General features: G+C 38.4%; 4 protein-coding genes and 1 long non-coding RNA gene across 13 annotated transcripts; 2 read left to right on the top strand and 3 right to left on the bottom strand.

Annotated features, from left to right (window-relative positions):
- Positions 1-44,298: 44,298 nt before the first annotated feature.
- On the top strand, positions 44,299-162,711 carry LOC115217033 (E3 ubiquitin-protein ligase UBR2). Of its 4 annotated transcripts, none has more exons than XM_036507100.1 (47): positions 44,299-44,483; positions 84,948-85,210; positions 86,830-86,908; positions 89,536-89,640; positions 92,131-92,325; positions 94,312-94,389; positions 97,822-97,884; positions 99,097-99,220; positions 100,540-100,638; positions 101,784-101,820; positions 103,438-103,489; positions 109,534-109,632; positions 116,345-116,426; positions 117,114-117,192; positions 119,178-119,283; positions 120,222-120,350; positions 121,474-121,567; positions 122,249-122,335; positions 123,623-123,678; positions 124,960-125,070; positions 125,717-125,782; positions 127,205-127,281; positions 127,429-127,523; positions 129,158-129,282; positions 129,770-129,822; positions 131,148-131,250; positions 132,929-132,977; positions 133,209-133,363; positions 136,045-136,135; positions 136,329-136,423; positions 137,380-137,627; positions 138,627-138,800; positions 139,295-139,432; positions 139,914-140,093; positions 141,382-141,485; positions 142,050-142,161; positions 143,025-143,085; positions 148,417-148,504; positions 148,617-148,769; positions 150,971-151,204; positions 152,616-152,691; positions 153,257-153,393; positions 154,798-154,906; positions 155,870-156,007; positions 157,871-158,041; positions 159,869-159,970; positions 161,978-162,711. In XM_036507100.1, exons 1-47 carry the CDS (start codon positions 44,421-44,423, stop codon positions 162,117-162,119), a joined length of 5,277 nt encoding a protein of 1,758 aa, XP_036362993.1. In that variant the 5' UTR covers positions 44,299-44,420; the 3' UTR covers positions 162,120-162,711. The 4 variants fall into 4 exon arrangements, with proteins under 4 accessions (XP_036362993.1, XP_036362992.1, XP_036362991.1 ...); XM_036507099.1 differs by lacking the exon at positions 109,534-109,632 and adding an exon at positions 111,317-111,415 and having other exon boundaries at positions 89,536-89,646; XM_036507098.1 differs by having other exon boundaries at positions 89,536-89,646.
- Positions 162,712-165,547: 2,836 nt separating this feature from the next.
- LOC115217310 (centrosomal protein of 128 kDa-like) lies at positions 165,548-226,364 on the bottom strand. Of its 3 annotated transcripts, XM_036507097.1 has the most exons (33): positions 226,231-226,364; positions 219,841-220,060; positions 218,461-218,547; positions 218,262-218,337; positions 216,520-216,551; positions 216,077-216,225; positions 213,355-213,436; positions 211,309-211,431; positions 208,396-208,572; positions 207,915-207,989; positions 206,389-206,506; positions 205,599-205,762; positions 203,301-203,566; positions 200,893-201,067; positions 200,333-200,452; positions 199,497-199,628; positions 197,005-197,079; positions 196,789-196,875; positions 195,469-195,528; positions 193,277-193,363; positions 192,276-192,373; positions 191,423-191,489; positions 188,348-188,373; positions 186,152-186,221; positions 185,487-185,573; positions 183,621-183,686; positions 182,626-182,776; positions 182,090-182,130; positions 174,621-174,749; positions 173,581-173,618; positions 169,539-169,605; positions 168,955-169,039; positions 166,625-166,743 (listed from the first exon to the last, which is right to left on the bottom strand). In XM_036507097.1, the coding sequence occupies exons 2-32, from the start codon at positions 219,979-219,981 to the stop codon at positions 168,998-169,000; spliced, it is 3,108 nt and encodes a 1,035-aa protein (XP_036362990.1). In that variant the 5' UTR covers positions 219,982-220,060; positions 226,231-226,364; the 3' UTR covers positions 166,625-166,743; positions 168,955-168,997. The 3 variants fall into 3 exon arrangements, with proteins under 3 accessions (XP_029642820.1, XP_029642819.1, XP_036362990.1); XM_029786960.2 differs by lacking the exon at positions 168,955-169,039 and having other exon boundaries at positions 165,548-166,743; positions 219,841-220,063; XM_029786959.2 differs by lacking the exon at positions 168,955-169,039 and having other exon boundaries at positions 165,548-166,743.
- An 11,092-nt stretch (positions 226,365-237,456) lies between these two features.
- Positions 237,457-250,987, top strand: LOC115217333. Of its 3 annotated transcripts, none has more exons than XM_036507095.1 (2): positions 237,457-238,106; positions 249,807-250,987. In XM_036507095.1, exon 2 carries the CDS (start codon positions 249,824-249,826, stop codon positions 250,901-250,903), a length of 1,080 nt encoding a protein of 359 aa, XP_036362988.1. In that variant the 5' UTR covers positions 237,457-238,106; positions 249,807-249,823; the 3' UTR covers positions 250,904-250,987. The 3 variants fall into 3 exon arrangements, with proteins under 3 accessions (XP_036362988.1, XP_036362987.1, XP_029642852.1); XM_036507094.1 differs by having other exon boundaries at positions 237,457-238,136; XM_029786992.2 differs by lacking the exon at positions 237,457-238,106 and adding an exon at positions 245,332-245,494.
- Positions 250,988-253,358: 2,371 nt separating this feature from the next.
- LOC118765324 lies at positions 253,359-265,232 on the bottom strand. Its single transcript, XR_005001161.1, has 3 exons — positions 264,779-265,232; positions 264,075-264,508; positions 253,359-253,369 (listed from the first exon to the last, which is right to left on the bottom strand). It is a non-coding gene; the product is annotated as an uncharacterized LOC118765324 (long non-coding RNA).
- Positions 265,233-265,963: 731 nt separating this feature from the next.
- On the bottom strand, positions 265,964-277,805 carry LOC115217559 (ergosterol biosynthetic protein 28 homolog). Of its 2 annotated transcripts, none has more exons than XM_036507096.1 (4): positions 277,350-277,805; positions 270,641-270,731; positions 269,804-269,917; positions 265,964-266,877 (listed from the first exon to the last, which is right to left on the bottom strand). In XM_036507096.1, the coding sequence occupies exons 1-4, from the start codon at positions 277,576-277,578 to the stop codon at positions 266,817-266,819; spliced, it is 495 nt and encodes a 164-aa protein (XP_036362989.1). In that variant the 5' UTR covers positions 277,579-277,805; the 3' UTR covers positions 265,964-266,816. The 2 variants fall into 2 exon arrangements, with proteins under 2 accessions (XP_036362989.1, XP_029643155.1); XM_029787295.2 differs by having other exon boundaries at positions 265,964-266,871; positions 269,799-269,917; positions 277,350-277,801.
- Positions 277,806-287,858: the final 10,053 nt, after the last annotated feature.

Genomic DNA, 287,858 nt, shown 5'->3' with positions numbered 1-287,858 from the left:
CCACCTGCCTTCGTCTTTTGTTTATTTTCATAAAGCTTCCGTTATATGTATATATGTATATATATATATATAGTATGTATATATGTATATATATATATATGATATGATATGTATATATATATGTTATATGTATAGTATATGTATATGTATATATATATATATGTATATGTATATATATATATATATGTATATGTTATGTATATATGTATATGTATATATGTATATATATATATATGTATATATATATATAGTAATATATATATATGTATATATATATAATATATATATATATATCATATATATATATATATATATATATATATATATATATATATGTTAGTCAAATCGAGCATTTAAAATAATAAAATAACTAGGGCAAGTTTGATGCTCAGAAAAGGTTTTGGGGGGCCCAGGGGCAGCAGAATGGGTTTTTTTACATTTTGAGCATAACTCTTTATCAGAAACAGAAGAAAGGAAAGGTCCAGAGAAAGCACAAATCCGGGACAAGCACATGTATGGTGACTGGAAGTTGTATGTGTGTTTGTGTGTGGAGGCACATGGCCTAGTGGTTAGAGCAGCAGACTCGCGGTCGAGGGATTGCAGGTTCGAATCCCAGACCGGGCGATGTGTGTCTTTATGAGCGAAACACCTAAGCTCCACATGGCTCCAGCAGAAGGTAATGGCAAACTTCTGCTGACTCTTTTGCCACAACTTTCTCTCACTCTTTCTTCCTGCATCTTGCAGCTCACCTGCGACGGACCGGCATCCCATCCAGGTGGGGAACCTATACGCCAAGGAAACCAGCCCTTATGAGAAGGCTCGAGAAGCAACAAACAACAACATATATATACATACATACATACATATATATATATATATACGGTTTGGAGTTGTATACTCAACAAGCAGGAATATGAACACCTAGTTGTATATCTTTAGCCTACTCTGATGAGATTTGACTTTTAAATGGTTTTAATTATGGTAATTAATTTATAAAGGTCTGGAATCGAAACAGCTGTCAGTGATGTCTTATTTTTAAATTAATAAATAATTATTAATTATCTCTCTATTTTCCTATCTTCTGACAGACAGACAGATAACAGGCTTCTTTCAGTTCCTGTCGACCAAATTTACTCACAAGGCTTTGGTGGCCCGAGGCTATAGTAGAAGACACCAAAGGTGTCATACAGAGGGATTGAATCTGGAACCATGTGGTTCGTAAGCAAGCTTCTTACCACATAGCCACGTGGCTATGTGATGTATGTGTGTGTGTACACATCTGTGTGTGTGTGCATATATATATATGTGTGTGTGTGTGTATTTCTCTCTGCCTCTTAAACTAAAATCAACCGCAAATGGCTACAGAGGCAGTCACCAGTCAAATTTCACATATGTGTAAATATATGTAGTCTTATGTTAATGTTATTCATGAATTATTGAAAGTCAACATGTATGGGCAAGACATGAGAAGAGAGCCAACCTTTTGGGGAAGAAGGATTGAGTGTGGAACTCAACATAAGGCCTGGGAGTGTGACAGCAAGAGAAATGAGGAGGTAAGCCAGGTAGGACAGGGATGCTTAAGTAGAGGTGGCACTAGCCCAATCAACTGTGAGGAACAGAGGCCATTATAGTTGTGACAGAGAAGGCAGAGAAAGGAGACAGCATGCAGATGGGGTGTATCAGTGATTTTATACTAGTTGGTCAGATGGACTAGCAGAGCTAGAGTGGGGCAGTAGGGGCAGTCCACACTGAGTGGCACTTTTGGGTCTGCTGTTGGCAATGCTTTTTGTTGGGTCCAGGGCTGGCAAACAGAAGGGCCACTCTAGCTATGCACCTGGTCAGATGGCTCTCATATGGATACCACCAGGGATGCCTGTGAGTGTAGCAGCAGCACCACACCAAATGTGGGAGTACTCCAATGAGGGCCTCACCTGAGTTTTCTAAAAAGTCAATAATTGCTTGGAAGGAGAGAGGAATTAAGCAACTGCTCCCGAACAGAAGAGTCACCTGTTGGGATGCAGTTGTAGCTGAGCAGATGTGCCTTTGGTAATAACAGAACCCAACACTTGGAACAACTGTAAGGGCTCTAGTTAAGTGGAATGTATTGTGCTGATTTTTTTTTTCTTTTTTTTTATGAGAGCATGTGTGTTTTCTTGATGTTGAAAAAAAGACATGATAAGCCTGGCACTAACAGAGGTTGCTTTCGAAATCTCGCTTCATGGAATCAATATAATTTTTTGTTGTGGTGTCTCTGTTATATGTGGAAGATGCATGGCTGGGGAAGATTAGAGAAGAATAAAAAATTATTATCACCTGTATAACAATGGATGGAAGCACTCCGTCGGTTACGACGACGAGGGTTCCGGTTGATCCGAATCAAAGGAACAGCCTGCTCGTGAAATTAACACGCAAGTGGATGAGCACTCCACAGACACGTGTACCCTTAACGTAGTTCTCGGGGATATTCAGTGTGACACAGAGAGTGACAAGGCCGGGCCCTTTGAAATACATGTACAACAGAAACAGGAAGTAAGAGTGAGAGGAAGTTGTGGTGAAAGAGTACAGCAGGGATCACCACCATCCCCTGCCAGAGCCTCGTGGAGCTTTAGGTGTTTTTTCGCTCAATAAACACTCACAACGCCCGGTCTAGGAATCGAAACCGCGATCCTATGACTGCGAGTCTGCTGCCCTAACCACTGGGCCATTGCGCCTCCACATACCTGTATAACGATGTATGTTGTTGGACATGATGGTGAAAAGGTCATTGATTTTTAGAGGGAAAGGAGCAGAGGAAGGACATGACTGGACCCTGGTGAACTCCAGATTTGATAGTGTAAGGAACAGAAAAAGCTCTGCAAACAGACACTGAAATAGTGCAATCTGACAGCATGCTACCAACCGAAAATTTGAGAGATGAGTGGAGCCAAAGGAGTGAAGGATGGGGGAAGATTGAAAACGAAAATTTTTATACACATTGATGAGATGTACTGTAGATCCTCGAGTATAATCCGCATTTTTCCCCCAAAATTTAAGGGTCAAAATCCCTAGTGTGTACTATATACGAGGTTAAAACTGAAAAATATTTTCTAAGCAATGTCTGAGTTTCTATTTGCAGTCTGGCAATGTTTATTCAGACGCATTTTGTGATGTCGGGCACGAAAATACCTTAAGCTAAGCCTGAAAGCAATGAAGTCATAAATTTGCAGTAAGCAACATTTATTAAACGTTATTACTGCTATAACTGTTATTTCTTTATTTTCTGTAAACAAAATGCACAAAAAAGCTACACATTTGCATTATGTTATATGTACAATAATAATAAAGGACGTTACCATATACAGTTTTACAAACCAAGGACGTTATATAGACCTCTTTGACTCAGGTTAAAGAAGGGGTGCGTATTATACACAAGGTTTGGGTTTTTCAGAGGTACAGCCCACTAAAAATCTCCTGCGTATTATACTCAAGGGCGGACTATACTCGAGGATTTACGGTAAGTAGTCAGAGAGAATTTAAGAGACAGGTTATCTCTCACTCCACTTCGTGCTCTTCCACATGCACAATTCTTAATTCTTTGATATTCCCTGTTAATGTACATAGTTCAAAATTATCACAGACTAAGAATGAAGACAAACTTTTCTCTCGGTCTCTCCCAACAGGGGGACTCCACCTGAAACACAAGAAATTTCTGTCATATAAAACATAGGGAACTTTTTATCTTTTACTGGTTTCAGTCATTAGACTGCGGCCATGCTAAGAATCACCTTTAACCCTTTAGTGTTCTGATTATTCTATCAAACATAATGCTTATTGATTCCCATTGATTTGAATTAATCATGCATTATCTCATATCTTCAAGATCTTGATGGTGTAATTACTTAATGTAGAATAACATTGTAGGGTAGGTGTGAGAGCCTGGACCTGGTCAGTTTGAACATAAAACAGATTAGATATTTTGGCCGAATATGGCCGGTTTAAATACTAAAGGGTTAAGGCTTTTTAGTCAAATGAATCAGCCCCCATATTTTTTTTTTTAAACCTGGTCTCTTTTTAGTGAACTGCTAAGATATGGGGACATAAACACACCAATATTAATATTAATATATATATATATATATATATATATATATATATATATATATACACACACACACACAAATCCACTCAGAAGGATTTGGTTGGTTCAGGCCTATAGAAGACACTTTCCCTAGGTGGCATGCAGTGGAATTGAACCCAGAACCATATGGTTGGGAAGCAAACTTCTTACAACTCAGCCATGACAGCACCTTGCAGAAATTTTAGGTAAACATGCAAACATTATACACACCTACATGTAGAGAACAAGAATCTCTCCATGCAAAAACCCTCCCTCTGCTTAGTTAGGACCACATCCCAGCAAGTGACCCATCTCTTTGGGGTCAGTCACTAGGCTATAGCCCTAGCTAAGTCCACCCCTCCTCCTACATAACTGATATTCAACAAGGTTCAGGTGAAGCCCAAATCAGAGTGCTCTCTTACTTGGGGTGGGGTGATGCTGCTACACACACAAACCTCCTTGATAGCATATATGCATATACACACACCTCCTTGATAGCATATATACATACATATATCACTGACATTCCATCAGATATGATGGTGAGGGGTCCCGTTGATCCAATCAATGGAATAGTCTGTTCTTCAAATTAATGTGTAAGTGGCTGAATACTCCCCAGACATGCATACACTTAACATAGTTCTCAATGAGGTTCAGAGTGACACAGGTAATTACAGCTACAATTCAGTTTTGTCAGCTGAGTGGACTGAAGCAAAGTGAAATAAAGTGTCTTGCTCAAGGATAAAATGTGCTGTTGAGAATTGAACCTGGGACCTTACAGTTGTGAGTTGAACATCCTAACCATTAAGCCATACATCTTCATACACACAATCATTTAATGTCTGTTGTCCACTTCTTCCAGTCAGGACTCACACCATTAGCCACAAGGAATAATCTCTAATTCGAGCCTACCCTAAGCTACTAAGAATGTGTGTGGCAACTTGAAGATCCACCCACCACACTGATAGACTGGCGGTTGCACGGGCACAAAAGCTACGTTGTTATCTTCATTCTGTAAATGATGGCTTTTAATGTTTCTTATTTATTGCCCACAAGGGGCTAAATATAGAGGGGACAAACAAGGACAGACAAAGGAGTTAAGTCGATTACATCGACCCCAGTGCGTAACTGGTACTTAATTTATCAACCCCATAAGGATGAAAGGCAAAGTTGACTTCAGCGGAATTTGAACTCAGAACGTAATGGCAGACGAAATACTGCTCAGCATTTCACTCGGCATGCTAACTTTTCTGCCAGCCCGCTGCCTTCACTTTTAACGGGTGGAGAGCTGAACCATCCCGGGGTACAGAGGATCCGCAATCTGGACTAGCGTCTGAAAGTTTACCACACCATAGTGGGTTACACCAGGGTTTCTGTTGTCCATGCTGGCATGGCCGGAGGATTTGACCCAAGCTTGCAAGCAGAAGGGCTGCACCAAGTTCCAGTCTGATTTCACTTAGTTTCTGCAGCTAGATGCCCTTTTTAATGCCAATCACTTTACAGTGTATGCTGGGTGCTTTTAACATGGCATACGCACACACGTTTGTACCAGTAATTCAAAAGGTAGAGATGGTTACACTGATCCTGCCTGAGATGTCCATTAAATGGTACATTTGTTAGTGGATAAGGCTGTACATTTAAATAAGTACAATCATAACAGGTGAGCCTCTATACCGTTTCTGTTTACCCAAGGTACCTTCACAGGATATTGGTCAACTCAATGCTCTAGAAAATGACAGTATCCAGAGATTCCATGCCGTAGGATTGAACCAAGGTCTATGCGGTTGCGAAGCAAAGTCTTCATTCAACCTCACACACACACACACACACACAAATATGAAGATTCCTGTTTTTCAATCAAATTGAACTATCTAATCATTGAGCTAGGTCCCGCCGCCGCATGTGTACACTTAAAGTCGAAGGGGGCATGTTCCTTCCAGTTGGAGGTATAATCCATCCAAGGAACCTCCACATAATTTCCTGGAAAACAATACTTGCTCAAACTACCATGCAGAGGAAGCGAACCCAGAAGCCTCAGTTACGAAACGAAATTATTTGTCATTCCTGCTTCAAGATGCAAAACCTGTATAATATACACGTGGCGTATTCCTGGTGGAAGCCTAGTAATTTTTTTTTTCTTTTTATGTTACGCGTAGTAAAATAGTTTCCTCATTTTTTTTCCTACTCCTAATTCTGTGTCAACTGGAGTTAATCATAGTCACATGTAGAGTTATATTTTCTATTTTGTGACATAGAAGTGTGCGTTGTTTTTGACATATAGTTATATGTGATATATTTGTGCTAGTTATAACAAGAAAAAAACTTAAAAACATATACAAGATATAATTCAACACTGGCAAACTATAAACACTGACTACGGTAAAGTTTTAAACATTTTAACGTTCCTAATTTATTGATTTAAGAAAAAAAAAGATTAACGTGGACTTGTTAATTTTTTTTCTATTAAACTTAACGCAAGAAAGAACGTACAACAATAAATTACATTATATATATATATATTGTGTATGAATGCATAGAGTACATGCGACAGTATATCAACGTAATATATTTATGTGCTGACATACTGTAGTCCCCATTATTCGGTTTCATTTTAATTAAAGCCGCTTTATTCAAACAATAATTCCTTCCTCTCTCTCTCTCTACAAGCACACACAAAAGAACTTGCAACAATATATATTTTGGTAAATTTATACACACTTATTAGTCCAAGGACAACGTGTAGTAATCTAAATGTACACATACCTAAAACATGTATACACTATTCACAAACATTCATACATTAGAGCTAAATGTTATCAAAATTCTACAAGAAATAAAATGTACACCCAGTGGGGAGGAAGCTAGCGGGAGATCTTTGGGTGAAGCAGAAGAATTTATTCTGGACATAAGACGACGAATGTGACTGTCGGAATGCATTTCTGCTATACTTGTTCTATTTCGCAATAATGGTAAAAACCATAACAGTGGGAACCTCAAATCTGTGTTTTCGATATTTGGCAGAAATAAACACCATTGAAGACTGGCATTTAAATATTCCAGTGGGAGAAATTGATTTTCAGCGGTTCTATAAAGGAATATAAAAACAAGCTCGGGCAGAAATCAAAACATGAACTCCTCAGTATAGATATGTGTGTAGCTGGTGTTTCTAAGAACTGCGATCGATATGACCAACTTAAACCCGTCAAGGCAATGACCTGGCATGGCCGCATTTTAATGAATGAAGCCAGTAAAAGGAATTAATATATAAAGCAAATTATGAAACAATATTTATGTAGAATTAAATAGTTTGACTTATATAATAACAGTCAAGCAAACACACACACACATCAAGTAGTATACAACTGGTTATGGAATGTTATAAACCAGGAATATGTGTGTGTGTGTTTCCGAGTAAACATTACCACTGTATTAGCTCTGAATTATTCTTTGAATAGAAGTGACTGCAACAGATAGCAAAATGTATAGATATAAAATTACACAAAATGTACACACACAAGGGAGGGGTGCTTGAGGAATTAACATTTACGCAAGATTCATAAATAATTGAAGAGAACAAATCAAAATAAAACAACTACAACACAAAGATAAAAAAAATAATGTTTATGATAGAATCAAGACAATTCTAAACGGTATCATTTAAAATTCAAGTCTAGAATTTAAGATAAAGGTGTAAAAAGTCAATATATGTTTATCTCTACCCGAAAAAAATACTTGGGATGGAGACAATTGGTGAATTTTTAAAAAAAAAGGAAAAAAAAATTGTTCTTTAAAGACTGTTCGGGGAAATAATTAACAGCAGGTGTCTAGTGATTTAATAATGGACAGTATGTGTAAAGGTAGAAGAATGAGGGGGTAGATATGTAAAAGAGAAGAAATATAGGTGTAGTAACGTGTCTTGGAATAAACACAAACAAACTTGGCAGCTTTGCAGTTTATTGTTGTGGCAGTAGGTTTGAAGTATAAAATATATACATATATATAAAAAGAGTTTTCCCCCAACCAAAACAATCTTACTGTTTTTTTGGTTTGGTGTTTTTCTTTGACACTTGCTTAAAAAAATCATTAATATTATATCAATATTTTTCTTATTATAGTTCCAGAACATGAAGAGATCAATAATGGATAAAATCAATTCTAGAAAATATAATTTTAATAATAAAAATAGTCTTAAAACTGGATTATTTTAAGACGCATTTAAAAAAACAAACATAAATACATTATATACACGTTCATTATATACACATTGCGATATATTTATCACATACACAGACACACATTCCAGGCTGAATGAGGTAAACAACAAACCGAACGGGTTGTTTGTGTAAAGGTTACTGTCTTGGTCGGGTATTTATAAAACTGAATATTTACTTTGGATAAAGTCGACTTAGTGTATCTTTTAATCCTTTGTGTGGGTAAATAAACCTTCTGGTGAAAACAAATTTATAAGCATCATTGTAAGACATGTCAGGGTTGGTTTTGAACACATAAGAAACGACGGTGGATCCTGCACGGCCGATGCCAGCCCGACAGTTGACCAATGTTTTATATGACTTATGTGAGGTCAACCATTCCACCGCTTCCTTAATTTTCCAGTCTTCTATCGGGTTGTGGGCACCGTCGGCCATAGGAACCTTCTTGTACAGCAGTTTACTATCAGGTTCCAATATAAGATCTAGATTGTCTGCCACATTTAAAACTGCATCGAAGCCAAGATCTTCAGCTTTAGTCGCAGCTATAAAATTACCAAGGTGAACATTATCCACAATGTGGTCAAAATCGGGTCCCTGAGTCCATTTGTCCATGGTAGGAGGAGAAATATTGATCACTCCGTCCGACTGATATGCATTCCTCCATTTCCATTCTGAGGTTGCTGTGTTGTAACGAGCTCTAAATGTGAATTGGTAAATTCCGAAGCCAGTTAAAAGAACGGATTTGCCATATATCAGTTGATGGTACGATTTACCATTACGGCCACTTTCGCTTTTTTGTTCGGTATCACGTTGAATAAATGGCAAATCTATTCCATGCCAGCAACCTTCACTGTTTTCAGCTTGGTAGATATTTGTCCATGCTTGTACTCGGACAGAGTCGGGTGACGCGTCCGATTCTAAACGTACACACACTTTAAAAGTCATTGCTTCTAACATGTACATATGATTCCAAGAAGGAATGGACGGCGTAGTCCATACGATGAGTTCTTCGTCTTTCATTCTTTGACAGAAAAAAAAGTAGAAAACTGGGATAACCAAATAGGCAATAGCAGTACTATATTGCCAGAGTGGTCACAGGATATGCCTTTCTGGTTACAATTACTTTGAAAATAACCACTGACTAGAAATGGCACTGAAAGGAATTTACATAGAAAAGAGCCTTACCAGGAAGAAAACTGTAGTTTTCTCCTGTCTCGCTCTCTCTCACTTTCTCTCTCTCTCTCTCTCTGTCCTTCTCTCTGTATTTGTTACTTAGTATTCAACTGGAATAAATCTAAAATTGCTCGACCAATAATTCTGTTTTGTTTTCGCTAAAAGTACAGCGTTGTTTACCGCATAATTTTCTACTAAAACTGTCTACTTTTAAGCCTACTTTTATATAACATGTCAACAATACATCTCTTTCTGCGCCCTTCCTCTCTCTATCGCCCCCACTCTCTCTCTCTCTCTCTCTCTTTATCTCTTTCTCTCTTTTATTCTTCCTTTATCCCTCACTCGTTTTCTTATCCACTTCCTCCTCCTCCTCCTCCTCTCTTTATCCTTTATCAAAACATTTGTTTACGTCAATTCAGTCCCATTGCTGCTACTGCTATTGTCATTCATATTTACTACAACTGTTGTTATTTAACTCAGGATCAGCTGTAATCGAACAAACCTACGTGCAAAAGACGTTCCATCCGTGACCACGACGATTTAATTTCAAGAATAATGTGTCTAGGAGAACTCATCTGACTCACTGATAGTTTTTTCTTTCTTTCTTTCTTTCTTTCTTTTAAGACAGTGTGTGATTTGCGGAATATATTAAAAGATCGAAGGAGATCTGTGATCAGAGGCGGGCCAGATCAAAGCATCCAGGATTTTGTAAGAGCATCTAGAAATAGATAAACTGTATCCTTCTCTTTTCAAGACAGTGGGGTGTGATTTCTTGTGGATCACATAGGAGTTACCTTGGTGTGGAAATAATAATCATTAAAAAAAAAACTCATCCGAAACAAAGACGAAATAAATTTAAATGCTGTAATAACATAAAACGTAGGGTAAAATGGAATTTAAAGCCAAAACAATAAAGTTTAAAAGGTTTTTATCAGTTGAAAACATCTCTGGAGAAAGATAAAAACGTTTATTTGTTTTATTATTATCATTATTTTTTTTTTAATTTTTGTATGAAAGTGTCTCTTTATCTTTTTGTCTATATGTATAAGGGTATATCTGTCTGATTATTATCTATTTGTCTACCTGCATGCTTATTTACCTGTCTAATTTAAACAACTATTCCTCTCTCTCTCTCTCTCTCTCTCTCTCTCTCTCTCTCTCTCTCTCTCTCTCTCTCTCTCTCTCTCTCTCTCTCTCTCTCTCTCTCTCTCTCTCTCTCGTTATCTTTTATTTGTTTCAGTCATTAGACTGGGGCACTGCCTCGAAAACTTTTTAATCGAACGAATCGACCCCAAAACATTTTTTTTTTTTTTTTGAAGCTTGTCCTTTTTTACGGGGGCGTAACCAGACCAACACCGGTTATCAAGCGGTTGGGGTGCAGTTGGAGCAAACACAGACACACACACACATAAATATGCATACTAACGTACGTACGTACGTACATACATACATATATACATACATACATACACACATATTATACATACATACATACATATTATACATACATACATACATACATACATACATACATACATACATCTTTTATCTTTTGTTTCAATCATAAGACTGCGGTTGTGCTGGTGTACCTCATGGAAGAATATTTAGTCGAATGAATCGATCCCGGTACTTTTTCTATCGGGATCTTTTGCCAAACTGCTAGGTAACGGGGATGTTAACTCATCTAACACCGGTTGTTAAGCAGTGGTAAGGATACACACACACACACACACACACACACATATATTATCCGAATTGTACAGTATTATATATCCATCACGACTGGTGTTACCAATCGGTTTCGTGCTAGGAGTACAACGGAGTGTTAGGTAACAATCCGATCATATAACCCTACACTCATCAGTGGTAGCCGATATGGAATGCGTGTGTGTGTGTATACGTATGTATGTATGTATATGACGGGCTTCTTTTCAGTTTCCGTCTATCAAATCTTCTTGCAATACATATCGCTATCACGATACTGGTCTCTTAGACAACTCACGTATACATACATACATACATACATACATACATACATACATACATACATATTATACATATACAGGGTGCGATGGGTAAATTGTCGCCATTTTATATTTTTAATTTCGTGCATCTGCATTGTTTGTTTTTGACTTTGTCGACTATACTTTATGGTAGGGTCAGTTGGGCACCGTCTGTGGGAAAAACAGCACCATGACGCAATTCATTCTGCTAGAAATTTGGAAACGACATGCTGTACTGCTTGACATTCGCTCCGGAAGCTCCAATGCGAACATTTCAGAGTGTTTGAGCGTCAATCTGAGGACATGTACAGAAAGTGATAAAAATCAAACATCCTGGTGTTTGGAGTGATCACTAGTGATGGTGACATTATGCCTCCATTCATCTTCCCACACGGCCTCACACTCAACATGGAGGCCTACATCAAGTGCCTGGTGGAGGTAGTACTGCCCTGGGTGAAGATAGTGAGTGCTGGAAGACCCTATGTCTGGCAACAGGACTCTGCACCATGCCACACAAGCAGGAGAGCCCAGTCATGGCAGTCAAACAATTTCTGCGACCACATCAACCCTAACATCTAGCCATCTAACTCCCCAGACTGCAACCCCTTTGGTTATTAAGTGTGGGGTTGCATTTGAGCGAGAGACCAACAAAACTCCTTGTAACACCAAAAATGAACTGAAGGCAAGGATTATGGCAGCATTCACCAACTGAAACAAAGAGACCGTCCAGAAGAGTTGCAGGAGATTCCGAAGTCGTCTGGAGGCCGTGGTTGAAGCCAATGGCGATTTTATTGAATAAATTTACTCTTTAATATTTCAAGATATTTTTATGCAATTTTGGTAAATATATCTGTTCAACTGAGATGTCGGTGTTATTTTCATTTTTGTGTAATTTAGACGACAATTTATTCACCGCACCCTGTGTGTCAGTGTGTGTGTGTGTGTGTGTGTATTTTACTCAACGGATATTGGGATATTACACATCTATACCATTATGCCTATAAAACGGATTTACGAATTCAATACCCATAAATATCTTACATCTATTTTCTTTCCTCCACCTCACTCTCTATTTGTATCACATCGAAACTAACTATGACTTAATTTTTCCTCTCACACCATCTCCGATGAAGGGATATTATTAATTGATATCCTAGAAACAGCTGTAAGACCAAGGCTGTATATATATTAGAGCAATTATATCTATAAATGCTCTAATATATATACAGCCTTGTTTTTTTTTTATCTCATTTCGCAAAAAATTCTTATATATATATATCAGTTGAATAAAGTTAAAACATGGTCTGGTTTTCACGTTTTTTTTTTATTACAGTATTTTCTTACAATGTTGAAGTGTGTTAAACATTAAAAAAAATATTTTGTAATGTTCATAAAGTTCAATTCGAGCTTTCATACGTTCGTAGTAATCATCAGATTTGAAAATGTATTTAACTGACAGTTGAGTTCTTGACAACTGTAGTAAAATGACTGACTTCTTCATTTTTGTACCTCTCAGAAGGTTCCAACAAGCTGAATTTTTGGAATACAGTTTTGACCAATCCACATGTAGCTTAAACGTCGCTGTTTGCCAGGCGTACCGATATCATTTAGGTATCCCCAAAGGAAAAAATCACAAGGGCTTAAATCTGGTGACTTTGCCGGTCACCCCACGTCTACCCTCAAAAGTTTTGAGTAATTAATGATGAATACGAAAATGGTAGATCTTAGCCTTCCATATGAAACCTATCCAGCCTCTCTAGTTCTACTTAAGTCCACACGGATTTATAAAAGCAAAATAAGAATTTTTCTAAAAGGACTTCTGAATCACTCTGAAGGCACACGCATCCGCATGTAAATATACCAGGATCTTCCGCACAGTGGAACTGAACTTGAAACCGAATGGTTGAAAAGCGAACTTCTTAACTTTACTGCCATGCCAGCACCGCTTTTCCTTTATCCCCTCTCTATCTCTCTGTCTATCTAACTTTATAATATTCAATTTTGTTCAAGTGTCTTCCTAAGTAGGAGTCAAAGAGCTGCCTGTACCATACTGGGTCCCACTTCAAATACGTCAATGAGAAAGGCATATATCTTACACCATCTCATTTGCACTTTCCTTGAAATATCCGGACTTTTGTATTAACATAACGAAAGGCTAGTATTCGCTTTAAACAGCATAGTTTTACATCCTCAATAATAACAACAACAATAATATGAATGCGTCAGCCTAATTTTCCCTTTACATAATGGTTGAATATTCCATGCTATTGATCGGGGAAAGAAACTAGGTACATATTCTCTGAGGAACGGTCGACAAACTGAGAAACATTCTGTCAGGAGATTCCTCCCTTTATTTTCCCACACTTATTGTGATCATTCGTCTTTTGGTTTCCTGTAGCTTTGCTCTCGTTTACAAACCCAGTGAACATATATTTCCTATTTCAAAGAAATTCAAACAATAAATATAAGACCCAAGTTAAAAAGATTCTCAACAATTCAACTTCTCTGCTTGACATTAAAATGCCCACCCCCAATAGGGGCCTTAACTCTCACATTTTAGAGCTCCTTGACCTCCATTTTTCAGGAGCAAAATCCTTTTAACATGTTCAATAAGACTGGAATTTTGGAATATGCGCATAAAAATCAGCAGTATGGGATACATGTGGCATGATTACAATTTTTTTAAGGTGTGTAAAGAGGGAAATAACCCTCATCTGCAATTTTGATGAAATTCGAAACATAGATATTCCAGTTCATTACAGAAAAATATAACAGAAAAGTCTAATTCTTCAATTGCATGTAACACGGGCAACGCCGGGTATCCCTGCTAGTGTGTGTGTGTGTATGTATATATATGTATGTATGTACGTATGTATGTATGCATGTACGTATGTATGCATGTACGCATGTATATATATATGTATGTATGCATGCATGTACGTATATATATGTGTGTGTGTACAGATATATATATATATATATATGTGTGTGTGTATGTATATATATCGTGAAGTATATTTGCCACCTAAATGTGACTAACCCTTAAGGGTTGATGCTACTGTAGCTTGTAGCCCCATGAAAGATGTAATGATGACGCTCGGCCCCCACATCTGAGCGCCATCATTTCGCTTTTCATTACTTTTAAAGTAAGTCTGCGACAATCAATCAACAGATACGAGCACAATCCAGATGGTACAAGCCAATCTACATTATAGTTAGCATGAACGATGTTGTTAAGTATAAAACAGGTCGTCTCAGTGCTCCAATCTGCAGCTGTGAGCAGGACCACCTATTCTATTGCTGTGGCTATGTAACTATACAAGACTAGCTGTCAAAACTCTTATGTACCATGTAATCGAAGCATCCACTGTTAATAGTTGAGAGCAAAGGAAGAAGTTTGCATTCCAAACATTCCTTTCGTCCCATTAGATACGCTGTTTTACTTCAAACACCTTCAGTTTCCAGTAATGACTTTTTTCTATGATTATTAACAAGTCCCAGAGATTGTCCCTCACGGTCGTTGGAATTCAATTGAGAAATCTATATTTGTACCAACTCGCGAAATAAAAAAAAATGTTTACCTCAGAGCTTTAGCTAAATAGAACACCTTGCATCTCTACGTGTTACATTTGGATTCACATCGGAGTCGCCGAATGTATCGAATAAAATGTAAAAAGTGAGAAGTAATGAGTTTGATCATTTTTGGCTGTACTGAAAGGAATTGAATAAAATGGGTTTATATTTATTAAAGACTTTGTTCAAATGCTACATGGTTGCACAACTGCGACGAGCGCGTTGGAAGAAAACACAAACGTTTGTATAATGGCTGTCAGTTTACATCGAAAATCTTTTGTCCAGTCGTTAGTGTCGTCTGCTACTAAGTGTGTGGAAGGAAGGAGGTAAATGATGCAAGAATTCTGTGTGAAAAGTAAAAATCGGAAAAGTTGCTAGGGTTGACAGAAATAAATTGCCTGAAAATCACAGAAGCAACTTTTATTTAAGCAAGTATCGCGTGTATACAGGCGTGGGCAAAAGTAAGTATACAGTTGCTTAAAATGTGTGGAATGTTCTTTTCAATTTTTTATTTCTATTTTAGGATAAGAATTCTATATTCCTTTTAACTAATTCTTTCTCTAATAACTATTCCTAATTTCAGATATTATACGACTGGAAATTTAACCAACGATGAACGAAAGTGGATCAGCAAGCAGTAATGGAAAACAGAATGCAGAAATAGTCGGACAGAAAGGGACTGAAGAATTTCAAGGTTCAGTTCCTTCAAGATTAACAGTTTACAGAATGTGACACATTTGAGCAGACTCGGTCCATCTGCAATGCACACACGGAAAAGTGGTCAACCGGTCAGTGTTACCACTGAAGAAAATGAAATGCCAGTGGTTCAAGCAATCGCTCAGTCCCCAGAAATTAAAAAAAAAGGGAGTCGGGGGACTTCCAATGAACTAGGTACGTCTCGCAGAAATCTTAGTCGACTTATGAATCGCTTACCCAAAAGACCTACAGAAATGAAAAGAACATTTACTCGTATTAAATAATTGTAAACCTACTTTTGCCTACAACTGTGTACCGGTTGTACGGACAAACTAGTCGCTGAAAATAAAGCTGAATGAGCTAATCGAGAACAACCTCTGACTTGTCCCTCCAGTGCTTTGACGACCTAATCTTCAGGAAACTCGAATGCTTGGTCAAACTCTCTCCAGAGTCCTGCAGCCAGGCTGCTTCACCCAAATGGTTTGCGGGTCTAGGTTTGCACAAGTGCTCGTCTCTCTCTTCCCCGTTTTTTTCTTCCATTCATGCTTGTTCCCTTTTGGTAAGCAACATCCTCTCTTCTCCAACATGGACCAATTTCTACAGGGAGATGGGTGAAGCGCTGTCACAGTGGAGAGAGCTGTGGGTTTGTCAGTTCCGGTTACGGTGGAGGATAGACGGAAACAGAAAATGGGACAATCTGCGTTCAGGTGCCACATTCAACACTGTCCTTGATCAATCTGATCGATTTTCAAGGTGTCGCCTACTTTCAGCTAGTGTAAAATTCTCGGGGGACTGGATTGATGCCCTGCCTGTGGCCAACATTGTAGGTCTAATCAGTCTGGACGAACTCCGTATGTCTATCGCACTCAGAGTGAGAGCTGATGTATGTAGGGGGCTGAGATGCCGCTGTGGTAGGCCTTTCGACCCCATAGGTCTTCACGGTCTGTCATGCCATCTAAATGCTAGTCGCTTCGCTCATCACACCGAGCTAAACCTAATCATTAAGCGGGCCCTGGCTCGGATTAATATCCCTTCGGTTATGGAGCCGTCCGATGTATCTAGAAGTGATGGAAAGAGACCAGATGGGCTTAACGTCTGTCCCTGGGTTAGAGGTAGGTGGCACATTTGGGACACCACAGTCTGCGACTCCATTGCTTCCTCTCACATCCTGGATGCTGCATTAAATGGGAAGTTCATTGCTTCGGTAGGCGAACGGAACAAAACCCCGAAGTATCGGGACCTGACAGTGAACTAACTCTTCCAACTTGTGGCGTTTGAGACGTTCGGAGGGTCTGGACCACTGACCGCGAAGTTCTTGTCATCGTTGGCAAATCTTCTCACCGAGGTGTCCGGTGAGGGCGCCTGGCTTTTCCATTGGCCACGCCATTGCTCGTGGCTGCGAGCGTACTGGCTTGCTTCAGTAGGTTCCGTTAGACCTTGTGATGTGCGAACAGTTGAAGCGCTCGGTGCTGTATTTTTGTTGTTGTTGTTTTTCTCCCCCACAAATGGTTTCGATACAGTTTTAGCAGAAAGATTTGGAAGAATTAGAAGAAAGTTCTCCTGTAATTTTCTTTCATGTAAATAAATGCTTACGGTAATTTAAGAATTTGCCAGCAAAATCTTCTAAACTGACAATGTTCTAAAAGATGTACATTTTCATATATTACGAGCAAAACGCCCCCCCCCCCTCCGTCCAATGGACGATGCTGAGTTGTCAAACATTTAAACCAAATTTTCTCAAAGCAACTTGTCCGACTGTCCCATAGGCCTCCTCTTTGAGAAACACTGATTTAACCTAAATTTGAGACACCAAACAGGCCGGCTTTTTTTGCGCAAACTGCACGTGCATTTTTCTCGCGTACGCGTAGTATCGATCGCAACAGCTGATGTACTTGCGCGTACAAATGCACGTTCCCACGGCTTTATCGATCGCATTCTCACCTGGAATCGATTTTTGTAATTTTGTAATTTTTTTCCTAAACGCCCTGATACCGTCGGTATCTACATATCAAATTTGAGCGCAATCAGATGGAGGATGGACACACATACAGACAGACAGAACGGATTTTATATAATAGATATAGGAAAATAAAAAACTTTTTTGACCACTGACTCGCCCAAGATGAAGGCGAATTTGACAAATTAAACAGATTTTGACAATGGAAAAGAACATCGAGGTTTCAATCCTTGGTTACGGATCTGTTTCCCTTACACATACACACACGTGTGTGTTCATTTTCTGCTATTCTTTGGACTGCGGTCATGCTGGGACCGTCTTGAAGAGTTTAGTCGAAAAAATACACCTCGGTCATTATTTCTAATTCTGGTACTTACTCCGTCTCCTTTGCCGAACCTTTAAATTACGGAGATGTAAATAAACCAATGCCAGTTGCTAAGCGGTAGAGAACAGGCATGTACTCTCACACATACATATACCGTAAATCCTCGAGTATAATCCGCATTTTTTCCCCAAAATTTAAAGGTCAAAATCCCTAGTGCGTACTATATACGAGGTTTAAAATGAAAAGTATTTTCTAAGCAATGTCCGAGTCTCTATTTGCTGTCCGGCAATGTTTATTCAGACGCATTTTGTGATGTCGGGCACGAAAATACCTTAAGCTAAGCCTGAAAGCAATGAAGTCATAAAAGAAAAATCCATAACTTGCAGTAAACAACATTTATTAAAATAAAAGTATTCAGAACACAGAATAACATGTAACAAAAACAATTTGCAAACATATTTACATTCCCATATAACAGTTAAGTACATCACCATTATTGTATTACGCATGCGCGGAAGTGTTTGTTCGACTAGGTGCTGCTGGCTTAATTACGCACGACCCAAGTTAGAGAAGGGGTGCGTATTATACACAAGGCTTAGGTTTTTCAGAGGTAAAGCCCCCTAAAAATTCCCTGCGTATTATACTCAAGGGCGGACTATACTCGCGGATTTACGGTATATCTCGGCGATCTTTCGTTTTAAGAACCGTTTACATCACTTCTTAAAGCACGTGGGTTTGTTACTATATACGTGTGTGTGTGTGTGTATACACGACAGGCTTCCATGCAGCCTCCATCCCTCAGATTCACACATGAGACATCGGTCAACCCGTAGTTATAGTAAAAAAGGCCCAATGTATCACACAGTGGAGGGGGGTGAACTCAAAACCACGTGATTGAAAAACAATGTGTGCGTATACGAAATTAATTCCGTTATCTCACGTTTTCTATTTTTCTTTTCTCCCTTTACATTTGACACCAATATTTTCCAGTACTTCAGCAAACAATTGTATGTCAGTCACTGAGTTTAAATCTCAAATCTCAAGTAGTTATAAAAGATTGCTATTCACCGTAACGTTGGGACGAGAGTCTATAACAGTAAGTAAAACTCTTCCTCTCTTCTGCTTCGTATCAACATTCGCTTATGACGTCACCAATCTACATTGCGCGTAAACATTTACTAAATGGCATTGAAAAGTTCACGAGAAGGCAAAATTTAAATATTCTTTCTCGGATCTTTTCGCTTTGACCGGCAGATTTTTAATTTCTTAGTAACTAAACACTTTTAAACTTCGTATACTGGTAGAATGTGTTACGTAAAAGATCTTTTTCTCTTGGCTTTCTTGAGAAAATTCTGTAGTTTGTAAGCTATTTGCTGTTCAAGAAATTAAACAAGAAATAGCTTACAAACTACAGAATTTTCTCAAGAAAACCTAGAGAAAAAGATGTTTTATGTAACACATTCTACCAGTATACGAAGTTTAAAAGTGTTTAGTTACAAAGAAATTATTTTAAAAATCTGCCGGTCAAAGTGAAAAGATCCCTTCCGCTTTTCAAAAAACAAAAAATAATAATTCTGCATCAGTGGTCCTCATCCGATATCTATATAAGGTTTACATTAGTTACATTTGATGGATATTTGTCCTCATGTTGTTAACACAACGTTTCGGCTGATATACCCTCCAGCCTTCATCAAGATTAGAGGATGTATCAGCCGAAACGTTGTGTTAACAACAAGATGAGGACAAATATCCGTCAAATGTAAATATTGTACATAATTCCTCTTCTCTTAAATATAAAAAAAACGTCGCCCTTTTCAAGCCTAGCTAGGCTCATGGGCCCGGTTTCTGTGGCGTATGTGTCCTCTCCCCAGCTGGACGGAACGCCAGTCCATCTCAGCGTTAATCAAGAAACAGGAAGAAAGAGTGAGAGAAAGTTGTGGCGAAAGAGTACAACAGGGGTCGGCACCACCCCCTGTCGGAGCCTCGTGGAGCTTTTAGGTGTTTTCGCTCAATAAACACACACAACGCCCGGTCTGGGAATCGAAACCGCGATCCTCCGACCGCGAGTTCGCTGACTTAACCACTGGGCCATTGCGCCTCCACTCTCATAACTATAGAACTGTATATAATATTTTGTTGTTAAACTTTATCTTCAATAAATTGGTTATACTTCTACATTATAAAATATTTTAACAATTTCCTTCTAGATACTTCGTCGAATGGCTAGGAGAATCCATCTCAGTAAAACAGGAATCAAAGAGTTGCCAGAAAATGTTGGCTTGGAATGTTCAAATTCCGCCGATGTCGACTTTGACTTTCATCCTTTCGGGGTCGATTAAATAAGTACCAGTTACGCGCTGGGTCGATATATTCGACTTAATCCGTTTGTCTGTCCTTGTTTGTCCCCTCTATGTTTAGCCCCTTGTGGGCAATAAAGAAACAAGAAAATGTTGGCTTGGATGTAATATCTAATATTGATATTTCTATAAAACCTGTTATATTTGTTGATTAGCTCTCAAGTCAGCCGAGCTGAAGCAGATCTACGACCAAAAGCGTTCCATTGGTGACCAGGGGCGGGCTGAGGGGAAGCCCCCCTCCCCCAAACGCACACACACACTTCTCAAGAAAAGAAGTGCGCCCTTCTAAGTGTTATTATGCCCTTTTCTCTTGGAATTGTATTTCCTTCTGACCTTGTGCCCTTCCTTCGAAATATTCCTGGGGCCATAGGTAAAAAAAGAAAATGATCTACATCGTACATAATATCTTATTTCTGTACTACCCACAAGGGGCTAAACAGAGAGGGGACAAACAAGGACAGACAAACGGATTAAGTCGATTATATCGACCCCAGTGCGTAATTAGTACTTATTTAATCGACCCCGAAAGGATGAAAGGCAAAGTCGACCTCGGCGGAATTTGAACTCAGAACGTAACGGCAGACGAAATACCTATTTCTGTACTACCCACAAGGGGCTAAACACAGAGAGGACAAACAAGGACAGACAAACGGATTAAGTGGATTACATCGACCCCAGTGCGTAATTAGTACTTATTTAATCGACCCCGAAAGGATGAAAGGCAAAGTCGACCTCGGCGGAATTTGAACTCAGAACGTAGCGGCAGACGAAATACCGCTAAGCATTTCGCATGCTAACATTTCTTCCAACTCACCACCTTAACATGGTACATAATATCACTATGCCCGCCACAGAAATCCCTTCCTGGAATCTTTAACAAAGCCGGAAAGTGTTGAGTGTTTCAACTAGACGAGACTCTCCTCAGTGACTCACAATAATTGGATCCGGTTTGTAATTGCCGACTTCTCTTGAAAAGCCAACACCTTTTACTGAGTTCAATGTATTACTTATTGTCTTATATGTTACTCCTACGACTGATCATTATCAGAACATTGTCCAATTGTCATAAAATAAACACAGCATACGAGCAAAGAATCCTGCACATGGTCTAACGGCTTGCTAAATTTAGCAGCTAAAATGTCCCTCAAATCACACCCTAAAGGTTTTTTTTTTGTTTGTTTGTTTTTTTTTTAAGGATATAATGTCAGAAGTACACCGTGTTTGGAAAAGATATTGTGATGGTCACGCAGGCGCGTTCTGAGGTACTTTTCGTGCTAATGGTTCGGCAAGCTCGCCGCCTTAAGATAATGAAATCAGATGATTTCAAATTTCGGCACAAGACTAGCAAGATCGGGGGAAGGGGTAAGTCAATAACATCGTCCCCATTGGTGAACCTGTTTTATCGATTCCCGAGAGGAATGAAAGGCAGTCAATCTCAGCAGAATTTGAACTCAGAACATAAAGACGGAAGAAGCGCCGCTAAACATTTTGGCCGGTGTGCTAAGATTTCCGCCAGTTCTCCACCTTAAGATAATCTCTCTCTATATAAAGCTGAAGTTGTCTGTGTATGGCAGGTTTGGTAGCCTTCAACTAACACTATCTCCTCCGAGACCCTGCGGCGCAAGTTGACCAAAATTGAGAGTATGATAGAAGAAGGCTTGGTCTTCATTCCGTAGAAGAAAAAAATTCAAATCGAACCATGTTAACACCAGAAATTATTTACATCAAAAAGGTGCTTTTATTTCTATGAAAATCCCTATTTTTTTAATGATTTTTAGACTGCTGTGTCGCCATTTTTCGGTGTATTTCAACCAGAAAAATGTTCACTTAAAGAGAATAACAAACTACATAATGCAAAATTTTTACTTTTCAAAAATTCCAATTCTAAAGGGTCGAAACAAACCCGAGCAACGCCGGACGATACTGCTAGTAAAATATAATATCAACATTAAATAGTCAAGAATGAATGCGGAATTTGTGAACGTCAATGAATTCGTTTATTTCTTTCTCTTTTCCGGTTTTGTTTATTTTCCTGGAAAAACAATTTCGTTATCGTTTAAATCAAGGCGAAGATAAAGGATCATAGTAAAGAAATAGGATGTATTAGTTTTTGATTATTTCGTGATAAATGATCTGTTTTAGCTCTCAATTGATCTTCTTCCCTTATTTTTAGAAGTTAAAAAGTTATCATTCATGCGAATTTAGGTAAAAATGGGACAACAAGCTTACTGAAATACACACTATTGGCTCGTTGTCCGTATTTTACCAGTTCCATTCTTTGTACATACATACATATCTTTATATATAAAAGTGAGGTTGTGTGCTGTCTGTCTCCTACGATTTAGATTTCTAACTGCTCCCACATTTTGCGGTGCAGTTTAACCAAAACCGGGTATCTTATAGTCGTGATTCATATCGCGCGTCTACGATGAGTCTACGACTAAAAAAAAAATTTACCATCAATTTTTTCCCATTTTTAATGCATTTTTGGCATATATAAGGGAAGTAACTCTCTAAAAATGTATTATTAAATCTCAGAACGTAAAAAGCTACAGTAACACCCCCCCCTTTGTGGTTAGCCATATTGAGATGGCTATTATATTTTACATCTCTAAAAATGCTTATATAGTTATTTCCCTTACAAACCCGAGCAACGCCGGGCGGTACTGCTAGTTGATATATACAGATACATAGTATCATATAAACATGTACATACATATTTAGGTGTGTATACATTTGGTGAATGCTATTCTGTATACGCCCGTATATGCGTGTGCATATATATTCACACAGTGTGTATGTATGTGTGTATATATATATATATATATATATATATATATATATATATATATATATTCACTCTGAGGAAGAGAGTGTATATATATAGCATTGAAAAACGCTATACATATATCTAAGTATCTGAATGTAGGTTTGTGTATGTATATTTTCATGTGTGTATACTCAACATGCAGGAATTTGACACCTGTTTTGTATATCTTAAATTACCGTTGACGAGATTCGACTTTCAAATAATTTTAAATTTTATTAATTAATTTTCTGAAGGTCTAGAATTGAAACAGCTGTGAGAGATGTTTGTCAAGTTGGACAGGTGTGAATTAAAAGGAGGGGGTAAGTGACCGATGATAAGCTCACTTTCGTTATGAATCAACTCAAAGTGAGCCCAAGGGATCTTTACCTTTTGACCTACAGATTTAAAAAATTATTTTTTGTAACTAAACACTTTCAAACTTCGGACACTGGTAGAATGTGTCATATAAAACATCTTTTACTCTTAGCATTTTTGAGAAAAACTTATATTTACGAAGTAATTTCGCGTTAAAGTAGTCCTATTTCGGTAATTTCAACCAATCAATGACGTGTATTCAGCTGAATAAAATTACTGCTGTTGTTTGTCAACAACAACTATCGACGGTGTATTTTTCGGTGTAAGACGTTGAATTAGAGTTAAAGAGAATTGTATGGTATTGTCTCACAGCTGCTGGCAGGAATTTTCATTTCTCTCGCTGACCTTTATATTCTAGCAGTCCTTTCATTAACTAATTGGGTCGTTACGAGCTGCCTCGTTCAGTTATCGACAAGTGACTAACTGATTTTTGCTTGGGGTGTGCTTGCTTATATAAAGATCCAGAAGGATAGATATATCATTGAGAACAATAGATTTAGTTGGTGGTCTTGTTATCTTTACTTTAGCTTTTGGGTAAGTAGAAGAGGTTAGAAAGGATCAAGTAGCGAAAACATTATTTTGGCCTAGCTAAAGGCATCTGGAAAATGTAAAACTGCTGTCAGAGAAAAACCATTGTTCCATCACGGGAACAGTTCTGTGGCAGCGTTAATTTAAATTTGGCTATGGTAGATCGAATCCACTTCATGCATGCAAGATTCACTACAAATAGTTTGATAACTTTTCAGCTTGAGCTTTCGTTACATCCGCACGGCTCCTGTGATATTTTTTATGACACAATTAGTATTTTAACTGTTTCAGACATCAACTTGTCCAAGTAGACACCAAAGACTTTTTAATTGACCGTAGACTTTCACAAAGTCCGGTTTGAATATTGTTTTATTTCCGAAGTACTTAGACAACTCGGTTTCAAGTAAATGAAAGTGGAATTGCTAAATAACGAGAGAGTGTTTCTTGTATTTTCCTGGAAGTGGGATGGGTCGAATTGGAATATTGATCCTAATATACAATGGTTTAAAATGCAAGAGGTAACGAAAAATATACGCCATTTAGAGGAGTAGGTTTTCAGGATTTGGAATATAACGGATCTTTGCAAACGGGGCATTCTTACTGGATGCTGAAGTTCTTGAATACACTCGACATAGATACACTACCTGCGCCCACACTATATATATATGTGTGTGTGTGTGGTGTGTGTGTGTGTGTGTGTGTGGTGTGTGTGTGTGTGCGCGCGCGCGTGTGTGTGTGCATCTTTATGCATATATAAGATCGAACCCGGAGCCTCATGACTGTAAAGCAAATTTCCTAACCATGTGAGTGGATTTGGTAGACGGAAACTGAAAGAAGCCTATCGTATATACTTATGTATGACTTTGTGTCTGTGTTTGCCCCCACCCCACCCACATACCCACCATCGCTTGACAACCGATGCTGGTGTGTTTACGTCCCCGTAACTTAGCGGTTCGGCAAAAGAGACCGATAGAATAAGTACCCGACTTACAAAAAATAAGTCCAGGGGTCGATTTCTTCGACTAAAAGGCGGTGTTCCAGCATGGTCCCAGTCAAATGACAAACAAGTAAAAGAATAAAAGAATGTCTATAATTCTTTTTATCATAAGCTCAAGGGTCTGGTCCTTTGGAAGAAGGGACAAGTCGATTACATCGGTCCCAGTCCCCAATTTGTATTTATTTTGTCGACCCCGAAATGATGAAATGAAGGTCAACATTGAGGAATTTGAACTCAATGTAAAACCAGACGAAATACCTATTTCTTTACTACCCACAAGGGGCTAAACACAGAGAGGACAAACAAACGGATTAAGTCGATTATATCGACCCCAGTGCGTAACTGGTACTTAATTTATCGACCCCAAAAAGATGAAATGCAAAGTCGACCTCGGTGGAATTTGAACTCAGAACGTAGCGGCAGACGAAATATCTATTTCTTTCCTACCCACAAGGGGCTAAACACAGAGGGGACAAACAAGGACAGACAAACGGATTAAGTCGATTACATCGACCCCAGTGCGTGACTGGTACTTAATTTATCGACCCCAAAAAGATGAAATGCAAAGTCGACCTCGGTGGAATTTGAACTCAGAACGTAGCGGCAGACGAAATACCCATTTCTTTACTACCCACAAGGGGCTAAAACACAGAGGGGACAAGCAAGGACAGACAAACGGATTAAGTCGATTACATCGGCCCCCAGTGCGTAACTGGTACTTATTTAATCGACTCCGAAAGGATGGAAGGCAATGTCGACCTCGGCGGAATTTGAACTCAGAACGTAGCGGCAGACGAAATACGGCTACGCATTTCGCCCGGCGTGCTAACGTTTCTGCCAGCTCGCCTCCTTCAACATATCTGTAATGAAATACTACAGAAATAGGATGTAGACAGGTTCTCCGCTGTATATTTGTGGAAGAAAACCCGGAATTTTCCTGCTTCCTCCACAACACCACACCAACCTTATGAAATGTGCTGGTGAACAGGATCTTGACATTATCGTCCACATTCAATCTGCATTGGATGAAATAAATTTTTGAAATAGCCCAAAAAAGGCCGGTGTCTTAGCCTCATTCAGTAAGGCCGTTGTCAGCCATTCACCGTTCATCTATTTGAAGCCTCGAGGGGTGTTGAAAAGTGCCTGGCTTTAAGGGAGTCGCGAAAGGCCTGTGTGAATCTGAGAGGGGAATATTTTGAATAATATCATAAGTAAGTGATCCTCCTGTATTTTCTTTTACCCGAAGCCGGAAACTTTTCAGCACGGCCTCGTATATATGGTTACAGTACATCTTCAATTAGTTTCGCGCCCATCACCTCTCTGGAACCCCCATCTTGTCCAGATTGTCGATCTACGTAAGCTGTCCAGGCGTACAACCAGACGAATCCTCTTGAATCCCCTTCGTCTGTCACTATCTCTTGAACGTCGTGCTTCTCATGGTATCGAATCACTTAAAGGCGGCGAGCTGGCTGAACGGTTAGCACACCGGGTGAAATGCTCAGCAGTATTTCGTCTGCCGCTACGTTCTGTGTTCAAATTCCGCCGAGGTCGACTTTGCCTTTCATTCTTTCGAAGTCGATAAATTTAGTACCAGTTACGCACTGGGGTTGATGTAATCGACTTAATCCGTTTGTCTGTCCTTGTTTGTCCTCTCTGTGTTTAGCCCCTTGTGGGTAATAAAGAAATAGGTATTTCGTCTGCCGTTACGTTCTGAGTTCAAATTCCGCCGAGGTCGATTTTGCCTTTCATCCTTTCGGGGTCGATAAATTAAGTACCAGTTATGCACTAGGGTCGATGTAATCGACTTAATCCCTTTGTCTGTCCTTGTTTGTCCTCTCTGTGTTTAGCCCCTTGTGGGTAGTAAAGAAATAGGTATTTCGTCTGCCGCTACGTTCTGAGTTCAAATTCCGCCGAGGTTGACTTTGCCTTTCATTCTTTCGAAGTCGATAAATTAAGTACCAGTTACGCACTGGAGTCAATGTAATCGACTTAATCCCTTTGTCTGTCCTTGTTTGTCCTCTCTGTGTTTAGCCCCTTGTGGGTAGTAAAGAAATAGGTATTTCGTCTGCTGCTACGTTCTGAGTTCAAATTCCGCCGAGGTTGACTTTGCCTTTCATTCTTTCGAAGTCGATAAATTAAGTACCAGTTACGCACTGGGGTCAATGTAATCGACTTAATCCCTTTGTCTGTCCTTGTTTGTCCTCTCTGTGGGTAGTAAAGAAATACCCTTGTGGGTAGTAATGAAATAGGTATTTCGTCTGTCTTTACGTTCTGAATTCAAATTCCGCCGAGGTCGACTTTGCCTTTCATCCTTTCGAGGTCGATAAATTAAGTACCAGTTACGCACTGGGATCGATATAATCGACTTAATCCCTTGTTTGTCCCTTCTGTGTTTAGCCCCTTGTAGGCAGTAAAGAAATAGGTATTTCGTCCGTCTTTATGTTCTGAGTTCAAATGCCGCCTGAGTCGGCTTTGCCTTTCATCCTTTCGGGGTCGATTAAATAAGTACCAGTTGAACACCCAAGTCGATGTAATCTGCTTAACACTTCCCTGAAATTACTGGCCTTGTGCCAAAATTTGAAAACATCGTTAAAAGAAAATAGGATAGCGGTGAGCTGGCAGAATCGTGAGCACGCCCAATCGTTAGGGCGGGAGCGAGATCAACGAAAGTGAAGACAAGTCGGGGAAAAAGAAGAAAGAAAAATATTAAGAGGAAGAAATAAAGAAGAAATAGATTATTCAATGGTGTGGAAGCTACGACCATATGCAAAGGAGCAAATTTAAAATATAAAGCAAATAGATAAGAAAGGCTTTTAAAAATATACGTAAACGAACATGGAATTGAACGTAGGTACCGGCATAATATGAGGTGAATTTGTTGGTATGACAGTTAAGTATGCAGTAGGTCTTGAAATATACCATCGTGATCCCTGCTATTTCTAGCAAATTAAAAAACTACGTACAATGGGGCTAACTTTGACGTTCTTCAAAAGAGAGATGAAAACAGAAATAAAATGATTTTAAACTTTAGCGAAGGACCAGTAGTTTTTGAAGTGGCATCGATTACATAGATTCTGGTATTTGACTGGTACTTATTTAACCCTGAAAGGATAAAAGGCAGAGTCGACCTCAGCAGGATTTGAACTCAAAACGTAAAGACGGACGAAATGCCACTATACATTTTGTCCGGTATGCTAAAGATTCTACCAGTTTGTCGCCTTAGACTGCGATAAAATAATGATTTCAAATTTTGGCACAAGGCCACCAATTTCGGGGAGGGGGTAAATCAATTACATCGACTTATTATGATAAACAATTGCAGCGTGGAAGGTAAGACGGACGAAATGCCACTATACATTTTGTCCGGTATGCTAAAGATTCTACCAGTTTGTCGCCTTAGACTGCGATAAAATAATGATTTCAAATTTTGGCACAAGGCCAGCAATTTCGGGGAGGGGGTAAATCAATTACATCGACTTATTATGATAAACAATTGCAGCGTGGAAGGTGTTTATAAGCCATTTAAGAAACACACAAAAACCGTTAGATTCACTTCAATATTTAAATTTAATTTGTCGAAATATTTTCGTCGCTTTGAGACTGCGACCTGTTCACTGACAAAACTCCGTGCTGCACACCATCTCAGATTAGGTCACTTGCTATGCAAGTACATCTCCGTAATATTACGATAAAATAATTAAAGAAATAGGCGAAGTTTTACTGAGCGAGTGAGTACTATTAGACAAATAGAGGATATAAAGGAAAATTACACGTAATATATAAGAAAAATTACACAAATTGGAAATGAAATATGTAAAAATATATATATTAGCGACAGAGAGGTAATATTTATCTCCAGTTAAATGTAGATGTGGTTAGAACTAACTACATTGCGGTAGATGCCATGAGATAAAATCTCATACTAGCTTTTAGTGCAAAATAAAAAAAAATGATAAATAAGAGTGCATTTTGCCCTTAAAGCCAATATGAGAATTTCTCTCGTGGTATAATCTGTTCTAACAAAGAATTCACGTTTAAGTCGTGAAACATGTAAATAATTCAACGATGTAAGGGAAGTAACTATAACTAAAAACAAACACGGAAAAAAAAAGGCGGCAAAATTCTTCAATTCTCGAAGATAATAAATTATCAATAAAGGATCAATTTGCATTGTGGGCGATTGTGATTGGTTCTTCTGTGACACGCCCACAAAATGGGGGGGGGGCGCAGAATATATACGTAAATGGTTCTGCGTGTGTATGTATATTATTAGGTTCGATCAAGGCGTCGAGTTGGCAGAAACGTTAGCACGCCAGGCGAAATGCTTAGCAGTATTTCGTCTGCTGTTACGTTCTGAGTTCAAATTCCGCCGAGGTCGACTTTGCCTTTCATCCTTTCGGGGTCGATAAATTAAGTACCAGTTACGCACTGGGGTCGATGTAATTGACTTAATGCCTATGTCTGTCCTTGTTTGTCCCCTCTGTGTTTAGCCCCTTGTGGGTAATAAAGAAATAGGTATATATAGACATTATGTCACAACACGTATATATAAATAGTATATATAAATTAAGTACCAGTTACGCACTGGGGTCGATGTAATCGACTTTATCCGTTTGTCTGTCCTTGTTTGTCCCCTCTGTGTTTAGCCCCTTGTGGGTAATAAAGAAATAGGTATTTCGTCTGTCTTTACGTTCTGAATTCAAATTCCGCCGAGGTCGACTTTGCCTTTCATACTTTCGGGGTCGATAAATTAAGTACCAGTTACGCACTGGGGTTGATATAATCGACTTAATCCCTTTGTCCTTGTTTGTCCCCTCTGTATTTAGCCCCTCGTTTCTTTGCCACTCTGGCATATATTGCTATATCGAACACATTTAATGGAATCCTGATGCACCCAAGGTTGGTCTACTCTGTATTTAGCCCCTTGTGGGTAGTAAAGAAATAGGTATTTTGTCTGCCGCTACGTTCTGAGTTCAAATTCCGCCGAGGTCGACTTTGCCTTTCATCCTTTCGGAGTCAATTAAATAAGTAGCAGTTACGCACTTGGGGTCGATGTAATCGACTTAATCCCTTTGTCTGTCCTTGTTTGTCCCCTCTGTGTTTAGCTTTTTGTGGGTAGTAAAGAAATAGGTTAAAACTGCTTTACACTTTGTGAGTTCTGTAATAACTTAGGCCAATTTTGGTAAGAGGTTCGCTGGTTACAGTGGGGGACACTTCATAAAATCGGGACCCGGTGGGATTCTTGCTTTCCGTGTCGCCCGCCTTCCTTTAGCTTTTTCTGATCGTATCTGAGAGCTCTACTTCTCAGTACGCAGTCCTTCGTATAAATAGTTTACATGTATGTATTTATATTATATATTATGATTCAGCGAAAATGATAATTTAAAAAGTAAACAATAAGATAATGGTGAGAAAAATAAGGAAATAAATAAATAATCAAAACATCTAAAATTTGCACGTTGGAAAAATCAATTTTCATCGATTATTTTCATTTCTTCCTCTTTACTTGTTTTTCTTTCACTCCATTCGCCCATTTCTCATTATTTTCTGTATTTTTCCTACCTATCTATCTATCTATCTATCTATCTATCTATCTATCTATCTATCTATCTATCTATCTATCTGTCTGTCTGTCTATCTATCTATCTGTCTGTCTGTCTGTCTGTCTGTCTGTCTGTCTGTCTGTCTATCTATCTATCTATCTATCTATCTATCTATCCATCCATCTAATCTATCTATCCATCTATCTATCTATCTTTCCTCTTCTTAATCTCCTTCGATGAAATTCTGGTTTAAGCAACCAATATAACTCTTTGCACCTTTTTTTTTGTTTTTTGTTTTTTAATTTTCAAAAAAAATTTTACGTATTTGTGTTCTGCACACGGGAATTCATACGATTATGGTAAAAGAAAAAAAATGTGTGTGTGTGTATGATTTAAAGGTGATTTAGCTGTTGTTTTTAGCACATCCCACGACCACCTGATACATTCCTCGTTTCTTTGCCACTCTGGCATATATTGCTATATTGAACACATTTAATGGAATCCTGATGCACCCAAGGTTGGTCTACTGCTGGGATTTAAGCAAATAATTCCGACTGTTCGTATTTTAAACTCTGATTCGAAAAAGAGTAGAAATTTTAAGATCTATGGGGAAGTGTGTTTTAAAAAATTCTCTTTAAATTTTTTTTTGGTTTTTTGGGGGTTTTTTCATAGTCGTATGAATTCCGGTACACAAATTCGCAAAATATTTCTGAAAATTCAAAAAAAAAAAACGGTTACGAGGGATTATATGGGGTTCTTAAAGCAGAATTCTGCATCTTCTTCAACCACTTTTCCACTGTTTTCCTCCCATTCGTTATATTTCGTTTTATTGAACTTTAATTCACACATATAAATCTGTAAGCTTATAAAATGGCAGGTGTTTTTTGTAGGTGCTGTAGACAAATGTACCACCATGCATTTTGGGAGGAGAAACCCAGCGCCCACCTACTCCCTCCACAACACTAGTCTCTAAAAGTCTTCATGTGAACGTGACCTGGGTGTTATTGTCGACAGTGATTTGCGTTGGACAAAACACATCGCTAAAATTGTCAAGAAGGCTGAGGGTGTCTTGGCATCACTCACCAAATCCTTTGTGAGCCGCTCTCCGGCTATCTATCTGCGGCTTTATATAGCTATGGTAAGACCTCACCTGGAATTTACATCACCGGTCTGGAACCCCTATCTTGCCCAGTATATCAATCGTCTAGAAGCTGTTCAGCGACGTGCAACCAAAAGAATACCCTCCATCAGGCATTTGCCATATCCTGAACGCCTTACTTCCCTGGGTATGGACACATTGAAACTCCGACGTCTGGCAGCTGACTTGGCAGACACCCATAAAATTGTCAACCATCGTACAAACAATAACTCTGAGCACCTTTTCAAACTCCACCCATCTAACACTCGTGGACATATTTACAAAGTAAGAAAACAGCACAGCTCCCATGACTTCAGGAAACATTTTTTCACGCTGAGAGTTGCTGAAGCATGGAACAAACTGCCAGCATCAGTTGTTAGTTGTCGGAGCACTGCATCCTTCAAAACTTCCATGTTTCCTGAGATTCGCCAACACTACACTTGATTTTCTCCCCTCCATACACACACAAGCATGTATCTGACTCATATATTGTTCGCTTTCCAGACATTTCTACATTACTGCATGTACTTTATATGCACTTTCTGACAAGTTGTGGTGCACCTGAGCACTGTATACAATAATTTCATTATTATTATTATTAAAGCACCAAACGTTCAAATACAATGCAAAACCAGGTTCTTCAGAACCACAGTTGACCTTCATCTGACATGGCCTATGTTCCTTGTTTTGTAAAGAATACCTTGGGCAAATGTCTTCTACTATAGCCTCGGGTCAACCAAAGCCTTGTGAATGGATTTGGTAAACGGAAACTGAAAGAAGCCCGTCGTATATATGTATGTTGGTGTGCCTGTGTTTGTCCCCCAACATCGTTTGACAACCGATGCTGGTGTGTTTACGTCCCTGTAACTTAGCGCTTCGGCAAAAGAAGACCGATAGAATAAGTACTAAGCTTACAAAGAATAAGTCCTGGGTTCGATTTGCTCGTCTAAAGGCGGTGCTCCAGCATGACCACAGTCAAATGACGGAAACAAGTAAAAGAGTAATTGCCATTTGAATGGAAATTTCGTTTTCACTATAAAACATATTGTTATGTTTATATCACCCCTTTGAAACCCAACTACAATCTAGCTGAAAAATACAGAATTCATCATATCTTCTTTATATATAAAAGAGAGGTTGTGTGTCTGTCTCCTGCGATTTAGATTCCTAACTACTCCCACATTTTGCGGTGCAATTTAACCAAAACCGGGTATCTTATAGTCGTGATTCATATCGAGCCCTTCTGGGTATTAGCGCGCGTCTACGATGAGTCTACGATTTAAAAAAAAAATTACCATAATTTTTTCCCATTTTTAAGGCATTTTTTCGCTATTATATAAGGGAAGTAACTCTCTAAAAATGTCTACGATGAGTCAACGATTTTTAAAAAAAATTTACCATCATTTTTTTTTCCATTTTTGATGCATTTTTTTGCTATTTTTTGGCTATAACTCTCTAAAAATGCTTATATAGTTATTTCCCTTACAAACCCGAGCAACGCCGGGCGATACTGCTAGTGTAATATAAACGTCCTAAATTCAGTGGCGTCGTTAATGAAGATGTTACGTGTTAATTTAATGTCTTAAACTTATCTTTATAAATGTATATCGAATTATGCATAGATATATAGAAGATTTATATAGATATATGAGTTAGAAGTTGTGACCCGTCCGCGGATCTTTCTCTTTGGAAATTTTGGATCTTTTCGATTTGAACGGCAGTTTCTTCTAGCGGTATCATATGAAATTGTCACCCATAATTATGACCCTAGTATCGATCTATTGCATTCCAATCAGTTTTAGGGTTAAGGGTAGATTTTTTTCTTCACAAATGTAAATAAACCCAATCTGTTTCTGAAACAAGGGACATATTCATACGGCACAGAATGTTTTTTTTACCTCAATAGATGTCATTGATTGGTTGAAATTGCAGAAATTGAAGAGAAAAAAACGACAAATATCTTACAAACTATAGAATTTTCTCAATAAAGCCAAGAGAAAAAGATGTTTTATAAACACATTCTACCAGTATACGAAGTTTAAAATTTTTTAGTTACGTGGAAATTATGTTAAAAACTGCCGTTCAAACCGAAAAGATCCGGCGAGCTAACAATGTTGACAAGAACTTCGCTGTTAGTGGCCCAGTCCCTGCCTTTTGTAGTTTACTTTCTACCTTCCCACATTGTTCCATCCTTACACGACTAATTTCTTTAAAATAGAAAATGTTTGTAAATTCTTTATTTGTTTTTCACACGCCACTTCCCACGGCATGAAACCAGTATTTCCCGCCAAAGCTTACACTGTCACGTCACCAAGATCAATCAGTGTATTTATTATTCTTTTATTCTTATATTCTTATATTCTTATACTTGAATGGGGTTAAGTTGACAAAACCAATCCCAGTTCATATTTCAAAACTGTTTCTATCGGTCATTTTGTAGCTCTAAACAACTTATTCTATCGGTCTTTTCGTAGCTATAAACAAACCAATGTCACTTAATAACCAATGGTGGTACTTCTAGAGAACAGTGGTCCCTATGCGCGCACTCGCGCATCTGCGCCAGCTAGTCGTGATTAGTCGATCCTTACTTTGAGTTTTTGTGTTATTTACTTTGTTTAAAAAATTATTTATTTTGTGTTTTATTTACTTTGCTAGGTCGTCGTTGTAGGATCGACTAGTCACGACGACCCACCTAGGATGCGCGACTATGCGAGTGCGCGCACCGGGACCACTGTTCTCAAGTAGTACCCCAATGGTTGTTAGGCGATGAGAAACAAAAATAAAAACGTAGAGACGTAATCACATACATCCAAATATAGACACACCTACATAAGTGTTCTCTATCGACTTTTTTTCCTCATAACTTTAAGAAAATTTGGCATTCTATAATGAAATTTTCTATTAATACTTTTCAGAAGATGTAGATTACGGTAAAACTCCAGCGAAAACAAAGAACGTTGGTGGCTGCGCACAGATACATTACTGACACACATCAAGTAATCTTTCAAAATTACAGGTTTATTTTGTAGATATATGTGATGTATGTCTGTCTGTATGTCTGTGCTCACAGCAAGGTTTTTTTGTGGCTGCGGTGTGGGGCGGTTCTCATTACATTCTGATATAATCGTAATTTATATCATCCGAAAGGTACTTGTAGAAAATTTCATTAAAAATATCCATTTTAATAAAGTTCTGAGGAGTGGGACACACATGTTTAGCATGCTGAGACACACACACACACACACACCAACACATATCGTCAGTAAATCATAAATCCGAAAGAGAAGCACACTAGCTATTGCCAGTCTATGGGATTAGCCTGGGTTTCACGTCCGTAAAGTACTTAACTTTATGGTGTTTCTTCAGACCCTAATAGCCAGTGAACCCCCCCCCACACACACACACACATAAATAGATAGATATGTATGTGTGTGTGTGTGTATATATATATATATATATATATATATATATATATATATATATATATATATCATCATTATCATCTACTATATATCCTACTGACTTGGGTTGGACAATTTAACAGGTTGTAAAGGCCAAACTACTTTAGCATGGTTTCTGTAGCTGGATGCAGACCATTTTCCAGAGTGTAGAGGGTGCTTTTTACATGGCACCAGCACGAGTGAGGTTACTAAGTCACTTGCAAGACAAGATCCCTTGACTTAGTGGTGGCAGGAGTACTGTATTGAGGAAGGTAGGTTTATGTCAAGTCTTGAGAAGCTAAAGTATGATAGGACACAAACAAATGTCTTGTTATATATTTCTTTATTGCCCACATATATTGATATATATATATATACATATACATACACATATAGGTGCAGGCTATGTGGTAAGAAGCTTGCTTCCCAACCACATGGTTCTGGGTTCAGTCCCACTGTGTGACACCTTGGGCAAGTGTCTTCTACTATAGACAGAAACTGAAAGAAGCCTGGCATATGTATGTATGTGTGTGTGCGCGTGTGTGTATGTCTGTGTTTGTCACCCAACCATCGCTTGACAACCGATGTTGGTGGGTTTACATCCCTTAATTTAGCAGTTTGGCAAAAGAGACCGATAGAATAAGTACTAGGCTTCCAAAGAATAAGTCTGGGGTTGATTTCTTCGATTAAAGGTGGTGCTCCAGCATGGCTGCAGTCAAATGACTGAAACAAATAAAAGAATACATATATATATACACACACACACACATTTACATACATATGTGTGTGTGTGTATTATCTTTTACTTGTCTCACTCATTGGACTGTGGCCATGCTGGGGCACTGCCTTGAAGGGTTTAGTCCAACAGATCAACCCCCTGTACTTACATTTTCTAAGCCTGGTAATTATTCAATCAGTTTTTTTTTTTAAACCAAATTGCTAAGTTATGGAAACATAAACAAACCAACTACACCAGTTCTCAAGCAGTGGTGGGAGACAAACACAAACACAAAGACGTACACACACACAAACACAAACACACACACATAACAGGCTTCTTTCAGTTACCATCTACCAAATCCTCTCATGAGGCCTTGGTTGGCCTAGATCTATAATAGAAGGTAATGGCCTAAAATGCCACCCAGAGGACTGAACCTGGAACCATTTCACTGAGAAGCAAACCTCTTACCATGCAGCCACACATGTACCTTATGTATATATGCACACACACACACACACACACACACACACATCTAGCATTTCAGCCTAATTCTTATTAGAAATAACTTAATTTCACAAGGGACAGGGTCTGTATTAATGTTACACATCATTAATGTCTCCCTCACGTTAGATAAACATCTCCTCGTAGGGGCTTCTTTTACGGTGTTCATTTCAAAGAGGCTAAAGGAGGATGACAGAAAGACAGTGAGGTGAAGGTTGACTCTGACTGAGCAAACCTACCCGACGTAAAATATTCCAGCCATGACCAACCTATCTAGTTTTTCGTTTCAGGTATCAAATATCTAATATTGTTTTCCCTTTGTTTCTATGACCTCATCACCCTATCTTGGCACATTTAAGGTATGTGACATCATTGTTGGCATTTTGCCAATTGTATGTATTACGTATGTTTAAAACCTCACAATGCCACTCACTACTAACCACTACTCTCTTAAGTATCACAGCACTCTATGACAATCATCATCATCATCATCATCATTATCATCATTTAACGTCCGCTTTCCATGCTAGCATGAGTTGGACGGTTTGACTGAGGGCTGGCGAACCAGATGACTGCGCCAGGCTCCATTCTGATCTGGCAGTTTCTACAGTTGGATGCCCTTCCTAATGCCAACCACTCCGAGAGTGTAGTGGGTGTTTTTTACATGCCATCAGCATAGGGGCCAGTCAGCGGGTACTAAATATTCTAGTTTTGCACCCTTTTACCTTAGTTAAACCGTTTGGCACCTGAAACACAACAGACCACATTGGGCACTCAAACAAGGCAGACAACAATTAGCCTTCAAGAAGAACAGATCACATCATCATCATCATTGTTCGACCATGGTCGAGACAATAGAATTTACTATGTTACGCCAGACTTCACGGTCCATAGCATTACGGATTGCTGGATGCCTGTATCTTTGGAGATTACATCAGTGTAGGAGAGTGTGCGCCCTCTGGTATCGCGAGCAAATGGCTTCCAGAGGAGAAGAGTAGAAATTACCTCGTTTTCAGCTCTACAACAATGTCCAGCAAACTGGACTCTTCTACCTTTCACAAGAGATGATACAGGTGGTAGTTGCCCATATATTTGTACTTTGGTTGGATGACGCTTCCACGAGAGATTTTGAGCTCTCATAAGAAAGCGAGTGTAAGCTCCATCCAACCGCCTCTCAAGCTTCTTTGATAACAGATCACAACAAACCACAACAAGACACAGTGCAGTTCTCTTCTCCAAGCTTTAACAATGTATTGCGGTATTTGTATCGGCATTTATCTCATCCAAATAGCTAATGTCTCAGCCAATGCTATAAATCTATTCCTACTTACTATTCTGATAACCAGTAAGTCTGTGTATTTATATGCACAGTTTTCTATCAATAAAATATATATTTCTTTACTACCCACAAGGGGCTAAACACAGAGGGGACAAACGGATTAAGTCGATTATATCGACCCCAGTGCGTAACTGGTACTTAATTTATCGACCCCGAAAGGATGGAAGGCAAAGTCGACCTCGGCAGAATTTGAACTCAGAACGTAGTGGCAGACAAAATACCTATTTCTTTACTACCCACAAGGGGCTAAACATAGAGAGGACAAACAAGGACAGACAAACGGATTAAGTCAATTACATCGATCTCAGTGCGTAACTGGTACTTAATTTATCGACCCTGAAAGGATGAAAGGCAAAGTCGACCTGGGCGGAATTTGAACTCAGAACTAAACGGCAGACGAAATACGGCTACGCATTTCGCCTGGCATGCTAACGTTTCTGCCAGCTCGCCGCCTATCAATAAAATATAGTTGAATGTCTGTGAGTTTTCTTATTTCGTTACATGCTGCCAGCCTGATCTTACATTCAACTTAAGGATACGGCATCATTCTTCCTAAGGACCAATCATGCAATGATAGTTTTCAGCAAACGCACACCATAAACAAGCTCCGGACAAAAGCAATGCTTCATTGGAGTCTTGTAGAGTGTACATAATTGTTTGGAGCTAAAGTATCTTCTGGCTTTGAAGAGAAAACCAGTCATTGGGATATGAAGGATGTTCTTTTGCAAAGAAAGTTTGTGTGAATGATGTTACAAACAGCCATAGTACAGATTTAAACATAACTTGAAATTTTTCAAGGTACTTGGAAGGGACTTCTTTGTTAACTGCTGTAAATTACTCTCAACTCTGAGCCTTCTTAGACATAGGCTCATGTAAAAGCAACTGGTCAAATTCCTATATTGCATGCCACAACAAATAACTCCTGAGTGAAGTAACGATGTTCAGAACCTGCTTTAAAAGTTCCAGTTTGACCCAAAGTGAGAAAGAACATATTCTTTTCTACTATAGGTACAAGGCCCGAAATTTTTGGGGAAGGGTGCCAGCCGATTAGATCGACCCCAGTATGCAACTGGTACTTAATTTATCAACCCCGAAAGGATGAAAGGCAAAGCTGACCTTGGTGGAATTTGAACTCAGAACGTAAGGACAGATGAAATACTGTTAAGCTTTTCACCTGGTGTGCTAATGTTTCTTATTTCTTTATTGCCCACAAGGAGCTAAACATGGATGGGACAAACAAGGACAGACAAAGGGATTAAGTCGATTAGATCGCCCCCAGTGCGTAACTGGTACTTAACTTATCGATCCTGAAAGGGTGAAAAGCAAAGTTGACCTCGGCGGAATTTGAACTCAGAACGTAGAGATAGGCGAAATACCGCTAAGTATTTCGCACAGAGTGCTAACGTTTCTGTCAGCTCACCGCCTTTGAGAAAGAATATATTGCTAATGTCATCTTTTTGCTTGTATTCCTTCATCACATGAACTAGACAGATATACTGCTGTCATTCCAGACTTGGTAGGGATTGTCTGTAAGGTGTTGCCCAGTAAGTCATAATGCCAAGAAGAGAAACATCTATTTGAGTGGTACTGTTGCCTTTCACCATCCACAGAACCTCAACAAAAACATATGACACACTTTATAAGACCCCAATGAGTGAGGCTTATTCACTGGGGTAGGTAAGCTTCTTTTGACCTTGTCCACATGCACATGGATTATCTCTGATCACATGTAAACTTTTATCAGACAACCCTTGTAGTTTTCCAGTACTCACCGATGTCCGTGTTGGTAACATGTGAAAGCACCAACCGATCGTGGCCATTTGCCAGCCTCCTCTGGCCCCTGTACCGGTGGCACGTAAAAAGCACCCACTACACTTACTGAGTGGTTGGCGTTAGGAAGGGCATTCAGCTGTAGAAACACTGCCAGATCAGACTGGAGCCTGGTGCAGCCTCCTGGCTTCCCAGACCCCGGTTGAACTGTCCAACCCATTCCAGCATGGAAAACGGATGTTAAACGATGATGATGATGATGATGACTGGTGGGCAAATTTTTCATCTACAGATACCAGGCCAGACATTATCTGTTCACCTCCACACTTTTACATGCACTGTCTCTTATTGTGAGTTTCAATGAGAAATATTTTAGCACTATTTTATGCTTTTTAGCAGAATGTCTCATAATTATCATAATTTAACACCCATTTTCCATACTGGCACGGGTTGGATGGTTTGGCAGGAGTTGGCAAGATGGAGGGCTGCATCAGGCCCCAGTTGCCTGTTTGGCATGGTTTCTATGGCTGGATGCCCTTCTTAATGCCAACCACTTTACAGAGTGTACTGGGTGCTTTTCATGTGGCACTGGCATGGGTCTGTTTCCATTAAATTGTATATACATCACACCAGGCTATGTATACACCATATAGAGTTGTGACATGAAGATGTGTGGCCTAGCACTTAGTGTGTTCTGCTCATAATCATGAGATCATAGATTCAATTCCAGGACCAGGTAGGGTGTCGTATTGTTGAACAAGACACTCCACTTCACATTGCTCCTAGAGCTGGCAAACTGAGAGGCTGCACTAGACTCCAGTCCGATTCAGCATGGTTTCTACAGCTGGATACCCTTTCTAACACCAACCACTCTGAGAGTGTAGTGGGTGCTCTTATGTGCCACCAACATGGGTGCCATTTACGTGACACCAATATCTGCCATGACTGCAATTTTACAAGGCTTAATTGGTCTTCTCAAGCACAACATCATCTTTTCTACTGGGAGCACAAGGCCTCAAATTTGAAGGAAGGGAACTAGTCAATTACATTGACCCCAGTTCTCAACTGGTACTTGATTTATTGACCCTGAATAGATGAAAGGCAAAAATTTGAAGGAACGGAACTAGTCAATTACATTGACCCCAGTTCTTAACTGGTACTTGATTTATTGACCCTGAATAGATGAAAGGCAAAGTCGACCTCGGTGGAATTCAAACTCAGAACAGAGCGACAGACAGCTAAGCATTTTGCCCGGCATGCTAACGATTCTGCCAGCTTGCCACCTTCTCTCAAGCACAACATTATGCCAAAGGTCTATAACTAGAAAATGAAAATTATATTATATCTTGAATAAAGTTTTTAATAAAATTATATCTTTAATAAATATTTCGTTTTTGGATTTGGTTTGTAAGATTCTTTATATGAGTTCGTGTGTTGAAGCATATTCTGTTGTGTCTGGGGAGAGTCATTTTCTTGTTGTGCCTTATAATGTAACACACTCACTGGTAAAATTTCCACTTACATTATAAGGCACAAAAAGAAAATGACTCTCCCCAGACACAACAGAATCTTGAATAAAGTTTTCATTAAAAGCAAAGTGAAGGTGGTAAGCTGGTAGAATTGTTGGCACATCAGGCAAAGTGCTTAGTACCATTTCTTCCAGTTGTTCTCACTTGGAATTCTTCTGAGGTTGACTTTGCCTCGCATTCTTTCAGGATCAAAGAAATATGTACCTGTTGAGTTCAAAGGTTGATGTAATCAAGTAACCCACCTCCTCAGAAAATTGCTGGTCTTATATCAAAATTTGAAACCACTAGAGGTATGGAGCTATTGTTTAATAGTTTTCAGAGTCTCCCTAGTGACAGCTGAGAACCCCATCTGACAACCAAACATTGAGTTTGGTATGTTATGGATATCACCAATGAAAATAAGCGTTAATACTCATGAGGCCCCAAAGCATCTCATAGCATAAGCACAAGACCAAAGGGAAAATTTACAGACACATCCTACCCATCTCTTTCTATTGTTGCTAATGCAAAATAGGCTTTGGTGGTCACTGCCACCATGCTGAATACCATGTCTTGCCAGTTGTTATATTTTGGAAACTTCTGTGCCCTAATAGAAGGCAATGACCACCCAACAACATTGATGCTATTGGCAGAAACACAGTGTGTAGTAGAGGACCTGTTAGAAGAAATGAGGTACAGAGATTCCAGGTTTACTGTAGGTGAAATACATAACATAGCACCCTATGAAAAGTAAACTGATGTGGGTTAGTTAAGTTAATTTTTTGGCTCAAAAAGCAAAACGCAAGGCCATGTAGGGGGACATGGAGTTATGTACAGGGAGGGTGTTCATGCAAAGAGTTCAGGCCATTTCTGGTCAAGAGAGACTTTGAACCGAGTGGTCGTCAGCATCTTCACTATCTCGTCCGGCAGCTTATTCCACGGATCTGCAACCCAGACGGAGAAAGCCCCTCTCCTTCGATTGAGATGAAATCGTCGCAGATAGAGCTTTTTGGAGTGACCCCGCAGCCGACGCTCTGGAGCAGGAGTGAAGAACAGCTCTTTCGAGCGGTTACAATTTGTTGTTTAGCCCTTGGCCAATCCTGATTGAGTAGACCCATGAACAAAAGTGGAGTGCATTGAATGTTATCTTTTGACATGATTAAATGTATTGTAGATATAACTGAAAATATCTATGGAGGTACATCACATTTCTTTTAAGTTTTGTTTTACACACAAAGAAAATATCAAAGTTTAAAAGTTTTTTTTTTTTAATACACAAGAATACATTTATTTAGTTTCATATACGTATTTCACTCTCGGAGTGGTTGGCGTTAGGAAGGGCATCCAGTTGTAGAAACTCTGCCAGATCAGAGTGGAGTCTGGTTCGCCAGACCTCAGCCAAATCGTCCAACCCATGCTAGCATGGAAAGCGGACGTTAAATGATGATGATGACGATGATGATGATGATGATACATTTCACACATTAATAATTATTCTATATTTAGTCATGCCTAAAGAGAACATTTTTGAAAACGTGATTAAAAAAAAAAGAAGTCCGGGTGTGTTATAAGAGGAACTTAGCTGCTATTTCTTCCAGATCAAGCAATCATGTAGAGGTTGTCTCATTGAGTCGTCCCAACTTAGTGTTTAACAACAAATATCAATAAAAAAAAAATAATTACAAGAAAAATAAAATTTACAATCCAAAAATATTTTCCAGCACCAGATGAAGAATTTTGGAAATGTTTGTTATCTTTCATCTAAAATTCTCTGGAGAAAAATTCTCGCCAAATTTATGACATGTTGAACAATTTCGAGCTACACGTTTAATGTGGATATATCTGGCTAAGATTGTTGCAAATTTGGTAAAACAATAAAATAGAAACATACTTTTAAATTTTGGTTATTAAATATTGTAAAATAATTGCAAACTTATTTTTTGTTGTTTCTGAGACATGAAGTGTACAATCTAGCAAACAAACGAGATTTTTGAAAAAACAGTGGCACCTAAATTTTTGCTGGTTCGACAGGTGAAGGGGTAGGGGATAGCAGTTGTGCACAAGGTTTAGTTTAAGACAGCAATAGAAGCAGGTCACATCGTTCAAGAATTTCCCTATGTAAACTGGTAGGGAAATTGAAAGAAACGCCTATTGCATCATAATTAAAGGACATAGGAAAGAGAATTTTCTTTTTGTTTTATATAAACCTCTTCTGACCGGAACATTTCTCGAAAAGAAGACGCATATTTATGAAGGCATGGAAGAAAACCAAGAAAGAGAAGTCGGGTGTATGAGGAAAATAAATGTTAAAATCACTCGTTCCTCATAATAGGATCCTATGGAATAGAGGAAAAAGGAAGGAGAGAAATAAAGTCAATATTTTAGATTTACAAGTATTAGTGTTTAGGTATATTTATTTAAAAAAAAAAAAGAAGCAAAACTAGCATTACTGAGCAGAACCGCATTTTTACGTTGGACATTCTTCCTCAAATTGAACGCACAATTCAAAAAATTGAATGGCTACAGAACACAATTTTGTTGGTAAGACACATGGAGAAGAGTCTGATAACTACAGAGAAAGATTGGGAAAAACCAGTGGTAAAGAGAAATAATAACGCATTGTAAATTATCTATCGCCTCAATTATATACAGACAATTTATTTTTCACCCTAGAGTGGAGAAACATTCGAGTGAACTTCCCGAAATTCTACTTAAAAAGAACCAGTCACCCCTAGGCGCCCTCAGGAAGTGGAGTTAAACTGTGACACACGCTAAATAATTATTAGAATATTTATTTAAAATGCATGGAATCGTATATTTTTTATTGAGAAACAAAAAAAAATAATTCATAATCGTGGTGTTCATGATTTTGATTCAAGGCTCGAATCTGGGTAATAACATTAAATTAATAACATTAAATTAATTACTTAAAGAGAAAAGAGAAGGTAAGAAGAAAACAGAACGAAACGAACACTCCCCCTTCTTCCTTCCTTCATTCTTTCTTTCTTTCTTTCTGTAACTGATTTTACTGTTAACTTATATTCCATAATCGTGGTGTTCATGCTTTTCCCTCCACGGCTCGAATCGGGGCAATAATAATAATAATAATAATAATAATAATAACAATAATAATAACATTAAATTAATTACTTAAAGAGAAAAGAGAAGGTAAGAAGAAAACAAGAACGAAACGAACACTCCCCCCGCCTTCATTCCTTGTTTCTCTCTTTCTTTCTTTCTCTCTGTAACTGATTTTACTGGTAACTTATATATGTGACGTGGTTTCCTGCTGGAGCGAAAACGAGGTTTGGATGAGGTCAAGTGTTACTCTCCTCCTCCATCAGACACTCTCTACTCCTCATGGCGCAACTGCCCTCCTGTCTGCTTATAGCTCATGAATTCGAACACAAAGCTGTAGTACAAGTGAGTCAAGGAACACCTTTTTTTTTCCCCACTGTCCGTTTCTCTCTCTTCTCTATTTTACACTCCTGTATATTTCATTACCGACAAAGCCCGTCTTTGATACGAATATTTATATACAAAGAAAAATGTGCAGAGGAGTCTCACTTGTGTGAGTTTGATAAAAATGGTGGTGTTAGTGTTTAGTGTTAGTGTTTTTTGGAGTCAGACAGACTGATATTTATTGAGCGAGTGATTATTTGAAACGGAGCAGACAGAAAACTATTGACTGAGTGATTAGATAAGACAGCCAGCTTGCTAGCTAGCTTAGAAATATGTGTGTCTCGTGTGTGTGTGTTGTAATTAAGTATCTGTGAAGAAGAGTGGTCCAGATGTTTTGAAACCCGTCTCGTCCCTTTATCCTTATATCGCTACAGCACAGAGAGGTGTAATTTTTCTCATAAGCTGAAAATCCCTGACATCATTTCCTTTATAATAACATCGGCATTTGACAAAAAAAGATTCGCTTACGAAAAAAACGAAAGAAATATTGGAAAATACATCGTCAGGCTCGATGTGTTTTTTTTTTTGCTTAGGAAAATGTCGCCTAGCATATGGATCTTATTATTTCTCCTGCTTGTCATTATTACTATATGAAGAAAAAGAAGACAAAAAAAAAAGCTTTTCGTTTGCTTCCCTACCTTACTCCATATATATATATATATCAACGTAACCATACATTGATCGGTGTTATTATTATACTACTAGCAAACATAATGGTAATTTGTCTGGTAGGTGTAATTTCAAGAATTAAGTTTCCCAGTCCATAACGCCTCACTTTTGTCAGACACATCAATAATAATAATAATACTATTCCAACTGTGATGAAAGACAGTCAGCTCAATGCCGTTTAGTTTATATTTAAAACATGTTTACCCAAACAGGCCTGCTTTCCAAGAATATCAAAATACTCCCAGAGCCTATACACTCACTCACTCATTCACTGTGGTGTGTAGTAAAAGTCTAACTATAAACTGTCTTTACTATTTGTTGTGGAATCTCTCAGATACAACTGTTGTGTGTGATTCCAGTTACCTTCATCAACCCCTTTGATTAGACATTACCTTAGGATTTGTTGGACAGTATTCTTGTCTAAATTTAATCCTACCCATTCTTTATATATATATATATATATATACATATATTTATATAGTTACAAATTGAGATAGGGGTTGTAAATGCAACCCTCCATGGGATAACATATATCCAATATACTGCTAGTGAAGTACCCAACAAAGTTAATACATAAATGTTAATGATTGCGATGCAATCAATTCATTTACTGTATTATATGGGCAAAGGTAAAATGATTTACCACAAATTACTATCTTATATATATTTATATATATACGAAGATGTCTGAGTTAAGGGATGGCTTGTTCTATAAGTTTTCCACTGGATTGGGCGCGTACAAGGAAGGGTAGAGTGGAAAATAAACAGTTACATAAAGCTCAGAGGTAAGCTCTTTTGAGAGTGGGGGGTTGCGTTGATGGTGGCTAGAATCGGTCGAAATGGTGCTTCATCTGCTATTTATTTCAGATGTGTGTGTATATATATATATATATATATATATGCTGATGTATGCATTGCCCTGTACATTTATTCATGTTGTTGTAGTTGTCGATGTGCAATTGATTTGTGTATATAATAATACGATGTCTCCCCTCTATTACTGAAATATATCGATGTCTGTGTTGTATGTGCATGTTGATGTGTGTCTGTGTGTGTGTGTCTATTCGTGCAAATGTACGTGTATGTATGTATGTCTGTGTGTGGTCAGGGCTGTGTGTTGACCTCTACCATTACTGCGGTACTCTTCGCTACTGACTTACCTTTACAAAATTTACTTCGTCAGGTTTATGATGTTGGTTGGGATGGCTGTTTTTCTGCTCAATTCAGCCCCCCAAAAAAACATTGGTCCATTGTAGATGGTCTTATGGAGTCTCGGCGGAGTTCTTTGTTCACTTAGTCTTCTTTTTAATAATTAAAAATTAATTAAAAAGTCTACTTTTAGCTGACGATTGTCGGACTATTTTACTATTGTGTTGACTTACTATCTCCATTTTTGAGTATATCCACCACTTTCCCCATATTTTTCTCCTTACTCACTTAGCTGCTGGATACACACACACACACACACACACACACACATATATATATATATATGTATATATATATATATATATATATATATAAGATAGTCACTTTCGTTGGCAATGAGAAGGGAAAAGCTGAAACTTGTTTTAAAGTGTATTGTGTTACTTTTTCTTACATTTGTAAACACAAAATAGTCGATCTTTCTAGTATAATATATGGGGGAGGGGAAGTAACACCTGTTTTATGAATATATTATAATTATGCATACACACACACACACATATATATATATATATATATATATATATATGTATGTATATATTTTTTTTTCTGGCATTTTTCATTCCTGTGGTATATATACATAATGAATATTTAATGATGAAATCACCTTGACAAAATATGTCTTCTGAAATGTAGATGCTTCTAGAAGGAAGGAAGACTGGAATTGCTGCCACTTTTTAAAACGGCATAAGCAAGCAAATCATTTGCGTTTGTTTCTTGTTTATCCATTATTCCCCTGAAATCTTTGTTACTGGTCTGTCTGTCTGTGTATGTGTGTGTGTGTGTGTGTGTGTGTGCGCGAGCGTGTTGGTTACGTAAAGCGACTCCGTATCACCACCTCTAAACATCATCATTATACTCTACTCTCGAACAGTCATTAAGTCGTACTGTGTTGGTACACCTTGCAGACCAATGAACTGGTGGGGTATCGAATAAAGAAACGTCGTCATCTCTTCATTAATTACCATCCTATTATTAATAATATAATTTTTAAATAAATAAATACACTTTATTCTTTTTTTAAGATTACCTATATATATATATATATATATCCTTTGGCTTAAATTTAAAAAAGAAAAAAAAATGTTTCGTTAGTTTGGAAATGGTCATCTTTTGTGTATTAAGGTGACATTTTTTTTACTATGACTATTTGTCCTTTTTTTTTTTTCATTCAGACTTCTCACACCCCCCCCACCACCACCACCACCCCTTCTGCCAACCGTTTAGTGTAAACGTTTGTGAGTCACACCTACTCAATTCATTGTTTTTAGCATTTCACTATTTCCAGGCTCGGCCTTGTTCGAACTTTGAGGATATTATTATGAGTAAATTGAGGTAGACACGGATTTTAGATAAAACGATAAACAGCTCAACCAGGAACATTTGCTTTATATAACAAATAACGCGCGCACGCACGCATACACACACACACACGCTGATGGATCAGGTCTACGTCAAAAATCTCTTTAAATGACGTATCAAATTGTCCTTTTACCTTCACGACGACTGCCTAGTCACATGCCTTCTGATATGTATGCATACGATATATACATACATATATATATCTATGAAATTATGAAATATTCTTGGAGTATGAAGAGGAGTCAGCACTTATGTATTTCTACTACAACACTATATAAACATCAGTACCATTCCGTCACATCTTGAAACACGAGGGGGCTAATACTGCAGGTGGATCGAGTATTTCTTTTGAGAACCCTCTTTCACTTTGGATTTCATCTTGCTGTTCTATGTCACTACCAGCAGAGTAGAGAAGAGAGGGTTACTTCTCAAACCAAGGGAATCACCTTTGCTTTCGTTTTGAATGTGTGTAAATAACAAATTTTTTTTTTTAAAGAACAGATTTGATATCTGGTTCTAGAAGTTAAATCTCTGGGCTCATGTGTACATGAGTTACACCTATGTTGATTTTGGTTTGCACGAGCTAAATTTCTAATCACAATCCTTGTAATCGGAGCAGTGTTGTTTATAGCTTGTTTGACAAAGGTTACAATTTCTGGTGTTGAGTGAATATATATATATATATCATCATCATCGTTTAACGTCCGTTCTCCATGCTAGCATGGGTTGGACGGTTCGACCAGGGATCTGGGAAGCCAGAAGGCTGCACCAGGCTCCAGTCTTATCTGGCAATGTTTCTACAGCTGGATGCCCTTCCTAACGCCAACCACTCCATGAGTGTAGTTGGTGCATTTTACGTGGCATTGGCCACGATTCGGATGGTGCTTTATATATATACACACACACACACACACACACATATATATATATGATTATAGAGAGGCGCAGAAATCATATATATAATTTCTGCTCCTCTCTATAATACAGGACATGGCCATGTGTGCACAAATTTAATGTCCCTCAAATGCAGAAAGTTCTAATAACCTATTAGCACGGGAAAAAGATAAGTGAGCTATAGTTGGGGCAGAAATGATACAAATATTCCTCTTTGGGTGAAGATTGCCTTCAATACTATTTTTTCAACCCTTTGTTTTGCAGTACCATGTAATTGTAGTTGGTATGGGGATGTTTTCTAAGGAATGAAATTTGGGGACATTGCTTCATCCCAAAACCTTTTAGTACACTCATTCCGAGTGAAAATTACATACAAAGCCTCTCTTTTTGCTGTTGAGCTTTTCTATCAGGAACATGAATACAACTTGGCCATTCTGGAAAGGAATTTACCATATTTCAAGGTTTAGGTGATTGTGTACAGCAGTAATGGTACAATGGACATCATGAACACTGGATTATTTGCCTTTTGGATACTTAAGGCAGACCAGTAAGATCATAAGTTAAAGAGTATCATTTTCCAGAGTTAATCCGTGGAGGCACATGGCCTAGTGGTTAGAGCAGCGGACTCTCAGTCAAGGGATCGTGGGTTAGAATCTCAGACCGTGTGATGTGTGTGTTTATGAGCGAAACACCTAGGCTCCACGCGGCTCCGGCAGATGGTAATGGCGAACTTTTGCTGACTCTTTCGCCACAACTTTCTCTCCCTCTTGCAGCTCACCTGCAGCGGACCGGCGTCCTGTCCAGGTGGGGAACCTATACGCTAAGGAAACCGGCCCTATGAGCCAGGCGTGGCTCAAGAAGGAACAAACAATCCGTTAGACATGCTTGTAAGAGCTACTCATGTGGAGTAACTTGCTTAGTATTGGATCAGACAGTAATTCTTTCAAGATGTAACCTGACAGTTTATATCCAGTATATGAAATTATCAGTATGATGCCAGCTGGTATCCTGTGGTTGTGGCCTAAAATATAGTTAAGAGAGTTCATGAACATCAGGAGTGGTGTGTCTCTTGATATATGTAAATAAAAACCAAATGCTGTAATCTTTGGCACACCTCAACATTCTCACACATTAGTTATCAAAGTTCTTTGTATGGGTTAAAGATAAATTCAAGGCATCTGTCAACAGATCTAAACAAAAATTTTCTACCAGATAGAAAAAGACAGGCATGTTTTGTAGTTCATACTATTGTTAAAACCTCAATAACACTTTACTTTCTTGATAAATACAAAACTGGGTGGTTATACTGTGATAAAATTCCTGATATAAACTTCATCCAGCATCATTTTTAGTCCCACCAAATTCAACATTTTTTTTCTTGCTCAAATTTGCAAACGGTTTGGTCTTTGCAGAATACTTTAGCAAACGTTTACCATAAAAATTTTCCGATTCTGAAGAAGATTCCAATTCTTTCTTCTTAGAAGGTGGATAAACACATCCAATATTTTCTGAACCAAATGTCAAAAACTTGATAAAGACCTTCTTTTGAAATGGACTGTCCCTACTCTGAATGATTAGTCATATTTTGTCTGTCAGGCAATCCAGTATTATCTTGATATACAGTTTTAGTTCTGTTAAAGATTACTTTTTTTATAATCTCTGTCTTTTCCATTGCATACTAAAAAATAGGACAACTTTATACTGAAATGCATCCATGTTCATTCATCTCAATAAAACAATGGTGTTAATGGTAGTAGTAAACCTTTGAGACTGGATTTTTCAGAAAAAGAAAAAAAAGTCCATGACAGCTAATTAGTGAAAGGTAGATTTAATGTTAAGGCGGTGAGCTGGCAGAGACATTAGCATGCCAGGCAAAATGCGTAGCTGTATTTCATCTGCCGCTATGTTCTGGGTTCAAATTCCGCCGAGGTCGACTTTGCCTTTCATCCTTTTGGGGTCGATAAATTAAGTACCAGTTACGCACTGGGGTCGATGTAATTGAATTAATCCGTTTGTCTGTCCTTGTTTGTCCTCTCTGTGCTTAGCCCCTTGTGGGTAGTAAAGAAATAGGTAGATTTAATGTTAGAAGTTGGATAGCAGTGTGAACAAATCGTGATAATACCTACCTTGTAGTCACTGCTGACATGAAATCTGTCTTGTTTTTGTGCTGCTGTAATAAATGATGCTCACTTGCTACCACCAGGTAGGGTCCCTACTGGTTAATGCTGCTCATGCATTTTCGCATGTATATGCGGACCTCTTGGGCCAGATTTTTTTCTGAGGAAGACTAGAATTTGCCCATATATGCAACTCTGTACTCTCCACAATGCCAATGTTTATTCAGTGGAAAAGCTGCTGACCTGGACTGGTACAGCCTGGCACCTGTATCACCGCAGGCGTTGCTATCAGAATGCAAAGGATCAAAGCATCTTTCCCAATCCTGTAACAGTTCTGCCAGTCCATTGTCTTGATTTGGTACTTTTATTTCATTGACTCTGAAAGGATGAAAAGCATAGCTGACTTCAGGAATTGAACTCAGAGAGCTGCAGTAAATACCGTGAAGTATTCTACCATCCAACACTCTAACTGTGCCAATTCCTGTTTAGAATTTTTTTTCTTTTTGTAACTTAACATTTATTGTTTGAAAAACATGATTTAGAGGCTAATGAGATTTAAACTACAAAAGCTGTGCATTCTCTTCCAATTCAATTCTTTGCAACATTTAAGCATACCAGTATCTTCAATGTCAGACATTGTCAGGTTGTTAAGTTCCATCAATGTTTAGTACATCAGTGTCTTTGTGCCAGTGCCAGAAAGTAATATTTAAAGTAGCAGGTTCGGTAAGACCATGACTACTATCACATCCTGTGACCACCACTGGTATAATCTGAAACCTTATTTGCCTGCCTGTTTCTGGAGTGTCTCCAAAGAAGACCCGAGTTTTTAATTATTGACCCCTAAACCTGTCAATGTTATAGGTGGCTTTTAAGAGGTTTTGGTCGACCAGTGTGCACTACCAGTCTCATCATCATTAAATGATCACTTTTCCATTGTTTGCATGGGTCAGACGGAATTTGTTGAGGCAGATTTTCTGTAGCCAGGTGCCCTTATTTCTGCTACTCCTCACCTGCTTACCAAGCAAGGTAAATTTCCCCATAGCCAGGCACATTTTTTTCATGGAAGACTGGAAACAACACACATCGCTTGTGTGACAGCAATGCTCATTTACATCATGTAATATCAAAACAAGAATGCACACACACACACAAGTTTGTTCCAGTTTTCGTCTCCCAAATCCACTCACAAGTCTTTGGTCAGCCAGGGGCAGTAGTAGAAAATACTTACTCAAGGTGCTGTACAGTGGAGCTGAACCCAAGACCACATGGCTGGGAATCAAACCTCTTAACCATGCAGCCATTCCTGTTTCTTTCCACTTACACGTTAGACAGATGTTATCTAACTTGTAGTGAAGTTGGTCCTACTCCAAATGCTTGCAAAAGAGAAAGAACTCTGCTTTGGGCACCCAAGGACCAACTGATGCTATTGAACCAGGTATTAGATTTAGGTAGATTTAAGCCTTACCACCCAAGAACTTGGAAACAAAGAGCCTCGACAAATAACTTGAGCCTCTTGACTTTCTAACAATCTCGCTGATCCTCTGTCCTGAATTGGCATTTGACTTAAAATTTTTTTTTTTTTTTACCCTGAAAGGATGGAGGGCAATGTTGACCATGGTGGGATTTGAACATAGAGTGCAGAAAACCAGAAAAAAAAATACTGCGAGGTATTCTGTTCTAAGCACTAACAATTCTGCCAGTTCACCAGTGGTGAGTCATTGGGATTAAAACTATGGAGTAGAGGGGATATTGGTTTGGTGGAAGTTAGGTTTGGAAATGAGAAAGGGATCAGCAGGTGTTTGGAGTATCTGCATCACTCAGGGATGTGAGTGTGAAGTGAGACGTGTTGTAGATAGATGAAGATTCATTTATCTGCACTAGCACTATTTGTATGGGATGTATTTGAAAGCTAAGAAGAGTTGTGAGCATTAAAGTCAATTTTAAGTACCAAATGATGACAGAACTTTCAACATATTTGACTATTACATATATTTTTCTCAATTTTGAAATGCTCACTACCACCATATTTTTCTTTCCTTTCTAAACTTCTAGATATACTCATTTTGTGTTTATAGGGTTAGCAAGATACCAAAATATCACATAACAACTACAGGACATCACAACGGAGTGTATTCGTGTTTTTTTGTCTCTTGTTCCAAATGTTTGCGATAATTTTACTTACATGTAGAAGTTTTAACAAACTACTCCCTTAACATGGCCAAGTAAGATTGCTGGTTAACAGTGCCCTCAAAGAAGTAGGCTCCTATCAGATGCTTACTCAATATGGTGGCCTAAATCATTGCATGAGGGCAGGGGTGGTTGTACTAAAACAAAAAATGATGATAATGACAATAATAAACAATACCTGTGCCGGTGGCATGTAAAAAGCACCATCCGAATGTGGCCGATGCCAGCGCCGTCTTAACTGGCTTTTGAGCCGGTGGCACGTAAAAAGCACCAACCGATCGTGGCCACTGCCAGCCTCCCCTGGCACGTAAAAAGCACCCACTACACTCACGGAGTGGTTGGCGTTAGGAAGGGCATCCAGCTGTAGAAACACTGCCAGATCAGATTGGAGCCTGGAGCAGCCTCCTAGCTGCCCAGATCCCCGGTCGAACCATCCAACCCGTGCTAGTACGGAAAATGGACGTTAAATGATGATGAAGGGGTTAACGAGACCTTCGGAGCACCCTGTTTTATTATGTACTAATCAATGTCTTTGAAGAACTGATATGCCAGTGTGTATGCACAACTAAGGAAAACTGGGTATAAGACGCATCAGATGTTTTGTGCAATAGAGAAGACTGCGCTGGTTTGGTCATGTGATGTGTATGGATGAGGACGGCAGCATAAAGAAGTGCCGAGCTCTAATTGTGGAGGGTACCTGTGGAAGGGGTAGACCTAGGAAGAAATGGGACGAGGTGGTGAGGAAGGATCTTTGGACACTGAATACAGAAGGTGCATCAAGCTAAGTAAAATCACTGTCTTCCACATATACAAGCTTGTCCTTTCAGGTGCCGGTGCCACTCAAGAGGCACCCATGCCAGTGCTATATACACACGCCACTGCTGGTGGCATGTTAAAAGCACCCGACACTCTGTAAAGTGGTTGGCATTAGGAAGAGCATCCAGCTGTAGAAACCATGTGACAACAAGCAATTGGAGGTGGGACAGCTCCCAGCTGGCCAGCTCCGTGTCAAACCGTCCAACCCATGCCAGCTTGGAAAACAGATGTTGACCGATGATGATGATGAATCAAATTAATACAAGCAATGTATGAATTATAAGCTATTCTAATTCTTGACTGCCTTAATAGTCATCATCATCATCATCATTGTTTAACGTCCGCTTTCCATGCTAGCATGGTTTGGATGATTTGACTGAGGGCTGGCGAACCAGATGGCTGCACCAGGCTTCAATCTTGATCTGGCAGAGTTTCTACCGCTGGATGCCCTTCCTAACGCCGACCACTCTGAGAGTGTAGTGGGTGCTTTTACGTGCCACCGGTATGGAGGTCAGATAGCTGCTCTGGCAACGATCACGCTCGGATGGTGCTCTTGGCACCCTACTAGCATGGGGCTCGAGTGCCAATAAGGTGATGCTGGTAACGATCACGCTCGAATGGTGCCTTTTATGTGCCACTGGAACGGAAGCCGGTTAGCCACTCTCCAATGATCCCACTGGTGCTCTTTGCACCCTGCTAGCACAGACGCCAGTCATTGAATTTGATTTTGATTTTTGATTTAATAGTGTGTGACATTAGTTGCCTTACCATCTAACCTCTCCTTCTACCTTAGAAATGGCATAATTTCTAGTTCCTCAATGGTGGCAACGTGGCAGAATCATTAGAATCATCATCATCATCATTTAGCATCCGCTTTCCATGCTAGCATGGGTTGGACGGTTCAACTGGGGTCTGTGAAGCTGGAAGGCTTCGTCAGGCCCAGTCAGATCTGGCAGTGTTTCTACGGCTGGATGCCCTTCCTAACGCCAACCACTCCGTGAGTGTAGTGGGTGCTTTTTACGTGCCACCTGCACAGGTGCCAGACAGAGCTGGCAAACGGCCACGAACGGACGGTGCTTTTACGTGTCACCGGCACGGGGCCAGGCGATGCTGGCAACAGACACGAACGGATGGTGCTTTTACGTGCCACCGACACGGGGCCAGCAGAGCTGGCAAACGGCCACGAATGGATGGTGCTTTTACGTGTCACCGGCACGGGGGCCAGGCGAGCAGACAAAATATGTCTTGCCGTATTTCTTCTGGCTTTACATTCTTAGTTCAAATACAACTGAGGTTTACTTTGCCTTCCATCCTTGGGAGGTTGGTGAAAGCATGACTCCATATCTGCTTCTTTATTACCCACGAGGGGCTAAACATAGAGGGGACAAACGGATTAAGTCGATTACATCGACCCCAGTGTGTAACTGGTACTTAATTTATCGACCCCGAAAGGATGAAAGGCAAAGTTGACCTCGGCGGAATTTGAACTCAGAATGTAACGCAGACGAAATATGGCTACGCATTTCGCCCGGCGTGCTTAACGGTTCTGCCAGCTCGCCGCCTTTATGAATGACTCTGTATCACCACCTCTAACATCATTACTCTACTCTCGAGCGGTCATTAAGGCATGCTGTTTACCTTGCTGACCAATGAGCTGGGGGTAATCGAATAAAGAAGCGTTGTCATCTCTTCATTAATTACCATCCTATTATTAATATAATTTTAAATAAATAGACTTTAAACTTGTTTCAGTCAATTGACTGAGGCCATGCTGGAGCACTGGAGCACTGTCTTTGGTCGAGCAAATCGACCCCAGGACTTTGTAAGCCTAGTACATATTTTATCAGTCTCTTTCGCCAAACCGCTAAGTGACGGAGACGTAAACACACCAGCATCGGTTGTCAAATGATGTTAGGGGACAGACACACAAACATCACACACACACACACACACACATCATCATCATCATGGTTTAACATATATTTATATACATATATACGACAGGCTTCTTTCAGTTTGGGGACGTAAACACACCAGCATCGTTTGTCAAGTGATATTAGGGGACAGACACACAAACATCATCATCATCATGGTTTAACATATATATATATACATAAATACGATGGGCTTCTTTCAGTTTCCCTCTACCAAATCCACTCACAAGTCTTTGGTCGGCCTGAGGCTATAGTAGAAGACACTTGCCCAAGGTGCCACGCAGTGGAACTGAAACTAGAACCATGTGGTTGGTAAGCAAGCTACTTACCACACAGCCACTCCTACGCCTATAATAAATACACTTTGTCTTTTTTTAAGATTACCTATATATCCTTCAGCTTGAATTTAAAAAAAAAAGTTTCATAGTTTGAATGGTCATCTTCTGCGTATTAACCCTTTCGTTACTATATTTCTGACCAAATTACACCCCTTATGTGTTTCAATTAATTTCTAACGTAATCATAAATTTAGTCTGGTTTCATTAAATAACTATAACTTTTTTATTTATCGATATATCAATCTGATTTTTGGAAGATAATTTAATGAAATATTCTCAACCAATTCTATACTATAATTTTTGTTACAAAGTGACTCTAATTGCAGGTAGATACAGGTAAATTCCACAAAATATAAAATTATTAAAATTTTGTTCAAACATCGCTATAGAAAATGGGTTATTAGCTAATATTCAATTGGGTATATAACAAAATTTTACGATAGAATTTGTTATTCTGGGTAACTTTCTGATACCCATAATAATATTTACGGCAAAATAGTCTTAATTTCATTTAAGGTTGAGGGAAACCACAAACTATCATTTCTTTTGCTTTATTTACGTTTAGCGTAACGGTTCGTCTCCGCTGTAATGATTTCAAATAGGCTCATTCGAAAAAGTAAAAAGAAATAGTCTAAGGCTTTACTCTTCTGGGAAAGTCTGTGGCTTGCTCCAGTTTCTTCAGAGAAATCACCGAAAGAAACAGTTTTTAAATTTTCACTCCATTCAGGTGCCAATTCGTTTTCTTTATCGCTATCGGAGATCTCAGATTCACTGTTTTCACTTTCGGAAAATGAAACATCAGATTCATTATCAAATACCACATGCTTTTTTTTTTCAGTCATAGAGTTAGATTTATGAAGGTCTTCAGTAGAAAATCCTTCGAATTCTGACTCGCTGCTTGATATTCGTATCCATTTTTTGTCAGAATTACAAATTTTGAAAACACAATAGGAACAAATTTCGGAAAAAAATCTCCCAAAATTCACAGAATTAAAATTACACTTCGATTATTGTACAAAACTGTAGTTGAACTGTTTACGAAGTATAATACGAGTTTTCACGAATGTACTGAAGAGATTTGCTCTGATATTCTCATTTAAATATGAATAGGTAAATTCGGGCGGCTTTGGGCGGTTTGGTTTCATAAACCAAAATTTTGTTCGGGCGGCTTTGGGCGGTTTGGTAACGAAAGGGTTAAGGTGGCATATTTTACTATGACTATTTGTCCTGTTTTTTTTCATTCAGAGATCTTCTTTTTCTTCTTCTTCTGCCAATGGTGTAGTGTAAACATTGTGTCACACCTACTCAATTCATTGTTTTTTAGCATTTGACTATTTCCAGGCTTGACTTGTTTGAACTTTGAGGATATTATGAGTAATTTGAGGAAGACACGGATTTTAGATAGAACGATAAACAGCCCAACCAGGAACATTTGCTTTATATAACAAATAACATGCACACACACGAGCCGATTGGATCAGATTTATGTCTAAGATTTCTTTAAATGACGCATCAAACTATCCTTTTACTTTCACATCTAGCTCGCAATGATTGCCTAGTCACATGCCATCTGATATGTATGCATACGACATATATACTTTTTAACACTTTTGCTTGTTTCAGTCATTTGACTGTGGCCATGCTGGAGCACCGCCTTTAGTCGAGCAAGTCGGCCCCAGGACTTATTCTTTGTAAGCCTAGTGCTTATTCTATCGGTCTCTTTTGACGAACCGCTACGTTACGGGGACGTAAACACACCAGCATCGGTTGTCAAGCGATGTTGGAGGGGAAAAACATATACACACATACATATATACATACATACGACGGGCTTCTTTCAGTTTCCGTCTACCAAATCCACTCACAAGGCTTTGGTCGGTCCGAAGCTATAGTAGAAGACACTTGCCCAAGGTGCCATGTGGTGGGACTGAACTCGGAACCATGTAGTTTGTAAGCAAGCTACTTACCACACAGCCGCTCCTACGCCTATATGTATATTTATGAAATATTCTTGGAGTGTAAAACATTTGTATTTCTACTACAACACTATATAAACACCAGTACCTTTCCATCACGTCTTGAAACATGAGGGCTAATACTGCAGGTGGATTGAGTGTTTCTTTTAAGAACCTTCTTTCGCACATGAAGGGCATCCATCTGTAGAAACTATACCACAACAGACACTTGGATTTGGGACAGCCTCCAGCTGGCAAGCTTCATGTCGCAGCATCCACCCATGCCAGCATGGAAAGTGGACATTAGACGATGAAGATGATGAAATAAGTTAATAAAAGCAATGTATGAATAATACGGTATTCTAATTTTAGTCTGCCCTAATAACGTGTGACATTAGTTGTCTTACCATTTAACCTTTCCTTTCTACCTTAGAAATTGCATAATTTCTGGTTTCTAAAAGGTGGCAAGTGGAGGCGCGTGGCTTAGTGGTTAGGGTGTCAGCACCATGATCGTAAGATTGTGGTTTCCATTACTGGACCAGGCGACATGTTGTGTTCTTGAGCAAAACACTTCATTTCACGTTGCTTCAGTCCACTCAGCTAGCAAAAATGAGTAACGCTGCGATGGACTGGCCTCCCATCCAGCTGGGGAACACATACACCATAGAAACCAGGAAACTGGGCTCATGAGCCTGGCTAGGCTTTAAAAAGGGCTCATTTATTTGTGGAGGCGCAATGGCCCAGTGGTTAGGGCAGTGGACTCATGGTCGGAGGATCGCGGTTTTGATTTCCAGACCGAGCGTTGTGTGTGTTCATTGAGCGAAACACCTAAAGCTCCACGAGGCTCCTGCGGGGTGGGGGGTGGTGGGGGTTGGTGACCCCTGTTGTACTCTTTCGCCACAACTTTCTCTCACTCTCTCTTCCTGTTTATTGAGTAACGCTGCAATGGAGTGGCATCCCGTCCAGCTGGGGAGGAACACATATGCCACAGAAACCCGGGCCCATGAGCCTGGCTAGGCTTGAATAGGGCAACGAAGAGACAAAGAAAAGGTGGCATTTTGGCATTAAAATTGTATCCATCTGCCTCAAACTAAGTTTATTTCACCTTCATCTACTTCACACATTTAATTATAATATTGCAGTTTTCAACCCCAACTGTATCTTGTTGGTGCTATCTTCTATTCACTGGTCTGACATTATGAAACTCATTGTTACTTAATCTGACTTCAAAGTTCAGGTTACATAAACATACTAAATATCCTACTCAGTTCATTAATTTACCTTCTGCTGCCTTTGTCGCTCTGTCTGCTAGATATAATAGTCAAACCTCCCTCAAATTACACCCTACAATAATAAAAAGGTATGATGCATTGGATAAAGTATTCCTGGATGTACTAAACTGTGGTCGGTACTCTTTGATCATAGCTCTGTTTAAGTCTGTCTTGTGGTTAAACAGCAAATGTAGAAGTTCACCAAAACAGGATTATATTAGTTTTGATACTAATCTGTATTCTGAATTTTACCAGTCAAATATGACCTCTTTGTAAGAGGTGGTTGCTGGGATACATAAAAAAAATTTTTTTTAAAGACAGAGCTATGAAGGTAGCTAGGTTAACTCTTGAGCATTTAAAATAGCCATATGTGGCCCAAGTATACAACCACTTTTGTGTTCTAACCAGCCTGGTCCAGTCTATCACACTTACCCTTCAATGCCATTTCAAAAATTGACAAACCACATCATCAAAATTTCAAAGCTATAGAATAATGCACAAGTAATATATATATATATATATATATATATATATATATATAAAACTGAGAATGTGTCTGTGTGTGCAACACTAAAACTCGAGAACTACCCAGATTTCATTCAAATTTTACACATGCATTACTTAGGGTCCATGAAGTGTCATGTGCCAAAAAGATTTTTAACTTCTTGCCTAATGTGAGTTGGGATCCATCTCTTGCGCTGTTTCAGTATTACGTGCCAAAGTGAAACAATAGCTTCTCCATTGAAATGTGATACCTGATTTTGCTTAGGTTTAAAATAGTATGGCTTTTTATTGTTTCACTTGTTTGTCATGTGACTGCGGCCATGCTTGAGCACCGCCTTCAGTTGAAAAAATTGACCACAGGATCTATTCTTAGTGAGCCTAGTACTTATTCTATCAGTGTTTTTCCTGAACTGCTAAGTTACAAGCACGCAAACACAGCAACATCAGTTGTCAAGCGATGGTGGGGGTACACAAACAAAAACACACACAAAAACATGGACAAAAGTCTTTTTTCAGTATCTGTGAGGTCTAATGTATATACTAGCCGGTGTACCCGGTAATTCCTGGGGGTAAAGATGTTCTATTAAAACGCCTTATTACTCTTATACAAGAAAGCAATTTCCTTATAACTGCCACAAAAGGTGTATTTTTTGTCATGTAAAAGAACAAAAATTGTTAGCTAGAGAAGAGAGGTTGTCGGAGGTTGGTGAGAGATGTTGTTCACAGAAAAACTATTGTTTTACCTTGAGAAAAGCGCTGTTGAAGTGTTAAGTGAAATTTGGCAATCGGGGATCGTATCCACGCTATACCTGCATGATGCCACTACAAATATGCTGTGGAAAAAAAATTTATCTCCTGTCATGGGGAAAGTGTAACTGTAAAAATGCAGAATTATTGGAGTAATGGGCATTCAAAAAAGTATGTGTGTATAGAAATGTATGAATGAAGTCTTTAATGTTTAAGATTCAAATTAAGGAAGTGCAATAATAATGTTTAGCAGTTCAAAACTGAGTAGTGAAATGTAGAATTAAGTCAGCTGATCGTGAGGATCAAATGTTAATCGCTTCGCTAAAAACTGCAGACAAAGAAATGGTGAACACTAACAAGTGTGAAGCCCAAGTATGTTGCGCAAAGAAATAGATTATCTGTAAATTCTACCTAAATGATACCTATTGGCACCGGGAAAAGGGAGCAAACTGCAAATTTGCCCATCCCAAACACCAGCAGCTAAACATGCTTGATGACTACCCACAACAAACTTAAGCAGGAGCGTAGAAAAGGGTGACCAAAAAACTTGAACCTGCATACCCATAATCCACTAAGAACCAACAGGATTCACAAGGAAAGAAGTCCACATATTCCTTCTGCTCCCAACAAAAAGCTACATGCAGAGGCTGTGCGAACTGCAGCATCTGAACAACAAACTTTTTTAAGCATGGCTTAGAAAATAGTGCATCAACTAACATGGATACAGAGGGTACAGAGTCAACATCATACAAACCACTATCCAAGACCACCACAGACGAGGGATCCAGGATGGTCACCACTAACACCAGAGACCCCTGCACAAATATCACACCCATATTCCTACTGAATATCCGGGGCCTATACTGAAAGACCTAGCTGCATGCAATCAAGCATTATGCATGGTGCTTACCGAAACGCATCTAACATAGCAGATGCGGAGATAAACATACCTATTTCTTTACTACCCACAAGGGGCTAAACACAGAGAGGACAAACAAGGACAGACAATGGGATTAAATCGATTATATCAACTCCAGTGCGTAACTGGTACTTATTTAATCGACCCCGAAAGGATGAAAGGCAAAGTCGACCTCGATGGAATTTGAGCTCAGAACGTAGCGACAGACGAAATAGTGCTAAGCATTTCGTCCAGCGTGCTAACGTTTCTGCCACATACCAGAGTATGCCGTACTCTGAAAAGATAGAAGTCATAGGGGAGTTGCTATGTACATCCGAGAAGATGTCACCCTCCTACTACTCATATCACACTCAAACTCTGCCTGTGACACTTTAATAGTACACATAAAACAAATTGATGTAGCTGTATGCTCAAGATACCGTCCGCCAAATACTGCAAAGCAGGATGGTAAATTTGAGGATAGCCTCGGATGCATAAGAAGAGGTCTTGACAAATCTGGACCAACACATCAATATACTTTTCCTAGGTGACTTTAACCTCCCAAATGTTAAATAGCCTGAAGGTCACATCCTCTCCGGGATGTCACTGCATGAACAAAGCCAGGCAAAATATTTGTTAGAACTCTCCAACATAATGTTTCATGGAACAAGTGATACTCCAACCAACCAGGGGAAGCAATATTTTTTTAGGTCTCTGCTTCACAAACAATGTGAGCCTAATCCATAATGTGAAAGTAACACCTACATCTCTTTCAGATCATAACATTATAGAATTAACAATGTAGCGCTGCCTCGACTAGCTCCAGTGCCGGTGGCACATAAAAAGCACCATCCGAACGTGGCCAATGCCAGCGCCGCCTTGGCTGGCTTCCGTGCCGGTGGCACATTAAAAGCACCAACCGATCATGGCCAATGCCGGAACCCCCTGGCACCTGTGCAGGTGGCACGTAAAAAGCACCCACTACACTCGCGGAGTGGTTGGCGTTAGGAAGGGCATCCAGCTGTAGAAACTCTGCCAGATCAGGCTGGAGCCTGGTGCAGACCCTGGTCGAACCGTCCAACCCGTGCTAGCACGGAAAACGGACGTTAAATGATGATGATGATGATGGTCCTAGACAACCCACCCCATCAGGAGGACTCAAGCTATATTCAACCTGAATTTCCACAGGGCAGACTGGAGGTCAATTCGCAAAGAGATTGTAAATCAAAACTGGCATGACAGCTTTTCTATACAAGACAATGACCTCAAACCAGGTCATTTTATGTCAACCATACAAGATATATGTGCCAGAAGGAAAGGCCAGCAAACATGCCAATAGAATTCCCAGAGACGGGGGAAATCAAACCAGTTGAATAGAGAACTGGGGGATAGGAAAAGGGCTAAATTGAAACTAACACTGTTAGAAATAGAAAACAAAATTAAACTCTCCCATGAAAAGGAGTGAGCAGAGAAGAAGAGAGCAGTATGTATATATATATATATATATATATAAAGATATGCTTATATGTATATATATTTCTATATATGTGTAGACGTGTGTGTATTTGTAGATATATGCATATATGGTGTAGATATGTGTATATATATATGCATATGTGTACATATATTCGTATATGTAAGTATATGCTTATACATATATATGCATAAATGTATATATAAGCTTATGTGTATACATTATATGGATGTAGGTGTGTGCGTGTGTGTGTGTATGTATATACATCATCATCATCATCATCATCATTTAAAGTCCGTTTTCCATGCTAGCATGTGTTGGACGGTTCAACTGGGGTCTGGGAAGCCAGAAGGCTGCGCCAGGCCCAGTCTGATCTGGCAGTGTTTCTACAGCTGGATGCCCTTCCTAACGCCAACCACTCTGAGAGTGTAGTGGGTGCTTTTTATGTGCCACCATTTACGTAAATGGATATATGTGTGTGTGTATATATATATATATCGATATGTATGTTTATATATGTATATATCTAGGTATGTATTTATGTATGTATTGATATACAGATGTTGGATAATATAATGGAAACACCTAGCATCATAATTTTGAAATATCTATAAAACCGTGAAAAGTTTGTTTATTTTTGTTTTTTGATTCCTTGTTAGTGTTGCTTAATATGTTTTGCTAAAATTGCTGTTTCTTTTCAGATATTATCAGAAATAGATAATTAAAATTCATTAAAATGATAGATGTATCGGACTTTCAAAGAGGTCAAATTGTTTGTGCTCATATATGGCAGGCGCTAGCGTAATGTAAAAACAGCGAAAATGTTTGGTCTATCAAAAAGTACTGTCTCAAAAGTAATGACAGCTTTTGAGAAAGAGGGGAAAACCTCCTTGTCAAAACAAAACTCCGGAAGAAAACCAAAACTTTCAGATAGGGACTGTCAGACTCTAATGTGAATTGTTAGAAAGGATCACAAAAGTACAGCTCCCAAAATTACTGTAGAGCTTAATGACCACCTCGAGAACCCAGTTTCCACAAAAAGTGTTTGCTGCGAGCTGCACAAAGCCGGATTTCACGGGAGGGTTGCAATCAGAAAACAACCACTTTCAGTTGCAAAGCGTTTAGAGTGGAGTAAAAACCTACAGAATTGGTCCCTAGAGCAGTGGAAGAATGTTATTTTCTTGGACAAATCATCTTTTACCTTATTTCCAACCACCGGCTGAGTATACAAGAGGAGGCAGTCAATTGAAGCATTTGACTCAAACTGCCTTCTTCCAACTGCTAAGCATTTAGAAGGATCTGTGATGATTTGCTGGGGCTATATCTTGGAAATCCGCCAGCCCAATAGTTTCCCTTCATGACCAGAATTAATAGTCAAGACTATTTAAGCATGTTATCTGATCAAATTCATCCTGTGGTTACGGAACGGTTTCTGGAGAGAAATGCAATCTTTCAGGATGATAATGCTCCAATTCACACAGCTAAAGTTGTTACTGAATGGCATAAGGAACATTCTAGTAAAGTTGAACATCTTATCTGGCCACCATAGTCCCCAGATCTGAATATTATTGAACATTTATGGTGCATTTTAGAAAGACAGGTAAAGAGTCGATATCCTCCACCATCAACACTACAAGAACTGGAGACTGTTTTAGTTGAAGAATGGACAAAAATTCCTTTAGAAATAATTCAAACCTTGTATGAGTCCATACCTCGTAGAATTCAAGCTGTAATTACTGCCAAAATCCATCCTATCCCTTAATAAAATAAATTTGTTTGAAATTTTAAAATGCTTCCATTATTTCACTTGCCCTTTACAATAAGTGGTGGGCACGCAAATGCATGGGACTTTTATGACTTCGTAATTCTACTGTTAGTAATTAATATAATAAAATAAAAACAATTATAAAAATATCCCACACTACATTCACTACACAGAGGGAAAACATTTAGAAGAAATGTAAAAAAAAGTTAGTAATTTATGATTAAAACAAAGCCTAGTAATTAACAAAAACAGTACAAAGAAGCAACTATTGTTTATCGTTTGGACATATTAATTACAATTCAAATAGATAGGCATTCTTGTTATTCTGTTTTGGTTTGTTGTAAATATATTACTGGTGAATTGATATATCATCATTTGTTTCCAAAATTGTTGCCATTATTGTATAAATGTGAAGGCGTGCGGCTTAGTAGTTAGCGTTGGTTGATTTCTGGTGGCACACTGTGTCTTTGAGTGAGATTTGCTGTTTTCGTCAGTTGTCTTTAGTTTCATTTCGAAAATCAAAATCAAAATCTTTCAACATCAATGACAATTATAGCTGAGATACCCGTGCCGGTGGCACGTAAGAGAACTGTCTGAACGTGGCCGTTGCCAGCGCCGCCCCAACTGGCCTCCGTGCCGGTGGCACGAAAAAGCACCATCCGATTGTGGCCGTTGCTAGCCTCGTCTGGCACCTGTGCAGATGGCACATAAAAAGCACCCACTACACTCTCGGAGTGGTTGGCGTTAGGAAGGGCATCCAGCTGTAGAAACACTGCCAAATCAGACTGGGCCTGGCACAGCCTCCTGGCTTCCCAGACCCCAGTTGAACCGTCCAACCCATGCTAGCATGGAAAACGGACGTTAAACAATGATGATGATGATTTTGTCCCCATTTTTTTACTCGTTAGATGTTAGTCTGTAGTGCTAGATGCTAGACATTACCAGATGATTTGATCCCTATTCCTGAAACATGTTGAATTAAGTCCTTCCCAAGGACCCAAAATATCTACAGCAGATTTCAGCTCTCAATCTGATTGTGTTGAACTTTTCTATTAAGACTGTTTATTCTACATTAGTGCACAGCCACCACCTTCATCATCGTGATAGTAATAATATCCTAGTTTGTGTCCTCCTTGATGGCACATTAGTAAGTAAGATGGGTGTTTTCTTTGGCACAAGATCTTTACAACTGGATTCTCACCAAATGCCAACTGCTGAGAGGATTAGCTTTGAAGATTCTAATCTGTATATTAATTACTGGAGCAAGTAATGTTTTACACTTGGCTGCCTTCTCATTTGTAATGTGGGTCAGCTTTTGGAGGTAATTGAGTAAACGAGCCCTTGTTATTGGTAGGGTTTGAAATCTCTGTGCGTCTCTTTTCTTCTTCTGTGTGTGTGTCTGTCTGTCTCTCTCTCTATCTCTCTCTTTCTCCCTCCCTGTCTGTCTCTGTTTTGCATAGCGGTTGGTTTTTTGTTCATTGTTTTAATTTACTTAAAATTTTTTTCTTGTATTGCTTCCCAACCACATGGTTCCAGGTTCAGTCTCACTGCTTGGCACCTTGGGCAAGTGTCGTCACTATAGCCTTGGGCTGACCGATACCTTGTGAGTGGATTTGGTAGATGGAAACTGATTGAAGCCCATTGTGTGTGTGTGTCATCGCTTGACAATCAGTGGGTGTTTGTGTGTTTACGTCCCCGTAACTTAGCAGTTCAGCAAAAGAGCCCAATAAAATTAAAATAAGTACTAGGCTTAAAAAATAAATCCTGGGAGGCGGGGGGGGGGTCAATGTGCTTGACTAAAACCCTTCAAGGTGGTGCTCCAGTATGGCCACAGTCAACTGACTGTAGCAAGTGAAAGAATAAGACTGTGTGTGTATGCATGCATATGTGAGTAATTAACTCATTTACATGTCCATTCTCTCTTTGCTGGTATGAGGTGGACAATAGTTTTTGTGGCAGGCAGTATTCTGTGATCATATGCTCTCACTGACACCAAGCTTTATTTTCGCACAAGGTGCTTCATTCCATGTCTCTGCACTTCAACCCACCAAACTACTGGTCTTATAATTTATGCAGGACATAAATACCACCACTGCTGCCAAAACTGTGTCAATGCAAAGTCATGGAAAGACACACGCACGCGCGCGCACACACACACACACACTCTCTCTCTCACTCTCACTCACTCACTCACTCACTCACTCACTCACTCACTCACTCACTCACTCACTCACTCACTCCTCACTCACTCACTCACTCACTCACTCACTCACTCCTCACTCACACGCATCCATGTACACATACATACGACAGGTTTACTCCATACTGTTTGTGTCGGCCTAATTTCACTCACCTGGCATTGGTTAACTAAAGGCTATAGTAGGAAACACTTGCCCAAGGTACCAGGCAGAGGGATCAAACCTGGAGCCAAGTGGACACAAAGCAAACTTCTTAAGCTGTGTGGCCATACCTGAGCTTTAATAATGAATGTGTGCATGTATGTATATTTATGTATATGTAATATATATATATGAGGTAGAAAATATTTTAGTGGGGAAACACATATGGCGGATATAAATAGAGAAGGAGAGAAGATATATATAAGATATATAGATACTAGAATATTTTTTGGTTTTTTTTTGGTAGTATCTGAATGCCTCAGCATTCAAGTAGGTTGGAGATAGGTTGTTCTTTTCGCCCTTGCTCCCGTAATATAATTATATACATATCATCATCATCGTTTAACGTCCGTTCTCCATGCCAGTCTTATCTGGCAATGTTTCTACAGCTGGATGCCCTTCCTAACGCCAACCACTCCGTGAGTGTAGTGGGTGCTTTTTACGTGCCACCTGCACAGGTGCCAGGCGAGGCTGGCAACGGCCACTGTCGGAATATATATATAATTATTAATTGAATATATGTATAGATAGATAAGAAGTTTACTTTCCAAACTTGGGTGTCTTCTATAGTTTTGGCTGACCAAAGCCTTATGAGTAGGTTTGCTAGAGGGAAACTGAAAGAAGCCTGTCGTGTGTGTGTTTGTCCCCCATCACTGCTTGACAACTGGTTTTGGTGTGTTTGTGCCCCTATCACTTAGCGTTTCAGTGAAAGGGAACAAGAAAATGAGTATCAGGTTTTGGGCATGGCTGTGTGGTTAGGGAGCTTGCTTCCTAGCTACATGGTTTCGGGTTCAGTCCCACTACGTGGCACTTTGGGTAGGTGTCTTCCACTATAGCCCCGAGCCGACCGAAGCTTTGTGATTGAATTCGGTAGGCGGGAGTTCCTGCCGTGTGTGTATGTGTGCGTATAGCTGCTCAGTGCCTCTCCGAAAGAGAGAGAGGGGAGGGAGAGAGAGGGAAAACAATTATTGGGGTTGATTTGTTTGGCTAAAATCCTTCGAGGCAGTGCCCCAGCATGGTCGCAGTCTAATGACTGAAACCAGTGAGAAATAAAAGGAAAATGTAGAAACCAAGCCAGAATCAGACTGGTACTTAGTAGAGCTTACCAGTTCCGGTTAAACCATATAACTCTGTCTCTGCACGAGCATGTGTCTGTCTGTCTATCTGTCTAGAGAGAGAGAGAGAGAGAATATGTATGAATGTGTGTGTGTATATATATTCTCTTATTCTTTTACTTGTTTCAGTCATTTGACTGCGGCCCTGCTGGAGCACCGCTTTTAGTCGAACAAATCAATCCCAGGACTTATTCTTTGTAAGCCTAGTATCTTTTTGCTGAACTGCTAAGTGACGGGGACGTAAACACACCAACATTGGTTGTCAAGCAATGGTGGAGGGACAAACACACACGACGGGCTTCTTTCAGTTTCTGTCTACCAAATCCACTCACATGGCTTTGGTTAGCCCGAGGCTATAGTAGAAGACACCCAAGATGTCACATAGTGGGATTGAACCTGGAACCATATATATATATATATTATATAAAGGTTACATGATTGTTATGTTAGAGAGAGAGAGTAGTGTCTTGATGCTGTACATTTTACCAATGTTTTGACTCGGTTTCCAGATAAACATTCCACTTGTATTCCCAAATTGCGTTATAATTGTATCATTCCCATCGGGACAGGCTAGATTATTATTATTAACAAAAGTCAATTATTATTAGAAATTGTGTTGCAAACCAATTACAAAGATTATACCAGAAATTACATAATTTGTTATGTAACCACTTGAACTATATGTATTAAATGTATTTCAGTTACACTGGGCAACAAAAAAAGATTTATTGTCTGCTACCCAGACAAATGGTGCTTACTAAATTAAATCGAGTGTGCCGATTCCGAATCTGAACTCAGAATCACTGTAGCATGTCAAGATTTTGAGTTATGCGCATAATTATATATTAATGCTATAATAGATTCAGGAATAGTTAAGTTCAAGGTAAATAATTATTATAGTAGTATATTAGTACTGTATATAGTAAATTTATGTTCAAGGCAAATAGTATCATCATATAATGGTACATAGTATACTCTCTCTTTTACTTGTTTCAGTCATTTGACTGTGGCCATGCTGGAGCACCACCTTTAGTCGAGCAAATCGACACCAGGACGTATTCTTTGTAAGCCTAGTACTTATTCTATCAGTCTCTTTTGTCGAACTGCTAAGTTACGGAGACGTAAACACTCCAGCGTCGGTTGTCAAGCGATGTTGGGGGGGACAAACACAAACGCATAAACATATACACACATATATATATATATATATATACATATATACGATGGGCTTCTTTCAGTTTCCGTCTGCCAAATTCACTCACAAGGCTTTGGTCGACCTGAGGCTATAGTAGAAGACACATGCCCAAGGTGCCACGCAGTGGGACTGAACCCAGAACCATGTAGTTGGTAAGCAAGCTACTTACCACACAGCCACTCCTGCACCTATATTTATATTAAGAGAGTACTTGCTTTATTTTTGATATGCTCAGCTCAGAAATCTCTGAGACACTTGCTCTTGCGCTTATGCATTGTGCTGGTCTTCCATTGTAAGAACCAGCAGTAGTCACCCATCGTGTGTGGATTGAACTGGCCTTGATACCTCATTTCCATCTCAGATATGTCCTGGTGGAACCTCTCACTATGCTCATCACTAAGGGCACCAAGGTTCATTGGAAAAAAATCAAGTTGAGAAGTGCTTTTTAAGGGACATTCAGCATCCCATTCTTTCATACACTGTCAGCATATTGTTTATTAAATCAGTATAATTTTCCTCTGATTTCCCTAGAAAGTTCTGTACAACTAACACAAATGAATCCCATGACGTCAGCTCAATTGGTCCCCAACTTTACACCCAAAATAATATTTACAGGCAATTTTTAATTTGGTAGCAATGTTCATCCACTGGTCACGCAGAGCAAATTTTCTACAGACATAACAAAAGTTGTCTGGGTGATTGACACAGCCTCTCCTATTCATGATCTAACACAATGAATACAGTTAAAACAGTAATGACGCAGAGCGAGAGGTACACATACCACACACGACAGCAGCGCCAATGACACTGAGTGTTACCAAGAACAAACTGAGGTATTTGGTGCTTGCACACAATACGTCAGCACCACCTATTGCTAAACTAAATAATGAACTTTCTCATCGTTTGTTTTATTGCTGTTATTTCTTTCATTTTGAATTAAGACTGCTTTCATTTTACCAAATTTTATAATACGGCTGATATCTAGCTGAAAGTATAGTTATAATCTTGTGCATAATTCAAAATCCTGACAGGCTTGAACAATTCTGAGTGTGGGTTCAGGATCAGCATCTTTGATTTATATTTCTTTATTAGCCCACAAGGGGCTAAACATAGAGGGAACAGACAAAGGGATTAAGTCGATTACATCGATCCCAGTGCGTGACTGGTACTTAATTTATCGACCCCGAAAGGATGAAAGGTAAAGTCGACCTCGGCGGAATTCGAACTCTGAACGTAACGGCAGACGAAATATCGCTAAGCATTTCGACCGTCGCGCTAACGTTTCTGCCAGCTCACCGCCTAAATCCTTGATTTAGTCTAAAACACTTTTTACTCTAGTAGCAAAATCTTTGTTGTCCAATGTTATTAATTGATTTGTGATCCATTTCTGATTACAGGTCATTGTAATTATGACGACTGGTGCACCAGCGCCCAGTAGCAATAATAGATAGTCCAGTTGAAATCTAATGGGTTTAATTTCTTAGAAATTAACCTGTCAGCTAACAAGCACATCCCCTACGTTTGGTTATCGGTCGCCACTGTGTTGGATGGACTATCCTGTCATGGAGACATTGAGGCAATCTTGTACTTGTTTATAAGACAGCTACTTGAGACTCTGAAATTTTTGACTAACGCCAGCATAATACAGAATGCTGTGTGTGACTTTTACCTGAGAATGTAAAAATGTATAACAAAGCTATGTAGGCCTATAGGCTGGCTTACAACTGGAACCAATTGTGGTTGTAAGTCGACGACCTGTATATATACATGTGTGTGTGTGTGTGTGTGTGCGTGTGCTGGGGGTTGTTGTAAAAATTAGTCAGAAATGAGTCAACTTATTTATCCTTTGTCTATCCTGATTGCATTTACTTAGCTCTAGATTAACAAATTGTACTTTTCTATGTCTCTGATGTTTTGAAGTGGATTGCTGCTGAAGTTATTTCCAATGTATTAAGGATTCCTACAAAAACTTTATAGATATTTTAACACCTGTTTCTATCTTTGCTGTTGTTAACTTGATTTTGTGGAGAAAATTAATTGTCCAGATGTTTTTGTTGTATCTAGGGATATCTTTCTATCTCTCCTTAATGATTTCTTGTACAGCTCTTGTAAAGCCAAAGCTATTGGAGACTTGCTCTCTTGTATCAATTTTGTTCTTAGAAAATTTGAGGGTAATAGTGTTGATGCTTTTATTAGTAGTTTCTGCTCATATCTAATATGAAGATCTCTATGCAGAACTGCCAGCCTATAGGCTCCAACCATTTCTCATTTCTTGGCTTGATGGCTTTGTGCCAGATTGCATCGTTGCAGTCTGTGTTGGTGGAGCTCACTCTGACCCACTTTTTCTCAAGTCAGGTGTGCTACAGGGTTCCATTTCATCTCCCCCACTCTTCCTCCTATACATCAACAGCATATATACTGTCATCTTCAACAACATCCACTCTTACACAGATGATACACTACCCATCATTCCTTTTAAGTTTTCTCCACCTCAGCATCATCCTCATGCAATCTAGACATCTTGTATAAAATCTCCATGAACAGAGACCTTGAATACTGCCACTGTTAAAGAAGTGATAGTTTTGCATTTCTTATTTCTTTAACAATGCAGACAATTATTGCATATGTCAGGAAAATCTTATTGACTGTAAACATTATGGTACACAACCAGAACCCTCAAGGTTGTTACAAATGTGTAGCCTTATCTGTCAGGATCTCTTGGTGATCACATACCCTCAATATAGATGAAACTGCATCTCAAAAACTGGCTTTCAGAACCAGAAAATATTTCAACCAGCAATAACTGTTTACTTTCGACAAAGCTCAGCTGAGACCCACACTGGAATACTGCTCCCACATGCAGACTAGTGTTACTGTTAAACGCATAGACATCCTAGACCATATTCAGAATAAGTCACCAACATGCTCCAACCTCTGGCCACAGACCTGCTGTTTCCTCTCTTCTGCCTTTTTTACTGTTACTGTAATGGCTTGTGATCTTCAGAGTTGGATGGTCTTGTGCCACTTTTGTTTGGGCTCTCACTCCAACTGATTTTTCTTTCTTTCATCAGCTATACTATGTCCACCACTCTTTGGTTATACATTAACCATTAAATCTAGTTGCTCCTCTGAATATTGATCCTCAGGAATTTCTCTCCATGCTATTTTTTTTCCTTTTCCTGTAGCCATCTACTCCATGTGTTCAGGAAGAATGTTAACAACATTGAATTATACAGTTTTTTGGAAATCCTACAAAGGCCACAGACATAATCCTTCTCACTTGACCAAAAAAAAAAAAAAAGAGAAAAATTAAAACGAGAGGGAAAATGTGTATTTTGTGTGACTGTATTCTGTCTGTTATGTATTTTGTACTGTGAATGTAGTGTTCTAGTGAATGTTTTTTATAGAACTGGCAGGATGCCTAGTTGTATCCGCTTCATCTCATTTTCATAATTTACCTGACTACACACAGCCCAGGTTTTCTGAACCCACAAACCCCCACCAACACCCGCAGACTCTCTCTCCAAAATGTTCTTCATCTTCTATGTTGTTAATCAGCCTGTGAACTGCTGAGGTGGATATTGCTCACAAAGCGAGGTTTTGTTTTACTTTGTATGGAGTCGATAATATTATTATTATTATCTAGGACAGGTGAAGTAGTAGCTACTACTTTCAGTGAAGGTTTTCCCAAACTGGTGAAATTTACATGTGGTTGGCATGTCCAGCTTGAACAGCAATATGAAAAATCATCTGTAACTGATGTCCAATCTCTGATTGTAGAAATAACTTGAATTGGTTGTTTTGTTTGTTTTTCTGGTTGTTGTTTTAACCCCCCCCCCCAAAAAAAACTAGCCTGCCAGAGAGAGACTGTCCAAAGCCTTTTATGTAAGAATTAAAAATTGTTGTCCCTCCCCCACCCACCTTGTCAGCCTTGATCTAGAATTTGAAAACGTTCCATTTATTACCATTGATATTTTATTCCAGACATAGTCTGTATAGGACTTTGTTATTTAGTGTATTGTCTTATTTTAAACCCCATTTTCACCCACCAAAGTAACTTGGGGCTTACAGAAAGGAAGCTTTGTATTACTTAGAAACCTATGAAACAAGGGCTAACTAACAGTCTGAAAATTAGCGTGGACGTTTTTAAGACAGACTTCTGAAAATGCTTTGGGCAGGCAAAGGGTTAAGGGTTATTTGACTGTTATTTCTAGCAGTTTGAATATGTACTAAACTCTCGTAGGTCCAGAATTAAGAGTAGTAAGTTGAAAAAGAGACAAAATCAATTTTGTTGGTATCGGGCGAAATGCTGTACTTGAGAAGGCCTCTTGGGTCAAAATTAAAATCAAATCAAGATTGAAATCAAAATGGAAGTTGTAGTTGTGACTGATGCTAGTGCCGCCTGACTGGCACCAATACTGGGGGCACGTAATAAGCACCATTCAAGTATGGGTCAATGCCAGTGCCACCTGACTGGCTCCCCGTGCCGGTGGCACATAAAAAGCACCATCCAAATGTGGTCGATGCCAGCCCCCCTTTCCCTCCAGACTGGTTCCTGTGCTGGTGGCACATAAAAAGCACCATCTGGCTCCCATGCCAGTGGAATGTAAAAAGCACTCGCTACACTCACAGAATGGTTGGTGTTAGGAAGGGCATCCAACTGTAGAAACTTTGCCAGATCAGATTGGAGCCTGGCACAGCCTACTGGTTTGCCAGTCCCCAGTCAAACCGTCCAACCCATGCCAGCATGGAAAATGGACGTTAAACAGTGATGATGATGATGATGATGAGGGCAGCAAGTTGGCAGAATTGTTAGAGAAAGGAGGAGCATTAGAAAAATGTTTTTCTTTTGGGTCTTTACATTGTGAGTTCAAATTGCACCAAGATCAATTTTACCTTCCATTCTTTCAAGGTTAATTAAATAAAGTACCATTTTAGTCTTGGAGTCAGTGATATCAGCTGACCTCTTTCCTTCAAAATAAAAAAAAAATTCTTAGAATATTTAACCTTTTGATACCAACCCACCTGAAACCACCCCTAGATCTAAAATATAAACTCCCTTTCTTAGTGATCTAAATTAGAATCTTCAATCAATATTTCTTGTTAATTTTTGATCCACACACCAGCTTCATAAGGATAAGGTTATTTAGATAAATTCTTCATTATTTTACTCTTTTACTTGTTTCAGTCATTTGACTGTGGCCATGCTGGAGCACCACCTTTAGTCAAGCAAATCGACCCCAGGACTTATTTTTTGTAAGCTTAGTACTTATTCTATCAGTCTCTTTTTGCCGAACCGCTAAGTTACGGTGACATAAACACACCAACATCGGTTGTCAAGCGATGTTGGGGGGACAAACACAGACACACAAACACACACATACGATGGGCTTCTTTCAGTTTCCGTCTACCAAATCCACTCACAAGGCTTTGGTCGGCCCGAGGCTATAGAAGACACTTGCCCAAGGTGCCACGCTGTGGGACTGAAACCAGAACCATGTGGTTTGTAAGCAAGCTACCTACCACACAGCCGCTCCTACACCTATAAATGTATAAAATTTATTGAAATAAAAGCTGTTTATTTCATCAAATTGTAACGTAAACATTCATCATTGTAATCATCAGGGTTTTGGGTTTCATTATTTATTTTCCTTGTTGGCATGGGTGGAACAGTATGTCTGAGACAGTGACTTACAGCTGGATACTCTTTCTGTTGCCAACCTTTTTAGTTTCCCCTTATGTACAGTATGCTAAACCAGGATAACCCACAAAAATAAAAATCCAATGAACACTCAAGACACATTATAAAAATGAATAACAAACCTGACACCAATTTACTACTAGATTATTATTATTATTATTATTATTATGGACTTAGCAGTCCTGGAGGTCAACTCGTTTCCATAAACCAGAGCTATTTTGAATTCTATTCCCTCCTACGTAGTGAACCACTGATATTGTGAAACTAAAATACTTCAATGCAAGATGACCTTCACGTGAGGTTTTATTGTTATAACTGGTTCTTATCCATTTAACTTCAGCTGTTTGACCAGTCTTAAACGAGATTAAAACAATGCCATCTTAAAACTCATACTCTCCTCCCCACTGTATCACACACACACACACACATTAAAAATAATCTGAACGTTGACTCTAAACTCACACATTGGGCTGGAGTGCCAAATCTTTGGGATTTAAAGCTATCACATTCTAATTTAGTTCACCTTGACAATGGTCATGACAATCTCTAGCTACCACTGGTTGTTCACAATCTGCTAAACAATGAAGAATTAGAAAATAAACAAGTTACACTGTTTAACCAGTATTGTTACTATTCCTGCTCCCTGTTGAATAATTACAACACAAAACCTGAATGTTGATACAGATATGAAGTCTGAATGGACAAAAATTTGTGCCATCAAGTTCATAATTGATTTTGGGTGACCTGTCATTATCATGCAAGAAGTGGTAAAATGCTGACAAATCCACATTTAGTAGACTCTAACAAACAATTTATTTCTTGAGTTCTACGAAATTATGGATCTGAGAGGCTTTGCTACAAAATCTGCTTTATGAAATAATAATCTATTTGTGTGTGAGTGTTTTAATTAGTGTCTTTCTTTCTAAGCTTGTGTTTGTGTGGAATGTGCTTTGATCAATTTGGTTTTGAATGTGTGCAGGGTGTGAGAGAAACACTCCAATGTGGGTCTTTTTTGGCTTTGTGAAATGCCAGCAACTGTATGCTGAAGCGTTTTTATGACTGTGAAGAGGTAGATTTTGGCAACGATGATCATCCCATCTCTTTGTATATTCAGGATTATTATTATTATTATCATCAAACATGCCTTTTTTCTTTATTAAGATAGTAGGGTGTTATTTTGAGATATTTAATTGCTAATACTAGCAGTTCAAGTGATTGCATAGAGTTAGTAGTTTTTACATTCGTTTTTAATATTTGGTCAACAGTGAACATAGATGGGATTGTCTCTCATGTTTGTTGTGGTTAGATGTTATCTGTACCAAATGTATGTTAAGGAAATATCATGTGAGGATTATCTCTCTGAAATCATAGCTAGTCATGGTATGTATTAGGTTGTCAAGGAAGTTCTTGCGGTTTTTAACCTTTAAATTCAGATGCGCATATCTCGGCTCAAATAAAACTTTGTTAATCGAAATAAACACCATCAGAATCAACACACTTTTGCCAATGCAAAACAAGTCTATTTATGCCAGTAGCATAAAAATCCTGTGTTCTGGTCGTGATGAAGTCGTATTTGGCATCGTCTTGGTTTTTTAAGCATTTCTCATGCAGGAAGTTGTCGAGATGCTTGAAAAAGTGGTAGTTGGTCGGCGAGAGGTCTGGTGAGTATGGCGGATGAGGCAGAGTTTCGTAGCCCAATTCGTTCAACTTCTGGAGGGTCAGTTGTGCAATGTGTGGCTGAGTGTTGTGGAGAAGAATTGGTCCTTTTCTATTGACCAATGCTGGCTGTTGTTGTCGGAGTTTCTTATGCATTTCATCCATTTGCTGACAGTACTTCTCCGCCGTAATGGTTTCGCTTGGATCCAAAAAAGCTGTGATGGATGAGACCAGCCACAGACCACCAAACAGTCACCATGACCTTCTTTTGGTGCAACTTTGGCTTCGGGAAGTGCTGTGGAGCTTTGTCGGCGTCCAACCACTGAGCTGAGCATTGCTGGTTGCCGTAAAGAATCCACTGTTCATTACAAGTCACAATCTGGTCGAGAAACAGGCCCTTCTTTTTGCATAAAAGAAGGGAAGATGACACTTCAAAATGGCTTTTTTTTTTTTGGTTGTCGTTCAATTTGTGTGGCACCTATTTTTCAAGTATTTTTGTTTTTCCAATCTCTTTCAAGTGGTTGGAAATTGTCGTATACATTACGTCTAATGCAGAAGCAAGCTCTCGAACAGTTGTGCGTGGATTGGCTTCGACTAAGGCTCTTACTTGATCGTTGTCAACATCCGATGGCCGACCACTGCACTTATCATCTTCAAGACTCTCATCACTGCTATGAAATTTCTTGAACCACCATTGTACTGTATGTTTATTAGTGGTTCCTGGTCCAAATGCATCATTGATATTGCGAGCTTTTTCAGCAACTTTTCGGCCTAGCTTGAACTGGAATAAGAAAATTGTGCGAATTTGCTTTTTGTCCATGTTGTATTCAATGTTCTGGAAAAAATGGCCTAATTATTCAAAGAGAAACACGATTAGATAGAGCAGAAAACGGGCTTTAAAATGATATATAAAGTCAAAGTAATTTAACGAAAATTAATTTGAAAATACATAATTTAAAACCAAAATTTAAAATTCCACAAGAACTTTCTTGACAACCTAATATGATACTGTTCCAGTTGAGACTTTAGGCATTGTTTTTGAGTTGTTTGGAGTGTTTAGATGTAAGTTAATCTGACCTAGGTGCATGTTGTGTCTTGTGAATTTGTTTTTGTGTATATCCTTGAATGAAAGATCCTGGCCAGTTGTGTATGTGGCATATATTATTCTGACCTCTGTCATTACTTTTTATCTGCAGTACAGTCAACCTATCTAGCATATTGCTTGTTCTAATTAGATCATTTATGCCTATTGGTGAAGCTAATTATAGTTTGTGATAATTTTGCTTTCGTTACTCTAAAATGTTCCCCTCTGACAACTGATCAAGAACTGCTTTCTAAAATGGTCTTGGAAACTTCCTGTTGCCATTAATAATCATTATCTTATCGCTAATTGCTAATCCTCCATTTGCAAACAATTTTATGCCAACTGTTGAGCTGTGGTCCTTAATTTATTCTGTTGCTGTGGTCACAGTCTTTACACCACAAGCCTCCTTGTTGTGAATTTAATCCATTACCCCTAAGTGTATCTCTTTGTATACCATATTGAATATTGCATTCAATCTTCTAAAATACCTCCTTGTAACTGTATACCTAAATTAAATTACTTCAGTCTTTTAATTCATTGGATACCAATCTACCAGGGTACTTCAGTTATGTGTTATTCTTTTGTAATATGATGTGTGATTATGGTGTTCAGTAAATGCTATAATTATATATATGACCGTGACCGACCAGGCTATCAGATGTTGCTACACATCGCTGGTCACAATGAACTTCGCATTGTTTTACCCTTCAAATGACACCACCCCGATGGCTAAGCAAGCAGGCCAACAGAAGAAAGAGTAAGAGAAAGTTGTGGCAAAAGAGTACAGCAGGGATCGCCACCACCCCCTGCCGGAGCCTCGTGGAGCTTTAGGTGTTTTTGGTCAATAAATACTCACAACGCCCAGTCTGAGAATCGAAACTGTGATCCCACGACCGTGAGTCCGCAGCCCTAACCACTGGGCCATTGCGCCTCCACTTATATATATTATATATATATATGTCAGTATTATATATATATATATGTGAAGGCGCATGGCTCAGTGGTTAGAGCATCGAGCTTACAATCGTGAGGTTGAGAGCTTGAATCCCGGACCGGGCTGCGTGTTATGTTCTTGAGCAAGGCACTTTATTTCACGTTGCTCCAGTTCACTCAGCTGTAGAAATGAGTTGCGATGTCACAGGTGCCAAGCTGTATCGACCTTTGTCTTTCCCTTGGATAACACTGGTGGCGTGGAGAGGGAAGGCTGGTATGCATGGGCGACTGCTGGTCTTCCATAAACAACCTTGCCCGGACTTGTGTCTAGGAGGGTAACTTTCTAGGTGCAATCCCATGGTCACTCATGACCGAAGGGGGTCTTTTTACTTTATATATATATATATATGTCCGTATTGCAGTTACTAGTTTCTGATAATTAGCAGAAAAGGGAGCTCAACAAAATAACATTTAGTGCACATTGTTGATTTGAGGATGAACGTGTTGGCATGTGAAGCATGGTATAAGTTCTTGATGTATGTAATTATCAGAAAGTTTTTAGATATTAAAGTGGTGTTTATGAATGTTTATGTTTGACATGTTTGGTAAAGGAAGGGAATACTCAACGGAATTTCAAAAATTGCATTTTTTTGTTCCTTAAACGTACTCTCTCTAAAATGGTTAGCATTAGGAAGGGTATCCTGCTGTAAGAACCCATGCCACATCAGACAACAGAGTTTGGCCCAGCTCCCTGGCTTGCCAGCTCCTGTCAAACTGTCCAACCCATGCCAGCATGGAAAAAGGATGTTAATTAATTGACGATGATATATATTTGAAACCTCACCTTTATCCATGCCAAATAAAAAAAAAAAGAAGTTCTAATTGAATCTTTTTCACACCATAGAAACCGGGAAACCAGGCCTATGAGCCTGACTAGGCTTGAAAAGGGCGAAAAAGAAAAGAAAAAGAATAATAATATATAGTAATATATCTAATAACCTCATAACACCTGTCCTATGTGCTAAAAATTGTGCAGAATGTAGAATATCACGTGACCCTACAATACAAAACCATTCATTTTAAAGTGTTTGTATTTAATGATCTTATGAAAGATTGTTTGCCATGTTCCAAACTTTAATAATCACAGCTATTTATTTTACTAAATTCATTTTAAATTCCTCATTATTTCAAATTACATCATCTGACGTCTATTCCATGTTTTCTTTCTAAATGTCGAGGAAGGGTTTACCCATCAAAATTCAAGGGAAGATTCTAATACCCACATATATAAACCTTGTTCAGTTCACTACAGCCCTACACCAGATTAGAGATGCAGCTCTTTGCCACTGGCCTTATACTTCATATAAATTTTTTGAAGTTTATATATAAGCAGGGATAGTGCCCATAATCTTTGAAATTGAAACAGTAGATGTTTGGCTTGAATATTTGTACATCAACATTTTGTCGGATCAGAAGTCCAGGGAGTAAGGATTGGGCAAAGTGTTTAGTACAGGGTTCAAATAAGGAGGCACAGTTTCTAAGAGAATATTATAAACATCTGTGAAAAAATTTAGATTTTTGAGATTTCATAGGGTACACTTGAATCTTCCAGTGAACCTAGGGTACTATATTTTGACTAGATGAGCTAAACATACTATAAATGTCAGCTACTTTGAGTTCACTTGGAAGTGTTGGACATCAGACTTGTTCATCCTAAGTTAGAGATAATTATTATTATTTTTATTATTTCTTTATTGATTTCTCTGAAGTTTGAACATCTTCAAACTTTAACTAAGCCATTGTTCTGTTTTAATTAATTAATTTATTTATTTTGTACATGTTTTTTTATAGCCCTTGTTTCAGTGAATGAAGCATGCTTTCTTTCACAACTTTGTGATTGCAGCCTTTGAGAAGCTGGGAGGTCATCCTGTCAATAGATATATAAAAGATGGTGTACATACACTGCATAGATAATGACATTCAGTCAGTGGTTATATCTGGTTGTTTACACAGGTACAGTACCAAAGATGCTTGTCAAACAAAAGATTTAGAACTTTTTGTATATTTGTTCCTTTGGTTTCTCCAATGTTTCAAGTGATCCTTTCTTTAGGCATCCAAATAAATACCTTCTCGAGCCATGCCTGGCTCACTAGGGCCGGTTTCCCGGTTTCTTTGGCGTATAGGTTCCCCACCTGGACGGGACGCCGGTCTGTCGCGGGTGAGCTGCAAGATGCAGGAAGAAAGAATGAGAGAAAGTTGTGGCGAGAGAGTCAGAAGTTCGCCATTACCTTCTGCCGGAGCTGCGTGTAGCTTAGGTGTTTCGCTCATAAACACGCACATCGCCCGGTCTGAGATTTGAACACGCGATCCCTCAACTGCGAGTCCGCTGCTCTAACCACTAGGCCATGTGCCTCCACAAATAAATACCCTGAACAGACACCCCATTAAAAAGTTGTAACTTCAATCAATGCCAGGAAATACAGAACATATATAAAAGACTAGACACTGACTTATCGGACTCTGTAATATTAAAAGTGATGTAAATTATTCAAAACATTTTCACTAACTATGCTGACGAATCAGAACCAATTATCAGAACTAATTAGTAACTGTGTTTGGAAGAAGATTCCTTTTACTTTCTAAAGACTTGTATGTTGACACTAATGGTACATTCTACCATTATAAGTTGTCAAAGACTTGTATTAGTATCTATGGCTGACTCAACTATTTAGGATGTTTTTTTTTTTCTTTTCTTTTTTCCTGTTTTTGTTGTGATTCACTCATTTGCTTTACTAATTAATATATCTCAATTCCTTGTGAATCAATATATGAACTCACTTTTGGAAGTAGGTTAAACTGTTGTATTGTAAAGACTTCAGGTTAGAAGAGCTCAAGGCTGGAATTTAGATGAATATTATGAAAATATTCTATTGTGTCTGGGGGGAGCCGTTTTCTTTTTGTGCCTTATTATGTAACACACCGGTAAAATTTCCAGGTTTTTCTTATTTTTATTATCCTAAAATTTTCATTGTGTCTTGCAACCTTTTCAATACGACACAAAATGAAAATGACTCTCCCCAGACACAATAGAATATGCTTCAACACACAAACTCATATAAAGAATCTTGCAAACCAAATCCAGAAACGAAATATATTATGAAAATATGTTTTATTCAATGTAATGTTTATGTTGCTCTAATTATTATTTAAAAATTAATTACTAATCATTGTTTCTTGATAAATGTATGATGTTTAGATTTGGAAGATTCATGAATATATATATATTTTTATATTCCATAGTATAAAAGCACGATTGTGTATATATAAAACACTTAATGTAATTAGTTAAAAAAAAAAATTATTTAATATTAATAAAAATAAACATTCTGTCAATGAATATTTAAAATAGTTCAGTTTGTTTTAGCCATCATGGCTAAGGCCAAGCAGGAGCACCACCTTCAGAATTAGATGATCTTTCTTTTATGTCATCTTTGTGTGTCCAGGGAGCTGGTTTCTCTGTTAGGTTTTTCTGTAAATGTGAAGAAAGCATCTATGTTCCTTTTAAAATACCAAGAAAAATTTGCTCAAGTTTATGAATATTTTCGGAGACAGTTGTATGATCATGAATTTTTAAATGTCAAGCTGTTGCTGAGGGGCTTCAAGGAAGGGTATTTTTGCAATGACACAGCACCTTTCATTCCCCTTATTTCTTCTTTATTGTAAATGAAAGCTTAGAGCAAGGCCTTTGAGAATCTTCCACTTGTATAGGTTTGCATTTCAGTGAGTCAACATAATGCCTAGAAATCTTCCCTGTAGCCCAGAGAATTGCATATAACAGCAGACAATTTAATGGTTAGCATCTTATTTCTTTACTACCCACAAGGGGCTAAACACAGAGGGGACAAACAAGGACAAAGGGATTAAGTCGATTATATCAACCCCAGTGCGTAACTGGTACTTATTTAATCGACCCTGAAAGGATGACAAGCAAAGTCGACCTCGGCGGAATTTGAACTCAGAACATAACGGCAGACAAAATACCGCTGAGCATTTCGCCCGGCATGCTAATGTTTCTGACAGCTCGCTGCCTTTAATGGTTAGCATCTGTTAAATACGAGGGGCATTCAATAAGTAATGCCCCTGACCCACTTCCCATAGCAGTAGAGCAACGAAACTTGGCACAGTTATTAATCTTTTTCTACATAGGAACCACCCAGAGTTACGCATTTCTCCCATCGTTTGATGCAGCTCTGAAGACCGTTTTTGTAGAAGACCCCAGCTTGGTCCTCCAACCACGACATGACTTCAGAAATCAAGGCTGCATCATCTGGGAAACGCTTTCCTTTCAAAAACAACTTCATGGCTGGGAAGAGGTGAAAATCAGAGGGTGCAAGGTCAAGAAAGTAGGGGGGATGGGGAGGAGTTCATAGCCATACGCCTGTGCTTCTGATCCGGCGACAAGCGAGTTGTGAACCGGAGCGTTGTCCTGCAGGAGGAGGATGTCTTTGCTGATCTTGCCCTGCCTCTTGATTTTGATAACTTCTCTTAATTTCCTCAAAAGTGAAGCATAATAGGCTCCTGTAATTGTGGCACCCTTTGCCAGGAAATCTGTCATCAGTACTCCGTCCTGGTCCCAGAAGACTGTGAGCATGACCTTGCCAGCAGAAGGCTGCACCCTTGCCTTCTTTGGAGGAGGTGAGTCACGGTGTGTCCACTGCATTGACTGGGCTTTGGTCTCTGGATCATAGTGATGGACCCAGGTTTCATCCTGTGTAATCAGTCTTTTGAAAAATTTTGACTCATCTTCTTGGCACATCTCCAAATTCATCCTCGAGCAATCGACACGTTCTTGCTTCTGGAAAGATGTGAGCAACCTGGGAATCCATCTGGCAGACACCTTTTGCATATGCAAATGGTCATGAATAATAGTTTCCACAGACCCGGTACTAATCTTGACCTCATGGGCTATTTGGCGAATAGTGATGCGTCGATCTTCCAAAATGGCAGCCTCAACATGACGGACAGATGCCTCATCAATGGCAGAAGGGGGCGACCAGATCTGGGAGCTGTTTCCACAGAGTTCCGACCATGTTTGAATTCACGATGCCAGCGTTTTACAAGGTCATATGATGGGGCATCATCACCATAAGTTACTTTCATTTCACCAAAAGTCTCCCGTGGTGTGCGTTCTTTCAAATACAAAAACCGGATCACTGCTCGAAACTCAACAGGCTCCATTTCACACTTGACTCAGTTCAAACACTTGTAAATCAGAAACCACAATTAGTCCAGAGCTGTAATTTTCCACTTAATCTATAAAGATATAAATAATTGTACATGCAAAATTTCAGCTAGATCAAACAACTGCAAGTGGGTCAGAAGCATTACTTATTGAACACCCCTCGTAGTTTGTAAACATCAGTGTTATATGATGTTCCCTTTATATTATTGACTCCTTCCAACCATGAAGTTATAATTTTTTTTCCACACTAGTAATCAGTAACTTGAGTGAGTTCCTCAAATTTAGGTATTTTCATATTTTTCAAGTTAGTATCTTTACAGTTGGCTGCACTTTCTGTGGTCAAGCTTCAAAATATTACACTTGATGGGGCTTATAATGCCTGAACCTCTTAGTTTCAGTTATTGACCTCAATGACGTGCCATAAAGTAAATAATATAAATGTAGCTTATATGGTGCGATGTCTTATCTTTTACTTGTTTCAGTCATTTGAATGTGGCCATGCTGGGACACCACCTTGAAGTTATTTTAGTTGAACAAATTGACCTCAAGACTTTTTTTTAAAAGCTTACTTATACTGATTGATATTCTCGCTACAAACACACACCTTCACCCTAAGTTAGAAACCAGTGTATTAATCATTGCCAATAGTATTATAAGTGTTGAGAAATGGTAAAGCATGTGCACAAAATACTTTTCAGTATTTTGTGTCCCTTAATTTACAACATCGAAATCCTGCTGAGGCTGACTTTCATCAATCTTGGGTTAAGAAAAAAGAAGAAAAAAAATACCAGTTGGGTAGTAAGATCAATGTAATTGATCGTTTCTCCCCGGAATTTATGGCTTTATGCCTCTTATATGTTAGAAAGCATTATTAATGCTAGAAATTATTTGTATGTATGCATGTGTAATTATTTATACAGAGGTGTGCTTTGTGTACTTACGTGTTGTCATATGTCGTTTCAGGATTGGTCTAACAGCTTTAAGAATGGCAAATTATTGGCATCCTTGAAAAGACATTGGAAAACCTTTGTACCTGTCATATATGCTCCTGGCCAGGAAAGTGCTAAAGAAGAGAGGCTCTCTCACAAGTTAATATTTCATCCGTTGGAAACGTTTCTTTGTGGTGGAGATCCAGAAACAGAGTTTAAACAGTTAAAAGAAAAAGATGCCCCATCGCAAATCTGTGGACATGTTTTCAAACATGGTGAGCCAAGTTATTCTTGCAGGTGAGTAGAATGTTTTTGCTTTTTTTTTTCTGACCTGTTACCTTTTCAATTTAGTTCATCATCATCATCATCAAACATCATTTTCCATGCTGACATGGGTTGGACGATTTGACAGAACCAGGCTTCCTGTCCATTTTGGCATGGTTTCTATGGCTGGATGCCCTTCCTAACACCAGCCACTTTACAAATTGTACTGGGTGGTCTTACTTGGCACCAGCAAGGGTGCTTTTTATGTAGCCCCAGCACCCATGATATACATACATATATATATATATATATATATATATATATATACACATACACACTCCCATAGTAAAACTAATAGAAATAAAACTATTAACATATATACAAACAAGTATATATATATATATATATACACACACATACATAGTGAAACTAATAAAAATGAAACTATTATATCACATTACACTAGAGATGTTATTGTTTCATTTTTGGCATGTATTACCAAAACAGTGTAAGAGATTGCTCTGCGCTCGCATTAGCAAGAAGTTGAAACATTTTTTTGGGACCATTACAATCTGTGGACCCTAAGTAGTGCATGTGTAAAATTTGAAAGAAATCAGTTGGGTAGTTTTTGAGTTTTAGGGATGCACACAGACACACACATTCTCAGTTTTATATATATATATATATATATATATGAAAAAACAAGTCAAAATAGAAAATGCTAGAATAATTTTATAAAGAACATTTCAGTACCTGTTTCAGTCATTTTGAGACCTTTTCAACTGTAACGATTAAATAATTAAATTTAGAAAAATTAAAAGAATAGTTTTTTTAAAAGAATATTTGTATAGTGTTCAAATATAAGTGGCATTTTCCTTGTTTCTGCCTTTCTCTGTCTCTCTTGTTTACACTTATATGTAAATATACATATATATATATATATATAGATAAATTTTAATGGAATGAGATGATAGGGGGCAGTTGTTTGATGAATGCCACTGGCTGACTTGGCATTCAACCTATTTTGATGACAGTACATTCTAGCACTGGAGCCAAACACACACACGTGCATAGGTATATACACATACAGATTGAGTGAGTGAATAAAAGGGAGGGAGGGAGAGAGACATTACAATCCATTGATTGAACACAATCCATTGATTGAACACAATTCATTGATTGAACACAATTCACATAAACGATTTTCCCTCTCCTCATATACGTAAAAAGAAATATGTTCACAGAGAGAGAGAAAGAAAGAGATTTCAAATTCTGTCAAGTTTGACTTTGCCTTTCATCCTTTCGGGGTTAATAAATTAAGTACCAGTGAAACACTGGGGTTGATGTAATCAACTTATCCCCTCCCCCAAAATGACTGCCTTTGTGGCAAAATTTGAAACCATTATTGTTATAAAGGCGGTGAGCTGGCAGAAACATTAGCACCCTGGGCGAAATGCTTAACAGTATTTTGTCTGCCACTACGTTCTGAGTTCAAATTCCACCGAGGTCGGCTTTGCCTTTTATCCATTCGAAAATATATTCAACTGTTTATGGATGTGTGTATATTTACTTATATATTTTATTTACCTGCAGCTTACATACAGACAAACATTGTTCCAATTCTATTTCCTTCTAAATGTTTTTAATTCCAGGGACTGCGCAAATGATCTCACTTGCGTCCTGTGTATCAATTGCTTCCAACAAAGTGTTCATAAGAAACACCGCTATCGGGTGAGTTTCCCCCTTTTTTGACCAGTTTGGGTTTCAATTCTTATTTTGCACTGTCTCTTTAAAATGCTCCTCCACTTCAGTTCTCTTATTTGATTTTTGCGTATATTCAACATAACATGTTCTTAGACATCACAGTTGCTTTTAAACTGTGAATTTGATTTTGTTACTTTATGGCTATATGAATGATCAAGAAGTGTGTTCACAACCACAATTCAGAATTTAATATCACTGTATCACAACTTGACCCTTTAAAATCTAGACCACCCATGTTCAGCCCAAATATTCTACCCATTTTATATCCAAACTGGCCATATTTGGCCATACCTGATAAATGTCATTTCTTAAAACAATCACATTATTGAAACCTAAGAGATATGAGATACTCTTTTACTTGTTTCAGTCATTTGACTGTGGCCATGCTGGAGCACTGCCTTTAGTCGAGCAAATTGACCCCAGGACTTATTCTTTGTAAGCCTAGTACTTATTCTATCAGTCTCTTTTGCTGAACTGCTATGTTACGGGGATGTAAACACACCAGCATCGGTTGTCAAGCGATGTTGGGGGGTCAAACATAGACACACAAACATATACATATATACGACGGGCTTCTTTCAGTTTCCATCTACCAAATCCACTCACAAGGCTTTGGTTGACCCGAGGCTATAGCAGAAGATACTTGCCCAAAGTGCCATGCAGCGGGACTGAACCCGGAACCATGTGGTTCGTAAGGAAGCTACTTACCACACAGCCACTCCTACGCCTAAATAATGCAAGATTGATTAAAACCAATATGAATAAACAAGTGTTACATATAACAGAGAAAGCTAAAGGGTTAAGGAAGTGTCTTGTACCATAACCTTGGATTGAACTAATGTTTGGTGGAAGAATTTGGTTAGTGGAAACTGCAGTTAACCCATCCCGTCATGTGTGTGTTGGTGCATTCAACGAAAGTATTATGTCGTATCCTTCTACACCAATTAATGGACTTGATTATTTGATGAACAGAGATTGCTAATATACGTACCAAATTAGATATTCGGGCCAATATAATTGTCTAAATTTTTTGCAAGAGATATCTCATCCTGTTGTTGATACCAATAAAAGAATATAAATGGTACTGAACATGAAAAGAGGAACAAAATAAAATTTATTCTGTTTCATCTTAATCCTGTTAAACTGATTTCTATTGCAATTATCCATTTCTGTATTGACTTCTCTTTCTGTGTTCTAAGTTGCAATATTGCTGATCTCAATGAGGTTGGTAAAATACGCACCAGTGCTATTCTGGATTTGATTTTATAGGCTTTGTAAGATTAGATGCTTGGTGAACTGGCAGAAATAAAGCACTGGCTAACATTCCCTATGATAGTGTTTTTTTTTTTGCTCTGATTTCATATTTTCTTAATATTAACATTGCTTTCATCATCATCGTTTAACCCTTTAGTATTTAAACCGGCCATATCTGGCCAAAATAGTTAATCTGTTTTATGTTCAAACTGACCAGATCCAGGCTCTCACACCTACCCTACAATGTTATTCTACATTAAGTAATTACACCATCAAGATCTTGAAGATTTGAGATAATGCATGATTAATTCAAATCAATGGGAATCAATAGGCATTATGTTTGATAGAATAATCTGAACACTAAAGAGTTAACATCCGTTTTCCATGCTAGCATGGGTTGGACGGTTCAACCGGGGTCTGGGAAGCCAGGAGGCTGCACCAGGCTCCAGTCTGATCTGGCAGTGTTTCTACAGCTGGATGCCCTTCCTAACGTTAACCACTCCGTGAGTGTAGTGGGTGCTTTTTATGTGGCACCGGCATGGAAGCCAGTCAAGGCGGTGCTGGCATCAGCCACGTTTGGATGGCGCTTTTTACATGCCATTCAAAGAAATACCAACAATATACTTGGCTTAATTCACTTATCCCCTTCATTACAAAATTGTTTTGCATGAAGTGAAAAGAGATTAATATTATCAGTATAATCAATGTTATTGTCATTTTTTTAATGCTAGTTGGACCTACATATCGCCTTTTATTCTTTCTTACTGTGAAAAATTAGTTGCTATTTGGTGTAAACCATAACAAAACTCCTTGGCTGACAAAATTCTTAGGGTTTTTTTAGGTCCTTTCTGCATTGTCTTTCATAGTCAGATATGAAACATATACCTGTTTCTTTTTCATATTTGACTGTGAAAGCTTATAACATTTCTGGTCACGATATTTAAATGCCATAAGTCATACATAACATGTTACTCAACTTGTGTAACTAAATACAGCATTTGTTGGCAAGTTATCGGTACTTGTCTTTGGCCTTGGGTCAGTCCTGAATCAGCAGACCCAGACTATGAACAAATGCAGATCACATGGCCACATGGAGGTTTTGTCATTGACTTAGGAAATTCTCTGTAAAACCTATGGCACCCAATTTTGACTTTTCTGGCGAGGCTTGGTGGACGCATAGATGACATAATCTCCTGCTTATGTCTGTTCTATTAATTTCACACTTAATATTTATAAACAATTGTTTTAATAGACCCTTCTGGGTGGGGGTGGGAGGCTTCTTGCCTTTTTTGTGTCAGTTTTAAAATTTTAATTTGTTTCTCCAACTCTTTATTCCCCAGATGAGTATTTCCAGTGGCGGAGGTTACTGTGATTGTGGTGATGTTGAAGCTTGGAAGTCTGGTCCTCACTGTGAAACTCATGGCAAAGGAACTTCTTTAGACGAAGTAAAGGTATTTACTCTTCCTTCCCCCCTCTCCTTGTGCTTTCTCCTCCTCCTCCTCCTCTCTTTACTCCTCTTTCCTCTCTGCTTTTCTCCCTCCCTCTCTCTGCTTTTCTCCCTCTCTCTCTCTCTGCTTTTCTCCCTCTCTCTCTGCTTTTCTCCCTCTCTCTCTCTCTCTCTCTTGCTTTTCTCCCTCTCTCTCTCTGCTTTTCTCCCTCTCTCTCTCTCTCTCTCTCTCTCTCTCTCTGCTTTTCTCCCTCTCTATCTCTCTGCTTTTCTCCCTCCCTATCTCTCTGCTTTTCTCCCTCCCTCTCTCTCTGCTTTTCTCCCTCCCTCTCTCTCTGCTTTTCTCCCTCCCTCTCTCTCTGCTTTTCTCCCTCCCTCTCTCTCTGCTTTTCTCCCTCCCTCTCTCACTTTTCTTTCTCTCTCTCTCTGCTTTTCTCCCCCCTCTCTCTCTGCTTTTCTCCCTCTCTATCTCTATCACTGCTTTTCTCCCTCTCTCTCTCTCTGCTTTTCTCCCTCTCTCTCTCTGCTTTTCTCCCTCCCTCTCTCTGCTTTTCTCCCTCCCTCTCTCTGCTTTTCTACCTCCCTCTCTCTGCTTTTCTCCCTCCCTCTCTTTGCTTTTCTCCCTCCCACTCTCTGCTTTACTCCTCCCTCTTCTGCTTTTCTGTCTTCTCCTTGTTCTTCCCCCCTTTCTTCTCATTTTTTTCTCTTCTGTTCCTACCATTTTCATTTCTTTCTTCTGTCTGTCTGTCTGTCTCTTTCACATAAACATACACTCAAATAAATGCAAAAGGATGTCTTTCAGTGTCCTACTGAAATCACATCTGAAAGCCAGTGATTGCATATGAATGCAGTCTTCATCTGCTTGGCTACTATTGCATCTCTTCTGCTTTCAGACAAAACTGGTTGTTGTGTCAGAGTCAGGGATGGTAAAGGGTTTTTTTTTCTATGATTAACTTTTAAAGCAGAAAATGTGTGATGCTGGGGCTGCCTGCTGGAGCCTAGCGGCAGGTATTTAAAGGGAAAAAATTTGACAAGTCAGTCAGTCACCAGCTGACACTTGCTGACGACACATCGAAGAAGCCAGGGAATAGAAGGAAGAAGACATGCACCCAACACCAGAGCTGAAGACACCTCCGAAAGTGGAGGTGGGGCCGCCACGTCAAAACGGTAGAGGAGTAGGGGCCGAAACCAGACGTGGTTCCTCCTGATGACGTCTTGAGCTAACTGGATCCTATAAAGGAGCTGTTGTGGTAGCAGACCACGAAACGCAGTTGTAATTCCTCCCCACACACACACACACACACACACACACATACCTCTACCTGCCTACATATGTTAAACGTAATCTTTTTCTAATTCATAAAGAAACAAAGTGTCAATAGGTACATCTTCTAAGTCCTGAAGTTCCTGACCTAGCACTGATAACTTCCTCAGAAAATTGTTTTTATTACAGTTAAGTAAACTGGGGGCATTCTGTGTAGAAACAGAATGAAAAGATTACAGTGGATTTGAACTTATGGTCCTCAGATTCACAGGTGAATATCTTAGACACACTTGCATTTTGCAAATACAACATGTAATTCATCATCGTTATCATTGTTGCTTCTGCGGGATTTTTTTTTTGTTCCCCCCCTCCTCTCCTCATATCCTCACTGACACAGATTAGACAAGTCCCCTGTCCAGCGGTTCGATCCTACCTCACAAACAATTAAATTGATTCTGGAGTTATATATTCACCCCTTTTATCACTGCATGTATTAAAAGTTACTAGATAAATTAGTGTAATTAGCAGTCTAATTGAGACACTGTCATCATTGTTGTTTAACCATAGGACTGCCCGCAACTGGCAGACCTTGTCTTAATTTCAGTCATAACACATCTAGAACTACATTATCCATTCTGTCTTCCCTGTTTTAAAGCTGATTGTTCAACCTCCTATTTCTGATAGGTTTTACCTACCACATATACTCTCCATTTGGCTGTATTTGTTGCTAAGGCGGCGAACTGGCAGAAACGTTAGCATGCCGGGCGAAATGCTTAGCAGTATTTCGTCTGCCGCTACATTCTGAGTTCAAATTCCGCCGAGGTCGACTTTGCCTTTCATCCTTTCGGGGTTGATTAACTAAGTACCAGTTACGCACCGGGGTCAATATAATCGACTTAATCCGTTTGTCTGTCCTTGTTTGTCCCCTCTGTGTTTAGCCCCTTGTGGGTAGTAAAGAAATAGGTATTTCGTCTGCCGCTACGTTCTGAGTTCAAATTCCGCCGAGGTCGACTTTGCCTTTCATCCTTTCGGGGTCGATTAAATAAGTACCAGTTACGCACCGGGGTCGATATAATCGACTTAATCCGTTTGTCTGTCCTTGTTTGTCCCCTCTGTGTTTAGCCCCTTGTGGGTAGTAAAGAAATATGTATTTGTTGCTGTAACTTTGTTGAAAGCATTGATGTGTTTTTTTTTTTTCATTTTTAAACTTTCCCTCTGTTCTAGGATCGCCTTGCTTCTCTTCCTGATGAACTAATAGCCCGTGCCAGCGATCTCTTCATTTCTGTGCTACAGTATGCTATAGATATGATGACTTGGGAGAGCTACGACAGTCTACCCTTTGATCTCAGACCTGATGGCGAGCCTGATGATTTGTTTGTCACCATTCTCTTTAATGATGAGTTGCACACATTCGACCAAGTAAGTGTGCACTTTTTCCCATGAACTGATAAAGTGAGTAGTTATCCTAATGAAGAAAATTACGGCTATTAGTTTGGGACAATTAATATGATTTAACTCTTTTGATATTAACCCAGCTGAAACCACCTCTGGCTCTGTAGTACAAATGTCTTGTTTTGCAAAGTTCTGAATTAAAATCTTCCACCAGACCTTAGTCACAATTTATATTCCTAACACTAGCTTAATGATAACTAAGTTATTTTACTAAATTCTTTGTTATATCTAAAGTTATTGAAAGATACACAGAGCATCTCAACAGAAATATGGTAACAAAAGGGTTAAAATATGTAATAGAGAAACAATTCTTAACCTTTTTGAAACCAACCCAGCTGAAACTGCCTCTGGCTCTGTAGTACAAATGTCTTGTTTTGCAAAGTTCTGAATTAAAATCTTCCACCAGACCTTAGTCACAATTTATATTCCTAACACTAGCTTAATGATAACTAAGTTATTTTACTAAATTCTTTGTTATATCTAAAGTTATTGAAAGATACACAGAGCATCTCAACAGAAATATGGTAACAAAAGGGTTAAAATATGTAATAGAGAAACAATTCTTAACCTTTTTGAAACCAACCCAGCTGAAACTGCCTCTGGCTCTGTAGTACAAATGTCTTGTTTTCAAAATTTCTGAATTAAAATTTTCCACCAAACCTTAGTCACAATTTATATTCCTAATACTAGCTTAATGATAACTAAGTTATTTTACTAAATTCTTTGTTATATTTAAAATTAATTGAAAGAAACACAGAGCATCTCAACAATGGTAACAAAAGAGTTAGTCACCATGATATTTTTAATCAACCCTTCTGATATCAATCCGCCTTAAACCGGCCCTGGCTCAGTAATAAAAATGTCTTGTTTTCATAAGATTTGAATTAAAATCTTCCACCAGACCATACTCACAATTTATATTCCTAACACTAGCTTAATGATAACTAAGTTATTTTACTAAATTCTTTGTTATATTTAAAATTAATTGAAAGAAACACAGAGCATCTCAAAAGAAATATGGTAACAAAAAGGTTAAGTAGCTCAAAATGCTGGAAATTTGGTTATGTCTTTAATATCTTAACACCCACGGCACTATGCATTACAGCTCCATGGTATTAATTTCAAATTGCAAGACCAGCAATTGTGGGAGAAGGGTTAAATCAATTACATCGATCTCGGCAGCATTTGAAAAAATGGTTGAATACCATTGGTTTAGAAGAATCATTAGTGATCAAAGATGATATAGACTCTAACTTGCATTAGATATTTACAGGCAATTTAGCTTAGAGTTATTGCTACATGTAATTGATGGTATGGATTAGAGCAGAGCTGGCCAACCTGAGGCCCACATGTGACCTGCAGACTTTTATCTTGTGGCTGACTTGATACTTTCTTGAAATATTTAAACAATTTTATCAAAAATTAAAGATTTTAATGAAAAGTAAAAAAAGAAAGCTACTACTGTTTTTGCAATGAAAATATTTCATGTTGAAGTGACAAGCATTCATTCATTATTGTAATAATAACATGAGAAAGCAAAATGTTTTCAATTCTGTCAGTATACAAGTGGCCCACAATGTAATTCAAGTTGTCCAGGCCTGGATTAGAGCTACAATTAGTTATCACTGATGGAGCTATAGTCATTTTGGAAAGATCAATAAAGGAATATAGTAAGATTAAAATATACTTGTGTATATACTTCCATATGGTAGATTTAACATTAGGGACATTGTTAAGGTAACATATTTACTTGATTACTGTCTAGTATTTGACAGATAACTTACTGAAAGTTCTAATAACATTACAAAACTCAAATGTTTCTAAGTTTCCTTTATGGTAGTAATTAATTCTTCAAATTTATCTTTTGATTAACATTAAACTGTATTAATAACTGTGGCCTAAAAGTCTACGATTTTACTAATGTCCTCCCTCTTGTTGCCTTGTCCACTGTAGGTGATCAATACACTTCAAAAAGCAGTTGACTGCTCAGCAAAACAAGCAGCAGACTTTTCTACAACTGTTGACCGAGAAGTAAGTTGTTTTAATTACACAAGCCTGCATTTTTAAACGAAGTAAATGATAATTGTCTACTTACAGGTGATTCTGAACTGTTTTTTTTTTTTTTTTAATGCTGATTTCAACTATGTTTTTAGTTTTTGCGTATCATGTACAGATTTTGCACAAATGACTGCCAAAGATATGATGATTTTTCTTGTCATTCATTCCCTTTTTACTCTTTTACTTGTTTCAGTCATTTGACTGTGGCCATGCTAGAGCACCGCCTTTTAGTCGAGCAAATCGACCCCAGGACTTATTCTTTGTAAACCTAGTACTTATTCTATCAGTCTCTTTTGCTGAACCAATAAGTTATGGGGATGTAAACACACCAACATCGGTTGTCAAGCGATGTTGGGGAGACACACACACACACATATACATATATACGACGGGCTTCTTTCAGTTTCCGTCTACCGAATCCACTCACAAGGCTTTGATCAGCCTGAGGCTATAGTAGAAGACACTTGCCCATTGGAACTGAACCTGGAACCATGTGGTTGGTAAGCAAGCTACTTACCACACAGCCACTCCTGCGCCTAGTAGAAGACTTCTAGATAAAAATATGATGAAATTAAGAATGAGTGACTAGAACAATAATAAAAAAGATATGATTAAAGTATGAAGGCCTACATAATGACTAAGTATATATCTTTAATGTACTTACCATGGGTTTAAAGTAATTTTACTCCTTTTCAAACTTCCTTTTCTTTGATTTCCTCTCTTTAGGGTCCAGCAGCAATCTGCCATCATGTTTACATTCCACCTCTACTCCATTCCTTTAATGTCCTGGAGGAAGTCTCTGACCATGTTCTTCATTTAGATTGTCAAGGTTCTCTGGGAAATAGTTATGGTGTGTGCAGGTGGCACGTAAAAAGCACCCACTGCACTCATGGAGTGGTTGGAATTAGGAAGGGCATCCAGCTGTAGAAACATTGCCAGATAAGACTGGAGCCTGGTGCAGCCTTCTGGCTTCCCAGATCCCCGGTCGAACGATGATGATGATGAAAGAAGTGCATTTTAACACATGTTGTACCCAAGCTTTTTGAAGTTTTGCAACATGGTGTCAGCTGACCTTGTAATTTGAACACTTATCGTTTCTCAAAAAGTTCTCGACAACACACTTGAAACTCATAATCTGAGTCTATCCTTAGATTATGAATGTTAGGACCAACAAATATTCCTGCATTAATTTTCTCGTGCCGGTGGCACGTAAAAAGCACCATCCGATCGTGGCCATTTGCCAGCCTCGTCTGGCACCTGTGCAGGTGGCACGTAAAAAGCACCCACTACACTCAGAGTGGTTGGCGTTAGGAAGGGCATCCTGTTGTAGAAACACTGCCAGATCAGACTGGGCCTGGCACAGCCTACTGGCTCCTCAGACCCTAGTTGAACCGTCCAACCCATGCTAGCATGGAAAACAGACATTAAACGATGATGATGATGATGTTATATTTGGGAATTTATTTTTGAGAGATACTGCAAACATGGTTCATCTGCAGGCAAAGATTTAACGAACTGTTTCATCAAACCCAGTTTGATGTGCAAAGTTGGTAGCAGTAGGTTCAAACAAGAGCTTACTCTTTACTCTTTTACTTGTTTCAGTCATCTGACTGTGGCCATGCTGGAAGCACCACCTTTAGTCGAGCAAATCGACCCCCAGGACTTATTCTTTGTAAGCCTAGTACTTATTCTATCGGTCTCATTTGCCAAACCGCTAAGTTACGGGGGCGTAAACACACCAGCATCGGTTGTCAAGCAATGTTGGTGGGGGGGGGACAAACACAGACACACAAACATACACACACACACACACACACACATATATATATATATACGACGGGCTTCTTTCAGTTTCTGTCTACCAAATCCACTCAAGGCTTTGGTCGGCCTGAGGCTATAGTAGAAGACACTTGCCCAAATATTTGCACATGAACATATACACACAGTGGACTTAATACTGTTTCTGTCTACCAAACACACAAGGCATTGCTCAGTCCAAAGCGATAGTAGAAGACACCAGCCTGAGGCGCAGACCCATGGGATTGAACCTGAAACCACATGATTGCAAAGTGGACATCAGCCAAACAGCTGTGTGTGCATGTCCGAAATCTGTGTGTAATAAATTTCTGAATGAATTTGGTGTAGTGTTTAATATCAGACTACATGACACTTTTTCTAATCATCCCATTTGTCAGTCAAGTACATACTTATCCTCCACCAGCTGTTTCACGTGCATCCTACAAGGAGAGGCTGAGGAGTTACAATGACTGTATCAATAAAGTTTGAAGAGTTATGAGTTGGTATAGGATTGTGTCCTTTTAAATAAAGCATTAGGCTTGCTCTTGTTTATCAAAACAGGACTTAAGGATCAAAGTAGAGCCAATTTAGCAGTGTAGAGTTACTACACTTAATCTAGACATAGATTTAAACAGATCGTTTTACTTTAACTTAGCTGCAGTTTCATGATGTAAATTATTTATTTACTCATAGAAGCTGTTTTGTTAAATGCCCATTCTCTTATTTATATAAATATATTCAGCAGAGGAGGAATTTTTCTCGTTTCCAAACAGTAATAAATTTTCATTAACTTTTAGTTTTTTTTTTATGACTTTGAAGAGCAAAAGTACTAAGAGATATTAAACCTCGAAACTAAATCATTCTTTTGATATATTACAAATTTATTATCTTTGATTGTATCCACATCATAAAAATTATTTATTTACGTGTGGTAAGTAGCTTGTTTACCAACCACATGGTTCCGGGTTCAGTCCCACTGCGTGGCACCTTGGGCAAGTGTCTTCTACTATAGCCTCGGGCCGACCAAAGCCTTGTGAGTGGATTTGGTAGACAGAAACTGAAAAGAAGCCCGTCGTATATATGTGTATATATATATGCGTGTGTGTGTTTGTGTGCATGACAACCGATGCTGGTGTGTTTATGTCCCCGTTACTTAGCGGTTCGGCAAAAGAAACCGATAGATTAAGTACTGGGCTTACAAAAAGAATAAGTCCGGGGTCGAGTTGCTCGATTAAAGGCGGTGCTCCAGCATGGCTGCAGTCAAATGACTGAAACAAGTAAAAGAGTAAAAAAGAGTATATTTCTCGAAGCTTCTCAGGCCTATTTTCATACTTGTCAGATCAAAGCGCTTAATTTGATGGAAGTACTGTAGATTATTTTAGTATAATTGGTGAATACATCTTTTATGGGAAAGAAGATGCAAGATTTGTTTCTTGCAGGTAGTCTTCCGGTTTTTTTTTTGGGGGGTTTTTTTTTCTTCTTTTTCATTTAAGGGTTTTTTTTAACCAGATATATTAACATGCTTTTATTTATAGCTGGATCATCCACTTTGAAATACGCCTTGAAAAATGATTTCATTCTCTTGGTGTTTGCCATTTCTACTTTCAGGGAAGAAGTGGTATAAAAACTGGAGGTTTCAACGTTTGTGATAAAGCAAGAAAACAAATTGAAGTATGTATACTTTTTATTTTTAGTTATTGTATTGAATTTAATTTTTGATAAAGTAGGGCAGTGGAGGTGGTTTTTGAAAATAGAGAACCAAATTAAATGATTTAAAATATTCAGTATCATATCTCTTGTTTCTGAATTTAAAATGTTTGGGATTGTCTGCATTATCTACTTTGTCTTTTACCTCTCCGAGGATAATATCAGCTTCATTATGTTACTAGGATCAGTTTTATGAACTGTATCTTCATTTCTTCAATAAAATTGTCATGTACCCAAGACAAAAGGAATTATTTCACTAAACCAAATTTTAATTGTATCAGCTTACTGTATTGCAGTGTTCTTCAATTTTGCATTTCACTGTAAATCATTGGAAAAAGCATTTCACAGCTGGTTTCCCTTGAAACCACTGACCTCTTCTTAGCTAATTTATCTAACAAAAATGGCCTTTTGCCCTTTTCTACCTATTCTTCCTGTTATTTTGTCCAGAAACCTGTTAACTGCCTCTGCTTCTTTTCAAACTGGTCCATTGTATTACCTTTGCATATCAGACACTGTTTCCCTCTCACACGCACACTCCCTAACTATAAGACATGCAATCCTTCATCCTGTACTCTGTAGATGTTCCTCTTTTCCCATGTTCCCTCTGTAAATAGCCTTTGTGGAGGCACATGGCCTAGTGGTTAGAGCAGCGGACTCGTGGTCGAGGGATCGCGGGTTCAAATCTAAGACCGGGTGATGTGTGTGTTTATGAGTGAAACACCTAAGCTTCACGTGGCTCCGGCAGAAGGTAATGGTGAACTTCTACTGACTCTTTCGCCACAACTTTCTCTCACCCTTTCTTCCTGCATCTTGCAGCTCACCTGCGACGGACTGTGTCCCATCCAGGTGGGGAACCTATATGCCAAGGAAGCTGGGAAACCAGCCCTTATGAGCCAGGCATGGCTCGGGAAGGAACAAACAACAAAAATAGCCTTTACATTGGTAAACGCCAAATATTAAAAGAAAGGAAACAAAAGATGAGACGAGTCCAATAAAGGGCATCACCAACTTTACTTTCTACTGCCTGTGGCAGGTTTCAAACTCTGGCGGTGTATGCCAGTAATTGCTCAGCAAATTTTATGGAATTTTTTCGTCTCTACAGTTATTATTCTTATATTGAGAACAAGCTTAACTATTTGCTGAAATAACCGACTTCTTTGGCCCTTTCTTTTGTAGCAAATGTCATCTCGAGGGAGCTCCAAGCCTCTCAAGGTTCAGGTTATGCATACAACTGTTGTTTCCCATCAGAAGTTTGCGCTAAAATCTATTCAATGGTTGCAGTATATAATTTCTAAATCAGGTATGGTATAAACACCAATGTCATATTTATCCTCTTGTTGTCAATGTGGTAGATGTTTTATGTTATTTATTTAGCATTATAGTAGGGTGCCAAGAGCACCATCAGAGCGGCTAACTGGCTTCCATGTCTGTGGCACGTAAAAGGCACCATTCGAGCGTGATCTTTACCAGTGTCGCCTTACTGGCACCTGTACCGGTGGCATGTGTAAAAAGATTTTGATATAGGTCGTTGCCAGTACAGCCTGACTGGCCCCCGTGCCGGTGGCATGTAAAAAGCAGCCACTACACTCAGAGTGGTTGGCGTTAGGAAGGGCATCAAGCTGTAGAAACTCTGCCAGATCAAGATTGGAGTCTGGTGCAGCCATCTGGTTCGCCAGCCCTCAGTCAAAATCGTCCAACCCATGCTAGCATGGAAAGCAGACATTAAACAATGATGATTTCACTAATATGAAGTTAAATCATGTCTGGGTTTGATACTTTTTGAGTTCTGTGACTTTTTTGTTGAGGTTTTTGTCAGTTAAAAGAAAAAAAACATAGTAACAGTTGAGATTATTATCTGTCACTATCAGCATTTCTGTTTTTATGTCCAGCTTCCATGTTAGCATAGGTTGGACTGTTTGTTAGGATCCAACAGATCTGAGGACTGCATTGTGCTCCATTGTCTGTTTTGGCATGGCTTCTGTGGCTGGGTGCCCTTCCTTACACCAGCCACTTTACAGACTGTACCAGATGCTTTTTTATATAGCACCAGTACTAGTGAGGTTGCCTTTCAGATTGCAAGACTGAGATCCTCTTTGACTGATTGGAGCTATAATAGAAAGGGAATGGCTTTATGGTAGGAGATGAGAGATTGAGATATGAAAATAGGGGCCATAAAAGAACAGGTTTCTTGCTGTTGAGCAACATGGCCACTCACATGATAGAAGAGAGGATAAAAGTAAATGGGATGGAGCTGGAAAGAGATAAAAATAAAGGTGATTAGGTGTCAGGATGGATCCTCAAAGGTAGGAGTGAGTGAGGGCAGAAGAATGGTGGGTCTGGTTGAGTATAGAGGTTACAAGAGTGCATGGGGAGAGTGAGGGGCAGTGAGTGAATGGAGGCGGATATAATGAATGAAGAATAATGATTGAGGGTAGTCGATGTACCGGAAGTCGATTGAGGGTAGTCGATGTACATTTCAGAAAAGGTTATTTACAAAGAATCTTTATTTTGAATTTTAACATTTAAATTTTAAATATAGACTTACGGTCTCTTTTTTGAAAATTATTTTTATTGTTATTGTCATGAACTATTTTTCATCTTTTGTTTATTTCTCTGTAGATGGGCTGCGATATTTATTTTGTAAGTTAGCCATGCAGCCTGCTGAAGGTGGTTCACTGATGGAGCGTCTGATTCTGGCCGATACCAAGCTGTGGAAAAGTAAGTTGATTAATTAGTAATGTTTTCTTTATTACACTTGACACATCCTTACAGCTTTTTTTTAAAAATTTTATTCCACTTGGAATCATAATGTAGTTCCATCTAAGTCTTCTTGTCTTGAGACAGCATTCACCTGGGGTGGTTTGAGCTGGCTTCATTCATCCTCAATGCTGCATCTCTCACAAGCGCCGACTGGACCTGGCGATTTGAGGCTAACGACCGCATGATCTCCAACCATTCCTTATTCCAGCGGTGAAAGCTGTAGATATGGAGGCCTAGGTTGGGTTCCAGATCAGCCTTGACTGTCATCAGCCAGGTTTTTCATTGTCCACCACATCGCTTTCGCCAACCCTGAAGGGGAGCTGGGAGTTGGGCACAACTTTTCTGTCAAGGATCTAGACTACGCAGATGACAATTCCATCTAAGATCATTAGGTTGCTCAATACACACATTTTTACATATGTAATCCACACTATACACCTATATTGTAGATGTTCTAATATGTAAGATGATGTTAAAAGTAATGTTATCTTTTAATGAAAATTTTTTTTCCTATGGGCATAGGAGTGGCTGTGTGATAAGTAGCTTGCTTACGAACCACATGGTTCTGGGTTCAGTCCCACTGCCTGGCACCTTGGGCAAGTGTCTTTGACTATAGCCTCGGGCCAACCAAAGATACCTATTTCTTTACTACCCACAAGGGGCTAAACACAGAGAGGACAAACAAGGACAGACAAACAGATTAAGTCGATTACATTGACCCCAGTGCGTAACTGGTACTTATTTAATCGACTCTGAAAGGATGAAAGGCAAAACAATCTCGGCGGAATTTGAACTTGGAACGTAGCAGCAGATGAAATACTGCTAAGCATTTCGCCCGGTGTGCTAATGATTCAGCCAGCTCACCACCTTCCTTGAGCAATACCATTAACTCTGCTAGCTCCAGTTCCCTAGTTTTATACAAAAGACAAAATTCTATTCTTTCGGTGCTTATCAGTAAATTAATATCTCAACATAAAAACAGTTTTCCCAGCAAATAGGCTGTTCCAGTTATGTTCTAGAATAATGTAAGTGAAACAGTAAATGTAGAATGAATCTTTCAAATAGTTATATTAATGTATAATAATTTTCTTTCTCTTTTCTAGTTGCCAGAATACAAAGTCATCAGCTATTGATGAGTGGGTAGGTATATGCTTACATATACACATATGGGTGCTACTTTGGGGTATGTGGTCTACATATGAAACTGCTTTGGTATGTGAAATACACTTTAGATTGTGATCTACAACGAGAAAAGTTATACTTAGTAAGAACAAGGAAAACACCTGACATTTGTTTGATTCACTGATAAAATTAGTAAACTTGTGTCAGATTTGCTTCTTTCTAATTTCTTTTTAATAAACTAGCCGTATCACCTGGCGTTGCTCAGGTTTGTAAGGGAAACAACTATATAAGCATTTTTAGAGAGTTACTTCCCTTATATAACCCAAGCAAAAATCATTAAAAATGCGGAAAAATGATGGTAAATTTTTTTTTAAATCATAGACTCATCATAGACGTGCGCTAATACCCAGAAGGGCTCAATATGAATGACGACTATAAGATGCCCGCTTTTGGTTAAACTGCACCGTAAAATGTAAGAGTAGTTAGGAATCTAAAGCGGAGGAGACAGTCTCACACACACAACTTGAATTTTATATATAAAGATGTATTAAATCATAAACTTTAATAATAAATGTATTAACAATAAAATTAGCAAACTTGTTTAAATTTGCTTTATTCTAATTTCTTTTAAATACTAAATGTATTAAAATTTTAATTATCTACTTTTTACTTTTCTAGCTGATGTTTGTTTGATTTGCCCATTCATTTGATTCGTTCGTTTATTCGATTCACCCATAAAATTAGTAAACTTGTTTCAAATCTGCTTCATTTTAATTTTTTTAAATAAATGTATAAATATGTAAGAATGTTTTATTTAAGTCATAATGAATAAATGAAACTTGTAGATCACATCCTAAAGTAGAATTTGACTCTTGTAGACCATGTTGGCTATGTAGATTGCTTACCAAAGTAGCACCCACTTTTGTATATGTCTCAAAGTGATTCTCATATTTTTTCTGATATTTACATTTAAAATTTTAGCAACTTATTCAGTGTGTGTATATGTTTATACACACTTGGTATCAGTAATTTTTGACTATCAAATCACATTATAAATACATATTTCCCACATATTTGCACTTTGGTTGGATGACGCTTCCACGAGAGATTTTGAGCTCTCATAAGGAGGCAAGTGTAGGTTCCATCCAACCGCCTCTCATGCAAAAAAAAAAAAAATACAATTATATGGGAAACTACCACCTGTGTCATCTCTTGTGAAAGGTAGAAGAGTCCAGTTTGCTGGACATTGTTGTAGAGCTGAAAACGAGGCAATTTCTACTCTTCTCCTCTGGAAGCCATCTACTCACAATACCAGAGGGCGCACACTCTCCTACCCTGATGTAATCTCCAGGGATACAGGCATCCAGCAACAGGACCTCCGTAATGCCATGATGGACCATGAAGTCTGGCGTAGCATGGTAAATTCCATTGTCTCGACCACGGTCGAACAATGATGATGATGATAAATACATCATTTAACGAACTTTGTGACTATTTAATGAGTTGATAGACTGCAATATTAAAAACATGGTGTCATATTCTTAATGATGTACTTTTACTGATGTTTTGTGTTTTATATAACCACTGCTTGAACGTTCAGTGCTCAAACCATTATTTGGTTTATTTTCTTTGAAGGGTTCTGAGGGATCAGGAATGTAAACGTCAGTTTGGAGTGATGTTTACTGAGGTAAGAACATTTTTTTTTTTAATCAATAGGAAAATTTTTTTTAATAATTTTGCTTTTTGTTTGTTTTCTAATCACGAATAATAAAAATGCTAGATTTATTACCACAGTGTCCTCAGTAAATTATCCACTATCCCAGTTTAAGAATCAACATTGTTTTTTTATGATCTATTGCTGTCATTTAATTATCTCTATTTATAGACAATGTTATCCAAATGATAGTTTAGTGTTCCATAAATCTTACTCCTAAATTTTAATTTTAGTCTCTTATACTCTACTGACCCTGTTCAGAACATAGCTTTTTATTGCTGTTTTTATTGCTGTGTCAAGGTTTACACATCTATTATTACATAAGAATGTAAAACTTGTTGGAATTTATATAGCAAAATCTCATGAGACAGTGACTTTAACTGAAAGCCTGTTGATCAAAATATAAAATAACTACATGGTATATAACACATTACCAAGTAAACGAATGAACTGTTTGCAATGAATTGGTTTTATTTTATAGCAGCAGTTTCTAGGTTATAGTTTATGGTACCTGATTATAGAATTAAACATGTGATAATATCTAATTATTATTAGATTAGAGCATACAGTACCTAAAATTATAATTGAATATTATTCCAGTTTTTTTTAATGATTATCAATCACCAACTTTTCTTAAAAAGTTGTAATTTTTCTTCTGGTGTTAATCTGAATCCCAGAATTGCCAAATCCAGTACTATTCCATTGTAATTTTTTAAAAGTATTATTATAATAGGGCTATAAATAAGTTTATTGCAATATGTTACATTTTTTTTTTTTTAAATAGAAAAAGTTTCATATTTTTATTGTACAGTTTAAGAACCATGTGAAACTTCGAGTTGACTGTTGAAATTCTTCATTCTCTGACATCAAAACACTTTTTTTTTTATATATATATAATTCTCTAAATCTGTAGAGCAGGAGTTCCCAACCATTTTTTATTTACTTATTTATTTACCCCTTGCAATTTTTGCAAAGTAAATTTATTCTGCAATTCTGTTTAGTTCAGTAATTTGAATTTACACTTCTACCTTCATAAAACAACCAACAAAAAGGAATTTTTTAAATGCTGTTTTTAACCCTTTTGCTACCAGTCCACTTGAGAAACCTTTGTTCTGTGATACAAACTTCCCACTTAATACCTTTCATCAATATTTCGTTTTTGGATTTGGTTTGCAAGATTCTTTATATGAGTTTGTGTGTTGAAGCATATTCTGTTGTGTCTGGGGAGAATAATTTTCTTTCAGTGCCTTATGTAACACACTCACTGGTAAAATTTCCACTTATTTTTCATCTTTATTTTCCTAAAATTTTACCGGTGAGTGTGTTAAATTATAAGGCACAAAAAGAAAATGACTCTCCCCAGACACAACAGACCTTTCATCAAATTTTCATGTTAATTTGTGTTCCAAACACTAGCTTAATAATGAGTTATTTTACTAAATTCTTCATCATTTTCGAAATCAGTTGAAACAAAAGTAGCATATTCCAACAGAAATATGGTAACAAAAGGCTTAGACATTATTCAAATAACAATAAAGAATACACAGTACATTGCAGTGTTATGTCATTTATATACTAGTCTTCCTAACTTCCCCATTTGTAACACAGTAATTAAGAATTATACAATACTGATCATTAAATCTAATATGGTAGAAAGAAAAAAATATATAATTTGTATTTTTTTTCACAAAATTGGCCGCATTCAAATTTTCTTAACTTCAGAATTGTTAAAATTATAATTAAAAACAAAAATGTATAAATCCAGAATTATTAAATTGGTGTCAATTCTAATTTGGGAACCCCTGCTCAAGAGCTTTTCAACCCTAGAATGACAACACGAGTGAATGTATTTTAACTAAATTAGGAAAAGGCTTAAGACTTCACAGTATCTTGTTTTAATGAACAAATTCAAAATTTCTCTAAATCTTTACAATTTGTTGATGTAGTATCTAGTAGTATTGTTCATAGTAATTTCTGTAGGTTTTATTTTTTTAAAAAATTATTTTCAGAATATAAACAAGTTTAAGCATTTAAAAGTTAGACCTAGATCAGTGATAGATATAATAGGTTTAAGTAACCATCCTGCCCGCAGCGATCTAGTTTAAGGCGGCGAGCTGGCAGAATTGTTAGGGCGCCGGGCGAAATGCTTAGCGGTATTTCGTCTGCCGCTAATGTTCTGAGTTCAAATTCCGCCGAGGTCGACTTTGCCTTTCATCCTTTCAGGGTCAATTAAATAAGTACCTGTTGTGCACTGGGGTCGATATAATCGACTTAATTCGTTTGTCTGTCCTTGTTTGTCCTCCCTGTGTTTAGCCCCTTGTGGGTAGTAAAGAAATAGGTTTAAGTAACCATCACATTGATGTGATCAATATTTATATTGTTTACTGTCTCAGTAAAAATGCAGCTAAGATTTAGAAAGGTGAATTAAAATCAAAATGCTTACAGAACAAGTGTAGAGATGATCAAAATGTTAATAAATATAATTTAGAGAAGATTGTGTGGTATGAATGATAATTTCATATACCAATGTTTTAGGGAATGGAATAGAGAGTATGTTTACATAGAGTTAACAAAAGTAAGTTGAAAATAATAAAGTGCTACTATAGTCTAGTCTGTAGATACATCTAAGTTGTGTTGGTATTGGTACAGATTGTGTGTCAGTATTTGATGGTTACTAGTTTAGATTTATGGTTTGGCAGAAACACAAGATCATCATCATCATCATTTAACGTCCGCTTTCCATGCTAGCATGGGTTGGACGATTTGACTGAAGACTGGCAAACCAGATGGCTGCACCAAACTCCAATCTCATCTGGCAGAGTTTCTATAGCTGGATGCCCTTCCTAACGCCAACCACTCTGAGGGTGTAGTGGGTGCTTTTACGTGTCACCGGCACGAGGGCCAGTCAGGTGGTACTGGCAACGGCCACGCTCAAATGGTGCTTTTTATGTGCCACCTGCACAGGAGCCAGTCCAGCGGCACTGGCAATGACCTCGTCCGAATGTTTTTTCAGGTGCCAGTAAGGCAGTGCAGGTAGCGATCACGCTGAAATAGTGCTTTTTACTAAGAGGTTTGAGAAGATGACAAATTGCTATTAAACACGACAGTTTACCTCCTCTGTTTCACCTTTTACAGCAAACCTTCTTCCCATGAGAAACCTGCTTTAAATATCAGTAATAAAGCTTTACTTTATATTTATTGTGTAATCTCATTTGTAGGATCTCACTTTCTCAGATCTAACCTGAACTTCCAACGCTTCTCTAGCCTCCTTACTCCTACACTGGTGTCTTCTACTACGAATTAAGGGCACCTTGTTAACCTTCAGCTATCCTCACTCATTTACATTCCAGTGCCCATATCACTAGATCACTCAGTGCCTTTTATGTTCATTCTCACATAAGTTTTAAAAGAGTCTACCTATTTCTGTTTTGTTGTCATAGATCCTTTGATAACTTTACACTGCTGACTTTTATCATTCAGGTTTTGCTACAAGCAATATTGAAACTGCAGGATAATACTAGGCAGTTTCTGTTACCTAAGGTAGCTTGGTTACTGATGGGTGTGGTTATAGTAAAAGTTTTGCAATTGGAGTAAAGAAGGAAAATAAAAAACCCAGCCAGTTGGAAGAAATTCAGGAAATACTTCCAGCAACAGAATACCCCCCCCCTCTCTCTCTCTCTCTCCACAAAAGATAGGTTGTATAATGCATGTGCAGAGAGAATGAGGCTACATGAGTCAGCATCATTGAATAGAGATGATCTGTAGAGAGAAATGAGATAAGCATCCCTTTCTGTTTGTGAAAAAGGAAATTATATGAAAGGATGCAAAATTAGTTAAGATATGGCTGGTTGGGCATATCATCATCATCGTTTAACGTCTGCTTTCCATGCTAGCATGGGTTGGACGATTTGACTGAAGACTGGCCCCCCTCCCCAAAAATTTCGGGCCTTGTGCCTAGAGTAGAAAAGGATATTAATAATAAAAACTATTTGTCATAAATTGTTGGGAGATTACCTGATTGATAAATTAATAGTGGCCTTAATATTTTTTTACCTAATGCTGGTGAATCTAGTTGCCTAATTTGAACATTCGTTTACAAAATTCATAATAATAATAATAATAATGCTGGGTGTGTCTTTGTGGTAAGAAGCTTGTTTTCCAACTGCATGGTTCTCGGTTCGGTCTCACTGTGTGGCACCTTGGGTAAGTGTCTTTTACTATAACCTTGGGCCGATCAAAACCTTATGAATGGATTTTGTAGATGGAAACAGAAAGAAGCCCATTGTGTGTGTGTGTGTGTGTGTGTGTGTGTGTGATGTCACCACCTCCACCACTGCTTGACAACCAGTTTCAGTGTGGTTATGTTCCTGTAACTTCGCAGTTCAGCAAAAGAGATTGATAGAACAAGTACCAGGCTTAAAAAGGGGTGAAAAAAAAGAACTGGGGTTGATTCATTTAACTAAAAGTTTTTCAAGGTGGTGCCCCAGCATGGCCACAGTCTAATGACTGAAACAAGTAAAAGATAAAAAATACCAGGTTAAGTGGTTGATTTTTTATAGAGTAAATGTGAGAGCCTTACTTTTTTTTCCCCACTATGACTCCTTAGATATTTTTAGCAGGGATTTTCTTTAAGTTTAGTAGAAATACCAGCATCTTTAATGGGGATAGTGCTGAAATATATTAAACTATTCCTCATATGATTATGTTGTTTACTCAATTATTTACAAATACAGGACAGGAAAGATACTTTACAAAACTGCTTAGTTTAATTAGTTGCTTATTTAGTAAATTTATAATTAGTCCCATCCTTGCCAGTATGGAAGGCAGATGATGAAGATGATGGTGATAATTATTATGATAAAATTAGTAAAGGTTCAAGACACATTAAAAACATTGTTGTAAAAAGAAAAGAAAAAAATCAAGATTAAATTTATTGTACTCCCATTTTAGGATAAAGAAAACTTAAGATGAAGTGTGTAGTAATTGGTAGATCACAATTATTTCTTACTGCAAAATCTCAGTTTAAAGAAAATTCATTCTTTGTTAACTTTTAGTTAATAGGGGAATGTTCAGTGTGAAATAATACTTAACCCTTTTGTGTTCAGATTACTCTGTTAAATGTAATACTCTTTCGCTCAAATTGTTTTGAATTAATCCTGCATTATCTTATAGCTTTGAGGTTTCAATGATGTGATTGTTTATCGTTAGAATGTCACTGTAGGTTAGGTGTGAGAGGCTGGACCTGGCCAGTTTGAATATAAAACATGTAGAATATCTGGGCCAGATATGGCTGGTTTATACACTAAGGAGTTAGTGTCTCAGTTGGTGAATCAAGTTAAGTGAATGTGATGCTGTGCTGAAGTTGTATAACAGAACATTCATAGCAAAAACCTGAGCATCACATAGAATGAGTCTGTCGTAAAAGATATAAATACTGAGAAAATCTTGAAGAAGGAACATTTCCCCAATCACATTTTAAAATTAATTTCTGTTGCTTTTAATTAATTTCTAGTTTATCAACTCTACCAGTAATAAACTACTAACTTCATTATTTTGTACCAGAATACAGTATTTTTTAACAATAGACAGAACAAGAATGTGTATAAAAAACTATTGCCAAAAGTCTGAGAGTCTATTAAAAATTAGGCAGCTCTAAATCTATTAAAAATTGCTAGCATTAGTTTTTAATGTTCACTACAATATTGTATTATATAATTCCTCTAAATTTGGTGTAGACACACATATATTGGCTCATTTCTCCCTGATCTGAATTTTAAACTATATATAATTGTATATTGATCTGTTCCATTTTATTTTTTATTTTATATTTTTTAATAATAAAAACTGTTCTAAATTCCAGCCAAGTCATTGGTGTCCCTCAATTTCTTTTCCACTTTGATATCCTTTCCTGACAAATCAATACAGTTATTCTCTTTCCCCCTTTTTGTTCTCTTCAAATTACTGTCTGGTTGGCCGTGTTTAGGTCAATGAAATGTTACTGTGCTATATTTCCACAGAAATATTCTCAACTGATGGAAGACTTTTTACAAGATGACCACGACCATGAAGTGTCCGTCGTGTCCCTTTCTGTCCAAATCTTTACTCTGACCAGTCTGGTATGTTAATCAGGAAAGCACATGGCAGTTTCACTGTGCAATTGCATAAACAATTTCAAACACCTGAGCATAAATCACAGCCAAACATCAACTTTATTGTGCCTCAGTTAGACTTGATGTTACATGAAATTAATTAACCTGCACACTAGTATAGAAGTAGGTATAATTAGGTCCATCTAGCGATTGTGCTGATCCTATCAAGGAACTTAAATGACATGTTACTTTTTGGTATCCTTTAAATTCTTGGTTGGATTCTTGGAGGATTCAGCAATATTGACAAATAGAATGAGATTGATATTCTAGGTTAGATATTTAATTTTCAAATAAACTTGGTGTTCAGACAGGTTTCATTTGTAGCTGAATGCAACAAATTATGTAATGCAATATAGTTTATTTTCTTTTAAGTGTTTCCTGGCATTTCTTAAAAACTAACTTTAAATTGGTGCTGCAACTGACTGTTAAGCGGAGAAAGCAATCGTTTAGGAATTGCAGGTATCTTGGTTTTAATCCTGGTGTCTATATTGTTTATAGTTTGCACACTATTGCACTGGTTGCAATACTTGTTTGCTGATTGGTCTACATGGTTAGCTACCATTAAAAAAAAAAAAAGATTACACCAGGTTAAACAAATATTACAAGACAGTTTTCATAAATCTTTTAGTTGAATGAAAGTGTACAAAGCTGAAGTGTGTTCTGCTTATTACAAACATTTCTCCCCGTTCTTTTTCATTTCATTTTAAAAATGATGGGAAAAAAGGCATATCACTAATTGGCCTTATCTTTATCTAAATTAATTAACATGTGACATTGATTTACAGTAATATTTTAATGAAGATTTCATTGTTTTCTGGAAGTTTCAATGGTTGAATTATTACTTGTTTTAAACAATCTTTAGCGCTTGCTTAACTACATGCTGGAGAAAAAAAGAAATGAAATCAAAATTAAAATGCAGTATTGCAAAGCTTCTCTGAGAATATTCCATATATAGAAATTTTTTTTTTATTTCCATTTTTGCTTTTGTTAAACTTCTTAAAATTTATTTTAAAAAAAATATACTTTCTTATAATTTTCTGAGCCAAATAAGTAACAAAACAACTGAAACAATAGAAATTCTTTTAAAGAAATTGTTTGTCCTTGGCAGCACCACCAAATGCTATTGTTGCATGAATAATTGCTTTATAATAATAGCATAACTATTTGTTTTATCGTTTTTAAAGCAAATATTTGCTAATTTAATAGCAATTGTTGTAATTGTTAATACAATTGATAACCATGAAACAGAAATTTATCAAATTTGATATACTCCCCTGCAGTAGTTTTAAATAGTTGTATTGCTTTACAGTTAAATTCTTTTTTTTTTTATTGAAAGTACAACCTACTGAAGCATTTATCCACAAAAAGAAATTTAGATTGTTAAAAACTGAATTAGCTAAACGTGTTTATATCTAATTGTTTTCAACTATGAAAAAAATATCACTAACGACGTACTCTTTTCACCTATTTTAAAATTTAGTTAAACTCATTTGATAGAACTGTTTATATATTGTTAGGATGACCAAGTAAAGTTGATATTTATGGCTGTTATTTACGTTATATGTTGTAATTGATTATGTAAATGCAAAATACTGCCATGTAATAACCTTTTTATTACCGTTTCTTTTGATTTTCTTGTTTCTTATTTTAGCACTATGCTCAACTTATGCAGAACTTTATCAAGGATGATCATTTACGATCGGTTTCCATTATCTCTGATTCCCTTCAGATTTTCACAGCTCCTAAGGTGGTAGGTTGTTTCTACTGCTGTTTCATTCTTAAGCAGTGTTCCATATCTAAAGGAATTACCTAAACCTATGTTTTTAGACTAATTTCCATTTCCATCACAGAAATATATGCTGCCAGATGTCATCATTAAAAGATCTGAGAAATGTTTCTTGTAGTTGTATAATTTGAGACATTTTGCAATACATTACTATTGATATATATATATATAGGCATAAGAGTAGCTGTGTGGTAAGTAGCTGGCTTACGAACTACATGTTTCCAGGTTCAGTCCCACTGTGTGGCTACTATAGCCTCGGGCCAACCAAAGCCTTGTGAGTGGATTTGGTAGACGGAAACTGAAAGAAGCTCATCGTATATATGTATGTATATGTTTGTGTGTCTGTGTTTGTCTCCCCAAGATCGCTTGACAACCGATGCTGGTGTGTTTACGTCCCTGTAACTTAGCAGTTCGGCAAAGGAAACCGAAAGAATAAGTACTAGGCTTACAAAGAGTAAGTCCTGGGGTCGATGTGCTCGACTAAAGGCGGTGCTCCAGCATGGCCACAGTCAAATAACTGAAACAAGTAGAAGAGTAAAAAGGGGAAGCATACACACACAGGGTGCAGTGAATAAACTGTTGTCTAAATTGCGCATAAATAAAAAATAACTGACATCTCATTTTAAGATCTATTTACCAAAATTACATAAAAATATCTTGAAATACTAAAGAGTAAATTTATTCAATAAAATCACCATTGGCTCCAACCACGGCCTCCAAAAAACTTTTGAATCTCCTGTAACTCTTCTGGACAGTCTCCTTGTTTAAGTTGGTGAATGCTTCCATAATCCTTGCCTTCAGTTCATTTTTGGTGTTACAAAGAGTTTTGCTAATCTCATGCTCAACTGCACTCCACATGTAATAATCAAGGCGTTGCAGTCTAGCGAGTTAGACAGCCAGATGTTAGGGTTGATGTGGTCGCAGAAATTGTCTGACAGCCATGACTAGGCTCTCCTGTTTGTGTGGCATGGTGCAGAGTCCTGTTGCTAGACAAGGTCTTCCAGCAGCCACCCTCTTGGCCTAGGGCAGTACTACCTCCACCAGGCACTTGATGTAGGCTTCCATGTTGAGTGTGAGGCCTTGTGCGAAGGCGAATGGAGGCATAGTGTTGCCATCACTAGTGATCACTCCAAACACCATGATGTTGATGGGAGGTTTGATTTTTTTTTTTTTTTTCACTCTCAGTACATGTCCTCAAATTGAACCACAAACACTCTGAAATGTTCATATTGGAGCTTCTGGCATGAATGCCAAGCATTACAGCATGGCAAAGGGAATTGCATCAGGATGCTGTTTTTCTTACAGATGGTGCCCAACTGACCCTACTATACTGTGTAGTCAACAAAATCAAAAACAAACGGTGTGCATGTGCAAAATTAAAAATATAAAATGTGACAATTTATCCATCGCACCCTGCATATATATATATATGTGTGTGTGTACACACACACTCACTCACTCACATATTAAACATCTGACCATCTGAAATAGGTCATGTTAGTTTGTCAATAAAAAGTTAAAATATTTTGACAACTATAAGTTAATTCTTATTTCAAAATGGATTAAACTATTATTTATAGAACCTTACCATAGGCTGATGGTAAATAGTAACCAATGAGAAGTATCGTTATGTCATCAGAATATTTCTTGACATTCCTACTTCCTGATATGGATAAACAGGTTTGGAAAAAGACATTTGAGCTGCTTATTTGCAACAGATCAGGGTTTTGCAGAAGAATTAATGAATTCACAGCAAATGTTGCAGGTATTTTAATCCCAAAAGTTACGAACAATCAGTATGCAAGAATTTGAACCAGCTATACAAAAGCTTTTTGTAGTGTGGCAAGAGCTATTAACCCCTTCTACTGCAGAAATCAGATATTTCCACTCCCTAAACTTCAGAAACCAATTTTATATACCAATTTATTTTTTCTTGAGGAATGTCATGTTTGAAACTATTTTTATGATGAGACATGTCAAGTTTGTTGAGATAACATGACTTGTAGGAAATAACAATTCTGTTTTATGCATGATTGTTGCCAGAGCAAACAAGCTGGCCTCCATGCTGGTGGCACGTAAAAAACACCATTCGAGCGTGATCGTTACCTGCGTCACCTTACTGAAAAAACATTCGACCGAGGTCATTGCCAGTGCTGCTGGACTGGCTCCTGTGCAGGTGGCACATAAAAAGCACCATTTGAGCGTGGCCGTTGCCAGTACCACCTGATTGGCCCTCGTGCCAGTGGCACATAAAAGCACCCACAATACTTTTAGAATGGTTGGCGTTAGGAAGGGCATTCAGCTGTAGAAACTCTGCCAGATGAGATTGGAGCCTGGTGCAGCCATCTGGTTCGCCAGACCTCAGTCAAATCGTCCAACCCATGCCAGCATGGAAAGCAGACGTTAAACGATGATGATGATGATCGATATTTAACATCATTACTGGAATAATCATGAAATTTAATTGCACAGAGCTAAACTTCAAATAAGCAGCATGTCTGAAGTCTTGGAGTTGCCAGTTCACTGTTTTCAGTAGAATGCATTCAGTTGCAATTATTGTATCAAGTCTTTGGCCTTTGATTAACTTCCTCTTTTCTTTTCACCATTCCCTGAAGCCCTGAGAAAGGCTGTTGGTGTTGCCTTTCCCCCTCTGTCTAAGGCATTAAAAAAATGCAATTCACTGATTCATTAGCTTTCCCTTCATTAATTATCATTAAAAAAAACTTTTTTTTTGTTAAGTAGAAACTCTGTTGGAGCTGTGTTATATCTGGCATTCCTGTGAATAACTTTAAATGGTCTTCATTTTTAAAGTATTGCCTCTTTTAAAGTATTTATAAAGTCTTATTTTAATCTTGTATTTCTATTGTTGAGCAATACTTGGGTGTCTGTTAAATATTTTCACTATTATATTTTGTTATTCTCTCTCTGTCTTTCACACATACGTATACCAGGTGTGAGAAAGAGAGAGAGAGATTAATAAAATATAATTATGGAAGTCCTTAATAGACATCCAAGTACTGCTTATCAGTGTTATTGCATATTTAGGGCACAGGCATGGGTGTGTGGTTAAGAAATTCACTTCCCAACCACATGGTTTGGGTTTCAGCCTCACTGCATGGCACCTTGAGCAGGTGTCATGTTACAGTCCTCAACTGACTAAAACCTTGTGAGAGGATTTGATTTATGGAAACTGAAAAAAGACTATTGTCTGTGCATATATATATATATATATATATATATACACACACACGGTAATTCAAAATGAGTGATACAAAAAAAGAATATCTGTATTGTACAATATATTAATTACAGCACTCACCTGTATGTTTTTTGGGTTTTTTTTACCATTCATTCTGAATTACTCTGAGTGTGTGTGTTGTTGTTGTTGTCAGTTGTGGAAGCACTCCGTCGGTTACGAAGATGAGGGTTCCGGTTGATCCGATCAACAGAACAGCCTGCTCGTGAAATTAACGTGTAAGTGGCTGAGCACTCCACAGACACGTGTTCTCGGGGATATTCAGCGTGACACAGAGAGTGACAAGGCCGGCCCTTTGAAATACAGGTACAACAGAAACAGGAAGTAAGAGTGAGAGAAAGTTGTGGTGAAAGAGTACAGCAGGGATCACCACCGTCCCCTGCCGGAGCCTCGTGGAGCTTTGGGTGTTTTCGCTCAATAAACACTCACAACGCCCGGTCTGGGAATCGAAACCGCGATCCTATGGCCGTGAGTCCGCTGCCCTAACCACTGGGCCATTGTGCCTCCTCTGTTGTCAGTTATTCTATCAACAAATCATTTGTGCCTTCAAAGCCCAGTGGAATATGAGATCCCCTAATTGTAAAAAAGTAAAGGTTAGTAACAGAAAGCATTTGGCTGTAAAACAATGCCTTAACAGCATATTTATCTAACCCATGCAAGTATGGAAAACAGACATAAATACAAATAAGTGAATATATGCTGTGCTGGTGGCATGTGGAAAAAGATTCGATATAGGTCGTTGCCACTACCGCCTAACTGGCCCCCGTGCCAGTGGCACGTAAAAAGCACCCACTACACTCTCGGAGTGGTTGGCATTAGGAAGGCATCCAGCTGTAGAAACTCTGCCAGATCAAGATTGGAGCCTGGTGCAGCCATCTGGTTCGCCAGCCCTCAGTCAAAATCGTCCAACCCATGCTAGCATGGAAAGCGGACATTAAACGATGATGAGAGAATGTCAAAGATATTATTTGATGAAGTTTATCTTTTGGTAAATAGCATCCTCATTAACTGAGAACTTTTAAAATGAAATCCATTATAACCTCTATTACAAAATAATTGGTGTAATTAAAAATGTATTTGATTATCTTTTTTTGAATACTTGTTTATATAATAGCTATGGCTTTATTTCCTTTGTATCAGTTACAATTTATTCAAGAACGTTACATAGACTACTAGCTTTGACATAATGTCACTGATTGCTGAAAGAGGAACAATGCACAGTGAATTAAATTAGCCTCCAGTATTTAACTCCTTAGGTTATCAACCTCCTCAGTAAGATGGACAGTCAAAACCCAGCAAGATTTAGCAGTCTGTCCTCCTCTTATCCCATACCATTTCCCTGTTAAATTTTATTACAGTAAATATCTCTACGAAGATATTTATAGAAATTGTGGAATTTGTAGGAATTAATTAATTGAAATAGTTTTTTTTTATTGCTGGATACCATTTGTGATCACTGAACTGTGAAGTGGAACCTTATCTCGCATGACTGGAGCAGACTAAAAGAAATCAAATTATTAGTGATTAATTGAAAGTTATGTTTTGTTATTTGAGGTTTATGTTTAAATAAGAATTCTAATTCTTATACAACTTTACAAAACTATTATTATTATGCTACTGTTTTGTCCTTGTAATAGGCTCGTTTCCTGATCACAGAACACAACCTGTTGGGAGTGATATTGCAGACCTTCTTAAAACAATGTGAAAGTAAAAAGAATAGTAAGTTGTTTTACTTTCACTTCACATTTGCTTTCTTATTCATTAACTCTTTAAATCCATAGGATTATTCAGTTTAGATCCAATGGATTATTCAATTTAAATCCAATGGATTATTCAGTTTAAATCCAGTGGATTATTCAATTTAAATCCAGTGGATTATTTAATTTAAATCCAATGGATTATTTAATTTAAATCCAATGGATTATTCAGTTTAGATCCATTGGATTATTCAGTTTAGACCCAATGGATTATTCAGTTTAGATCCATTGGATTATTCAGCTTAGATCAATTGGATTATTCAGTTTAGATCCATTGGGTTATTCAGTTTAGATCCAATGGATTATTCAGTTTAGATCCAATGGATTATTCAGTTTAAATCCAATGGCTTATTCAATTTAAATCCAAATCTATAGGATTATTTCTCTTTGCTACTGAATGGTTGAAAAAAAAACCCTGTTTACCCCTCCTTTACCTGAAGTACATTTTTAAAACTTTCATTGCAAACACTTTTCAAAACTAGTATCCAGTAACCTTTTGTTTATTTAATACTGTTTCTTTAACTAATTGCATTGGTGTTTAATATTCGTTTATGTTACTGAATTTGATTAATATTTATGTTGTGATTAACTTATCAAAGTTAATGGTTTAATTTTGAGTTAATTTTTAATGTTTTCATTTGTGTTGCAGAGAGAGGAAAATTATCATTTGGAAGAAGTGAAAATGGCAACTCGTTTAAGAGAGCTTGGTTTATACTATATGATCTAAAGTAAGTAGCTCTTGTGTATAAAGCTAACTTGATTTGGTAACTTCCAAAATATGGAAATTAGAAGTTTGTAAAATATTAAAGGCAAAAAAAAAACCCAGAAGTTTTTGTGAATTAATTTTATAAAAGTTGTTGTGGGGTCTGACAATAAATGAAACCATATCATATTGGATCCTTAACTCTTGATAGAGGTATAAGGGCACTGTCATGACATGATGTGTTTTGGACATTTCTGGATTTAGCAGAACCCATCCTTCTCCAGGTCTGATCAGTCATTTTCTTCCTGTGGGAGAGTCAATCCCAGTCAAGAGGTGGTACCTTATAGATCCCCAAGGCGGCGAGCTGGCAGAAATGTTAGCATGCTGGGCGAAATGCTTAATGGTATTTCGTCTGCCGTTACGTTCTGAGTTCAAATTGAGCCGAGGTCGACTGTGCCTTTAAAAAAAAAACTTTGCCTTTCATCCTTTCAGGGTCGATAAATTAAGTACCAGTTAAGCACTGGGATCGATATAATCGACTTAATACCTATGTCTGTCCATGTTTGTCCCCTCTATGTTTAGCCCCTTGTGGGTAATAAAGAAATAGGTATTTCGTCTGCTGTTACGTTCTGAGTTCAAATTCTGCCAAGGTCGACTTTGCCTTTCATCCTTTCAGGGTCGATAAATTAAGTACCAGTTACGCACTGGGGTCGATGTAATCGAATTAATCCATTTGTCCTTGTTTGTCCCCTCTGTGTTTAGCCCCTTGTGGGTAGTAAAGAAATAGGTACTTTATAGATCCCCAAAAGGGGTCAGAAACACAGTTGACCTCAGTGGGGTTTGAACTCCTGGTGCAGGGAGCTAGATCAAAAACTGCAAGACACTCTATCCAATGCCAGTTTGCCCCTATTATTTTGTGGAGAAGGATCCAAGTATTCTTAAATATATGTGAAACGTAAATATGCATGGGGTGGATTTTATGTGAATTAATCAGTAAGTTCACTGTAGCCTCATCACTTAAATTACTTTACATAGATGATAATGATGAGGATTTTGAGTGCTTGAATCACTAGAGTGGAGCCTTGTTTGAGTTCTGTTGTGTCTGGGGAGAGTCATTTTCTTTTTGTGCCTTATAATGTAACACACTCACCGGTAAAATTTCCACTTATTTCCTATTTTTCTATAAATTGAAATTTTACCGGTGAGTGTGTTACATTATAAGGCACAAAAAGAAAATGACTCTCCCCAAACACAACAGAATATGCTTCAACACACAGACTCATATAAAGAATCTTGCAAACCAAATCCAAAAACGAAATACTTTTTGGAGTTATTTTATATTTAAATCACAAATCTGACAAAATTTAATTATATTCATTATTTACTTCTAATATGCAGATTGTTAGTTTACATTTCATAAGTTGTATTTGATATTATGATATATGACTTGTGAACTTATTTAATATCGTATGTGGGTGGGAACTTATATTTAAAAAGTTACGCACTGCCAAAGAATGACCGTTGGTTTTGCACCTATAAAATGTTTAGCAGTATAGGCGACTCATCAGACTCAAATATAGCTGAAGGTGCATAACTTCTCTGCAACTGGAGGAAGAAATATGTAATAATCAGTTGGTTTTGTAAACAAAAAATAATTGTCTGTGATGGGATGGAGTTATCCCTTTTACACTGGCTTTGGCTGTGGTAATATTCAAATGAGCTGTGGCTGGCCTACTGAACAAATGGGGAATACCAAGTCTGAAGTAGGGAATGTTTTAGGTGAGGGCATTGACTGAATACTTCTTTCTTGGAGTTTAAAAAGGTCTCCAGGTCAAGTGAATTTTTTTAGTCTTCTTTTGCTCTCTGCCAATTAAAGCTTACATCGTTTGCTCTTGTTTATATGAGTCCCTGGTTGTTCAAGGAGCTTCCATTTAATTATGTTTGGGGCTCATTCCTTTATATATATATATTTAGCAGTTTTAATATTGTATACATTATCATACATTTCAGATATGCATTGCTGTGTAAACCAAGTGCTGAAGAGTGGACAGACCAATTGAAGAAAAGCTTCTGCAATGGCTTTAATGCATTGCTTGATCTTTTGATAAGCATACAAGTAAGTTAGTTCTGAAACTGAAGAACCTGTCTAGTAAGCAAAAAGAAGCTTCCACAGCTCAATAACATCAGCAAAATAGTTATACTCTTTTACTTGTTTCAGTCATTTGGCTGTGGCCATGCTGGAGCATGGCGCAGCTGAAGCAATATCTAACACAACTATGTGTCTTCAATGAAGGCTTCAATCAAGCGAGCATTCAGTAAAAAAAGAAGAAATAGTTAAGGCATGTGCATTCATTTTGTAAAGGGATTGAACTGGTAAAAAAAGCAAATGATGAAATAAATGCTAAACTCTGTCTACAATAAATTGGCACAAACATAAAATTTGCAGTGTTTGATTTTTCTGAGTTATACCAATTCATCATCATCATCATCATCGTTTAACATCCGTTTTCCATGCTAGCATGGGTTGGACGGTTCGACCGGGTTCTGGGAAGCCAGGAGGCTGCACCAGGCTCCAGTCTGATCTGGCAGTGTTTCTACAGCTGGATGCCCTTCCTAACACCAACCACTCCGTGAGTGTAGTGGATGCTTTTTACATGCCACCGGCACGAGGGCCAGAGGAGGCTGGCAAATGGCCACGATTGGTTGGTGCTTTTATGTGTCACCGACACAGACGCCAGTCAAGGCGATGCTGGCATCTGCCACGTTCGGATGGTGCTTTTTATCTGTCACCGGCACAGGTATCTTAACTACAATTTCCATTTGATTTTTATTTTGATGTTGACGTACTTGACTCAGTAGGTCTCCTCAAGAACAGCAGGTCACTCTATGATCCAAGGTTAGCACAGCAGGCCGTCCTGCTAGCTGTGAACTCACTTCGTCGGCTTATAAGAGATAAATCAATAGAGCTATTTAGATGGTACCAAACAAACTATCAACAAACAACAATTCTTTAAATATTGTTTCCATTACAATCTCTCTTTTCTTGTTTTGCAGGGAATGGATTCTGTCACCCGTAAAACTGGTCAACATTTAGAAATAGAACCAGAATGGGAAAGTGCATTTAATCTTCAACTTCGTTTACAAGATAACATTGCTTTGTTTTTGGACTGGTGCGGCAGTAATGTAAGAATTTTACTTTGAAGTTTATTAAAATTGTTTTTGTTTTTAATTATTTTACACCTGTTTTCTTATGGTGGGTTACTTAAGATATTATGACTTGGGTCTGACCTGTTGGATCATGCTGGTGTATAAGCTGTCAGATAGTTGTTATGTATTGTAACATTGTGAAGGCACATGACTCAGTGGTTAGAGTGTCGGGCTCACAATCATGAGGTAGTGAGTTCGATTCTCAGACAGGGCTGTGTTCTTGAGCAAGACGCTTTTTCACATTGCTCCAGTTCACTCAGCTGTAGAAATGAGTTGTGATGTCACTGATACCAAGCTGTATTGGTCTTAGCCTTTCCCTTGGATAACATTGGTGGCATGGAGAGGCGAGGCTTGTATGTATGGGTGACTGCTGGTCTTCTAATAACAACCTTGCCTGAACATGTGCCTTGGAAGGTAACCACTAGGTGCAATCCCATGGTCATTCTTGACCAAAGGAAGTTTTTATAGTGACATTGGCTAACAAACATGGATCATACAAATGTATTTTTGTCGTGAATTGTAACATGGATACACTCAGGTGTATAATTGTCATGTGTTGCAATATGGCTCATATAGATGTATTGTTGTCGTTTATTATAACATGAATTATACAGGTGAACAGCTATAGTTGTAACTGTATCATACGGGTGTATAGCTGTTGTGTCAGGTAAAATGGATCATACAGGAATATAGTTATGTCTAGCAGTGTGGAAAAAATTTTCTTCATGCTGTGATGACTTCCATAATCATTGGATCTAGGTGAGGATTTGAACTGATCACTCTTGGCCTACAAAGTACTTTAGTCCTTTGTATTGTACTTACTTACTTACTTGCTGTGAAACAGTATTTACCTGTTGTACATATTTACAATTATATATGCTGGGCCAGTGTTACTCAGGTAAGCCACACTGCTAAGCAGGGCCGTGATGTGGGTATTGATCTTTAGTATATTTTGGTTTTGAGGAAATGCAAATCTATAAAACACTAACTCTGAAAACATTTTGGTAATTTCGATTGAATAGAGGTAAAGTGATGCTGTAAACTTTCATTCCACCTTCTACTGTATACTTTCACACTAACTCTTGTTGTCTACTTTCAGGCTTCAGTTTTTAGTGACTGTTTTAGATCTACTCTTTGTACCCTTTACCAATGTAGAGATAAACTGGATGCCCATAAAATGGAAGATTGTGATGGTAAATTCAACCATTGTTATTTCTAGATTTGAGCCTTGTCTTATGTGTAAATTGAAACCCTCTTCTACATATAAGTTAAAACCTTGTCCTACATATAAGTTAAAACCTTGTCCTACATATAAGTTAAAACCTTGTCCTACATATAAGTTAAAACCTTGTCCTACATATAAGTTAAAACCTTGTCCTACATATAAGTTAAAACCTTGTCCTACATATAAGTTAAAACCTTGTCCTACATAAAGTTAAAACCTTGTCCTACATATAAGTTAAAACCTTGTCCTACATATAAGTTAAAACCTTGTCCTACATATAAGTTAAAACCTTGTCCTACATATAAGTTAAAACCTTGTCCTACATATAAGTTAAAACCTTGTCCTACATATAAGTTAAAACCTTGTCCTACATATAGTTAAAACCTTGTCCTACATATAAGTTAAAACCTTGTCCTACATATGAGTTAAAACCTTGTCCTACATATAAGTTAAAACCTTGTCCTACATATAAGTTAAAACCTTGTCCTACATATAAGTTAAAACCTTGTCCTACATATAAATTAAAACTTTGTCCTACATATAAGTGAAATTTATGTGAAAATTTTGTCTTATGTAAAGTCAGTACCTGATTTGTGTAAAATTCTTTGTAACATTTCCCTTTAAGATAATATATTTTCATCTATTTCAGTTGCAGGAATTGTAGCCCAGTGTATAAAATATGATGTTGCTAGCCAGCCTGTCAGTATCCATTTACCAGTTATTCGCCTCTTTGCCGGTACTTAATATGGTTTTATTTATTTGTCTATTTTTTCCTTCTTGAAATACACCTAAACTTCTACTCCATCTGTCAATATCTTTTTTATTTGTCATTAGATATATATATTCATACATTGATAATACACTGTTTGAATTAAATCATATCCTATCACATCATTGAACAGTATGCTTGACTCCTAAAGCAAATTAACTAATCTCAATTATGAAATAAACAATTATTCTCTCCTCAAAATGAATTTTGGTAAAATTGCTGTCAAGAATTTATTGGGACAAACAATTACATATCATCTGAGCAAAAATTAATATAGCTTGCTTACGAACCACATGGTTCTGGGTTCAGTCCCACTGCGTGGCACCTTGGGCAAGTGTCTTCTACTATAGCCTTGGGCCGACCAAAGCCTTGTGAGTGGATTTGGTAGACGGAAACTGAAAGAAGCCTGTCGTTTATATATATATATGTTTGTGTGTCTGTGTTTGTCGCCCCAACATCGCTTGACAACCGATGCTGCTGTTTACATCCCCGTAACTTAGCGGATCGGCAAAAGAGACCGATAGAATAAGCACTAGGCTTACAAAGAATAAGTCCTGGTGTCGATTTGCTCGACTAAAAGCTGTGCTCCAACATGACCACAGTCAAATGACTGAAACAAGTAAAAGAGTAAAAGAATATATACATACATTAATGTGATTGTGTGTGTGTGTGTGTGTGTGTACACACATGTAGACCATGTAAGATCCAAAAGTTTTTATACACTTTTGGAGTTGTACTTGTCTAGCAAGTGACTTGATCTGAAAGCATTTCTTGCAAGTGAATCAGTTATATCATGGAAGGACCATTCTAACCATTTAATAACGTCAAAGCTGTTAGATTCATTTTTAATTTAAAATTTAAACTGAGTTACAGAGGAACTGTGCCATTGACCCAAGTTGCATTTGTATGAAGAAAGTTTGGACACTTCTTGAAATAAATTTAAAATATAATGTGAATTCAGCAGTTTTGTTTGTTGTTCAATGATTAAAATGGCTTTTTCCACAATATAATTTGTTTTACACACTTTAACTTATGTACGAAGGAATTTGACCTTGAGGTTTAAAACAAATTAATTATGAATATTAGAGCTATTACTTGATTGGTGATTATATGAGTAAATTCTTTATAGTGAAACATGGAAGAAAAGGGATTTTCTCTGTAACCAAATTAAAAACACTGTTGCTATCATAATCTGTATCTTATATTTTTCATAATTCCTTTGAATTGATTACCTCTTTTTTTAATTCTTGCCAGGGCTTTATCTACATATGGACAAATTTGGTATATGTTCTCCAGAGATGATTTCACAGGTATGTTTTGTTTCACGTTAGACTTGATTGAACAGATGCTTACTTTATCGTGTCATCCTTACCATTGTTGTCTCTCATAAGTTGTTACATCATCACCATCATCATCATCATCATCGTTCAATGTCCGTTTTCCATGCTAGCATGGGTTGGACAGTTCGACCAGGGTCTGGGAAGCCAGGAGGCTGCACCAGGCTCCAGTCTGATCTGGCAGTGTTTCTATCCAGCTGGATGCCCTTCCTAATGCCAACCACTCCATGAGTGTAGTGGGTGTTTTTTACGTGCCACCAGCACAGGGGCCAGAGGAGGCTGGCAAACGGCCACAATTAGTTGGTGCTTTTACATGTCACGGACGTCAGTCAGGTGGCGCTGGCATCTGCCATGTTAGGACGGTGCTTTTTACATGTCACTGGCACCGGCACATCATCATTAATTAAACTTACGACACTTTGTCTCTTGAGATATATTTATGCCTGTATTTGAGAACATATTGTCAAGAAGGCCGAGGGTGTCTTGGCATCACTCAGCAAGACTTTTGTTAGCCGCTCTCCAGCCATCTATTTAAAACTGTATACAGCTATGGTACGACCACACTTGGAATTCGCATCATCAGTTTGGAACCCCTATCTTGCTCAGAACATTGACCTCCTGGAATCTGTCCAGAGACGTGAAACCAAACCCATACCCTCCATCAGACACCTACCATATTCTGAGCGCCTTGTTTCCCTGGGCATGGATTCACTGAAGCTCCGGCATCTGGCGACGGACTTGGTAAACACCCACAAGGTTATCAACCACCTCACCAACAACAACACTGAACACCTTTTTGATCTCCATGTGTCTAACACACGTGGACATGCCTACAAAGTCAGAAAACAACACAGCTCCCATGACTTTCGGAAACATTTTTTCACGCTCAGAGTTGCTGAAGCATGGAATAAACTGCCTGCGTCAGTTGTTGACTGCCATGACACTGCATCCTTTAAGGCCCTCATGCTTTCCGAAATCCGCCGAAACTACACCTGATTATATATACACTTTAGATGAGTTGTAGTGCACCTGAGCACTGTACACAATTATTATTATTATTATTATATTATTATTATATCCACATTTCTTCATCACAAACTGAAATCTGTTACCTGAAACCCTTCTTAAAGTAAGTTTCAACTGACATAAAGGTTTATAATTACTAAAGAATACCTTTTTATTTTCATTATTTTGTCAAATATCAATTTCAAATATTAATCAGCATTTAATTAAGGTTCGGTTTTTATTCTTTAGTTTGAAATGAGTCCTGTTGACTTGATAGAACCGCCACTGCGAACTCAAGTTATGATAGCTCAAAATTATGCTGGAATGTGGAGAAGAAATGGTTTCTCCCTTCTTAATCAGGTAAGATTGTTATTTTATTCTTCAGAAATAGCTGTTTCATTTTTTTATATTTTGTGGCATTAATCACAATTTCAATTCAAGTCTTTATTCCTTTTTATGATTTATTTTCTATCAAATTATAAATAGCAAATGCAGATTATTGAAATTTTCAATTTGAAACTGTTAGGTTGTATCTAATTGAAAGGAAAAGTGATGAGTTTAAATGAATGTGTTTTCTTTAAGATGTGTAGTTAGGATGAAAGTGTGCTGTAAAGATGAGAAACATTCCATATAGTTTTAAGTGGGGTGTGTATTAAGATGGATTAGTTGATGTAAAAGAATTAAGGATATTTATTATGTATAATATTTTGTATGTTAAAGGTGGTGAGCTGGCAGAATCGTTAGCACGCCGGGCGAAATACTTAGTATTTCATCTGCCGTTACGTTCTGAGTTCAAACTCCGCCGAGGTCGACTTTGCCTTTCATCCTTTCAGGGTCAATAAAATAAGTACCAGTTACGCACTGGAGTCGATGTAATCGACTTAATCCCCTTGTCTGTCCTTGTTTGTCCCCTCTATGTTTAGCCCCTTGTGGGCAATAAATAAATATTTTGTATGTTATTAATTTTCTCTTTTGATGTAACCTTCTCTTTTTGTTTCTCTTTCAGATCTTCTTTTATAACAATGTAAGATGCCGTGTAGAAATGTATGATAAAGATATTGTTATGTTACAGGTATAGTTCATCTTCTGTGTGTTCCTTTAAACTTGTTTTCTGTAGATATGACTATCAGTTCCATTAGTGATAATTAGTGAAGGTTTATTGATCTACTTTAAAAGGTCAGGACTCACTGACACATGCGAGTAGATGTTGCTGACTGTTGTTTGGAAGTTTTACGACATTTTGATTGTGTTAGCTCACTAAATATTTCACATATTAGTAGAGAACATGCACAGGTATCTGTTATGATTGTGTTTGTTTTAGTTTCTACTGTTTTGTGATGTTTGAAATTCTAGGTTCCCACTAGATGTTAGTGGTGCACCTGAGCACTGTATACAATAATTTCATTATATTATATTATAATACTTAATGTTCCCTGTAAGTGGGAAGTTTTGTTCTGTCCTGTGTATTCAATAAAGTTGCTGCTTGGATTGAGTTTTACATGCCAGGATATTCCACCCTCATCATCATCTATAATATTGGTATAACATCCATGTGTAACCTCCACTGCATGTGGTATCTTTCTATGTAACTCAATTCTGTCTTGTCTCATCTATGAAGCTCAGTCCTGTTTCTAATGAGATTGGAAATATCACCACCACTATCAGATTTAACACTTGTTTTTTTTTTTATATATTGGCATACATTGAATTGGTCTGCTGTACAACAGACAGCCATACTCAATCCTAGTTATTTTATTGCTGAGACCTAGATATAACCTACTTCATGTTGCCATATTCTGAACGCCTTACTTCCCTGGGCATGGATACATTGAAACTCCGACGTCTGGCAGCTGACTTGGCAGACACCCATAAAATTATTAACCATCTTACAAACAATAACTCTGAGTACCTTTTCAAACTCCACCTGTCTAACACCCGTGGACATGTTTACCACAGCTCCCATGACTTTCAGAAACATTTTTTCACACTAAGAGTTGCTGAAGCATGGAACAAACTGTTGGCATCAGTTGTTAGTTGTCGGAGCACTGCATCCTTCAAAACTTCCATGCTTCCTGAGATTCGCCAACACTACACCTGATTTTCTCCTCTCCATACACACGCAAGCATGTATCTGACTCATACACTGTTCACTTTCCAGACATTTGTACATTACTGCATATGCTTTACACGCACTTTTGACAAGTTGTGGTACACCTGAGCACTGTATACAATAATATACATTATTATATTATTATTATTATTATTATATTAAAATCTAATCAAACCACTTTACTCCAAATGTTAAATTCCTTTATGATCACCCCAGGAACACTTTTTACCTACTATGCTGTATTTATTTGCATAACACCTGCACATTCTACTCTAGAATACTATATATGCATTGATGATAAATCACTTTTATTCCACAACCCAAAATTGTGATTTTGTTGTTTTGAGTGTTTTGTAACAGAATTTTCTTTGTTTACTTTGCTAGATTGGTGCTTCTCTTTTAAATCCTGATGAGTTTCTCATTCACTTGTTGAACAAATATGGTTTACTTGCTTGGGTCAAGTAAGTGACTCTCTATTAATTTCATTTTGTTATTTTTTTTCTTGTTGATGAAGTTTATTTTTAACTTAACTACACCCGATATTTGATGTGTCCATATTATAATTATTACAATTGTCTTTTCTGTAATTAGCTTCTATTTTATCCTAGGTCTACTTACGATGATCCAGGTGGCCAAGAAGATTCTGTCAGACAAACCAGTGTGCTTGCTGAGGAGTTTCTGAACCTTTTAATTATAATTTTAGGTAATTATATGACCTCTTCATATTTGTAATCATTTTGGCAAGATCATCTGAGGAATTTCAACTGTGTTTCGTGGTCTGCAATCACAACAGCTCCTTTATAAGATCCAGTTAGCTCAAGACATCATCAGGAGGAACCACGTCCAGTTTCGGCCCCTACTCCTCAACCGTTTTGACGTGGCGGGGCCCCTGTTTCGGAGGTGTCTTCAGCTCTAGTGTTGGGTGCATTTCTTCTTCTTTCTTCTGTTCCCTGGCCTTTTCGATGTAGCGTCAGCGAGTGACTGACTAACTTGTCAAATCTTTTTCCCTTTAAATACCTGCTGCTAGGCTCCAGCAGGCAGCCCCAGCAAGTTGTCACGTGACACTGTCTCAACTTTAACTGACCGATGAAGGCGCATAGTCTTAGCTGTCAGTCAGCGAAGCTAATTCAGTGATGTTATTTTCCGCCGGCATGTTATGACTTTCAAGCCATTTTTGGTCTTCTCGCTTCAGCCATATATAGAAGCTGGCTTTTTCGACCACCTCCTTATTAGTTCATCATAATGCTTTTTTTTATACATATATTGCACTAGTCTATGTAACAACATACAGCCACACCATTTCACACTGTTCATCTCACCTCTGAGACCCAGACATAACCTCACTACTTATTCCTACACCTTAGATTTTGCTCTACCATAATTACTTTGTTCTCAGTATTCAACTGGTTTTCTTCCAACAGGTGTCATTCTTGTGTATCACTTTATACCTGTAGGCATTAACTGATACCATTTCATGCCCAGCTGCTTTCTCTCTCTCCTCACTTCAAGAAAGTTAATTTTTAACCTGCTCGATTACAATTTATTTAATTGGAGTTTTGAGATGGGCTTAAGGTTCCAAACTGATAGTTCAAATTTTGTCTATAACCATTGTTTTAATCTGAGATATAGTTACATCAGTTTCCTGTGTTTGTCAGTTTAAGAACTTTATAATTTGGCTATTAGAAACCTCCAGAACTATTGGGGCACAGGTTAGCATGTTTGTTCCTTCTTAAGCCATGCCTGGCTCATAGGGCCGGTTTCCTTGGCCGATGCCAGCACCGCCTTGACTGGCTTCCATGCTGGTGGCATGTAAAATGCACCAATCCGATCGTGGCTCTTGCCAGCCTCGCCTGGCACCTGTGCAGGTGGCGCGTAAAAAGCACCCACTACACTCACAGAGTGGTTGGCGTTAGGAAGGGCATCCAGCTGTAGAAACACTGCCAGATCAGACTGGAGCCTGGTGCAGCCTTCTGGCTTCCCAGATCCCCGGTCGAACCGTCCAACCCATGCTAGCATGGAGAATGGATGTTAAACGATGATAGGTTCCTCACCTGGACGGGACGCTTGTCCGTTGCAGGTGACCTGCAAGATGCAGGAGGAAAGAGTGAGAAAAAGTTGTGGCGAAAGAGTCAGCAGAAGCTCACCATCACCTTCTGCGGGAGCTGCGTGGGGCTTAGGTGCTTCACTCATAAACACACACATCGCTCAGTCTGAGATTCAAACCCGCAACCCCTCAACTGCGAGTCCGCTGCCCTAACCACTAGGCCAATGTTTAAAAAATATATTGGGCTTAATGTAAACTATTGTTTGATCCCTCCCCCCCTTTTTTTTTTTTAGGTGAACGTTACACAGTCGGTGTGGGTCAAGTAACCCACAAAGATGTTGTCAAGAGGGAAATTATCCACCAGTTGTGCATTACTCCAATGGCACACAGTGAACTTGTAAAAGCCCTACCCGAAGATGTAAGTGCAACCTTTATTTATTAACCTATACTACAAAAGCAGTGTAATATCTACAGAAACTGTTTAACATTTCCTAGTCTGACTCTAATAATCCAGGTCACCTTTTTTAAAAAAAAAAAAAATTTCTAGTTCAAAAACTTGTGGAATAAATAAAATTTTCAACTCTAAAAATGTTTGTCATTTGTAACGTCATAGTTGATAATAGTATTTTCATTTGAAAGTTAAACTGTGAAGAAATTGAATTTTTTAAAGACCTGCTAAACCTGTTTCTGCCGAAATAACTTTGTGAACCTAACATGAATGACTGGGACAATGGCAAAGGTAGGTCTAATATGGGTTGTCGGGGGCTTTGGCACTTAAGTTTAACAGTAGTTGAGGCAGGTCTGGTTCAAACTGCCAAACATCATTTTCTACTACAGATCTATAATTTCTTTGCTTAATTTTACTAACTTATGCAGATTATTAATTATGATAATAATTATTTCAGTGGAACCATGAGACTGGAATTGAACTTGTGGTGAATGAAGTTGCAAATTTTAAGTAAGATATTTGTTTCATCTTTTATTTTGTGTTGCCTAATCTCATACTGAAATGTAATTGTTTCGTTTTTGTCCCCATCTCAGGCTACACTTTAGGGATCCTTTTGACATTATTTACTAAATACTTTTTTACTAGTTTCAGTTATGTTGGGGGTACCACTTTCAAGGGTTTTAGTTAATCGTGTCACCCCTAGTTTTTCTTTCAGTTACCCTTTTATTTGTTTCAGTCATTTGACTGTGGCCGTGCTGGAGCACCGCCTTTAGTCGAGCAAATCAACCCCAGGACTTATTCTTTGGAAGCCTAGTACTTATTCTATCGATCTCTTTTGCCGAACTGCTAAGTTATGAGGGTGCAAACACACCAGCATCAGTTGTCAAGCAATGTTGGGGGTGGGGGCGAACACAAACTCACAAACATACATATATGTATATACACACATATACATATATGTGATGGGCTTCTTTCAGTTTACGTCTACCAAATCCATTCACAAGGCTTTGGTCAGCCCAAGGCTATAGTAGAAGACACTTGCCCAAGGTGCCATGCAGTGGGACTGAACCTGGAACCATGTGGTTATCTAATTAGTGCTGGTGGTGATTGTAGTAGAATTATTGTAATTAGAGTAAAGAAGGAGTAGAAGAAGTTAACAACAACAACATTATCTCTTTCTTATTTCTTTATTGCCCACAAGAGGCTAAACATAGAGGGGACAACAACATTTTCTCTGTCTGTCTCTCTGGAATAAGTGTGATATTGTCATTGCATGTAGTGAGATAATTTGAGGCAAGGATGATTGTTTGTATGTGTATTGCTTACCTGCATGAATGGTGGAGCACATGTGAGCTGAGGGAGCACCTGGACTTCAGGCATTTACCAAAGTGTGTTGGAGAAATAACTGCTCTGATATTGATTTTCAATGAAAATTGTGATGAGTTGTCAGTGCAGAGCTGAACAATGAGAGCTTGCACGATACATCTTTCTAACTATTTAAGGCGGCGAGCTGGCAGAAACGTTAGCACGCCAGGTGAAATGCTTTGCGGTAGTTCGTCTGGCGCTGCTTTCTGAGTTCAAATTCTGCCGAGGTTGACTTTGCCTTTCATCCTTTCGGGGTCGATAAATTCAGTACCAGTTACACACTGGGGTCGATGTAATCGACTTAATCCGTTTGTCTGTCCTTGTTTGTCCCCTCTGTGTTTAGCCCCTTGTGGGTTGTAAAGAAATAGATACATCTATCTAACTTAAGCTAGCATAAGGCAATGTATAGACCTTGATATTGAATTTGTAAGTATGTTTTTTTTTTAATTGAAATGTTTCCATCATTTCAGGAAAAGTCAAGTTGGAGGCAAAGGACACTATGAGCTAAAACCAGAGTATTGTGAGCAATACAATCCCTATTTCTATCACTATAGCAGGTCAGAGCAATCTAAAGTAAGTGTTATGTATACTCATTCATTGTATTTTAGAAGTACCAAACCGCTTATTGTTTCTATTTTGTTCAGTCTTCCAACTCGTGTGTAAAGTCGTAGTTCAGCTGTCCACAGCGCAATCTCAGAACCCAAATGCCAGATTGCTTCTGTTTACAGATCTCTGTTACAAGAATGAAGGGTTTAGCTCCCTCTTTTTTTTTTTGTTTGTTCCTTCTCGAGCCATGCCTGGCTCATAAGGGCCGGTTTCCCAGTTTCTTGGCGTATAGGTTCCCCACCTGGACGGGACGCCAGTCTATCTCAGGTGAGCTGCAGGAGGAAAGAGTGAGAGAAAGTTGTGGAGAAAGAGTCAGCAGATGTTTTGCCATTACCTTCTGCCAGAGCCGTGTGGAGCTTAGGTGTTTCGCTCATAAACACACACATCGTCCAGTCTGAGATTCGAACCCGCGATCCCTCGACCGCGAGTCTGCTGCTCTAACCACTAGGCCATGTGCCTTCACTTTTATCTCCCTCTGTACTAAAACATAGGAGGCTTTAACCCTTTTGACATCAACTCAAATGAGACCTTCTCTGATTCTATGATACAAATTCCTTTTAAAATGTATTTATTTAAATTTAAACCCGTTATAATTTTATGTTAGAACCTTTTGTTATGTTCCAACATCTGATTAATAATGGGCAATGTTATTTTGCTAAATACCTTAAAATTCTTAATTATTCTATAAAATCACTTCAAGCCCATAAGGAGTTAATTTCATTAGAAGCATGATCATGAAAGGGTTAAAACGATTATAAATGTATAATTACAGCATAGTGAGATTGTTACCAGGTGGATATGTTGCTAGTCTGCATCAGACTTTATGTCTCTGGAAACACACTGAATTCTATATTACAGATGGCTAGGGCATTAACTGAAGTTCAAATGTATTAAAGATGCATAGTTGTGTATTTTGTCTGTTCATTTAATTCTATGGCTTCATTTCGCCTGACTGTTAAACAATACTAAAACAGGTTATCTGTAATTCTTATGTGAAATATACTGAGATCCTCTCAGGAAATTGATTTGTCTTTTGTCTACAAATAACAAAAACCTGACCTCAGCATTTGTCATTTAAGTTGTTCAACATGTTGAAAATTTATTTTACTCTTTTACTTGTTTCAGTCATTTGACTGTGGCCATGCTGGAGCACTGCCTTTAGTCGAGCAAATTGACCCCAGGACTTATTCTTTGTAAGCTTAATGCTTATTCTATCGGTCTCTTTTGCCGAACCGCTAAGTTACGGGGACGTAACGACATCAGCATCGGTTGTCAAGCAATGTTGGGGGGGGACAAACACAGACACACACACACATATAAACAATGGGTTTCTTTCAGTTTCCGTCTACCAAATCCACTCACAAGGCTTTGGTCGGCCCTAGGCTATAGTAGAAGACACTTGCCCAAGGTGTCACGCAGTGGGATTGAACCCAGAACCATGTGGTTGATAAGCAAGCTACTTATCACATAGCCACTCAACTACTTTGACAATCAGTTTTTTTAATACTAAGCATTATCATTTATTTTATTATCACTGACATCAATATAATACTTGCTGTAGAACAAACACTGTCTGAAGTCTTAGTCAACCTTCTCAACAATATTGATGGACATCTTGATAATAATCTTTATATATTTCTTGCAGTCTGAAGAAAGCCAAATGAAGAAAAAGAAGCAAGCCGGAGAAGATCGAGGTAAATCCTATTTGGTTCTACCTTGCCTTTTATCCTTTCAGGGTTGATAAAATAAAGTACCAGTCAAGTACTTGGGTTGATGTAACCAACTGTACTCTTCTCCAAAACATGCTGTTTTAAGTCAGTGAAAGAAATTAATAGTGATAGCTTAGTTTTAGAATGAACTGTGTTTGTATGAACTTTCATGTAAAGGAATCTGCCAACTCATCTTGTTTTACCTTCTCTCAACAGCTCTGCCACCACCAGCCCCTCCTCGGTTCTGTAAATTATTCGCTGGAGTACGGAATGTATTGAGTTGTGATGTAATGATCCATATAATGACAATTGTACTGTCTCGAACAGCTGCTGAACGCTCCAGATCATGGTCCGAGACTCAATTTGAAAGGGTATGTATTATTATTTAACATTGCCGTTTATGTAAATGTCAGCAATGGATATGAGGTTGTTGATTAAGAACACAATTGTTTATATATGAGGCACATAAAAAGCACCTGTGATGGTGTCACGTGAAAAGCACCTGGTGATGGTGTCACGTGAAAAGCACCTGGTGACGGTGTCACGTAAGAAGCACCTGGTGATGGTGTCACGTAAGAAGCACCTACTGATGGTGTCACGTAAGAAGCACCTGGTGATGGTGTCACGTAAGAAGCACCTGCTGATGGTGTCACGTAAGAAGCACCTGCTGATGGTGTCACGTAAGAAGCACCTGGTGATGGTGTCACGTAAGAAGCACCTGGTGATGGTGTCACGTAAGAAGCACCTGCTTATGGTGTCACGTAAGAAGCACCTGGTGATGGTGTCACGTAAGAAGCACCTGCTTATGGTGTCACGTAAGAAGCACCTGCTGATGGTGTCACGTAGAAGCACCTGCTGATGGTGTCACGTAAGAAGCACCTGTGATGGTGTCACGTAAGAAGCACCTGCTGATGGGTCACGTAAGAAGCACCTGCTGATGGTGTCACGTAAGAAGCACCTGCTTATGGTGTCACGTAAGAAGCACCTGCTGATGGTGTCACGTAAGAAGCACCTGCTTATGGTGTCACGTAAGAAGCACCTGGTGATGGTGTCACGTAAGAAGCACCTGCTGATGGTGTCACGTAAGAAGCACCTGCTGATGGTGTCACGTAAGAAGCACCTGGTGATGGTGTCACGTAAGAAGCACCTGCTGATGGTGTCACGTAAGAAGCACCTGCTGATGGTGTCACGTAAGAAGCACCTGCTTATGGTGTCACGTAAGAAGCACCTGGTGATGGTGTCACGTAAGAAGCACCTGGTGATGGTGTCACGTAAGAAGCACCTGCTTATGGTGTCACGTAAGAAGCACCTGCTGATGGTGTCACGTAAGAAGCACCTGCTGATGGTGTCACGTAAGAAGCACCTGCTTATGGTGTCACGTAAGAAGCACCTGCTGATGGTGTCACGTAAGAAGCACCTGCTGATGGTGTCACGTAAGAAGCACCTGGTGATGGTGTCACGTAAGAAGCACCTGCTATGGTGTCACGTAAGAAGCACCTGGTGATGGTGTCACGTAAGAAGCACCTGCTGATGGTGTCACGTAAGAAGCACCTGCTGATGGTGTGTCACGTAAGAAGCACCTGGTGATGGTGTCACGTAAGAAGCACCTGCTGATGTGTCACGTAAGAAGCACCTGCTGATGGTGTCACGTAAGAAGCACCTGCTGATGGTGTCACGTAAGAAGCACCTGGTGATGGTGTCACGTAAGAAGCACCTGCTGCTGATGGCGTCACGTAAGAAGCACCTGCTGATGGTGTCACGTAAGAAGCACCTGCTGATGCGTCACGTAAGAAGCACCTGCTGATGGTGTCACGTAAGAAGCACCTGCTGATGGTGTCACGTAAGAAGCACCTGCTGATGGTGTCACGTAAGAAGCACCTACTGATGGTGTCACGTAAGAAGACCTGCTGATGGTGTCACGTAAGAAGCACCTGGTGATGGTGTCACGTAAGAAGCACCTGCTGATGGTGTCACGTAAGAAGCACCTGCTGATGTGTCACGTAAGAGCACCTGCTGATGGTGTCACGTAAGAAGCACCTGCTGATGGTGTCACGTAAGAAGCACCTGCTGATGGTGTCACGTAAGAAGCACCTGCTGATGGTGTCACGTAAGAAGCACCTGGTGATGGTGTCACGTAAGAAGCACCTGCTGATGGTGTCACGTAAGAAGCACCTGCTGATGGTGTCACGTAAGAAGCACCTGCTGATGGTGTCACGTAAGAAGCACCTGCTGATGGCGTCACGTAAGAAGCACCTGCTGATGGTGTCACGTAAGAAGCACCTGCTGATGGTGTCACGTAAGAAGCACCTGCTGATGGTGTCACGTAAGAAGCACCTGGTGATGGTGTCACGTAAGAAGCACCTGGTGATGGTGTCACGTAAGAAGCACCTGCTGATGGTGTCACGTAAGAAGCACCTGCTGATGGTGTCACGTAAGAAGCACCTGGTGATGGTGTCACGTAAGAAGCACCTGCTGATGGCGTCACGTAAGAAGCACCTGCTCATGGTGTCACGTAAGAAGCACCTGCTGATGGTGTCACGTAAGAAGCACCTGCTGATGGTGTCACGTAAGAAGCACCTGGTGATGGCGTCACGTAAGAAGTACCCCATACACTCTAAAGTGGTTGGTATTAGGGAGGACATTGAACCATAGAAACCATGTCAAAACAGACAATGACACCCTGGCTTTACCAGCTCCTGTCCAACCATCCAACCCATGCTAGCATGGAAAGCAAATTTTAGATTATTATGATGATGGCAGTGGCGGCACAGTTACCTGGCATAAATATTCTGGTTGTAACTATCTCACCTTTTAATTCAGATAGTGCATGTAAGACTACATTATTCAACATATACTATTTTTAAGATGTTATGGTATGATTTGAGAAAACTTTGGCTAATGTATTTGGCAAATCATACGATTATGTAGAGATTTTCCTGTTGACCCTTATTAACGATATATCATTTTGCATTGTCAAGCTTTATTTTTACCCCTTATCTGCTATTTCTTTTTTTACTGTTGTTATACATTTTTGCTATCAATTTTTACTCAGGTAATGCATCTAATTGGACTGGCTCTCCATGAACAGAAGGCAGCCTATGAAAACAACGAGCCTTTTGAGTTTCTTGCGAAAGCTACAAAAGGTATTCCAAATTTGTTTTTATTTTTTGTGATGTAACGAGAAATTTGCGTGTGTGTGTGTGTGTGTGTGTGTGTGTAAGCTGGTTAAACCAGACGTAGCTTTTATGCCTCTGCTAATATAGTAATTACATTTTTTCCCCCCTCCGATTCTTCTAGTTGCAGTATTTTTAATAAAGTCTTTTATTTTTATTGCAGATGGTCAGAATATTCTCAAGTTATTACATAGTGTTGTTGGCAGTGAGAATCTTACTCATGAATATCAGAGCAAGCTCCTCAAATGGGTTCTTAATGTGAGTAGAATAACAGTTCTAATTTTTACCTGCTAGAAGAAATTGACATGATATTAAAACATTTCTTCCTGAAATGAGCCAACTTTTTTCTGTTAAGGATTAATAGTTTAAACCTTTTGAACCTTTTTGATACCAACCCATATAAGACCATCTCTTTTTTGTATTTTATAAAACCAATACAAAATCTTGTGCTGGTGGTATGTAAAAAGCACTATCCGAAGTGATTGATGCCAGGCCCGGCTGACTGGCTCCTGTGCCAGGAAGAGTATCCAGCGCGTAAAAAGCACCCACTACACTCTTGGAGTGGTTAGCATTAGGAAAGGCATCCATCTGTAGAAACATTGCCAGATCAGATTGGAGCCTGGTGCAGCCGCTGGCTCTCCTGGCCGCAGTCAAACCATCCAATCCATGCCAGCATGGAAAACAGAATTTAAACGTTGATGATGATGATGAATATATGTGATTGTTTTTTTTAGTTACATCACTAACATCAGATTAATACACCAATAAATGAAAAATTTTGGTATTTTACTTAAATCCTTCCAAATTTTTTTTCAAACTTGAAGTATATAGTGGCAAAAGTATTAAAGACTAATATATCTGTATACATATTAATATGTATTCTTCTGCTAAATATTTACAAGTTTACTTTAATTCTTAAAATTGAATGATTAAATTGTATAAGGCTTTGAACCTGGAGGAACAAAATATTTATTGTACATTAGGCAAACGATAAACTCTGTAAAATACTGGATGAAAATACCTTGTAGTATTTTGTTTAGGTTCTGTGATCAAATCTCACTTAGATCTACTTCGCTGTTTTAAGACCAATAAAATATTGGGATCTTATCAGTTGACTAAAACCTGTAACCTGCAATATATGCTTCTGTTCTAACTACTTGTGAGTTGTAAACTGACAGGTAACTGAATCCTTTGTTTATTCAATTTTTTTGCAGAAATTTTCTGCTGTGAGGAAAATGGAGAATGAATTTGAAAGTATTTCCAGTATAAACAATCTGAGCAGTACTTACGATGTTAAAAGAGAGCAGGAGAAGAAGAAGAAGGCCGAGTTGGCGGCTAAACGGCGGCAACGGATTATGTCACAGCTGTCTGCAATGCAACGAAGCTTTATTCAAGACAATCCTACTCTCTGTGAGATGGCCACATCCGGCCTGACCTCAGCTTGGTCAGACATGGATTTGAGGTTCGGTTTTGTTATTTTTACACTTGTACAATAGTGGAGGTGGTGTAGTGTTGGGTATAGTTATATTAGCTAGCTTGATGCTTTGTGTTCTGCTGTTGGAGGGCAACTTTATTAGTTATTACCTTTGGGGTAGTAATTATTTACTTAGGGATGCTGAAAGCTCCATAAAAAAAGGTGCCAATCTCTCAAAGTGTGAGACCCAGAAAGACCTGGGATGAAGTACTGAAGCACGACCTCAGGAAGCTGAACCTTTCAAGTGAGATGAGAAAGGATCAAGATAGGGTACCTGGCTGTACTCAAGAAGACCTGTACCCCGTAGCAGAAGTGTTAACACTTATCCTTGTAGTTGTGTAAAGTGCCCATGCGACGACACGTAAAAGCGCTCATGTGGTGATACGTAAAAGCGCTCATGTGGCGACACGTAAAAGCACTCGTGGTGGCACGTAAAAGCACCTGTGCGGCGACAAATATAAGCACCTGTAAGAATTTGTGCATCCAAATAATGCCGAAGTCATACATGGTTCTACTAGAAGCCATATTCAGATGCATAACCAGGCTCCCTGCATCAAACTCCTTGTGCAGTTAAGTCACAAGATACAGGAAGTATGTAAAACTTGTGATATTCTACAACACGAATGTTTAATAATAATTAATCTTTCAAGATTATTAATTCAGTGAATAGACCATTTGAAAATGTTATAATTAATTGATGAATTACAAGACTACCAATCAAGCAGACACTAAAAATAGATTTAGTCCATTTGGTAGAAATTGGTGAAAGAGTCTCTCTAAGTATCGTGAAGTATATTTGCCACTTAAATGTGGCTAACCCTTAAGGGTGGATGCATCCACCCTTAAGGGTTAGCCACATTTAAGTGGCAAATATACTTCACGATGTTGTGCAGCCACTGTTTATACCTCGCTCAGAGATTTATTATCTCTCTAAGTAGTTTTGTACATTCAGTTGTTGTTTTAATTTTTTTAATTTATTGGGTACAGTGTTTTTTGTTCTTCCAGTGAACTTACATCTACTCCTTTCCCTGTTGCATTGGGTTGTGGACAAACTAGCACCAACAATGTAGTCCCCATTAAAGCTGTGTGTATTCTGTGTCAAGAAGACCAAGAGATTTCTTACAATGCACGTGTAATGGTTCTTTCAGCCCTTGTACAAAGGTAAGTGTACGTCTGTACTAATTTTTATAATAAAAATCTCCCTCGGTTAATAACTTCATTATCTAGAAATTCTCATGAAGTAACAGCCATATTTACCCATGTATGATAATATAAGAGGTCTAATATAAAACAACAGCGAAAATCAGAGGGTAGCATTATACTTGGATGTTATGAAAAAAGATCAAGAAAATACTGACCCCAGGTTTAAATGTTAGACTGTACTGTACATTTGATCTTGTAACATCTAAGGGCACTAAATTTGAACAGATTGGGGCTTTCACATAGGTTAATGCATACTATATCACTGAGGTTGTCATTAATTTAATTAATTTGTTTCTTTTTTATATATCAAATAATTGAGAATCATTTTTGAAATAATTGTGGAATATTAAAATACTTAACCATACTTAGTTTTTTTTTTTTGTTGGTTATTTTTTTGTTTTGTAATTTTGGTTTTATATTTGTTTATATTGTTGTAATTTTCTAAATTTCAGGTCTTCTGTTTTATCTCAATCAAGAGGCAAACACATAAACAACGAAGATGAAGATCCCTTATTTATGTCTTCAGACCTTTTTTGTGGAACTCACACCAGCTCTTGTGGTCATGTGATGCATGCTGACTGTTGGCAAAGGTGATTCACTTTTAAAATATTCGACAGTTTCCATAATATATTTATATATATTTTTGCACGAACATGGTTAAGGTACAAATCTATGCAATTTGATCCAGAGTTCAAATTTAACCATGCCATCACTGTTTCTATTCTACATGCACCATTTAATCATATTCATATATGTTTAGGCCTGCTCTAAAATTAGGGACCTTTTCTGCCAGTTTGAGTTGAGGATTGAACTCACAGTAGCAGAAACAATTTATTCGAATGTAAACAAAAATCGTGCCAAATGCAACTCTTGTAAGGGTCCCAATTAAAAGTGAATTAAGGTATCATATAACATCGTGTTGTACCCTTTAGCAAGGAACATAACTCTGCACTTCTTCCTGTAACCCAAATTTATCGCTTCAGATACAATTTAAAGCCATTTAGTAAATTATTTTCTAAATCCCTTATAAAGAGAGATATAATTACTGTTGTTTGTTCCTTTCTCTTGTAGATATTTTGATGCCATCGCAGCAAAAGAACGTCGCAGACCCTTCAGATACCGAAATACCTGTAGTTACAACATTGAAAAGTTAGAATTTTTGTGTCCCCTATGTGGAGCAATTAGCAATACTGTGATTCCTATGTTACCACCGTTGAGCACATTAAGGACAGTTGCTACAGGATGTGACATGTAAGTTAACAATGGTTATTGGTTGCTGTTAGTAGTTTAGTTTATAAACTTGGCCTTTTTTTTCTTTCTCTCTGTCGCTTCGAGAGAGAGAGAGATTGTGTGATGTAATTTAAACTTCTGATTTCATACAAGAGAAATATGACAGAGGACAACTGGATGATCTTATTGGACAATCTAAGGGCAACAGACCAGATTTGTGGTTGGAGCAAAGTCCCTGCCAGACCAAGGGTGACATGGTGGTAGAACAGTGACGCTGACAGGACTGTAAAAGAGAAAAGACAAGCTCGGAAAGAGTGGAAAAGAGGGGCTAGTGGCAAAGAATCTTATCAGACAGTGTGTTAGATTACAAAGGACTGAGATACCTGGTGCCTGGTCATACTCAAGAAGACCCATATTCTGCAGCAGAAGGGTTAAAACCAATCCTTCTGGTGGTGTAAAGCACTCATGGCAGTGACACATAAAAGCACCCGCGTGGTGGCACTTAAAAGCGCCCGAGCGGCGACATGTAAAAGCGCCCAGCACACTCTGTAAAGTGGTTGGTGTTAGGAAGAGCATCCAGCTGTAGAAACTATGCCAAATCAAACTGGAGTGTGGTGTAACTCCCCCAGCTGGCTATTTCTGGTCATACTATCCAACCCATGCCAGTATGTATAACAGACATTAAATGATGAAGTGCAAATAAATGACAACAGTTTTTCTCCTTGGTATGTGTACTTATTATGAACTGTTCACTAATTTCTGCATGTGCAAAGGCAAAGCATAAGGAGAGTCATTTAGCAAATTCTGTGCCTATGTTATCTAAGCAAATAGTTTTGCATTACAAACACACAGAGGCATTATTACCAATATAGAGTTCTTTGCTAAAGATGCACAAAATGATAAAGAATGGAAAACCATTTTGTTGTACACCAATGGTATAAGAGTAAAGTTATTTTCACTAATGATATATCATCATCGTTTAACGTCCGTTTTCCGTGCTAGCATGGGTTGGATGGTTTGATCGGGGTCTGGGAAGCCAGGAGGCTGCACCAGGCTCCAGTCTGATCTGGCAGTGTTTCTACAGCTTTTTATATCCCACCGGCACACATTCCAGGCGAGGCTGGCAGTGGCCACGATCAGTTGGTGCTTTTTACGTGCCACCGGCAAAGGCATCACAACTACAATTTCCATTTGATGTACGTTTTTTTTTTTAATATTTGATTATTTAAAATATTATAGAATATTTCCTTTTTAATTGCTACTGTTTGTTTACATAAGTCCCATATCTTTGCTTTGGTCTGTATTCCAGTGACCAACAGAAGGCAGTGGATCTCAGCTTCAATGATTGGTTAGATGGCATCCAGAAAACTGTGCAAGCCAGTGTCAAAGCTGCTGTTGATAAAGAGTCTGAAGGTTGAGAAATTTCGTTCTTGTTTACTCTGTTTATATTATTTATATTTTTTAATGTCTTCAGCCTTGAAATCCATATTATAATATTTTTGTATATCTTTTCATTTGACTCCACAACTAATATTTTACTAGACATTATAAAAAACTTCAGGCAGTGAAAAGCAAACAGGCCCTTTGACAGGATTTGAGGATTTGAACCACATATATATTGATTGCCAGGCAGTTATATTTTTGTTTTATACTGAAAATCTTAGTTAATTCATTCATCAGATTTTCTCTATAAATAAACTACAGCCAGGCATTATATAAAAAATCTTTAAAATGCTTAATGATTTCCATTTATTTTAGGGTGGTGGCTAAAAGAATTGTTAGTCTCAAACAAAATGTCTTGTATTTGGTTTTAGTTATATTCAGAATTCATACCCTACCTGGGTGTATGTTGTTTTCATCTTTCCAATGTTTATAATCAGAACTACTTCTTCTAGGTGTTGCTTGTAAATAAAACTTGTAGTATTTTATCTGTAATTCTATTGTTTATCAAGAACTTCTATATATTTCCCATTGTAGATGAGAGCTTACTGTTCCAACCCTGTCCTATTTCCACGATAACAAAACTAATGGCTGAAAGTGTTGCCAAGAACTTCACTCTGTTATGGAACTATGTTTATGATGACAATAGGTAAGACATTTCTTGGCAGTTCATCCATTTAACTGCATTGCACTTCACTATGTTCTCACATAATAAATTATTTTTAGAATGTAGTTACATGTAAAAACTAGTCTCTGCTCATGATATTTTAGTCTCATGCTTTTATGCTTAAGATTTCAAATTAACCGGAATCAAGTAAATAAGTACCAGAAATATACTGAGGCTTATTCAGTTATATCATAACTGGAACCCCTATCTTGCCCAGGATATTAATCGTCTGGTAGCTGTTCAGCAATGTGCAACCAAGAGAATACCCTCCATCAGGCATTTGCCATATTCTGAACGCCTTACTTCCCTGGGTTTGGACACATTGAAACTCCGACGTCTGGCAGCTGACTTGGCAGACACCCATAAAATTATTAACCATCTTACAAACAATAACTCTGAGCACCTTTTCAAACTCCATCTGTCTAACACCCGTGGACATGTTTACAAAGTCAGAAAACAGCACAGCTCCCATGACTTTCAGAAACATTTTTTCACGCTAAGAGTTGCTGAAGCATGGAACAAACTGCCGGCATCAGTTGTTGGTTGTCGAAGCACTACATCCTTCAAAACTTCCATGCTTCCTGAGATTCGCCAACACTACACCTGATTTTCTCCCCTCCATACACGCACAAGCATGTATCTGACTCATACACTGTTCACTTTCCAGACATTTCTACATTACTGCATATGCTTTATACGCACTTTTTTGACAAGTTGTGCTGCACCTGAGCACTGTATACAATAATTTCATTATATATATAATTTGCTACAGACCTAAATTAATTCAGCACATCTTTGAGAATTCAGTAATGTTAATACCTAATGAGAGTTATTTTGTTTTATAGTGGCCACTTTTCAGAGAGTATGAGGGAAATGATGAAAAAGTTTGCTACAGATGTATATACTGTAAGTATATAAAGCTCTCGCCTACCAAAACTATGTATTTAAATGTGAACTATTAACACAAGAATTGTAATGCGTTTATCTAATTTGTAAAAAAAAAAAGTCTATGCTAGAGACCATAAAAGAATGAAAAAGTTACAATTAGACTAAAAATGTTTAATTAGAATAATGAATAAATTATATCTAGATTACAAACAATATAATTTATCCTTTTGATTACTAAACTGCTTATGGTCATAAGATACTAAAAAGGCTTGGGTTTTACTTTTTCATATTTAACCCTTTCGTTACTAACCCAGCTGAAACCACCTCTGGCTCTATAGTACAAATGTCTTGTTTTTATAAGTTTTGAATTAAAATCTTTCACCAAACCTTAGTCACAATTTATGTTCCTAACACTAGCTTAATGATAACAAAGTTATTTTACTAAATTCTTTGTTATATCTAAAGTTATTGAAAGATACACAGAGCATCTCAACAGAAATATGGGGACAAAAGGGTTAAAATATGTAATAGAGAAACAATTCTTAACCTTTTTGGTACCAACCCGGCTAAAACTGGCTCTGGCTCTTTATTATAAATGTCTTGTTTTCATAAGTTTTGAATTAAAATCTTTCACCAAACTTTAGTCACAATTTATGTTCCTAACGCTAGATTAATGATAACTAAGTTATGTTACTAAATTCTTTATTATATTTAAAATTAATTGAAAGAAACACAGAAAATCTCAAAATAAATACAGTAATGAAAGGGTTAAATTAAAATATTGACGTAAATCTTGTTACTGCATTGAAGATAACCTGGTTTTTCTAGCATTTTCTCACACCATGAATTTTGTGGTCTCTAAATTTTTTGGCAATCTTTTTTTTTCTAAATTTTTTTGTATTTCTATAACATTCTATCTTTTTGTTTTCTTAAATTATGTAAGCTTCACATTTAGAAATAGTGATCTTGCAGCAAAATACTGATTTTGCAGTGAATTTTCAAAAATGTGTCTAGCATAAAATACATGGGCCAAATTGGATGTCTTAATTCTCGTGTTGGGCAGCAGTCGTAAAAACAATGATGTTGAAGCGAAACACTTTGTAGAATATTTCTCTTCTAAAATTTTTCAAAGGAACCAACTCAGTCTTTTCTGCGACTCACAACCCATTGGCTTTTTATTTTCATTTATTCCCAGTGTCCCATACAATAATGGTAGAGGCTAATTGTTACACAATTTGTAAACAAAGGAAGACCGAATGAAGTTTAAGCACTTTTTCAGTAAATATAATAATAGTGAGCATTTAGGTAGATATGAAATATAATCCTTTCTGCTATAAGCACAAGGCTTGAAATTTGTGGTGTGGGGTTAAGTCGATTACATTGACCCCAGTATTCAACTGGTACTTAATTTATTGACCCCCCCAAAAGGATGAAAAGCAAAGTTGACCTCAGTAGAACTTGAACTCAGAATGTAGCAACAAGAGAAATACCTATTTCTTTACTACCCACAAGGGGCTAAACACAGAGAGGACAAACAAGGACAGACAAACGGATTAAGTCGATTATATCTACCCCAGTGCGTAACTGGTACTTATTTAATCGACCCCGAAAGGATGAAAAGCAAAGTTGACTTTGGCGGAATTTGAACTCAGAACATAGCAGCAGACGAAATACCGCTAAACATTTCACCCGGCGTGGTAAACTTTTCTGCCAGCTCACAACCTTAGATATGTAATATAATATTGGTTAATAACTCATTTTAATATGGTAATATTTAAATAAAATTTAAATAACTTTATATTTTACAGGTTTTATCTCTGTTTACCTATAGTTAGAGTAATTCCAAAGTAGATTTATGTAAGAATCTCTCTTTGAAACACCACTTGAATAAATTAATAAGGTGGGCCTCACGGAGGAGATGAGAATATATCAAGATGTCTGGCAATATGAGGTTCATGAGGAGATCCACCCACCTCAGTGAAACTGAGTTCTGGAAGTGCTGTCTTATTCCACCCACATGTAACATAATTTTTTCATAATAAACCAAACTACATCTCTTTAGCTCTTCTTCTTCACTCCTGCAGCCCAATTCTGTCCTCACTGCCCTGCTCACTGTATCATTGCTATCCTGTTGTCCCCACTATATATATATATATGTATATATATAATACAAATAAGAAAATGGAGAAACAAGTTTAGTTTCTTCATCAACTTGCGGATATTATAATGTTGGATTAATCCAACATTATAATATCCGTAAGTTGATGAACAAACCAGATTTGTTTCTCCATTTTCTTATTTGTATTATGAATTTACGGTAAAAATATTTCTTTACCTTCACCAATTTAATACAATAAATTACTTAATTGCATTGCAATTAAAACATTTATGTATTAAGAATTTGGGTACTTTACCAACAGTATATTGGATAAATGCTATCCCTTAGTGGGTTACACCCATAACCCCTATCTTACTTTGTCCTATATATATTTTATATATATATACACACACACACACACACACACACACAGTTTTCACCACTCACTGCATTCGTGTGAACTTCCTGTTCATACACCTTTAGCAATGCTTTACCAGCATATTTATATTCTCACGCCATACCTTAAGAGTATACCCTGGCATGTTGCCACCATCTCTCTTGCTCACCCTTCCTCTTTCTCTCACTCTCTCATTCTTGATCACTTTCTCTTTCTCTCCCTCTGACTGGGGTACCCATCTATCTTTTTTGCAGCAAGACACCTATTCACCTGTTTCTCTCCCTCTGCCAACTCTAACCTCTCATCACTTGGCACTATATACATCCCACTCTCAAAGAATCCTTCTCTTACCAAAACAGACAGTTGAGCTTGACTCAGTCCTCCATCTTTTGCCAGCTCCTGTCAAATTGTCCGATCCATGCCAGCATGGAAGACTGCCATTAAATGATGATGATGATGATGATGATGCTTTATGAAACCAATCTAAATTTACAATTATTTAAGAATTTAATTGCAACACATATTGTAATTACAAATATAGTAACAAAAGGATTAATTAAAAGATGAATGAATCAGCCCTAGACTAGAGACTATGTTAAATTGAATTAAATAATTAGAATGAGCCTAGACATCATATGACTAATTAAAAGATGAATGAGAAAGCAGAGGTGGCTGGAATATAATAGACTTGATGGTGAATGGTGACGACACCGGACTTGGACAATTAACTACAGTTCTGTCTTAATGTAGGGCGATGTTAGGCAAAGAATTTCAATTTTATAATTTCAACCATAGAAATCATGACGTAGATGGTTGAAAGTATGTTTTATTCTCCACAACTTAGTTTCCTGTTTGTAAAAGTATAGCATATTGCAAGAAAGGTAGACTAGTACAGTTAGCTGTAGTGTAGTAAGACAAGCGGGTAATGCCATTGGCAGGAGAGATTGGAAAGGTAAAAGAGGCAGATGAAATACTTTTACGCACCACCTGCACCTGTGCAGGTGGCACGTAAAAAGCACCCACTACACTCACGGAGTGGTTGGCGTTAGGAAGGGCATCCAGCCGTAGAAACACTGCCAAATCTGACTGGGCCTGATGAAGCCTTCTGGCTTCACAGACCCCAGTTGAACCGTCCAACCCATGCTAGCATGGAAAACGGACGCTAAATGATGATGATGATATATATTAAAATTGAAAGAAGTTAAGAACAAGACAAACTGAGAACAAAGGGGGAAAATTTTTTAGAAAATCTTTTTTTTTTTTTTTTTTAAGAAATCTCAAAAATTGCTTAAAGAAAAAATTCTTTTAAATGTTAACCCCTTTGAGCCCGTAACACCAATTTACTAGTGGATGGTTTATTTTCCTCTATACTGTAGAACCAGTGGAGTGCCAGGTATATGGTAAAATAAGGTTCAAGAGGTCAGGGCTCAAAGGGTTAATAAACTTCAAAAAGCCCTCAAAATATTTTTCTAGAATAATTCACATATTCTTAAAAAATCTTAAATCTAAAAATAATTTTTTTCCTCAAAACTTTCATAGGCTTTAAAAAGTTCATGGAGGCAAGAGATAGATGGGGATATAGGTTGACAGACATACAGTTAACTATAGCTCTTTAACCCTTTAGCATTTAAACTGGCCACATCCAGCCAAAATATTCTATCTGTTTTAGATTCACACGGGCCAGAACTTTCCTCTCACATCCACCTTACAATGTCATTCTAAAAATAGTCAGATCGTCAAAATCTCAAAAATACGAGATAATCCGTGCCGGTGGCACGTAAAAAGCACCCACTACACTCTCGGAGTGGTTGGCGTTAGGAAAGGCATCCAGCTGTAGAAACTCTGCCAGATCAAGATTGGAGTCTGGTGCAGCCATTTGGTTCGCCAAACCTCAGTCAAATCGTCCAACCCATGCTAGCATGGAAAGCGGATGTTAAACGATGATGATGAATCCACGATTAATTCCAAGCAATGTAAATAAATACACATTTCATTTGACAGGAGAATCTGAATGCTAAAGGGTCGATATAGTGTGGTGCTGGTGGCATCAGACAAATTCTGCTGACAACCTGTCTTTTTTAGTTTTCATGATATTAGATAATTTAAATGATTAATGTGGTGGTGGGAAGTGCTGTTGATGTGGTATGAAGTGGTTTTGCTGTTGCTTAGCTTCAGGTCAGCCCTGATGTAACAGTTATTATCAAAGATATTCCAGCCATGATCACTCCATCTTTTATTCAAACCCTGTATCTTATTTAAATTAAAAAAATTTTTTTTCAAGTCTTTAGAATGAGATTTTAAGCTTTGGCTCAATACCCTTATAGGTCAAGCAACCACTTTTAAGTAGCTGCACTGTTATTAGTGTTTGAATACCTTTGACCATAATCAACCTACTGGATGAGGTCTTACCTGTAGCTAAACACTTTAAAATGTTAATGATATTTTAATTATAACTAGGACTATGACCCAGCAACGCCGGGTCATAGTGCTAGTGCATGCGTGTGCACATACATGTGAGTACTGTCCAAATCTCCGACCAATCACATACAGCTAGCTGGCATTCAATTGGCGTATCAAGTTTCAGGCATTTTGATTGGGGTTTAGGTAGAAAATTCACAAAAAAGTCACTTCTATTGATTTTTTAATGGTTTTGCGGGGTGACTGGGGAAATGTAAAGATGTGCACGACCACCCTTGGATGGTTTTGAATGACCATAGAAAGTGCAAGCCCTCTAACTGAAAAATTGTGGATTTGTATAAAGAACACACACACACACACACAAACAGACATTTTGCCGTTTATATATATAGATTTTAAATAATTCAAAACTGTCTTTTTTATTTATTTTTTTTAGTTTGGATTAGCAAAGGAGCCTGATGGTGAGAATCCTTGTGTTCCTATCATGGTTTGGAATACCTGTGCCTACACAATTCAAGTAATAGGTACTGATGCTGTTATTTTCTTAATAATATTCTGTTATTTTCTTGAGTGTTTCACCCATTTGAGTGGAAATGAATTTTTTGTCTCACAAAACACCCCGTTTTTCTTTTTCAGAACAAAGCTTGCAACACAACAACAAGCCGTTGTTTGGTTCGTTACCCAGTCGTCGTTCTGACTGTTTAGTTGCACTAGTGAAGTTTGCTGCGGTTTGTAGCCAGGTGATGTCTGCAGACACAGTCAAGCAACATTGCATACGATTGTTAACAGGTAAAAACCTTAACGATGCTCTTCAGATATCATCAGTATTTTCAATTCCATGGAGCGTTAAGTGGTGGTGGTGGTGGTGGTGGTGGTGGTGGGGAGTAAATTTCTTGAATGAAATCATCTATTTTTGACTCCTGAATACACATAGTTCACACCTGTTTACCTGTGTTGGCAACAAAAGATTTCTGTCTCTAGGCAGTGGTTTATATTTGGAGAAGTGGAGGCGCAGTGGTTAGGGCAGCGGACTCACGGTCATAGGATCGCGGTTTCGATTCCCAGACCGGGCGTTGTGAGTGTTTATTGAGCGAAAACACCTAAAGCTCCACGAGGCTCCGGCAGGGGATGGTGGTGATCCCTGCTGTACTCTTTCACCACAATTTTCTCTCACTCTTACTTCCTGTTTCTGTTGTACCTGTATTTCAAGGGGCCGGCCTTGTCACTCTCTGTGTCACGCTGAATATCCCCGAGAACTACGTTAAGGGTACACGTGTCTGTGGAGTGCTCAGCCACTTACACGTTAATTTCACGAGCAGGCTGTTCCGTTGATTCCATATATTTGGAGATGCTTGTTCTTGTTGCTGTTTAGTACCTGTTCAAACCATGACCATCCCAACATTTTTAAGGCATAGGGTATCCAAAACTACCTTATTCTATACTCTCTCTCTCTCTGTCTCTTTACTCTTTTACTTGTTTCAGTCATTTGACTGTGGCCATGCTGGAGCACCGCCTTATTCTACCGGTCCCTTTTGCCGAACCGCTAAGTTACGGAATACGTAAACACACCTGCATCGGTTGTCAAGCGATGTTGAGGGGACAAACACAGACACACAAACATATACACACACACACACATATATATATACATATATACGACGGGCTTCTTTCAGTTTCCATCTACCAAATCCACTCACAAGGCTTTGGTCGGCCTGAGGCTATAGTAGAAGACACTTGCCGAAGGTGCCACTCAGTGGGACTGAACCCAGAACCATGTGGTTGGAAAGCAAGCTACTTACCACCTCACCAACAACAACACTGAACACCTTTTTGATCTCCATGTGTCTAACACACGTGGACATGCCTACAAAGTCAGAAAACAACACAGCTCCCGTGACTTTCGGAAACATTTTTTCACGCTCAGAGTTGCTGAAGCATGGAATAAACTGCCTGCGTCAGTTGTTGACTGCCATGACACTGCATCCTTTAAGGCCCTCATGCTTTCCGAAATCCGCCGAAACTACACCTGATTATATATACACTTTAGATGAGTTGTAGTGCACCTGAGCACTGTACACAATTATTATTATTATTATTATTATTATTATTATTATTACCACACAGCCACTCCTGTGCCTGTGTGTCCTTTTTCCTAAGAAGGGTGTGATTTGATGGAAATTTAGGTGTTATTTCTAGCAGCTCAACCAACTCGACTGTGTAGCAGCTTTCCAATGGTCTTGCCTCTGCTAGTCTCTCAAAGGATCCAATTCTCTTAAATCACATGCAACTATCTTTAAAAGGAAAGATATACAGGATGATGTTACATTTACCATCTTTGAGAAAAGATGGAAAGGTTATGGCTGAAATGCCTGGTTTTGTCAAGAAAGCTGGAATAAACAGTTGTGTGTTTTATTCAGGAGGACAACAACAACAACAATACAGTGATTAGTAAAATCTAAATTTATAACCATGTGATCAGTAGTCGAGCGACTTTAACCCTTGTTTATTTTAATAAACACACACACACACACACACACACACATATTAGTAGTGTTCAGGCGTGGTTGTATGATTGAGAAGTTTGCTTACCAATCGTGGTCTGAAGTCCAGTCCCTCTGCACGGCACCTTGGGCAAATATCCTCTACATCCCCAAGTTAACCAAAGCCTTGTAAATGAATTTAGTAGACAGAAACTGAAAGTGACCTGTTACACACACACACTATGCACTCTGTTTCTCAAAATATATCAGGAATGTATTGCAAAGCAGGAATCCACTAGAGTTCTCCATGAACTAGCTTTAGAGCTATATTAATTAATATAATCAGACTAATTGAGTAAAAACAAAAAATTCAAAAACTGGTAGATTCGGAAGTTCCTTTAATATTTGAATTATATATCCTTTATCTTTGACATTTTATATTCTCGTTTCTGATATTTGATCAACCATTCGGAAAACATGATTTTGATGTTTTCTTGTTTTCTTTTCCAGCATTAATTCCTGATGGTTTGGAGAAAAAACATGAACCACCCTGCATTCTTGACTTAGATATGTTTCACTACTTAACTGTGTTGGTAATGTCGTTGCCAACTCTCTATGCTGAGGGGCAAACTTCACTGCTTACTACGTTCCCCACAGGCAGCCTCAATGATCAGCATGCCCTGCAATTGGTTCTCACTGCTCACTTGGTTCAGATTCTCCTTGTCTATGAACCAGAGTCACAAGGTATGTGTGTGCATGTTTTTCTCTTTCTTTATATATATCATCATCATCGTTTAACATCCGTTCTGCATGCTAGCATGGGTTGGACAGTTCGACCAGGGATCTGGGAAGCCAGAAGGCAGCACCAGGCTCTGGTCTGATCTGGCAGTGTTTCTACAGCTGGATATATATATATATATATATATATATATATATATATATTGCCAGTGTCACTTTAAAAAGCATCCAGCACACACTGTAGAGTGGAAGGGCATCTAGTGATAGAAACCAAACCAGATCAGATGGGAACCTGGTGGAGCTTGCCAGCATGGGAAACAGATGTTAAAGATGATGGTGATATATATATATAGTTGACATTTATGGAAAAACAAAAGATGAAGACAGGTGTATGAACAACAAACAGGTGTATTAGTTTGACGCTAGGGAAAAATGAGAAAGTCTTTGTTTCAAACCTATGCTCTTCAACAGAAAGGAAAAAGAGAAAATAGTAAATAAAAGGACTGACTGCTCCTTGTAAAAACGTCCTTGTGGAGCATCTTTACATGGTGACCATTGCTTGAAGAAAGAATGAAAGACCAGTAGAAAGGTTGAGGAGTTGAGAAGAATGTAGAAAAGAGAAGTGTTGGAAGAGGGTAAGGAAAGGAACAGAATAAGGGAGACAGTTTTAAAAAGTGTTTATTTTTATTTTTCTTATTTCAGTCGGCCATGCTGGGGCACCGCCTTTAGTCAAGTGGATTGACCCCAGTATTTTTTATTTTTTTTTTAAGCGTTATACTTATTCAGTTGTCCCTTTGGCTGACCAGCTAAGATATGGGGACATAAACACAGCAGTTATCAAGCGGTGATTGGGGAACAAACAAAGACACACAGAGACAATGGGTTTCTTTCAGTTTCCATCTACCAAATCCACTCACAAGGCATAGGTCGGCCCGGGGCTATAGCAGAAGACACTTGCCCAAGGTGCTATGTAGTGGGAGTGAACCTGGAGCCATGGAGTTGTGAAGCAAGCTACTTACCATGCAGCCACGCCTCTTCGTTCGTCGTTTAACGTCCGCTTTCCATGCTAGCATGGGTTGGACGATTTTGACTGAGGACTGGCGAACCAGATGGCTGCACCAGGCTCCAATGTTGATCTGGCAGTGTTTCTACAGCTGGATGCCTTTCCTAACGCCAACCACTCCGAGAGTGTAGTGGGTGCTTTTTACATGCCACCGGCACCGGGGCCAGTCAGGGGCGGTACTGGCAACGACCTCGCTCGAATCTTTTCCCACATGTCACCGGCACAGGTGCCAGTAAGGCGAACTGTGATCACCTGTCACAAAGACCTAACCCTCATTTCTGAATACTTAAACTTTCAATTCTTGTATTTCTAAGCTGTTTCTCTAATATAAAATATATTAAAAAACTTTTTTAGATATGATGGAAATGGAATGCGATACTGATGATGACGGTTTGGTGACAATCTACAAGAAACTAAGGGAGAAGGCTGGGTAATTATCATGTTATTTACCACTTAATATTTTGGATCTTTTCGGTTTGAATAGCAGTTTTTTCTAGCGGTGTCATATGAAATTGTCACCCATAATTATGACCCTAGAATCGATCTATTGCATTTCAATCTATTTTAGGGTTAGGGGTGGGGGAAGGGTATCTTTTTTTCTTCACAAATGTAAATAAACCCAATCTGTTTCTTAAACGAGGGACATATTCATACGGCACAGAATGCTTTTTAACTCAATAGACGTCATTGATTGGTTGAAATTGCAGAAATTGAAGGAAAAAAAAAACAACAAATAACTTACAAACTGTAGAATTTTCTCAATAAAGCCAAGAGAAAAAGATGTTTTATAAACACATTCTACCAGTATACGAAGTTTAAAATTTTTTAGTTACGTGGAAATTATGTTAAAAACTGCCGGTCAAACCGAAAAGATCCATTGTTTTTCTTCCATGTTCATCATGTCTATGCTCCTCAAACTATTTTTATGTTGAGCTGTGTTGTTCCTTTCAGACTTCTTACTCCTTGTTTCGTTTGTTCTTGTCTATTTACTCTAGATTGAGTTGTGATGCGTGTGAAGTATGTCCTTGGACACTCGCCACTCATCTCAAACAAGCCTGTCTGCCTTTCTTGCGATGTGCCGCACTTATGTATCATTGCATTACAGGAGTTTCCACACCTCCTGAGCTTCAAGGTAAATAACATAACAACATTTGGTACAAACAGGAAACTAAACTTTGGAGAACAAAACCAAACCTACTTCTTGATTTTGTATGATTGAAATTGTAAAATTACAAAATTTATGAATTATGTAAAGTCAATTTAAAAAAAAAAAACATTTGTGATAATATTCAATTAATATTTGGTTGTATCTCAGGAGAGACGTTATGCCAATAATAAATATATGCGCTAAAGCGGTGAGCTGGCAGAAACGTTAGCACACCGGGCGAAATGCTTTGTGGTATTTCGTCTAGCGTTACATTCTGAATTCAAATTCCGCCTAGGTCGACTTTGCCTTTCATCCTTTCGGGGTCGATAAATTATGTAACAGTTACACACTGGGGTCGATGTAATCGACTTAATCCGTGTGTCTGTCCTTGTTTGTCCCCTCTATGTTTAGCCCCTTGTGGGCAATAAAGAAGTAAATGTTATCACGCTGGGTGAAATGCTTAGCAATATTTTGCCTGTATGTTCTGGGTTCAGATTCCACTGAGATCAATTTTGCCTTTCATCCGGGGTGGGGGGTCAATAAATTAAGTACCAGTTGCGTACTGGGGTTGATCTAATCGACTCCTCCCTCCATTTCGGGCCTTGTACCTTGAGTAGAAAAGAATAATAAATACATGCGCTGCTTCTATTTCACTCCCTTTATTATTATTAGTCAACTATTGGTTAACTATTAACTGATTAACTAGTAGGTTGTGTTTTGATTAATCATTCAGTGAATCCATCAATTGGGTAGGTTTGTCTGCTTCAGTAGACCTGATGTTGAGAGGGCTTATTACAAATAGTGAGAAAAGGACTTTGACAAATCTATCTGATTGATTGACCAATCAATTGATTAGTCAATTGGTTAAATGATTAACCAATTGACTAATAATAATAACAATAACAACAATAATAATAATAATAATAATGGTTTCAAAGTTTGACACAAGGCTAGCACTTTCTGAGGAGAGGTAAGCTGGTTACATGGACACCATTGCTCATCAATACTTATTCTAGTGACCTTCAAGGCTTGGAAGGCAAAGTGGAATTTAAACTTAGCATATAAAGACGGATGAAATGCTGTTGACCATTTTGCCTGGCATGCTAATGACTCTGCCAGCTTACCACCATACTAATAATAATAATAATAGTAAAAGAAGTGAAATAATACTTGTGTGTGTGTTTATTATTGGCATTATGACCCTCCCAAGATACAGCAGAATATGTTTCAACATGAGTTCACATCAAGAATCTGGCAAACCAAACACAAAAATGAAATATTGAGTTTCATGTTTTGTTTTATTTGTATTAGACTAATAGTTGTACTATTTCTGGCCAAGAAGTTAGAAGCCCTGACTTTTTTTTATCTCTCACTCTCTCTCTCTTTCAGAGAACTCCAGCAACCAGTTTGAATATATTTGTCGATTTCTAGCCCTCCCTACAAAATTGACTACATTATTTGAAAATCAAGGAGATATTATTTCTGAACTCATGGCTAGGTTTGTTAATCTTTCTTTTTAATAATGCTTTTTTTTTTTTTTTCACATAAATCCTTTTAGAAATGTCGTTGTTCTAAAACTAGGTCCTCTATAAATTCATATCAAAATCTCTAATTAATGAACATATGTAATACTTAATTAAACAAAGATAACTTTGTTTGGCCTTTCACTGCTAACAATTATTAACATTGCTTGAAGTCCAACCATCATCATCAGTTAATGTCCACCTTCCATGCTAAGGTAAGACAAAAACTTATTGAAGCAGATTTTCTACAAGCGGATGCTCTTCCTGTCACCAACTCTTACTTGTTTTACATGTTGGCTATTTTTCACTCTACTGGTCTGCTTTTGTCTGCTGAACTACAGATTGTTTGTTTATTGGAGAATGTGGACGTCACTATTTTTTGCTTGGTGTTAATGAGGAGTGGAGGCACAATGGCCCTGTAGTTAAGGCAGCGGACTTGCGGTCGTAGGATCGCAGTTTCGATTCCCAGACCAGGCGTTGTGAGTGTTTATTGAGTGAAAACACCTGCTGTACTCTTTCGCCACAACTTTCTCTCACTCTTTCTTCTGTTGGCCTGCTCGCTTAGCCAGCGGGGTGGCATCATTTGAAGGCTAAAACAATGCAAAGCGCATTGTGACCAGCGATGTGTAGCAACATCTGATAGCCTGGTCGATCACGGTTAATGAGGAACATGCAGAACTAGCATTTATACACACGCACAAGCTTCAATATGGTTTTCGTCTACCAATTCCATTCACATTGCATTAATCAACTGGAGATTATGGTAAACGTCTAAGATGTTACACAATTGGACCAATCACGAAACCACAAGGCTGTGAAGTGAAGTTCTTAACCATACAACCATGCCTGCTCCTCTTTCTCTACCTACAATATTTATATGTGTGGATGTATGTATGTGTTGTTTCTTCAGTTTCTTCATAATTTGTATCTTTCCACAGGTGGTGCAGCCATCCATCCATCAAAGACCACTTCACAGCAAGTAACCAGAAGATTATTAGATATCCTTTACCGCTGAATCATTTGGTCAAGTTACCTAAAGATTACAGTGAACTAATGAATCAAGTTTCAAGTTACACGTAAGTCTAATTGCCAATATTATAATGGAAGTCTGTTGGGTTCGATAATGACGTCAGTGACGCCTGAAGTTGGAGTGGAGCCCAAAGGCGGACACGCTGATGCAGCCACATGTTGGGCACGTAACAGCAGAAGTAGGGTTGGGGATCCTCTCTTTTCGGGCTTGTCGCTTCGGGTCCAGGCTCTTGAGGTGCTTTTCCTCGAACAGCCTAACACCTTTTTGGACAGCTGGATGCCAGGTGCTGCAGGCCTCAAGGGAAGTTTTCAGGCTCTCCTTGAATCGCTTCAGTGGTCTTCCAGGGTTTCTTGCTCCGGAACCCAGCTCAGGGAAGAAGGTCATCTTTGGTAGACGTACGTCGACCATTCGGACTACATGTCCGACCCACCAGAGCTGGACCTTCATGATAAGGGCTTCGATCCCAGATGTTTCGGCTCTGCGAAGCACCTCAGTGTTGGAGACTCTGTTCTCCCAGGAAATTCCCATGATTCATCGTAAGCAGCAGAGGTTGAACTGGTCAAGTACTTGCATTTGCCTCTTATACAGCGTCCACGTCCACCGCTGTAGAGCAGAGATGTGATGACAACTGCCCTATAGACTGCCAGCTTGGTGGAAAGTCTGATGCCTCGTTCGGCCCACACATGTGTCCTAAGTCAGCTAAAGTGAGGCTTCTGCTTTTGCAAGCCTCATGGAGACATCTTTGTCCATGCTGCAGTCTGAGTTGCCACTATTAATACATCTCTAACCCTACAAAGTAAATAAATTAATCACATCTGCCATCTATTTTCAAAATATCTTCCTAAATATGGGCACACATATACACATACAAGAGTAACCGCTCAAACTCCTTTTTCTGTAATTAGAAACACCCTCAGATACATTTGTCCAACAATGGCTGATTTGGGGTTTCAGCTGTTTAGATGTCAAGATGTATAGCAGAAGATTAGTGTGTTTCGACTTATCCAGCCATTATTAACCCTTTAGCGTTCAGATTCTCCTGTCAAATGTAATGCTTATTTATTTACACTCTTTTGAATTAATCCTGCATTATCTCTTAGCTTTGAGATTTTGATGATGCGATTGTTTACTGTTCAAATGACATTGTAGAGTAGGTGTGATAGGCTGGATCAGGTCAGTCTGAACACGAAACACGTAGGATATTTTTGGCCGGATATGGTCAGTTTAAATGCTGAAGAATTAAACACTAACATAAAACTGGTATCAATTGGTGTTGGGGCAAGTCATACTTCAGATTCGTCTTCTTTCCTTTGTATATCCAGTAGTCGTTGGATAATGAAGTAGCGTCGAATTCCAGAATATATTCTAAGACCCCAACTGGTTAAAAGAACGTATCTGGCTCTTCGACCAACGATAATACATTTCTTTACATGCAGCATCCCAAACAACCGAAAAGGCCTACCTTTTGCATTTCAGAAACATAATAGACATCAAACTTTTGATAGAAATTTTTGATCAGTTGCTAAGCTATTTTCGTCTCAGTTTATCTGTCTATCTGACGGTCTGTCTGTCTGTCGATCTATCTATCTAGCTTGCTAACTATATATCTATCTATCTGTCTGTCTCTCTCTCTGTCTTGTTATCTTTCTCCCTCTTCCTCTCTTTCACCTATGTATATGTATTGATATTTATGCATGCATACATATACACGTACACGCATATGGGTGAGTCTGGAAAGCAACAATCTGTAAAACATTGGAGCTAAATATTAACGTATCACACCCAGAGGCTGGAAATAATCAATTGTTCACTGTTGTTTACTGATTGAGGTCGTTGGTTGTTTACTGTTCTGCAGTTCTAATGTTATGCAGTTTATTTGTAATCTTGTTTTTTTTCTCCCCTTCCACAGCTGTCCCCGGTCATCTGGAGATGAGAGCCGTGTACCAACAATGTGCCTTGTCTGTGGTCAAGTCCTCTGTTCCCATAGCTACTGTTGTCAAGTAGAAGTGGACAAAAAATTAGTTGGTGCAGCAACTGCACACTCACATGTTTGCGGTGCTGGTATTGGGATATTCCTCAGGTAAATATGGCTTGTATGTGCATACACAAATGTCATTGAATTTATATTTTATACTAATCTGTCCCATTGTATGGTTGATAAGCAGGTGAATTTAATAGATAAGCCCTATAAGGCTGTGAGCTGACAGAATCCTATTTCTTTACCACCCACAAGGGGCTAAACATAGAGGGGACAAACAAGGACAGACACACGGATTAAGTTGATTACATCGACCCCAGTGCGTAACTGGTACTTAATTTATCGACCCCGAAAGGATGAAAGGCAAAGTTGACCTCAGCGGAATTTGAACTCAGAACGTAACAGCAGACGAAATACCTATTTCTTTACTACCCACAAGGGGCTAAACACAGAGAGGACAAACAAGGACAGACAAAGGGATTAAGTCGATTACATCGACCCCAGTGCGTAACTGGTACTTAATTTATCGACCTCAAAAGGATGAAAGGCAAAGTCGACCTTGGTGGAATTTGAACTCAGAATGTAACGGCAGACAAAATACCGCTAAGCATTTTGCCTGGCGTGCTAACGATTCTGCCAGTTCACCGCTGACAGAATCATTAGCACACTGGGCTTCTCAAATTCCAAGATTGACTTTGTCTTTCATCCTTCCACAGTTGATAAAATAAGTACCAGTTGCATACTGGGGTCGATGTAATTGACTTACTCCTTCCCCTGAGCTTGCTGGCCTTGTGTCAAAATTTGAGACCAGTATATAAACCCTGTATCAGTCTGATTATAAACTAATAACTGTATGATTATGGGACGTGTTTATTTCTCTGTAGTGGACTGAATTCAGTTTGGTCTGCTAAATACGCAATATTGAATTGTAATGGGGAACCTGAAAACATTTGGGTATTATTGCTTAATCTCAGGTCAGACCTGTTCTTGCAAACTTATAATCAAAGACATTCTAGCCATTCTGTCTTTTGTTCACACAGTGTATCTAGGACTAAAATTTTCAAATGTCCTTTTTTTTAAATTTTTTTTTCTAAGACTGTAAAATGTAATTGAAGAGTAAGTTGGGTGTTAGCTTTCAGTAGATAGACTGTGCAGAGGCTCCTTTGTGAGCTCATATTTGATGCAGTTAGGATGATGACTACACTATTATGGACAACATTAGCGACACTGGACAATGCTCCTTGAAGAATTAGGCCATTCTGGCAGTAGAGTTGTTGGTGATGAAGTCAAATTTCTGAAATTTAAACAGTGCAGGTACAATAATGCAGAACTCATGGGAACAAACATGCTGTTTATCCCTGAAATCGGCTTTGGCTCTGAGTACAAATGCCTTGTTTTCATAATTTTTGAATTAAAATCTTCCACCAAACCTTGGTCACAATTTATGTTCCTAACACTAGCTGAATGATAACTAAGTTATTTTACTAAATTCTTTGTTATATTTAAAGTAATTGAAAGAAACACAGAGCATCTTGAAATAAATACCGTAACAAAAGGGTTAACAAAGTTGTCCTGGCCGTTTTAGCAATGTAGAAAAGTGACATTAAACTGACAATGGTAATGTTTAATAAGGCGGCGAACTGGCAGAAACGTTAGCACGCCGGGTGAAATGTTTAGCAGTATTTCGTCTGCCACTACGTTCTGAGTTCAAATTCTGCCGAGGTCGACTTTGCCTTTCATCCTTTCAGGGTCGATTAAATAAGTACCAGTTACGTACTGGGGTTGATCTAATCGACTTAATCCGTTTGTTCCTTCTGTGTTTGGCCCCTTGTGGGTAGTAAAAGAAATAGGTAATGTTTAATAAACATTAAATAATTGTTTTTATGAAATTGTTTGCTGATTTTTTTTTTTTTTGGTCTTTCTTTGTAGAATACGTGATTGTCAGATATTTTTGCTAGCTGGCCAGAACAAAGGCTGTTTTCAAACAGCTCCCTACCTTGATGATTATGGGGAAACTGATCAGCTGCTAAAGTGAGTCCCTTGTTATGTTTTCATCAATACTCTTATAATTTTTTAATATTTATTTTCACAAACCTCTGCTCTTTCATTCATCTTGTCTCAAATACTTCCCCTAAAACAGTGGAGCTGCAGTGTTACTGACGGATCTCGAGCCCAGTTCTTCATCATTTCACCTCTTAAAATATTTTATATATTTTATCTGTTACTAGTTTCAGTTATTAGACTGTGGCCATGCTGGGGCACCCCCATCAAGGATTTTTTTGTGAAATGAATCAACCGTAGGCATTTTTTTTTTTGTAAAGCCTGGTACTTATTCTACCAGGGTCTTTTGCTGAATGGCTAAGTTACAGGGATGTAAACACACCAACACCAGTTGTCAAGTGGTGGTGGTACATAAATGCTCACACACACACACACACACACTATATGATTGGTTTCTTTCAGTTTCTGTCTACCAAATCCACTCTCAAGGCTTTGGTCAGTCTGGGACTGTAGTAGAAGACTTGCCCAAGGTTCACCACAGTAGGACTGAATCCAAGGCCACATGGTTGGAAAGCAAACTTCTCATCCACACCATTTTTTTTTTTTACCTAACTGTCCTGAACTGAAACAATAATATCTCAACTCCCAATTGAAGGGACCCTTATACAACAAAAGGCACTATTGTCGTAAAAGGGAGAAGTTATTCTCCTCCTATGATGTACACTACAATGACCAGAATATTTTGCTTCTGAACCTGCTTAGATATATCTTTATATATAAAAGAGAGGTTGTGTGCTGTCTGTCTCCTACGATTTAGATTCCTAACTGCTCCCACATTTTGCGGTGCAGTTTAACCAAAACCGGGTATCTTATAGTCGTGATTCATATCGAGCCCTTCTGGGTATTAGCATGAGTCTACGATTTAAAAAAAAATTTACCATCAATTTTTCCCATTTTTAATGCATTTTTGGCATATATAAGGGAAGTAACTCTCTAAAAATTTATTATTAAATCTCAGAACGTAAAAAGCTACAGTAACCCCCCCCCTTTGTGTTTAGCCATATTGAGATGGCTATTATACTTTACATCTCTAAAAATGCTTATATAGTTATTTCCCTTACAAACCCGAGCAACGCCGGGCGATACTGCTAGTCATGAATAAGTATGGGATTAATCTTAGCAGATCTCACTGTACAGTGTTCAAAGAACAATTTTTTTATCAGCCTGCAGATCTGAAAGTATAAACAAAGCCAGCAGCTTTGTCTAGGCCTAGGGTTTCAACTGCTTCTGGCTGATGAAATGGCTCTATGTCAAAAGACCAGTGTCCCAGAATGCTGTACCAATAAGCTGAGTGTATTGAACGGACTGTCATAAAAGGAAGAAGTCATTCTCCTATGACATGCGTTATACTGATTAGCATATTTTGCTTCTGAACCTGCCTAGATGTCATCATCATCATCATTTAACATCCATGTGGGATGCTACCACAAAAGCTGGCCAGGCCGAAGCCTCCACCAGACTTCTGTGACTGTTTTGGCAGTTTGGATGCCCTTCCTAACACCAACCACTCAGCAGAGTGGACTTCGTGCTGTGCCAGTGGCATGTAAAAGGCACCAACCAATCGTGGCCGTTGCCAGCCTCCCCTGGCACCTGTGCCGGTGGCATGTAAAAAGCACCCACTACACTCACGGAGTGGTTGGTGTTAGGAAGGACATCCAGCTGTAGAAATGCTGCCAGATCAGACGAGCCTGGTGCAGCCTCCTGGCTTCCCAGGCAGACCCCGGTCGAATCGTCCAACCCATGCTAGCATGGAAAACAAACGTTAAACGATGATGATGATGACAAGCACAGGTGAGGTAAATTTTGGCAAGGTTTTTTACAGCTGGATGCCCTTCTGAACACCAACCCCTTTACAGTGTGGACTGGGTGCTTTTAAGTGTTCAGAATAAATATGCAATTAATCATTCCATTATGCAATAGTTTCCCCCATTTAGTTTCTTAACTCTAATAAAAAAATCTTTCTAATTTGTTTTTCAGGAGAGGCAATCCCCTCTGTCTCAGCGAAGAACACTACAAGCAGTTGCACCGCCTTTGGTTCCAGCATGAAATTCCAGAAACTATTGTCCACAATCTTGAGTCCAATAACAGCCAGGTCAGCTATGAATGGTGGAATTTGTAATTGAATTTGCTTGAAGCCAGCTGTGACCTGTTTATGGCTACTGTAACGAAGAGCTGGTTCGCAATTTCTCCGCACCACTGGAACGACCTGCCAGACCTTGTCCATTTGATGTAACTCCTACTCTGCACACCTGTCAGATGTCAGCCAGCAGCTATCTCAGGACAAATCAACCTACCTACAGTTTTTCTTTTCCTTTTTTTTTTTTTTTTTTATCATTTCTTTTTTTTTTTTTTGTGTTTCTTTTGACGGTCTTTATGATTTAGTGACATAGTACGAAAGTCATCCTTCCCTCTCCGAAAAAGAAGGAGAAAAAAAAGGCAACCATATGTTGTATTTATTTATTTGTTTGTGGAGCATATTGCATTTGTAATACTTAAAAAAAAGAGTGTGAAATGTTTGGAAGGATAACTTATGCTGACACCATCAGGAAACCAATTTGTTCTTTCTTCCCCCCACCCCCATTTCCATACTGCAGTGTGTGTGTGTGTGTCTGCATGTGTGTGCGTGTGTATGTATGGGGGGGTGGGGTGTTCTGGCAATATAAAAAAAAAACTCTTCATATTTGCTATTACCATCAAGAAAATGCTTGATATAATATATATATTGTTTTAAATATTGTGCATTAAAACAGTTTGATTTTTTTTTTTTTGTTTAACTTCCCTTAAACTAACATTTTCTTTCTTTATTTATTGAAATATTTGTCTTTTTTTTTTTTATTTCATTATTTTTTTTTGTCACCCATTTTAGCTAAATCCCCTTTCCCCCACTCAAAAAAAAAAAAAAATCATGTTTCGGAATCTCTATGATGTTCAAACCAAATTTGCTGGAGAAGTTGCTTATAAAGCTTCTCATTTACAAGTTAGAATTTTTCATTTCGCTCTCTTTTCTTCTTCCACCTCTTGCTCTCTCTGTCTCTTTCTCTGTCTCTCTCTCTCTCTCATCCAGCTGTTCTGTTTCTCTTTTTCCTTTTGTGTCTTTGTTCTTGGTTTTATATAATTTCTCACTTTGAATGGAGAGATTGACGGACTGAACTTCATATTTGAACTTTTTCTATTTAATGTACATAATATTTTAATTTATAATTTTTATTTATGAAAATATCATTTTGAATTTAATTGTAATAAATTTTGTTAACACTGTAAAAAAAAAAAGAAAATTGTTGAATTTTCAGTTAGTATGATAAGGATCTCTCAATGCTACTAACTGCTAAAGCAGTTTTATTCCGATTTATTTTCTAAATTAACCGCACCATTCGAGTGTGACCGTTATCGCGTCGCCTTACTAGCACTTGTGCTGGTGGCACATGAAACATTCGAGCGAGATCGTTACCAGTGCCGCTGGACTGGCTCCTGTGCAGGTGGCACGTAAAAAGCACCATTTGGGCGTGGCTGTTGCCAGTACCACCAAACTGGCCCTCGTGCCGCCAGTGGCATGTAAAAGCACTCACTACACTCTCGGAGTGGTTGGCGTTAGGAAGGGCATCCAGCTGTAGAAACTCTGCCAGATCAGATTGGAGCCTGGTGCAGCCATCTGGTCCACCAGTCAAATCGTCCAACCCTTGCTAGCATGGAAAGCGGACGTTAAATGATGATGATGAAGTTAATATAACCAATTAACTGCTAAGCATACAAGATACCTGTTAATAATATTGCTAAGCGTGGAATTTAAAACCTTTTTATAATTTTCAAATTTTGAGGACTTCTGAATCCAAGCCGTGGCTTCAGTGACTTGGCTTTAATTCCTCATCATTTGTTGTTAATAACTTTGCCACTCATTTAAAACTGTTCAATACAGTGGATTTAGTTTGGCTTACTATGACTAAGTAATTGTGGTACAAGCAGTCATATATATTGTAGACTTTCTTTGCTGTGTCACAATGCTGTGCCAAGGAACTCTGGTAGGTCCTCAGTTTCATGTCATGCGTCTCTGCCAGTTACATCGATGTACTTCAGTGGTCTTCCATTAGGATGTAGAAGTCTCCAAAATATAACATCTGATAAGGCCTGTTGCTGCAACAAAATAGCAGTGGCCGGCAAATACTACCCTTCTTTGTGCTACAGTAGTAAAGGTGGGTGGAATAATCATCATCATTTAATGTCTGTTGTCCATGCTGGCATTGGTTGTCCAGTTTGACCAGAGTTGGCACGCTGGAAGGCTGCACCAGACTCCAGTCTGATTTGGCAAGGTTTTCTAAGGCTGGGTGTCCTTCCTAACACCAACCACTTTGTTTCAAATAATTCTGAAAACAGTCAAGAATTTAGTAAACTTTTGTCATTATTAAGCTGGTGTTTGGAACATAAATTAAGTTTTGAAGGGAGAGTTGTTGTTCTTTTTAACCTTTTAGCATTTAAACCAGCCATAGGAGTGGCTGTGTGGTAAGTAGCTTGCTTACCAACCACATGGTTCCGGGTTCAGTCCCACTGCGTGGCACCTTGTGCAAGTGTCTTCTACTATAACCTCGGGCCGACCAAAGCCTTGTGAGTGGATTTGATAGACAGAAACTGAAAGAAACCTGTCGGATATATGTATATATATATATATATATGTTTGTGTGTCTGTGTTTGTCCCCCTAGCATTGCTTGACAACCGATGGTGGTGTGTTTATGTCCCCGTCACTTAGCGGTTTGGCAAAAAGAGACCGATAGAATAAGTACTGGGCTTACAAAGAATAAGTCCCGGGGTCGAGTTGCTCGATTAAAGGTGGTGCTCTAGCATGGCCGCAGTCAAATGACTGAAACAAGTAAAAGAGTAAAGAGTATATCCGGGCAAAATATTCTGTTTTATGTTGAAACTGGCCAAATCCAGCCTCTCACATTTACCCTACAGTATTATTCTAGAAATACACAATCACATCATTGTAATCTCAAGGCTACAAGGTAATGCATACTCTTTTACTTGTTTCAGTCATTTGACTGTGGCCATGCTGGAGCACCGCCTTTAGTCGAGCAAATCGACCCCAGGACTTATTCTTTGTAAGCCTAGTACTTATTTTATCATTCTCTTTGCCAAACCGCTAAGTTACGGGGACAAACACAAACATACACACACACACACACACACACATACATATATATATATACACACACACACACACACACACACACACACATATATATATATAAGATGGGCTTCTTTCAGTTTCTGTCTCCCAAATCCACTTACATGGCTTTGGTCGGCCCGAAGCTATAGTAGAAGACACTTGCCCATGGTGCCACGCAGTGGGACTGAACCCGGAACCATGTGGTTCGTAAGCATGATTAATTGAAATGAATGCGACTAAATAAGCATTACATTTTTCAAAAATCTGAATGCTAAAGAGTTAAAACAACAAGTTAGTATCCAAAGAACAAGAGTTTTGTGTCAGGTGGGCTGATATCAAAAGGATTTAATAACAATTTCTGTGATGGTGAAGTAAATATAAATTTTAGTCAGTTTAAATATTTTTATTTTAATAGAAAGGAAAAAATACAAATTTCCAATTGTAATCAATCAAATTGATTATATACTCATCTGTTTATCATGAGATGAATGGATATGAAAATATATGTGTTTGGTGCTTATGTTCATATTGTTGAGTTAACTTCTCTTTGCTCAGATTATTTTGAATAATAGCTGCAACAAATCACCATCTTTCTCAGAGTTGTGGCTTTTGAACAGGCTAAGTAGTGATGTAAATGGTTCAGAAAAAGTTGATGGAAATGTTTCACCAGATTTTTTTTCTTTTCTAAAATATTGAACTTTTCTCCATAGTTCACCATTTTATTCCGTTTTTGAATAGATTTATGCTCACTAATTGCCAACACAGACCATCACCATTTTTTGGAGTTCCTAACTCTTAGGTTAATTGTCATTACAATTTGAATGTTTTTTACACACAACAAACACACACACACACGCACAGATGTGTGTGTGTGTGTGTATTAAAAAAAGCTCTAAAGTACTAATTCTAAAAATTGGAAACCTTCATGTTGAAGAAAGTATATGGTTAAATGTTAGGGAGAGTTTATGAAAAAAACAAAAGACGAAGACAGGTGGTGTACAAAACAAACAAGTGTATTTGTATAACGCTCAGGAATAGGAAAAGTCTTTTACGTTTCAAGCCTACGCTCTTCTACAGAAAGGGACACAGAAAAAAACAAGGAGAGAAAAAAAATGTGTGTAGTGGCTAATGTTCTATCATGTCGACTGGTTAAATGTTAAATTGATGTCAGTTGACCCTTTTGTTACCATATTTCTACAGAAATAAGCTGTCTTTTTTCAATTAATTTTGAAAGGAATGAAGTATTTAGTTGCTATTAAGCTAGTATTTGGATCACAAATTAACATGAAAATTAAACGGTAGCTTTTATTATAGATAATTTTAAAATGGGAAGCTTGTTTTATAAAACCAGATTTGGCCTTGGGTAGGTTGTCATCATCCAAAGGATTAATGAGTTGACTGTTCGGGTAAAAAATTGAGAAAATCTTCATTGGATAAACTGTGAGCTTGAAGTAAAAAATCCAAGTGATTCACAGAATGTTGTTTTGACGGAGTTAAATCTGTTTGAGACTCTGTGAGTTTTTTGTTGCTGTGGTTTGTACATGTAGAAGCTTTCTCAAGAGTTGCCAGGTCGTTTTCTTGATGCTAGAAATAAAAACTTGAAACATTATTTCAGGGTAAGCGCATCCTAATTTTAGTAATACTTCTACTCATCTACTTTATCTTTCAATGGTACCCTCGGAGTGGTTGGCGTTAGGAAGGGCATCCAGCTGTAGAAACTCTGCCAGATCAGATTGGAGCCTGCTGCAGCCATCTGGTTCGCCAGTCCTCAGTCAAACCGTCCAACCCATGCTAGCATGGAAAGCGGACGTTAGACGATGATGTTGCAGAGGAAAATGCTGAGTCTAGCAAAATTTCAATTTAAGGAGGAAATTGTATTACTTTACGCACACCAACAGATACCAACTTGGGGTTTTGAAATCCTTTGGGGGTCTATGAGCTGAGTACAAAATTGTGTTGGCAGACCTTTTAAAGGTCTAGGATCCTTGAGAATATTCATTTAAATAAAAGGGATCCAAGGTAATGAAAAGGTTGGGAAACCTCTGTCATACAGCATTAATGGGTTGTTTTAATGTTTTGTAATTATTATTGTAAACTTAGGTTGAGGATCATTTAGCATCTGCTTTCCATGTTGGCATGGGTTAGATGTGTAGTGACGCCATATTGCAAATCTCCAGCACGCATGCGCAGGGTTGGAGTCTTCCAGAAGGCCTGCTGGAAGTTCCCTCATGTGCATGCGCAGAAAACTAGCAGTAGCGAAATTCTCTTATATTGCCCTCTAGGACGCTAGCAGCTGAACAAGCTAGGTGTCTCTCGAGCTACCACCTTGTAGCACATCTCCGCTATGCTTGAACGGGCAGGATTGACTCACTCCGCTAGACTACTGCCGATAAGCTCCTAGGCTGCCGATTCGCCCAGAGGAAGGAAATGTTTATATTTGCGAATCAAAGAATAAATATACCGTTGAAGTTAATCGGAAATCTTGACTCTTTCTTCAATTAATATTTAATGTAAAGGATGCGAGCTGCAGCAATCCAATGCGGGAAGCTCTCATCCAATTTCTTTATTAGCCACAAGGGCCCAAACATACAGCCTGATTGGGGTCAGACACAATGATTATATGACTTTTAAAATTTTACAAAATATAATGAAATCGAATGAGATACAACAAGGATGAAATTACAAATATGAAATGAAGCAGGGAGATGGCTTACGCTCTGACCCCACGAGCCCCATTCTCCTGGCTTATGCTCTGACCCCATGAGCCCCATTCTCCTTTGTATACAGACTTATGACATGTTCACGAGGAATCTTTCATTCCCAGCACCCTCGCAACATGCAACCATCTTTCTTTGAACATTTTCTTTGACAGGCATCTTCTCTCCAGCCTCATCTTCCTTTTCAGGTGGAAGATAAAAAAATCTCACCAACCCAAGACTGGAGATGAGGTTGCCTGTCGCCAAAATCTCTCATCCTGTTACAGATGGTTTGACCGGAACTAGTTAGCCAGAGAAATGTAGTAGGGGCTCCAGTCTGCTTTTGGCTTGGTTTCTACAGCTGGATGCCCTTAACATCTCTACTTTTCCATGCTAGCATATATCAGATGAGTTTCTTTGAGGATGTTTTTTTTTTCTTTTTCTATGGTATGGTGGTCTTCCTGTTGCTAATCACATGTTATAAAGCAAGGTAATATTTTGCCTTAGTCTAGACATTTTCATCAAAGATGGCAAACAAACAGTATCACTTATATGGACAGCAGTGCTGTTTTGTCCACAGTGTACAATGGAATCACAAGGAAACCACACACACACACACACACACACACACACACACACGTAGACAAGGACCAGTTTCTTCTCAGTCATTTGACTGTGGCCATGCTGGAGCACCACCTTCAGTCGAGCAAATCGACCCTAGAACTTATTCTATCGGCCTCTTTTGCTGAACCACTAAGTTACGGGGATGTAAATACACCAGCATTGGTTATCAAGCGATGTTGGGGGGACAAACACAGACACACATACATATATATGACCGGCTTCTTTCAGTTTCCGTTTACCAAATCCACTCACAAGGCTTTGGTCGGCCCGAGGCTATACTAGAAGATATTTGCCCAAGGTGCCACGCAGTGGGACTGAACCCGGGACCATGTAAGCAAGTTACTTATCACACAACCACTCCTACACCTAATGCATAATAAATTGAAAACAAGGTGGATACATAAGCATTACATTTGACAAATTAACCTGAATACTAAAGGGTTAAGATTGTGTGGAAGTTTGTGTAGTAACTCACAGAAAGTTCTTGAAATCACATTCCAGCTTCACATTTCTGCCAGTTAACCCTTTTGACACCAACCTGGCTGAAACTGCCTCTGGCTCTGTAGTACAAATGTCTTGTTCTGAACTAAAATCATCTACCAAACCGTAGTCACAATTAATGTTCCTAACACTAGCTGAATGATAACCAAGTTATTTTACTAAATTCTTTGTTATATTTAAAATTAATTGAAAGAAACACAGAGCATCACAACAGAGATATGGTAACAAAAGGGTTAAAATATATATAATAGAGAAATAATTCTTAACTTTTTTGATACCAACCCCGTTGAAACCACCTCTGGCTCTATAGTACAAATGTCTTGTTTTCAAAATTCTGGTTAAAATTTTCCAGCAAACCTTAGTTATTATTAAGCTAGTGTTAGGAGTATAAATTGTGACTAAGTTATTTTACTAAATTCTTTGCTATATTTAAAATTAACTGAAAGAAACACAGAGCATCTCAACAGAAAGATGGTAACAAATGGGTTAAACTGATTACTGTAAAATTATTCATTAAAAGAGATCAGTGCTAAAGTTGTTTAAAAAAAATAACCCAACCTTTTCTGTGGCTGCGGTGACTGGTAAATCTAATTCCTGTTGCAGGGATCTCATGGTTTCTTGTAACCTTTGAAGGAAAACAAATTAAAATTTAGTGCTGTTGTACAACAAAATATCTCTCAAGGTTACACAAAAATACTTTTTATTGAATCAGACAATTGTCTAACTTCCCAAATATAGCAGCATATATGAGAAAGACACACTGTTGCTTTGTTACTGCAAACTCTTTATTTTCTTTTTGAACTAAATTTCTACTGCAAAAAAAAAAATGACAACACTAAAAGTTTGGTTTTTGCTCATTACTTTTGTAATCATGTTGAGTAATATATGGTGATGTCTAAGATTTTAATGAAGATTCTGTGAGAAGCTAAGATGACATTCAACACCATCATCATCATCATCACATAAGAAAAAAATCACTGTATGCTATAGTAAAGTTGGCTGATATTGACTTTAGAATTGTTAGATATAAAGCTTAAAAACAAAAAATAGAAAAAAGTGTTACAAGATATTGTCTTGTATTTCTAGGTGTTTTGCACCATGTAAGTTTATATTCTGTATATATGTGCTGTTTCCTGCACCAGTTTCGCATAGCCCCAGTCCATCCAAAGTACCTTGGATTGCAGAACGACCTGCTGTGCTTACCTTGGATTGTAGGGCAACTTGCTGTGCTTGAGGAGACCTATTGAGTCAAGTACATCAACATCAAAATAAATATCAAATGGAAATTGTAGTTGTGATACCTGTGCCGGTGGCACGTAAAAAGCACCATCCGAACGTGGCCAATGCCAGTGCCGCCTTGACTGGCTTCTGTGCCGGTGGCGCATAAAAAGCACCAACTGATCATGACTGCTGCCAGCCTCCCCTGGCACGTAAAAAACACCCACTACACTCACAGAGTGGTTGGCGTTAGGAAGGGCATCCAGATTAGACTGGAGCCTGCTGCAGCCTCCTGGCTTTCCAGACCCCGGTTGAACCGTCCAGCCCATGCTAGCATGGAAAATGGACGTTAAACGATGATGATGATGTGTGCATATCTCCAGGATTTTAAGGAGCATGGAACCATCTCTTAGCCACTATTGTTCTCAGGTCTACTCTGACCCAGAATAGTAGCACATGTCAAGGCCCCAGCTTTGAGTTAACTAGCATGTAAACCACAGGGAGTGAAGGACCCTTAGTTCTTGTTAGAACTTCTAGGAGGAGTTAAGTTTGGGTAATAAAAACCTGAAGTGCAGTGCAGTTTTTGGTCGTCTCAATATAAACCTGTATTGTGCCACTGCCATTATAGCTGGTTACAATGAAAAGTAGGTTCAGTTGTGCAACACTTTATGTTAGGAGGCACAAGCACTTACACATGTACACACACAGCAGTAACTTCTGCCGACCAAATTCAATTACAAAGCTTCAGTCGGCCCGGGGTTATAGCAGAAGACACTTGTCCAAGGTGCCATACAGTGGGACTGAACCTGGAGCCATGTAGCTGGGAAGTAAGCTTCCCTTTCACACAGGAACCTTTTGGACTTTTGGAACATTTGACTTGTCTTGAGACAGCATTCACCCGGGGTGGGCTGAGCTGGCTTCATTCATCCTCAATGCTGCATCTCTCACAAACGCCGACCAGACCTGGCGATTTGAGGCTAACGACCACGTGATCTCCAACCACTCCTTAATCCAGCGGCGAACGCCGTAGATATGGGGGCCCTAGGTTGGGTTCCAGATCAGTCTTGACTGTCATCGGCCAGGATTTTCGTTGTCCACCACATTGCTTTCGCCAACCCTGAAGGGGAGCTGGGGCAATTGCTTTGTAGATGAATTCTCCTGGTTGACGATGGAGGGCATGACCCAGCCAACGCAGACGTCTCGTTAGGATGGCTTGTCGGAGGGAGGTGATTTTGCACTGGTGTCGCACCGAATTGTTGGAGACAAAGTGATGCCATCGGACACAAAGGATGCGGCGTAGACAGAGGTGATCGACGGATTTCTTGGAACATTTGCATGGACTTAGTTTATCACAACAGATTATATTTATGGAATTTGTGTGTATGGTGGAAGTCAACTTTCGACCAAATAAGACCACTTCCTAAACTAAGTCTTGGAACATTTGCATGGACTTAATTTAGGAAGTGGTTTTATTTGGTCAAAGGTTGACTTCCACCATACACACAAATTCCATAAATATAATCTGTTGTGAAGGCACTCAGCTTTGTAGTTAGGGATGTTCATGATCATAATATCATGGATTCAATTGCTGGGTCAGGTGGTGCATTGTGTCCTTCCACACTGCTCCAGTCCACTCTGCTGACAGTGGGTACCAGCTGAGTGCTGATGCAGATCTCACTTCTCTCTTTTCCACCAGCTGTTACATCCTGGATGTTCTGCTGGGTTAAGAGGTGGGAGAACTGAGAGGGTGTGTCTATACTTGCTTGCAATTACACAAACGTCTAAATCAATTAGCAAAAGTATAGAATGTGTGATCAAGCCATGTCCACTCACAGGTGAAAGCTGGCTCTCTGACTAAAGTATTTGTGACCCAGTCATTTGTTTCATCTGCCTAGAGGCACAGTTCTCGTCTCAGCATAAACAACATCCACACTTTGTTTTGGGCTGGCAACCTTCTACCAGACGTGTTGCTGGGGGTCTCTGATTTCAGCTTTAAACCAAACATAGTGCACAGGTGACATCAAAGCAACCAGTAAGCTCTTTTCTTTGTTCTTCTTATTCTTCTTGTTTAAATCTTTATTGCCCACAAGGAGCTAAACATAGAGGGGACAAAGGGACTAAGTTGATTATGTCGACCCCAGTGCATAACTGGTACTTATTTAATCGACCCCGAAAAGGATGAAAGGCAAAGTCGACCTCGGCAGAATTTGAACTGAGAATGTAACCGCAGGCGAAGTACCGCTAAGCATTTCATCCAGCGAGCTAACGATTCTGCCAGCTTGCCGTCTTATTCTTGTTGTTCATCTTCAAAGAAGACTTGTTCAGCATCGACTGCCTAGAAGAGGTTCACTTTGAGTCTTGGCATCAACCCTCACCACTTGAACAAACAAACCCAACAATATCAGCAGATTCTTCCACTGATGCCTCCATCTACTCCAGCAGTGACAAGACTAGGTTGGTGAGTACACTGGCCTTCTCCAGTACAGTAAGAATTTTTTTAAAAACTTTCTTCATCAAGATTATGCTGGTTTGATGATTTCACCTTTTGATGCTCACTCACTCATACATTTGAACCTGTATCCAGCACACATACATCATCATCGTTTAAAGTCTGCTTTCCATGCTAGCATGGGTTGGACGATTTGACTGAGGGCTGGTGAGCCAGATGGCTGCACCAGGCTCCAATCTTGATCTGGCAGAGTTTCTACAGCTGGATGCCCTTCCTAATGCCAACCACTCCGAGAGTGTAGTGGGTGCTTTTACGTGCCACCAGCACGGGAGCCAGTCAGGCGGTACTGGCAACGACCTTGCTTGAATCTTTTTACACATGCTAATGGCACAGGTGCCAGTAAAGCGACGTTGGTAACGATCACACTTGAATGGTGCCCTTTTACGTGCTACCGGCACGGAAGCCAGTTGGCTGCTCTGGTAATGATGGTGCTCTTGGCACCCTACTAGCACGGGGTACAAGTGCCAGTAAGGCAACGCTGGTAACTATCACACTCGAATAGTGCCCTTTTATGTGCCACTGGCATGGAAGCTGGTTAGCCGCTCTGTCAACGATCACACTCGTGTGGTGCTCTTTGCACCCCGCTAGCACGGCCATGTATACATTCTCCGACATTTAACATGTATTCAGGTCCCTAACATAAGCATAACATACTTCTTGGTGAAATATCTAACAGTACAATCCAATAAAGCTCCTTTTTGTTAAAATGCGAAATTATTCCCCTTCTAACCTACCCAGGATCCTTAACACATCCCAACACATTAATTTAGAAATGCCACAATCTTTACATACCTGATTTTAATGATCTAATTTTTCAACTTTGAATATTTTTCCTATAAATATATAATCAGTCCAAAATTATAATGTACTTACTTCAGATATCGTTTTTCTATTTTTCCTCTCTCAATTTCCTATAAAGAAATGAAACAGAAGCATTGAAATATTTATAAAACAGTTTTGTTGTAGCACATCAGAGATTTTATTTTATTTTAGGCACAGGAGTGGCTGTGTGGTAAGTAGCTTGCTTATGAACCACATGGTTCCAGGTTCAGTCCCACTGTGTGGCACCTTGGGCAAGTGTCTTCTATTACAGCCTCGGGCCGACCAAAGCCTTGTGAGTGGATTTGGTAGACGGAAACTGAAAGAAGCCCATCATATACATATATATGTGTGTGTGTGTGTTTGTCACCCTAACATCGCTTGACAACTGATGCTGGTGTGTTTACGTCTCTGTAACTTAGCGGTTCGGCAAAAGAGACCGATAGAATAAGTACTAGGCTTACAAAGAATAAGTCCTGGAGTCGATTTGTTCGACTAAAGGTGGTGCTCTAGCATGGCCACAGTCAAATGACTGAAACAAGTAAAAGAGTACACCAGAATGTTTACACATCTTTAAATAATCATTTTAGCAAGATGAGTATTTTAACTGTAACTCCTTACCCAGTCTATTTCTAAAACACCTTTAAAGACACAAGCATTTTCCTGGTGTTCAGGCATAAAAATTGTTCAGTAAGGGCTCTAGATTCTGATTTGGGGCAGTACTAACACCAATGATTACACAATATATAATGAACAATTAATGTAGCACTGTTGCCTCTGGCCTACCATGTGACCAAGATAATCAATGAAGTGTGAAAGTAATTAAATTAGAATTTATTGAAGTGTAGGTTAGGTGTGAAAGGTTAAATATGGCCTTTTGAATGTAAAACATGTAAAATATTTGAGCCGGATTTGGCCAGTTTAAACGCTAAAGGATTAAACAAAGTCAGTGCATCAGTCAGCCCTCACCCAGGATGACTAGATGACCCTCGCCGTTCCAAAAGAAAAACATGATATATAGCATCAGTTGTAGCAAGTCTAATGGTTATGGTTGTAAATTTGTGTAAGCCACAAAGAAACAAAATTCTAGATACCCTGAAGTCTTCGATTTCATCAATGACGTGTTGCCTTTGTTCTAAAAGTGGTTTTTCTGAAAATGTAACAGCTGCTGGGATTGTTCGCTGGCTTTTCACTACACAGTCAGATATTTGGGTCATATTTTCCTGAGAATGTTAATGGTAAAAAGTAAGAAAAACATGTAACCTGTTGTTTTTTTTGTGTGTGTGTAAACATAGCATAAATCACATCCCCACACCAAATAAGTATTGCTGTTACCTGTTTAAACTACCACCACCAAAAGTTTTGGTTTTATGACAAAAATAAGAGGATTTACAGCAAATATATAGTGATGGTGAATTACTTCCTCTGTTTTAAATTGCTGCTAGCCACCTTGATTACTTTATAATTTTTCACAATGCCATTTTGTGAAATCAGTCACTGGTCCAATGGCATTCTCTACAGTATTGACTGGGTGAATTGGCCTCTAGCAACTGTGATGGACTGAGCATTACTAATGAGTATTAATTTCCTATACGAAATTTGCATGCTATTCTAATGCATCTTGCTCAGAGTAGGGAGGGTTTTCTCCCCTATCAATACAAAGCGACCATGTACTTTTGTGGCTAAGCAGTCTATGATTCCTATTTCTAGCAATGCTGGTGCTCACTACACCCTTGTCACTCTTAGAAATGGTGAATTATTTCCTTGTTGGTTTTAAATTGCTGCTAGCCACCTTGATCATATATACATATATATATACATATATATATATATATATATACATATATATATATATAATTTTAAGTTTTTAACTTTACAACTTATGTCTCTTTACAATTTAATATATTTTAATTACAGATTGCTCAAGGATGCCCTCTGGGTGGTGATCACCTTGGACTGTTGGTCAGTCTACAACAGGTCCTACATGGCGATGGGGCATACTGGCTGGACTACAAGACCCACATGAGACAACACACCGTCCTGGCCTGCTCTCGGCTCAGGGGACATCAATTACAAGTTCCATCTGCAAGACAACGTGACCAGGACCACGACAGACAACAGTGAAAACTTTGTCAAGGCATTTATGCAGTTTGGTACAGAAGTTGAACTCTTGCCAGACATTCTTGAAGCTGCTGCCAATCCAGATGTGGAGGACATTGAGATTGTGGACCTGGACGAGGATCCCAAGGCTGTGGATGTGGATGAAGTTGAGTACATCTCTGTTGATGCCTTGACCTAAGCCTGCCAGTGCACAACTTGGTAACCAGCATGAATGCTGACAGGGCTCTTGACAACACTTCAAAGAAGACCATGTCCAAGGCACAGCAGTTGTGGAATCTGCAGAGCTGCTGCACAGTGGTGGCAGACAGCATTCTGGACGCATTGAAGGTACTTGGTGGTCCCCAAGAGTACCAGATGGAACTTTAGCTATGACTCTTTTGTTGTCCTCAACAACCTGCTGGAGAAGAACAGGGGAGATGTCCACTGGATGATGGCACAACTGAAGCTGCAGACCTTCACTGATTCTGATGTCAGCTTCCTGACGGAATATTCCCAGGTGATGTCTAATGTTGCCAAGGCCTTGGATAAAATCCAGGGGACGGACCAGGCTTATCTCGGGAGCCTTCTGCCAACTGTAGTGGTTACTGTCATGAAGTTGAAGGGGGTCAAGGTCAAACATTTCCTGTACTGCAGTCCTCTGGTAGACGCGATACTGTCAGGCATCATGGAAAGTTTCGAACTCCTCCTAGAAGACCTGGAGTTCCAGCTGGTCACTGTCTTTCACCCCAAGTTTTGCCTGTTCTGGCTGGAGCAGTAAAATAACAGCCAGGTTAGTAGAGTATCAAATACCATGGAGACTGTAATAGAGACAATCCTAATGGAGACCAATGAGAAGGGCAGCAGCACCACCAGTAATGAGGATGAGGAAAAGGATTTCTTCAGCAAGATCACTCGGTTCCGGGAGAGCAGAAGCGACAGGTCACTGAAATCCAAGGCGCAGAACTTGGTAAAGCCTTCTTGAAGGAGGTCCTGACTAAAGACACCTTTTTGGGTGAGCAGGTCTTAATCGACCTGTTCACCAAGTATAACACCGCCATCCCATCACAGGTCACTGAAATCCAAGGCGAAGAACTTGGTAAAGACCTGGCTGGAAGCCTTCTTGAAGGAGGTCCAGACCGAAGACACCATTTTGGGTGAGCAGGTCTTAATCGAACTGTTCACCAAGTATAACACCGCCATCCCATCACAGGTCACTGAAATCCAAGGCGAAGAACTTGGTAAAGACCTGGCTGGAAGCCTTCTTGAAGGAGGTCCAGACCGAAGACACCTTTTTGGGTGAGCAGGTCTTAATCGACCTGTTCACCAAGTATAACACCGCCATCCCATCACAGGTCACTGAAATCCAAGGTGAAGAACTTGGTAAAGACCTGGCTGGAAGCCTTCTTGAAGGAGGTCCAGACCGAAGACACCTTTTTGGGTGAGCAGGTCTTAATTAACTTGTTCACCAAGTATAACACTGCCATCTCATCCCATGTTGCAGTTGAGTGCTTATTCTCTATGGGCAAAAATATTTTGAGGGCCAAGAGAGCCACCCTATCAGATGGTAACTTTGAGAGGTTGATGTTTATGAAGGGCAACCAGCATCATGACAAGGCAGTGGAGAAGGCCCATCCAGAGTAGTACACCTTGATCATCATCTGTTCTTGGCACGACACCTTTTCTATACTATACCTTTTTGATTCGTTTAATGCATTTTGTATAGTAAATAAAATGTATGGTAACTGAAAATCTAATATTTAATTTCATTTATTAATTTGTGTACACCTTGTTCAGTATATCATCTTGGCATCCTGTATCTTTTTGGAAAGCTCTGTGTCTTAGCTACAACATGAATATTTCAGCTCTCTAGGTCTGTTAAGGGTTTTAAAGACAAAAAACAAACTGAAACACATGATAAAAGTTAGTGGTTACCATTTAGCGTCAACTTCCGCTAACTTTTTTACCTGTTTAGCAGTTTAATATTTGTGAAGTTAACGTTTTTAGTTAGCAGATTAGCGGTTAGCAGAGCTATCTTTTTGGTTAGCTGTGCCCACAACTGCTCTCTAGCTACCCAGTTGGGAATTAGCTTAAGTAACAGAATGGTTGCTTAGAATGTAGTAAGTATTGGTATCAATATCCAGGTTCTCCAGAGTTACTAAATCCTTTTGAAACTTTCAGGAGCAAGGCATGGCTGTTTGCTTAGAAGTCTACTTTCCAATCACAAGGTACCAGGTTCAGTCCCACTGTGTGGAACTTTGGCCAAGTGTCTTCAGCTGTGGGGCCCGAATTAACCAAAGCCTTGTGAGTGAATTTGGTAAACAGAAACTGAAAGAACCCTGTCGCAAATGTGTGTGTGTGTGTTTGTCCACCACCACTGCTTGACAACTGGTGTTGGTTTGTTTATGGCCCTGTAACTTAGCAGTGAAATAAATAATGTGGATAGAATGAGCACTCAACTTTAAAAATATCACTGGTATCTATTCGTTGGACTAAAATCTTTCAAATCGGTGCCTTAGTCCAATGATTGAAAAAAGTAAAAGATAAAAATATATAAATGCGTGGCACCTTGGGCAAGTGTCTTCTACTATAGCCCCAGGCCGACCAAAGCCTTGTGAGTGGATTTGGTAGACGGAAACTGAAAGAAGCCCCTCGTATATATGTATATGTATGTGTGTGTGTGTGTGTGTGTGTTTGTCCACCACCACTGCTTGACAACTGGTGTTGGTTTGTTTATGGCCCTGTAACTTAGCAGTGAAATAAATAATGTGGATAGAATGAGCACTCAGCTTTAAAAATATCACTGGTATCTATTCGTTGGACTAAAATCTTTCAAATCGGTGCCTTAGTCCAATGATTGAAAAAAGTAAAAGATAAAAATATATAAATGAGGGAATTATTTTATTTAACGTTATTTAATTTAATAAATTATTATTTTTAAAAAATTAGTCTCCATTTCCTTATTTTGTATGCAATAAAGGTTGGTGAGCTTGCAGAATCATTAGCATTGCTGGCTAAAATGCTTCTTGGCATTTTATCTGTCCTTATATTCTGAGTTCAAATTCCGCCGAGGTTGACTTTACCTTTTGTCTTTTGAGGTCCGATAAAATAAATACAAGTTGAGCACTAGGGTCTATATAATCGACTTACCCCTTTCCCTGAAATTGCTGGCCTTGTGCCAGAATTTGAAACCAATATTACATCCATAATTAATCGCTTGTTAAACAATAATATTGTTATTGGTTGATAAAATATATAAATGCGTGGCACCTTGGGCAAGTGTCTTCTGCTATAGCCCCGGGCCGACCAAAGCCTTGTGAGTGAATTTGGTAAACAGAAACTGAAAGAACCCTGTCGCAAATGTGTGTGTGTGTTTTTGTGTTTGTCCACCACCACTGCTTGACAACTGGTGTTGGTTTGTTTATGGCCCTGTAACTTAGCAGTGAAATAAATAATGTGGATAGAATGAGCACTCAACTTTAAAAATATCACTGGTATCTATTCGTTGGACTAAAATCTTTCAAATCGGTGCCTTAGTCCAATGATTGAAAAAAGTAAAAGATAAAAATATATAAATGCGTGGCACCTTGGGCAAGTGTCTTCTACTATAGCCCCAGGCCGACCAAAGCCTTGTGAGTGAATTTGGTAAACAGAAACTGAAAGAACCCTGTCGCAAATGTGTGTGTGTGTTTGTCCACCACCACTGCTTGACAACTGGTGTTGGTTTGTTTATGGCCCTGTAACTTAGCAGTGAAATAAATAATGTGGATAGAATGAGCACTCAACTTTAAAAATATCACTGGTATCTATTCGTTGGACTAAAATCTTTCAAATCGGTGCCTTAGTCCAATGATTGAAAAAAGTAAAAGATAAAAATATATAAATGAGGGAATTATTTTATTTAACGTTATTTAATTTAATAAATTATTATTTTTAAAAAATTAGTCTCCATTTCCTTATTTTGTATGCAATAAAGGTTGGTGAGCTTGCAGAATCATTAGCATTGCTGGCTAAAATGCTTCTTGGCATTTTATCTGTCCTTATATTCTGAGTTCAAATTCCGCCGAGGTTGACTTTACCTTTTGTCTTTTGAGGTCCGATAAAATAAATACAAGTTGAGCACTAGGGTCTATATAATCGACTTACCCCTTTCCCTGAAATTGCTGGCCTTGTGCCAGAATTTGAAACCAATATTACATCCATAATTAATCGCTTGTTAAACAATAATATTGTTATTGGTTGATAAAATATATAAATGAGGGAATTATTTTATTTAACGTTATTTAATTTAATAAATTATTATTTTTAAAAAATTAGTCTCCATTTCCTTATTTTGTATGCAATAAAGGTTGGTGAGCTTGCAGAATCATTAGCATTGCTGGCTAAAATGCTTCTTGGCATTTTATCTGTCCTTATATTCTGAGTTCAAATTCCACTGAGGTCGACTTTGCCTTTCATCCTTTCGTGGTCAATAAATTAAATACCAGTCAAGTACTGGGGTCGATGTAATTGACAACCCCCACCCTTTAGTGTCTATAGTAGAAAGAAATATCTATTATATAAAATCCGTTCTGTCTGTCTGTGATTGTGTCTTCTAGGATCTCGGGCATCCTCCATCCGATTGCGCTCAAATTTGATATGTAGATACCAACGGTATCAGGGCCTGTATAAGTCTTGAAAAAATTACAAAAATCGATTCCAGGTGAGAATGCGATCGATAAAGCCATGGGAACGTGCATTTGTAAAATCGTTTTTCTTGGAATAGAAAAATGTCTATTTTTATTTCTTCTTTTGCTGGTGTCTCAAATTTAGGTTAAATCAGTGTTTCTCAAAGGGGAGGCCTATGGGACAGTCGGACAAGTTGTTTTGAGAAAATTTGGTTTAAATGTTTGACAACTCAGCACCGTCCATTGGACAGGGGACGCTTTGCTCGTATTTTATACAATTAAATAAGCACAGTCAGCCATCACTCATGAATGAGCGCTTGATAACATGCATCATTCTTTTGCTAATTGCTTTAAATTCATTAAGTAATTGTGAGTGGACATGGACACCCTCTTGACCCAATGGAACATCCAAGATATGATAGCTGGAGAGAGAGAAAGAAAGAGAGAGAGCTGCAGTAGCACCCAGCTGGTACTCATTTACAGCTGAGTAGACTGTGGCAATGTGAAATGAAGTGCCTTGTTCAAGGACACAATGTACTGTTTGGACCACAAAGTGAAACTACAGCCTATTAACTATGAGACGGATACCCTAATTACCAGGTCACACGCCTTCACTCGTTATGAACACTGAGAAATTTGAATACAATAAAATCTTAATTATTTTACTTGTCAAACTGGAACTGATTGTTACAGTAACAAAGGTTTACTTTCAATGTTTTCCATCTTAGGACAGTAATGAATGGATGCATGTGTGTGTTATATATGGAGGCGCAATGGCCCAGTGGTTAGGGCAGCGGACTCGCTGTTGTAGGATCGCAGTTTTGATTCCCAGGCCAGGCGTTGTGAGTGTTTATTGAGTGAAAACACCTAAAGCTCCACGACGCTCCCGTAGGGGGGGGGGGGCAATCCCTGCTGTACTCTTTTGCCGCAACTTTCTCTCACTCTTTCTTCTGTTGACCTGCTCGCTTAGCCTGCGGGGTGGCGTCATTTGAAGGCTAAAACAATGCGAAGCGCATTGTGACTAGTGATGTGTAGCAACATCTGATAGCCTGGTCAGACACGGTGATATATATATATATATATATACACACATACATACATATACACACACATTTGTAACTGTTTCTGCTGAATGGCTCTGAGGAAGCTATAGATTTGTTGCACTGACACTCAACTGGACGCATGGTTTCTTATAGCAGAAACAGCTAATGAAAAGTAATTATGTAACACCAATTCTTTTGTCATTCATTTATTAATAATCACCGTGATCACCGTGACCGACCAGGCTATCAGATGTTGTTACACATCGCTGGTCACAATGTGCTTCGCATTGTTTTAGCCTTCAAATGATGCCACCCCGCTGGCTAAGCGAGCAGGCCAACAGAAGAAAGAGTGAGAGAAAGTTGTGGCGAAAGAGTACAGCAGGGATTGCTACCACCCCCTGCCGGAGCCTCGTGGAGCTTTAGGTGTTTTCGCTCAATAAACGCTCACAACGCTCGGGCTGGGAATTGAAACCGCGATCCTATGACCAAGAGTCCGCTGCCCTTACCACTGGGCCATTGCACCTCCACTTATTAACAATATTACACTCAATATTGACCTGCTGGTTCATATAAGAGTCCAGAACGAAGAAAACCTAACTATTCATACCTTCTCAGTGCTGGGCATTACAAAAACTATAAAGTGTATTGAGTTGTAGCAAATGGTTATTGGTACTTCTATGGCCAAGTAGAATCATAAAATACTCATATTCATATTTCTTTGGTACACTACTTACACCTCTTCCTTCATTATCTCACCTTCAAAGGTGTTCCAGATTTCTTCCCTTCAAAATTCATTCCTGTCAATAGATAAACAGAAATAAACATTTTAAGTATTAACTAGCAGTATCGCCCGGCGTTGCTCGGGTTTGTTTTGACCCTTTAGAATTGGAAATTTTGAAAAGTAGAAATTTTGCATTATGTAGCTTGTTATTCTCTTTAAGTGAACATTTTTCTGGTTGAAATACACCGAAAAATGGTGACACAGCAGTCAAAAAATTGTTAAAAATAGGGATTTTCATAGAAAAAAAGCACCTTTTTGATGTGAATAATTTTTGGTGTTAACATGGTCCGATTTGATTTTTTTTCTTCTACAGAAGGAAGAGCAAACCTTCTTCAATCATACTCTCAATTTTGGTCAACTTGCGCCTCAGGGTCTCGGAGGAGATAGTGTTAGTTGAAGGCTACCAAACCTGACAACTTCAGCTTTATATATAGAGATTAGTGACACACAAACATTCACACACTCACTGAGGCAAGCTTTTATAGAAGTAAAGTGAATATTTGATACAAACCTGCCCCAGTTGTTGGTGTTTCTGAAGATTTGTTGGTGCCTGGCTCCTTAACGGATTTATCTGTCATGATTTGGGCAGCTGGCTTTAATGGTTCTCTCTTCTGTTGACTATTGTGAAGTTGTATTTCACACTGAAGCCAGCATAGCTTGTTCTTCATACAGAAATGAATGATAAAAACAGACAGGTCAGTTATAGACTCTATGTATATACATATCATGAATTTCTATTGTGTGTGTGTGGATGAATTCTGGCACATATGTGATTTGTGTCAAATGAGATTACAGCTTCAATATCATTCTGCAAAATGATCTGACACATTTGGAGGCTTAATAAAAGCACAAAATAAGAAATAATGAAAAGAAAAATGTTATTTTCTGAATGTACATATAATGCCATTTTGTTTCATTAAGTTTTTAAAATTAAATCAGCTAAATGCTTCCCATCATTGTCAACACACTGTTGGAGACGTTCATGAAACTTATCGATAACTCTATGGATCATTTCTTCTGGAATGGATGCTATTTCTACACAAACTGCACATTTAAATTCATCAATAGATCGAGGGCGATGACTGAATACTTTTGATTTTAAATATCCCCACAAGAAGAAACCACATTTCACCATTCCAGAAGAAATGATCCATAGAGTTATCGATAACTTTCATGAACGTCTCCAACAGTGTTTTGACAATGACTGGAAGAATTTAGCTGATTTAATTTTAAAAACTTAATGAAATAAAATGGCATTATATGTACATTCAGAAAATAAAATTCTTCTTTTCGTTATTTCTTATTTTGTGCTTCTATTAAGCCTCCAAATGTGTCAGATCAGTTCGGTCCGCCCTGTATATAAGACAACAGAATTATTAATCTTCATTTTTTTTTAAGTGCTCTATGATTAATTGCGAACATTTACAACCAACTGAATAAACAAAAGAGAAACAATTGCATTTTGCGCAAACAGTAAACAATTATCAATGAGGAAGACAAACTTACTTTTATTTCAGCCACCCACAAATTCGGATCATCAAACTGTTGTGCGATCGACACTGATGGTTCAGCCTGCCAAAGGTGGGGTACAGAGACAGGAAACATAACGATAAGATCATGATACCAAAGGTAATAAACAACAGGGTTATTTGCAGAAGACACCAACTACAACAATTGTCACTTTTACATCTTTTACCACAGAAAACAGAACCAGAAATATCAGATGGAATATATTATGTCCATTCTAAACTGTAGTTAATACCATATTTTACTATATTTTACAACCATACAATCGGCTAAGAATTGTCTACAAGGTGACTCGATCTACTAGAAAAAGCAACTCATTCAAACCAAGTACTGCCATTAAGGGCCTCAGGATAATTTTACAAACTGTTGGTCCTTACAAAATTCGAGGTCTCTTCTCTTTTACTTGTTTCACTCATTAGATTACAGCCATGCAATGACTTGAAGAATTTTAATTGAATGGATTGAGCTCAGGACTTTCGTTTTTATTTTTTTTATTTTTTTAAGCCTAGTACTTATTTTATCAATTTTTTTTGTTTTTACTGAATCACTAAGTTATGGGAATGTAAACAAACCAATAATGGTTGTCAAGCAATATTGGAGGGCAAACATAAACACACACACACATGTACAAAGGGCATCTTTTAGTTTCCATCTACCAAATCTGCTTACGAGGTTTTGGTCAACCCAGGGCTATAGTAGACCGCACTTGCCCAAGGTGCTACACAATGGGACTGAACCCAGAACCATGTGGTTGGGAAGCAAACTTCTTACAATACAGCCACACCACATCTAGTTTTGCATTACTCTTTTACTTGTTTCAGACATTTGACTGTGGCCATGCTGGAGCACCACCTTTAGTCGAGCAAATCGACCCCAGGACTTATTCTTTGTAAGCCTAGTACTTATTCTATCGGCCTCTTTTGCCGAACCGCTAAGTTACGGAGACATAAATACAACAGCATCGGTTGTCAAGCGATGGTGGGAGGACAAACACAAATACACAAACATACACACATATATGTATAAACTGAAAGAAGCCCATCGTATATATATATATATATATATATATATATATATATATATAATATATATATATATATATATATATATATATATACACACACATACATATATACGACGGGCTTCTTTCAGTTTCCATCTACCAAATCCACTCACAAGGCTTTGGTCAGACTGAGGCTATAGTACAAGACACATGCCCAAGGTGCCATGCAGTGGGACTGAACCTGGAACCGTGTGGTTCGTTAGCAACCTACTTACCACACAGCAACTCCTGCGTCTACTTACCACACAGTCACTCCTATGCCTATACAAATTTACAAACAATTACAAAATTATATAATTTTTCCTAAAATATGATTTTGTTTGCTTTTAAATTTCTGTGTGAAGAGCATCAGTAATTTTGTATTTGATCTTCAGAAAGATCAAAAGCTGCTTCTTTAGACTGTCATAGAGAAACAACAGAGGAATAAACAGAGAGAGTTAATAAATATCGTTCAAATGTTCTCAATATTAATTCTTTCTACGATATAGACACAAAGCCTGAAATTTTGGGAGCGTGACAGCTAATCAATTTCTTCAACCCCAGTGTTCATCTGGCATTTATTTTATCGACCCCAAAAGGATGAACGACAATGTCACCCATGGCAGCATTTGAACTCAAAGCATAAAACCAAAAGAAGTGCCACTATGCATTTTGTCCAACATGCTAACAATTCAGCCAGCTCATCACCTTAATTTTCTTAATGATAAAGAAAACCAGCATCAAAAGAAACCACCAATATTCACTCACAACAACAACAAAAAATGCCCTGTAAGTTAACAAACCTTGAAATTGTCTGGAGAGGAAGCATTCTGTAGTTTCAGAGCGTGTAGAACAGAATCAATACTGGATGATATATTTCCCAAGTAATCCTGTCAAAATTCACATTGAAGTACATAAGATTAAAAGATTGTTTAAACAAGATTATCTCTTCTTTTTTTTTTTTTTTTGTTTTATATCCAATTCCTTTATTAGCCACAAGGGCCAAAACATAGAGGGGACAATACACACAATCAAACCCTCGCAACATGCAACCATCTTTCTTTGAACATTTTCTTTGACAGGCATCTTCTCTCCAGCCTCACTATTTTACATCCATTTTTCCATGGTATCATCAGTTAGATTAATTAATTATCAAAACATTGTTTTACAGCCAGATGTTCTACCTGTTGCTAATTTTTACCTGTTTTTTTTTTTGTTTTTTTAAATTTAATCCATCAGAAATCAGATAATTCAGTCAAATGTAATGCTTATTTACTCTTTACTCTCTTTTGCTCTTTTACTTGTTTCAGTCATTTGACTGTGGCCATGCTGGAGCACCGCCTTTAGTCGAGCAAATTGACCCCAGGACTTATTCTTTGTAAGCCTCGTACTTATTCTATCAGTCTCTTTTGCCAAACTGCTAAGTTACGGGGACATAAACACACCACCAAATATTCATAACACTCACCATTTCATTTTTCTCCATTTTCTTCATCTTGCTAAAAGCTTCGTATAATTGTTCCTCTAAATCTCTAATCCTGGAATTAGATTAAAACTCAAGTCAATGGAACTTATAAAATACCGGCTTCATTTATATTAAATATTATAAGCACCAGTCTACTTACCTTCTTGTACCTTGAGGTTATTCCCTGATACCCATCACTATCATCTTTCTCTTTTTCTAGCTAGTCTCATTCACCTTTATGTAATTCAGGGTAGCCATGTATCTTGTCCACAAGAAGACAGCTGTTTTTGTCCCTCTATCATACTTTAGTCTCTCAACCCCTCCCATGTAATCAAGAGGGATTCGTTTTGTTTGCTAATCACTTGGTGACCCCACTAGTGCCCATGCAATGGAAAAAAGCACCCAGCACACTCTGTAAAATGGTTGGCATTAGGAAGGGCATCCAGTCACAGAAATAATGCCAAAGCAGATATTGGATCTCAATGCAAATGTCAGGTTCACTGGATCCTGTTAAACTATCCAACTCATGCCAGCATGGCATACAGATGTTAAACTTTTCATTACCGTATTTATTTTGAGACGCTCTGTGTTTCTTTCAATTAATTTTAAATGTAACAAAGAATTTAGTAAAGTAACTTAGTTATCATTAAGCTAGTGTTAGGAACATAAATTGTGACTAAGATTTGGTGGAAGATTTTAATTAAAAACTTGTGAAAACAGAACATTTGTACTACAGAACCAGAGGCAGTTTCAGCTGGGTTGGTATCAAAAGGGTTAAACGATGATGATGATGACAATGACCAACCTAGGACAGAAAACTAGTAGTAGAATGACTAAGAGAACATGAATCATGAGTCTATCATTTACCAGGTAACTATGTTTACTGGTTATGCCAGAGAGAGACAACCCTTTATTTCTTTTAATAAAAGGTGGTTGTATAGTGATCTTTACAATGAACTCTTCTGGAAAAATATCAAAATGATGATAAGGTGTTTGAATTGAATTTGGTAATTCTTTGACTTTTTTTTTCAGGAATAGTTTGATGGATTAGAGAATGTAATGATTAAAGTTGTAGTTGAGAAAAAGTTAGCTGGTATGGAGGACTGGAAGCCATCTCAATATTGAGAAAAAGTTACCTGTATCGTAATTATTTGCACCAGGTATTAAAATGCTGACATCATGACTGCTGCTCAATATTCTGTGAAAACTGTAAAAACTGTAAGATATGACAATGGACAGCTACAACAGACACTATGAAGCCATGGCCAAAAGGAAGGAATACAGAGGCTTTCTGACCGTGACCATATTGGAATATATCTTTGAACAGGGCCTTGGGTTCAATTCAGATGGTTATGTGAATCTGCTGGAGACTGGTCAAAACCTGGCCAGAAAGGGTTGCTGCTGGAAGGTCATATGAATGGCAGCAGAATTTGATTCCTTGCCATATCTCTGGAAAGAGTCAGAAGTAGTTGTTGGAGAATTTCTGTGATTTTATCAGCCCCAATTTCTGGCTTCCTAATTCCCTCTGGTTGTAATCCCACGGATTACTATGTGTAGGGCACACTTGAGAAATAACACCAGTCACCTTGCTTGCAAAACCAAGTCTGAGCTGGTGGTCAAGAGCAAGAAAGCATTTGGAGATCTCCCCATGGCCGCAGTGAAGAACACATGCACCAGATTCCAGATTCCATGCCAAAACAGACATTGAAACCTGGTGCAGTCTTCTGGCTAGCCAGCTCCTGTTAAAACCGTCCAAATGATGCCAGTATAGAAAATGAATGTTAATTGATGATAATAATAATGATGGTGTTATATACACAAACATACACAAGTATGTTTGTGTATATGTGCATATACACTCTCGGAGTGGTTGGCATTAGGAAGGGCATCCAGCTGTAGAAACTCTGCCAGAACAAGATTGGAGCCTGGTGCAGCCATCTGGTTCGCCAGCCCTCAGTCAAAACCGTCCAACCCATGCTAGCATGGAAAGCAGACGTTAAACGATGATGATGAAATGTGTGTCTATGTTTATATCCATATTTTAGCAGTTTGGTGAAATAAATACCAAAACTTAACAAAAAAAAGTACTGGAGTTGAGATGGTTAATTAAAACACCTGAGACTCAAGCCCCAAAATGGCCACAGCCCAATGTCTGAAACCAGTAAAAGAATCGAAGAAAATGTGTTAATATCACCTCACCTCTTGACATCAGCTGCCAACAGTTCCTGAAAAATAAAGCAAAAATGGTAAATTAGACATTTACACAAAAGACAGATATTACACTTTTTTCACTCTTTTACTTGTTTCAGTCATTTAACTGTGGCCATGCTGCAGCACCGCCTTCAATCGAGGAAATCGACCCCAGGACTTATTCTTTGTAAGCCTAGTACTTATTCTATCGGTCTCTTTTGCTGAACCACTAAGTTACGGGGATGTAAACACACCAGCATCGGTTGTCAAGCGATGTTGGAGGACAAACACATACACACAAACATATACACACACATACATATATATATACATATATACGATGGGCTTCTTTCAGTTTCCGTCTACCAAATCCACTCACAAAGCTTTGGTCGGCCCGAGGCTATAGTAGAAGACACTTGCCCAAGGTGCCACACAGTGGGACTGAACCTGGAACCATGTGGTTGGTAAGAAGGCTACTTACCACACAGCCACTCCTACACCTATGTTTGTTATTTATATCATTTATATATTTTTGTTAGTTTCATTTACGATTTCTTGTTTGCTTGGTTTGAAATGTTCTGTAAATTTATACATAATAATAATAATAATAATAATAATGGTTTCAAATCTTGGTACAAGGCCAGCAATTTGGGGACCCTGAAGGACAAAGGGCAAAATCAACCTCAGTGGAATTTGAACTCATCAACACTGGAATAATAATCATTTCTATTAAAGGCACAAGGTCTGGAATTTGAGGGGAGGACACAAGTTGATTACATCGACCCAGTGTATTACTGGTATTTAAGTTATCGAGCCCGAAAGGCTGAAAGGTAAAGTCAACCTTGGCAGAATTTGAATGTGGAATGGAGTGACGATTCTGTAAGCTCGCCGCCTTAATAATAATAATAATAATAATAAATGCCCTGATGCAGTACCAGGCAGTGGCTCTCATGGTTTCTGATCTTAACTGATTGGAAGTGTTATCATGTACATTGTTTTGTCTTGGTATAAAAGATGGGCTACAGCAAATATTCAGCTCAATACCACAGATTTGCTTGTCAGTTGTTTGACCTTAACCAGTTGAGCATGTCCCTTAGTGGCTGACGATATGTGCATCTCTGATCACAAACAGAAGTAGTTGGGGAGCATCATAGCCATGTGTTGAGAGGGATTCTTTGGGGTTTGAATAATTCACCTTTGGAAACGTGGGTGGTTTGTTCAACATCCTTAAACAACCCTTAATCAGGGAGACCTTTTGAGTGGGATGGGTTACCCGACCAGAAGAAAATTCTAACTGGGCCCCACCTGCAAGGTCATGTGCTGTTTATCTTGATATGAGATCACCATGTCGTGCACATATGGTTGTGATGCATGTGCCTGGTGTACCCTTATCAGACAGGTAGTCATGATGGGTATACTGGGCTTCGTATATTTTACCCCAGTGTCACTTTGATGGCATGCACTGCTCTCTCGCTCAATAATAATAATAATGATTTCTATCATTGGCCACAAGAGCCCAAAAGATTGGAGGACAATATCAAAGGACAAGTTATAACACACAAAAACAGGTGGGATTTACATCGATCAAAGGGAGACACTGCCACATTAAAAGATATAACAAATTATATATAATAGAAATTAGAGAAATAAATAATTAGAATCCACAATAGTGGGGCAGTTCACTTAGGGTAATTTGGGGTAAACCCCAGGCAAAAATCCTGGATTACTCTGTCATCCCCAAGTCATAGGCTAATAGACCAGATATTGTGGTAAAAGATCACATTGACAAAACATGATTGCTCATAGATATGTCAAACCAAGCAGACTGCAACACTTGAGCAAAAATTATTTGAAAATGCTCCAATAATATGTTTGAAAGGCAGTGAGCTGGCAGAATCATTAGCATACTAGGAAAAATGGTTAGAAGCATTTGTCTGTCCTTGTGTTCTGAGTTCAAATTCCACTGATGTTGGCTTTGCCTCACATTCTTCTGGGGTCAATAAAATAAGTACCAGTTTAGCACTGGGGTTTGATGTAATCAACTTAACCTCTCCCCCAATCCAGGCCTTGTGCCAAAATTTGAAACCAATAATCCTTTCTACTGGAAGCACAAGGCTTCAAATTTTGGGGAAGGGATTAAATCGATTACATCGACCCCAGTGCATACTAATTTTACCAACCCCTGAAAGGATGAAAGGCAAAGTCGACCTTGACAGAAAAAAATTTGAAACCAATAATATGTTTATCTAACCAATGGAAGTATGGAAAAAAGGACAAGAAACAAGCAATTGAACTATATATGTATGTGTGTGTGTATGTGTGTGCACGCATGTATGTATGTATGTATTTGAAGTTCAAATTGAACTCTCTCTCTTTATATATGTATATATATCATGTCAGCATCATCGTTTAACGTCTACCTTCCGTGCTAGCTTGTAAAAGAAAATACATTTAAGTATGATTTTATTCAACATATTCCCCTCTCAGATTCACACACTTATTGCAGTGGTCCTTCAGCTTTCATAAGCCTCGCAAAAGAACTCAGAAGGCTGGGCCTCCAACCAGGTCTTTTGTAATATCCTTAAAGCCAGGAACCTTTCAGCAGCCATATATATGGTGTGTATGCGTAGCTCAGATTGGATTTCAGATTTTCAATAAAACAACCCTACTATGTAGTTAACAATAATCTCTGTATATATAAAGCTGAAGTTGTCTGTGTATGGCAGGTTTGGTAGCCTTCAACTAACACTATTTCCTCCGAGACCCTGCGGCACAAGTTGACCAAAATTGAGAGTATGATAGAAGAAGGCTTGCTCTTCAAATCGGACCATGTTAAGACCAAAAATTATTTACATCAAAAAGGTGATTTTTTTCTATGAAAATCCCTATTTTTTACGATTTTTTTACTGCTGTGTCGCCATTTTTCGGTGTATTTCAACCAGAAAAATGTTCACTTAAAGAGAATAACAAGCTACATAATGCAAAATTTTTACTTTTCAAAAATTCCAATTCTAAAGGGTCGAAACAAACCCAAGCAATGCCGGGCGATACTGCTAGTATAGAATATACATAATTATAGCTCACCTTGGACTTGAGATCTTCAAAGGATTTTTCCAGTTTTGTTAATAATTTGTTATTTTCTTCTTCTAATCTGAAAATTAACAAAAATGTACAGTTTTGTGAGTGCCACGTATACACCACAGAATCCATGAGAATAGTCTTATGAGTCTATGGCTCAGGAAGGACCTTTGATCCTGTTGATGGTGGACTGTATGTATAAAGTGGTGTTTAGTTTAGAACAGTAAATTGTTTTCAGGGGTGTACAGTAGAGTTTTGTCTACTGGTCAAGCTTATGTATGAAACTGCATTCTTTTTAATATGTTTCTTTATTAGCCACACAGGGCTGCACACAGACGGGACAGATTATAAAGTAGAGCTTTTCTTTTTGGGGGAGGAAAAAAAAAAGGTGGGGTAGGTTTTTGATCAAAAGGGATCATAAAAGGGAAAGAAGAAAAAAAGGAAAAGCAAAGAAAAAAAACGATCAATAGGGATCGTGTATCACAGTGTCATGATGTAAAGTGTAAGGGGGGAAGCAGATAAGGTTTATCTGTGGGAAGAAAAGCCTACGGAAAAGACCACAGTAACCTCGGTCAATAATGTTACATGATACCACTTTTGTTTGCAAGTAGGTAACCCTCTGTTTTAAATTTTCCGGGTTCATAGGATTATGCTCAAGGTGGCTTCGTCATTCATATGTGCCATCCTTGCTACATTCACCCATCTTTTTTTGAAACATTCACTAGACAAAACTTGCCTCTCTACTCTCACTTTCCTTTTCAGGTGATACTTGAAGAAGTTGAAGAGAGATTGACCAGTGAGGAAACTGTTCAGTGTTTATGAAGTGAATAAGAAGAGAAAGACCATTTATTATACTGACCTGCTAACGTTCTGGTGAAGTTGGTCATTTTCATCTCTTTGTTGATCACATTGCTGTCGAGTTCTCTTATGGACTGACCGTTCTTCAGCCAATTCAAACTGGACATAGAGATACAGCATAATACAAAATTTTCAATAAGATATTTATACCATCATTAATATTATGCTCAACACATACACACAGACACACACACAATTTATATAGAACATAGCATAGAATACCTGAAGCATGAAAGCCATAGCTGTGGAGATTGCACATGCACAAACACACACATACATATAACAGGCTTCTTTCAGTTTCCATCTGCCAGATCCACTTACAAAGCTTTGGCTGGCCTGAAGTTATGGTAGAAGACATGTACCTAAGGTGCCATATACTGGGAGTGAACCCAAGACCACATGATTGGAAAGTAACCTTTTAAACCACACAGCCACACCTACACTTACTTATTTATCCTTTATCTTTTTGTTTTATTCTTTTATTTGTTTCAGTCATTTGAATGCGGCCCTACTGGAGCACTGCCTTCAGTCAAACAAATCAACCCCAGTACCTATTCTTTGTAAGCCTAGTACTTATTCTGTCAGTCTCTTTTGCTGAACTGCTAAGTTAAGGGGGACGTAAATACCAACACTGATTGTCAAGCGATGGTGATGGAGACAAACACAGACACACAAATAAACACACACACACACACACACATATGTACATATATATATGATAGGCTTCTTTCAGTTTCCGTCTACCAAATTCACTGACAAGGCTTTGGTAGGCCTGAGGCTATAGTAGAAGACACTTGCCCAAGGTGCCACGGAGTGGGACTGAACCCGGAACCATGTGGTTGGTAAACAAGCTTCTTACCACACAGCCACGCCTACGCCAATTTGTTCTTTGTTGATTTTTTGTTTGTTTTTTTTTACTTACAACACCAGGGCTCACTTGGGGCCAAATAACAACAACAACAACAATCACCCACAGTGAATATGTTAATATTGCACACTTACTTTCAATGAGTGTAAAGAGGCACTATGTTCAGCTTTCACTTCATTTAGGTGTTTTGTGAACATCTGGTTGTTACGTGCTTCACGAGCCTGAAAACCAAAGCAGAGGGCAGTGTAAACATTATCAGTTTAGGCAAGTAGATACATATCTGTAAACAATACCAGACAGATTGATACAACTACTTTCAATCACATTCTCTTTCTCCAACGATGTCTGGATAGGAAGCATTCTGTAGTTTCAAAGCGTGTAGAACAGAATCAACATATCCCATTCTTCCTCTGATGATATAATAATAATAATAATAATAATGATAATAATAATGATAATAATAATGATAATGATAATAATAATGATAATAATAATGATAATAATAATAATGATAATGATAATGATAATAATAATGATAATAATAATAATGATAATAATAATGATAATAATAATGATGATAATAATGATAATAATAATGATAATGATAATAATAATAATAATAATAATGATAATAATAATGATAATGATAATAATAATGATAATAATATTGATAATAATAATAATAATAATGATTATAATAATGATAAAAATAATGATAATAATAATAATAATGATAATAATAATTATTATTATAATAATAATAATGATAATAATAATGATAATAACAATGATAATAATGATAATAATAATAATGATAATGATAATAATAATAATAATAATAATGATAATGATAATGATAATAATAATAATAATAATGATAATAATAACATTAATAATAATAATAATAATAATAATAATAATAATAATAATGAAATTATTGTATACGTGCTCAGGTGCACCACAACTTGTCAAAAGTGCGTATAAAGCATATGCATTAATGTATAAATGTCTGGGAAGTGAACAGTGTATGAGTCAGATACATGCTTGTGTGTGTATGGAGGGGAGAAAATCAGGTGTAGTGTTGGTGAATCTCAGGAAGCATGGAAGTTCTGAAGGATGCAGTGCTCCGACAACTAACAACTGATGCCGGCAGTTTGTTCCATGCTTCAGCAACTCTTAGTGTGAAAAAATGTTTCCGAAAGTCATGGGAGCTGATATATGGATAATGGATAACTATTGCTTGTTTTGCTGAAGATACACAATCTGCACGTCTGTTCCTGAAACAGCTGTAAAAGACTTTTTGCACACCTCATTACTTGGCAAGCTGGCAGCACCATTAGCACACCAAGCAAAAGATTTAGCAGTATTTCATCCGTCTGTACATTCTGAGTTCAAATTCCACTGAGGTCGACTTTGCCTTTCATCTTTTCAGGGTCGATAAAGTAAGTACCAGTTGAGTACTTGGGGTTGATGTAATTGACTAGCTCCCTCCCCAAAATTTCAGGCCTTCTGCCTACAGTAGAAAGGATTATTATTATTATTATGACCTACCTTCCTGCAACAACTAAACCCTCAAGTTTTAAATATACAAATATCATAATCAAACCTGATACCAGCTGTTTTGCTTGCTTGTTCTTTTATCTTGTCATGCATGTACCTGCCTGTAGCCAATTCATCATCATCCAATGCTTTTTACATGGTGTTGGCATAAGTGCTATTATGTGGCACCAGCACAGGTGCCAATACGTGGTGACGGCATGGGTGCATTGTACATGGAACTGGAACGGGTGCATTGTACATGGTGCCAGCACAGGTGCTTTTTCCATGGCACCAGCACAAGGTTCTTACAAGCTAATATTATTCAGTAGGGGGAATGGCATTGACAGGCTTTCTTACAGTTTCCATCAATCAAATTCATTCAAAAAATACCCTGCAGTAGGACTGAACACAAAACCAAGGGCTTAACCATACAGCTGTATCTGGATCTCATCATCATCATCGTTTAACATCCGTTTTCCATGCTAGCATGGTTTGGACGGTTTGTCCGGGATCTGGGAAGCCAGGAGACTGCACCAAGCTCCAGTCTGATCTGGCAGTGTTTCTACAGTTGGATGCCCTTCCTAACGCCAACCACTCCGAGAGTGTAGTGGGTGATTTTTACGTGCCACTGGCACAGGGCCAGAGGAGGTTGGCAACGTCCACATCCGGTACGGATGCCAGTCAAGGCGGCACTGGCACCAGCCACGTTCGGATGGTGTTTTTTACGTGCCACCGGCACGGGTATCACAACTACAATTTCCATTTGATATATCTCTTAAGTACTCACTCTAGTTTCTTTGAGTTCAGTTTTCAGGCTTTCAAGCGTGGAAAAGTAATTTTCCCGGTTCTGAAAAGATAATAAATAAATAAATAAATAAATAGATAGATAAATAAATAAAAAATAATATGCAAATACACAGTCAGTCCATTCCCATATTGGTATCAATCTGGCAATGTGCCACTTAAGACTCGGTGCCAAAGAGAATGATTAACCTTATACACCAGAGAACAATGTGACCAATTGCACAGATTCATGGAAATTAATTGAATAGGCGCAGGAGTGGCTGTCTGGTAAGTAGCTTGCTTACCAACCACATGGTTCTGGGATCAGTCCCACTGCATGGCACCTTGGGCAAGTGTCTTCTGCTATAGCCTCGGGCCGACCAAAGCCTTGTGAGTGGATTTGGTACACAGAAATTGAAAGAAGCCCGTCGTATATATGTGTATATATATATATGTGTGTGTGTGTGTGTGTGTGTGTGTGTGTATGTTTGTGTGTCTGTGTTCGCCACCCCACCCCCCACAACATTGCTTGACAACTGATGCTGGTGTGTTTACATCCCCGTAACTTAGCAGTTTGGCAAAACAGACCGATAGACATTTTGCCATTTATATATATATAAAGATATTAACCTATTAATATTCTCTTTTACTCTTTTATCTCTTTTACTTGTTTTAGTCATTTGACTGTGGCTATGCTGGAGCACCGCCTTTAGTCGAGCAAATCGACCCCTGGACTTACTCTTTGTAAGCCTAGTACTTATTCTATCGGTCTCTTTTGCCGAACCACTAAGTTATGGGGACGTAAACACACCAGCATCGGTTGTCAAGCGATGTTGGGGGGACAAACACAAACACACATACACACACACACCTACATATATATATATATATATATATATATATATAATATATATATATATATATATATATATATATATATATATATATATATATATATATATATATATACACACACACACACATATATACAACGGGCTTCTTTCAGTTTCCGTCTATCAAATCCACTCACAAACAAGGCTTTGGTCGGCCTGAGGCTATAGTAGAAGACATTTGCCCAAGGTGCCACGCAGTGTGACTGAACCCGAAACCATGTGGTTGGTAAGCAATCTACTTACCACGTAGCCACTCCTATGCCTATTATATAATATATGAACATTTCAAATTTATATGTTGATGATGATGATGATGGTGGCAGCAACAACAATAATGACAGCAATAGATCGATTATGACGATGATGATAATGATGATGGTAATCCTTAGACCCACACAAAATGAATACCAAATTCAATTTCCTTTTCCTACCTCTTTCATCTGAATCTTTAGATCTTCTGTTTGCTGTTTCAGATGTAACTCTCTTTGTTCCAGGTTCACGTTTTCTTGTCGGAGATCCTGGAATAATTTACAAAAGACATTCCCAACAAAAGAAATTAGTTATTTACAAATGGCGTAGGTTTCAACAATATCACTTCCTTTCACAAGGAACATAAATTAGGATTTGCAACATACGCACTAACTTACCTGTCTTTGGTCCATAATTTCGTTTACCTGACTAGATAAATCAGCTTTAGCTTGACTCATTTCTTGTAGTTGATACTGTAAAATGTTTAATAAAAAGTCAATAAAAAACTGTGTTGTCTAAGAATTTATTATTGTTAAAACTGGCAGGATATTGGTCATTGTTCTGGCATTGCCATTATTTTGATAATGGCGAACCAGATGGCTGCGTCAGGCTCCAATCTAGAAACTCTGCCAGATCAAGATTGGAGCCTGGAGCAGCCATCTGGTTTGCCAGCCCTCAGTCAAAATCGTCCAACCCATGCTAGCATGGAAAGCGGACGTTAAATGATGATGATTATGACGATAACATTTCAACAATGCCTAGGTTACCCATCACTGTAACATTACTCGTCACTGTGCTGCCAGTAAAAATATTTGTTAATCATGCACATACCTTCAAAAATTGTTCAAATAATGTTTAAATTGACTTTCTCAGTGAACATTAATAACAATTTGAATACTGTTGAACAATGATATTTATCTAAAATACTTATTTTCATATTCTACAGAATAAGTATGTTCATTAAACAATATATCATAAGATAACTTCGTGATAAGCAACATTCCTTGCCAAAGTTCTTTTTCTATCATCTTCTCTTTTCTTGGCTGTACTGCTGAATTTTATTTTGTCTGTGTATATACACTAATCAAAACTTGCTAGTTACTATGATGACAACACTACTTATCTATCTATTTTTCACATACTATCTCTCTTTCAATAACAACCACTTTTTGTCTTCCCCTTTCCTACATCAGTGCTTTTCAAACTTTTTGCTGGAGTGGAACCCCAAGGAAACATTCCAATGGCTCGAGGAACCCCTGTGCAATAATTTACTAGTCTTATGTACACATATCTGCACAGGAGACTTAAAAATTACTGCCGATTTTAGCACTGTCCTACATATATGTTATGGAAGACAGACAGATGGACATTAGTTTGACTTTTATAATATAAGATTACAACAATGGGCATGAAGCCCTGTGTGGGGTGGGGAGCAAATGTGTCTCTGTGATTATGAAGCTTGTTACCAATCATGTGGACCTGGATTCAATCACACTGCATGGCACCTTGAGCAAGTGTCTTCTACTATAGCCCTAAATTAGCCAAAGTCTTCTGAGTGGATTTGGTAAATGGAAACTGTAAGAAGCCCATCATTTATAGACGTGTGTCTGTGTGTCTATTCTTGTCTGGACATTACATAGTGATTGTAAATGAGCATCATCATCATCATCATCATACACGTGATGCTGTTCATTTCCAATTTTTTTTAAAAAACATGTCAAACTATGGAAAAATGTTACCGTGCTTAGAAATCTACCTCAATAAATTCCATCTGATCCATAAAAGCATGTATTGCTTGTCTTTGTGTTGTGTGGATGCCCCCAGACGATGAAGTAGGCTAGCCCAATACGTAGATATAGTGGGAGAAGCCTAGAAGTCAGAGTTCAGACTAGAGCACAGCGGTGTAGACTAGAAGAGAGTAGAGTAGCAGAGAAGAGTTGAGTAGTACAGGCATCCAAACGTGTGATATAACAGTGGCGATGAGGATTTCGTAGCTCACAAAGCCACTGAGTGATATAACACTTTGTCTGCACAACCCTGGTTCTGCGGTATGGTGATGATGTTTATGTCCATCACAAACAAAATGTTCAGGAGTGATTTGATCTGCAAAGACATGGAATAAAACACCTTATTTAAAAGCAGTAAAATATACTGCCACAAAGAAGCTGTGTTAATCTTTGTGAGAAAGAGGGTCTACGTATAGGCGCAGGAGTAGCTGTGTGGTAAGTAGCTTGCTTACCAACCACATGGTTCTGGGTTCAGTCCCACTGCGTGGCATCTTGGGCAAGTGTCTTCTGCTATAGCCTCGGGCCGACCAAAGCCTTGTGAGTGGATTTGGTAGACGGAAACTCAAAGAAGCCCATCGTATATATGTGTGTATATATATATATGTATGTGTGTGTATATATATATATGTATGTGTGTGTATATATATATATGTATGTGTGTGTATATGTTTGTGTGTCTGTGTTTGTCCCTCTAGCATTGCTTGACAACCGATGCTGGTGTGTTTACGTCCCCATCACTTAGCGGTTTGGCAAAAGAGACCGATAGAATAAGTACTGGGCTTACAAAGAATAAGTCTCGGGGTTGAGTTGCTCGACTAAAGGCGGTGCTCCAGCATAGCCGCAGTCAAAATGACTGAAACAAGTAAAAGAGTAAAAGAGAGAGTAGAGTAATATGAAAATATTTTTTGCTCCTGTTTACATGCACTGTTACATCATCCAATATATCCTTCTTTTTTAAGAGAATAGAATGTAATTTGAGGGAGATTTGGCTGCTATTTCACATCAGCAGAACAACTGCACAGTGGTTGGCTCATTGATAAACATAAAGTACGATGCTTCTTACTGTTTCTCTTGGAAACGTTTTTACAGTGATGTGAACGCACCTTTAGTTGCTGTGCATGGTCCTGTGATAGTCGATGTGCACTTTCAACTGCAGTTAGTTTTTCAATCATGTCATCTTTTTCAGACTGCAGTGCAGAAACTTTCAGCTGGTATTGGTGCAGCTCTTGTTCAATCTGAAATTGTAGAAACAGTTTCAACTCTTAAAGACTCTTTGTCGTACATACATAACAAATATTTTGGGGAATGTGAAAATACTGGAATTTTATCCTTCACATAAGGAGTAACTTTGAAAGTATATTTTTACCTATTTCTTTATACCTACAAGGGTCTAAACACAGAGGGGACAAACAAGAACAGACACACAGATTAAGTCAAATACATCGACCCCAGTGCGTAACTGGTACTTAATTTATCGACCCCGAAAGGATGAAAGGCAAAGTCAACATCGGCGGAATTTGAACTCAGAACGCAGCGGCAGACGAAATACCGCAAAGCATTTCACCTGGCATGCTAATGTCTCTGCCAACTCACTGCCTTGAAGTATATTTGAAAGTATATTTTTACCACCATGGATAGTATTAGGAAAGATGATGTACAAACAATAATTATTGGGTTGGTGCATAATTACTGTGGCTTCTTTTCAACAAATTTTATTCAACAAAAACAGTGGAGGCACAAAGGCCCACTGGGAGGTGGCCCTCGAAGTCACTGGAAATGGAGATCTCCAAGTCCAAATTCTTGGATGGCCCCATTACACTCTTGGAGTGGTTGGTGTTAGGAAGGGCATCCAGCCTTAGAAACCATGCCAAATCAAACTGGAACTTAGTGCAAGTGCAGTTCTCCAGCTTACAGAACAAAACAACAAATCACTGATTACCTTCTCAATCTGAGAATTTCTGTCTTTCAGTTCTTTTTCCAAATCCATCTGCAGCGACTTTAGTTCATTATTTTCAATATTCTTCAGTCGTAACTGTTCTTCTTGATTTGCTTTTACAGCCTGACAAAAGATAAAATCACCATCTTTTTTTTAAACAGAATTTCACTAAAACCAAAGCTGCTGTCTTACAATGGAATAAATCAAGTTTTAGATTATTAATCTTTATATATAAAATTTAAGTTGTGTGTGTGAGAGTCTGTCTACTCCGATTTAGATTCCTAACTACTCCCACATTTCGCGGTGCAGTTTAACCAAAAGCTGGTATCTTATAGTTGTGATTCATATCGAGCCCTTCTGGGTATTAACGTGCCTCTACGATGAGTCTACGATTTAAAAAAAAATTTACCATCATTTTTTCGTTTTTTTTAATGCATTTTTTACTCAGTTTTATATAAGGGAAGTAACTCTCTAAAAATGTTTATATAGTTATTTCCCTTACAAACCCGAGCAACGCCAGGCGATACTGCTAGTTTAGTTATAAAGATTAATCAAAGACTCACCAAAGCATCTGTCAGTTCTCGTTTCGCTCTGTCCCATTGTGAGACCATTTCGTTGTGCTGAACTCTCGAAGACTCCAATTCTTTGATTAGTTCTTCATTTCTTTGCATCATCTGCTGACTTGTGTGTTTGTTGCAGTCAAGTTCTTTCTCAAGATCTAGAACTTTCTCTTTCCATCTAAAGCAAAGAAACCAAACTTAGATGAATACTAATTAATTAATTACCCACTTCGTCTTCTTCTTCTTCTTCATCGTCGTCGTCATCCTCCCCCTCCTCCTCCTCATCATCATCATCACCATCACCCCCACCACCATCATCATCATAGTTTTAACATTCACTTTTCTATGTTTGTATGGGTCAGATGGAATTTCTTGAGGTAAATTTTCTACAATTGGATGCTCTTCCTGTTTCCAACCCTCACCTGTTTCCAAGCAAGGTAATATCTCCCCTTGACCAGACATGTTTTCATGGAAGGTTGCATGATAGGGACATTTGTTTTCACGACTATCATACAATGTAAAGGCAAGGAAACAGCAACACACACACACACAATGGGTTTCATTTACTTTCTGTCTACCAAATCCATTCATAAAGCTTTAGTCAGCCCAGAACTTTAGTAGAAGATGCTTACGCAAGATACTCTGCAGTGGAACTGAACCCAGGACCATGTGATTGGGAAACAAACTTTGTACCAAATAGCCACACCTGTGCCTATAATTCTATATATATATATATATATATATATATATATATATATATATATGGTCAAGTACGTCAACATCAAAATAAAAATCAATGGAAATTGTAGTTAAGACACCTGTGCTGGTGATACGTAAGAAGCACCGTCCAAACGTGGCAGATGCCCGCACCGCCTGACTGGCGTCCGTGTCGGTGACACGTAAAAGCACCAACCGATCGTGGCCGTTTGCCAACCTGCTCTGGTCCCTGTGCCGGTGGCACGTAAAAAACCCCTCTACACTCACGGAGTGGTTGGCGTTAGGAAGGGCATCCAGCTATAGAAACACTGCCAAATCAGATTGGAGCCTGGTGCAGCCTCCACGACTTACCAGACACCGGTTGAACCATCCAACCCATGATAGCATGGAAAACGGACGTTAAATGATGATGATGATGATATATATATATATATATATATAATATTATTAGAGACAAAACCACTATTTTGCAAAACAAACAAGGAAAGACTTAATCAATACATAAAATTTTAATAAAATTTTAATAATTTGAAACTGACTTGAAAATTGGAAGTCCACCTGAAGATTGTCGATCAGGACAAGAACAATTGTAGTGGCGGTTTTTTTGACTTTTTATTAAAATTTTATGTATTGATTAAGTCTTTCCTTGTTTGTTTTGCAAAATAGTGGTTTTGTCTCTAATAATATTATATAATATTTTACTATAAAATTGGATTTAATCCTAAATCTGATTTTTTCCCTGTAAATTTGGATTTATTCCCTAATATTATTATATATATATAATATTATTAGAGACAAAACCACTATTTTGCAAACAAACAAGGAAAGACTTAATCAATACATAAAATTTTAATAAAATTTTAATAATTTGAAACTGACTTGAAAATTGGAAGTCCACCTGAAGATTGTCGATCAGGACAAGAAACAATTGTAGTGGCGGTTTTTTTGACTTTTTATTAAAATTTTATGTATTGATTAAGTCTTTCCTTGTTTGTTTTGCAAAATAGTGGTTTTGTCTCTAATAATATTATATAATATTTTACTATAAAATTGGATTTAATCCTAAATCTGATTTTTTCCCTGTAAATTTGGATTTATTCCCTAATATTTATTATATATATATATATATAAGGAAATTTCTATAGAATAACTGGTACACACCTCTCATTGATCCTGGCTGTTTCAGCCCTTTAATCTATTTGAGCCCTGATTTATAATGTCCACTTTCAACATCCCTGTAGTTTTTCAAACCTCACTGACCTTATTAATATTAATTGACTTCTATCAGTCAGGGCTAACCATATCTCTGCACCTGTATGTGCAGGTCTGGGGGTGGGGAGGAAGGTTTATATGTACCTTGGGCAAGTGTCTTTTACTATAGCTCTGGGCCAACCAATATCTTTTGCATGAATTTGGTTAATGGAAACTTTAGTTGGAATCTTGTCATGCATGTATGTATTTGTGTTTATTCCCCCACACCACTTGGCAACCAGTGCTGGGTTCTTTACATCTCCATAACTCAACAGTTCAACAAAAGAGACTGATAGAATAAGTACCAAACTTCAAAAAACAAAATGTACCAGGGTCAATTTGTTTGACCAAATCCCTTCAAGACAGAGCTCCAGCATGGCCACAGTAAAAGAATACCTGCTAAACACACAGGTAAAGAAGAAGTCCATTATTCTACAACTCACTGTTTAATTGCTTCTTGTGTTTTGCCTCTCAGAACATCCTGCTTTCTCAGACTTTCTTCAAGTGCTCTCTTGGTTTCAATCAATTCTTTCTTTGTTATGTCTAAATGCTTGGTAGTCTCAGTCAGTCGAGAACTCAAGTCATCCACTCGACTTTCCAGTTGTCTGCGACCGTGTTCAGCCACTTCATATTTGTCGACCGTTTCACGGAGTTGGTTCAGGATTTTGGCATTTTGTCGATCTCTGTTCTCAATGTCTTTTGTTAGTAGCTGCAACAACAGATGGAATGGTCACAGTAAATCTAGGAGAACATTGATGATGATGATGTATAGGCAGGCAGGTAGGCAAGCAGATAGATAGACAGACAGGCAAACAGACAACTAGTTAGATAGACAGATAGATAGATAGATAGATAGATAGATAGATAGATAGATAGATAGATACATACATACATACATACATACATATATACATACATACATACATACATACATACATATATAGATAGATAGACAGACAACTAGATAGATAGACAGACAGACAACTAGATAGATAGATAGATAGATAGATAGATAGATAGATAGATAGATAGATAGATAAATAGATAGATAGATAGATAGATAAATAGATAGATAGATAGATACATAGATAGATAGATAGATAGATACATAGATAGATAGATAGATAGATAGATAGATAGATAGATAGAAAGATAGATAGATAGATAGACAGATAGATAGACAGACAGACACAACCAGTTAAATACATGGACAAACAGACAGAGAGACACTGTGTGCATCCTGGTTTTAGAATAAGTACATCATGTTCCTGGATGACATTAGAGGCAAATAAATTAGTTGGTAACAGGAAGGACATTTGGCTGTAAAACTGGCCTCAAGAAACCCACTGTACCTGAGCCAGCATGGGAAAGTGGGTACAACATAATAATAGTGATGATGGTGGTGGTAGTGGTGCTGTTGAGCGAAGCGGTCTTCGTCCCATTAATGGGAGAAGTCCAAAACGTGGTCCTTTGCTATTCGTAAGACCCGCAGAAGAGAAAGCAGGTCAACCCCCGACACCGAGAGCATCGACGGATGGATGAATGCACATCCAGGCTCAGCGATTGCGTAGGAAGTCGGGAACAAGAAACAGGAAGAAAGAGTGAGAGAAAGCTGGAGCGAAAGAGTACAACAGGGGTCGCCACCACCCCCTGCCGGAGCCTCGTAGAGCTTAAGGTGTTTTCGCTCAATAAACACACACAACGCCCAGTCTGGGAATCGAAACCGTGATCCTCCGACCGCGAGTCCACTGCCCTAACCACTGGGCCATTGCGCCTCCAGTGGTGGTCGTGGTCATGGTCGTGGTAGTGGTGGTGGTGGTGATGATGATGATGATGATGGATGGATGGATGGGTAACAGCCACATCATAATTGTCATCATTTGATGTCTGTATTCCATTTTGACATGGGTTGGGATGATTCAACAGGATTCAACTAGCCTGAGGGTTACACCGGGCGCACCCTAATGTTACAAGATGATGGATAAAGAGAGAAATAAAATAAATAATAAATGCGCCCTTTTAAAGCTTAACCAGGCTCATGGTCCTGATTTCCCAGTTTCAATGGCGTATGTGTTCCCCAGCTGGACGGGATGCCAGTCCATCATAGCGTTACTCATTTTTGCCAGCTGAGTGGACTGGAGCAACGTGAAATGAAGTCTTTTGCTCAAGAACACAATGCGTTGCCCAGTCCAGGAATCAAAACCACAATCTTACGATCATGATGCTGACACCCTAACCACTAAGCCACGCGCCTCTACAATAAATGCGCCCTTTTAAAGCCTAGCCAGTCTCATGGGCCCGGTTTCCCAGTTTCAATGGCGTATGTGTTCCCCAGCTGGATGGGACGCCAGTCCATCGCAGCGTTACTCACTTTTGCCAGCTGAGTGGACTGGAGCAACGTGAAATGATGTGTTTTGCTCAAGAACACAATGCATCGCCTGGTCCAGGAATCGAAACCACAGTCTTACGATCATGATGCTGACACCCTAACCACTAAGCCATGCGCCTCCACAAAGAGAGAAATAGGGACAGAGAATCAAGGATGGGTGGGTGGGTGGGTAGGTTGATTGATGAGAGTGTGAAAGGAGAGTGACAGACAGTAGAGATGAGGACAGAGGTAAAAGCAGTGAATAGTGAACGTGGATGACGAATAAACAAATAGATAATAGGTACAGGTAAGGAGATACAGACATATAAACAAACAGATAAATAGTCAGACAGCGGAGAGACAGGTGCTTTACCTCAATGTGGTCCGAGAGCTGACCTCGTTGTTGTTCACTCTTATGTATATTTTGTCGTACATTATCCATCTCGGCAACGACTGCTACAGTGTTTGTGAGATGTTGTCTCAGTTCTTGTAGTTCTTTGTCCAGTCTTTGCTTCTCTTTCTCTCGTTCGCTTTCCACTAAAATTATATGAACAAAAAGCAGACAACCTATAGTTTTAATATACTGTTATATTATATATATATATATATATCAATGGTGGTCAAACTGTATGCCTCACAGGCAACATGCAACTCTTAAAGCAACTGTGCACAGCTCCCAAGATAATATTGGGTTTCAGTGTTATCTCTCTATATATAAACGGCAAAATGTATGTCTGTGTGTGTGTGTCCTTTATACAAATCCACAATTTTTCAGTTAGAGGGCTCGCACTCTCTATGGTCATTCAAAACCGTCCAAGGGTGGTCGTGCACATCTTTACATTTCCCCAGTCACCCTGCAAAGCCATTAAAAAGTCAATAGAAGTGACTTATTGTGAATTATCATCCTCCTCAAGTCTGACTTATTACTCAACACTAAACTGATAATGGTCTCTAGTAAATCATCAAATAAGACATATTACACACATTTCTTTCAGTCTGGACTCCTCCTCCTCCTCCTCGCCGCCGCCGCCGCAGCAGCAGCAGCAGCAGCAGCAGGCTCCAATCTTGATCTGGCAGAGTTTCTACAGCTGGAAGGCCCTTCCTGGGGAACACATACGCCGTGAACTCTTGGGGGAAAATAATACAACAATGATAAAACTTACAAAGCTTCAGTCTGTCTCTCTCTCTTGTGTCCTCATCTAATCTTTGGTCATGAAGTTGGCCTTGAAGTTGCACTTTTTCTTGTTCACTTCTTTTCATGTGATTTTGAAGCTCTTCAACCTAGCAACAAAAATCCTGGTATTAGAGACAGTAGTACAATAGTTGTGCAGTTGGTTCAAATTCTACCAGAAGCAGTGCATTCTAGAGAAGCAGCCCTCACCTGCCCAATTTTACCTAACAAGATAACTGTATTTAATTCCGGAGATGTACTTGCATAGCGAGTGACTTGATCTGAGATTGTGTGCTGGAACGAAAACAATTGCAGTGTGGAAGGTGTTTGTAAGCCATTTAAGAAACACAGAAAAACCGTTAGATTCACTTCGAGATTTAAATTTAATTTGTCAAAATATTTTTGTTGAAGTTTTGTCAGTGAACAGGTCACGGTCTCAAAGCGACGAAAATATTTTGACAAATTAAATTTAAATGTTGAAGTGAATCTAACGGGTTTTGTGTGTTTCTTAAATGGCTTATAAACACCTTCCACGCTGCAATTGTATTTAATTCTTTTTTATTATATTTTAGTCAGGAGGGAATTGTAGTGCTCATGATACTTTTCAGGGCTTTTGAGACAGGTTGGAAAGGAAGGAAGAAGTTATCCTCAAACTGTAGAGTTGGCCTGAGTACTTGCAACAGAGTGTAGTTTGCTAAAGGGACCCAAAGTGCTAGGTGAGGGTGTTAAACTGAATAACAGGTTAAGTCTAAAACCCAAGTGGGCCACAAAAGTGGCTCCTGTATGTAGCCCAGCCTGTGAGACCTAGCAACCAAATCACCCTCAAATCACACCTTACTGTTTTAAAAAGCAAAAAGGGTGCAATAGAGAATGTAGTCACTCCTAAAAGGTCACATTTGGAATTCCTATAAGTGTAAATCTACTTGATTAGTACTTTAAGTGTTGATCTAGTGTTCAACATCAACCAGAACAACAGACCCAGCAGAAAGATAGACAAGCCACACCTAGAAATATAATATGACACACACAAAAGCAACAAAACAAGGAGATAGCAATAATCTCTTGAAAGAATAATTCTTGTCTAGAGAGTTCAAATCCTGATACATCTCTGGAATTTTCCATTTTTTCCTTACCACTAACATACACTGGTCCAGTAGATGGACAATTTGTCGACAGAAAGTTGGCCAACAAACAATTGGCTGACAGACAACTTACAGACAGGACAATTGTGTGGTATGATGCAAAGTCTTGTTGCCAGACATAGGGTGTTCCAGTAGCCACCCTCTTGACCCAGGGCAACACAACCTTGATGTCGGCCTCCATGTTGAGTCTGTAGCCGTGTGGGAATTGCCTGTTGCCAAATTGTCTGTCGATGAATCGTCTGTTGCCAAATTGTTGGTCGATGAATTGTCTGTTGCCAAATTGTCTATTGACGAATTGTCTGCACACGCATTGATCCATCTAGCTAATTCACAATTTATTTTTAACAATGAACGAACAGCAGATATTTTAGCTTACCACTTGTTGCAGAGTGTTCCGACTGCCTTCACTGTGGTCAAGTCGGTGCCTGAGATTGACCAATTCTGTTTCTATCTGTCAATAAACATTGAGTAAAGACTAAAGTGATTAAAGAAGAATCAGCGTGGGAGGAAACTTAATTAGCACATTATGAAATGTACAGATTAGTTCTAAGTATGCATTCCAAAACTTGTTCTAATCTCAAAATCTATTTTTGAAAAAAAGTTTAAAATATTCTAAACTTGAATCAACTGTCCTACTTCATATCATCAACATCACCACCACCAACAACAACAACATGATTCTTACTGTTAACCCTTTCATTACCAACCCAGCTCTGTAGTACAAATGTCTTGTTTTTATAAGTTTTGCATCAAAATATACCACCAAACCTTAGTCGCAATTTATATTCCTAACACTAGCTGAATGACAACTGAGTTAAAAACTGCCATTCAAACTGAAAAGATCCCAAAATACTTACTTTATGTCTTTGTGCTTCAGACTCCAGATATTGTGTTTTATATGTGCTCATCTCTTGTACATTGTTGCTTGGATGTGTTGTGGGAGCAAGATGTGAGGCTGCTGGTGCAACCGGCACAACTGATGCAGCAGCATTGGTCTGGACTGTAGAGAGGAAATTTTGATGCTGTTGCAAGGCCTGAAAATAAAATTGCAACACAAAGGAATTGAAATACACATTAAATTACATTGTTAGTCACTTTATAATTAAATCTCATTTAATCCAAGACAGCAAAAAATATATACAGAGAACAAGGGTAGCTCTGTGCACATTTTTCTATCTTGGATTCACACTCATTGAGTGTTCTTTAGTTTGTTTCAGTCATTTGACTGTGGCCATGCTGGAGCACCACCTTAAGTCAAGGAAATCGACCTCAGGACTTATTCTTTGTAAGCCTAGTACTTATTCTATTGGTTTCTCTTGCCAAACCGCTCAGTTATGGGGACCCAAACACAACAACATCGGTTGTCAAGCGATGTTGAGGTGACAAACACAGACACACAAACATATACATACATGCATATATATATATATATGACGGGCTTCTTTCAGTTTCCATCTACCAAATCCACTCACAAGGCTTTGGTCGGCCCAAGGCTATAGTAGAAGACACTTGCCCAAGGTGCCACACAGTGGGACTGAATCCGGAACTGTGTGGTTGGTAAGCAAGCTACATACCACACAGTCACTACTGTGCCTATCTAAATTTAATTTAATGATTATAATTAAAAACTTTATTTACTTTATTATCCATCACTAATGAATTAAATAAATTTACCTTAAAAAATCTTTAAAATTACTTCCAATGTCTTGTATTTAAAAATTAAATATTTTATTAATCTTAATTAATTATCAATTTGTTCACATAACTCACACCTTTCATTTCATACACTGAAAGAAAGAACAGTGTTTTAATCTTCTCTCCTTCCTTACCTATTGTTCCCACCCTGTCCCCCTTTTCCCTCACACCTGTTCATACTTTACTAGAAAACCTTCTTTGCAAGTCTACCTTTGTGCACCTGAGCACTGTATACAATAATTTCATTATTATATACTTACCCCTTTATAACACTGGATAGCCTTAAACCACCCCACTTACACAACCCACCCTATCACCTTTCAGCTTCCCTTCTTTTATCTCTATAATCCCTAATCACTAACGCCTCCCCTCTCCCTTGTTCCTTGTATGCTCCCCTTCATCCTCTCTTCTTACTTACCATCCTTCATCCCTCTGCTTAGAAGCATCCCCCATACTTCCTTCTTTTCTCCCACAGTTACAGAAGTCACTTTAGGTTTTGAAACTTGTAAGTTATCAGACAATTCTCACTGGTGCTGGAGCTATGAAGAAAACACCCAGTACACTCTGTAAAGTGGTTGGAGTTAGGAAGTGGCTCGAGTTAGAAATTATGCCCCAAATAGGCAACAGAGCTCAGCACCATCACAGATCCTGTCAAACCATTCCATCCATGCCAGTATCATCATCATCATCATTTAACGTCTGCTTTCCATGCTAGCACGGGTTGGACGATTTGACTGAGGTCTGGCGAACCAGACTCCAATCTGATCTGGCAGAGTTTCTACAGCTGGATGCCCTTCCTAATGCCAACCACTCCGAGAGTGTAGTGGGTGCTTTTACGTGCCACCGGCATGAGGGCGAGTTTGGTGGTACTGGCAACGGCCATGCCCAAATGGTGCTTTTTACATGCCACCTGCACAGGAGCCAGTCCAGCGGCACTGGCAACGACCTCGCTTGAATGTTTCATGTGCCACCAGCACAAGTGCTAGTAAGGCGACGCTGTAACGATCACGCTCGAATGGTGTGCTTAACGTGCCATTGGCTCGGAGGCCAGCTTGTTGCTCTGGCAACGATCTCACTCGTATGGTACTCTTAGCACTCCACTAGCAACGGATACCAGTCACCGAGTTTGATTTCGACTTTGATTTCACTCGCCTCAACTGGTCTTCGTAAGCAGAGTTTAGTGTCCAATGAAGAAAAGGCATGCATAAGTGGACTGGTTACACCCCTAGCATAGGCCACTAGGTTATGGTCACACTTGCGCTTGCCGAGTCTTCTGCTACACAGCATATTTCCAGAGGTCTCAGTATGGAAGTTGGAAATTAAATGACTATGATGATAAGGCCTGATAACAGTTACAGGAAGGTTTTGAAGGAATTAACAGACATTACTAACAAGAGTCAATATTTTGATATAATTGTTATTTCTCACTCACACTTAATTTATATTCTTGAAGAAAAATCTATGATTTTTACCAAAATTAGAAAGCTTCAGCTGAAAGGTTTTAAAAAATACTTGGAACTCTTGCAGATGTTTCCATTAAACATTTCACTGAGATTGCATACAGTTAAGAAACTCACTTTGCAACTGTGGGATGATGTCAGCAGCTGGGGAGCTGACCGGAACTTGGGGCTGACCGGAACTTGGGGCTGACCGGAAGAGGAAGGGGCAGGAGTGATGCACACGCAGGCAGGGGAGCATTGGGCCTTTTCGATTGGGGTAGTCAACAAAGCTGGACATGTGAGCGCTCTGTCAAGGTAAGGGAAAAGCAGCTGCTATTTCTGGCGTTTGGGTCGGGCCACGTGGAAGGCTGCGTTACCACTGGAGAGGTCTACATCAACGAAGAGAAGGTAGGTGTCTTTATTTCAAATCTCTCGCATACACCACAGCAACCACACAGTTTTGAGTTCAGTACTACAGTGCAGCACCTTTGGCAATTGTCTTCTACCATAGCCCTGGGCCAACCAATGCCTTGTGAGTAAATTTAGTAGGAGGAAACTGTGTGGAATCCCATCTTACATGTGTGTGTGCATGCATGTGTGCATGCAACCTGGCAAGCACAAATTTTCCAAACTTACCTGCTTCAACTCTGAAGACAGACTACCCAAATTTTCTTTATTTTGTTTCTCCATTAACATTTGGCGTTCAACTTGAAGTTCATCTTGAATGGCACTCAAGCGCTTCTCAACTCTTGCCGAAGTCTTTTTCAGTAAAAAAAAAAAACATCAAATAAAACACTTGTTCATAAATACAAACAACTTGGAAAGGATCTTTGACTATACATCCAAACTGGTGTCTTATGTTACTGCATCAGATGTTACATAACATATGTAGAAATACTACAGATAATATATATTTTACAAATATTATATATATATTTTATAATATATTTAGATATCTATATAAGGTATTAAAATTTTTACAAATTTCACTACCAGTGGCCTAGCAATAGACAACATATTATTCAATATAAAATAGTGTACATTTAAACACAAAGAGAAATTACCTATAACAGGCAATTTCTACATGCTAGGAGACAGTCATAACGACCGAAAAACCACAAAAAAAATTTAAGCAATTTCAAAGGGAATGAAAAAATAAAAACTTTTACAAAGTAAAAGCTTTTATTTGACTGTCTCCTAGCGTGTAGAAATTGCCTGTTATATGTAATTTTTCTTTGTGTTTAAATATATTTTATAATATATATAAAAAACAAACCCTCAATCCAATAACACCGTTTACAAACTCAATGCTTGGAATGACCAATTTTAAATACTACTGGAACTTACACACAAGGTACAGGAAACTTATATGTATACCATTCTGCTTAAATAATGGAACTACAGATGCAATATCCCTGCATATCTCACGTCTGTTTTCATCCCTCCACTTCACTCTCTATTTCATATCTTCTCTAGAATAACTATTGCTTAACCATTTTCTTGCAGTCTCCGATGAAGAGATATATAAAATATCCCTGAAACAGACCTTCTCTTTATAAATATTCTGAAATCTTTCACAGGCTTGGATTTTTATCTCATTCTGTTAATTTTTTTATATATATTTTATAATATATATGTAAATAACCATTGGAATACCAATTATAGTAGTGACTTGATTAATTGCTAGCAATATCTGAAGAAGGAATTTTTATATTACAAAATATTACATCAGACTATGAATAATTAAATTATAACAGATATTATAGTCTCCTCTGCATTGTTGAAATAATATACTCTGTTTTAAAGAATACCTAGCACTATGACCCAGCGTTGCCGGGTCTAGTGCTAGTGCTTGTTGTTCAGTGCCGGGTCATTTTATGGCATAATTAAGGAATGGTTGCGTATCAAGCATATTTGGTCTTTCATGAAAATCCTGATCTCTTGTCATTCCTTGGTCTAACTCGTTAATTATTCCCTACATTTCTCAAATCAAAAAAGCGTGCACGTTTGAAAGCCAAAACACATGATAACTCGCCTTCGCAAAACACAAAAATGCATTGAGTCATACAGACTGTCTGCAAATGCGCACGCGCATTCAACCGTCAAGGGTAGAATTATCTTCATCCAATCAAAAAACAGCTGGCAGTCTATTGGTGTATCTAGTTGTACACACTCACCACGTACAACTTTCTACTTTTTAGCGATTTTGAATGGATATGCCCATAACTTATGGGCATAAGGGGTCGGTTTATCAATTTTTTTAAATGGCTTTCTGGGGTGACTGGGGAAATAAAAATATCTTCATGACCACCCTCAGACAGTTTTGAAAGCTCATAGAAAATGCGAGCCTTTTACATGAAAAACTGTGAATTTGTATAAAGGACACACAGACACACAGATACACAGATATTTTACTGTTTATAGATATAGAGAAGATATACCAGCCACAGCTAGAAATTGATCAAATGTACTCAGTCCTAAAATAATTCTCATTAAGAAATAATTGATATGAAATTACTGCAATACTTTAGCTAACATTAGGAGGAACATTGAAATGATCAATATCTTAAATATACATGTTTTGGGTTGAATATACTGCAGAGACAGTTTAAAAACTATTATTTCCAAACTACTTCAGAAGTTTTGATTAACAGAAAAGAAATAGGTAAAAGAAAAACTTACAGAATCTTTGTTTTCTGAGTTTGTTTGGTGGTTTATGGAATTTGCAAGTGCATTCATAGCACGTTTTGTCTCCAAGGCAAAACTTCAATGTGAAATAAAATTATAAATAAATTAAATCAATTTTACCAACAATTGCTTTGTTACGTATTAATTAATATTTTTCTTGCTATTGTCAATTAATTTAATCTCAAATAATCTTTCATTATTGTCACTTTGCCATGGTTGCAAGAAAAAAAAAATGTTCCTTCTCATGCCATGCTAGGCTCGTAAGGGCCGGTTTCCCGGTTTCGGTGGCGTAGAAATTCCTCACCTGGATGGGACACCGGTCCGTCGCAGGATTACTCATTTTTGCCAGCTGAGTGGACTGGAGCAAAGTGAAAATGAAGTGTTTTGCTCAAGAAAACAATGCATCACCCGGTCCAGGATCGAAACCACAACCTAACGATCATGAGTTCAATACCTTAACCACTAAGCCACGTGCCTCCACCCTTGGTTGCAAGGTCAGACAAAATTTGTTGAGATTTCTATGGTCACATGCCCTTCCTGTTACCAACCTTCGCTTGTTTCTGTGCAAGGTAATATTTCACTATGGACGACAGCAAACAAATGACATTGCTTGATAGATAGTGATGCTTATTTACAATCATTACATGATATCAAGATAAGGATACACATATACATACATATATAAACTAAACACACACACATACATATCATCATTGTCATTTAATATCTGTTTTCCATGCTGGCATGGGTTGGACGGTTTAACAGGAGCTGCATCAGTTTTCAATGTCTATTTTGGCATGGTTTCTGCAGCTGGACACTCTTCTTAATGCCATCCACTTTACAGTGAGTACTGAGTGCTTTTTATGTAGCACTAGCACACACACACACACACACACACACATACAATGGGCTTCTTTCAGTTTCCATCTACTCACAAGGCTTTAGCTAGCCTAAAGCTATAGCAGAAGACATTTGCCCCAGGTGTCACACAGTGAGACTGAACCCAAGAGCACATGGTGTGGAGGCACATGGCCTAGTGGTTAGAGCAGCCGACTGGCGGTCGAGGGATCGCGGGTTCGAATCATAGACCGGGCAGTGTGTGTGTTTATGAGCGAAACACCTAAAGCTCCACGAGGCTCCGGCAGAAAGTAATGGCAAACTTCTTCTGCTGACTCTTTTGCCACAACTTTCTCTCACTCTTTCCTCCTGCATCTTGCAGCTCACCTGCGACAGACCGGCGACCCGTCCAGGTGGGAAACCTATACGCCAAGGAAACTGGCCCTTATGAGCCAGTCATGGCTCGAGAAGGAACAAACAAACAAACACATGGTTGGAGATCAAACATCTTAACCACATGGCCACTATCTGTATCTTTGTCATATAAAATTCCTTATAACCTGGTGTAGGATTTAATGAGAGCAGTCTTTTACAACTTAGTCTAAAATACAATAAGACCAGTCTGCTACAATTTGGTATAAGGCATACACCAATATTTTTACAACTTGGTCTATGATATAATAACACCAGTCTGTTATGATATGATTTAAAATATAGTGATATAGTTTGTTACAACTTAATCTTTAATCTTGGCAACATTCACCTTCAGATATTTAGGCCCAAACCAGGATTGTTGATTGTTGATTTGGATAATTATCCCATTTTAGCATTTTCAGACGTTGGTAGACATACCAAACTCATTATAATGGATTTAGTTTGATACCTAAACATCTTTTCATAAAACTAGCATTAATAAATTCAAACAACATACTGTTTCATGATGATCTTTCTACCATCCATCTTCTTTAGTATACTTTATATTTGACAATTATTAAGGAAAAAGACAAACAGAAGCTGATACCAAGAAGGGAGGGGTGAGGAACAGAAGCCAACACTGAGAATGATGGAAAGAGAAGAAAGAAAAAATGCTTGTGGAGAGAGAGACAGAGAAGTTGTGGCATGTTCTGTGATTATATCAGCTTGCTGTTTCTTTTATAATATTTAACCTACCAAAGGCGGCGAGCTGGCAGAAACATTAGTGCGCCAGGCGAAATGCTTAACGGTATTTCGTCTGCCATTATGCTCTGAGTTCAAATTCCGCTGAAGTCAACTTTGCCTTTCATCCTTTCGGGGTCAATAAAATTAAGTACCAGTTACGCACCGGGGTCGATATAATCGACTTAATCCGTGTATCTGTCCTTGTTTGTCCCCTCTATGTTTAGCCCCTTGTGGGTAATAAAGAAATAGGTATTTCATTTCGTCTGCCATTACTTTCTGAGTTCAAATTCCGCCAAGGTCAACTTTGCCGTTCATCCTTTCGGGGTCAATAAATTAAGTACCAGTTACGCACTGGGGTCGATGTAATCGACTTAATACCTATGTCTGTCCTTGTTTGTCCCCTCTATGTTCAGCCCCTTGTGGGTAATGAAGAAATAGGTATTTCGTTTGCCATTATGCTCTGAGTTCAAATTCTACTGAGGTCGATTTTGCCTTTCATCTTTTCGGGGTCAATAAATTAAGTACCAGTTACGCACTGGGGTCAATGTAATCGACTTAATACCTATGTCTGTCCTTGTTTGTCCCCTCTGTGTTTAGCCCCTTGTGGGCGATAAAGAAATATATTTAACCTACCAAATGTTTGTGAGACTAAATCTTAAACTTGGAAGGAGCAAATCTGAACCCTTATTTGCAGAAATTAAACAAAAGTTCTCCTACTTACCGATCTCTGTGATCACGATCTTCAGTCAAAGAATCTTCAAATTTTCTCTGATTATAAGACAGATCTCTCACTGACTCGTGCAAAGAATGCACTTCTTTCTTTAAATCATCAGCAAAATGGACAGCAGATTTCTTCTTCCTCTGTGGATGCTAAAATACAATAACAGATAAAAGCCATTGAAACTTATTAAATAACCAAACCTACAACAGGTTTACTTGAGATTAGGTCTGGACTAGTACAACAACAACAGCAGCAGCAACAACAACAACAACAGCAACAGCAACAACAACTACTACTACTACTACTACTACTAATACTAATACTACTACTACTGCTGCTGCTGCTGCTGTTGCTACTACTACTACTACTACTACTACTACAAATAATAATAAAAATCTTAGTAAATAACAAATAAGAAGAAACTTAATATATATAATACATACTACGTAGCCAGGTTGGTTTGGGTAGTCTTGGTCTGCAAAGATTTGAAAAGCAAAAAGGGGGTTAATTTTATTAGCTAAAAATGAAATTGAAACAAAAAAGTCTCAAGTTTCAAGTTTATTTTTATTGAAATGTTTTGATTGTTATTTCACAAAGACTAACATTTTTGGTCAAATATAACGAAGATAATAATCTTGAAGTCTCTCGATGTAGTAGGAAGAGAAGCAAGATTATATTTAAAATGTTACACATTGACACATAGAAAGAGAGAAGTGTATCATCATCATCATTATCATCATCATCGTTTAACGTCCGTTTTCCATGCTAGCATGGGTTGGATGGTTCAACCAGGGTCTGGGAAGCCAGGAGGCTGCACCAGGCTCCAGTCTGATCTGGCAGTATTTCTACAGCTGGATGCCCTTCCTAACGCCAACCACTCCGTGAGTGTAGTGGGTGCTTTTTACGTGCCATCGGCACAGGTGCCAGGGGAGGCTGGCAATGGCCATGATCGGTTGGTGCCTTTTACGTGCCACTGGCACAGAAGCCAGTCAAAGAGGCGCTGGCATCGGCCACGTTCGGATAGTGCTTTTTACGTGCCACCAGCATAGGTATCACAAGTACAATTTCCATTTGATTTTTATTTTAATGTTGATGTCCTTGACTCAATAGGTCTCCTCAAGCACAGCAGGTCACCCTACGATCCAAGGTAAGAACAGCAGGCCGTCCGTATGTTTTAATATATTGGTTACTTGTCAGTAAAATACAAAGGGACAAAATAAACACAAAGGTCATGGAGATCTGGGAATCAGTTGAGAGCCAGATAGTATAAAGTAGATGAGAGATTTTAATTTAATTTTCTACTCATATTCCAGCTCACTCTATACCCCACTCTCTTTCTCTCTCTCTCTCTCTCTCTCCCTCCCCCACACACACACACACATTTCAGTTTATGAAAACAACTCAACTTTATTAATTTTAAATGTTGAATTAAAAAAAAATACTTTGAATCACAAATTCAATCTCTGCAGATTACCCCCCACCCCACTTAATTTGGTACCTTAAAAGTACAAATATCTCCCAAAACATGAACAATTTCTTACCAAAATCTGGCTGCTAACAAATAAAACTTCTTCCACACATATAATTTCTTATCAAAATTTGTCATCTAACAAATAGCAGTCTTCTATTTTACATGTATGATTTCTTACCAAAATTTCACACTTAACAATTTGTAATTTCTTTCCAAAATTTCATACTTAACAAGCAGTAACCTTCTTCTGCAGATGAAATACTCTGACAAATGCTTCACTTGAGAATACTACAATTTTCAAAACTAGCAGTATCGCCCAGCGTTGCTTGGGTTTGTTTTGACCCTTTAGAATTGGAATTTTTGAAAAGTAAAAATTTTGCATTATGTAGCTTGTTATTCTCTTTAAGTGAACATTTTTCTGGTTGAAATGCACCGAAAAATGACAACACAGCAGTAAAAAAAACTTTAAAAATAGGGATTTTCATAGAAAGAAAGCACCTTTTTGATGTAAATAATTTTTGGTGTTAACAAGGTCCGATTTGAATTTTTTCTTCTATGGAAGGAAGAGCAAGCCTTCTTCTATCATACTTTCAATTTTGGTCAACTTGTACCGCAGGGTCTCGGAGGAGATAGTGTTAGTTGAAGGCTACCAAACCTGCCACATGCAGACAACTTCAGCTTTATATATAGAGATTAAGAAATTCAGAAACTTACCTATTCTACTTAAACTTGATTGTCTGTATCTTTCATCTCGGATGTCATCACAAGTCGTATCAAAATCCTTTCGTAACTAACAAAGAAAGTAGCCCAAAAAAAAAAAAAAGAGAGAGAGAGAAAGCAACATATAACGACAGTTTCACCAAAATCATAAGACTGAAGAAAAAATATAAACATATTTAGAATAATTAAATACTTTATCAATGGAAGAGCGTTGTTCATGACCAATATCCTTGTAAGTATCTAACATATGGTCAAGTGATTTTAGATTTCGTGTTGTGTCCTGTAAAGATAAGAAAAAATATGATTTTAGAATAGGTGAGAAAATTAAAAAATTAATTCAAAAATATACAGGCTCAGGAGTGGTTGTGTGGTAAGTAGCTTGCTTACCAACCACATGGTTCTGGGTTCAGTCCCACTGCATGGCACCATGGGCAAGTGTCTTCTACTATAGCCTCGGGCTGACCAAAACCTTGTGAGTGGATTTGGTAGACGGAAACTGAAAGAAGCCCGTCGTATATATAGATATATATGTATATGTTTGTGTGTCTGTGTTTGACCCCCAACATTGCTGACAACCAATGTTGGTGTGCTTATGTCCCCGTAACTTAGCGGTTCAGCAAAAGAGACCGATAGAATAAGTACTAGGTTTACAAAGAATAAGTCCTGGGGGTCGATTTGCTCGACTAAAGGCAGTGCTCCAGTATGGCCACAGTCAAATGACTGAAACAAATAAAAGAATAAATATTGATCTTGTACATTGGTAAAGAAGGTATGTGGCCTAAAGGTTAGACACTGAGTATTTGATAAACCCTTGCTTGCACATTCCATTTTAGCATGATGTCTACGGCTAAATACCTTCTTAATAACAATGTCAGCACAGAGTGTACTGAATGTATCTTATTGTGACACCAGCACTAAAGAAGTTCCCATGTTCTCAACAAGACAAGACTAAGGGGTTTTCCTCACCCTATGAGACTTCAGTTTATTTGAGTACTGGGTGCATTCTATCACAGTACCTATTTCTTTACTACCCACAAGGGGCTAAACACAGAGAGGACAAACAAGGACAGACAAACGGATTAAGTCGATTATATCGACCCCAGTGCATAACTGGTACTTAATTTATCGACCCCGAAAGGATGAAAGGCAAAGTCGACCTTAGCGGAATTTGAACTCAGAACGTAGTGGCAGATGAAATACCTATTTCTTTACTACCCACAAGGGGCTAAACACAGAGGGGACAAACAAGGACAGACAAACGGATTAAGTCAATTATATCGACCCCAGTGCGTAACTGGTACTTAATTTATCGACCCCGAAAGGATGAAAGGCAAAGTCGACCTCAGCAGAATTTGAACTCAGAACGTAGCGGCAGACGAAATACCTATTTCTTTACTACCCACAAGGGGCTAAACACAGAGGGGACAAACAAGGACAGACAAATGGATAATACCACTAAGCATTTCGCCCAGCGTGCTAACATTTCTGCCAGCTCGCTGTCAATCCTATCACAGTACCAGCACAAGGGAGGTTGTCAAATATACACATCAATATAGAAGCAAATTTAATTTACCTTTAAATTGTCAGCAAGTTCAGAGAGCCTGCCATTAAAATCTCCATTATTGCTGGAGACACCATGTCCATATGTCCTAGGTTCATAGAAATCATCGCTCTCACTTGAAGAGAGAAATCTACTATTTAATTCGGTAGCCATGTTTGGTCAGATCAACCCTTTCACTTCTGTTTCATAATATCTTCATCGTTATTGAATTCTTAAAACTTAATTAGCACAGCTGCTGAAACAAGAAACTAATATTCATTAGTCTGACAACTAGAAACATTTCTTCTAAACATTAAATCAGAACATTTACATGTTAACCCATTTGCATTTAAACAGGCCATATCCAGCACAAGTATTTTAACTGTTTTATGTTCATAATGGTACATTATATCATTACGGTCATATTCCAGTAATTTTCCTCTATAGTATGTTTTAGCATGATTGAAGCTTTAGGAGTGTCTATAACATAGACAGACAAGTTGGACTTAATTAATATTGAACAGTTTTGATTTGTGGACAGTTCAAGTGAAAAGTCAAAATTCTGTGCAGTGTTTTGAATCTAAAAGGTTGTTATTGTTGTTCTTTTTGTTTGTATAGCCCTAGGTCAACTCAAAATGAGTATACCTACCCTGGGGACAACAATGCTTATAGACATGCAGTGGTTAATTGTATGGGACACAGTGAAGCAGTGTGGCAATGTTGTATCTTCTCTACTGTCCAGCTATTGTTGTTGTTTAATTTAAGGCCAGCTACAAAGTGGTTGACCCATGATCAAAGGCTTTCCAGCCATAGCCATCCCACCTTTTCTCAAACATAAAAAACCCCCCGGACTACATTATCCAATGTCCTCCTTATAACATTCTTCGTTTTTAACAAATAAAAGTAATATCCAATTTTCAGGGAGATTTGGTTGCTATTTCTATTAAACTGAATGACCAAAAGAGGCCCCTTCTATCATTGTCCAGCCCTAAGTCATCTCTGATTAATCTATGATCAAAAACATTCAAATAATGAGTATCCCTTTTTTTTTTTACTTTTCTTCGGAATATTGTACTTCAGAACAAATTGTGTCACATCTATCCCAGTTTGATCCTTCCAGAGAGAATTTCTTCATCTCTTGGACCCTCGTCTCTCCTACTTTCTTCTCAGTCCTTTGGTACCTCTTCTGAACCACCTTAACACCTCTCCAGCCAGATTACTATCAGAACTTCATATTTATCGGACTCCGCCATCGTGGATCTTGCTGTATACTGTTCCAAGGGAAAGGCGAAGGGGCCGATACAGCTTGGCACCAGTGACATCGCAACTTGTTTCTACAGCTGAGTGAACTGGAGCAACATGAAATAAAGTGTCTTGCTCAAGAACACAACACACAACCCGGTCTGTGAATTGAGCTCACTACCTCATGATTGTGTGTCCAATGCTCTATCCACTGAGCCATGTGCCTTCACATGTGTGTATGTATGTAATATATATGCATGTACATATAAATATATATATTATATATATAATATATATATATATATATAATATATATATATATATATATAGGTGTAGGAGTGGCTGTGTGGTAAGTAGCTTGCTTACCAGCCACATGGTTCTGGGTTCAGTCCCACTGCATGGCACCTTGGGCAAGTGTCTTCTACTATAGCCTAAGGCCGACTAATGCCTTGTAAGTGGATTTGGTAGATGGAAACTGAAAGAAGCCTGTTGAATATATGTGTATATATATGTATATATATATGTGTGTGTGTGTGTGTGTTTATGTGTTTGTTCCCCTAGCACTGCTTGACAACTGATGTTGGTGTGTTTATGTCCCCGTAACTTAGCGGTTCAGCAAAATAGATCAACAAAATAAGTACTAGGCTTCTAAAGAATAAGTCCTGGGGTAAATTTGCTCGACTAAAAGTGGTGCTCCAGCATGGCCACAGTCAAATGACTGAAACAAGTAAAAGAATATAGAGTATATGTTATATGTTTATATATATTAGTTAGTTTAATTTGTTAGTCCACATTACTCCATAAGGAGCATAGGGCTGTGACCATTTTATGCCAGTGAACATGATTTGGGGCAACCTCCTTGATTTCAGAGAGACTGAATGCCTTCCCTTCATCCTCCACACACCCTTTCCTGGTCTTCTTAAGTCATCCAACTTTCCTCTTTCCTTCAAGTTGCCAGTCAATGCTGCTTGGAGGCCCTCTTAAAGTCTGATTCCTTTTCAGAATTTCAGCCTAATTTCCTTTTCAGAATTTCAGCCTAATTTCCTTTTCAGAATTTCTTGACTATCAGAGCACAGGGCCATGACTATTTCATGCCAGTGGACATGATCTTGGGCTACCTCTTTGATTTCAAACCAAGAGGGACCGATTGCTTTTGTTTCATCCTCCATGCATCATTTCCAGGTCTTCTTAAGCTTCACAACTTTCCTCTTTCCTTCAGATTGCCAATCTAACTCTTGTCTTGCAATGCTGTTTGGGGGTCTACTTATAGTGTGACTGGTCAAGCCCCACTTCTTCTTCAGAATTATTTGATTGATGGGAGTTTGGTTTATCCTATCCCACAGACTTTTATTTGAAATTTTGTCCAACCCCCAGATCTTGAGAATGTCGTGTAGACATTTGATGATGTAAGTCTCCAGCTTACTCTTCAAGGTTTTGGTAAATTCATATGGTTCTGACCCATAAAGAAGAATGGCCTTGATGTTGGAATTGAAGATGCAAAGTTTTGATTTGAGGAAGATGGCTATGGAATTCCAGACCAGTCAAAGACTGTTGAAGGCATACCAGGCCTTTTAAGGCAGCGAGCTTGCAAAAACGGTAGCACGCCGGGCGAAATGCTTAGCGGTATTTCGTCTGCCGCTACATTCTGAGTTCAAATTCCGCCGAGGTCGACTTTGCCTTTCATCCTTTCAGGGTCGATTAAATAAGTACCAGTTATGCACTGGGGTTGATATAATCGACTTAATCCATTTGTCTGTCCTTGTTTGTCCTCTCTGTGTTTAGCCCCTTGTGGGTAGTAAAGAGATAGGCATACCAGGCCTCATATCCTTCTCTGTTCCTCCCATCTTTGAGATGATGCTACCTAGATACACAGTTCAGTTCCAATTCAAATTGGTTCCTAGTAACAGGTGTTCAACCTCACAACTTCTGTCTTGTTCTGGTTCACTCAAAGGCCCATTTTGAGAACTGCATCTGCAACAGTAAATAACATGTTGTGCTTAAATGTTTATTGTTAAGTATTGTCTACAGTGTGTCATGTGTATGACTTTAAACTGCATCCAGTAACAGGGTCTTGGTTTGGGAGTTCCAGGCTCTTGAGGAGTGTGGCACCACATCTTAGCCACTGCTGTTCTCAGAACAGTAGCATCTGTCAGGTTCTCAGCCAAAGGTTAAACAGCATGTTTTAAAACAAACACCAAGCACAGCCCCTCAATGCTTTGTGAGTGCTTTGGGAAAGGAAAAGGATAGGGGTGTCAACCTCAACAGCAAATCAAAGCATGGAGTCCCACAAGTGGTCTGGTGCCCTCTTTGACATCTTTCTGGTGACCCCAGGGTAGGTGGAGTTCTTCAGACTTGTAAGGCAATTCACTTAGGGAAAGGCTACTCCAATGTAAAACATATAGCTTGCTGGTCACCACAGCTCGTCGAGGTGCTGTGGTGAGACTTCAAAGTTTAAAGTTTGGGACCAGATTGAGCTGACTGACTCTAACTTTAAAAACACAAGGGCACAGGTAAGGAGAAAAGTTCTGCAGCCGTTGAGAAGTTATGAAAACAGCAAATACTGGATGGTACTGGCAGTTTCAATATAAACTCCTAATCTACAGTCTCTTTCCTTCTCAAGATTTTTCGGACACTAACAACTGTCATCAATATTAGTCTACAACATTCTCTTGGAGAGACAATCTACTGTCCTTTAACACATTTCTGGTGCATCTATCCATTACACCCAATTTATCTTTTGTCCTTGGAATGTGAGTTCCAGTGTATCTCAACTTAAGCACCACATATATACATTGATCCATTTGGTGGTGCTTTTTTTTCTTCTTCAATTTAATTTCGTTCCAAAAATCGTTTCCTTAAGCTTGTCCAATTTCATCTTTCAGCTCCAAGTTATTCACCCACAGGTTCAATAACTTCAATCACGGGCATTGCTGGCATTTTGATTGGGCAATGGTCAGTGATGTTCTTCCTTGGTCAAGACTGGACAGCCATCATCATCGTCATATATATGATTATATATATATATATATATATATATATATATATATATATATATATATATATATAATATATATATCTAGCAGTATTGCCCAGCATTGCTCGGGTTTGTTTCAACCCTTTAGAATTGGAATTTTTGAAAAGTAAAAATTTTGCATGTAGCTTGTTATTCTCTTTAAATGAACATTTTTCTGGTTGAAATACACAAAAAAATGGCGACACAGCAGTAAAAAAAATCATAAAAAATAGGGATTTTCATAGAAAAAAAGCACCTTTTTGATGTAAATAATTTTTGGTGTTAACATGGTCCGATTTGAATTTTTTCTTCTACGGAAGGAAGAGCAAGCCTTCTTCTATCATACTCTCAATTTTGGTCAACTTGCGCCGCAGGGTCTCAGAGGTGATAGTGTTAGTTGAAGGCTACCAAACCTGCCACACACAGACAACTTTAGTTTTATATATATAAAAATATGTATAATCAAATTAGGCAGCAGTTTAGAAATGTATCATCACCAAAAATGAAAACTATGTCATTACATATGATAGGGTGTTAGAACACCTACAATGCTAGGTGTTCTATCTATCTATATATATATATATATGGGGTGGGTGTCAACTTTGTGTGCAACATTTTATGGTTATTAGTCAATGAAATGTCACACATCCCACTCAGCGACACCCCACACAATGTTCAATAATTGGAGATTTTTCTCTTTTCTATCCATTTCTCTATCCTTCTCTTCTCCCCTCTTGTGCACAAAACCTCCTCCATCTATTTCTATTTGCTACTTTTCTCTCTTTACTACCTTCCATTTCTGTCAACTACCTACTCTCTATCTTTGTTCCCTTTTTCTCCACATTTCCTCTTTCTTCCTACTTGCTCTTCCCCAATCTTCTCTACTCCATTCTGTCTCTTTTTCTTCACTTTTTGGTACCAAAAAAACCATCCAATTTTTCATCCCTCATCTTTTTTCTACTGACCAGTTTTTTGTATTTTGTTTCATCTCCTGCCTAGCCATTCACTTCAGACCCCCAGTTTATCTTTTCCCTTTTCATTCTTTTCTTTCCTTCTATCTCATCTTTCTGTCCTTCTCCTGAGCTCTTTCAGTATTAACAAGAATAATACTGACAGTAACTTCGAAGTTTAGGCCAACTAAGCTATCATCGGACTATAATTCATTTAAGTGGTTTAACTGGCCAGAACTTCAAAGTCACTATCAATACTACTCTTGTTGAAGAATAATGTGTACTCTACCAAATGTATTGAGTAATCTTTCAATTTAATATTTCGTTTTTGGATTTGGTTTGCAAGATTCTTTATATGAGTTCGTGTGTTGAAGCATATTCTGTTATGTCTGGGGAAAGTCATTTTCTTTTTGTGCCTTATAATGTAACACACTCACCAGTAAAATTTCCACTTATTTCTTATTTTTATTCTCCAAAAATTTCGTTGCGTCTTGCAACCTTTTCAATAGTCTTGACTTCAATTTAATGTAAAACTGTTTTTTTATTTAATATAAAACTGTTTTTATTAGAACACATACACACACGCACATACATTATTTATTAATAGCAAGACATTTAGGCTGTAGATTCGTATGTACTCCACACTAGGCAACGGGGCTTACCTGGGGCTAAATAGCAATAACAACAGGTAGTTCATCTCAAAAGAAACAACAGTTTATAACAGTGTAATAAAATTTGTTGTGAACAGTAAGAACGACTGAACTGTATTTATATTTATTATATATATATATATATATATATATATATATATATATATATATATATATATGCATATATATAACCTATGTATGCATTAATTATTGGTAAAGTTGCCTAGAAGTTCCAAAAACAAGGCAGCAACCATGAATTAAAAAATGATATAAATACACCAGTTGTATTTCATTTGACGTCGAAATGATGCTATGGGACTTCTTTAATAAAGAAAATTGATGTTGATGAGCGTGTGTGTGTATATATATATATATATATCGGAAATTTTTTTGCAAACAGGAATATATTTATATGCATGTATGAATGAATGTGTGTTGTGAGTGGAACCTTGTTGCTATAGACACAACTGGTGTGATTTTTATCGACAAAGATAAATAACACGTTGACAACAAAAGTAAAAAAAAAAAACCCCATCACGGGTGGATAGATAAATATCGGAGATTGTACCTGGATCCTCCAGTTGTGCTCCTCCTGTTTGTTTTAAAAGTCGATGGAAGTCAGTAGTCACAACATCAAGTGCGCTGGTGTCTCTTTCTCTTCATCTAAACAACAACAACAACATTGACAAACAATAAAGAGAAGTTGGTCAGACAAACAGAACTGGACATGTCCCAGCAAGTCCGGCAGCTCGTTCAGACTAGTTTATTTGTACAAATAAACTAGTCTATTGTATTTCTCATTGAACTAAAAATCTCAGTTGATTGCTTATTATAATTTACTGGAGCCATAATAAGCAGAATGAATTGTTTAAGGTCAATATAGAGTTGAATCCCACGTTTGACCCTAGATGTCTTAATACATCTCGCTAAGTTTATGCTAAAACAAAAACAAAAAAACTTTTTTTTTAATTTAATACGAAAAGAAAAAAATTAGATAAACTATTAAGTAAAAAGGTGTTATTAACTTCGCCATAATTATATTAATTTTGTTTAATAAATCGATAAAAAGATAACCGAAAGTGGTGGGAGGATACGGAAAATAGGGGAGGCTAATGCAGTTTCGCACCTTTCCTTGAAAAATGCATTTTTTTGGAAAAATTTTAGGAAAAGATCCAAATTTTTTTCAGATTCCTTACGTTTTAGATGTCGGAGATTACGAATATGCAAAAAAAAAATTAACCCCCACCCTTCCCATTTAAAATTTTGAACTTTTTCGAATTTTTTTTTTTTTTCCGTTTTAGATGACGGAGATTCCTGATATGCAAGAAACCACGTTTTGAAACTTTTAAATTCAATAAGCATATCAGACAGGTGTATAAAGAGATAGATAGATGTGAATGTGTTCTTCCTGGGGCTAAAAACAACCCCGTCTTCTATAGGACTGCCACATTTAGTTGACAAATATATTTTTACGAATAAACAGATAGGGATAAATAGACAGGCAGACAAATAAATAAATGGATGAAAAAGTTCAAAATTTAAAATTGGGGGAGGGGTGAAATTTGAGCCCCTTATTAAACTTTATAACATTAATTATTAAATATTAATGCTTGATTACGATTATTTAAGGAAAACACAAGAAAAATGCAAATTCTTTTCACTTTAATGTTTTTGTTTGTATTTAATTTCGATTTGCATATGTTCGTCCATTCGCTATGATCTCTTTAAAGTAAACAAAATTAAAAATTTTAATTTGGGGCGGGGGAAAGAGGGGGTGAAATTTAAAAATTGTTTTTGTTTTTTGGCAATCTTTCGTCTCTAGTAGACCTTTCCGTCGATTTCCGTAAAAAAAAATATTTTTTTTACATATGGGCTTGCGGGAACTTTTGAAGTAATATACATACATCTACACATACACCGAATAAAAAATTTCAGTTATCTCTTTCTTTCACACATTACTCTGTCTCTTCACACACACTAACAGAGAAGCACTTCACTTACACAACATACTGTCTGTCTCCCACACCCCATCAAACACACACACATGTACATCAATGCTTGCCATGCACGGTAACTTCAAAAGAACTTCCCTCGTCATAAAATGACTTTCTCTTAGTCTCTTTCGCTCTCATTACTTCAAAAGTTCCCGCAAGCCCATATGTAAAAAAAAAAAAAAAAAAATTTACGGAAATCGACGGAAAGGTCTACTAGAGACGAAAGATTGCCCTACGATCTCTTTAAAGTAAACAAAATTAAAAATTTTAATTTGGGGCGGGGAAAGAGGGGTGTGTGGGGGGAGGGGTGAAATTTTTAAAATTGTTTTTGTTTTTTTTTGCATATTCGTAATCTCCAACGTTTAAAACGTAGGAATCTGAAATTTTTTTTTTTTTTTCAAAATAATGCATTTTTCAAGGAGAGGTGCGAAACTGCATTAGCCCCGGAAAATGTAATCGAAAGGTGTTGACATACGCGCACTTTACATAATCGCGCAAGCTTCATTCCCATTTTGGGCAGGCACGTATCTTCAACTACAGCCCCGAGTCAACCGATGCCTTGTGAATGGATTTGGTAGTCGTATAAATGTATGTTTATCTGTGTATCTTTGCCCACCACCACCGCTTGACAACCAGTAGTGGTTTGTTTACATCCTCGTAACTTAGCAGTTCGACTCATGAAGTCTGATACAATAAATACCAGGCTTTAAAATAAGTTCTGGGCTCGATCTGCTCGACTAACCCTTCAAGTCATTAGACCGAAGCCATGCTGGGACACCGCCTTGAAGGGGTTTAGTCAAACAAATCGATCCCAGTACTTATCTATTTTTTTTTTAAAGCCTGCTACTTATTTTATCGGTGTCTTTTTGCCGAACCACTAAGGCACGGGGACGTAAACAAACCAACATCGGTTGTCATGCGGTGTTGGTTTAACAAATACACAGACGCACACAGACATATTTATACAGGGTGGCCCAGAAGTAGGTTTACAGTTATTCAACCATCTCTTTCGCATTCATGTAATAATACTTAATTATATAAAAAAAATATGAAATCATTATTCTATGCTAATTTAGTTTAATTTTGTCAAGCTCCCTTTTCAGTTTATAAGAGAGAAATTTAAAGTGCCGACGTGATAACTGTAAACCTATTTTGGGGGGCCACTCTGTATTAGAAGTTTGACTATTGTGGCCGATCAGAGAGACCATAGCAGTGAACCTTCTACAAATATATTTTTGGGCAAAATGAGATGTTTTTACTGCATTTTTGACTTTTGAGACAAAATATATTTTTTGCAAAAAACTGGTACTACTTGAGAACAGTGGTCCCGGTGCGCGCACTCGCGTAGTCGCGCTAGCTAGTCGTGACTAGTCGATCCTACAACGACAACCTAGCAAAGTAAATAAAACACAAAATAAATAATTTTTTTACACAAAGTAAATAATTTTTGTTAAACAAAATAAAACACAAAAACACAAAGTAAATAATATTTTTAAAGACCAAAGCTTGTGAGTGGATTTGGTAGACGGAAACTGAAAGAAGCCCGTCGTATATATATATATATATATATATTATATATATATATATATATATATATGCGTGTGTGTGTCTGTGTTTGTCCCCCTAGCATTGCTTGACAACCGATGCTGGTGTGTTTATGTCCCCGTCACTTAGCGGTTCGGCAAAAAGCGACCGATAGAATAAGTACTGGGCTTACAAAGAATAAGTCCCGGGGTCGATTTGCTCGATTAAAGGCGGTGCTCCAGCATGGCCGCAGTCAAATGACTGAAACAAGTAAAAGAGTAAAGTAAATAACACAAAAAGACAAAGTAAGGATCGACTAGTCATGACTAGCTAGCGCGGATGCGCGAGTACGCGCACCGGGACCACTGTTCTTAAGTAGTACCCAAAAAACTATACCAGCTAAGCAAATGGTTTTTCCAACATAATTTGATCATTATTTCAGAAAATTATGTCCAACAAATTTGGATGGGGCAAATTATGTCCAACAAATTTGGATGGGGCAAAATGAGTAAAGGAAAAATGAATGGTATATGATATGAAATTAACGAAACTCGACTAAAATTCTTTAAAAATCCACATAAAATATTCTCTACAGCTTCACAATCTTCTGGGGTGTCTCTTTTCGTGATATATTTACTGAAATTAATTATTACTCGATTTTACCCGATTTTAGACCTCATTTTTTGAAACTTGAAAATGATCAAATTAAACATTAGTGCGAGAAACAAATTGACTTGAAATCCAACAGAGAAAAGAATATTGATTGTTAAACACCAAAATTATCTGGGTATTTTATTATCAACCTCAAATACAATCGGGTCACCTTGTTTCGGACTCTCAACTTGAACAATTTTTTACTCCTAAAGATAATGCAACAGTACAAAAATGATGTTGCTATACTTACTACAGTGTAATGATTTCAAACAGGTTGGGAGAAAATAACGAGAAGTTAGAAGTTTTTACCTCGGTTACTAATTTTGCCCCCGTCCCCGTGTATAGTTTTAAAGTTTTAAGATTGCTTCTCTTCCGGATATGTGAACTACTGGTGATTATATATATATATAATATATATATATATATATATATATATATATATATATATATATATTATATATATATATAAGTTCAGTAAAAATTGAGATTCAGTTGAATATGGTACTTAAGTTAAAGGTACCAGAATTTGTTATGGTATTATCCATATAAATCAAATGGGGTGATTATAATCAAAATAAGCAACAATGATATCCAAAGGTATATATATATATATATATATATAATATTATATATATATATATATATTTAAAGCGAGGGGGGGGGGGCTTCTTACAATTTCCGTCTACCAAATCCACTCTTTAGACTTTGGTCGGCCCGAGGCTAGAGAATTCTTTCTGTTTATGATCCCAAACTGGTTGTGGTAACATTGACACGACAGTGTCCAGGCCGACGCATCAAATAACAACCACCCCTATCCCAGCCCAATCTTTCCTTTTTTTTTTTTCCTTATCTTTTCCAAAAAATTTTGGCGTACGTTGGAATCAGGAAGCACCAACAAGTTGGAAATTCTTCATTTTGACTGAGATTTTTCAGTCTTTCCTTTTTCACAGTACCCTTGGAAATGCTCAAAAAATTTGCGAAAATGTCGCCATTCCGTTTTGACGGAGATTTTTCGGATTTTTTTTTTTTTTCACAGTGCCCTTGGAAATGCTCTGGACTGTATTTTTTTTTTTATAGCAAAACAAATTTGCGAAAATGATGTGTTTTTTTTTAACCTTCTCCGATCGACTTTTGGAATTTCTCCGTTTTGACTGGGAATTTTCAGATTTTTTTTTCCACGGTGCCCTTGGAACTTTTCTAGAGTATCCTATAAACTCTAACTAGTTACTAATTTTAAAAAGCTAATTAGAAAAAAAAATTTTTTCTCAATAAAAAGACAATTTACAGAAATCAGTAACTTTTTTTTCTTTTTGTTTAACCCATAACAGAAAAAAATAAGAAGTGGCTATAAAAAAAAAAAACATTCTCACTTAAACAATTATTTCTAGAAGAGTGCTGGTTCTAATTATCAAAGAACATGTAGTGACTGCAATACAAATAAAATAGACAATTTTATTTCGTGATGCAGCAAAAATTTTAGAATCAAAAACATTATTTTATTAGCGACAGTTTGATCGACCTTACTTTTTTCATCTCCACTTATCGCTTCTAACCTTTACGACAGCAAAAGGCTTTTGCAAGGAGGAGGCTGGGCTGAGTAATACTATAGCAGCACATCTTTTAGAATAATAACAATCCAAAGTTTGTAAATTGTCCTGGTTCTGGTCAGATTGTCAAGCGACAGAAAATTATTAGTACTGTCTTTTCAATCCAAAACGATATTTGTCTTAGATGAACGGGATAGAGATGGACTGTTTCAAGACATTCCTCTTCCGATCGGCATTGAAATGCATTGGAATTGATCCAAGGCGTTCACCTGAGTGACCGAAGTTGATGTCCACAACTATAGACATGGTTTTGGAACGGTGGTGTTTCTTGGGTAACGCTAGGTGTGGTTTATCGCTGGAGTATTTCCCGTTTGAGGCGCACATCACCGAGCTTCCTGACGATGGTATCAACTCTTTGCTATCTCGTGATTCTTTGTCAGTTTTGGGATTGTTGTCATTGTAGGTTTTATGTTTGCTGTTTCTCCAACTGAAAATCGTATCGTTGCATTCGACATTAGAAAGGTTTTTGACGTTTCTCAACCGTGCACCAGAAGGACCCCATACACGGCGCTTTTCTTTACTAACATAACGATCTTCGGTGGAGGACAACTTGGTATTGCTTCCCCCCGTAACCGATGAAACCTTGCAGTTGCTAACATCGGCCGTAGTATTATTTTTGCACAATAAAGTATCATCGTTGTTTGTATCAAATATTTCGGTCCCTTGCATGGTGCATTCACCTTTGGTAGGTGAACAGTCATAACATTGTTTCTTTTGGTTAAGATCGGCAGTAGCTACATCTGTCCTTTGAATTCCGTGTTGTCTGGGAGGTTTCTTCTTTCGGCGAACGACACAAACATTTCGAAACCGATCTTCATCGGCTTTCACATTTTCTGAAAGATTTATTCCGGCTTCGTTACCAACACCACAGTTACCCTGAATTTTGTAACATTCCCTGGTTAGATTACTATTCCGTGTATATGTATTCCAATTTGAAGGATTTGGAGAATGCATGGTTCTGTTGGAAAATCTTCCAGTCAGCGTCTGGATATTGCTATCTCGGTTTTGAAGACAGTTAAAATATTTTACTAATTCTTTAACACTGATTTGGGAATGGAAATACTTTGGACTCAATATCATCCTGTCCCTCTGTGTAGCAACACAACAACAGCAGCTATCGTCACAACACTGCATACTGACTAAATTAAGGTCACTAGACGGCTGTCTTCGAATCTGAGAGTGTTGATTTCTTGGAGTGTTCAATGGAGTCCTATAACAAGATCCACCACTATCGCTACAATCTGAATAAAAATCCTCATCGGCACAGGGAATTTGGCAACCTCGATTTTCATTTGATTTCATCCTTTTAACTATTTAAACAAAATCATTGGATATTATTAAAATGTCTTCTTCGAGCGGTCTTTCTGGTTGATCATATTTATATACAATGTAAAAATTAAAAAAACAGGAGGAATCTTCAATGAAACTGATTTCTTTTAAAGGAAATATCACAGTTCCTAGCGATTTGTAACAATAATTTAATGACGAAATTGCTGTAAAACGATGCTAAAATGGAGAGATCAAGAAAATATGCATGTGGGTATATTAGTCATCGGATAGGGTTAATAACGTTTCCATGAGGGTTTTCGATATATTTTCACAAACTTTCCAAATTCTCGCTTCTTACTGGACAGACAATATTTTGTGATACATAAAACCTTGAAAGCTTCAAATGATAATTTAAGAAAGATTTAAATTTTCCGTTAAAAAAAAAAATTCATTTACGTCACACAACACAGCTGTGTGTATGTATGTGTATATGTGTGTGTATAAGCCGAAGAGTATATGTATGTGTGTGTGTGTGTGTGTGTGGATGTGATATGAAGTGTTTGTATTAATTTAAGGAGGAGAAGGAAGAGCAAAAGTGACGTGTGAGAAAAAGAGAGAATGATCTATAGTGAGTAAGTGTAAGTAAATAGATATTTATGAATGAATGTGTATGTTTATGAATGTGTGGACTTCTAAACAAGCACACACATACATATATAGGTGTGTGTACGTGTATGTGTAAAGTATATTTCTATTGTTATGTTCGAAAACACAGCTAGTGCTAAATGAAAGATATGAGATACCTCGTAAAAAATGAAGTTCTATATTCGATATTGCTGATTTATTAACGACTTTGTTTATTTTGCTTTCTTGCCCGTCTATTGTATGCTCAAAAATGAGGGTTAATGTTTGGTAGAATCGTTAGCGCGTCGGGCAAAATGCTTTGCGGTATTTCTTCCGAATGTCTACCTTTTGAGTTCAAATTCCGCCGAGGTCAGCTCTACCTTTCATCTCCCTGGGGTCGATAAGGTGACGTATTAGGGTCAATGCTGTCGATTAATCTCCCCCTCCAAATTTAGTGGCGATGGTTTCTCGCTGGTGCCGTCGTACTGATGTGGCAATGGTGGTGAGGCTATTCCCCGTTGCTATGTCGCTGACGTAAAAATAGGACGCGACTTTTAGAAAGACTTTTCCTTGTCTTATATATTAGTAGCCGAGAGGATCAACTATGCGACAGAAGTTGCGAAAGGTCGAGATGAACTTTATTGATTGATCAGCAGGTAGACAAGAAAACACTTTCGTTTCCAACATAGATACAATGCAATTAAAAGAAACACTCGAAGAGGAATATGCCAATGTGATGAATCGAAAGATTAGTAGAACGGATCTAGACTAGATTTCCCGTTACTCTCCAAATTCAATTTAATTCACTAAAGCAATGATAAATGAAGCCTATTGCCGTATATCATTGTCAGTAAATTCACCTTAGCTTTATCCCAAAGTTTTCAATGAATGATCACAGTAATAAAGTCACAATTAAGTTATAGTGGCCGGTAATAAAGTTACTGGAAAAAAAGTCACAATTAATTTATAGGTTCCGGACAAAACCCCTGTGACTTTTATTCCTGTGATTTTTTTTTTTACCTGGATTCGTGTGATGCGGGACAAAAGGTCGCTCTTCCACTGGTAGCTATGGAGAATAGAAAATGTTTGTGTGCTACGAGTTGTTTCAGGATTTTCAACGACGTCTTAGAATTGTGAACGTAAGGATAAGATGGTAGCTGACAAAACGGGAGAGATTGCTTTTCTTCACCAGTATGATTAATCTCTGGGGAGATCGGGGCTCGATCTAGCAGTAATAGTCATCTATTACCGTTAATGGGCTAATTTAGATAAGTTAAACTTTGGAAGATTCGAAAATCAGTACGTTGGTGACATACTTGAAGCAGCGGGTTTTGTTGCTATCTGTAAATATTGGACTGTGTATTGCGGTATTTAGCGAATCATGTGGGGAAAGATGCTTTAAGGATATTATAGTTGTATATATGTCTCAGTGTTTGAAACTGGGTTTTTCATGTTGTAGTAAGGACTCTGGAGATTAAATTTTACTGTTTCGAGCATATATAGATATAGATGGTCTTCCATTCTTAGTATTTTTATTACATTGTGGAGAAGTCATGTGCGTGAAGCCTGTACACAAGTTGTTAAATTACGTAGGGTACTGTTTTGTGTACATTGTACAAAGAATAGGGGACGGGTCCGTTTCATCACTTATGGATCTTAATGTATTGCTAGCTCACCGTTGTTACTTCTGTTAACCAAATATGGTATGAGATTCTAGGGAATAGCTATCACGGGAGTCCGATATCTATCTATCTCTCTCTCTCTCTCTCTCTCTCTCTATATATATATTATATATATATATATAATATATATATATATATATATATATATATATATATCCTCGCTCCATTTTTTTTTTTTTTTGCATTCTCCACTTTTTTCCTCACTGTCTAGCATCTTTGCTTTTTAAAATATATATATAACCTATTAAAGAGCCTGAAAGATTGCTTGGAGATACATGGCTATTTTATAAATATACCTGTTTAAGTATCATAAAAGTATGAAACTATTAATAGCTCTTTCGGTTGTATATTTAAATTGATTATATATATATATATAAACATACATACTTACAAACAAGCATAGATACATAGAGAGAGGTATGCGTGTTTTTTTCTTTCTTATTTTTCTATCTTATTTGGAATCCGAGACATGAGTTTCAATATAAACTCTGAAAATGCGCTGTGGATATTTTGCTGTAAGGAGAAATCCTTCGAAGTTGTTTCCCTTACTCTACTAGATTCATGGATTTCTCAGGCTATCCATAGGAACTACTCAACACATGAAGGGAAGGAACCTGTGTGTGCTCCAAGTATTAGAAATAGCGGCAACGAAAGTCCCTCCGCTCACTCCTTCTTAATGATAAAAAAAAAAAAAAAAAAAAAAACCAAGAGGATAGACACGTTTGGTCCTTGATATATAAAAAAGACGGACTGATCTTTTGCTTGAACATCTATGATCATAGCTCTGCTCGATTAGAGCCGACCTGGGGCTAAACAATAAGGACTAGGAACAGCTAGCCAGCAAGCTAACGATGGAGCTTGTACTTATTCTCTCGTCCTGCTAGAAATAGCAGCCACGTTTCCTAATGCCTATAAAGAAAAAAAAAACATGGAGCAAAATCGAAGGCGGCCTGAAATCTTTAATCTAGCCATTCCTTGGCTTTCTACTTAAAGCTGTATGTGACTCCAGTACGTCTACAATTGCATCTCCAGTCTGGAACACCATTTTGTTCAGAATATCAATCCACTTGAAGCTGTCCAGAGGCGTGTAATTTAGACGAACGGCCTCTGTCAACCGCTTATCATATCTTGTACGTTTTGCCTTCCTGGCAAAACTTGACATCAAGCAGGTAACTTGGAAGAGGCCCACGAACTTTAATCTCCACGAACTTTAAAGCAACCATTTTGAATTCTGCGTTCCTACACAAGTGTGCCTCCAAATTTCAAAACTAGGAACTTTTTAAATAAATAAAAATATATTATTCTCAGCTGGAGTAGATTACCATTATATCGGAATTTAATGTGGGGAAAAAATGTTGGGCGTGCACACATACAAACACATATCACATATATCTACAAAATGAGACATGTCTTGCTAACACCTTGCACATCCAAGTGCTACCAGTCAAAACCCCCGCATACCGGAAGCCAGCAAGTTATGGGGTCACCAGGAGAGAATGCGCGTCGTTTCGGGGCCTACCTCTCGACGCCATCAATGTGCACCGGCCCCCTCACTGATATGAGGCCCCGCTTGCTAGATCAGCTGGTTATCAAAGAAAGCTCAATATTCGGATCTTTTCGGTTTGAACGGCAGTTTTTTAACATAATTTCTAGGTAACTAAACACTTGTAAACTTCGTACACTGGTAGAATGTGTTTATAAAACATCTTTTTCTCTTGGCTTTATTGGGAAAATTCTATAGTTTGTAAGATATTTGTTGGGTTTTTTTCTTCAATTTCTGCAATTTCAACCAATCAATGACGTCTATTGAGGTGAAAACATTATGTGCCGTATGAATTTGTCCCTCGTTTAAGAAACAGATTGGGTTTATTTACATTTCTGAAGAAAAAAAGATACCCCTAACCCTAACCCTAAAACACATTGAAATGCAATAGATCGATACTAGGGTCATAATTATGGGTGACAATTTGATATGACACCGCTAGAAAAACTGCCGTTCAAACCGAAAATATCCTTCTTCTAGCCATCACTCATCGTCTCTTTTTAACCAAATCAAGTGGCTAGCCTTCTCCAATGTAGTTTGGATATCGGTCATGGTGGTATTGACTTTACGATGAGTTAGGCCTAACGATAACTTTTGAAAAGATCCAAGAAATGTGATATGTGTCAGTATGTGTGCGCGTGCCCACCAATTTTTTCTTTTTCTTTTTGTTTTCCACATTAAATTCCAACATTATCGGAATCTACAACACTTGACGAGTATTTGTAAACAATTACATGCCATTTTTCTGAAAGTTATGAGGTTACAAAGTCGGGAGGGAGCACACTTGTGTAGGTATAGCTCGAATCCAACGTCTTCCACCACATGCAGTCACGTTTATAAAACAGAAAGAAAAAATAAAAGTGCAGCGTCCATGACTTAGGAAATATTTTACGTTCAGAATTCTTTGAATCATAGAATAAACTCCCCGCGTCAATAGTTAACTGTCAGGACACTGTATCTTTGAACATCTCCATACTTCCCGCAATCGTCCAACATTACTCTTGATCTATCTACACACATTTTTTGGTCTTTTGTTATTCATTTTCTTCTCTTGCTGTGTTTTATCCTGTGTATTCTGCATGCACCTTTGGCTTCCTTTCCTTGTCTTCACGCTGCTTCCTGTATTCTCTTTTACCCTTTCCTGAAAAATTGTGCACCAAAGCAGTGTATGTAATAAATTTATCATTATTATTATTATTGTTGTTTCAAGTTCGAGATGTTACACTTCCAACAACCTTTTTAACGAAAATCTACAAACGCTGAATTCCCACAGGTTTCACAAACTTCGAAAAGCCATCATTATTTTGCTGTAACCTGGGATTAGTAAATTCAGAAAGGGAGAGATTTATAGGAAGACAATTTGTTTAAACAGACTGTTGAATGATGGTATCAAAATGGCGTTGATTGCTATTGTTGTTTCTACGTTGATTGTGACGTCATACTTGCTGCTGCTTAAATCTTATAATCAGAATTTCGTTGTTATGGGAAAATTAAAGCGAATTTATGTCACTTAGAAAATGTCAGCTTTGAACTCGTGAAATAGTAAGGTGTTGGAATTTAAATATCCATCTGAAATTGTAAGTCTATCTAAAATTTCAATCATGTTACAGAAAAGTGCTATATTCGTTCTGTGTACTTGTGTGCAAGTTTGAGTTATTATTTTTTTTTTTTGTCCATCAAGAACTCTCAGTTGAAAACAATTACATGGTTGTTCCCATTTTACACGCACGCAAGCACGCATGTACACACGTACATATGTATTCAGAGAACATCATTTTGCAAAATCATGCGCAGGGTAATTTCAACATGATTATAGTTTTCAAGTCCTCTCTGTTCTTAAGCGATCAGGCTTTTCCCTATTAGTAACAGTAAAACGCTCGAATCGTTTTCAGCCTCACTCCTAAACTTAATCCTAAACCCATTTCTATCCCTAAAGCCTTTGATTAAACATAAATCCTAAACCATAGCCGTAAACCCAAATCTAACCCTAAACTGTAAACCCTAGCCATAAATCTAACCTTAACCCTAAGCCTAAACTCTAACACCAGCCTCACTCCCCACAAAACATTGAGTCCTTTGGCCTCTGTTATGCAAATCGTGCTATGATTTCAGTGATTTTCCTTGACATAAAGGGCATGCGTATTGGATGATCAGGAAGAGTGGCCATTTTGAATAACATGCGTTTAATCGAGAATAACGTGGATAGCACTATATGACACTTTACTGTTTTGGACTATGATTGGAAATCAGTTTCTATGAGTCAGGAATTACTGGTCATTCATAACAATCTAAGAAACTAATTACTAAATCTTGAAGAAGTTGTTGAATAATCTACAGAGAACGAAATTAATGAAAAGATGAGTACGAATTGGGGAGGAATTACAACCGTCGTGTTTCGTGGTCTGCTACCACAACAGCTTCTTCATAGGATCCAGTTAGCTCAAGACATCATCAGGAGGAACCACGTCCGGTTTCGGCCCCTACTCCTCTACCGTTTTGACGTGGCGGGGCCCCCCCTTTCGGAGGTGTCTTCAGCTCTGGCGTTGGGTGCATGTCTTCTTTCTTCTGTTCCCTAGCCTCTTCGATGTGTCGGCCGGTGACTGACTGACTGACTTGCCAATTTTTTCCAGATATGGAAAGATACTTGAAACCGAACAGATTGAATGCCGACCCAAACTCCACAAATCCTGACGAGACTTTTAATCATTGGTTTAGAACTTAATAGACTCACTGCCAGGGCAGGAAGGTAGTATTATCGATAAACTCAATCTTTTGGTTAATTATGTGGAAACGAATGTATATGAATTCATCAGTGAAGTTAAGAACTATGAACAACTAGCAGCATAGCCCGGCGTTGCCCGGGTATATAAGAGCCCCTAGTAGGCAACGACTAATCCCAATCTAGTCCTTTCCCTCTAGGGAACGAAGGTGCATGTGTAGGTTGCAATGTCTTCTCTTCACTCGAATACTTCTGTGTATACGATGTTCCTATCTGTCCCTTTGGGCGATAAAATGGTCGAGTTGTGCCCCCTAGACAGAAAATGAGTTGCATATAAAAAGCTTAGATTCTCGAGCCAATGTCGAATTTATCGATTTTTTTCAGAACTGGGGGAACTTTTCAAAATTTTCACTGCGTTAGTTTTGAATTATGACATTGGGCTATGTGTGTGTCAAGTTTCATGAGAATCGGTTGAAAGCTGTCGTCAGAGTGAGGGTACAACCTGACAGACACACAGACAGACAAACTGCCGTTTATATATAGAGAGATTGTAAATACACTTAAGAGTGTGTATATTAAACCAAAGAACATGATAATGGCACGCCATCTTTTGTCCACAAGAAGACAGAAACCCTGGAGAATCTCTAGACCAATTCTTAAACGAACTCAAAACACTAGCAAAAGACAGATGCATTTATAAATGGATTCAGTTCGAATCAGATAAAGCAAAGACTATTAGAAAACAAAATTGTCGACCTCAGTACAGCTTATGATTAAGTGTGTTCGCTAGATGTGGCGCAAGAGAGTTCCGGTGTCCTTTCAAACTCTGAGTGTGCCAACTTCAGTCCAACGGCACCCATCGTAGCCAAGCCAATTGATTCTCCAAAGCCGGAAGAAAGAACACTCTCTTTTACTTGTTTCAGTCATTTGACTGCGGCCATGCTGGAGCACCGTCTTTAATCGAGCAACTCGACCCCGGAACTTATTCTTTTGTAAGCCCAGTACTTAGTCTATCGGTCTATTTTGCCGAACCGCTAAGTAACGGAGACATAAACACACCAGCATCGGTTGTCAAGCAATGCTAGGGGGACAAACACAGACACACAAATACACACACGCATATATATATATATATATATATATAAATATACATATATACGACGGGCTTCTTTCAGTTTCCGTCTACCAAATCCACTCACAAGGCTTTGGTTGGCCCGAGGCTATAGCAGAAGACACTTGCCGAAGGTGCCACGCAGTGGGACGGAACCCGGAACCATGTGGTTGGTTATCAAGCTACTTACCACACAGCCACTCCTGCACCTTGCAATCCAAAAAGGAAAACCCTCTCAATGTTGGTTTTGTGGCTATTTCAGACACTCGCGGAGTCGTTGTCCTGCACGGGAAGTAGTCTGCCACAAATGCAAAAGAATTGGAAAACTTTGTAGACGCAGGAGTGGCTGTGTAGTAAGTAGCTTGTTTACCAATCACATGGTTCCGGGTTCAGTCCCCCTGCGTCGCACCTTGGACAAGTGTCTTCTACTATAGCCTCGGGCCGACCAAAGCCTTGTGAGTGGATTTGGTAGATGGAAACTGAAAGAAGCCTGTCGTATATATGTATATATATATGTATGTATATGTTTGTGTCTGTGTTTATCCCCCCAACATCGCTTGACAACCGATGCTGGTGTGTTTACGTCCCCGTGACCTAGCGGTTCGGCAAAAAGAGTCCCGATAGAATAAGTACTAGGCTTACAAAGAATAAGTCCTGGGGTCGACTTGCTCGACTAAAGGCGGTGCTCCAGCATGGCCACAGTCAAATGACTGAAACAAACGCAGCAACTGTGACACATAAAGATGATAAATATGATCTACCTTTAGCAGCAGGTTCACCATTCTGTGTAACCTCCATGATGATTATACTGAACAATACTTACAAAGTCGAAGCATTAATTGATGGCGGTAGCACTGACAAGAGCTTCATCAGTGAGAAGCTGGTGAACATACTCAACATTAAAACAGTCAAATCGAAGAAAAGCATTGGTATAGCTTCTGCATCTCTTTCTACGGAATCCAATGGATACTGCATTGTTTCACTAACCCTAGAAACCGTACACGTCCTCAGAAACTTGTGAACTGACTTAATTCTGGGTAGTGACAGCCAATAACAGCATGAGAGTATTACCAATTTCAACTCAGAACGTAGCAGCAGACGAAATACCTATTTCTTTACTACCCACAAGGGGCTAAACACAGAGAGGACAAACAAGGACAGACACACGAATTAAGTCGATTATATCGACTCCAATGCGTAACTGGTACTTATTTAATCGACCCCGAAAGGATGAAAGGCAAAGTCAACCTCGGCGGAATTTGAACTCAGAACGTAACGGCAGACAAAATACGGCTACGCATTTCGCCCGGCGTGCTAACGGTTCTGCCAGCTCGCTGCTCTAATTTTGTGGAATATTACTGCATATATGTTAGCATATGTCAGAGACCAAGATAAATCGGACCGTCATATATCGATTTTGAAAAAAAGAAGAAACGAAAAATACTTTCTCGAAAGATCACATCGTGTTTTATTTTTTATGATAAATTTAGTAAATTCAGGATATTTTTTCTTTAGTAATCTAATCTCGTATAAATATATTTTAACTAAAATTATTTTATAAATACCTAACATGTGGCAATCCCCTTTAAAAGGGGGACGGCTCATTAGATAATGTAGAAATACACTATGTCTAAAAGCTGGGAAGGCCATTACTGGAATGACTGGGCATGTCAGTTCGATCAACCAGACCGAATAATTGAAGAAAAAGATTAAATATTTTAACAATCCTAATTAAATAGAAGGCATTCATTAGTCATCTTAGGATTTAAGCCTCCATCATGAATGTCGGATAGGGTTGTTTTCCCTCCAGTTAATCAAAGTAGGTAAGACGACGCCTATGACCTTAGAAGGTCGTCTGCGACTCAGACTATTGAGACCAGTGTAGTTAATGTTTAGTTTAAACATCTGTAGATCGACGTCGGTATGGAACATTACGTAGAGAAGGGAATTACATCTGGTGTGGAATTTAGAGGTTTAGGAGTGACATTTTGAAAAGATACGGGTATGTCTTGTGGATGGTACGGAGATTGCTAGTTCAGAAAGGCAGACGCCGGTTTTAGTTGTGACAGCCAATTGGAAATCAAACGGAAAAGAATTATATCCATTTGCAATTGGAATGGGTGTAGCTAGAAGTAATAACATGGTTATTAATATATAGAAGGAGGGTTGTGAGAGACATAACCAAACCTTCGAGTATACAAAAGTTGATAGAATGTAAGTCAGAAATGAGTAAGGTTTAACGCATTGGGAGCTGGCTCATCTCGTACTCCTCTGACACGACAAAATACAACTCCGATGAAGAGAGGTCATTGTAGTGAAATAAGGATGAAAATGCATGTGCCAGAAGTTAGTGTATTGGTAAACGACTGTTGTGGGTTACCAGACTGCCTATACAATATCAATTGGCAACCGATCGTTCGATCTTCCACTAGAAACTAAGTGTAGTGATCCTATATAACGGTCCGCGCTCGCGCACCGTCCATTTCTGTTTCGCGCGTGCGGGGTTGGTGCTTTCACCACCGGAAGAAGGACCATTTGCCTACGTGGCAGTTTAGCCGCGAGGCAAGAGGAGCGTAGGACGTTGACCACCAGCGTCCAGTAGGCAGTGACTTGAGACACAGCTATCGAAGGTACAGGACGTGTATTCTCTCTCTCTGTCCGGATTCGATATAGCAGCAGCCTTTAGCCGAAGACTTTTAACCAGGATTTGTTGCAGACATCATCTTCTTCCTACGGACGCCATTTTGACCCCAGTTCTGTTTTAGCGGCTGAACACAGTAAAATCTACATGCGTTAAAGTTCAGCCTTGCACGCCCAATACCAAGCGGAACCAGATGTATCACTTATTTGTTACTGTCATAAGAGAATAAAGTAGATATATATTTTTACGTTTGCGTCTTGTTGTTTCTTTGACTGGTAGAATCTGGATATTAAAGCAACGGAAAGTGATTGCACCAATGCACCCGAAGAGTGCAGAGAAGATGTTCACTGCCGTTACATAAGCAATGCACAAGAATGATACTGTGGATTATAGGAGGGGACAGAAAATGATGATTTTTTCAGAAAAGTAGTTTGTTTAATCAGGCTGTTAAATGATTATGTAAAAAAATGGTGCTTGTTGTGACGTTATAATCACTGGGGCCTTTGTAATGCGCTGTCTCGTGTTTTCAAACTGATAACATATTTGAAAATATATATTGCTTAACAATCCGAATTCCTTAGCTTCAGTTCTTTGTTTCGTGTAATAGTATTGTGTGGTGAGATAATGTAAATAGAATAACAAATCTAAATAAAGGTCACTTTCTTCTATCATAATTCGACATTTCTCATGGCACCAGCTGACAAAAAGGATAGCGATGGAAATGCGCCGCTGGAACAGCCACTCTGACTCACGGGACTCGCACTTGCGGACAGCAATCTCTGCCCCGATAGCGGTGAGTAGGGATACGGTCCAGGAGCCAAGAGCGCTCAACCATAAACCTGTAGTGAACGACCGTATGTAAAGGAGTTGGTGACAGAAATGTCTCCTTTTAAACGCTGTACAGTCGCCTACAAAGAAATAAGTCAAGAGACAAACTGTGCCAGTGCCAACCAATCAGAGTAGTGGACACAACAGGGTCCAAATAGCGGTCAAAAGTTAACTTATCTGCCACGACATTATTTGTACTGCATATCTCAGAGAGCGTTGATGCATTCCACCAACGCTACAAACATGTCGGAAAGCGACCGATACCTTGACAGTCAGCTTTTCTCAGCCTGATGAGCAGCGGAGCCTGGGCTGGTAGCTGACAGCACCAAGTTGCCGCTCGAGAAGGTGTCACAGCATGCGACATCCTAGATGAGAAGCTTACCGTGATGGAACGGGGGAATTGTCATACCGTCCGGCCTTTCACCATCCCCTCGGTTTAACCTCGCTGGCTCGAGCTGGAAAGGGAAGCCTGCGACGTGTAGGCCCTACTTTATGATCTTATTAAGAGTGACATAGCGTGGGAGGCGGCTAGCATTATGACGGCTGGACAGTGGGTGGAGGCCGAAAGAATTCATTGTGGATCTGCAGTGGCATTCATGAAGCTCACAGATCTGGAAATCAAGCCTCGAGGAAACGCCAATGTGCAGACAGACTCTATCAAGCTGAGTGCCAGTTGCGAGTGATGGTGCCGCATTGAGCTAAGATCCACAGTGAGGATCGATGGCTGAACGGAAACATGCCTGACGGTGCTGGTCAAGCCGGCGTACTACTTCGTCCGCAGTCAGGGCTGGCACAAGGTACCTGCAACTCGGGCAATCGCCCAGGGCGCCAAGGAAGGCGTGACGAAGGACGAAGACAAGGAAATTTCCACGACCGTTAGCTTGTACACGCCCAAGTTCAGCTTGCCCGGGCGCCAGCAACCCTAGGGTCGGCCCTGTCCGCAGTCATACTACATTGGACGAGGTCCCGTTTCTGTTGAGAGGACTGGATGTATTTCGGCAAGAACGCCAAGAGAAAAAGATCTTTTATGTGACACATTCTACCAGTATAAGAAGTTTAAAAGTGTTTAGTAACAAAGAAATTATTTTTAAAATCTGCCGGTCAAAGTGAAAAGATCCGTGATAACTATTTGCTAACTTGATCCCAAACATATACTAAAACAATTAGTAAATAGTTCAGTTCCTCGATCGACTGTAATCCCCTCTGTCGCTGTGACGTGAAGCATTGGTGATTAAACAGTGACCTGGTGATGTGGCAAAGAGTTGTGTAATATCTTTTGTGTTTCAGGGGTATGCTGTCAAAATTATATAATTCGGATGGTATTATTTTAATTCTTAAAATTTATTCAATTAAACAACAACAATCGGATCATATTATTATTTTTTTTTCTTTGTTAAAAAGTAATCGCTAGTTACGTATTAGTTTTTGGGGATACAATTTCCGCCTAGCAAGTAGGGGTGCGATAATTACGAAGGAATAATTTTGTGTGTGACACCGCCAACTCGTGTAGCGGAAGTGATTACAATGTACTAAGTTTCAAAGAAGCATACGATCGCTGGTCGCGATGATGCTTAAAACCGTTTCTTATTCCATTATTTCATTGAAAATTCTCCATAGTTGATTAAAATGACTCTGAGTAAGTATTGTGTTCCGTATAGTTTATAGTTATAATGGTTTTATCTCGAAATATTTTCTAAAATCTGCCAGTATATGTATCGTTTGCTGAAATGAATCGAATCAGACCACATGGTCGATTCATATTTCAGCAGAAACCGTACACAGTTTTGTTTATTTTAATATCTTGGTAGCGAGGGATCAAAATTTCATCAGGCCGAGTTCGGGGTTTCGATTCCTGGTAGAAACCATTTCTTCCGCTAATATATTTTTAAAAAAAAGTTGAACTACACTATCACATATCCATCGCCCAAATTAAGACTAAATATAAAGATACGGTGATTTCAGAAGGAAAAAAAAATTGTGCTGCTATTTTCGGTCATGTCTTAGTTTCAGAAACTGCTAGAATTTACAAATTGATCATGATATTTAATTAATTTTCAAAATTCGATTCCGCCGAGATCAATTCTACTTTTCATCTGTAAACGAAAGGGAGGAATTTCCCTAAAAGTATGTTACATATCCTTCCAGGATCAATAGTAATAGGATAAATTTACTTAATGTACATCCATCGAAATAAGTAGCCTTGTATTAATTTATGTTTGAAAGAAAAAAAACAAAACAATCTGTCCCGTGACAGAAGTTTCGATGGCATTAAAACACTAGAAAGTTCATTTACAGTGGTTAATAAGCTGAGTGCTGTGGTGCTAATACACAAAACATATGACTGCAACTCATCACTATATTGTACCACCGATTCCGATTTCCCCGTTTGTAATTACAGTAATCATATATCATTTAGTGGGGGTGGAGGTCAAAATGGTTAAGCTGGGTAAAATGAGTAATTTCTGATTTTCTCCCTATCTATTCGAAACCATTACGTTGCAAGTATTGCATCATCTTTAGGAGTAAAAACTGGTCAGCATAGGTGTGTCTAATTTGATCATTTTCCATTTTTTAAAACAATGTGTAAAGTGGGGCAAAATAAGTAATGACCAATTTCTATATATATAAAGTTGAAGTTGTCTGTGTATGGCAGGTTTGGTAGCCTTCAACTAACACTATCTCCTCCAAGACCCTGAGGCGCAAGTTGACCAAAATTGAGAGTATGATAGAAGAAGGCTTGCTCTTCATTCCGTAGAAGATAAGATTCAAATCGGACCATGTTAACACCAAAAAATTATTTACATCAAAAAGGTGCTTTTCTTTCTATGAAAATCCGTATTTTTTACGATTTTTTGACTGCTTTCAACCAGAAAAATGTTCACTTAAAGAGAATAACAAGCTACATAATGCAAAATTTTTACTTTCCAAAAATTGCAATTCTAAAGGGTCGAAACAAACCCGAGCAACGCCGGGCGATACTGCTAGTTTCAATAATTTCTGAAATTTGTGTAGTACGTAAATGTATCAGGAAGAAAGTCACCCCTGCAAATCGTGGGGAAGCTATAGAGAATATTTAATGTTGAGTTTTTAGATTTAGTCGAGTTTAATTAATTTTATATCCTGTGCCATTTTTCTATAGACCCCTTTCATTTGACCTAGGTATTTAAGATTTTTGTTGCATTTCTTATGTCCAGGGTTGGATATTGGTGTGTATGAATCCTTTTTCAAATGTAATTTTAGAGAAATGAAAAAACAAAGTTATCTTACTTTGTTTTACTCATTTTACCCCACCTAAATTTGTCTTCTATATACTCAAAGTGAATGGAGTTATTTTTCTGAAATAGTATTCTGAATGTGTTATAATGTTTTTAATACATTTAGAGGACATCTGCTTAGTTGATATAGTTTTTGTAAAATAATGAACTTTTGTAAAAAAAAATTTTTTTCCTTGATGTCAGAAATGCAAAAATATTTACTCATTGTACCCCATTCCACTATAGTTATTAAAAACGGGCACATATGACCAATGTACAACTTTTTAGCACCCTAATCTAATAAAGTTTTGGTCTAAAGGTCATAGCTAGTTGGTTGTTGATTGTGAATACTATCTATTAAAGAAATCACAAATTTATTGAACTTTTTTCAGAAGACTATGAAATAAAAGTATATAAAGAAAATATACTGTAAAAATACTTTAAAAGAAAATGAGGAACATCTTTGTTTACCAGTTCAAAAATCTAATGCAAAAACCTAAAGATTGAGTACCTAAAGCAACTTAATACCTATTTCTTTACTACCCACAAGGGGTTAAACACAGAGGAGACAAACAAGGAGAGACAGACGGATTAAGTCGATTATATCGACCCCAGTGCATAACTGGTACTTAATTTATCGACCCCAAAAGGATGAAAGGCAAAGTCGACCTCAGCGGAATTTGAACTCAGAACATAACGGCAGGCAAAATACGGCTACACATTTCGCCTAGCGTGCTAACGATTCTGCCAGCTCGCAACTTAATACCATACTCTGAATGCCTTTCTTCCCTGGGCATAGATACGATGTAAGCTCTAACATCTGGCAACTGACCCACAAATTTATTAACAATCGCACCAACAACCACCTTGAACACCTTTTTGAGCTCCATGTGTCTAACACACGTGGGCATGCCTACAAAGTCAGGAAACAGCACAGCTCCCATGACTTTTGGAAACATTTTTCCACTCAGAGTTGCTGAAGCATGGAACAAACTACCTGCATCTGTTGTTAGTTGTTGAGACATTGCATCCTTTAACTCTTTCGTTACCAAACTGGCTCTGGCTCTGAGTACAAATGTCTTGTTTTCATAAGTTCTGAATTAAAATCTTCCACCAAACCTTAGTCACAATTTATATTCCTAACACTAGCTTAATGATAACTAAGTTATTTTATTAAATTCTTTGTTATATATAAAGTAATTGAAAGAAACACAGAGCATCTCAACAGAAATACAGTAACAAAAGGGTTAAAACCTCCATGCTTCCTGAAATTTGCCAACACTACATCTGATATAAATATTTAAAATGAAATAAAATTGATCAGATGCAAAACCCTTCCTTTTTGAGGATGATTTACATACAAAATTTATTTGAAAGATTACATTATATGAAATACAAATTATTGTAAATGACTGAAAAGTTTATCCTTACAAAATTAGTTCAAGAAACATTGTATCTGTAGAATAGGGGTTAAAAAAAAATTCCTAAACCTAAATTTACTAACATCTTAGAAATACAATTTCCTCTACCAGATCCTTTCTCCTTAGAAACCTTTAAATCTTAATTTATTTTGAGTGAAGAAAACAGTCAAAATTAGTATCTGTGAAATTGGAAATTTTAACCATTATATTAGTTGTAGTGTGGAGGCGCATGATTTAGTGGTTAGGGTGACAGCATCATGATCGTAAGATTGTGGTTTCGATTCCTGGACCGGGCGACGCGTTGTGTTCTTGAGCAAAACACTTCATTTCACGTTGCTCCAGTCCACTCAGCTGGCAAAAATGGATAAATCATTTCAAAAGGATTTCTGTATTTTTCTAAAGAGAATTCCCAAATGTGGGTATAGCAATCATCATCATCATCATCGTTTAACATCCGCTTTCCATGCTAGCATGGGTTGGACGATTTGACTGAGGACTGGTGAACCAGATGGCTGCACCAGGCTACAGTCTTGATCTAGCAGAGTTTCTACAGCTGGATGCCCTTCCTAATGCCAACCACTCTGAGAGTGTAGTGGGTGCTTTTATGTGCCACTGGCATGGGGGCCAGTCAGGCGGTACTGGCAACGACCTTGCTCGAATCTTTTTACACATGTCACCGGCACAGGTGCCAGTAAGGCGATGCTGGTAAAGATCACCCCAACAGATAGTATTTTGTGAGTTCAGCTTGTATGGTAACTGAGATCTTCACAACAGCTGAACTTGTGTACAGCCTTTCTTATTAACTTCTGATCTATAGAACCTTTTGTTTGATTGAAGTAGTGTGCCCTGCCTTTGGGTTACTAATCTCTTTTTACAGGCACAATTTTTTAGATCTAACCAGATGAGTTAGAACATTAAATGAACCCCTTCATATCACAGAAATTAAGTGTGTAAAATGTTAAATATATATCAGCTCAGCATATGCTAATAAAATACGAAACCTTTACTCTGCCCTGTAACTGTCATCAGATATTAAATTGAGTGAGCTTAGGAAGAGCTCCAAGTAATCCAAAACAAAACTTTTAATTAAAGCAACTTAGATTAGGGTCTGTTGCATGGTAATCTGAAAATATATATATATTTAATTTGATGGAATTTTTACTCTCTCTCTCTCCATAGATGTCAGTGAAAGAGTCGTTTAATATTTCCTTCTTATTTACACAACCAGTTTATATGTTGTTACTTTTGTGTAAATTTTTCTGTTCTTTTCCAGGATCATTACCCAGTAATATGCCAAATTTCTTGGATCATTATGCTGGTCCCTACCCTATTCATCAGCTGGTCGCTGCTCAAAGAACTCTCATTTATGGCTTCAACAACAAGAGTTCTAAAATATTTGATCGTATCTATAAAGTGATGCTCAGAGAAAATTGTAGAAGCGCTGCACCACTAAACAATGAAGTATATTCTTCTGATGGATTTCAATACACTTTGAGTAGCTCCTCACAGCCAGAGCAAAAGAGAAAGGCACCGGTAGACGATGATTCTTCCTTATCAATCAACATTGACCATCAAGATCCGCCTGCCAAAAACATAAAATTAAAAAAGTCTAAGGCTTTAGAAAATAACAGTCTACAGATAGAAAGTTCCAAACTACTTGTCTGCTACAAATGTGATTATTGTGACTTTGTCTCTGCAGACAGAACAGAATCGTTGCAACATTTGAAAGATGAGGTGCATAAAAGCTGCAGCAAGTGTAAAGCTATGTTCTATAAAAAGAAACTCAAAGCGGATTCTGTTATAACTGAGATGGCTATTAAAAATGAAGGTAAAGAATTCTACTCTAAACTAGCTACATGTTCAAAATGTTTTACTGTGTTTCCGGATATATATTCATGTTCCAATCATTTTGTAAGATTGCACAATGAAAAGAGTCTGCCTTGTTACGCGATATCTGATGTTGTTGACTACAAAAAGGTCCTGATTCCTGGAGACAGTGTTTGCCAAAAATGTGGCCTACATTGTGAAAAACAAAAGAATCTTAATACACATTATGGGCAGTTTCAACATTATCCATTTGACAAGCCAATCTCCTCAGAAGTACGATTGCTGTTTACATGTCCCATTTGTCAAAAATACTTTTATGCATTTCTACTTGCCAAAGCACACATCCTGGACCACGGTTTGACTAAACCCTCTTCGTCATATACCCTCAACCTAGCTTACTATAAACTTTGCGACCCAAAAGTAACTTTGCTTCCGTTAACAGATGCAAAGGAAACAGAGACATTAACTAAAACAAAGAAAAAAAGAGAAAGAGTAAGAGTAAGACCCCAAAAAAAGAAAAAGTCACAACTAGATGCAGATTGAGATTTTAATACTGAAAGTAGATTCGAGACGGCAGCACGTGGAAGCATTTCAGTGAAAAAATAAAAACTGACTATTTAATTGTGACTTGGTAGTTTTTTTTCTTGTTGCAAAACACTGGACACAAAACATCACATTAGATGTTATCTCATTCGGATTGGATTTCCCCCCATGTTCCATCTGCTGCAGGATGAAGGCCTCAGCGTATTCTCTCTACCAGAGAATGGCTTGAGATCATACTGGTTTGATGAGCCAACTCTGTCAGATTGGCTTGGCAAAGGGATGCAATTGTTCTTTCTTTCCTTCTCTCTCTCTTCTGTACTCATACCCAGAACTAGTTAAGTTCATCACATTGACCCTAGTGCTCAGCTGGTACTTACTTCATTAACCCTGAAAGGATGACAGGCAAAGTTGACCTCGGCAGGATTTGAACTCAGAATCTGAAAATGGACGAAATGCTGCTAAGCATTGCACCTGGTGTGCTAACGATTCTGGCAGCTCACCACCTTAGGTTTTATCTCATTTATTATTTATAATTTTATTTAAATTATTTATTTACTTCCAAATAAATGGGTGGTCAGCTTGACACACTGGTTTCTTTAGCACCAATGCCTGTTGGTTGGAGTTGGTCTTCCCTGCCCACCGTTTTCCAACAGACAATGGTGTTAGGTTTGGTATCAATGCCACATGTTGGCACAGTGGTCTACAAAGGTCAGAGGTCCTGTCTCTCTCTCCTTGATTCCCTTCCTTTGACCCTGTGTCTGTTTTTCCAAGCTGGCATGGGTCATACTAAACCTATTGTGGCAGATTTTTAATAGCCAGGTACACTTGGACTCATGATCATAAAATTGTGGTTTTCATTCCTGGACCGGGTGACATCTTGTGTTCTTGAGCAAAACACTTCATTTTATAATGCTCCCGTCCCCTCAGCTGGCAAAAATGAGAAATTCTGCAATGGACTGGTGTCCTGTACAGGTGGGGAATAAATACATCATGGAAACTGGCTATGAGTCTATATAAATTGGGAAGGAACCTATATATATATATATATATATATATATATATATATATATATATACAAGGTTCTGTAAATATACTGTCTAAATTACACAAAAATGAAAATAACACTGACTTCTCATTTTTAACAGATATATTTACTAAAATTACATAAAAATATCTTGAAATACTAAAGAGTAAATTTATTCAATAAAATCGCCATTGGTTTCAACCACGGCCTCCAGGCAACTTCGGAATCTCTCACAGCTCTTCTGGATGGTCACCTTGTTTAAGTTGGTGAATGCAACCCATAATCCTTGCCTATGGTTCAGCTTTGGTGTTACAAGGAGTTTTGTTGGTCTCTTGCTCAACTGCACCCTACACATAATAATTAAGGGGGTTGCAGTCTGGGGAGTTGGGTGGCTAGATGTTAAGGGTGATGTGGTCGCAGAAATTGTCTGACAACTGTGACTGGGTTCCCCTGCTTGTGTGGCATGGTGCAGAGTCCTGTTGCAGACATAGGATCTTCCAGCAGCCACCCTCTTCACCCAGGACATCATTATCTCCTCCACACATTTGTAGGCCTCTGTGTTGAGTCTGAGGCTGTGTGGGAAGATGAATGGATGCATAACGTTGCCATCATTAGTGATCACTCTAAACACCATGATGTTGACTGGATGTTTTGATTTTTATCACTCTCAGAACATGTCCCTAGATTGACACCCAAATACTCTGAAATTTTCAAATTGGAGCTTCCGGCACAAATGCCAAGCAGTACAGCATGTCATTTCAAGATTTCTGGCAGAGTGAATTGCATCATGGTGCTGTTTTTCTCATTGATGGTGCCCAACTGACCCTACTAGACTGTGTAGTCAACAAAATAAAAAACTAACAACGTGCATGCCTCATGCCGGTGGCACGTAAAAGCCCCCACTACACTCTCGGAGTGGTTGGCGTTAGGAAGGGCATCCAGCTGTAGAAACTCTGCCAGATCAGATTGGAGTCTGGTTTGCCAGACCTCAGTCAAATCGTCCAACCCATGCTAGCATGGAAAGTGGACGTTAAATGATGATGACGACAGTTTATACATCACACCCTGGCATGTAAAAAGCACCTCTTGAGTGTGGTTGATGCCAGTGCCTCCTGATTGGCTCCCGTGCCAGTGGCATCTAAAAAGCACCCACTACACTCTCAGTGGTTTGGCATTAGGAAGGGCTCCAGCTAAGAAACCATGCCAGATCAGATTGGAGCCTGGTGCAGCCTCTGGGTTTGCCAGTCCTCAGTCAAACCGTCCAACCCATGCCAGCATGGAAAACGGGCGTTAAACGATGATGATATATATATAAGGCTTTAAACATTGAAATCATTCACCTTGAGCAAGTGTCTTCAACTATAGCTTTGGGACAACCAAAGCTTTGTAAGTGAATTTGGTAGACAAACTGGAAAAGGCCCATCATATTTATGTGTGTGTATCTTTGTATTTGTATTGGTGTGTTTCTGTCCCTGTAACTTAGCAGTTCAACCAAGCAACTGATAAAATAAGCACCAGGATTTAAAAAAAAAAAAAATTAAGTACTAGAGTTGATTCATTTGACAAAATTCTTTAACTTGGTGCTCCAGCATGGCTGCAGTCTAATGGTGGAAACAAGTAAAAGATAAAAGACAACAGTAAATATCTCAATTATTTTTAGCATATGCACCAAAACTTGCAAATTATAGGTGCAGGAGTGGCTGTGTGGTAAGTAGCTTGCTTACCAGCCGCATGGTTCTGGGTTCAGTCCCATTGTGTGGCACCTTGGGCAAGTGCCTTCTACTATAGCCTAGGGCCGACCAAAGCCTTATGAGTGGATTTGGTAGGCGGAAACTGAAAGAAGTCCATCGTATATATATATATATATATATATATATATATATACGATGGACTTCTTTCAGTTTCCGCCTATATATATATATATACGATGGACTTCTTTCAGTTTCCGCCTACCAAATCCACTCATAAGGCTTTGGTCGGCCCTAGGCTATAGTAGAAGGCACTTGCCCAAGGTGCCACACAATGGGACTGAACCCAGAATCATGCGGCTGGTAAGCAAGCTACTTACCACACATATATATATATATATATATATGTATATATATATATGTATGTGTGTATATATATATATATGTGTGTGTGTGTGTGTATGTTTGTGTGCCTGTGTTTGTCCCCCCACCATTGCTTGACAACCAGTGCTGGTGTGTTTATGTTCCCATAACTTAGCGGTTTGGCAAAAGAGACTGATAGAATAAGTACTAGGCTTACAAAGATTAAGCCCTGGGGTCGATTTGCTCGACTAAAGACGGTGCGCTAGCATGGCTTTGGTCAAATGACTGAAACAGGTAAAAGAATAAAATTACACATGACCTTTAACATTATATAGAATATCAAACCATAACAACCATATCTACTCCACCAAACTCCCTGTCATCTTTCACCATTTAGCATTTAAACCAACCAGATCTGACCTCTTCCACCTACCCTAAAATGTCATTCCTAATGTAAAGAGTCTCATCATTGAAATCTCAAAGCTACAAAACAATGCATGAGTAATTCAAAATAATATAGATATATAAGCATTACATTTTATAGAGTAACCTGAATGCTAAAATGTTATGGGACTTCATTTATGTCACCTATTGTCATCACCACCGTTGCTTTAACATCAGCATTTCTATGTTGGCATTTGTGATGGTGGCAGTCTGCAAATACATGACATTTCAAGTACCTTCATCTCATCTGTGAGATTGGGACGAGGTGGTGAAGCACGGCCTTCGAACATTAGGTCTCACCGAGGCAATGACTAGTGACCGAGACCTTTGGAAGTATGCTATGCGTGAGAAGACCCGGCAGGACAAGTGAGGCCATAACTCGTGGCCTCTACCTGGGATATAGCCAGCCCACTTATGCATACCTTTCCTCCTTCGGACACAAAACTCTGCTTGCGAAGACCTGTTGAGGCAAACGAAATCGATTAAAAATCAATGGAAATTGTAGTTGTGATACCAGTGCCGGTGGCACATAAAGGAACCATCTGAACATGGCCGTTGCCAGCGCCGCCCTGACTGGCCTCCGTGCCAGTGGCACGTAAAAAGCACCAACCGATCGTAGCCGTTACCAGCCTCGCCTGGCACGTAAAAAGCACCCACTACACTCACAGAGTGGTTGGCGTTAAGAAGGGCATCCAGCTGTAGAAACACTGCCAGATCAGACTGGAGCCTGGTGCAGCCTCCTGGCTTTCCAGACCCCAGTTGAACCGTTCAACTCATGCTAGCATGGAAAGCGGATGTTAAACGATGATGATGATGATGATGATGATGCTAGGCTTCAACATCTACCTCTATTGTCACAAACAGCAAATATATATTAACTTTAGGTTAGTTTAAATATGTTTGTGGCATATTTTAACTTCTTATGGCAATTTCATTGTAGTTTACAGTGGATAGAAAAATTCTCATTTGTGGTAAAAGGTGTGAGAATCTTTTCTGCTCAGTGTCACCTTCTATTGGACTCTCAGATGCTTTTCAGGTTCTTTAACCTTCCTCAGCAGGAGATACCAAGGAGAGATAACCCTGAACAGATTAGAAAGCCATAGCTTTATAATGGAACAGTCAATATTAGCACTGCTACTACTATATTTGTTCTGACCTGGTAGTCTGCAGACACAAGTCAGTCACAATATTGACTGTCCCATTATAAAGTTACAGCTTTCTAATTGGCTCAGGGTTATCTCTCTTCAGTATCTGCCACTGAGCAAGGCTAAGGAGCCAGAAATGCATCTAGGAATCCAATAGATAAGGTTTTTTTATGCCTTTTACCATAAGTGAGAATTTTTTTCTCCATGGTAAACTGCAGTGAAATTGCCTTCAAATGTTAAAATATCTTGAACATATTTGAACTAACCTAAAGTTTATTTCTCATCACTACTTAGTGCTGCTACTACTATATACCAGGCTGGTATTAAAAGGGTTAAGAATTGTTTCTCTATTTGTTACCATATTTCTGTTGAGATACTCTGTGTTTCTTTCAATTAATTTTAAATATAACAAAGAATTTAGTAAAATAACTAAGTTATTAAGCTGGTGTTAGGAACATTAATTGTGACTAAGGTTTGGTGGAAGAATTTTATTCAAAACTTATGAAAACAAGATCTCCCTCAAATTACACCCTATCCACTTGAAAAGGGTGGGTCATTCAATCAATAATGCAGTCTGAGAAATGGTATGGTCATGGTTGGAAAGTCTTTGATCAAGACTACTACAAAGCCAGAGGTGGTTTCAGCTGGGTTAAAGTATTCGATCTGATATTCTTGCAGCTTGACCAATCTCCTGCTCTGGATTGGCACCGTTTTTGAAAGGAGGGAATCAAAGTTGACCCTCGGGGTATAGAGCATCAGGCATGGCCATGTGGTTAAGAATCTTACTTTGCAACCACTTGGTTTTGGGTTCAGTCCCACTGTGTTGCACATTGGGCAAAATGTCTTCTACTATAGCCCTAGGCTGACCAATACCATGGGAGTAATTTTAGTAGATGAAAACTGTGTGGAATATATATGCGTGTGCATGTGTGTCTTTGTGTTAGTATTTGTGTCCCCTGCTGCTTCTTGACAAACTAGTTTTATTTTGTTTACATCTCCCATGACTTAGCAGTTCAGCAAATAGAGGGAGACTGACAGAATAAGTACTAGGGTTGATTTGTTTGACTGGATTCTTCATGGTGGTGCTCCAGCATGGCTACAGTCCAGTGACTGACGCAAGTAAGTGCTAAGAGAAGTCAGAACAAATATTGAGGCATTTAATAAATTACCCAACAAAAGCTGAGTTTTTAGGTGCAGGAGCGGCTGTGTGGTAAGTAGCTTGCTTACCAACCGCATAGTCCCAGGTTCAGTCCCACTGCGTGGCACCTTGGGCAAGTGTCTTCTATTATAGCCTTGGGCCAACCAAAGCCTTGTGAGCGGATTTGGTCGACGGAAACTGGAAGAAGCCTGTCGTATATGTATATGTTTGTGTGTCTTTGTCCCCCCAGTATTGCTTGACAACCGATGCTGGTGTGTTTACGTCCCTGTAACTTAGCGGTTCAGCACAAGAGACCAATAGAATAAGTACTAGGCTTACAAAGAATAAGCTCTGGGGTCGATTTGCTCAACTATAAAGGTGGTGCTCCAGCATGGCCGCTGTCAAATGACTGAAACAAGTAAAAGAGAGTAATACATCATGTAGATTAGGAACATTTATAAATCGCCACAGATTGCAAACAATTTATTAACAATCAATACATCAAGCCAACTTATACAAAGTTGCTAGAAATAACAGTTAAATCACTTTGAACATCCTGCTGGCCTAATAAAATAAGAACACATTTAGATAACTGATAATGTAGTGCTAAAAAATAATAACTAAATTGCTTTCAAATAAATATCCTGCCAGCTTAATAAAGGAAGAACACAGTTAACTGATAATGTAGTGCTAATCAGATGGAATGGTCTTGGTTGGAATGTTCTTTGAATGTAGGTTTGTTCAGGCAATGTTGACCTGAGACTAAACAACAATATATAAATTTATGAAGTAAATGATTTGGAGCAGTGGTAGGACTCTTACCTACACTGCCTGCTTTAGATATACCTATTTCTTTACTACCCACAAGGGGCTAAACACAGAGAGGACAGACAAATGGATTAAGTCGATTATATTGACCCCAGTGCGTAACTTGTACTTATTTAATCAACCCCGGAAGGATGAAAGGCAAAGTTGACCTCGGCGGAATTTGAACTCAGCTTGCCGCCTTTAGATATACCTCCCAGCAAAATACACCACTGACATTATTATCAAATGTTTTCATGCCCCTCACCACCACCAAATACTACACTATGCATTTTTCTCAATTATACTCCACTACCACCTGAGCTGTTACACTCTAGAATAGATGTTCAAACTGAACTTAAACCACATCCATCTCCCCAGCCTGGGAAGGTCTGGTGACGATAGTGTAGTGACGCCGTATTGGAAATCTCCAGCACGCATGCGCAGGGTTGGAGTCTTCCAGAAGACCTGCTGGAAGTTCCTTCATGTGCATGCACAGAAAACTAGCAGTAGCGAAATTCTCTTGGACAGATGTGTCTGCATCAGCTCTTTAGAGCTGCTACCTCATGGCGCATCCCCGCTATGCTTGAACGGGCAGGATTGACTACTGCCGATAAGCTCCTAGGTTGCAGATTCGCCCAGAGGAAGGAAATGTTTATATTTGCGAATCAAAGAATAAATATACCGTTGAAGTCAATCGGAAATCTTGACTCTTTCTTCAATTAATGTTTAATGTAAAGGATGCGAACTGCACCCATCCAGTGCGGGAAGCTCTCATCCTGTTACAATTGGTGACCCCGACGTGATTTGAACACACAGCCTTCTGAAATTGTGTAGAAAACCCATGACATCTGAATCAGGTATTTTATTATTAAACTACCAAGAAGAGGAAATATTTCAACAAGGAAAAACCATAGATTTTGACAGGAATAATATCAAACCAAATCAGACTCTACATCAGTGTTCCTCTCAACCATTTTTTTACCTTTGGACCTCTTTGATACCAAATTTACTTGGGTGGACCCTCAAAATCATTCGATGTTTGAAAAAATCCCATTACGTTTTTGTAATTAAATATTCATGGGAATTGTATAAAAATTTAAAATATTTTGTATTTTGTAGAAGTAAACCCAAGCTTAAGCAACAAAATCTTATATGGACCCACGTTAAGAACCACTGCTCTACATATTCATTTGACTTACTAGAAATAGCAGCCAGATCCCCCTCAAATTACACCCCTATCTTGTTGAAAAGGGAGGGACATTCAATCAGTAATAGTCTGTGAAACGGTATGGTCATGGTTGGAAAGTCTTTGATCAAATATCTACTTATGGCTGAACCATAAAGATGCAAAAAATTAATTGAAAAAGTATTAGTGGGAGGGAAACATGAAAACCAAGGAGTTTTATGGGCCATCTTTCGGTACAAGTACCATAACTGCCACGTGTGTTTGTTTACATTTGAAGAAGATCGTCACTCTCTGTAAAGTTTTTTTTATATATATGGGGGGGGGGAGAAAAGGGTGTCTTTTTTCTTCAGAAATGTAAACAAACCCACGTGGGTTTATAATTGGCAGTTATGGTACTTGTACCGTAAGATCACCATTTTGTGCTTTGCTGGATACAAAGAAAAGGTGAGTAGACACCAGGTTACAGGTAAGGGTTGGTATTGCAATTAGAGTGGCAGAAATTTGAAGAATTAATATTCTAATGAAACTGAAAGTAAAATTTTCAACATGCAAATCATGACAAAATAGCCAAGGTGCATGTATAGCTGTGTGGTCAAAGAGTTCTCTTCACAACCATGCAATTTCAGGTTTGATCTTACGGCGTGGAACTTTGGGCAAGTGTCCTCTATTATTGCCTTGTGAATGAAATTTGGTAGATGGAATCTGTATGGAAGGCCATGATATATGTCAACATCAAATTCGCTGACTGGCATCCGTGTTAGTGGGGTGCAAGGAGCACCATACGAGTGTGATCGTTGCCAGAGCGGCTAACCGGCTTCCATACCAGTGGCACATAAAAGGCACCATTCGAGTGTGATCGTTACCAGCGTCGCCTTACTGGCACCTGTGCCGGTGGCATATATAAAAGGATTCGAGCGAGGTTGTTGCCAGTACTGCCTGACTGGCCCCACTGCACTCTTGGAGTGGTTGGCGTTAGGAAAGGCTTCGAGCTGTAGAAACTCTGCCAGATCAAGATTGGAGCCTGGTGCAGCCATCTGGTTCGCCAGGCCTCAGTCAAATCGTCCAACCCATGCCAGCATGGAAAGCAGACGTTAAACGAGGATGAGTGCATGTGTGCTTATCTTCACATTGACACAGCTTGGGCAGTATTGATGTTTGTTTATGTCCTGCATAAACAATAAGCCTGTAGGTTGGTAGTTTGAAATGAGGAGACCAATGGAATAAAGCACCTTACTTGCTGAAAAAAAATGAAATGAATAAACAAGTGAGGGTTAGCATCAGGAAGAGCATCCAGCCGTAGAACACTGCTTCAATAAGCTTCACTCAACCTATCATCATCATCATCATCATCATCATCGTTTAGCGTCCGCTTTCCATGCTAGCATGGGTTGGACGGGTCAACTGGGGTCTGTGAAGCTGGAAGGCTTCGTCAGGCCCAGTCAGATTTGGCAGTGTTTCTACGGCTGGATGCCCTTCCTAATGCCAACCACTCCGCGAGTGTAGTGGGTGTTTTTTACGTGCCACCTGCACAGGTGCCAGACAGAGCTGGCGAACGGTCACGAACGGATGGTGCTTTTACGTAACGAATAAAACTATGGTGATATAAGAGTTTACAGTTGTGTCATAGCAAAATATCCTGACAGTTGAATGATTATGACGTAGCACATAAAAAGCACCATTTGGGCGTGGCCGTTGCCAGTATCACCAAACTAGCCCTCATGCCAGTGGCACGTAAAAGCACCCACTACACTCTCGGAGTGGTTGGCGTTAGGAAGGGCACCCAGCTGTAGAAACTCTGCCAGATCAGATTAGAGTCTGGTTCGCCAGACCTCAATTAAATCGTCCAACCCATGCTAGCATAGAAAGCGGACGTTAAACGACGACGATGATGATGATGAAGGTGAGATAACAATTCAGTTTTGATGAGATCAAATCAGCTTTAAATATATTTGTGATTAGAATTATAATGAGACAAATTTCCAGAATGGACTTTATTAGTAGATTGTTATTACCGAAATGCTGTTTGGAAAACAGGAATACGGTGCTTGGAAATACTTCGGTAATAAATAAACAATACAAATGTGGAATGGTTTTGACAGTCATCAACTTGTATTTTATAAAAATTGGAATATATATATATATGAGGTGTTAGGAAGGGCATCTAGCTATAGAAACCATGCCAAATCAGATTGGAGCTTGGTGCAGCTCACTGGCTTACCAGTTTCAGTCAAACCTCTTTCTTTACTACCCACAAGGGGCTAAACAAACAAGGACAGACAAAGGGATTAAGTCGATTACATCGACCCCAGTGCATAACTGGTACTTAATTTATCGACTCTGAAAGGGTGAAAGGCAAAGTTGAACTCGGAGCGTAGCGGCAGATGAAATACCTATTTCTTTACTGCCCACAAGGGGCTAAACACAAAGTGGACAAACAAGGACAGACAAAGGGATTAAGTCGATTACATCGACCCCAGTGCGTAACTGGTACTTAATTTATCGACTCTGAAAGGGTGAAAGGCAAAGTTGACCTTGGTGGAATTTGAACTCAGAACATAGCGGCAGACCAAATATCGCTAAGCATTTCGCCTGGCGTGTAACGTTTCTGCCAGCTCGCCACCTTCTTCTGTCAAACCGTCTTACCCATGCCAGGAAAGCGGAGGTTAAATGATGATGATGATGATAAAATAGAATGCAAGCAGAGTTACCAGCCATACAAGTAACAAGGCATTTTCAACCACTTGGTTGTGTGGTTAAGATGTTTGTTTTGTAACCATGTGACTTCAGGGTTCAGTCCTACTTCACAGCAGCTCGACTCATTGTCTTCTTCTATAGCCAGTGACTGACCATTGCCTTGTGAATAAATCTGATAGATGGAAACTGGGTAGAAGCTTACCATATATGTGTGTGTGTGTTTGTGTCTCACCATGAAACAATTAGTGTTGGTTTGGTTACATCCCTGTGATTTCAGTGGTTCACTGAAAGAGATTGATAGTATAAGTACCAGACTTTGATTTGAATGACCAAAACCTAGCATGGCTGCAATCCAATGACTGGAACAAGTTAAGGAATAATTATGAATCAAACATATTTAAAATGAAGTTGGTGGAAAATATGCAGAGCTTTATATTCTTGAGAGATGTAGAGCAAACATTTAAGGGTATTGTTATGGTATTTAACAAATGAGGTAGGAAGAATCATTGCCTTTGTCTTACTAGATTGATCTTTGAGGATGGAAATGTATTTTTAATGCATTGATGTGCATTAACCTTTTCATTACTGGAATAAGTATCCAACAGCTGGGAAGTTAGTTTCACTCTGAAAACAAGCTTAACCAAAAAGCTCTAAGTTTCTTAAAGAAATAAATACCGGACAATAATACACCCGTAATCCAAGCTGGTGAAGTGGCAGAATCATAGCACATGGGCTAAATGCTTGGCGGCAATTCGTCTGTCTTTACGTTCTGAGTTCAAATTCCGCCGTGGTCGACTTTGCCTTTCATTCTTTCGGGGTCGATTAAATAAGTACCAGTTACGCACTGGGATCGATATCGACTTAATCTGTTTGTCTGTCCTTGTTTGTCCTTTCTGTGTTTAGCCCCTTGTAAAGAAATAGGTAAACTGTGATATTGTCAGAGAATAGTCATATGCAGAGATTGGAGCCTAGTTTCACAAGCAACTATGGAGTTAGTTAATATGATATTTGTAGCAAGAGGCTACATTGAGAAAATGTGGTATTCTTCAACATGAAACTGAAAGTTGGGATCCTTGCTAGAAGTATAGCAAGAGGAAAAAAAGTCCTCCCTGGGCACAGATGTGAAGGATCCTCCCCCACCTGCCAGTTAATTATTAAGGCAGAGAGCCAACAGCATCTTTGCCTCACAGGCTCTGTAAATCTTTGCAATGCCACTGTATCTGACTCAATGGTGTCCACGCAAATTTCAACTGTCATTTTCACTGACAAAAACAAAAATATCTACAAAAGAATTTTTTAATTTTCTACAAAAAAGAAATATCAATGGAATTTTTTTGAAGTGTTGGACTTAAATCTTTATATATATGTAAAAGAGCTTAATCCAATAATGATTGTAATGAATCCAATTATAATTTCTACAATAGGGCAAGCTCTGAAATTTTGGAGGAGAAAGCAATTCGATTACATCAAACCTAGAGCTCAACTGGTACTTATTTTATCAACCCCAGAAAAGATAAATAGCAAAGTCAGCCTGAACAGAATTTAAGCTCAGAACATAAATAAAAATGAATTTTTCTAACATAGACACAAGGCCTGAAATTTTGGTGGGAGAGGACCAGTCAATTACTGGTACTTTTGCTATAGACTATGAAAGGTAAAGTCGACCTTGGTGAAATTTGAATTCAGAATGTAAGAAGCTGGAAGAAATGTCCCTAAGTATTTAGTCCAGTATGCTAATGATTCTGCCAGCTCACCGCCTTGATTAAAGCATAAATGCTAATTATTTAATCTTTAGCACACTGTATTTCCTATAGAATTGTTTCCCTTGTCACTGCCCTGTAACTGCAGGGGAGAAAACTCATATGGTGATGTGATGCACCTACAGTGTTCTGAAGGTTAATACTGAATTACAAATGTGCTCAGTTATTTTTTCATACACAATAAATGAAACATACCTCATTTTATTTGTTATATATTCTTTCTAACATAGTTTGGAATGTAACAATCATTGTTTTCTCACATAGGCAGAGGACAACAAATTTTGTGAGGGAACAGGTGAGTATATTGATCCCAGTTCTTTACTGGCACTTATTCTATCAATTTTTGGCAGGATTTAAATTCAGAATAGAAAAGGACAGAAACAAATACCACTAGTCATTTTGTCCCTCACTACCATTTCTACTAATCTACATAATTATATTGGGGAGCGGACAGCTTTATCCAATGAAAGCCTATTACGAACAGAAGATATAATTATATGATACTCCCCACTTTCTCTCACCATATATATATACTCTTTTACTTGTTTCAGTCATGTGACTGTGGCCATGCTGGAGCACCGCCTTTAGTCGAGCAAATTGACCCCAGGACTTATTCTTTGTAAGCCTAGTACTTATTCTATCGGTCTCTTTTGCCGAACCACTACGTTACGGGGACGTAAACACACCAGTATCAGTTGTCAAGCGATGTTGGGGGGACAAACACACACACACATATATATACATATACATATATACGACGGGCTACTTTCAGTTTCTGGCTACCAAATCCACTCTCAAGGCTTTGGTCAGCCCAAGGCTGTAGTAGAAGACACTTGCCCAAGGTGCTACGCAGTGGGACTGAACCCGGAACCCTGTGGTTGGTAAGCAAGCTACTTACCACACAGCCACTCCTACACCTGACATATATATATATACAAAGTAGGACAACTCATATACTTCTGATTAATTGTAACTCTTCTGTTCAAATTCTAGTGTTGATAAAGGTTTATTTGTGTAAAATATTAGTTTAACAATATGAAAGAAAATCACTTTGAAAGACTTAGCTTTCTTTCTGCCTGTTACATTGTACTGATATTAATTCTTGATTATATTCATTAGTTAAATCATTATGTGATGCACTAACACTGATTTCTCACAACAGCAAATGATTACAAACATAGCGAGAGGGAATTAAGATTGTGACATTCGTTCATTTCTGAAAGATTAATGTAAGAGAAGTAGTTTGCCATAAGCTGATTAATCAGATATATCTCATTGGCTCAACAGAATTATACTTCAAAACTCTACAGGTCAAAATGTAAGCCATACTTGTATATCAAAGCAGGGATTTACTCTCTGCAATGGGTGTAAGAGATGATCTCTATAACTGGTTGAAGTCCTTCATTGTCGGCCGAAAAGAGGTTGTCACAGTTCTAGGACAGCACTCTTCACCCTATGAGATGATATCTGGTGTACCACAGGGATCTGTTCTTGGCCCCCTTTTATTTGTTGCAACTTAAAGAATGCCACAGTGCTGAAATATGCAGATGACATCAAGCTGTACCTCGAAATAAAGAGGACAGATCCTGTACACTATAGATCTTTATTGCAATCAGACCTGGACACATTATTATTATTATTATGATACTCAAAATAAAGTTGTTGTTTTTTTTGTTTTTTACTTATGCTACATATGGGTTGAACAGTTCTAGAAATTTTTGCATATTTAACTCTTTATCATTCAGATTATTCTATCAAATATAATGCTTATTTATTCACATTGTTTTGAATTTATCCTGTATTATTTCGTAGCTTTGAGCTTTCAATTAAGAGACTATATTTTTTAGACTAACATTGCAGGGTTGGTGTGAGAGGCTGGATCTTGCCAGTTTGAACATAAAACAGGAAGAATATTTTGGCTGGATGTGGCTAAATGCCAAAAGGTTAACATCATGATAATGTTTCTCTTCTCTTTCTCTTTTACTTGTTTCAGTCATTTGACTGCAGCCATGCTGGAGCACCACCTTTAGTCGAGCAAATCGACCCCGGGACTTATTCTTTGTAAGCCCAGTACTTATTCTATCGGTCTCTTTTGCCGAACCGCTAAGTGACGGGGACGTAAACAAACCAGCATCGGTTGTCAAGCAATGCTAGGGGGACAAACACAGACACACAAACATATACACACACACTTATATATATATATATACATATATACGACAGGCTTCTTTCAGTTTCCGCCTACCAAATCCACTCACAAGGCATTGGTCGGCCCGGGGCTATAGCAGAAGACACTTGCCCAAGATGCCACGCAGTGGGACTGAACCCGGAGCCATGTGGTTAGTAAACAAGCTACTTACCACACAGCCACTCCTGCGCCTAATGTTTCTAATTATTGTTCAAGTTATTTGCTCTGCTTTATTTGCTCTGCTGCCAGGAATGAGAGAAGTAGTGTCTAATAATCCTAATAAGGAGAGAGGTAGTGTCTAATAATTCTAATAATCCTTTCTATTATAGGCACAATATCACAGCACCAGTTTTAGGATATAAGCTTATAACTCTCCAGCATGATGTCCATTATTTATCAAGAATAAAAATCACAGCAAGACTTCCACCCGTCCCCCACCCAAAAACCACCCTTTTTTAAAACTTTTTTTTTCGAGACAAACCCCCACTTCTCAGCTATGGGGAATACGAATCTGCAAAAAAATTGGCAAAATTCGACATTTCTAAATTAAACCACCCTCCCACCCCCATTTCCTTCATTTTTAACTTTTTTCAGAATTTTTCTTTTCTCAAAATATGTGGAAAAATACGGAGATTATGATTCTGAAATCAATTTCCAAAAATCTTTGTAAAATTGTTTTTTAAGAATTTTTTCTTTTCTAAATATGCGGAAAAATGCAGACATCTGGATTCGGACAAGAATTTCAAAACATTTCTGCACTTACGGTTACAGTTTTAGGGTTAGGGTTAGGGGGTTAAGGTTAGGGTTTTAGGGTTAGTGTTATGGAAAAAAGTCAAAATTGAAGAAGTTGGGGCGGAATTTTCACAATGAAGATTTTTGGCAAAAAAATGGGGGTGGGGGATAGGCGGAAGTCTTACCAAAATTACTGACTCCAGATCTTTCAAATACCAATATATTTACCAACAAGCCAAGCTGAGGTAGAGGGAATATGTTTTTAACTTCACCCAAGGGCACAATACAATACTTGTGACAGAGGTTTTGGTGAGGAGAAGACTTTAAACTTTCAATAATTTTTCTTTTTTTAACATACCTGCCTGGGTGTGCTATTTCTGCAAATTCAGACATTCACATAAATACTAAACAAATGGATATGCTTTTTAACTGTAATCACTCAACTGTAAATTGTTTAACACCAACTTATTCAAATATGAACTTAGTTTTTACCGTGAGAAACTAATATGTTTTCTTTGAAAAGATTTGAACTCACAATGACTTGTACTCCAGCACATGAAGCCATCAGTTTACCACATGTCAACAGAGATTTTACGTGTTAAAAGACAACCAGCTATCTGCAATAAAAGCATCTGAGACGTACAGTGACCACACTAATTCTCACAGAAGTCTCTTGTTCTTAAGTATAATAATTCCATTGTTGAATTGTGCAGCAGTGGCTCCTCTTAAGAGTTTTTTGTTGGTTTATAATCTGAATTTAAAAACCAATATCCTATTACCATTGCAATTGTAGACAAACCTGAAAGAGAAATATAGAAAGCTAATGAGTATTATCAATTTTTACAACAAATAGGAATCAATTTTTTTTTATGTAATTAAGAGTTAATCAAGTTGAGGAATCATTATAAAAGTAACGAATCAATATAAAACTAGAAAAGGACTCGGAGAGTGCAGACCTCCGCCAAGCAGCTCATTCCCACCCATATACACACATGCTGAAAATCGCCCAATTTTCCAAACCAACACCGGCAGAAACATAACCTCCTCCTTTACTTATTTCGACCATCGTCATCATCAACACTGTCTCTGCTCTCACCACAATCACCGTCAAAACTACGATCACCACAATCAGATTTTTTTACACAGTTGAAAATCCATTATCCGATACTCGTGGGACCGAGATTGTTGCCGAGTTTTGATTTTTCTAATTTCGGAGTGGTTTAGTATTAAAAAAAAAAAATTGCATCTACAAAACGGAACAGTTTGAGGATAGAAACCAGGTCTAAACACAATAGCTTATAGACATACTCTGAATGTAGTTCTATATAAATCTTTAATAATTTTGTTTTATACTTAAGACCATCAGAAATGTTAAGATATCAGCTTCTACCCACGTTGTCATACTTTGATTAAAAGGTTACAGCATAGATTAGATTACTCAGATAAGTTTCAACCGAAGTTGACTCAGGCCATGTCTAATTTAATAGCACCACCTGGAAGAGATACATGGTCAGTTCTGGGGAACCGTAGCACATTCAAGCAGAGGGTTATTGTTTTCAGAGACATGTCTGGGTGTGGGTGGTTTATCTGGTATTTGTTGGGAGTAATCATCTTGGGATTGTCAGATGCTGTGAAGTCACTTTCCTCCTTTATGTGTGTCTGGCACAATGTTGAAGAGAGTAGGGCCAATTGAGGGGAAATAGTTCTGTCATAGTGTTGTGATACGACACAAACATTTCTGTAGTGAACAGATTGCACGGGGGCCAAGCCTCGGATGAAATTTTAAAGATGGGCAATGTTGATGGAATATTTTCCACATCGTACAGATGATATAGAGCTCACAGCAGCGGTGGAGGGAGCAAAGCCTGAGCTTTTTGAGTCAATCCCAATAGTCAAGGCTTGTCATCTTGTCATCCTCTGCAGACCTCTGCCAAGCAGTTCATTTTAAGATAGATACGCGAATAAAATTACTAATAAAGAAACGAAAATAAACTTTGGAAACAGCAATGCCACCATAGGTTATGTAGAAACGATGAACGTGTTTTCAAGGGAAATAATCAAAGAATGTAGGAAAATCCTTCAAGATTTTTCTACTTTACATGAAGGAAAAATCCTTCAAGAATCCATAAAAATTCCTGGATCACTACCAAAATTTCATCATATGTTTCTTGTATCTTAACCAACTTTTCCTGCAAGTTTCATCAAATACCGTTCACATGAAAACATAACCTCCTTCCTTGGCAGAGGTAATAATTAAATAAAGGAATTTCTATGTAGTTTCTTGACCTTTTCAATCAAATAGACATTTTTAGACCTGTGCCAGTGGCACATAAAAATCACTCATTACACTCTCAGAGTGGTTGGCATTAGGAAAGGTGTCTGGCTGTAGAAACCATGCCAAATCAGACTGGAGCCTGGTGCAGCTCTCCAGCTTACCAGTTCCTGTGAAACCATCTAACCCATGCCAGCATGGAAAGAGGATAATAAATGATGGTGATGATGATGATTACTCTGTTAGTAGCAGTCTTTCATAGGGTTAACAACTGTTTAAAATCACAGTAATTTGTAGACCCAAAAGCAAAGATGCATTTAAGATGAAGTTTAAGTTATATTAACAATAGGTAAGTTTGTGACAACAGTAGAAATAGATATAAATAATAAATAAATAAATGAGCCCTTCTAAAGCCCAGCCAGGCTCATGGGCCCAGTTTCCCGGTTTCTATGGCGTATGTGATCCCTAGCTGGACGGGATGCCAGTCCATCACAGCGTTACTCATTTTTGCCTGCTGAGTGGACTGGAGCAACCGGAAATGAAGTGTTTTGCTCAAGGGCACAACGCATCACCCAGTCCAGGAATCAAAACCACAATTTTACGATCATGATGCTGACACTCTAACCACTAAGCCACACGCCTCCACAGAAATAGATATGCAATGTAAAAAAAAAAAAGAATGATATTAATTTAAGGCTAATGTTATTTCTTCATTTTCCTCAAAGTATGAGAGACAACTCCAGACAAACAGGTTTAAGTTTTATTCTGACCTCATCAGCAAAACATAGCTTTACCTGTATTTTTCGAAATAATAATGAATTAGTCAATAAATATACAAGATGGCACACTTATTGATGTAAGAAAAGAAAATTGCCTAAAAATGAAATAATTTAATGACACCACCTCTGATAAAAACAACAGGTATCTCGGTGTTAATGTATTAATAAATAAAGCAGTAAAATTATAACTAGAAGATAACCAGCAAGGATATGTTCTAGTCACATCTGTCTACACGTATAGGTGTTGAATTGACAGAGTTGTCAGAGCATCAGCTTGTGTTATTTATTCCATCTTCAGACACTCCGAGTTCAAATCCTGCTGAGGTCAAGTTTGCTTTTCATTCTTCAAAGATCAATAAATATAGTAGAATTTTAGAGCAATAAACTGGAATTAGATGGGATGTCTTGCAACATTTTTTCCAGTTCTTTGTGTTCTAAGATCAAATACTGCAGCAACTGATTTACATAGTAAATCTAATCCATCATTTAGTTTTATGTTGTCATCTGGTTGCGAGATATACTTTTAGCAGAGTAGATTTTGTTGGAAACTTTCTGACAAAGCATCTAGTTTAAAGGAACTTTCCTCCCTCCCTCACACCCATCGTGGAAGTCTTATAAAGTGTCATAGTTGACTGAGTGATAAAAACACAAAATCCCCCAGTGGAAAAGACTTACCTGAAAAAAGCAATTGCACCAGAATACCTGTACCTGTGCCAGCCGTCTGAAACCAAAGTAATTCAGAGAGGAAGTGTCCACTAGACATCAAGAATGAAACCAAAGTCATATGGTATAACCTGCAAAAATAATTTGGGTGCCAACTTTTTGAAATTTATCAAAACATCAGAAATGAATAAAGCTGATTTCAAAGGTGTTCAGTCTAATTAAAAAAAAAAAAAAAAATATTGCATTCAATTACTTCTACATTTCTTAAACATTTTTCCAAGATTAAAAGCAAAATTTAAATCGTGAATAATCAAAAAGAAATCAAAATTTTAAAACCAGCTTTAAAAATTCATAAAGGAAGACATGATTAAGGTTAATCTGTTAAGTTTAATATTTATTAATTCACATTATTTAGAATTAACCACTGGGGTTGATGTAATCGACTTAATCCATTTGTCTGTCCTTGTTTGTCCCCTCTAAAGAAAGAAGTATTTCGTCTGTCGTTACGTTCTGAGTTCAAATTCTGCCAAGGTTGACTTTGCCTTTCATCCCTTCGGGGTTAATAAATTAAGTACTAGTTGTTTGCTGGGGTCAATCTAATTGACTGGCCCCTACCCCCAAAAATTTCAGGCCTTGTGCCTAGAGTAGAAAAGAATATTTAACTGTCAGTCTAGATGGCAGTAGGTAGCAGAATTGTAAGATCACTTGACAAAATGTCTTGGGGTATTTATTTTTGTTCTGGGTTCAAATCCCACTAGGGCAGGCTTTGTCTTTCATTCTCCTATGATCAATAAAATAAGCAGTAATCAAAAGTGGTCTTGTGCCAATGCTAGAATTCCTTATAATTAACTTACATGGAGTTAGAAAAATCCAGAGAACAGCTGATTCTGAGGAATGCAGAAAGAAGAGACCAAGTACCAAATATCCGAGCCATTAGAGGGTTAACTAAACAAAAATAGAAGAGAAAGACCTGTGGTCAGTAATGAAGCAATTCTTGAAGGAATTAATCTGACAATAAAGTCTTAGGAAAAGTACAAACCATAATGGATCTTTTAGGTTTGAACGGCAGTTTTTTCTAGCAGTGTCATATGAAATTGTCACCCATAATTATGACCCTAGTATCGATCTATTGCATTTCAATCTGTTTTAGGGTTAGGGGTGGGGGGAGGGTATCTTTTTTTTCTTCACAAATGTAAATAAACCCAATCTGTTTCTTAAACGAGGGACATATTCATATGGTACAGAATGTTTTTTTACTTCAATAGACGTCAGTGATTGGTTGAAATTGCAGAAATTGAAGAAAAACAACAAATAAAACAACAAATATCTTACAAACTATAGAATTTTCTCAATAAAGCCAAGAGAAAAAGATGTTTTATAAGCACATTCTACCAGTATACGAAGTTTAAAATTTTTTAGTTACCTAGAAATTATGTTAGAAACTGCCGTTCAAACCGAAAAGATCCACCATAATATTATTTTCACTTTCAGATATTATGTTTCGAATGACTAATATGAATGTTAGATTAAAAATCCAATAAAACTGTGTGTGTGTGAGAGAGAGAGAGAGAGAGAATTTGCATGACTATTTTGAATGGTAGGCGCAGGAGTGGCTGTGTGGTAAGTAGCTTGCTTACCAACCACATGCTTCCGGGTTCAGTCCCACTGTGTGGCACCATGGGCAAGTGTCTTCTACTATAGCCTCGGGCCGACCAAAGCCTTGTGAGTGGATTTGGTAGACGGAAACTGAAAGAAGCCTGTCGTATATATGTATATATATATGTGTGTGTTTGTGTGTCTGTGTTTGTCCCCACAACATCGCTTGACAACCGATGGCGGTGTGTTTACGTTCCCATGACTTAGCTGTTTGACAAAAGCAACCGATAGAATAAGTACTAGGCTTACAAAGAATAAGTCCTGGGGTCGATTTGCTCGACTAAAGGCGGTGCTCCAGCATGGCTGCAGTCAAATGACAGAAACAAGTAAGAGAGTAAAAGAGAGGTAGATAAAAAGTATAACAAAACTATGTCTGTGTGTGTATAACTTTACAGGTGACCTGGCCAGTACAGGGATGGTTGTAGTAGATACTTTGAGTAGAGGTAAGCGCTTGATAAACCTCTTCTTTCACATTTGGCTTCAGTTTTCAATAGCTTCCTTTCTATTTCATTAAGAACAACCTTGAGAAGGACAGCTTTGATGTGCTGGCCAGTTTAACACTGCAACTTTGGATGCCTTTTGCAGTATTCCTTCTTCCAAACAAAAACACCAGGCCTTTGGTATCCTTCTCGACCTTACTTTTGCTGCAGATATCACCTTACAGATGTAAGCAAACCTCAATCACACCAGTGCGAGGACCTGCAAAGTTCAGGGGTGTTTTCCCTTGTGCATTATTTTTAACTTCATCATCATCATCATCGTCGTTTAACATCCATTTTCCGTGCTAGCAGGGGTTGGATGGTTCAACCGTGGTCTGGGAAGCCAGGAGGCTGCACCAGGCTCCAGTCTGATCTGGCAGAGTTTCTACAGCTGGATGCCCTTCCTAACGTCAACCACTCTGTGAGTGTAGTGGGTGCTTTTTACGTGCCACTGGCACAGGTGCCAGGGGAGGCTGGCAGCGGCCACAATTGGTTGGTGTTTTTTACGTGCCACTGGCACAGAAGCCAGTCAAGGTGGCGCTGGCATCGGCCACGTTCGGATGGTGCTTTTTATGTGCCACCGGCACAGGTATCACAACTACAATTTCCATTTGATATTTATTTTGATATTAACAAAAGTTTTTGTTAACTTCCCAATTTGGTCTCCACTAACATCACATTTCATGCATGAGTAAGCAGTTTCTAATAATTCAGCCATTCAATATTGGAACCTTGGTCTTAAGTCTGAGGTTCTTACCACAAGGCTAAATCAAGAAGTTAAAAATTATGATGGAACCTGTTTTTGTATATGTTAGTCATGCATGAAAAAAAATTTAATTATGTAACAGGGTGAAATTTATCTTTGTTAACAACAATATAAGGAGTGTGTGTGTGTGTAAATGGTGTGGTGGTGGTGGTGGATTGTCATCGTTTGATGATGAAGATTCAGTTGTTTATTCAATTAAATTACATGCTCATTCAATGAGCATGTAAGTGGCTGAGTATTCCAGAGATATGTGTGCTCTTAAAGTGATCCTGTAATTCAGTGTGTGACAATGCTGTATCTTTTGAATTATAGGTTCGACATACCTCAAGTGAACTTCTTAACCATTCAGCCATACTACATCTACACACACACACACACACACACGGGTTCATTTAGAAGCTAAAACAATGCAAAGCACATTGTGACCAGCAATGTATAACATCTGATAGTCTGGTCAGTCAGAGTACAGCATCCTTCAAAACTACCATGCTTCCTGAGATTCACCAACACTACACCTGATTTTCTCCCCTCCATACACACATGCAAGCATGTATCTGACTCATACACTGTTCACTTTCCAGACATTTGTACATTAATGCATATGCTTTATACACACTTTTGACAAGTTGTGGTGCACCTGACACTGTATACAATAATTTCATTATTATTATTATTATTATATACATATTATATTATATAATATATATATATCGTCACCTTACTGGCACATGTGCTGGTGGCACAGGAAAAACAACATTCGAGCGAGGGTGTTGCTTTTGCCGCTGGACTGGCTCCTGTGCAGGTGACACGTAAAAACACCATTTGAGCATGGCCATTGCCAGTACCGCCTGACTGGCCCTCATGCCGGTGGCATGTAAAAGCACCCACTACACTCTCAGAGTGGTTGGCGTTAGGAAGGGCATCCAGCTGTAGAAACTCTGCCAGATCAGATTGGAGCCTTGTGCAGCCATCTGGCTCACCAGTCCCCAGTCAAACCGTCCAACCCATGCCAGCATGGAAAGCGGATGTTAAACGTTGATGATGATGATATATATATATATATATATATATAATTTTGTCATATTGTTTCCAACATAGGTACAAGGCTTGAAATTTGGTGGGAATTAATTAGTTAATTAAATCAACCTCAGTATTTGATTGGTACTTTCAATTAGTAACCTTAAAAGATAGGCATAGTTGACCTTGGTAAGATTTGAACTCAGAACGTAAAAAGCTTGAAGAAATACCTCCAGGCATTTTATCTGAGACTAATGATTCTGTCAACTCACCACCCTTATAAACTCAGTTGGTTCCCCTTTTCAGAAGAAATAGACCAAAGATCTTGATAATCATCATCACCATTTATCATCTGTCTTCCATGCTGCCATGAGTTGAATGGTTTGATAGAAGCTGGCAAGCCAGAGGAATGCACCAAGCCCCACACGGTTTTTACAGCTGGATGCGCTTCCGAACACCAACCACTTTACAGAGTGGACTGAGTGCTCTTTAGGTGTCCCCAGCACCAAGGGAGCATTCATTCACAACCTTTCTGCTACATATAGTAGGCTGCTTACATGTAGCAGCCAAATCTCCTTCAAATCATGCCTGTCATCTTAAAAAGATGAAGAACACATCAGATAACATCATCTTATGGTATCACTAAAAATACAGGATGTTCATGGTTGGAATGCACAAGGTTGATCTAGGACTAAATGAGTTCAGTTTGCACACCTATCAGACAAAATTCAACTTAGTAATTCTCAAATTTTTCAGATTCCCTATATCAGCTGTTCATATTCCACAGTTGTGTAGTGTCATATCTTTTACATATATATTTCGTTTAATCTCTGTTTGTACAGAGATAGAGAATACACTTTGTTTTCAACAAAAACATTAATTCTTTAAACTGTCTTCCATTCACATAAATAGTTTCAGTACATTTGATAGTGTTACTTATCAAAACAATAGTTTTATCTTTTGATAGATCTAACGAACTAAAGAATTTGATTGCTTAAGCAAGATGATCGGATGCATTCCCGCATTTCTAGTGATATTTATGGACTATATTATCTAATGAACCCTTCACTTTTTTTTAAGACGATGGGTGCGTTGTGAAGGAAATTGTTTGGCCATATCTAACAGGTCGTTCTTCCACAGATGTTAAAAAAGGATAGTTCATGCTTATGTAAGATGTCCTATTGAAATTATCTCCCTTCCATCCTGAGAACATGTATTTCATATTCAGTTTTACAAATCTCAAACTGTCCAAATTTATCTTGTGTAAACCATCAAATATCCACGTTATCCCCAAATACAGTGCTAGAATATAACCCGAGGAGGTGCAGCAGTTGCTTTCTGACCTCACCTGCTACTTCTGTAACCGTTCTCAGAATGTACGGGCGAACAGAAATAGGCTGGACAATAGACAGGTTGTAATCTGTTCAGACTGTCACACTGGACCCAATACAATTCATCACAACATACCAGATGTACAGTATGGTTCTCAGTTAAGAGAAGACATGGTATAATTGGGAGGATGAATCTATGGCTCGTGTCTCGTCGTTTGCCCGACTACCTGCATGCAACAATGGTACTCGACAAGGGCTGATGTGGGCTACACAACAATCTCAGCTGTCACGAATCAACATGGGAAGCCTCTCTCTACAGTCACTTGAGATCTCCTAGAAATAACAGCTATTGTCATAAAAAAAGGACACATTGGATAATGTAGTCTTAGATAGGCAAAGTCTAAAAGGGGGGAAAAGAGGCTGGGCGGCCACAGCTGGATCATCCTTGGTAATCGATCTGCAGGATCAGGAATGATCTGGGTAAATAAAAGAACAACCTCAATTGTCATTATTTGTAGGTCTCTATAGAGCAACGTTAGGGATGACTAATGCTATAATGATATCTATCATAGTCATATAAGGTGACTAGAGAATCGTTCTGGTATGACACTAGTCACTATTCTTGGAGCGCATTGTAGAACTCGAGTAGTATCAATTCGGTCACGAACTGGGAAAATCAACAATCTTGTTACAACTAGAAAGATCAACAATCCGGGTTGTTTGAGGTTTTCATTGCTCAATTGGCATTCATCGCATATAAACAGCAATAATGAGCGATCGGTCATAAGTCAGTGATTGCTACTCTCTGTCTCTCGCGCGCGCGTATGTGTGTGGTAATTATGTAGAGCACGAGGGCATGTACTACGGGGGAGCCTCGAGATACTAGCAATAGCAGTTCAAACTCCTTCAAATCACAAGTGAAAAAAGAAGGACACTTTGGCTAAGGTAGTCTTAGATACACAATAGCTGGGAGAAATAACAGGACGGTCGTGGCTAGAAAGCCATTGTCCATATTTTTGCCCTGTCAGTGAGGACCTGGAACTAAACAACTAAAAAAAAAAGGCATGTTCAAGAGATTATAAAATTATACAACGGATGTATTAGCACTTGGACACTGCCACGGTGTGTGCGGATATATATAATATATATAATACACACACACACATATGCGCGTGTATATGTGCGTATCTCGAAGAGTACGACTACATCGCGTTACGATACAGGTGTTGTAACAAAATCAAATGGTAATTCCAATAGGAATTATATAACAACTGTTTATAATTATAGGACATGTTTCACATAGTAACGTGTTGTGCATGGTAACCCATAAAATTCGTGTGACTTAATTAAGCAAGTTCTGCTTAATTAAGCCAAGCCGAAAACTAGCTAACAACCTTAGGTGTTTTATAGTTATTTTAAGATCGGTATTTTTAGTTGTTAACTTCATGTCAGCCCTGAGAAATTCGTTTTATTTCTAGACATAGTGTATCAAGAACTACATCATTCTATGTGTCCTTTTCTGCGACGATAAGATACAATTCGAGGAATTTGACCAGCGCTTTTTTCGCAGATGAAACAACTGCGAAGAGGTTCTGTCGCTGGCTCGGCGGTCTGTCATATTTCCCAGGTTGACTGGCCTTCACTTTCATCCTTATGAAGTTGATAAACTAATTACTAATATATTAAATCAATTTATGAAACCAAATAAATCTTCTATTTTATCAAAAACGAAATCATTATTTGGAAAACACACAACTATATGTTTAATATTGTGTGTATTTATAGCTCCTATCGTTATCTGTGTAATATATTTGCTGGTCTGTGTTTGTGTGTATGTTAGAGTCTCTTCATATATGATTTGTGTAAATATGTGTTGTCTGATTATTAATGAGCACCAATTCTGTTCTGATCCAGCAAAACTATAATTAAAGGATTTCCAACTGTGGTCATACTGTATATTTTTTTTTCTTTTCAACTATATATTGGACTCTGCTATATCATGTAATTCCTTTTGTTTTTTTTTTTTTTTTTTAAGATAGTATAGTGTGACATGAGTGGTTTCGTTGCTATTTCTAGCAGGCAGGATGACCACGTAGAAGCACTCTCATTGGCTCGTTTGTGTCTGATCGTGTAAATTTGTGTGTTTGTATGTTTATCTATGTATTTAAGTAGGTGTGTGCAAATATGTATGCATGTGCTTATGTGTATGTGTGTATGTGTGTATGTATGTCTGTCAGTATGTATGTATGTACAGCTTTTATTTATGTTTCGTGTTGCTTCTGTTTCATTTTTTTTTCTCTCTCTACTTATTTACCTGAGCCTGTTGAATTCGTGTAGATGGATTTATGGAGAAATTTCATATCGACGAACGACTGCATACCATTCGCAAACGAAATGAGGGACATCGCTCCTAGCCATCCGCGCAGATAATTTAAATAGACTGACTGTGGCGGAGGAGTGCTTTGCTTTCGAGGAACATTTGTCGACATCATAGTGTTTTGACGCCTGAGTAGGAGACTTTCAAATGGGAGTTTGCCTTCCATCTGTTAAGCTTTGCTTCAGAGATACCTTCAACACGCACCTACATCTGCGCTTCTTGTTATCTTCACCAAATGGAGAGCGTGTAGATTTTTCAGGAAAAAGGAACCAACTTAAGTGTATTTAATTTTGAAGAAAAATAAAAAGGTACTTTCGCTTCTCCTTGTGGTATTTTCCCCGCTTCATTTATCTTTATTTCTGTCGCTTAATCAATCAATCAATCATTCAATGATGCGGGTGTATGTGTGTGTGGTGTGTGTGCGCGCGCGCGCGGTATGAGTGTGTGTGTGTGTGTATATGTGTGTGTGTGTGTGTGTAGGTGTGTGTATGTGTGTGTGTGTGTGTATGTGTGTGTGTGTAGGTGTGTGTGTAAAAGCAGAGATCTATAAAAAGACACCGTCTTCCGCACGTTGAGTGCACACACACTCCACGTATTCTCCAGGTGATGGAACGGCGGAAATGGCAGGGAATGGTGATTCCCGCTGGAAAAAGTTGTCAAAATATCATAAGTTACAATATGTACGATCCAAGTATCTATTATAAACAGACAGATTACAAGAATTTCTCTTTCTCTCTCTCTCTCTCACACACACACACACACAAACATACACCACACACACACACACACACACACACACACACATACGCTTTCTCACTTTCTCAGAGATAGTGGCGATAACAAGCTTTAGTAGCTCAGAGCTAAACGAAAATGCGGCATCAATTGAGCTAGGCTACCCCCCCCCCCCACAAACACAGACACACATACACACACATACACACACACACACGTACACACACCTCTCGTTAGACTGCAGCCTGTGGAATTGCTTGGTATGTTACCGGGGGGGGGGGGAAATAAAAATCTCTCAACCTCGACAAAATATTAAACATCTTATCGGTCAATCCTCTTCCCCCACCCCACAACCAAACAAGGTACGGGATGCGTTTGTCTCTCGAGCCAAAAGAAAAAAAAGAAGAAAAAAGGAAAACAAAAAGGTTTTCCTATCATGGCCCCCCCCTCCCCGCCGCCATCATGTTCCCTCCGCCCCTATCAGCATCGCTTCGCTGTCACCACAAAATTCACCATCTCCTACACTCCACACTACCACTACCCTTACCACCACCAACCACCACCACCACCGTCTTCATCATCATCATCATCATCATCATGATCAGTAGCAGCAGCAGGAGCAGTCACCATTGCTGTCATCATCATACCTCAACTCAACTACCTCCACCACCCACCGCCGCCGCCGCCGACATCACCAACTCAACCATCGTCGTCATCATAGTAGTAGTAGTAGTAGTAGTTGCGATCGTGAGGATGATGATGATGATGATGACTATTATCATGATCTTGATCATGATCATAATCATCATCATCATCATCGTCACAAACCATTGAGGGGAGCTTCTTTCTATGTGGTAGTCTACGTTCTAATAATAGCACAAAAAAAATCTCCCTCGAATCACACCTTGGCATCTCACTGCTCTGAATATACAAGTCGATGGTATGGTCATGATTGGAATACCGTTGATCATAGGTGTCGTCCTCTAGTGCAGAGTGGGGAGCAACTATCATCACCATATCCACCGTAATTATCTCCACCACAACCACCACCACCATCACCACCACCACCACCATCATCATCAACAACAACAAAAACAACATCGCCATCATATTTATTGTGTTCAGTTTTATTTAGAGTTGTCACGGTTGACTGAGTCATTAGAATCATATCAATCAAAGACAGTCTGTAGTTTAGATTTCATCACTGGAGCAAAGACACTATTTAATCGCTCCAAACTACCAAGCCATTAATCGGTACCATGTGTAGGCACATTTTAACCATTGTATCACAGTGGTATACTCAGGTTGTATTCTATAATACACAAGATCCGTGGCTCTGAAGCTGACAAATGTAGAACCACTACCACGGAAACAAAAAAAATGAAATGTTTGTCTCCTTTCCCTTGTTATTAACGAAAAAAAAAACAAATAGAGTTTGTATCCATATGGTTCTTTCTTTACAATGATGTTGGATAATTCTAGGCTGCTTAAAACCATCTTAGTTACTAACCCTATTGTCTTTGATTCAGTTGACTTTGAAAAGAATGAAAAATGTGATAAAATGGCACAGGAGTGGCTGTGTGGTAAGAAGCTTGCTCCCCAACCACATGGTTCCGGGTTCAGTCCCACTGTGTGACACCTTGGGCAGGTGTCTTCTACTATAGCCTGTGCCGACCAAAGCCTTGTGAAAGGATTTGGTAGACAGAAACTGAAAGACGCCCATTGTGTATATATATATATATATATATATATTGATAAAATGGTAAGATAACAAAAGAAAGAAAGAGACCTCAATATTATGTAAATAGAGGAAATTTATCTATACATATGTTACATTACTCGGTAGTCAAGATAAAACTCTGAGTTTCAGATGCCAAAGTGGAATCCACAACACCATCTCTTCGGTTATCTGGCCAGATAACCGAAGAGATGGTGTTGTGGATTTCCACTTTGGCATCTGAAACTCAGAGTTTTATCTTGACTACCGAGTAATGTAACATATTGTATAGATATATATATATATATATATAATATATATATATATATATAATATATATATATATATATGTATATATATATATATATAATATATATATATATATAATATATATATATATATATATATATATATATATATATATTATATATATATTATATATATATATATATATGTATGTATGTATGTATGTATGTATGTATATGTTTGTGTGTCTGTGTTGTCCCCGCCCCCAGCATCGCTTGACAATCAATGCTGGTGTGTTTACGTCCCTGTAACTTAGCAGTTCGGCAAAACAGACCGATAAAATAAGTACTAGGCTTACAAAGAATAAGTCCTGGGGTCAATTTGCTCGACTAAAGGTGGTGCTCCAGCATGGCTGCAGTCAAATGACTGAAACAAATAAAAGAATAAAAGAATATATGTATGTATATATATATATATATATATATGTTTGTGTGTCTGTGTTTGTCCATCCCACCCCACCCCCAGCATCGCTTGACAAACGATGTTTGTGTGTTTATGTCCCTGTAACTTAGCAGTTTGGCAAAAGAGATCGATAGAGTAAGTACTAAGCTTACAAAGAATAAGTCCTGGGGCTGATTCATTCGACTAAAAGCAATGCTCCAGCATGGCCGCAGCCAAATGACTGAAACAAGTAAAAGAGCAATTTAATAAAATGACTGTTATTATTAAATTGGTATTTGGAACATAAATTAACCTGAAATTTTGGTGGAAGGTTTTAATTTGGATCAGTTTTTCTCAACCATTTTTCACCTACGGACCCCTTTGATTTCTATTCTTCTCAGATGGACTCTCCCTCCTAGCCATATGATGTTTTAAAAAATCATAATTCATTTTTATAATTAAATATTATTAGAAATTGTATTTAAAAAAAAAAAACTCGTTAAAATATTTTGTGCATTGTAGAAATGTAACTAATTTATTCATCATCATCATCGTCATTTAGTGTCTGCTTTCCATGCTGGCATTGGTTAGACGGTTTGACTGGAACTGATATGCCAGAGAGCTGCACCAAGTTTCAGTCTGATTTGGCATGGTTTCTATGGCTTGATGCCCTTCCTAATGCCAACCACTCCAAGAGTGTACTGGGTGCTTATTACATGCCACCAGCATGGATGCCAATCATATGACACTAGCATCATCTGTAACTACAATTTCATTTGGATTGCCAAGTCTTCTCAAACACAGCATATCACCAAAGGTCTTGGTCACTTGTCATTACCTCTGTGGGGCCCAACATTCAAAAGGGTCCTTATCGCCAAAGGTCTTGGTCACTTGTCATTACCTCTGTGGGGTCCAACTTTCAAAGGGTGCTTATCACCAAAAGTTTTGGTCACTTGTCATTATCTCTGTGGGGCCCAACGTTCAAAGGGTGCTTATTGTCAAAGGTCTTGGTCACTTGTCATTACCTCTGTGAGGCCCAACTTTCAAAGGGTGCTTATCCCCAAAGGTTTTGGTCACTTGTCATTATCTCTGTGGGGCCCAATGTTCAAAGGGTGCTTATCCCCAAAGGTCTTGGTCACTTGTCATTACCTCTGTGGGGCCCAACGTTCAAAGGGTGCTTATCGCCAAAGGTCTTGGTCACTTGTCATCACCCCTGTGAGGCCCAATGTTCGAAGGCTGCTTTTTACCTATCACTAACACAGGTGCTTTAACAACAAAATCTTATATGGAGCCCCAAGGACCATATATGACCCCAGCTGAGAACTATGGGAAATCTGTTTCATAGAACCATGGGTAGTCTCAAAAGGGGTTAAACATAGCAATTTGACCACTACCTTTTCAATCTTTTCAGGCTCTTCCCTGTGTACACTAACATGTACACAGGGAGTATATTGTAATACAGCAATATAGGCAGAAAGTATTCTGTAATACACTAGCAAATATGGTAAGTATAAGGCAATATACTAACATACACAGGGAGTATACTGTAATACACAAGCATATACATTGGGATTATACAGTAATACAGTAGCTTACATCATCATCATCATCATCATCATCATTATTTAACATCTGCTTTCCATGCTAGCATGGATTGGACGTTTTTGACTGAGGGCTGACGAACAGATGGCTGCACCAGGTGCCAGTAAGGCGACACAGGTAATGATCACGCTCGAATAGTGCCTTCTACATGCCACCAGCACAGAAGCTGATTAGCCGCTCTGGCAACGATCACGCTCGGATGGTGCTCTTAGCACCCTACTAACACGGGGCACAAGTGCCAGTAAGGTGACGTTAGTAACGGTCACGCTCAAATGGTGCCCTTTTACGTGCCACCGGCATGGAAGCCATAAGGAGTATTTTGTAATCCACTAGCTAACACAGGAGTACCACGTAACATTGACATACACTGAGTATACAGTAATACATGAGCATACAGAGGAGTATATGTAATACACACGCACATATCGTGAGTATACTGTAATATATTGACATGCAGAAGTGTACTGCAATCCACTAGCATATATAGACAGAGTATATTGTAATACACTAATATGCACAGGGAGTATATTGTAATACTCAGGCTGTATCCCGCAGGAGTTTAGCATGCTTTTCACTCATTTCATATCTGAAAAACTGACTTACTCCAGCACCTGTACATGAAAGGCAGGAAAGGAAAAGGAAGTTTTTCAGTGAAAAGCATTCATAATAATCCAGAATAATTTGGTCGATCCATTCGGATTATGTTAATTAAATCCGGATGGCTGTTGACATGGAAGGGTCAGAATGCCTTTAGTATCTGGATCAGGGCTGGTTTTAAGCCAATTTGAGAGATTTGTTCAAACTGAGCCCTGCACCAAGAGAGGGCCTCTAGCACATGCTTGAGCAGAGGATGCTAAGAGGAATGCCTTTAGTATCTGGATCAGGGCTGGTTTTAAGCCAATTTGAGAGATTTGTTCAAATTGGGCCCTGCACCAAGAGAGGGCCTCTAGCACATGCTTGAGCAGAGGTTGTTATGATGAATGCCTTTAGTATTGGATCAGGGCTGGTTTTAAGCCAATTTGAGAGATTTATTCAAACTGGGCCCTGCACCAAAAAAGGGCCTCAAGCACATGCTTGAGTGGAAGATGCTATGATGAATTAAATATTTCCTAACATTTCTATTGCTTTGATGATTTACTCAAACCATGCCCATAACAGTTGCATCAGGTGAAAGCAGTTTTTCAAAACTAAAACTGATTAAAACACACCGATAGTCAACCATTTCACAAGACAGACTTCATAATTTGACAATACAATCTATGGAAAATGAGATTGTTAAAACTATTGACCTTGAAATGATTTCTCAGATAAAAAAAGCCTGGAAAATCTGTCTTTAGAAGGTTTATTCACAAACAGCATATCAATAATTATCTTGAGTTATAATAAAACATTAAAATTTTCATATGAGCTTTCAATTTTTAGTATACCATTGTGGTTAATGGAGCCTCAAGCCCTTAACACTTTTTGGCTGGGACTGGTGTACTTCACGAAGCATCAAACATTAATCTCAGCTTTTTTATGATAAGCACGTAAAAAGCACCATTCGAGCGTGATTGTTACCTGCATCGCCTTATTGACACTTGTGCCGGTGGCACATGAAAAAAAACATTCGAGCGAGGTCTTTGCCAGTGCCGCTGGACTAGCTCCTGTTCAGGTGGCACATAAGAAGCACCATTTGAGCGTGGCCACTGCCAGTAGCGCCTGACTGGCCCTCGTGCCGGTGGCATGTAAAAGCACCCACTACACTCTCAGAGTGGTCAGCATTAGGAAGGGCATCCAGCCGTAGGAACTCTGCCAGATCAAGATTGGAGCCTGGTGCAGCCATTTGGTTTGCCAGACCTCAGTCAAATCGTCCAACCCATGCTAGCATGGAAAGCAGAAGTTAAACGATGATGATGATGATGATTTGTAGAGAAAAGGGCCCCACTAACAATTCTCTAATTGGGCCCCACACTTCCTAGTGCTGGCCCCTGATTTGGATGACAGGGCTAAAATGTCACTCAGTCCTTGAGTGTCTCTACCAGAGTCCATTCTGTTGCAAGTGTTTAGACCAGACTTCAGAAAACTGTACGAACATCTTTTTTTCTGCAGATATTATTAACTTACAGGTGTTTAACCCTTTAGAATTGAGATTACTCTCTCGAATTGTAAACTTATTTATTTACATTGTTGTGAATTTAATCATGCATTATATCTCGTAGCTTTGAAATTTAGATGATGTGATTGTTAATTTAGAGTATGTGTGAGAGACCAGATCCAGCCAGCTTGAACAAAAAATAGATGGAATATGTGGGTTAAATATGGCCAGTTTAAATGCTAGCAGTTTAAGCCAGTCACTATTCTCTCACTCTCTCTCAGAGAGAGAGAGAGAGTATGAGGGTATTGAAGATGTATTTTTCCTCTTAATAATTTATATCAATTCAGTAATTTATTTAACATTTATTTTCCATGATGGAATAAACTATAAAGTGGCATCAAATGTAGTGTGCAGGAGAGAGAAGACTGTACTGGTATGGTCATGTGATGTGTATGGATGAGGACAGCTGTGTAAAGAAGTGCCAGTCTGTAACTGTGGAGGGAACCTGTGGAAGGGGTTGGAAGCATCATCCAACCAAAGTACAAATATAAGGGGAAACTACCACCTGTATCATCTCTTGTGAAAAGTAGAAGAGTCCGGTTTACTGGACATTGTTGTAGAGCTGAAAACGAGGTAGTTTCTACTCTTCTCCTCTGGAAGCCATCTGCTCGCGATACCAGAGGGCGCACACTCTCCTACCCTGATGTATTCTCCAGGGATACAGGCATCCAGCAACAGGACCTCCGTAATGCTACGATGGACCATGAAGTCTGGCGTAACATAGTAAATTCCATTGTCTCGACCACGGCCGAACAATGATGATGATGATTGGATGAGGTGGTGAAATATGATCTTTGGATGTTGAGTTTCACAGAGGCAATGACAAATGACTGAGACTTCTGGTGATCTTGCTGTGCTTCAGAAAACATGTTAAGCTAAGTGAAGTTGTGTTTGTGGCCTGTGCTGGTGACATGTAAAAGGCACCCAGTACACTCTGTAGAGTGGTTGGCATTAGGAAGGGCATAAAAACCAAGCCAAAACAGACTGGGGCCTGGTACAGCTCTTCAGTTTACCAGCTCCAGTCAAACCATCCAATCCATGCCAGTTTGGAAAATGGATGCCAAAGGATGATGAGGATTCATTCAAGGCAGAATTTTACAACTGGGTGCTCTTCCAGTCACCAACCCTTACTAGTTTGATAAGTAATAACATAAAGATAATTATATGTGTCTAATAAAGGTGGCGAGCTGGCAGACACGTTAGCGCGCCGGGCGAAATGCTAAGCGGTATTTCATCTGTCGTTACGTTCTGAGTTCAAATTCCGCCAAGGTCAACTTTGCCTTTCATCCTTTCGGGGTCGATAAATAAGTACCAGTTACGCACTGGGGTCGATGTAATCGACTTAATTCGTTTGTCTGTCCTTGTTTGTCCTCTCTGTGTTTAGCCCCTTGTGGGTGGTAAAGAAATAGGTATTTCGTCTGCCGCAACGTTCTGAGTTCAAATTCCGCCGAGGTCAACTTTGCCTTTCATCATTTCAGGATCGATTAATAAAGTACCAGTTACGCACTGCGGTTGATATAATCGACTTAATCCCTTTTTCTGTCCCTGTTTGTCCCCTCTATGTTTAGCCCCACAGAGGTAATGGCAAGTGACCAAGACCTTTGGCAATAAGCACCCTTTGAACATTCAGCCCCACAGAGGTAATAACAAGTGACCAAGACCTTTGGCGATAAAAACCCTTTTGAATGTTGGGCCCCACAGAGGTAATGACAAGTGACCAAGACCTTTGGCAATAAGCACCCTTTGAACATTCAGCTCCACAGAGGTAATAACAAGTGACCAAGACCTTTGGCGATAAAAACCCTTTTGAATGTTGGGCCCCACAGAGATAATGACAAGTGACCAAGACCTTTGGTGATATGCTGTGTTTGAGAAGACTCGTCAATCCAAATGAAATTGTAGTTATGGTTGATGCTAGTGTCATGTGATTGGCACCCATGCTGGTGGCATGTAATAAGCACCCAGTACACTCTTGGAGTGGTTGGCATTAGGAAGGGCATCAAGCCATAGAAACCATGCCAAATCAGACTGAAACTTGGTGCAGCTCTCTGGCATATCAGTTACAGTCAAACCGTCTAACCCATGCCAGCATGGAAAGCAGACACTAAATGACGATGATGATGATGAATAAATTAGTTACATTTCTACAATGCACAAAATATTTTAACGAGTTTTTTTTTTAAATACAATTTCTAATAATATTTAATTATAAAAATGAATTATGATTTTTTTAAGATAATTATGTAACTCTGGTTCTTTCATCATTTGTTAATTAGTACTCTTTCTGTCACTTTGTATCCTCCTCTTCCTTCTCTTCATCATCATCACCATCATTTAACTTCTACCTGCCAATGCTCACTTGGGCATGACGGATTTTGTGGAGGCAACTTTTCTTGCAACAATCAAACACTGTCAAGGAAAGGCAACAGTAACACACACACACACACACACACACACACACATACACACAACACAAAAGAAGCACTTATGCCTGTGATATGTAAAAGACACCTGTGCTGGGGACACATAAAAGGCACCTGTTCCAGTGATACCAAAAAAGGGCATCCATGCTGGTGACATATAAAAGGACCCAGTACACTCTGTAAAGTGGATGATATTAGCAAGTGCATCCAACTGTAGAAACTAAGTCAAAACAGACGACTGGAGCCTGGTGCAGCTCTCCAGCTTACTAGCTCCAGTCAAACCATCTAACCCATGCCAGTATGGAAAAATGGACGTTAAATGGTGTTGGTGATGATGATGATGATGATGGTGATATATATAGTACTGGTTTCAATCTTTTTGACTTTTTCAACTAAGAGTATAAAACAAAGGTGGATATTAATTAAGAAGAAAAAACAATTCAATTGAAGAAAAAATGAAATGAAATGATTTGTAAATATTTCCATAGTCTTCAAATAAGCAGGACATTTTCCTTTTCTCTGTGTGTCTCTCTTTTCCTTTGTGAAGGCTCGGTAGACCACTGGCTTCTTTCAGTTTCCGCCCACCAGTTCCACTCACAAGGCTTTGGTCATTCCAGGGCTGTAGTATAAGACACTTGGTGGAGGCGCAATGGGCCAGTGGTTAGGGCAGCGGACTCGCGGTCGTAGGATCGCAGTTTCAATTCCCAGACTGGGCGTTGTGAGTGTTTATTGAGCGAAAACACCTAAAGCTCCACGAGGCTCTGGCAGGGGATGGTGGTGATCCCTGCTGTACTCTTTCACCACAACTTTCTCTCACTCTTACTTCCTGTTTCTGTTGTACTTGTATTTCAAAGGGCCGGCCTTGTCACTCTCTGTGTTCTGCTGAATATCCCTGAGAACTACGTTAAGGGTACACGTGTCTGTGGAGTGCTCAGCCACTTACACGTTAATTTCACGAGCAGGCTGTTCCGTTGATCGGATCAACCGGAACCCTCGTCGTCGGAACCGACGGAGTGCTTCCAAAAAAAAATAAGACACTTGCCCGAGGTGCCATACAGTGGGACTGAACTCAAGACTACAAGGTCAGGAAGCCAGCTTCTTAACAACACAGCCATGACTTTTGTCTAAACTATATTCAACACTAAAAT

The sequence above is a fragment of the Octopus sinensis genome, linkage group LG11, assembly GCF_006345805.1.
Source record: "Octopus sinensis linkage group LG11, ASM634580v1, whole genome shotgun sequence".
NCBI classification, from domain to species: domain Eukaryota; kingdom Metazoa; phylum Mollusca; class Cephalopoda; order Octopoda; family Octopodidae; genus Octopus; species Octopus sinensis.
Note: the sequence above shows the minus strand (reverse complement) of the source record. Positions and strands in the feature narration are given on the sequence as shown.

Excerpts from the sequence above, each read along its gene's own strand:
- LOC115217033 (XM_036507099.1), top strand. The coding sequence starts at position 44,421 with ATGGCGCAACTGCCCTCCTGTCTGCTTATAGCTCATGAATTCGAACAC. Across the intron at positions 116,427-117,113 it reads ATGTGAAAGTAAAAAGAATA|AGAGAGGAAAATTATCATTT; the intron begins GTAAGTTGTTTT and ends TTTGTGTTGCAG. Across the intron at positions 151,205-152,615 it reads CTATGAACCAGAGTCACAAG|ATATGATGGAAATGGAATGC; the intron begins GTATGTGTGTGC and ends AAACTTTTTTAG.
- LOC115217310 (XM_029786960.2), bottom strand. The coding sequence starts at position 219,981 with ATGGCTACCGAATTAAATAGTAGATTTCTCTCTTCAAGTGAGAGCGAT. Across the intron at positions 199,629-200,332 it reads GAAATTCTCAGATTGAGAAG|ATTGAACAAGAGCTGCACCA; the intron begins GTAATCAGTGAT and ends CTACAATTTCAG. Across the intron at positions 195,529-196,788 it reads TAAAGATTCAGATGAAAGAG|AACCGGGAAAATTACTTTTC; the intron begins GTAGGAAAAGGA and ends TTATCTTTTCAG.
- LOC115217559 (XM_029787295.2), bottom strand. The coding sequence starts at position 277,578 with ATGGAAGGCAAACTCCCATTTGAAAGTCTCCTACTCAGGCGTCAAAAC. Across the intron at positions 270,732-277,349 it reads CACGAATTCAACAGGCTCAG|TTAACCCTCTAATGGCTCGG; the intron begins GTAAATAAGTAG and ends ATTTTTGTTTAG. Across the intron at positions 269,918-270,640 it reads CTGGATTTTTCTAACTCCAT|GTTATACCATATGACTTTGG; the intron begins GTAAGTTAATTA and ends TTATTTTTGCAG.